The 288,358-nt window shown below is 45.1% G+C and overlaps 4 protein-coding genes and 1 pseudogene across 14 annotated transcripts in view; 3 read left to right on the top strand and 2 right to left on the bottom strand.

Moving 5' to 3' along the window:
- Positions 1–77,353, top strand: part of CUX2 (cut like homeobox 2) — a 101,825-nt gene extending 24,472 nt beyond the window's left edge. The window contains 21 exon segments of the mRNA XM_070386172.1: positions 18,899–18,977; positions 39,121–39,255; positions 42,316–42,439; positions 44,866–44,942; positions 45,820–45,886; positions 47,642–47,690; positions 51,449–51,553; positions 56,904–57,095; positions 57,196–57,254; positions 57,958–58,006; positions 58,079–58,199; positions 59,265–59,939; positions 60,882–60,983; positions 65,512–65,564; positions 65,567–66,295; positions 67,070–67,229; positions 69,391–69,663; positions 70,913–71,101; positions 72,507–72,644; positions 72,647–72,779; positions 76,348–77,353. Coding sequence (XP_070242273.1) covers positions 18,899–18,977; positions 39,121–39,255; positions 42,316–42,439; positions 44,866–44,942; positions 45,820–45,886; positions 47,642–47,690; positions 51,449–51,553; positions 56,904–57,095; positions 57,196–57,254; positions 57,958–58,006; positions 58,079–58,199; positions 59,265–59,939; positions 60,882–60,983; positions 65,512–65,564; positions 65,567–66,295; positions 67,070–67,229; positions 69,391–69,663; positions 70,913–71,101; positions 72,507–72,644; positions 72,647–72,779; positions 76,348–77,140 — 4,302 coding nt within the window. The 3' untranslated portion in view covers positions 77,141–77,353.
- A 184-nt stretch (positions 77,354–77,537) lies between these two features.
- PHETA1 (PH domain containing endocytic trafficking adaptor 1) lies at positions 77,538–94,537 on the bottom strand. Of its 3 annotated transcripts, XR_011467450.1 has the most exons (8): positions 94,262–94,537; positions 92,876–92,957; positions 91,651–91,795; positions 86,910–87,026; positions 84,777–85,966; positions 82,142–82,240; positions 81,398–81,619; positions 77,538–78,976 (listed from the first exon to the last, which is right to left on the bottom strand). XR_011467450.1 is itself a non-coding variant. In XM_070386173.1 (4 exons), the coding sequence occupies exon 4, from the start codon at positions 89,730–89,732 to the stop codon at positions 88,998–89,000; it is 735 nt and encodes a 244-aa protein (XP_070242274.1). In that variant the 5' UTR covers positions 89,733–89,748; positions 91,651–91,795; positions 92,876–92,957; positions 94,262–94,530; the 3' UTR covers positions 87,074–88,997. The 3 variants fall into 3 exon arrangements, 1 of the variants encoding a protein (XP_070242274.1); XR_011467451.1 differs by lacking the exons at positions 77,538–78,976; positions 81,398–81,619; positions 82,142–82,240 and having other exon boundaries at positions 83,756–85,966; positions 94,262–94,530; XM_070386173.1 differs by lacking the exons at positions 77,538–78,976; positions 81,398–81,619; positions 82,142–82,240; positions 84,777–85,966; positions 86,910–87,026 and adding an exon at positions 87,074–89,748 and having other exon boundaries at positions 94,262–94,530.
- A 29,675-nt stretch (positions 94,538–124,212) lies between these two features.
- SH2B3 (SH2B adaptor protein 3) lies at positions 124,213–161,722 on the top strand. The gene is given in 9 exon segments (XM_070386171.1): positions 124,213–124,593; positions 134,528–134,902; positions 134,904–135,332; positions 157,238–157,339; positions 157,421–157,512; positions 157,597–157,691; positions 157,788–158,002; positions 158,094–158,265; positions 158,392–161,722. Coding segments are annotated over 8 exon segments (1,749 nt in total). The 5' UTR covers positions 124,213–124,593; positions 134,528–134,554; the 3' UTR covers positions 158,688–161,722.
- On the bottom strand, positions 161,152–264,756 carry ATXN2 (ataxin 2). Of its 9 annotated transcripts, none has more exons than XM_070386170.1 (26): positions 264,738–264,756; positions 234,604–234,640; positions 232,407–232,466; positions 231,866–231,937; positions 231,154–231,304; positions 209,895–210,019; positions 207,603–207,694; positions 206,653–206,850; positions 205,026–205,204; positions 202,948–203,157; positions 200,339–200,521; positions 198,253–198,450; positions 197,522–197,629; positions 197,162–197,232; positions 191,002–191,303; positions 190,001–190,064; positions 189,243–189,395; positions 188,422–188,488; positions 175,860–176,044; positions 175,393–175,525; positions 171,423–171,476; positions 166,821–166,966; positions 166,104–166,331; positions 163,734–163,902; positions 161,989–162,878; positions 161,152–161,280 (listed from the first exon to the last, which is right to left on the bottom strand). In XM_070386170.1, the coding sequence occupies exons 3-25, from the start codon at positions 232,437–232,439 to the stop codon at positions 162,850–162,852; spliced, it is 3,150 nt and encodes a 1,049-aa protein (XP_070242271.1). In that variant the 5' UTR covers positions 232,440–232,466; positions 234,604–234,640; positions 264,738–264,756; the 3' UTR covers positions 161,152–161,280; positions 161,989–162,849. The 9 variants fall into 9 exon arrangements, with proteins under 9 accessions (XP_070242271.1, XP_070242262.1, XP_070242263.1 ...); XM_070386161.1 differs by lacking the exon at positions 264,738–264,756 and adding an exon at positions 263,993–264,704; XM_070386162.1 differs by lacking the exon at positions 264,738–264,756 and adding an exon at positions 263,993–264,704 and having other exon boundaries at positions 188,428–188,488.
- Positions 219,459–224,786, top strand: LOC138991506 (E3 SUMO-protein ligase NSE2 pseudogene; annotated as a pseudogene).
- Positions 264,757–288,358: the final 23,602 nt, after the last annotated feature.

Here is a 288,358-nt window from a genome sequence, read left to right as displayed (position 1 = left end):
GTGTGGTTTGACCTGGTCCTCTGTCCCCTGTATTTGCCATACATGGGCAATTGGATCTAGAGGCTTGATCATATTCAGGTTCGATGTTTGGGGCAAGTCTATTCATAGGTGGTGCTGAGTGTTTCCATCACAAGGTGTATAATGTGCCTCCCAGTCAATTTCAAGCTGGGGGTGGGGGTCAGTGGAGGCAGGGACCAACCTCATCAGTGACAAGCAGGTATGGCTACCTAGGGACTCCTAAACCTCCGTCCCTCGTATGTCAGGAAACCATAGATGATGTCCTCTGATAGTTAACCTTCATCATTAATAATAGAAGCGGAAACTGAGAGATTTCATAGCTGTGCGAGGTAATTAAATTACTTACATGAATCCACTCACCCTTGATTATTTCCATGTTTCCCACCAAACATATGCCTCTCCTTCGTTTGCTGCCATCCTGAGCTCTCAGCTGGGAGGATTAGGGCTGTGGGGCTTTGCAAGGGGCTGCCTATCTTTGAGAAACAGCCAAGAAAACAGGGTTCCCCGTCACTGCATTCACCCTGTAGGGCTCTCATGAGGATTTGGAGACTTGGTGTGTGTAAAGCACTTAAAGCAGCGCCTGGCACACTTTAAGCACTCAGTAAATATTTACTATTATTACTATTTTCTTTTTTTTATGCTGTTGTTACATAGGAACGGAGGCCTCTGTGGCCCCATTTTCTAATTTTTCTGGCGAGCTGGAAATCTCAATTTTTATGTAAAATCTCCTGATCTCTAAATGTTGACTAAAGATAAACATTTTTTAAAACATGAACAAAGTACATAACGAGATTTGGACCATGGGCCCCATGTTCACAGCCTTGGGCTTAGAGGGGGTGCAGTAAGCGTTGTCTGGTTATACCAGATTGCTTCCTCTTTTATATGTATTCAGTTTATTTCTTCATTTATTCATTTTTGTCGATGCCGGGTCTTCGTTGCTGTGTGAGCTTTCCTCTAGTTGCAGTGTGAGGGCTTCTCATTGTGGTGGTTTCTGTTGCAGAGCACAGGCTGTAGGGTGCACAGGCTTCTGTAGTTGCGGCTCCCAGGCTCTGGAGCACGGGCTCAGTAGTCATGGCACACGGGCTTCATTGGTCCCCAGCATGTGGGATGTTCCCAGGTCAGGGATCGAACCCACAACTCCCACTTTGGCAGGTGGATTCTTTACCACTGAGTCACCAGGGAAGCCCCATGATTACACCAAATTGTCTCTGACCCCAGCACATGCCACCCTGTCTCCCTCCTCTGCAGCTCAACAATCTGCTCATTCTTTGCAAGCCAGAGCTGCCACCCTGTTGAAGCCCTCCTCTAGCCAGTGCCCCTGCAGAATAAACCCCTCCCTCCTTGACTCCCCCTCCTCAAAATGCTGCTCGCCTTCTGTCCTTTCCTGTGGTCTCTGTCTCTCTTCTCGGGGACTTATGAGCTGGGGCTGTGGTTTATTCTTCTTCACGTAGTACTTAGCACGTTGAGGATCATAATAATAGTAAAACTAGCATCAATTAAATGTTTGTTGGCCAGGCTGTGTGCTAAGCAGTTTTTATGTATATCACCTTTAATCCTTATCGTCATCCTCAGATATGGTAACAAAGGCTCAGAGAAGGCCAGTGGCTGCCCAGGGTCACAAAGAAGTGGGGGAACTGGGAATGGAGTTCAACTGGAATTGAATCAGCCCACTGGAGGAAGCTGAGCCTCTGGCCCCTGGCTGTGCACACTGGTCAGCAGACAGAGGAGCACCCGAGTGTCCGGGCGCAGTTCTCACAGAGCTGTCTTGAGCCACACTCCACAGAGACACCCAGAGATGACGACGCTATATTTAAAAGCCTGGGCAGGTGGTGCTTCTGTGGCATTTGGGTGGCCGCCTCTCCATAAAGGGCATGCATGCTCTTTTAACTCAGCTCTTCTGGGCTGGCATTTCAGAGAACTTCCCAGGGTGGCCTCAAGAGGAGAGACTGCAGCCACCTGGGACCCCTGCAGGGCTCCCTGCTGGGGCAAGGATGCTGCGGCCTGTGTCCAACAGAGCCAGGGCAGTGAGAACTCAGAGGCCAGGTCAGGGTCTTGAGCCAGCTCATGGGAGGGCCTGGCTCACAGACTCCTGGACTGACCTGTGTTTCAGAGACCAGTTGTTGCCAGGCTGGCTGGGGTGGTTCTTGGCATTGCTGACCCTCAACCCACACTCTGGTGATTTGGCTCCAATCCTCATGTTCCAGCAAGGGCTTTCCTAATGGCTCAGAGGGTAAAGAATCTGCCCACAATGTAGGAGACCCAGGTTTGATCCCTGGGTTGGGAAGATCCCTGGAGAAGGGAATGGCAATCCATTCCAGTGTTCTTGCCTAGAGAATCCCATGGACAGAGGAGCCTGGCGGGCTACAGTCCATGGGGTCACAAAGAGTTGGACAAGATTCAGTGACTAACACTCATGTTCCAGCAGTTTGCACCTTTCACATTCCCTTCAGTAATGCCAACTTCTAACACCCTCAGATCCCTTTGCCCAGAAATCCAAGAACTGTCTGTGGATGGCTTGGCCAACCTCACTCCATGTTTAACACTGAACAAAGCATATCTTAATTGCTGGAGTCTCCACACATAAGCTGGATTTGGTGTCCCTAATGTCTAGGTGGGGAAACTGAGGCACAGAGAGGCCACGGAAGGATATTCACTCATCATTAAGTGCTGGTGGGTGCTTCACCTCCGTGATTTGATCCTCCTGGCAGCTTGTCACATCATTGTACCCATTTTATAGTTGAGAAAGCTGAGGCACTGAAGGCTCAGTGACTTGTCCAATGTCACACAGCCAGAGATGCAAGTTTTAGACATAGGTTACTCAGAAGCTGATTCCAAAGCTTGTGTGCTTACCAGCCCTTCCTCGAATCTGTGAGCCTTTATTAAGCTCCAGCTGTGTGCATCTCCTTGCTGTCCTCCCACCCTCACTCTCCCCTTTCCTCTGTGACCCAGATGGTGCTGCCATTCCCATCAGAACATGACAGCCAAGCCCTGCAGGTCTTTCTCCACTGTGCCTGTGAGTTTCTCATCACTCTGCAAGGCACAGAATCCTCCAGATGCTCTGAATGGCCCCTTTCTGTGTTCCCAGGTAGACTTGAGTTGGGAGGGCCTGACCATTTTTATTCGGGGTGGAGGGCTCACAAAGGGTCTTGTTGCTAATTGGAAAGGCACTTTGGCGGCCACGTGGGGCTGCCTGGAAGCGAGAAGTAGGACCAGTGCAGGACACCCTGCTTATCACTCCTGTTTCTCATAAGCCTGTGAAATCCCTATTTGAAGGATGAAGTTGAGGGAGGGGCTGGTGGAACTCAAGAAGAATGTGGAGAAACCAAAGCAAAGTGAAAAGCGGTTCCGGTCTAGGCCAGAGTGAGGCCGCCAGTGCCCAAGGGATCCCACACTTGTACTGCAGGTGCACGGGAGGCCGGGGTGAACTGCCGACCCCAGGCCTATCTTAATGGGAGACTGCTGCTTGGCCCCAGGCGGCAGTTGTTGGTGAAAATGTGGGCCCAGACCAGCCAGATCCTCTGATTTTCCAAGAAAATCCAGCAATTTGGATCTCTTCTGGTTTTGAAATGCTGGCTCCATATATATGCACACATTTTCATGCTCACAGTACTTTATGGAGGTGTAATTTGCATACGGTAAAATGTGCAAATCTTAAGTGTATAACTTGATGAATTTTTATGGCTCAAATATTTTTAAAACACTGGAGGGTCCAAGAAAACATGCCCATGGTATGTATCTGGACCTGGACCCCTGTTGCGCCGTCCGACACCTGTGATCGAGGCAGGATGCTCACGTAGTGTCCCAGGGATGAGGGGCAGGCTTCTGGAGAGAACCCAGCAGTGATCCCATTGCCACTGTTGCTGAGGGCGCATGCTCTGGAGTCCAGGGCATGAATCCTAGCTCTGCCCCTTGCTGTGTGACTTTGGGCAAGGTGGATTTCTCTGATGTCTTGTTTACCCCACCAGTAAAATCAGGCAGATAATGATACTGACCTCACAGGGCTGGTGTGTAGATTGAATGTGTTAATGTAATCAACACTGAGAGCTTGCCTGGTACCTAGTACCTGCCCTATGCTGCTGCTGCTGCTAAGTCACTTCAGTCGTGTCCGACTCTGTGCGACCCCATAGACGGCAGCCCACCAGGCTCCCCTGTCCCTGGGATTCTCCAGGCAAGAACACTGGAGTGGGTTGCCATTTCCTTCTCCAATGCATGAAAGTGAAAAGTGAAAGTGAAGTCGCTCAGTCGTGTCCGACTCTTAGCGACCCCATGGACTACAGTCCACCAGGCCCTCCGTCCATGGGATTTTCCAGGCAAGAGTACTGGAGTGGGTTGCCATTACCTGCCCTATACAATAGACTATTTTTTTGAGCGGTTTTAGATTTAGAGAGAATTTGAGCAAGAGGTAAAGAGCTCTCTACCCCAATTTCCCCTATTAACATCTTGCATTAGTTCACTGCATTTGTTACAGTTGATGAACCAATGCTGATATACTATTATTAACTAAAGTCCATGATTGACATCAGGAGGTCACTTTTTCTGTTGTACAGTCTTCCTTGACAAACTCGTAACGTGTATCCACCATCCCAGTATGATGCAGAATAATTTCACTGTTGTTTGAAATCAGGAATTGTTAGTTGTCACTGCTATTGCAAAGAAAAGACTGGCTGTGGTTTATGAATAACTTCTGGTGGGCATGCAGGAGCCCCATGCCTTGGTCTGCCTCCTAGGAAAACAGCACATTCAGGCCTGAGAGGGGGACGTTTTAGGGATGAATCTGAGTCTGTTCTAATTTACCAAAAACAGAAGCTACTCTCCCATTTCAAGTGGAAAGTTGCATGAATCCAGGCCCAAATTCTCTGCTGCACAGCTGGCTCTGAATCCAAAGACGCGGTTCACACCCTGCCTCGACCCCTTCCTGTGTGACTTGGAACCACCGTATCAGCGTCTCTGGGCTCCTCAAACAAGAACAGTCCTCCCTGCCAGAGCCCCCTCTGGGAGTGTGTGGAAGCTCAGATTCACTAATTCCTGTGGAAGGTCTTTGTAAATTATAAAAAGCTCTAGATTAAAATTGGAAGGTATTATGATTATAATCAGTTATATAGAAAAACTGTGCTGTTGTCGAAATAGGCCTGGCTGTCAAAGGCTGAGGGACGGAATTCAGTTGCATACAGGGGCTTCGTGGCAGTCGTCCGTGGCTTGGCCCTCTAGGATGAGGTAGCCAGAACGTCAGGCACGCAGCTAGAGCCTGCCTGGACCAGCAAGGTCCAAGCTGGGGCACCCACCCCTGGGTTGTTTCTGTTCTCGAAGTCTGCCAGCTGAATGCCAATCAGCACGGAGCCATGTTTGTGATGCCGGGAGCTCCCCAAAACAGTAAATTGGACACAGATGCTCCCAGTGCCCATGAGAATGAATCTCAATCATCTGACTTCATATGCTGGCCACACCCTGGGCAGGATGGGAAACCTAACTTCTGCCCTGCCCTCATGTGTAAACGACTTTAATAGCTTTTCAACTCATTATATGAGCACATAGTTGATTTTTTTTTTAATACCCCAAAGCAAAATGTATTTGTAAGGCACTAAAGAAAGCCTCCTGTCCCTTTCATGCTGGGAGCCCTCGGAAGAGAAGTGAAATTGTGTATTCGCTGCTAAAAAAAGCTCTGGCTTATACAATTTTAACAATAGAAAAATGATCTTTGTGCTTCAGTGCATGGATGCTTAAAGGAAAACAGGCAGTCTGTTCAGGTGGCTGGTGAATTACAAATGAGTGGTTCGCCTTTGTTTTGAGTGACAAGCAATTTAAATGCAGTCTTATGTGGAGGCCTGGAAATTCTTTTCCCCAGAAGAGAGAGAAAGAGCATGAGAGGAACAGGGAAAGAAAAAAAAAAGCTTCCCTTTTTTGAACTGAGAGATTATATTAGTTGCCGCTGAGCAGAGGTGAGAAGTTAGAACTTCATTTGATAATTATAAAATCAGTAGTTTGTGATTGGATGTAATTGATGATTATACTGTTGCTAATAGCAGGCCTGCCAGCATGCACTTGTGGGACATTTCATTTTTGCACCGCTTCCAAGCCGTGAAAGCCAGCCTGGCGAGGGGCACTGCTCGTGAGATCTCGGAGCCTGACATAAATGCATTCGGGGGCCCGTATTATGTTGGATAAAAAGTGTTCATTAATGCCGACATTTGAAAACACTTTGCTCTGTGCCTTATTTTTAGCCTGGGAATAATTACAAATATTAAAATAAAATTGCACGGTGTTTTCTCTTTCCTGCCTCATGCTCTCCCAGCAGACCCACCCCTCGGTCCAAGCCTGGGTGGGTTTCCAAGGCCTTCCACTGCTTTTGATTAAAATCCCAGCGAGGTGGAGACCAATGTATGGAAAGGAGAGTGTCTGCCTGTCTTTCTGCTTAGGTGAGTTTGAGTAAGGGACTGTAAACCCAGCACCTTCACTTTACAGATGGGGAAGCTGAGGCTCAGAAAGGGGGCATGACTTGCCCAAAGGTGAACAAGGCCCCAAGGCCCCAGCTGAACCCAGAACCCAGGCCTGCCCACTGCCAAGTGCAGCACTGCCTGTTTCCCACCCTGCTGTCTGCTTCCCTGAGATGCTGGGACCTCTCAGGCAGATCCTGGGCCTGTGTGCCCTCACTCTGAGTGACTCCGTCAGAGAGCTGGCACGAGATCTCCACAGAGCCCTCCAGGTTGCAGCATAATCTGGGCTACTTGCAGGGCGTCATTCTTCATCATCTTTCTAGGCACGGGTTTTTATTTAAGTTTGTAGCTCAGAAGGATTCGCTCTGAGAGCCTCTTTAACTCCTTCTTTATCTCATTCATTCATTTTTTCACTCAGTCTGTGGATTTAGTGCCCACTCCTGATTTGCCTCTGAGGGAGGAGAAAATCACAGCATCAGTTGTTGAAGATCATCCAGTTGTTCACACTCCAGACCATGAAATGTCCTCATTTCCTCTCTTCCTCTCACTGTCCCCCCGTATCTACACTGTATTTTGAGAAACAGATCCTGTGGCTGGACCTTCAGGATGGATCCTGAACCCCAGGACTCCCCCCAACCTCCACTGACTCCACCCTCTTGGAAATGCCATCCTTCTCGCCTGGACTGTTAAAGTAGCCACCTCCCTGGTCACCCTGCTCCCACCCCAGCCCCCTCAGTCCATTGTGCACACAGTAGCCTGGGGAGTCCTACTGAAACATTTGTAGACCATGTCCCTCACCTGCTGTAAACCCTCCTGTGGCTCCTCATTCCTTTCCAGGGAAAAAGTCCTAGTTCTCACAGTGACCTCCAAAGCTCTGCCCTCTACCCTTTGATCCCTGACTTCTTCTCTTCCCCTACCTTCTCCCACTGCACTGGCCTCTTTGCTGTTACTCAAACAAGCCAAACATACTCCTGCCCCAGGGCCTTTGCACCTGCTATCCTGTCTCCTAGAATACTCTTCCCTTGAGATGGCCGAATGACACTCTCCCTCCTCTTCTACAAGTCTGCTCAACTGCCCTCTTCTCCCAAGGCCTTCCCTGGCCCTACTAGGCAGGACACACATCCCTACCCCAGACTCCTATCCCCTCCCAGCTTTGTTTTCTTCCCTTGCACTTGATCAGATTCTCACTTACTCAATTTCTGTATCATGATTTCTTCTGTTGCTTGCCTCAGCCTTCAGAGTATCAGCTCTGCAAGGGTATAAGTTTGGGTCAGTCTGACTTAGGTGGTGAATGCCCAGTGCCTAGAACAGCCCCCATCCCTCAAAGATGCTCAATAAATAGCTGAGAAAATGAATTTATTGGACATCAGTTATGTGTCAGACACTGGGTTAACACTTTACATGCATTATTTTATTTCACTTTTTTAAATGCCAAAAAAGTTGGGCCCAATTTGGTGATATATGTGCTGTTACTTTTCTCTATTGTTTTTATTTCTCTACTTTTAATAGCTGCATATGAAATTAAGTCAAGTAATCCTTGATTAAATATTGAAATTGTTAAAAAGAAAAATGACAAACCCCCCCCCCAGTCCTAGCCATCTAGATGCTCACGATCTGGTTAGGAAAATAGAACAACATCCAGATGAGAAGTTAGCCTGAGCATGGGCGTGTCATCAGATGCTGACGATGGGTGAATGCGTGGCGCTCAGGGGAGGTCAGGACGAAGCATCAACTCTCCCTTAACTAGAACAGGAGCCCCGATCAGGATGCCTGGTACTTCTCCAGACATCTCTAAAGAGCGTCCCCCACTGCTATCAGTTCCTCTCCAGCCTGAGGATCACCCGAAGGATGACACACAGACAGTGACAGTCGTTCTTCAGCAGACATTTATTGAACACCTCCTGTGTGCAAGGCTGTGTGAACAGACAGATCCACTCTCCCCTGATGGGACTATGACCTAAAGAACTGACAAGCCCAGCCATGAGATGGCAGCTTCTGGAGCTAGATGGGCAGCTCTGGCTACCATAGCAGAGGGCCACAGACCAGGCAGTTTAAACAATAGAATTTTATTTTCTCACAGTTCTAGAAGCAGGGAAGTCCAAGATCAAGGTGCTGGCAGGGTTGGCGTCTGGTGAGAGGTCTCTCCTTGGTTTGCAGATGGCTGCCTTCTTACCGCGATCCTCTGCTTCTGCATCCCTGGTGTCTCTTCCTATAAGGACACCAATCCTGTCGCATTCGGGCCCCACCAGTATGACTTCATTTAACCTCAGTTACCCCTTTAAAGGCCTTATCTCCAAATACAGTCACATTCGGGGTACACAATTCAGTCCTCCCACCTCTTGGCAGTTTTGCGTGGATTGAGTGAGTTAATTGCGTAAAGCACTCTATGTGTTTAAGGGTCTTAGGGAGAGTGGGTAAGATACGCCTCTGGGGCATGTGCATAGTGGGTGCTCAGTAAGTGCCACCTGCTGTTGTAGTTCCCGAACTCCTGCCTGTGTCCATTACTGTCGCAGGCTGAGGCTTTGGGGAAGGATCTAGAAGCTGGACCTACAGCCCTGGAAGAGGGGATTTCAGAGCTCAAGCTTGAATTTGAATTAGTGTCTTACATCTGACGATTCAAAATGCATTTGTGATTTATACCTGAGTATTTGAAACAGTGACAGGTGGCCAAATGTGCTAATTTTATTCCATCCCATCAGGCTCTAGAAGTGGCTTCTGCCGGCTCCTGAGCCTCAGCTAGGATGGGGCCTCTCTGGGACCCTCCCTGACCCTGCTCTGGGAATGCCCCTGAGATCTCAGAAGGCCAGAGAGGATCCCTGCCTTCTGCCCTGTCCAGGCAGGAGCTGAGAGAGCCCACCTCAACAACAGCTACCAAAAACAAGAACCAAACTCTTAGTTCTTATTTAAGCCCCAACATTAAATTATAATTTTCATTTGCTCAGCCACATCAATGATGTATGGGAGAGTGAGAGTTAGTGCCCGCCTGGGAACAAGGCCCCCAGCAAACTCACTCTGTGAGGCAGAGGAGTCAGGTCCTGCTGAAAGCCCCCAGGCACTAACCTCTCTGTCCACTGCCCATCTGCAAACCTAGCTAGCTCCTCTAGCTCTCTGATATTCCAGGCCCTCATCTGGGAGATTCAGTCCCCAGTGAGGGTTGGAAGCATGGGCTTTGGTGTCTCCCTGAGCTGGGTCTGCATCCCAGCTCCCACACGGTGTGGTCTTCACCCTTCTGTACCTTGATATCTTCATCTGTTAAATGGGCCATAACACCCCCATCGACCTGGGTTGTGAGGATTAAATGAGTTACTATGTTCGTCTAGTCAAGGCTATGGTTTTTCCTGTGGTCATGTATGGATGTGAGGGTTGGACTGTGAAGAAGGCTGAGCGCCGAAGAATTGATGCTTTTGAACTGTGGTGTTGGAGAAGACTCTTGAGAGTCCCTTGGACTGCAAGGAGATCCAACCAGTCCATCCTGAAGGAGATCAGCCCTGGGATTTCTTTGGAAGGAATGATACTAAAGCTGAAACTCCAGTACTTTGGCCACCTCATGCGAAGAGTTGACTCATTGGAAAAGACTCTGATGCTGGGAGGGATTGGGGGCAGGAGGAGAAGGGGACGACAGAGGATGAGATGGCTGGATGGCATCACTGACTCGATGGACGTGAGTCTGAGTGAACTCCGGGAGTTGGTGATGGACAGGGAGGCCTGGCGTGCTGCAATTCATGGAGTCGCAAAGAGTCGGACACAACTGAGCGACTGATCTACTACTACTCTATGTGTCAGATACTCAGTAGTCATTGTTACTGTTGATGATAATAATTCTCCTATCAGCCGAACAAGGTAATTGATAATCGCCTTTTACAAGTTGTAGGACATCAGAATTTTATTGTGAGTAAAAGGGATTTATCGCATAGGGTAAGATATCTTTACAGTCCAAAATACATGTATTTCTCTCAACACCCAAGAAGCTCTTCACCTGGCTGTAGACTGCTCTCGTGGTGTGCCTCCCTGAGTCTGCTCCTTGCTCTTGGCTAAATACATCCCCACGCGCCTCCCTACCTTCAGCCCCAACTGTGTCCTGGATCAGGATTTTATCTCCTAATCGTCTCTCCGGTCAGTTCTTTTCTCCCCGTCTCCACCTCACCCTGGGCCTGGACCATCACCTGCCCCAGACCCTGCAGAGTGCAGCCTCTGAGCACTCACCACAAGCCCCTTCCCCTCTTGCACATCTGAGCCAGTCCCGCCGCAGCCTCATGGTGGCCAGGGTTTCCTCCTGCTCCTCTGCACGGCCCACAGTCCCTCCTCCATCTTTCCCTGTGCTCCCTGCACTGTGCTCCACACCCCTCCTCCTTTCACTCTGAGCCCTCCTTCCATCTGCTTCCATGTCCTCGCCTCCGTTACCCTCCGTGAACCCTCCTCCTGTCTGCTCCCCTCAGTGTCTGTGAGCCCCCAGCTCTCTGCTCCCCTTGCTCTCTGTGCCCCTCACTCTTTGCATGTCCTCACTCTCTATGGCCACTTCCTCCTTGTCTCCTCTCAGTCTTCCTTTTTTATCTATTTTTATTTATTTATGTGGCTGCATTGAGTCTTGGTTGCAACATGCCGGATCTTTGATCTTCGTTGCGGCATGCAGTGTCTTTTATCGTTGTCGTTCACAGACTCTCTCGCGGTTTGGGGTTCAGTAGTTGCAGTGCACAGGCTTAGTTGCTCCACGGCATGTGGGATCTTACTTCCTGACCAGGGATCAAACCCATATCCGCTGCGTTGCAAGGCAGATACTTTACCATTGGACCACCAGTGAAGTCCCTTCCCCTCATTCTTGCTCTTCTTTGCTCGCCATGTGCCCCTAGATCTTCACTCCCCAGAAGGAGAACCAGGCCTCTGAGGGTGTTAAAGGACATGCTCCCGCCCACCTCTCCCCTACCCTGGGCTGACGCCTTTCCTCCTCAAATCTCCTTCCTCTGCTTCCTCCTCAAAGGCACTGATTCTGAGACCCTCTGAATACTCACCTCTCAACTGCCCGTCACTTGTCAGTTTCTTCCAGAATTCCTGCAGCATCAGATTCCCCCTGTCTCTCAGAACCACAACGGCCCACCGTCCCCAGAGCCCAGGACCCAGGGGTAGAGGGCAGCTGTTATCACAGTGTGTTTAACGGAACCCTAGTTTTATTCTCTGATGCAAATGTTCCGAGACCAAATGTATTTGGGAAAATCCTGGGCTACACCAAGCTGAAGAACGCTTTCTCCTGTAGCTCTTGTCAGAGCATCCAGTGTGCTAGTGGATTTGCACAGTCCACAGAGAAGGCAGGTAGATCCAGGCTTGATCACACGTCCCTGTTTTCACACCCAGGGCGCTATGCAACACCCTTTGAGAAGCAACGGTTTCTAGTTGCAGTTCTGAGCCCTGGAATGAGAGGAAGCTGGGCGTGGATACCAGCCCCATCAATACCTAGTTCTTTCCACATTGGCCAAGTGACTTGGCTGCCCCGAACCTCAGTTTCTTCCTCTGTAGAGTGGGAGCAGTAACCGTGCTCACGTCTCAGGGCTGTCTGCAAAGGTGCCAAAGAGAAGGCACTGGACACAGAATAAGGGTTTAGTTTCCGGGAACTCTGACTGTTCATTGTGGCCAGCTTGGCATGGAGCTGTTCTCAGTAGCCAGTAGATGTCACTGCCATCTCAGATGGCTCATGAAAGCACAGCCTCGGGGGTCCCCAAACTTGCCATTTTTTAGCCACCTGACAGACAAGTGCTCGGCAGCTAGAACAGGCTTTTGCTTCTCTGGCTTAATCAGTTCTACACCTGTTACTTCCAGACTCGGGACCAAACACGTTTTCACCCCTTCTATTTCATCGGGTGGTGTGAATGCCGCCTGCTTCATCAGAAGACGCTGAGCTATTTCTGATGGTGACCTTCTTGGTGTCTGTAGCTGGCCGCCACCTCGTCCTCCTCCTCTTCCTCCCCCAGATGGCCTTCAGAGATCTGCCTGTCACAAGCCAGATCTGTCCTTCTGGACCCTTTCCTCCTGCCCTTCTGCACGAGGGGACCCAGCCATGAGGCAGAAACACGTGGCCTTTTATTTCTGCTTAGCTCACCTGTTCTCGGCATGTGGGTGAAATGCATTAGAGTTGCAGCTCTTGGAAAAGATATCTTGTATGGTTGGAAAAATAATTATTTGCTTTATTAGAAAGCTCTTTTTCCATTTTCCATGGTACTCTTTGCCATGTATTAGTTAGCCCATTCCTCCCCCAACAGCCTCTTAGGCAAATGGAGATTATTCTTCCCACTTGGTAGATGAACAAACTGAGGCCAAGAGATTCTTCATGACATTGGGCTCAGCACCTGATCAGACTCTGATACCATCAGACCTGGCCTTCTAGAAACAGTTAGGGTCATAACTCTAAAACCAGACTGAATGAGGCAGAACTTCCAAATGATCACTGTCTTCAAGAGTCATATTTACTATGAGAGGCCCTAAATTTAAACTAACTCAAAGTTAATGCCATTCCAGGATGTTTTTTGATCTCTGCTTTTGAGTGTATTGTCCAGCCATTAGGTGAACCTCTAAAACAGGTATCAGCAAATATTTTCTATTAAGGGCCAGAGAGCAAATATTTTCAGTGTTGCAGCCAGAGTCTCTATCACAACTATGCAACTCCTCCACTGTAGCAGTAAAGCAGCTAAATGGTGACTGTCTCGGTGTCTGTAGGTACAGTCATTCATAATGATTGTAGCTGTGTTCCAATAAAACTTTATTTAAACAGATGAAGGGTCACATTTGGCCCAAGGGTCATAGGTTTTCTAACCTTTAATCTAAAACAACGCTGTCCAGTAAAAAGTATAATGCAAGCCACATAAGTAATTTAAATTTTTCTTGTAGCTACATTTTAAAAAGTGAAAAGAAATAGGTGAGTTCAACTTTAATAGTATATTCTATTTGACCCAACATGTCCACAGTATTGCTTGCTCCTTGGAAGGAAAACTATGACAAACCAGGACAGCATATTAAAAAGCAGAGACATCACTTTGCCAACAAAGGTCCATCTAGTCAAAGCTATGGTTTTTCCAGTAGTCATGTATGGATGTGAAGGTTGGATCATAAAGAAGGCTGAGCACTAAAGAATTGATGCTTTTAAACTGTGGTGTTGAAGAAGACTCTTGAGAGTCCCTTGAACTGCAGGGAGATCAAACCAGTCAATCCTAAAGGAAATCAGTCCTGAATATTCATTGGAAGGACTGATGCTGAAGCTCCCATACTTTGTCCACCTGATCCAGAGAGCCCACTCTTTGGAAAAGATCCTGATGCTGGGAAAGATTGAAGGCAGAAAGAGAAGGGGACAGCAGAAGATGAGATGGATAGATAGCATCATCAACTCAATGGATGTGAATTTAAGCAAACACTGGGAGACAATGAAAGGCAGCGGAGCCTGCCATGCTGCAGTCCATGGGGTCACAAAGAGTCGGACACAACTTAGCGACTAAACAAAAACAAAAAGTCCACAATATTGGGCTTCTTCGGTGACCCAGTGGTGAAGAATCTGCCTGATAATGCAGGAGCCTAGGGTTCAATCCCTGGATCGGAAGGATCCCCTGGAGTAGGAAATGACAACGCACTCCAGTATTCCTCACCGGGATAATCCCATGGACAGAAGAGCCTGACAGGCTACAGTCCATAGGGTTTAATTGGACATGACTGAGCGACTGAGTGCACATGCACATCCACAATATTATCATTTCAACATGAAATCAATATAAAAATTACTGAGATATTTTACATTCTTTTTTTTTTTTTTTCATTCTAAAACCTAGAAATCCTGTGTTTTACACATACAGCCTATCTGAGTTTGAATAGTCACATTTCAAGTGCTCACTGGTCACGTGGGCTAGTGCTTACTGTGTTGAACAGCATAGCTTTTGTGGGGCAGGCTGACATTGTAAGGAGACAGTTGCACAGATCATCGGTACACAACTGATAAGCACCATGAATGGACAGTAGAGGGTGCTGTGGGTTTGCATGCTGCATTGCTTAGGCGTGTCGGATTCTTTGCAACCCTGTGGGCCATAGCCACCAGGCTCCTATCCATGGGATTCTCCAGGCAAGAATACTGAAGTGGGTTGCCATGCCCCTTCCAGGGGATCTTGGTGCTATGGGGCATGGACTGGGAAATAATAACAGAACTTTATGGCACTCGCCTCTACTTCTGCCCTGAATTCCTTTTTAGAAGTCAATTTTGTTGTTCAGTTGCTCAGTCACATCCATCTCTTTGCTACCCCATGGACTGCAGCACACCAGGCTTCCCTGTCCTTCACTATCTCCCAGGGTTTGCTCAAACTTATGTCCATTGAGTTAATGATGCCCTCCAACCATCTCGTCCTCTGTTGTCCCCTTCTCCTCCTGCCCTCAGTCTTTCCCAGCATCAGGGTCTTTTCTAATGAGTCAGCTCTTTGCATCAGGTAGCCAAAGTATTGGCGCTTCTAATGTATCAAAGTATCAGTATTCTAATGTATTATAATCAGTATTCTATTGTATCAAAGTATCAGTCCTTCTAATGAATATTCAGGATTGATTTCCTTTAGGATTGACTGGTTTGACCTCCTTGCAGTCCAAGGAAAGTCAATAGAGCTTATTTTTTTAATATTTATTTAGTTAGTTGCACCAGGTGTTAATTGCAGCACGTGAGAACTTTAGTTGCGGCACGTGGGATCTAGTTCCCTGTCCAGGGATCAAACCCAGGCCTCCTACCTTGGGAGTGTGACGTCTTAGGGCTTGCTTCGGCAGCACATTACTAAAATGTGAGTGTGGAGTCTTAGCCACTGGACCACCAGCAAAGTCCCTCAATAGAGCATTCTTATGCCTTTCCCCAAGCTCCAGCTACTACACATGCTTAGCACAGACAACCATAAAATGAAGCATTCAGATTTTCTCCTGACTGATCTTTGATGATTCTCCATCTAGGGTTCTGGAGATGAGTTGCTTTTGTTTCTCAGGGCTTTTCTTGGACCCCAGGTCAGCAGCACAGCGGTTCCTGACCTGGTACAGCCGTAGGTAGCATCTCAAGGCATCAGCATCCAAATGGGGCCTGAGTGACTGTCCCCACTGGCTGGGGTGGTTTTTCTGTCCAAGAGAAAGGGGCCCACTTCTGGATTCAGAATAGTAATTTCAGCCGCCAGACCTGGTGTGAATCTCACTCTGCCATTTACTTACTGAGTGACCTTGGGAAAGATACTTAACCTCACTGAGCCTTGGTTTCCTCATCTGTGATATGGGGATAATGACAGAAGCTACCTCCAGTGATTGGTGTGTCCATGGAGAGATATGATTATGAATAGTAAGAGCGTGTGGTACATGGTGGGCTTGCCAGGTGGTTCAGTGGTAAAGAATCCTCCTGCCAGTGCAGGGGATGCGGGTTAGATCTCTGGATGGGAAGATTCTGTGGAGAAGGAAATGGCAACCCACTCCAGTATTCTTGCCTGGAGAATCCCCATGGACAGAGGAGCCTGGTGGGCTACAGTCCCTGGGGTTGCAAAGAGTTGGACACGACTGAGTGAGCATGTGCACACGATACATGGTAAACTCTGAATATCATATTATTATGATGATGATTGTTATTTGGGCATCAGGGATGTCCCTCCAAACTCTAAATTAGTTGCCCCCTCTTCGCGTTACTCTGGAGACCCCAGCATTTGCATCACCTCCTCCTGTGTTCTTTTTGTCGTAGCTGTGTCTCCCACTCAGCTGTGAGTCCCCAGAGCAGGAACTGTGCCTTGTACATCTTAGCAAGAATGAAAACCTTCCCTTTGCCTAGATTCTAGGACATTTGTTCCGTCCATCACCAGCTTCCCCTAATGGAGAGAGAATTCCTGATGTTCCTTCCACCCATCAAACTGGGTCAGTCTCACCACACTTACACACTCTCAAGACCCCTGTGCTTTTCCTTTGAAGTGTTTAGCACATGTAATTAATGAATTATCTGGGGAATCTGCTTTAATGTTGGTCTTCGCGCTGAACCGTGAGTCCCATGGGGTGGGGCTGGAGGCTGCACTGTTCGCCACTGAGCTCTCAGTTCACAATGCATGGCACATAGTGGGTGCTCAGGAAATGCTTGTTGAATGAATGAGACTGTCATTCACTCTGGAAGGTAAGCGATCAGAGACTGTTCTCAGAATAACAAGAGAGCTTAAAGAGCTTTTGTAACTGACCTTTTTAAAATCACTTGCTCAACATCCACCATACATTTCTCGCCACCTCTCTTAAATAACAAATTCTCAGTGGACCTTGTAAAACCTTCAAGCTGTGCTGTCCAATAGAAATATAATATGATCCATGGATGTACTTTTACATTTTCTAATACTTACATTTTAAAAAGTAAAAGGAAACAGGTGAGATGAATTTTAATAATATATTTTGTTTAACCCAGCATGCCCCCAAATTTATCACTTCAGCATGCAGTCAACATAAGGATAGCTGATAGCGGTCGTACAGTCTCTTTTTTTGAACTATGTCTGAAATCCAATGCATATTTTGTACTCACAATACATCTGGATTTGAACTCACCACATTTCCAGTGTGTGGTACCCACATGAGGCTCTTGGCTGCCATACTGGAAGCTGTAGAGAAACCACTGTGGTTTTCAAATTCGTCCCAGAGTATATACCACTGTGTGAGGAGGCAAGGCTTTCTCACACCTAAGAAAAGATGAACACAGGTGAAGATGATCATGCAGTACTGGGCAGAACTATCCCCATAAGAGACAAGAAGCAAGGGTTGATCATACCAAGAGGTGACATGCCTGTGGGGCTTAATGCCTGTGGGGCTTAATGCCTGCCAGAAACTTTGCAGCCACCTTTCCATCGTGCTAATTCACTTGATCTTCTAGCAGAACTTTGAGGGAGGCTGTCCTCTTATTATCCCCGTTTTACAGAAAGGAAAGTAGAAGCACAGGAATTGAAGTGACCCACTTGATCAAGGACAGATAATAAGTGGTGGAGCTGGGATGTGAACCCAGGCAGCCTGGCTCCAGGACCTGTGCCTCGGTTGGTCACCTCTGTGAGAGCAGACTGTCTCAGAATTGGCCCCTGACATTTCTCCATGTCACAGACAGGACCTAGAGTCTCTGCTACCCAGTTGGGATTTGTTAACTCAACTAATTATGTGGAGCCCCTTCTGTGCACCAGAACACACGCTCACAGAGCTCACTTGTGAGTGAAAATTGCTCAGTCCTGTCCGACTCTTTACAACCCCATGGACTGTACAGTCCGTGGAATTCTCCAGGCCAGAATACTGGAGTGGGTAGCCTATCCCTTCTCCAGGGGGTCTTCCCGACCCAGGAATCAAACTGGGGTCTCCTGCATTGCAGACGGATTCTTTACCAACTGAGCTATGAGAGAAGCTCACTTGGAGGGGAGGAATTCAGTAACAGACTCTCCCCCAGATGGCATCACTGGGATTCGTAGGAAAAGCCCAGCTCTGAAAGAGGGCGTTGACAAATAGACACTCTGACAGATTCATCATATAGGAAGTTGGCACCAGAGGGAGAGGTATATCAGTGTCAGGGAGAATAAAGCTCTGTTCCAGTCCAAACGGGGATGCCCAGCCTGGTGTGTCCTCGAGGAGATAGGGATGCTGTCCTGTGGGTGCCAGGAGCTCAGCCCAGCAGTATGCCAGGGAGCCCCAGGACTATGCCGAGGGGACTGTCCACCAAGAGCCAGCATCAGGTTAGCTGCGAGGCCAGAGCTCAGAATTCACAGCAGGAATGGAGGGAGGAGATGATGCTAAGCCCCAGAAATATACCTTATGGAGTCTCACTGGCAGGACAAAAAAAATGCCCATAAGCAAGAGAACAAGTACATGAAGGTAGCTCCTCACCACTGGTCATCAGTCATTGGTGTGTTCATCAATCAGGAAGCATTTATTGAGCACCTTTGGTATGCTAGGAACTGTTTGACATAACTGTCACTCAACATCTGTTGAAACTGGTATCTTACTAGAGAGTCAACAATTTCTCTTTAATTAGCAGTGTCAAGAAATATGCTCCAGATGTGTCCCTCTTTCCCATAAAACATGTGTCATATTTGAATCTCCAACATTGCCTGTTAATATCAGTAATAATAGTAAGAGCTGTTAATAACCTACTGTGTGCCAGGCCCTGTGCTAAGTACTTATATACAGCTTCATTTAACCCTCATAGCTGGCCTGGCAAGTAGTTTCTGTTATTTACCCCATTTTACAGATGGGGAAACTGAGGATCAGAGCGGGGCAGTGACTTGCCCAGCGTCACACAGCCAGATGCAGTGGAGCTGGGACTTGAACCCAGACTTGCTACGCCATACTTGGAACCTTCATTCCCCTTCTTCCTCCCCTCAATCCCATGTTTGCGCATGTGGAGAATGATCACATTTGCTTATAGACTCCGATGCCATGGTCACACGTGATTCTTTCTCTTGTTGTTTCCAAAGGTGGTGGCTCTTAGTAAGAGAAGTCAGGAGGCCGAAGCCGCTTTCCTGAGTGTTTACAAGCAATTAATTGAAGCACCAGGTAAGACTTGCTTGGGCTCCATAATTGAATAAAAAACAAAAAGAAACGGCCATGAGGACTGTTACACAGGCGCCTTCTCTCAGTGGGTTCTGGGGACAGGCCAAGACTCCTGGGCAAGGCCAGGCCCTGCCATGGGTAGGAGTTGTGGAGACTGAGGGGGTCTACACCCAGTCTGGTGTGATGTGTCCCCACCCGACTTGTCTGTCTTACCACACTGCCTTCCAACAACAGCCGGGGAGCTTTGGGGAGCTCCTAGTGAGATCTCCCACCCGGATCTTCTTGAGGAGCCGACGGTCTTGACCACCAGAGCCCCCATCCACTTCCCACCAAGAGCAGAAGGCACCCAGTGCTCCCTGGCAGCAGAGGGCGCTGGAGGAAAGACTGCAGATGTTTCCACCAACATGGCATGGCCAACCTCAAAAACTTGATGTTCAGCCAAAACCAAACCCACACAGCACATACTGTATGACTCTATTTACATCAAAGATGAAGACAGGCAAAAATTAATGGCAGCACTGTTCACAGTGGCTGAAGGGGGAGACAACCCAGATGTCCATCAGTGAATGAATGAATAAAATGTGGACTATTCTTTAGCCATCAAAAGGGATGAGTCGCAGACACATGCCACAGTGTGGATGAACCTTAAAAATATAATGCTGAGTGAATGGAGCCAGATACCAAAGGTCACACAGTTTATGATTCCATTTATATGAAGGATCCAAAAGAGGCAAATCTGTAGAGACAGAAATTAGATTAGTGGTCAGCAGTCTGAAGGGAGGAGAGAATGGGACTGAGTGCTTAAAGGGTGTAAGGTTTACCTTTTAGGGGGATAAAAATGTTCTCAGACTAGATAGAGGAGGTAGTTGACCAACATCATGAATGTATTAACTGGCACTGCATGGCTTACTTAAACATGGTAAATTTTGCATCACAGAATTTCACCTAAAAAAAAGGCACTCATGCTGTGAGAAGTCAAGAGAGTGGTTTTTCTTGGATGGGGTGATAGTTCCTGGAAGGAGCCTTTGGGCACTAGATACGTTTTTTGATCTGGGTGTGGATTACAGAGATTTGATCAACTGGAGAACCTTCAGCTGTGTCCTTGTGCATATGAGATATACTTCTGCAGACAGTTTCCCGTTTTTAAAATGGCCCATCCTCTGCAACTTCTTCATTTATTGACCTAGAAATGGGAACCCAGAATGTAGTGATTTGCTTAATAATGGTGGAGCTGGGAGAAGGCCCCACTCTGCTAACCCTCTCCACCCAGACAGCCACTCTATCCATTCCCAGTACTCCACACAGCTGCAGGAATTAGTAAGGTCAGGAGTGACTGGGGCTGGGGGTTTATGAAGAAGAATGTGAGGTCCCACTCTAGGCTGAGCCACGGAGAAGGCAAAGTCGTTTCTAGTTGATGCCAAGGTCGTTTGTGAGATCTCTGTGATGGGGATGGGAAAGTCTCTCATTCCATCTGTCTTGGGCAACTGGGGTGGTGTAAATAGTGTCCTCCCCAAATGTTTGTCCACTCTGAACCTCGCAGTGTGACCTTATTTGGAAGCAGGGTCTCTGCAGATGTCATTAGTTAAGGATCTTGAGATGAGACATCCTGGACTTAGGGAGGACCCTAAATCTGCTGAAGGGTCTCCTTTTAAGAAGAAGAAAGGGAGTTTTAGGAACACTGAGAAGAGGGCCATGTGAAGACAGCACAGAGGTTGGAGTGATGCAGTTGCCAGCCAAGGCATGCCTAAGACCACCAGGAGCTGGAAGAGGCCAGGAAGGAGCCTCCACTGGAGCCTTCAGAAGGAGCACAGCCCTGACAACACCTTGATTTTGGACTTCTGGCTTCCAGAGCTGAGAGAGTAAACTTCTGTGGCCTTAAGCCACCTTAGTCAGTGGTGCTTTGTTATGGTGGCCCCAGGAAACGAATACAGCAACAGTGATGTGACGCTTCCCTCTGAAAGCACGTGGACTGGGTGAGGAGGGAAGTCTTCTAGCCTTTTCTACTCAAAGTGCGACCCAGGGGCCAGCAGCATTGGGTTCGCCTGGAGCTGATTACAAATACAGAACCTCGGGCCACTGAAGCCTCTGCATTTTGACAAACTCCCCAGGAGATCTGGGAACACATCACAGAGAGGCACTGGCCAGGTATAGAAGTTGCACCGGCTCCACCTTCTGCACGATACGGGCCCCGAGGGAACAGGCCCGGCCAGTCTCAGTCACCCTGGCACCGATGCCTCACAGTCAGGGAGAGATGGGACGACTCAGCTCTGGGCACATTCAAAAACTATTTCCAGAACATCTGTTCCATGTCACAACTTGGATACTCGTGAGAGGCTATGTTAGTTTCCTATGGTTCCTGGAACAAACTGCCGCAAACCAGGGGGTTTAAAACAACAGATTCTTATTCTCTCTCAGTTCTGGAGGTCAGAAATCTGAAAACAAGGCGTGTGGGCATGGCTGTGCTCCCTCTGAAGGCTCTAGGGGAGGATCCTTCCTGGCCTTTCCCAGCTTCCTGTGGCTCCAGGTGTCCCTTGGCTTGTGGACGCATCACTCGTCTCAGCCTTTATGTTCACACAGCCTTCTTCCCTGTGTGTCTCTATCCCAAATCCCCCTCTCCATTCTCTTGTAAGACTGGTCATTGGATTTAGGGGAAAAGGCAAGCCACTCCAGTACTCTTGCCTGGAAAATTCCATGGACAGAGGAGCGTGGTGGGCTACAGTCCATAGGGTTGCAAAGAGCTGGACATGACTAAGTGACTGAACACACACACAGAGAATCCAGGATGGTCGCACCTTGAAATCCTTATTTACATTTGCAAAAGACCTTTCTTCCAAAAACAGGTCACATTTGCAGGTTCCAGGCATTAAGATACAGATGTTTGTTTTGGAGTCACCATTCAGCCCACGGCAGTGGCACCTGGAGACTCGACTCACTCTTCTCCAGTGCCGCGCCCCGCCCTGCTTCTGCACCCTTAGGAAGGCAGCCTGGCCACATTGGTTTTCTCAGTCAAAATGCTTGGGTGGCAAGAGTGGCCGAAACCAGACAGCACAGCCCTCCAGGCTCTGTGCCTACCCCCGTAGGGACCTGACCCCCCGTGGCTTGAGGCCAGGGCAGCTTTGTCTGCAGCCCCGGTCATTGTCACCCTTACTCAGAGCCACAGCAGGCACATGGCGGAGAGTCCAAGAGGCTGTCCCATTCCTTGCAGCCTTTTTGCTTATGATGTCTCTACCCTTATCAGAACTGTCTAGGAAAAAATTTTGGAAAATGACACCCTCTTATTTCCCACTCCTTCCTTTGGGTTGCACAGTCTCAGTGGTGAATGATGTTGGAGGATGACCTGTATGGACTCCAAAGATACCTCCCACAAATCCACACTCAAATCCACACGCCCAACTACTCCACTGTGCCTCGTAGTACCTCTCATGTAGCACCAGGGGGCAGCACTGAGACGGCTTGTGTTTCCAGGTTCAGATCCCAGTTCAAGGCCTGCCTGTACCACTTACTCACTGGTTTACTGTAGACGAATTAACTCACCTCGGAGCTTCACACTTCTATAAATTGGGAGAAATTTATCAGCGCCTGCCTCATACAGTCACTGGGAGGCTTCCTCGTGCGTGGCACATGGTGGCACTTGCTAAGTGTTAACTGTTGTCATCACCTGTGTGTCCCTCAGACAAGTGCAATTCTCCAAGCCTGGGACTGATTTATACTGAATGTGTGTACTCGGAATCCAGTACACAGTAACCGCCTAGTAATTGTTTGTTGATTGAATTAGAAAAAAGATTCAGATGCAGAAAAAGGGAAAAGAGCTATTTAAATGAAAAGGTACTTTTTTCAACTAGTGCCTTCTGTTTGTCACGTGTCACCTACTCAGATGGCATTTATCGAGTGCCTGCTGTGTGAACAGGGACCATGACACTGGAAACGTGGCCGTGAGTCTACCGAGGCAGACGCAGGCCCTGCCCTCAGGGAACTTGCATTCTGGTGGCAGAGGAGAACAGACCATCAGGCCAGTAACCTGTTGTCTCAAATCCAGGGGAGCGTTTGGGGTAAGGAGGGGCTTACATCCCCCCCTTGGAAAAAGAGCATCATTTCTGGGGTTCACGATGGGGCCCTCATCTTTCTGGAAGTATGTCTATTAACACATGAGTCCAGAACCGCAGTGCCAGTCAGGGACCGTGGGAGCTCCCCAGAATGGCCTGGAACTTCCTGGAAGGTTCTTGTGCCCTCTTGCCCCTCTCCCCAAAGGGTCATTCCAAGCCTGGTGCTGACTCCATGTGTCTGACTTTGCAGCTCTACTCCCCAGAAATGGAGGGGCCAGGGGGGTACGTACATCCCCAGCTGTCACCGAGTTAGAGAGAAGGAGCCTTAACTGATGGAGACATACCGCAGGAACAGCCCCTTCAGGGCTCTAATTCATTTTCAAGACATTTAAGAATAACAAAATGTTTTAATGATTTCTTAGGGGAATTAGGAAGACATATTTTTGTTCTCATTAAATTTTATCCTCAGACACAAGAACCAAATGTCAGATGTGTTGTTGATGCTCAGAGCTTCCCTGCTCACTGTCCCCGCCATACACACCCCACCCCAACCCCCTCCATAAAAATAACACTCCTGGAAAATTTGCCAGGATGCACACTCTCCTGTTTTTATATTTCTTGACAGGCAAATTATTTGTCGAAATACTTCCTCCTCCCCCTCCCTGCCCCCCCGCCGCCACCAAGCCACACAAGTCCTGATTCAACATTTTTGTTTTGAGTGACTGCTGCCAACACAAATCTTTGGCAGAGAATGCGATATAGCGTGATTGCTCAGCAAGTATTTTGATAAGTGTGCAGCCTGTATGTCTGTAATTACGAAAGAAAACCGTAAATCTTTTGGATATTGTTCACACAGATGTGGTGTGAAGTGAGAAAAAAAAGCAGTAAAACGTGTTAAAAGCATAATTAATGTCATTGTTGTGGAGGATGATTTGATTTAAACCTTTCTGACTTCTGTACCGGTGATGGCTGCTTTCTTTATTGCGCTCACAGTCACTAGGTACCGACCCGAGTTCAGAGAGAGCTAACTTACTGAGTGATTAGTTAACAGTGAAAAAAAAGGGGAAAATTTAAATGAAAACAAGGAAAGAGGGAGTTAGAGGGCAGGCAGAGGAACACTGCTGAGGAGATAAGAGAGGTGAGTGCTCCTCCCATTTTTTTTTTCCTCTGGCTTTACTTTGGTGTTTTTTAGACTGATGCAGGAAATGGCAACCCACTCCAGTGTTCTTGCCTGGAGAATCCCAGGGACCGGGGAGCCTGGCAGGCTGCCATCTATGGGGTCGCACAGAGTTGGACACGACTAAAGCAACTTAGCAGTAGCAGCAGCAGGAAATGGCAACTCCTGGCACGCATTTGTCTCTCTGCTCCTTCTTTCAAGAGGCAAGGCTGGACAGCTTAGGTGATGGAGGTGGTAGCATCCGACTCAGTGGGGTAGGACTCTCAGCTTGGTGTTTCTGAGCTGTGTGACCTTGGGCAGGGACCTGAACTCCTCTGTGCTCTGGTTTCTGTGTGTTTAGCCGAGGGATAATAGAACCTGCTAATCCATTGCCGTGAGGATCCTATACCTGTGCATGAAAGCATTTGGCAGGGTTTGATAATCAGCAGCCCATTGCAAAGCTGACATCAGGGTATAAGTTACACACGTCACACACGTTGGCTGTGGATTTCATTCAGCTCTGTCAGTTGTCAAGGATGTGGGGTGAGAGATTTAGGGAAGAGTTGATGAATGTGCAGTAGGAAAATACTTTCCAATGTTTAAGATCTTCAAATTTTTTCTCTGCAGTTATAAAAGTTACATATGCCTACTGTCAAATTTCAAAAGTACACAAAATAGAAGGGAGGCAGGGGAAACCATACTAGAAAAGCAGTGGTAATATTTTGTTGTTTTTCTATCTGATCTTCTTTTTCATGTACTTTTCAAAACAGTCATTCATTCTGCATGTACCATTTGCAGTTCTGATTCCTTTCACTCACTACAAGCATCTGTATTTCCCTGTGTGATTACAAATTCTGAGTAACTTTGGTTCATCTTGTGTAATAGTCTCTTGCGTGGCTGTATTATAATTTACTGAACCTCATTCCCAACACTGGGCATTTGGGGTTCTTGGGAATGCATGGCATATTGGTACTATGCTGTAGTTCTGAGGGTGAGGAAGAAAACTTGGGAAGGAACATGTATCCACATATTGACCACAAACCCAGGAATAGTCAGAAAGACTAAGAATTCTTTTTTCTTCTTGTTGATTTATTTTGTACTCTTTCATTTCTTAGTTACACTAAATATCTTTTCATATGTGGGTGAACCACTCATATTTATTATTTTATCAATCACTGGTTTGCATATACTTAGCCCATTTTTCTAATAGAGAAATCACTTTCTTATTGATTTGTGGACACTCTTTGTGTATTAGGGATATTAACCTTTGTCCTGGGAAACGTGTTTCATAGCTTCTCCCCTAGTTTGCCTTTTGTTTCTTAACTTTGTTCACTATGTCTCTTGTATATGGTACATGGTAGGCATTCAAAAAATATTTGCAGAAAGCAGGAAATCTTACCAGACCTTTGCTTTATGGCTTCTTGATTTATTGTCATATTAAAAAAAAAAAACCTTCTTGCCTGAAGGTTATATAGTTTTTTAAAGTACTTTTGTGATCTGAATTTTTAGAAATTTGAATCTTTGAAGCATCTGAAATATATGTTGATGAAAGTAGTCTTGAGGGAGGTTAAGAATTTAGCGTTGTGTCTATCCCAAATGGCTAGCTCTGCTGCCATCTAGTGGATAAGCCACCTTCGCGGATAAAGGCAAAATAGATTTTAATGTAACAAGAGATCCGTCATTGTCTCTGGCACCCCTCACCTCCTTCCCTTCCTCCCAGTACAAACATCTGCCCAGTTGGTCCTCTAGGGGTCAAGGGAGCACAGACAGGTAACATAAAAGAGTATTTAACCCATAAAAAATGCAGAGTTTAATGATGACAGATTTTCCCAAAGATGATACTTAACTTCAGAAGGCATTGTCCCCCACCCTTGTTTTCTGCCATTTCTTCTGCCAGGAGTGCCCCCTGCCCTGGCCTCCCGTCTTACTCTCACTACCCCTGACAGCTAAGGGTTGAAAGATGATTAGAGGAGAGCATCCAGCGTGATGCTGGTACCCAGTGGGCGCTCAGTGAATGGCTGTGCCCTTTCAGAAGAGATGACAGGAGTTTCAGCTGTGGCTTTTCATCAGCTCATTCTCTGAGCATCTACTGTGTGCTGAGCCCTGTGGAAACTCAAACCCGAGTCCTACCCTGCCCTCAGAGTCCAGCAGGGACCATGTGACCCCAAGACAGACAGCCAAATCCAGCAGGAAAAGGGCTCCAAGGTGGGAAGGCCAGGAGGGATGCTGCAGGGAGAGCAGCCTTTGGATTTGGTTTTAAATGATGAGCTACCCTCGTTGCAGGTTGGTTTCTTGGGTGCTTCTTCTGTGTCAGGCAGTGCACTCAGCCCCTTACAGAAAGGAGTTCATTTATCCCGACTGCCCCCATGGAGGTACATATTGCCATCCTGCCCTACTGTACAGCTGAAGCAGTGCAGACTCAAGAAGGTCAAGCCACTTGCCCAGGGTCACACAGCAGACAGGTAGTGAACACTGAATCTTCATCCCTGACTCCAAACGCTGATGCAGGATTAATTTTAAAATTGAAAGGGCTGTAAGGGATTTCCTGGCGGTCCAGTACTTAAGACTCCATGCTCCCAATACAGGGAGGCAGGAGTTCGATCCCTGGTTGGGGAACTGAGATCCCACATGCCGCATTGTGCGGCCCCCCCAAAAATTGAAGGAATTGGGACAAAACCATTAGAGATTTGACATCCAAAGAGAGTGAAAAACAGCTAATGGTCTCTGCTGCCTGTAGGTTGAGAAGTTCTAGGCTGAGAGGGTGGGCCCCTTGCAGAAGTGCAAATGCATCAGCTGGAGGAAGATCGTTAACCCTCATAGACAAGAATGCCTGGTCTTCCCAGCCCAGGGCTCCAAAGGCTGGTATTATACTTTCATTGAGGGGAAACTGAGTCACAGAACTCTTAATTTCAGGGGGCAGAGCCATGCCAGGAGGGGCACTCACAGGACTCCAGGCTGCAGCACCCTCTCACTGAGTTGGGGCCACTCCCCATTCTGCCATCTTGTATCCTATATCACACCCGACTCCTCCGATCCTCAGTTTCCCCACTTGTGAAATACAGATGCTCTCACCTCATTGTAGGCCCACTGGGTGGATTCAGTGGGGATAGAGGACACTTAACACGGTGCCTGGCGCAGAGGAGTGGCCCTGTGCAATTCATTCTGCAAACACTGAACTCCCGCTGTTTGCCAGGTACTCTACCCAGCACCAGGGCCAAAATGCTAAATAAAACACTGTGCCTGCCTGCCTGGAACTTTCTGTGCAGCCCAGTCTATGGAAACTTTATTTTTCTTACAATGGACATGAGTCTGAGTCCCAGCTCTGCTGGTTCCTAGCTGGGTAGCCTTTGAGTGAGTAGCTCTACCTCTCTGCGCCTGTTTTCTCCTCTGGAAATGCACACTTACCTCCTGGTGCCTCTGGGAGGATTAAGCGAGGTAAAGTGTGTGAATTCCTAAGCTGGCTGTCTAGCACACAGTAAATGCTCAGGAGACCAGTGGCTGCTGTTGCTGTTGCCCATGGTGTTACTATCACACCATCTACCAGCGCCAAGAAGGAAGACCCACTCCAGCCCCCTCTGTCCATGCTCAAGCCAGGAGACCTCGAAGCAGCCAGCCCTGGCGGTAGAGGGAAAAGAGGGTGGCGGGACCCCTGGCCTCCATTTGCATACAAGGGCTGGGCAACTCATCTGCTGTCAAAAAGTTAGGATTAAAGGATCAAAGGGAGGCTCACTGCCTCCGTTGGTAGCCTGAGCCTCCCGCCCACACAGGCGCCCGGAGCCGGGGCCCAGATGGGAGAAGGCTTCTGTCTCAGAGAGACTTTGGAGGGGCACACGCATACTTCTGCATATATGTGTTTCTAAACAGCCTCTCGGACAGCTTTTGCGGCTCTCGTTGCCTAAAAAAGCTCTTGATGCCACTTTCCTTCAGATGGACACAGTGGGAGGAATGAGACCGCTCTTCCTAGATTCACCATTCTCCCCCCACAACCTCGTAGACACTTAAAAAAAAAAAAAAAAAAAAACCAACAGCATCAGCTAGTGGTAGAAGATGGAATAGAGGGTATTCTGTTCGTCTCCTCCTACAGTGGCTTTGGAAAGCCTGGTGTGGGATTAAAATATTATAAATCTACTGGCAGTATTCTCTAGGGGTTTAGATCCAACGTAACCAAAATGAATTAGTCATTTTATTAAGCAGTTTATGCATAAAGAGCAAGCTGATGGCTGTAAGACAAAGGCATGCCGCTTCTCGACGACGCTCCCCCTCCCCGCCTGCCCGTCAGGACCTGCCACCTCGGATGGTTCATATTTGATCTTCTGTGTCTGCCAGCGTGCTCAATTAATCCAAAGGATTTGTAGTCAGACCCTTCTGATTTGGGGTCCCCTGTTTGGGGCTTTTTAAATTCAGGTTGAATCTAAAGCCGTTTGATTCTTGCTGCCACTGCCCTTGTCTATGTATCGACAAGGTATGTTGCAGGAGTGAAGTGGGGGAAATAAAGTCCCGCTCACGGCTCCGGGCAGCCTCGTGTCTCTGCTGAAAGGTTTTCAGCGGAAGTGTTGAGCCCGGAAGCAACCTGGGCTCCTAGGCTCCAGACGAGGTGCTGTGGGGATGTTGTGTCACATCTGACACTAAGATACGAGACTTGCCAGACCCCGGACGAGGAGTGGCACAGGTCGCTTTGGAGACTAGGGGTCAGCGGGACCCAGCGCTTCCCCAGGCAGAGCCACCCGACAGAGGGCGCAGTCACGGTGTACGCGGCACAACATAAACTGTGAACGCATTGCGCGCCAGGTATCGCCTTTCTACTTCCTTCTAGATAAAGTCACAGTCGGGTGCAAAACATCTTAAATGCCTACAGAACCTGTGAATCTTCCCTTTAACCATGGAAGAGCCAGCTTCAAGCTGGCAGTGGGGGTGTAACTAGAATTAACAACACCCTTGGTTTTTCCTTTGTATTTATTTTTATGGGTGAATGCGCCTTGTTTATAACACAGAATTCAATGATCTGTTTACAATAGTGAGATACATATTCCTTTAAAATACATTTAAGTTAAAACATTGAATCACATAAGGACAAGTGTCATATTGGTAATCTTCAGGGGGGCAGGTGGATGCAGCTGAAATAGTGACGTGAGGACCCCAGCATCTGGCTCTTGAGCCACATGGGGTTCAAATCCAGCTCCACCGTTTTCAACAAGAGGCTTCCCTCTGCTGGGCTGCGGTTTTCTTATCTTGGAAGTGGGGATGATAGCGATGTCTCCTGTGGTTGTTTTGATGATTAAATGAGATATAAATACATGCAAAGTACCTGGCATTTGTCAGGGTGCAGTGTGGGGGCGGGGATGAAGAAATGTCAGTTCCCTGGAGCTTTTGGCTCAAGATGCTGGGTGGTCATCTCATCTACTCTTTACCCCAGCTTCCTGGATTTGGGTGCCCTGTCTGCTCCAGAATGAATGGTTGCTAAAGTTAGGGGGCCGAAGACCAGAAACTAGCCAGCTCTGAACCCAGTCACCACCCACCAGCACCCAGAACGGCCTACAGGGTGGAGAAGCAAAGCTGGCACCAAGAATTGCCCAGGCGTCGCCAGCCTCTCCAAGCCCCACATCTTCATCTGTAAAATGGGTCCGTTGCTGTGAGGATGAGGCTAAGTTGTGTTTGTGGGACAGTAACTTGGGGGGGATGGGTTAGGACCATCTGCCACCCTTTCTTTGTCTGATGGGGGCTGTTTCTCCTGGTATTTCTCTCTCAGCCCGCTGCTGGCTTCCTCATTTCCCTCAGGGCTCTGCTCAGATGTCTCCACCTTCATAAAGCCTTCCCGGACCTGCTGCCTCAATTAACATCCTCCCCCCCCCCCCCCCCGGGCACATCTCTGGCCAAGCTCTCTCCTGACCCTGCTTTGTGTTCCTTCTCAGCCCCCTTAGAGCCTTTGATTTACCTGTCCTTTGTCTATCTCTCCTCTCTAGAATGTCAGCCCCAGGAAGGCAGGAATTTCCTCTTACTGCAGTTCAGTCGTGTCCGACTCTCTGCGACCCCATGAACCACAGCACACCAGGCCTCCCTGTCCATCACCAACTCCCAGAGTTTACCCAAACTCAGGTCCATTGAGTTGGTGATGTCATCTAACCATCTCATCCTCTGTTGTCCCCTTCTCCTCTCACCTTCAATCTTTCCCAACATTAGAATCTTTTCAAATAAGTCAGCTCTTCGCATCAGTGGCCAAAATATTGGAGTTTCAGCTTCAACATCAGTCCTTCCAGTGAACATCCAGGACTGACTTCCTTTGGACTGGTTGGATCTCCTTGCAGTCCAAGGGACTCTCAAGAGTCTTTTCCAACACCACAGTTCAAAAGCATCAATTCTTCTGTGCTCATCTTTCTTTATAGTCCAACTCTCACATCTATACATGACCACTAGAAAAACCATAGCCTTGACTAGACAGACCTTTGTTGGCAAAGTAATGTCTCTGCTTTTTAATATGCTGTCTAGGTTGGTCATAACTTTCCTTCCAAGGAGTAAGAGTCTTTTAATTTCATGGCTGCAATCACCACCTGCAGTGACTTTTGAGCCCAGAAAAATAAAGTCAGCCACTGTTCCCCCATCTATTTGCCATGAAGTGATGGGACCAGATGCCATAATCGTAGTTTTCTGAATGTTGAGCGTTAAGCCAACTTTTTCACTCTCCTCTTTCACTTTCATCAAGAGGCTCTTTAGTTCTTCACTTTCTGCCATAAGGGTGGTGTCATCTGCATATCTGAGGTTATTGATATTTCTCCCAGCAATCTTGATTCCAGCTTGTGCTTTATCCAGCCCAGCATTTCTCATGATGTACTCTACATATAAGTTAAATAAGCAGGGTGACAATATACAGCCTTGACGTACTCCTTTTCCTATTTGGAACCAGTGTGTTGTTCCATGTCCAGTTCTAACTGTTGCTTCCTGACCTGCATACAAGTTTCCAGGCAGGTCAGGGTGGTCTGTATTCCCATCTCTTTCAGAATTTTCCAGTTTATTGTGATCCACACAGTTACTGCTGTATCTCCAGGGTTCAGAAACCCTGGCACTAAGTAGAGGCTCAGGAAATATCTGGCAACTGAAGAAATGGTATCTGATACGTAGTAGGTGCTCAGTATAAGCAAACTGATGAATAAATGGCTGAATTAGGGACTGTATTAGTTTCCTCCCGCTGTTGTAACAAATGACCTCTGATTTAGATGCTCAAAACAAGTCACATTTATTGAGCACCTACTGTGTGAAAGGCCCAAGCAGAAAGGAGGTGGTGAGGAGTGAAAACTGAATGCCCCCTGGCCCCTGTGACTATCAGGCTCTCTGAGAAACCTCTTCCCAACATTTTTAAGATTTGCTGTCATTTCTCTCTCTTTCACTTTGTAAGTGCAGCCAGTGACGTACAGCTGATGCATCAGCTTATACCGCTCGGACAAAGTAAGCAGGAAGCCCTTGGATGTGCTGGCTCCCCCGGCTGAGGATTTCACCTGTGCATAACTTGGCAGAATCTTCCAGTCATCTGAATGCTAGGAATTTTTTTTTTCTTCCCTAACTCAATCCCCAGCAACGTAGCTCAGGCATCCGTGGATATCTTCCCAGATAGGGACGTTGGGAAGAAATGAGTTTACTCACACACCGTAAAGTCTAGGAATTCTGTAGAGAAGAAATCAAGAGTGGAGTATGCCTGAGGAGAGACGTGATCACCGTTGCTGTGTGGTTTCCAGAGCAGGGACCACACTCAACCCATAGCCCAGTTTCTCAGCAATGGGAGAGGACGCACATGCAGGAGAATCAGAGGTCCGTGCTCTTACATCCTCTTATGAAGCAGCTTGTCTTCCTGGAAGGCTGGTGAAATGGGTGCACCAGGAGGGGAGTAGGTTAGGCTTGAGTAAGGACTTCCTTCCAAGGAAACTTGGAGTCTAGCAACTCCTTAGTCCTGCTCTCTCGCAGTTGGTATCCAGCAGCCAGTTACCATGTGTTATGGATTGAATTGTGTGCCCCCAAAAGGTACACTGAAGTCCTAACCCCTGGTGCCTGTGAATGTGACCTTATTTGGGACTAGAGACTTTGCAGATGTGATCATGATAAGGGAAGGTCCTTAGGGTGAGACCCTAATCCAGTGGGCATGCGTGTGTGCTCAGTCACTTCAGTCGCGTCTGACTCTGCAACCCTATGCACTGTAGCCTGCCAGGCTCCCCTCTCTCTTCTTACAAGGACAATGTGACTGCTGTCCTTATAGAAGGAGGAGAGAGACACAGAGAAGAGGGCCAGGTGATGACAGGCAGACATCGAAGTGATGCTACTACAAACCGAGAAATGCCTCAGATCGCCAGCAACACCAGAAGCTAGGAGAAAGTGTGGAGCAGATCAGAAAAGCGTGGCTCTGCCGACCCCTTGATTTTGGACTTCGGGCCTCCAGGGCACACACAATGCCTTCATTTTCTAGGACTACCCATAGACTGGATGGTCTAAAGCAGTGGAAACTTATTCTCTCAGTTTTGGAGCCCAGTGGCCAGAAATCAAGATGCTGGCAGGGTTGGTTCCTTTAGAAGGCACACAGGGAGAATAGGTTCCAGTCCTCGCTCCTAGCTTCTGTGGTGGCCAGCCAGCCTGGGCACTCCTTGACTCGCAGACACGTCATGTCAGTCTCCGCCTCTGTCTTCAGGGCCTTCCCTGCGTGTCACCTCTCTGTGTCCTCTCTTTTTGTAACGACACTGGTCATTGGATTAGTCGGCCCTAATCCAGTTGACCTCATCTTAACTTGATTTCATCTGCAAAGACCCTGTTTCTTTCTTTTTTTTAATTTGGCTGCACCAGATCTCAGTTGCAGCATGGGGGATCTTCAGTCTTCCTTGCGGCATGCAAACTTTTAGTTGCAGCATGTGGGATCTAGTTCCCTGATCAGGGATCAAACCTGCGTACCCACCACACATTCACTCCAGGAACACAAAATCTCAGCCGCTGGACCCACCAGAGAAGTCCCAGACCCGGTTTGTAGATAAAGTCACATTCGCAAGTGCTGAATGGACATGAATTTGGGGGAACACTATTCCGCCTAGAACACCACACCCCATCAGTTCTTCCTGTCTGCCTCTTGAGTCTGAGCACTCCACCCTGCCTCTCCTGCTGCCATCCTGGTCCCAGCATCTCGCGGCCTGGACTATTGCAGCAGTCTCCTGTCTGGCTCCCACTACAGCCCATTTTCACACGGCAACTTGGATGAGCCTTTCAAAAAGGCAAATTAGAACTTGTTGCTTCCTAATGCTCTGAAGATCTATTCCATCCCCATCCGTATTATCTGACTGGAACTTAAGCTACACAGAGACAAGGCCACTACTGTGCCCCCCTCAGAGAGATGCTCAACTTGCTGAGTGAAGCAGGTGCATGGACTCATAGGTCCCCCTGAAGTGAGCTGTGCCCACTTCAGACTCACCAGTGTGGCATAAAGCAATACCTCAGCATGGGCTCCACACCCACAGACTCTGGACTCTAGCTGCAACCTCACAGGGGAGGCACTGTGACTATCCCCATTTTACAGACCAGAAAACTGAGGGCTCTGAGAGGTGAAAGAGTAATCACATGTTGGTTTGGTCCTCTGGAAGCATACAGATGCCAAGATGGCATTAGATGTGCAAGAGGTTTTTGGGGGAAGATGCCTGGGAAGGATGGAGAGGGAAAGGAAAAGGCCAGGAGAGCCTTCACATGGTGATGCTGGTTTGACGCCTGGGAAGGGAGGGGAGAGGAAGGAGGGTTGGTGGGAGGAATCTCACACCGCAGAGCAGATCTCGAAACAGTCCATAGCCAAGCTAATGGGAGCCCCAAAGCAGGATACACTAGTCTGCTCAGGCTGCTGTAAGAAAACACCACAAACCAGGTGACTTAAACAACAAGGTTTTATTACTTACAGTTCTGGAGGCTGGAAGTCTTAAGATCGAGGTGCCAGCCGGGCTGGTTTCTGGTGAGAGCTCTTTTCCTGCCTTGCAGATGCCTTCTGCATCAGAGCAGGCTGAGGCTTTGCTCTGATCCCACACTGCCACAAGGCATAGAATTAGGGCAACACTCACTTAGAGTCTGTTAGGGGTCAGGCACTGTCCCAGAAGCTCGGTGCGCTCATGCATCCCTGAACAGCCCTCTGCGGTAGGTCCTGTTGTTATTCCCGTTTTACTGCCGGTGAAACTGAGGCTCAGCAGACCTATGTGGCTTTCCCTGAGGCTGTCACAGCCAGGATTTGACCGTCAGCCTCCCAGCCTGTCCCCCTCCCTCTTTTATCTGTGAGAGGCTGTGGGAATTTGGAGGATTCACAACATCCACACCTCGAGTGTCAAGTTCATCTGGAAAGCTGTTTATTAATCACCCTGAGCATCCCAGCTCCAAGGAATAGGCCCAGGGCCAAGAGCACTCACTTGGCAGGACCTTGCCCCCTATCTGCTGACATCCGGTGCTGATTGAGCGTGTGCCTGGGGTCGACTCATCAGAGAAACTTGAAGGTGGAGCTCAGAGAAGTCAGATGCTTTGTCCCAGGTCCCCCAGCCAGCCAGCGGCAAGGCCAAGAACAGAGCTCTCAGTGTCGCGCACCTCGGGGCAGCTTGGTCCACTGCTGAGAGTCACCAGGCTCTCTGGTCAGACTCCACCCCTGCCACTTCTGAGCTAACGTTCTTAGGCACATAGAATCTCCTCTCCGGGTCTTCATTTCCTTGTCTAAAAAAGTGGAAATAGCAGCAGCTACCTTTATCAGGCCTCACCTTGGGGAAGTGATTTCCACGCGCCACCCGCCGGCCCCCCGCCATGCCTGTTTCCCCATCTGTAGACTAGGAACACAACAGCCCTACCAACAGTGTTGTGGTGAAGATGGAATGAACTCTAATCCATGTAAAGTGGTCTGGCTGTTAGGACTCAGCCACTGCCTGACTTTGGTTGTCATCTGAACCTCCCCTTCACTTTCTCTCTCCAACCGAGGATCCAGGGGAAGCACAGTGTGGGGAGAAGAGGCCCAAAGGCCCATCTTGGCCCTACCACCCCCTCACTTTCAGACTTCAGGGAAGTCACGGGACTCTGCTTTTCCCCGCTGTGCTCTGGGGTTGTGGGGTGGGGGAGGTTGGACAATGGACAGATTGTCCCTCCTTGGATGACTCTTTCTAAGCTGGAGCCTTTCAGTCCCTGCTGCTGCTGCTAAGTCGCTTCAGTCGTGTCAGACTCTGTGCGACCCCATAGACGGCAGCCCACGAGGCTCCCCCGTCCCTGGGATTCTCCAGGCAAGAACACTGGAGTGGGTTGCCATTTCCTTCTCCAATGCAGGAAAGTGAAAAGTGAAAGTGAAGTCACTCAGTCGTGTCCGACCCTCAGCGACCCCATGGACTGCAGCCTTCCAGGCTCCTCCGTCCATGGGATTTTCCAGGCAAGAGTACTGGAGTGGGGTGCCATTGCTTTCTCCGTTCAGTCCCTGAGTGGAGTTCAAAGCAGGACTGTTGGACTCTGAGTGTCCCAGACACTGACGAGAGTATATGAGGCTTCGCCATGTCCTCAGTCTCCTGGAGTTTGGCCACAGACCGCTGCTGCTGGAACACCGTGGGGCCAGGTGTGCTGCCCCTCTCAGGATAATAACAGCAGCCCGCTCTGTGCCCAGCCCTAGTCTCCACCCGGCACTGTGCAGATCTCATTCTCTCATCCAGTCCTTGCAGCCCCATCGTACAGATCAGAAAATAGAGGCTTAGAGAGGTTACCTAACTGTCCAAAGGTCACATGGCCAGTTTGGAGCTGGAGCTGACACCAGCAATCCTTAAATCATGCTGCCTCTCTCAATAATCGTTTTCAGTCTTCCCAGTAGTAACTTCTGAGAGGCAGAAACTGTTTCATTTTCGCACTTTTTAGTGGGAAAACTGAGGCTCAAGACCAGTGCTGGACTTCGGGTTCTGAGAGTGTCGTCACCCAGTATTCTTGCCCGGAGAATCCCATGGACAGAGGAACCTGGTTGGCTACAGTCCATGGGGTCGCAAAGAGTCAGACACAACTGAGCGATTAACTTTCACTTACACTTTTTTTCTACCCTGTTACGGGCAAATGAAGGCAAAGAGACAGAGCCCGGGAACCCGCTGGCCCCGTAGAGTGTCACTGCCCCCCCCCACACTCCTCGAGCCTCTCCGGGGTCACCTGAGGTCAGCTTCCCCTGGACAGCGAGTATCGGGCAACAAAGAATGACCACAGGGCCTCCGAGCAAAACAAACCTCCATTTCTGATCCCTGGAAACGAGGTAAATGACATCCCTTCTCACCCGAGCGGCGTCTTTTGGCTTGGACAGGCTCCTGGCCAGCCAGCCCCTGAGCCATGAGCTGGATCTGTTCCACCTCCTGGAGCTGGGAGCTGCAGCCTCTGTGTTTATCTAACCTCCCTGACCCTGGCAAGCGCTTGTCGCCTGTTTCTTCTTTTCTCAAAAACCAGGACACAATAGGAAGCGTTTCCTTGAACTTATTAAAAAATCCAGACTTGTAAATTAATTTGTCCGTGTTGTACAAAGGCAGTGCAGATGGACTCATTAGCATGCACACAACAAATAATTATAGATGAATTTTTAGCTGGCCTGCCTAATGCGCTTGCTGGGTTAATTATGTCAATGTATAATTACATCAGCCCGGGGAGACATAATGGCATACCCCGCTGAGCAGGCCCTGCCTAATGACGGGGCGTGCGGGGAGTGCTGACAGAGGAAAGACGGCAGCGGCGTTCCCGTGCACCTGCTTACCTCGACACAAACGCCCATTGTCCGAGCCTCCCACCACCTCGACAGACAGGCGGGAGGAGAGGGAGAAAATGCTGAGGTGGCCTTGTTCCAGCCGGACCTGAAGGCCCCCGAGTACAAGCTCTACCCTGTTTCTCCCACCAGCAGATATTTATTGGGTTGGACTGTGGATCAGGCATCATTCACCCACAAGGGGTCCAGCGGAGCAAAAGGAGATGCGGGCCCGGCCCTGCCTCGTGTGGAGTTTGCAGTCCAGCGGGTATTCACTAGATGCACTTGTAAATCATTGAAATTGGAAGTGCAGCGACTGCTGTGAAAGAGAGGTGCAGACAGCTGGGAGAGCACATACCGGAAAACCAGCTAACTGGTCAGGGAAGGCTTCCTGGAAGAACTGGCATTCGAATTGCTAAGACAAGTAAGCATCAACTAGCTGAAAGGGACAGAGGAGGGCAGAAGGCTCCTGGTTGTACAAAGCCTCTGGGATGGGAAGGTGCATATGAGGGACTGAGAGAAGAAGGTCAGTATTGTTGGCACTCAGAAGGGCAGGGGGACTAGCAAGGGCTTCCATGTGTTCTGAGCTGACCAAGGGCCAGGTACCATGTTGAGGACTTTGCATGAATCTTCATCACAGGCTCATGAGGTCGGTACTTTTGTGGTGAGGCACAGAGAGGCAGCACCACTTGCCAAGGTCACACAGCAATCCTGAGAGGCAAGTATGGATTAGATTTGGACCAGGGATGTCTGACTCCAGGGTCCACACCAGCAGAGAGTAGTGGCCAAGCAGATGCTAGTGGGAGATCCCAGAGGAGGAACCAGAAAGAGAGAGGGCTCTTGGGCATTAGAAAACACTGTGGAACAGACCAGGCCCCTTGGCCTGAAGCGAAGAGGCCCTGGCTTTCTTGGGGCCCCATGAATACCTACCTATATGTGGCTGCTGTTGTTGTTTAGTCAGTAAGTGCGTCCGACCCTTTTGTGACCTCATGGTCTGTAGTGTGCCAGGCTCCACTGTCCATGGGATTTTCCAGGCAAGAATACTGGAGTGGGTTGCCACTTCCTTCTCCAGGGGATTTTCTCAGCCCAGGGATTGAACCCATGTCTCCTGGCTTAGCAGTCATGTTCTTTACCCCTGAGCCACCAGGGAAGCCCCTTCCTACACGTGGCTACTGGGGTTGAAATATCCAGAGCACCGGGACAGGAAGTTTTTGTGGCATTAGAGAAAGAGATCCAGACTTGAGTCTCTCCTCCACGCTTCAGCAAATCACCGCTTCTCTGAGCCTTGGTTTCCTCATCTGTGAAAACAAGTTAGATCTAAGCCAGCCTCCAGGGGATGCTGGTGCATCGTGGGATTGGTTCCCAGGGACTGGCTTTGTAACCTGGAAGATGCTCCACCAACCACCTGCCCCAAGTGGAAGAAGAGATGGTTGGACTCTACATCTGAAGGAAGAGGAAGTGCTTGCTAGCTGACAGCAATAGGGACAGAATTCCTGGTGGAAAGACCTGCAGTCCTCAATTTTTTTTTGCTGTTGGGACATTTGGAGACACCTTATATCCAGGTTTATATTTGGTCCCCAGAAAAAAAAATCATTTAATCAACCATAAGTGTTCACAAAAGATGGTGTGTTGTCCCAGATCCGTTGAAAAGCACTGCAAGGATTATATGTGCAAGGATGCTATTAGGGAACCTTGGGTGAAGGAGAATAGGGAGAGAGTGAGAAGTGGGGAACTGGGTGAAAGCCTAAGGAAGGAAGTCCTGAGTGAGGTCGTGGGCCAGTCCTCAGAGCAGTTTCATATCCCCCAAGCAGGTCTGCCCCGATCCCCGCTGCCTTGTCTGGGAAGTTCCCTGAGAAGGAAGCACTTGGACTTGTGAATTTCAGAGCGTGCCTGCTGGGATCCTTGCTAAGTGACACTCCCTCTGATTGGAGAAAGACGCCATCTCATGGCTACCACCGATGGCATCTAGAATCAGCAGAATGCAGTTATTGTAACAATTATGGTTATTATTCCCAGCTGGGCAGGACATCCACATCCATGGGAACAGCACAGGCTCTTCAGAGCAGGTGCCTGGAGAAGCTCTGCTCCCTCATAAGCAGAAAGTGCACAATGCTCCCATAAGCCAGCAGAGAGATTCCAGACGGCTCCGATGGATGGTTCCTCCCACATAAGCTCCCTGGCCCGCAGAGCTCCCCCTACCACTGTCCTCCTTTCTCTGTGCAGACCCCGTGCCTGTGTTTGAGGTGGCACGCAGCCCAGACGACAGACTGCAGCCCCCCAGCTTCGACCCCAGTGGGCCCCTGCGGCGAGATTTCCACGCTTCGTGGAAGAGACACCCTGAGCTCGTCGGCACCAAAGGTACTGATAAGGCTCTCACAGAATGTCCATAATGAGCAAATGGGCTGTGAATCTTTGGCAGCCAAACTCTGCCACCCCTGTGGGGGGAAGAGGGGCAGGGAACTCAACTGTATCATTTTAGAAGTGGGATGGATTAAGGTACACTTCTGCTGAAACAGGCTGACCCCAAATTTCAGAGGGTTAATGTATTTGAAGAGAGGAGAACTTTCAGGGGATGGTCCACACGGTCATTCAGGGACCCAGGTTGTGGTCGTCAGCACTCAACATCCACAGTCACAAGTGCATGTTTGACATCTGATCAAGAGGCAGAGAAAGAATGTGGAGGATCACACTGAGATTTGTGGGGTCCAGACCTCGGATCGGCAAGCATCACCTTGGCCACATCCCATTGGCCAAAGCTCAGTCACGTGGCTGTATGCTGCTGCAAAGGAGGCTGGGAAATGTAGTCCGTGCCCAGGAGGAGAGGGGGAAAAAGGGTGTAGGAGCACAACACTGTCTCAGCTCCAAATGAGACAAGTAATAGAGTCTTTAGGTGTACATATGTTGTGATAAAATGTTTAAAAGCAAGAGAATGATGAACAAAATTCAGCATGGTGATTACCTCTGGAAGGTAAGATGTAAGGTAAGAAGTCTCCATAGGGAGAGCAAATAGTAGCAGGTGAAAGCCATTGGTAACCAGCCCAGTCTTGGGTGTTCATTGACCTGCATGCCAGGCGCTGTGGTAGGCACTAGGGACCCAGCCAGGAATAAAACAGAAAAAAATCTCTGCCCTCATCATGTTGACCTTCTAGAGGGAGGAACTGATTGTCAACAAATAAATTAGTAAAATATATAGTATGTCAGTTGGTGAAAAGTCTTTGGGAAAAAAAATAAGCAGAGAACTGGGAAAGAGTCGGGTTAAAGGCTTCTTGTCTAAGGAATGAATGAGTAGGGTTTACCTCAGGTCTGTAAGCTTTTTCTGAAAAGGGCTAGAAAGTAATTACCTTGGATTGCAGGTCATGCAGTTTCTGTCACAACTACATGACGCTGGGTGAAAGCAGCCATAGATAGCATGTGAATTATTACATATTAATTTGGGGGCATGGCTTTATTCTAGTAAAACTTTATTGACAAAACAGGTAACGAGCCAGATTTGGCATGTAGTGAAGACAAAATGGGCTGAGGCCTGTCAAATGGAAGCATGACACAAAGTCACTTTTCAGGAAACAACCACTTTCACACTCCCCCATTTCTCAACATCCTCCCTTCACCCCTCTCCCCCACATTGCGTAGTGAGCACCTGCTGCAAGCCTGGCCCTAGGCAGGGTCTTCTGGGGAAGACTTACAGTGACTAAAATAACAGCATTTTGCCAGCTCTGGTCCTGCGCCTGGAATACCCTTCCAGCTACCCTGACAAGCCAGGACTTGGCAGTTCTTCAGCCCCTGCTCATAGGTATGCCTCTATGAAGCCTCTGAGGTTCCCCAGCAAAGCTGTCACCGCTTCCTCTGAGGTCTGAACTTCCTTCTCTAAGAATAATATTAATAGTAGTTGTGGAAACTGCCTCTTGAGAGCATTTGCTCTGTGCAGTGTGCTTTTCACATAGCAGCTCACTGGCCCCATTTTACAGATGGGGAAACTTGAGTCACAGAAGCAACAGGTAGCCAAGTAGGGAATCAGAACACAAAATTTTGACCTTGGCCCTGGGCTGTGTTTCTTCTTGAGGACCCTTATTATTCTGCATCATGATGGTCAAACCTTGCTTTTCTGTTCACTGCTGTGACCTTCACATCTGGAACATTCCCAGACCGTGTGTGCACACGTGTTATGTGTGTCTTATGAGCTGACCGCTCTGCCAGCCTCTCAGGGGACTCACTCTACAAACTGCCCAGCTCTACACTCACCCTCCTGTGCCAGGCTCACAGTAGAAACTTTATAACCAGGACAGAATTTAACTGAGTCACGTGGACCCATGGTTGGGAGACCAAATTTTGGAGCTCTTGAGCCACTCATCCTCGATAGCTGGCCCCTGGGCATCTCTCTCTCCGTGAATTTAGTGCCAAAGGCACACACTGATCTCCGAATGAGCCCCCATGGCGTTCACAAAGATGGACCTGATGTGGGCCCTGCCCCAGGGCACCTGCAGGTGAGGGGTAATGACTGAACATCTGAGTGTGTGCCATCGATCATGGAGAAGGGAAAACAGCGTGTCAGGTCCTCAGTAGGTTAAATCTGGAGTTCCCCTGTGACCCCACCATTCCACTCCAAGGGATATACCCTAAAAAACTGAAAACAAGTGCTCAGACAAAACTTGTACACAAATGTTTATAGCAGCACTGTTCACAGTAGCCAAATGATAGAAATAATCTAAATGCCCATCAGTGGATGAATGGGAAAAAAACAAAGTATGATATATCCATAAAGTGGAATATTATCTGGCCATAAAAAAGGAATGAAGCACTGACCCATGGTCCAACTTGAATGAAGCTCGAAGACATGTCGAGTGAAAGAATCAAGTCACAAAAGGACATACGTTATGATTCCAGTGATGGGAGATATCCAAATACACAAATCCATAGCAACAGAAAGCAGAACAATTGTCAGCCAGGGAAGGGAGTGGGGAGTGTCTGCTTAATGGGAACAAGTTTCATTTTGGGGTGATGACAGCGTCCTGGAATTACTGATAATGATTGCACAGTATTTTTGACTATACTACGTGTCACTAAATTGGGTATTTTTAAATGGTTAAAATGGTCAATTTTACGTGTATTCTACCATGATTTTTTAAAATCATACAGAAGGCCAAGGAGGCAGGGACAGGTCTGAGAGGGCAAAGGAACCTCTGGGTGGGCCGCCCAGGGCCCACACGATGGGAGTCTGACTCTCTTATGCAGGTGTTTGCCAAGGCTGCAACCCAGCCAACCATGGCGACGGCAGGTCTGACAGCTGTGCTGTCTCCAGTGCTGAGTTTGGGAAATTGATTCTCCTCCCAGAACCATTGATCGATCTGGTTTGCAGAAAGCGACTCTGGTCGTCACGCCGCTCTCAGCAATGGGCAGTTTTCCCTCTTCTTCTTCCTTCAGAGCAGAGAGAGGGGACGTCACCAGCCGGGCCCACGCTGACCGAGGCGAGCCGCCTCCCAGGCATTCCCAGCAAAGCCCTCCTGACAGAAACTTTGCTGCAGAGAAATGAGGCAGAGAAACAAAAGTGAGTTGGGAAGGACGGGCGGGCCCCTGCTGCTCCACCTGTCTGGGAGAGGGGGCCTGGAAAGTCACCCCTGCCAGGGCCCATGGGGAATCCAGATTCAGTCTGAAGATGGAGATGCCGGCCTGGGTTCACACCTCGTCTCAGCAGCTCAGTGACCCGCCCTGGGCCGGTCACATCGCCTCACTGAGCCGCAGTTTCCCCATCTGAAAACTGGGGCTAATGGTGGTATGTTAGTCATGGTTCCCCAGAGAAACAGAACCAGTAGGATTTTTTTTTAAATTAAGAGTTGTATTTCCAGGACCTAACTCACATGATTGAAGCTAGCAAGTCTGAATTGGGAGAGCTGGCCAGCAGGCTGAAAACTCTCAAGTAGAAGTCAGCGCTGGCTGCCATCTTGAGACAAAATTCCTTCTTCAGTTTTGTTCTTAAAACTGTCAACAACAACAAAAATTAAAAAAAATTTTAAAGGGGGATTTCCCGGGCAGTCCAGTGGTTAAAATTCTGAGCTTTCACTGCATGGGGCACAGGTTTGATCCTTGGTTGGGGAACTAAAACTAAGATCCCACATGCTGTACAGAATGCCAAAATTTTTTTTAATTAAAAAAAAAAAAAAATTTAAGACCTTCAACTGATTAGATGAGGCCCACCCCTGTTATTGCATATAGTTTCCTTTACTTAACATCAACTGATTGTAGATGTTAACCCCATCTACAGAATCCCTTCACAACAATACTTGTATTAGTGTGTGATTGCATAACTGGGTACTATAGCCCAGCCAAATGGACATATAACACTGACTGTATCAACTCCTAGTTTGCCCTGAGAGTGAATGAAATGAAATGGCGACTCTGAATGCTTAGCTCAATGCTCACACAGCTGCTGCTGCTGCTGCCGTCACTTCAGTCGTGTCCGACTCTGTGTGACCCCACAGACGGCAGCCCACCAGGCTGCCCCATTCCTGGGATTCTCCAGGCAAGAACACTGGAGTGGGTTGCCTTTACAGTTAGTGCAGTGTTGGTAAAATATGCATTCTTAGGGCCTTTCTAGGACAGTTTCATGATCATTCCATGTATCTTTTCTGTTATTCACTTATTTTTTTCATCCCACATATTTATGGAACCACCAGCTGTGTGCCAGGCACTGTTCTAGGGAACAGCTGTGAACAAAATGGACAAAACTCTCTGCCCTCCTGGAGTTTACTTTCGCATGAGGAAGACACAAAAAAGATAAATAAGTAGTGTACTAGGTGATAAAGGTTGTGACAACAGATAAAACAGAAGAGGGAGCAGAAGAGACAGGCTGAAGTTTTCAATAGAGTGTTAGAGGAAGTCTCACTGAGAAGGTGTTCTTGTTCAGTTGCTCAGTTGTGTCCAACTTTTTGCGACCCCATGGACCGCAGCACACCAGGCTTCTCTGTCTTTCACTATCTTGCAGAATTTGCTCAGATTCACATACATTGATTTGGCAGTGCCATCCAACCATCTCACCCTCTGCTGCCCCCTTCTCCTGCCCACCGTCTTTCCCAGCATCAGGATCTTTTCCAATGAACTGGCTATCGCATCAGGTGGCAAAACTATTGGAGCTTCAGCTTCAACATCAGTCCTTCTGATGAATATTCAGGGTTGATTTCCTATAGAATAGAATGAACAAAGCCCTAAGGAGTTGAGGGAGTCTTGCAGGCATATGGGGCAAGGAACAGTCAGTGCAAACGTCCTAAGGCAGGAACATGCCTGATGTGTTTGAATGGCAAGGAGGGGAGAGGGCGGGATAAGATCAGGGTAAACAAGGCTCCTTCGCTGGACTTACTGAGCCGGAATAAGGTAAGGCTCAGGCTTCGCATAATCCTTCCCCCAACGCAGTGAGAAGTCCTCTTTCTCTGCTGAGATGCTTGCCTCACACATGAGTTAGGCCACAGTGGGCTGGCAGGGCTTCCCAAACTCCTGCCACAGACAGGGAAAAAATTGCCTCTCCAGGGGACAATAATAGTAAACAGTGGTATTGGGGGAACTCTGGGGGCTGGGCACCACGCTGAACGTGCCTCATAGTACCCACTGAGGCAGACTCCATCACAAACCCCATTTTTATTATTTATTTATTTTGGCCATGTTGGATGTTGTTGCTTTGCACTGGCTTTCTCTGCTTGCAGCGAGTGGGGGCTGCTCTTCACGGTGGTACTTGGGCTTCTCACTGCAACAAACCCCATTTTATAGATGAGGAAATTGAGGGCCAGAGAGGCAGGGTCACTGGAAGCTTAACTGGGCATCAGCTCTAATGGAGGCCACACTGTCAACAAAAGAGCAGGGCAGCCAGGTGCCTGCATGTCGTGTCTAAGGACTCATTAAAAAGACCCAGGTGCAGATTACAGGGAGTGGGTGAGGGTATAGGAAGCCAGGAGGGGCTGGTCCACACGCCAGGTGTTTTCACAGGGGCCTTCAAGAAGTACAGATCACTTTGGCAGCCAGACTGGGGGAAGCCGAGGAGAAGATCAAGGTCCTACATTCAGGTATGTATCTGGCACGTGTCCCCTGCCCTCACATCACCCCAGCCAGTCAGTCCAGGAGGTCCAGTGGGAAGAGGAGGGGGCAATGAGGCTAAGAAGACTCAGAGGGCAAGAAAGGCGTTTGGGAAGGGAGAGGAAAGACCTGCATGACCCCATGGGGACTGGAGCTCCAATTCCAGGGGTCATGCTACTATGGAGAGAGGGTTTAAGATAGAATTAAATCAGGGGTGGCAAATGCAGTGCCCACTGGGGCTGGACAAGCACCCAAGCCAGCTGGATCAGAGAGTGCAGTAGGGAGGAGGGGAGAGGTCTGGGTCAAACTGGAAAACCCAGGCCTCATCTAAAGAGGCGGCCCCTGCTGAGTCTCAGCCAGGCACTGCCCAGTACAGCCAGTCCCTTCCGCTCTCCTCAAGAAATCAGAAATCTGGAATTCTGTGAGAAATCCTTATTTATCATGCATGTACCTATTGACTTTGTTGTTCATCCTTGTCCCCCTCACTTCCAGGCAGGACCTCAGGGTGGGTGAGCTCATGGAAGGATGGCCCCACCTAGGTCCTGGAGTGACCTCAACGTGTTAGGGGCTCATACCCCGGGTTCTGGGACCAGCCACCCCCTCCACTTACCTGGGTCCCCTGAGCTTCATGGACTCCCAGAGAATGATGTCATCTGCCCTCCCTTCCCTGGCCACTCCACAGCCCTCCCACCAGCTTGAAGCCCTTCTAGGAGCAGGAAACTCACTAACTGCTGTCGCCAGTTCCCAGAGGAAAATCTTTGCTCACTACCCCAAGCCTCATTCTGCCTTCTGGGCTCTACAGAAGGGGAGAGAGTTCCACCTCCCTGGGGACGGAGAACCTCACCCTGGCGCTCTAATTTTTCTCAGCGTTAAAGGCCACGCAGACAGAGCTGCTGGAGCTGCGGCGGAAATACGACGAGGAGGCAGCATCCAAGTAAGTGAGCGCCTCACTGAGGTGTGCCTCCTCCCTCTGACCCTCCCAGACCTGCCTCCTCTTTCTGACTCTCCTCCCTCTGATTCTGCCTGAGGCACTCATTTCACACCCTGTGTTCCACACTCGCACACAGCTGTTCCCCAGCCGTTCGTGGTGCCATCCACGCACCACACACTATAAAGGACACTCTGGGTTGCCAGCTCAGCCCACTCGACTGCTCAGAGGCTTCTTGTCCCATCCTCCCGGCGCTGTCCCCACTCCCCAACTTCACAATCCAACCCCCAGGGCCAAGCGTCATCTTCAGTTATTCTGGACTAGATATCACTTAATCCTCAAACACAAATATTTAGCACCTACTGTTTACCCACGGCTATGCTGGGTGCCTGGAGGAAACATCAGAACATGGCCCTGTCCTCAGTCAAGGAAAAGAGACAGATACTGGCTGATGTACAGGAATAAATTCTTTCATGTGCAGACACTGCTGAGCACTTACTGTTTGCCTGACACTGTTGGGGGCACATAGTAAATGCGATGAAGGGAAAAACTGGGAGAGCAGCAAGAGAGAATGACAGGGAGAGGTGCGTCCTGCTATCCAGGGTAGTCAGGGAGGACTTCTCTAAGGAGATGACCTTCAGAGCGAGACCTCAAAAACAAGAAGGCGATGGCCACATGAAGAAAGCTGGGCAAGGTGCTCTGGGCAGTGGGAAAGCTTGTGCAAAAAAAGGCCTTGAAGCAGAACATGCATGAATCACAAGTGTGACTTTTAGTCACCACATGTTCCCCGCAGACCACCCCCTAGCCCACACTAGACAGAGGGGCAGCCGAGGTGGATAAGGCCTGTCCTGATCCTCTGCTGCTGCTGCTAACTCGCTTCAGTCGTGTCCGACTCTGTGCAACCCCATAGATGGCAGCCCATCAGGCTCCCCTGTCTCTGGGATTCCCCAGGCAAGAAGACTGGAGTGGGTTGCCATTTCCTTCTCCAATGCATGAAAGTGAAAAGTGAAAGTGAAGTCGCTCAGTCATGTTCGACTCCTAGCGACCCCATGGACTGCAGCCCACCAGGCCCCTCCATCCATGGGATTTTCCAGGCAAGAGTACTGGAGTGGGGTGCCATTGCCTTCTCCCCTGATCCTCTAGGCCCTGCCAACGCAGAGGTGTGGGGAGGCAGCAAAATAAATGAGGGGAGTTGAGGGAGGCCTCCTAGGAGAACAGTGCAGCTGGGTTTTCAGCTCAGGACCTGGGGACTTCCCTGGTGGTCCAGCGGTTAAGACTTCACCTCTCAGTGCAGGGTTATGGGTTCAATCCCTGGTCAGGGAGCTTATATTCCACATGGCCCTCCATCAAAAAACAACATAAAACAGAAGCAGTGTTGTAACAAATTCAACAAAGACTTTAAAAATGGTCCACATCAAAAAAAAAAAAAGTCTTAAATAAACAGAAATAAAGCTCAAGCCCTGTCCTCTTGAGGAAGGCCTCAACAGAACCAAAGGCTGGAGGTGTAGTTCGGTGAGAGCATCAGAGGGTGGACCCCCGGTGGGGGATGAGGTGTCAGGCTGCCTGGAAGGGGCCCAGTGCTAAGGCCCCATTTTCATTTCCCCGCAGCCTGACCTCTTCAGTAGGAAGGATGGAAGGCAGCCTCTTCACAGCCTCCATCGCAAGACCCTTGGGTTGGCAGGGGCTGGGGAGTTTCAGGAAGGGCAGGGGCCCTGGCACCTGCCAGAATCCCTTCCTCAGGGCCTCATCTTTCTGTCTCAGGGCAGATGAAGTCGGCCTGATCATGACCAACCTGGAGAAAGCTAATCAGGTGAGGAGATGTTTGCCGTTTGCCGGGGCTCACTGACCCAGGGTGGGGGGAATCCCGGGCTGGGCGGAGCGGAGGGAGCTGAGCTCAGTCAGTATTCACTGAACTACATCCCGTGCTGAGCGCTGGGGCTAGGAGATGTCAGAGGCACCCGGCCCCTGAGTTCCCAGACAGACAGAACACTCAGAAATAGGGTGATGCAGGCAGCAGTGGTTGAGGAAGGGGCACCTGACCCAGACAGGTGAAGACATCCCAGAGAAAGGGTCGTTGAGCTGAGACCTGATGAGTAACTGGAGCCTGCAGAGGGATGGATTCCAGGCACAGGATGGCCCTGGCAAAGGCCAAGAAGCAGCCTGCAGAGCACAACGAGCGCCCTTCCCCGTGGAAGAAAGGGAGAGCAGGGACCAGGGGTCCGAGCCCGTCCCCAGGCTAAGCTGGGACACGGGTCTCTCCCAGCCGGACTAAGTGAGGAGCCGTGTTCCGCAGAGCCAGGGACAGTGACAAGGGACAAGCCTGGGGCTGCTTCTCTCCCTCTGTCCCGACCTGGGGGTCTCCGCCAGCCTCCTCACTCGATCACCAGCTGAGTGCTGGGTGGACCCCAACCTTCCCTGGGGCTCCCACATCCTCATCCCAGCCCGGATCCCTGGAAGTCCTTCAGCCTCTCTGAGTCTCAGTTTTCGCATTTATAAATGGGGTTCCCACATCCGGCCTCCCTCTGGCTTCAGATGCGTTGCCATCTGGGGGGCTGGGTTGGGCGGGACTCTGAAAGGAGGTAGGACCTGGCCATGAGGGTTCAGTCTGGAGTCCCGCAGGCCCACCACACCTCTTCCTCAGTGCCCTGCGACTCAAGCAGCCAGGGCCGTGGCCAGGAGGGGTCAGCAGTGTGACACCGCAGGCGGTCATCTCCCTGGGGGTGGTGGAGGGAGGCCTCCTAGGAGGGGCACTTTGAGCTGGGTTCTAAAGCCCAGGCGCTGCCCTCCTGAGGAATGGAAGAGGGCACAGCAGAGGCAAAGGGCCAGATGCAGGGCTGTGGGGGCCCAAGGACGGGGTGCTCCCTCCTAGAGGAAAGTTGGGGAAGAATAACACTTTTTAGATTGATTTTTTAAGTAGGTAATCCATTTACTTAGTTCAAAACTGAAAAAGCTCCATGAGGGCATAGCCCGGAAACTCCATCTCCCCTCCCTGAACTTGCCCCCAGACCCCCTCCCTTCAGCAGCCTCCGTTACCATGTCTGGGGTCTCCTCCCAGAGAGGCATTCACAAGCCCATGAATATCTACTTTTACCCCTTTTTAAACAGAAACAACAGTTACCAAGTGCACCCTTCTGAACCTTGCCTTTTCTGTGTGCGTATCTTAGAGCTTGTTTCGGATCCGAGTATAAGGCAGGTCCTCCAGTTTGACAGCTGCGTCATGTTATACTACAGGGACGCGTCATCAACTAACCCAGGGGAAGGCAAACTTTCTGTAAAGGACCTGAGAGTATATTTCAGCCTTGCAAGTCACTGTCAAAACCATTCAAAACTTTGCTCTGGTAGAGTGACAGCATAGACAATGTGGAAGGGAATGGGCGTGGCTGTGTTCCAATAAAACTTTATTTACATAAACAGGCAGCAGGCTGCATTTTGCTGACCTCTGATCTAACTCATACCCTTTTGGTGGTATTTCCAGTATTTTAACCATCATCCTTAATACTGCAGGGAATAACCTTGTACAGATATCATTTCATACATACCCAAGCCGCTACACAGGGCAGGTTCCTAGAAGTGGAACTGTTGGGTGAAAGAGCCGGGTGCTTATAATTTGGCAGATGTGGCCAGACTGCCTTCCATGGGTTAACCAGTTTACACCCCCTTCAGCAAGATAAGAGAGTCTGTGTTCTCATAGCCTCACCAGCACCATGTGGCATCCAACTTTTGGATTTCTGCCAAACAGGCTTAAGAAGAGAGATCTTAGAGTAGTCTGAATAGGAAGCATTTTTGATAATGTTTCTTTTTTCTGAGTATAAAACAAAACCTGCGCATTATAGAGTATTGAGAAAAAAGGACATGTTACCGTGTTAGTCTTTAATATCTGTATTTATTAATACTATCTTAAATGTGAGCAAGAGGATTCTGGAGCAGGTCATTATTACTTGCATGGTAAAAACCATGCTAGTTTTCCCCAGCTGTTCCCCTGGGGTGATGAGTCGAGAACCAGATATCCTGCATGTACTGGGGTTTGTGCTATAGGCAAGGAACCTCCCCCACCCCCGCTAAATATGAATCTGGGTGGTTGTATAGGAGAGGGACCTTCTGAGAAAGGGAGAGAAATCTGCTCTCAAGTATCCTGATGAACAGAAGGGCGAGTATCCTGGGTTTCTAGCCTTTAGAATGTAAATACTTCTCTCCAGGGGAAGATAAGACTAGTAACTTTAAATTCATCTTTACAACCCAGAGGATGTCTTCATGGTCTGCGTCTCGTGCCCCCTTGAAATGTCAACAGGCATCTCCCAGGAAGTGAATCTTTGGAGTTCTCACTAGCTGATCAGTCGTGTATTGATATTTACAAGGCTTGTCTTTTAGCCCAGATCTCAGGTCTCAGTCCCATTTACTCAGAAAGCCCTAACTGTGTGGAAACATAAAAATGTTTTCTCTACAATCCCACACACACCCAAATCCTTTCCCCAAACAAAGCTGACTCTTAACTAGAACTATTTTTGAAACAAGGCAGGATACCATAAATAAACAAATCATTTTAAAGATAAATCAACAAAACATGTGCATAATGTGTGTGAGTCTCTGTGCACATATAGTGGGCACTGCATACTGATTCCTGCGATCAGTGTATAAGTTAAACTTAATCATTTGACCTGCATCACCAGCTGGGGGTCAAAACACAGCTGTAGCTCTTTTCATTTTAATAGCACTTCAAGATCCCATCCACCCTGTTGTTGTTAGTAAAGGAATCCAGTTACTGACATATTTGTATGTGTCAGGCATCAGGGTGGGATACCTAATGAATCGTATTTACCACATCACTTACTTGCAGAACAGACTTATGAGGCAGTTGCTCTTATCATCCCCATTTTGCAGACAGGGAAACTGAGGCCAAGGATATGAAATTTCTTACCCAAGGTCACGCAACCAGAAAGAGACAAAGTACAGATGTCTTTCCAGGCCACAAGTCCACATTGTTAACATTTGAAAGCTTCCTTCCAAGCTTTTTTCTTATAAATTTTTGAAGAGTTAAGATTCAGTTTAGTCAGCTGTGGCATACTGATTTTTAGATGAATTTCAGTGCTCCTCCGCAGTAGTTGTATTCCATGGCCTCCATTTCACAGAAGGAAAACTGAGACCCAGAGAGAGGGGAAGTAACTTGCCCAGGGACCTGCAACAGCTTGTGGGCTTTGGAGCCAACCTCTGCAGACAACGTATGGCACAGGAGCTGGGGACAAGCTCTGGCCTTTTGACTAGCCTAGCCTGAAGTTTACTTGGCAGACAGAAGTGGCCTGGGAACATGCAAAAACTTGCCAGACTCATCAAGACAGCACCTCCCTTCCTGCCCTAGTGGAGTGGGAACGTTCTAGCTCCACCTGGAGTCCCAAACACACCAGGGGAACCCAGAGCCAACTCAGGGGCCCAGGACTCAGAAAGAGGACCCCAGGTCCTCAGACCTGCCTTCCCAGCTGTCTGAGACGGTGCAGGGGAGCAGTGGAGGGCCAGGGTGGGATCCAGTGTGGCCCCCTCACCTCTTAACCACACCTGCCCCAATTTCCTCCCCAGCGAGCCGAGGCTGCCCAGCGGGAGGTGGAAAGTCTTCGGGAACAACTCGCCTCCGTCAACAGCTCCATCCGCCTGGCCTGCTGCTCTCCTCAGGGACCCAGTGGGGTAAGGATGGTGGCAGAGCCAGAGGGAGAAGTTGGGAAAGGCCGTGTTTGTGGGTTGGAATATGTGGGTGACATTTTGTGGGTGGACTGTGTGCATCTTCATGCAATTGTGCACACGAATGGGTCTGGGCCTCTGCATACAGTGGGCATAACATCTTTATTACCAAAGTCAGTGTGTAGTTAAGTATAATTATCAATGCTATGATTTGCTTCGCCTGCTGAGGGTCAAACACAGCCACAGCTCTTTTTTTCAAGCTCAAGCTTCGTATAGCTTGAATCCACATACTTTGGAGTTTAGTCAGGTCAGAGAGGATCATTCGGCTGGAGCAGGGTAGGAGGTTGATCAGTAGAGCAGCAGTGCAGTTTTGATGGCTGCCACCAGGTGTCGCTGTTGACCCCCCTGGTCTCCACCGGCTTGGATGTGTGGGTCCACATACCAAGATCTGAGGTGGACACTCATATCAGGGTGATTCTGACAAGGTCTCCCAACCAGCCACATGTTACAAAGAATCAGTCTATTGTCGTCAACCCTGAGATTCCTGTGTTAAGCCAGTTAGGGCATCTTTCTCATTCCTCTTAAGTTGGTGCCCCTTTAAGGTCCTGGGGACATTTCCTGCCAAGGGATTTTAATCAACACCACCCCCACCTACCCTTCTGTCATATAATAAGAGTCTTCATTGTTCCTCTCCCAGAAAGCCTGACTTCCTTATGTAAATTGGTCCTCCTTCTTTCCAGATTCCTGCTTATCAAGGAATAAGATTCATGTTGTTGATGTTGTTGAATCACCAAATTGTGTCCGATTCTTTGTGACCCATGGACTGCAGCACACCTGACTTCCCTGTCCCTCACCATCTCCCAGAGTTTGCCCAGGTTCATGTCCACAGAATCGGTGATGCCATCCAACCATCTCATCCTCTGTGGCCCCCTTCTCCTCCTCCCTCAATCCTTCCCAGCATCAGGGACTTTTCCAATGAGTTGGCTCTTCACATCAAGTGGCCAAACTATTGGAGCTTCAGCATCAATCCTTCCAATGAGTATTCAGGGTTGATTTCCTTTAGGATTGACTGGTTTGATCTCCTTGCAGTCCAAGGAACTTTCAAGAGTCTTCTCCAGCACCACATTTAAAAGCATCAATTCTTCAGCGTTCAGCCTTCTTTATGGTCCAGCTCATGCAATTCATGATTGCTTCCATAATAACAGGTCTGCTCCGGGGTGATTTGCCGTCTCCATCCATGAACCTGAAGAGGCCACAGAATTTTCATTTCACCTGACACCCTGATACACAGACCTGTGTGTCTGTATCTTTCTATTTAAGTATTTGAACGCGTCTCTCTGAACGTGTGTTACTGTGTATGTGTGTGTGTGACCTCTGGGCAAATAACTGTATCCTTAATCTAACGGTGCCTAGTTTCCTCATCTGTACAAATAAGATCTGCTTTATGGGGTTATTGAGAGAATTACATGGCGTTTGGTTTATAATCTATGCTCAGTAAACATTCAATGCGATGTTATTATTAGTAGTGTGTTTGGGGCATGTCCAGGGTGTTTTTGCCCATGAGAGCATGTGGCGTCTGAGCACATACATGTTTCTATGTGTGATGATGATGTGTCTCCTGTATATTTCTCTGTGTGTGTGCTTGTCCACACGAGTACCCCCGCCGGTACACGTGTCAGTGTGTGCTGTGTCCATAGGGGTGTCCGTCTGTCCCCGTGTCCCAGGAGGCAGAGTGTATGTTATCAGCATGCTTGATGTCTGCACGACCCAGAGAGTGAACTCCAGAGAGACTGAGAGTGCAAGAGAGCTCATGAGGACGCCTCAGAGAGAATTTGCCAGTGGTTCTTAATTAACCCCCGTGGAACCCAGCAAATGCCTGTGCTAATCAACCACGGGAAACTTTGCTGGTTTGGGGGGGTGAGCTTTTCTGAGCACAACAGTGGCGCTCGATGCTAATTAATTTAATGTGTTAATGGCATCCGCTTCCTGTTTTAATTGGCATTTATCTCCATGGAAGAATAGCTGGGGTTGGTAGTGGTCGGTTGTTTTTTTTTCCCCCTTTGTAATGCTGCTTAGATTCGTTTGTAACTGAGCTCAAGGACAGCCTGACTTCAGGTGCTCTCAAACAGAAACCTCTTTACCTTCATCCAGGGCCATTTCCTAAAACCTAAAGAGGCCATGGGGCCTGGTGGCAAATTAGGGTGAGGAAGGAACCACCCTAATGTGACTCGTGGGTTCAAGGTCTCAGGTCTAATCCTGTGGTTCCCCTGGAATGGGAACGTCCCCCCCTGGGGTGGGACCTGGGCCTAATTTAGAAACCCAAACCTTTGTCTGTGCTGTTCTACGGCCAGGAACACCCTATCACTACCAATTCCTCATCCAAGTGACTACTTCGGTTTTTTATTCCTTTTTAGCAAATGTTTTATTGAAGTATAACATCCACAAGGGAAACTGTGCATAAGTGTACAGCATTTGGAATTTTTCAAAGTGAACACACCCCTTAACCAGCATCCAGATCAACAAGTAAAACATTTGGCACCTGGAAGCCTCCCTTATGCCCCCATCCAGGTGCCACTCCCCCGGGGGAGCCCCTCGCCAGACTTCTAACAGCGCACATGGGTTTTGCCTGTTTTGAAACCTGATATTTTTTTTTTCTTAGGAAATCTTCTTTCTTTTTAATTTTTAAATTATGAAAGTATGATAACATTGACAGGAGACTTGGAAAATACAGAACAAAGTTACAGATAGCTCCACTATATATTACAGTTTTTTTTAAGTAGATAAATTAAGATTTTTAGTTAGAGTTTCAATATCAAACTCTCAAATATTGATAGAATGAAAGCAGAAAGTGGAAGCATACAGTAGATCTGAAAAGCACTGTGAACCAATACAACATACTTAAGATTTATACAGTTTTCACACAACAGCAGGATACAAATTCTATTCAAGTTCCAGTAGACTATAAACCAAGAGACACAGGAAAATATCCAGGGACATAAAGTGCAAAAATTCCATCATCTAAAGGTATTGAAATCATACAGAGTCTGTTCTCTTATCACTGTGGCATTATGTTAGAAATCAATATCAAAAGGTATTTGAAAATAACCTCATATTTTCAAGTGCAATGTGACATTTACCAAGAGAGATCTTTGACTTAGCCATTGAAAGCCTCAGTAAAGTTAAAAGACTGAAAAAATACAGAGGGTGATGGCAGAGAAGAAAGCATTTAAATGAGAAATGGGTATCAAAATGAGAAATTAATATCAAAGATTTTTTTAAAAGCTCCGTGTATTTAGAAATTAAAATGTCCACTTTTAAATGATGGGTGTTGATACCTGATCTTAATAGAATCACACACACACTTCGGTGTCTGGCTTCTTTGGGTCTATGTTATAGCTGGGAGAGTTATCCGTGCTGTGTTACAGGTAGTATAGATTATTCATTTCTGTTGCTGTCGAGGGTTCCACTGTCTGAGTGTTCCACAACCCGTCCATCCATGTTCTGGGGTTCCTGGTTTGGTGCTGTTTCAGAGAAGGCTGCTGTGAACATGCATGTCCTCTGCCTTGGTGCGCAAGTCCCTGTGTTTCTCCTGCATATGTTCCAAAGACTGAGAGCACCGAGGTTTAGGGCACCATGTGTTCATCTTTAGTAGATTTGTTGTTCAGGTGCCCAGTCATGTCTGACTCTTTGCAACCCCTTGTGCTGCACCACGCCAGGCCTCCCTGTCCCTCACCATCTCCCAAAGTTTGCCCAAGTTCACGTCCATTGCTTCAGTGATGCTATCCAGCTATCTCATCCTCTGATGCCCTCTTCTCCTTCTGTCCTCAATCTTTCCCAGCATCAAGGATTTTTTCAATGAGTCAGCTGTTTGCTTCAGATGACCAAACTACTGGAGTTTCAGCTTCAGCATCAGTCCTTCCAACGAGTATTCAGGGTTGATTTCCCTTGAGATTGACTGGCTTGATCTCCTTGCAGTCCAGGGAACTCTCAGGAGTCTTCTCCAGCACCACAGTTCGAAGGCATCAGTTCTTCAGTGCTCTGCCTTCTTTACGGTCCAGCTGTCACAACTGTATGTGCCCACTGGGAGGACCATAGCCTTCACTATACGGACCTTTGTTGGCGGAGTGATGTCTCTGTTTTTCAACACACTATCTAGGTTTGTCATAGCTTTCCTGCCAAGAAGCAAATGTCTTCTGATTGCATGGCTGCAGTCACTATCCGCAGTGATTTTAGAGCCCAAGAAAAGGAAATCTGTCACTATTTGCACCCTTTCCCCTTCTATTTGCCATGAAGTAATGGGGCCAGATGCCATGATCTTAGTTTTTTTAATATTCAGTTTTAAGCCAGCTCTTTCTCTCTCCTCCTTCACCCTCAACAAGAGGCTTAGTTCCTCTTTGCTTTCTGTCATTAGAGTGGTATCATCTGCATATATGAGGTTGTTGATGTTTCTCCCATCTATCTGGATTCCAGCTTCTAACTCATCCAGCCCGACATTTCTCTTGATGTGCTCAGCATATAGATTAAACAAACAGGGTGACAGCAGACAGCCCTGTCGTACTCCTTTCTTGATCTTGAACCAATCAGTTGTTCCATACAGGGTTCTAACTGTTGCTTCTTGACCTGCATACAGGTTTCTCAGGAGATAGATAAGGTAATCTGGTATTCCCATCTCTTTAAGAGCTTTCCACATTTTATTATGAGCCACACAGTCAACGGCTTTGGCATAGTTGATGAAACAGAGTTGGATGTTTCTCTGGAACTCCCTAGCTTTCTCTGTGATCCAGAGCATGTTGGCAATTTGATCTGTGGTTCCTCTTCCTTTTCGAAACCCAGCTTGGACATCTGGAAGTTCTTGGTTCGCATAATGCTGAATCCTAGCATGCAAGATTTTAAGCATGACCTTACTAGCATAGGAGATGAGTGCAGTTGTCCAGTGGTTAGCACATTCTTTAGTGCTACCCTTCTTGGGAATTGGGATGAGGACTGACCTTCTCCAGTCCTGTGGCCATGGCAGGGTCTTCCAGATTTGCTGACATACTGAATGCAGCACCTTGATGGGTGTTCAGTAGATGCTGCCAAGCAGTCTTCCAGATCACTAACTTGTTCTTGAACTTCATTGCTGCTTAGACATACCTTCCTCCAAAGCACTTCTTCTGAGCAGTCCTTCTTCCTCCTAATTTCATTTCAAGAAGAGAGGACAGACATACAGGCACGTGGGACCAGCTAAGCAAAGGCTCAGAAGTGGGAAGGGCCTGATTTGGGGTGGGGGGGACTGAATCACTCTAGGGGAGCACAGCAGTCCTGCAGCCCCCTGCCCCACCCCTCCTGGCCCCTCCAAGCCCCTCTTTGTGCCCAGGATAAGGTGAACTTCGCGCTGTGCTCGGGCCCTCGGCTGGAGGCTGCCCTGGCCTCCAAGGACCGGGAGATCCTGCGGCTACTGAAGGATGTGCAGCATCTCCAGAGCTCCCTGCAGGAGCTGGAGGAGACCTCCGCCCACCAGATTGCGGACCTGGAGCGGCAGCTCACCGCCAAGTCCGAGGCCATCGAGGTAGGTCTCGCAGGAGGAGGCGGGCAGACGGGAGATGGGGAGGGCATCCCCCAGAGGAAGAATGTGGATCAGCCTTCCCCATCTGTGTTTGTTCTTCTAGAAGCTAGAAGAGAAGCTCCAGGCACAGTCTGACTATGAAGAAATTAAAACAGAGCTGAGGTATTGTGTCGGGTGGAGCCCCTCACACCACCAGGCCCTCTTCCCTGGCAGGAGGCTGCCTGGGAAGATTGCCAGGGTCCCTCAGGAAAGCTTATCACCTTCCTCCCTCCCACCAGATCCCGCTTTGTGGTACCCTGTCTCCTGTCCACTGGCACCCTGGCTATCATGCCCAGTCCTTTGTCATCAAGAGCTGCCCGTGGGGAAACAGCCTTGTTGGTGCTGTTGCAGGGCAGGGTGGGGGTGGAGCAGGGGGAGGAGTGAAAGTGGAAGTTAGTCACACAGTAGTGTCCAACTCTTCGAAACCCCATGGACTATATAGCCCACCAGGCTCCTCTGTCCATGGGATTCTCCAAGCAAGAATACTGGAGTGGGTTGCCATCTCCTTCTCCAGGGGATCTTCCCGACCCAGGGATAGAACCCTGTTCTCCTGCATTGCAGGCGGATTCTTTACCAGCTGAGCCACTGTGGGGCAGGGGGTGATGCCTTAATCAGACCAGCTCAAGCTGCACCTCTCCAAGGGGAGCAGACCACTTCACAAGCCGCTGCTTCGGGCCTGTTGTCCACTGAGTCCCACGTTGTGTGAGACCCAGGGGTGGGGTGGGTGCTCTCAGGGAAGAGGAGCAGGTGGTGTGCCTCTCACGAGGCCTCCCCCTGGCCTGAGGACCCGGCTGGCCTCACACTCTGTCTGCACTTTCTCTGGCAGCATCCTGAAAGCCATGAAGCTGGCTTCCAACACCTGCAGCCTCCCCCAGGTGAGGGTCCCCACCAGCGTCCCTACCGGGCAGGCTGCCCTCAAGAGCTCTGCACCAGCCATGCCCTCTCAGCCCTGCTTCTTGTCCCCTCAGGGCATGGCCAAGCCCGAAGACTCACTGCTCCTGGCAAAGGAGGCCTTCTTCCCTGCGCAGAAATTCCTTCTGGAAAAGCCTGGTCTTTTGGCCAGCCCTGGTAGGGGAGGCGGGATGCTCTCGGGGCTGAGGGGCTGGGGTGGGAGCTGTCCGTGGGTCTCCAGCCTCCTCCACACCCTCAGACCACTGCCTTTAACACAAAGGGCAGGAAGACAATGGGTAAAAGGCGGGCATGTTGATTGAGCGCCTGCTGCCTACCTGGGGCTGAGCTGGTGGCCGTCCACGGCTAAGCCAGTGGGCGACTGTCCCCTAAGGTGGGACACATGGAGACACCCAGCTCACTCAGGCCCTCCCAGGGTCCCTGGAGGGATCCCTCATGCCCAGCCTTCGTGAGCAGCAGGGAGAGGTCACAGGGCGTTCACACTAACCCTTACTGCAGACTGCTGGGAAAAGCTTGTCTCCCCCAGATCGCCCCTTCTCCCCACACAGTGGCCTCATGACCTTTCAGCCACATGGCCTCAGCACATGTGTGTGCTGTCTCCATTTCCTCATCTGTGAAGTGGGCAGTTACCGGCCCTAGTAGGTGCTGTGCGGGTAGATGCGAACGCGTAGACAAGGAGCACGGGGCGAGCACTTAGGAAGTGGGCTGTCCTGCTCCGGGATGGGGATTAACCCTCCCCGGGCAAAGTGCTGGGCCTGTAACAGGTGCGCGGTTAATGCGCTTGGCGGTGGGAGGGTCACCCCGGAACTGGAATCTGGCCCAGGCCTTGCAGAACGGGGACTAGAGAAGGGGGAGGGGAGCGTGTGGCAGAAACACCAGTGTTGGTGCCTCACGCCGTCGGACGCCTATAGCGCTTCCCCGCACCCCTCCTGCCCTCTCTCCGCTTCCTCTCCTTCCAAATCTCTCCCTTTTTGTATGTCTCTCTGCCTCTCACTGTCTCTCTGCCTCCTTCTCTATCTCTCTGAACCTCTGTCGCTTCCTCTTTCACTCTGTCTCTGCCTATCTTTGTCTTCTCCCATGCTATTTCTCTCCATCTGTCTGTCTCCCTATCTCTGTTTCTCTCTGTGTCTCTCTGCCTGTCTCTTCCCATCACTGTCTATTTCTCTGTCTTTCTGTCTGTCTCTCCTCTCTTCCTCCATCTGTCTGTCTGTCTTGGTGTTCTAGAGGAGGACCCTTCGGAGGATGATTCCATCAAGGACTCTCTGGGCACGGAGCAGTCCTACCCGTCCCCTCCACAGCTCCCACCGCCACCAGGGCCCGAAGACCCCCTGTCCCCCAGCCCAGGGCAGCCCTTGCTGGGCCCCAGCCTGGGCCCTGATGGGCCTCGGACTTTCTCGCTGTCCCCCTTCCCCAGCCTGGCTTCAGCAGAGAGACTGACAGGGGACACGCTGCTGTCCAAGCACATGATGCCCCCGACTGCCTTCAAGGGGGAAGCTGGAGGCCTGCTAGTGTTCCCCCCAGCCTTCTATGGCGCCAAGCCCCCCACGGCCCCTGCTACCCCAGCCCCTGGCCCTGAGCCGCCCGGGGGTCCTGAGCCAGCAGAGGGGGGCGGGGGCGGCATGGCCACGGCCGGGGCTGGAACAGAGGAGGAGCAGCTGGACACGGCGGAGATCGCCTTCCAGGTGAAGGAGCAGCTGCTCAAACACAACATCGGGCAGCGGGTGTTCGGCCACTACGTGCTGGGGCTGTCCCAGGGCTCGGTCAGCGAGATCCTGGCCCGGCCCAAGCCCTGGCGCAAGCTCACGGTGAAGGGCAAGGAGCCCTTCATCAAGATGAAGCAGTTCCTGTCAGACGAGCAGAACGTGCTGGCCCTGAGGACCATCCAGGTGCGGCAGCGAGGTGGGTGCTGGCTGAGGGCCCGTCCACAGAGCCGTCTCCCCAGGCCAGCCCCAGGCGTGGGGCTGTTGAGGGCTGAGAACACGGCTCGCAGTTCAGAGCCTGAGTCTGCCACCTCCCAGCTGTGTGACCTGGGGCAAATGACTTTGCCTCTCTGTGCCTCAGTTTCCCACCTTGTAAAATAAGGGAAACCATTCTCAATTCCTCCTGGGGCTCCCTGTTCCCTGTCCCATAGACCTGGGTGCTGCTGTGGTGCAGTTCAGGCGGATAATGGTGGGGAAAGGCCGGGTCCCTGGGGCTGCCTTGGCAGGTACCCTGTAAGCACTTCCAAGCCTCAGTTTACCCATCCATAAGATGACCGGGGTGACGCCCCCAACCTTGACAGACTCAGTTTTCAGATAATCCATGTGATGGCCCCAAGTTTTGACCCCACAGACACCTGAGTTTGTGTCCCAGCTTTGCCATTCATCCGCTTAGTGACCTCAGGCAGCTCTCTTTAGCTGCTCTATGTCTCAGTTCCCCCATCTGTCAGGCTCCTAAAGAGAGTTAAATGAGCATAAAGCATATAATAACTCCTTGAGAATTGTTAGCTATTTTCTTTTCTTTCCTTTTTTTTTGGCCACACCTTGGGGCATGTGGGATGTTAGTTCCCCCACCAGTGATCGAACCTGCATCCTCTGCAGTGGAAGCACAGAGTCTTAACCATTGGACCACCAAGGAAGTCCCAAGATGATTGTTCACTTTGATGGTGGCTGCCCTCATTGAGTTTTGTTGTTATTTCAAGCTGAATCTCTTGTGGGTCCACAGTTTGTCACACGGACTCACAGTCTGGCTCTCACTCTCCTGGCCCTGGGAAGAAGACACCAGCGTGTCACCCTGCCCAGCACCAGGGACTGACCCCCAACATGCAGGTCCCCACAACAGACACCTCCTTTCCTCCCCCAGGCAGTATCACCCCAAGAATCCGCACGCCAGAGACCGGCTCGGATGACGCCATCAAGAGCATCCTAGAGCAAGCCAAGAAGGAGATCGAGTCACAGAAGGGGGGTGAGTGTGGCCACAGCAGGTGAGGCCTGAGGCCTCCAGGGCCTGTCCTGAGCAGGAGGTGAGGCTGTGTCCACCCCAGAGGGGATTCCAAGCAGGTCTGAACCGCTTTTCCTTTTTCACAATCTGCAGCCAATGAGATCTAGGCCTGGAAAGTACCAGCTCCATTATCCAGTATGGGAGCTATAAGCCATTTAACTACAGTTAAGTGAAATTATGGAGAAGGCAATGGTACCCCACTCCAGTACTCTTGCCTGGAAAATCCCATGGGCAGAGGAGTCTGGTGGGCTGCAGTCCATGGGGTCGTGAAGAGTCGGACACGACTGAGCGACTTCACTTTCACTTTTCACTTTCATGCATTGGAGAAGGAAATGGCAACCCACTCCAGTGTTCTTGCCTGGAGAATCCCAGGGATGGGGGAGCCTGGTGGGCTGCCGTCTATGGGGTCGCACAGAGTCGGACACGACTGAAGCGACTTAGCAGCAGCAGCAAGTGGAATTAAAACCTCAGTTCTTCAGCCACAGCAGCCACATCACACAGGTGACACCACTGCCGAGTTCTGTTGGGGGTGCTGCTCTGGGTTGTTTCCGGAGGCCCCGTGATCAGTATTCACCAGGCGCTTGTCAGGCACCTCGACCTGAGCCTCACCATCTGACCATCCACCTCACCCTCCCTGCACTGTACTTTCTGGTTCCCAATGAGATGCTGCTCCCCCAGCTTCCTCCCACCTCTCTGACCGTACCTCCTCCACTTTCCCAGTGGGTGCCCAATCAGAACGCAGTGATTGACAACAACACAGATTGATCTTCTTACAGTTCTGGAAATCGGAAGTCCAAAATCAGCCTCACTGCGCTACAGTCACGGTGTCGGCAGGGCTGCGTTCTTTCGGGAGGCTCCTAGGGAAAATCCGTTCCCTTGTCTTTTTCAGCTTCTAGAGGGCGTCCAGATTTTCTGCATCCTGGCACCTTCCTTCATCTTAGCGTCGTAGCATCTTTAGTTTCTTTCTGTCTCTGTCTCTCATCTTTCTGCCTCCCTCTCATAAACGCCATTGTGATTTTGTGGGGCCCACCCAGATAACCCAGGATAATACCCTCATCTCAAAATTCTTAACTCTGATCATATCTAAAAATTCCCTTTTGCCATGTGAGGTAACATATTCACAGGTCCCAGAGGTTGGGATATGGATATCTTTGGGGGACCGTTATTTAGCCTATCACAGTGTGCTTTCTCCATCAGCCCCTCATGGGGTTCCCCCAGAACTCCACCCCAGGCCCTCTGACTTTCTTATTCTTCTTAGATGAGTTAATCTGCTCCTGGAAGTTTCAACAACCCTAACCCTAACCCCGTCCAGGGGTTACTTAAGTTTTCTCAAGCTTGTACATCCCGCATCCCACCTGCCACCAGCCTAGTGAGCCAGCATCATCACTTGCTGGGACTATTACAGTAGCCTCTTTACTGGTCTTGCCAATGACCAGTCTTGCTGGTCTTGCTTTACTGGCCTAGACCCCACTCCAGCTCATTCTCCACCCAGAGGCCACAGGGATCCTTCAAGAGGACCACATATTCATGTCACTATTTGAAATCCTTCCATGGCTCCCTATTACCCTCAGGATAAAATCCTAATTCCCCAACAAGGGTTACAGACCCTAGAATAGTCTTCAGACTCCTCCTGACCCCTCCATGCCTCTCACATGAACTATTTTTGCTCATGACCATCCTCAGTCCTGTTTCTGTGCCCCTAAGGCCATCTTCACCCCAGCCACCTTTCTGTCCGGCTCCTGCTCCTACTTTACAACTCAACTCAGGAGTCATCTCCTCCAGGAACCCCTATCCCCATCCTGGTAGATTGGAATCCACCCCTCCTCGGATCCCCTGTAATGACCTGTGTTGTTCGGTGCAATGGAGCCTGAGTGCCTTGGCTGCCAATTTTGCCTCTGCTATTTATTAAACAGTGTGACCTCTGGTAAATTACTTAGCCTCTCTGTGCCTTCATTTTCTCATCTTTAAAATAGGTGCAGTATTTGTATTCCCTTCTCAAGGTTGTGTGAGGATCAAATGACATCAGGCATGGCACGCACTCAGCTGGGGTCCAGTATGTAGAAGATGTCCCTGGAAAGTTAGCCGTCCACATTACATTATCACTATGTCTCCATTGTTGCATTTATTCATGTTACAAATGACTCTGCTGATGTGGCTGTCCCTCCAAGTGGGGGATTCTTGCAGCCAGGGAGCTATCACATCCCTGCACCCAGCATAATGTAGTACAGCCAGTGCAGACCACAGCTGACTCAACTGGACACTGGCTTCAGCACTCCCACTCCATTTTACAGTATCTGCTCCCCCCTGGTGGTGACTTGGGGCAAGTGTCCCTATTCCCAAGTCTGCTGCTGGAAGCTATGAATTTCCCACAGACCCCTCTTTTCCTGGTCCCTGGAAAGGACAGAGAGAGGTTAACCCTGCTGGGATGCTGCACTGCCCCACCCAGATAATCTGCTGAGCCCCGACTGTGTACACACTTAGCTATGTCTCCTTGGTCAATTCTGGTAGCAAAAGAGAGGCAGTCATTCAGTAAACATTAAATGCCTACTGTGTGCTGGACAGAGGTTACACACGTAGATAAGACACAGTATTGGGGTGAAAAGAACCATGAGAAACAGTCTCATGTAACTTTCCCACTAAAAAGGACAGCTGAGGCCAAAGAGGGGGACATACTCACAGAGACCAGAGGAGAACAGGGCCTCCTGACTCCCTGCACAGTGCTCTCCCACTGGGAGGTCTGCATCAAGGTAGCAAAGAAATTAAAAAGACATCACAGAGGGAAACCTTTGCTCCAGTGGCCCAGGCAGGAGGTTTCCATTTAGGGTCTGTGAAAAGTTCAGCAAGAGGAAGAGTGCCGGGTTACCCCCCGATGTCCCTCACGGAAGTGAAGACTAAGCAGAGACCAGTTAGCATCCCTCTGGGAAGGAAGTGAACGTGGCTGACACTGACCTGGGAGCTCTGCTTTTGGGGATCAAAGGAAATATTCAGAATGGGAACAAAAATATATATAGAAGCTATCTCTTTATTGTTGTTTCCAACAGTGACAAAGTAGAAACCTAAGTGTCCAGCAGTGGGGGGCTGGGTAACTAAAGCCAAGAGTATTTCTTCAGTGGCATATGCAGCCATTAAAGATGGAAGAACTTCAGCTCGTAGGAAGAAACACTCATGTTGATACTAAGTGGGAGCAAGCCAGGCCACACTGAACAGATTGGAAGGGAAAGCTTGGGAAAATTTCACGTGATTACCACTGGGGAAAGCTCAGAGGGGATTCTCATTTTCATCTTAAGTTTTTGTGCATTGTTAGCTTTTTTTTTAGCAGAGGGGGATTTTTTTGGCCATGCTCGCTCTCTGTTGCTTTGTGTGGGCTTTCTCTAGTTGTGGTGAGCAGGGGCTGCTCTTCGTTGTGGCGGCTTCTCTTGTTGCGGATCACAGGCTTGAGGGTGCTGGGCTCAGCAGTTGTAGCACCCAGGCTTTGATGCCCCATGGCACGTGGAGTCTTCCCAGACCAGGGTTCAAACCCGTGCCCCCCGCATTGGCAGGCGGATTCTTACCCACTTCCACCAGGGATGTCTGCTTTTTTTTGAGGTAAAATTCACATAACATGAATTTAACCATTTTAGAGTGAAGAATTCAGTGGCCTTTAGTTCCTTCACAATGTTTTGCAGCCACTGTCTCTTTATAGTTCCCAGACATCTTCATCACCCCCAAAAGGAAACACTGTACCCGTTAGCAGTCACTCCCCATGCCTCACCTCCCGTGAGCCCCAGGGAGGCCCCAGTCTGTTTTCTGTGTCTGTGGCTCTCCTTGTTCTGGATATTTCATATGAGCGGAAACTGTCCAAAAGGTGGCCTCTTGTGCCTGGCTTCTTTCACTTCGCGTAATATTTTCAAGTTTCCTCCATATGGTATCAGTGCTTCATTCCTTTTATGACTGAATAGTATTCCATTGCTCTATTGCTTTTTAATTGGCAAAGCAATAGAAATTATTTTTAACGGCGCTATGAGGATCCACCGGGGTGCAGACTGCACAGTGAGATAGTAAAGGAAGGGCTGTGTTGATCTAGGTTCGTTCAGGGGTGGGGAGAGACCCCAGTGTAGGAAAGGCCACTAAGAGAGCAGAGGGAAGCCCGGTCCTGCTGTTCTTTTGTGTTGACCACTTGTAGAATTTTCACCAAGTAATGTATTGCTTATTTGGGTTGCTCTGCCGCTCAATAGAAAGCAGGTTATACTGTGTGTCCCCTTCTGGGACTTGCTTTTATTTGCATAGGTGGATCACAGCATGTGTAAAAACAACTGTCTTCTTCTAACCTTACAGTATCCCCATGAGCGCTTTTTCCACATAAGCTAAAATCTGTGTCCACCTGGTTTTTATCCCCAGACACAGAGGTTGCCCCCAACATATCGCTGGTAAAAATTCTGTGCTGTGAACACCTTTGTCCTTCAAGCCATGCCCTGTCCACGGGCCTCCAGCCTCCCTGTCCCCTTTCCCACAGGCGAGCCCAAGAACTCAGCAGCCCCACTGAGCCTCACCAACGGCACAGCCCCACCAGCACCACCTCGGAAGACGCCATCAAGAACATTCTGGAGCAAGCACGCCGCGAGATGCAAGCGCAGCAGCAGGCCCTGCTGGAGATGGAGGCCGGCGCCCGGGGCCGCTCGGTGCCTCCCTCGCCCCCAGAGCGGCCCTCACTGGCCGCCATGAGCCAGAACGGGGCCCCGACGCTCGTCAAGCAGGAGGACAGCGGTGTCGGCAGCGGGGGGACGAGCAGCAGCGGCACGCAGACCTCCCTCACGGTCCTGTCCCCGGCCGCCTTCGTGCAGAGCATCATCCGGAAGGTCAAGTCGGAGATCGGCGACGCCGGCTATTTCGACCACCACTGGGCCTCGGACCGCGGCCTGCTCAGCCGCCCCTACGCCTCTGTCTCGCCCTCACTCTCCTCCTCCTCCAGCTACTCCGGCCAGCCCAATGGGCGGGCCTGGCCCCGTGGGGACGAGGCCCCCGCAGTCCCCGAGGACGAAGCGGCCGGGAGCGAGGACGAGCCCCCCAGGGTGGGTGAGCTCAAGGCCGAGGGGGGCGGCCCTGAAGGGGGCGGCGGCGGGCGGCTGGCCTACTACCCAGCCTATGTGCCCCGCACGCTGAAGCCCACCGTGCCGCCCCTGACCCCCGAGCAATACGAGCTCTACATGTATCGCGAGGTGGACACCCTGGAGCTGACGCGCCAGGTCAAGGAGAAGCTGGCCAAGAATGGAATCTGCCAGAGGATCTTCGGGGAGAAGGTGAAAGTGGTGGGGTTCGCCCCAGAGGTTCAGGGAGCCTGGGGAGCAAGGACATCTTTGCCGTGTCCATGGCCTGGAAAGAAGGGTGTGTGTGAGTGTGTGTAAGTGAGCAAGAACTGAGCAGAAGCAGGATTCAGACCCAGATCTGAGTGACCCCAAAAGCCCTTTTTCCTGTCCCTGGGCAGTGGGGAAAGGGGAGCCACGGACAAGGCTGGTGTTCAGTTCTGTGGTTTTTAAAGCTGTGAAAAGCTTCCATCTGGTTAGTTAATAGCCGCCTACCCCCCTTCTCCAGTAACCTCCATCCCTCCCATGGTCCATTCCACTTAAGTGTTAGGCTCAGCTCAGCTCGGAGGAATGGGAAACACAACATAGGAAGGCTTCCTGGAGGAGGAGGCACTTAAGGGGTCTTAAGAGTCCAAGGACGATTTTTAGATGGGCTTCCCTTGTGGCTCAGCTGGTAAAAAATCTGCCTGCAATGCGGAAGACCTGGGTTCAATCCCTGGGTTGGGAAGACCCCCTGGAGAAGGGAAAGGCTACGCACTCCAGTATTATGGCCTGGAGAATTCCGTGGACTGTAAGGAAATCTGGAAGGGCACTGCAGGTGGAGGGCACAGCACAGGCACACAGCAGGCATATGGAGAGTGAAGATCACTTGAAGGCAGCCCTCTCCTCTTGGAACAGGAGTGAGCAATGGGCCCTAAGGGTCTGGGGAAGAGAAGTGGAGGGGATGGCCAGGACCTGCTGACCCAGCCTTCCCGCCCTGCCCATCCCCAGGTGCTGGGCCTGTCACAGGGCAGCGTGAGTGACATGCTGTCCCGGCCGAAGCCGTGGAGCAAGCTGACGCAGAAGGGACGGGAGCCCTTTATCCGCATGCAGCTGTGGCTCTCGGACCAGCTTGGCCAGGCCGTGGGCCAGCAGCCCAGCGCCTCCCAGGGTGAGTACAGATGGGGCCCCGAACCACCGAGAGCCCTCACTCTTCCAGTCTGTGCATTGGCTTCACTGCCCAGGTCTCCCTTCCCCTGCCCCTCCCCGCTGCTGCCCTGAAAAGGGCCCCTGCTCCCCTTTCATCCTTCCCTCAGCCAGACTGACCTCTAGGTGGCGCCAGAGTGCCTCGACTGAGCGGGAGTAGGGGTGGGGGCGGTGCCCACCTAACCATCCCATGTCAGAAGTCTGCTGATTGATCTCTTTCCCAGCAATCCAGCTTGCAGCCTCAGAATCCTTCTTCGCACAGAGCCTTTGGGTTTATATTAACAAATTTCCATCAGGCACCAGTTAAATACATTGAGGAAGAAGTACCTTTTTCCACTTCACTGGAAGGTGCCCTGTGGACCAGCACAGGAATTTCTGAACACGCCCCTCCCCATTAGGGACACCTCCCCAGGCATGTCCCCTGCCCTCCCCGGACTGTCCCGTGGCTCAGCTCACGCTGGAAAGTCCAGTGAGTGGGTGACTCTTGATTCCTCAGGAGGTGACCCCCATTATCTCATGGAGTCCTCTTTATGGCCCTGAGCAGGGAAGTTGCAAGTATAGCACTGCTTGTATTATGGCCCCATTTAACAGATTCAGGAACTGAGGTTCAATAAAGTCACCCTATCCAAGATATCTTCTAAAAAGTGGTTTTCTAACATGCTGCTGCTGCTGCTAAGGCGCTTGTTATGTCTGACTCTGTGCGATCCCATAGATGGCAGCCCACCAGGCTCCCCCGTCCCTGGAATTCTCCAGGCAAGAACGCTGGAGTGGGTTGCCATTTCCTTCTCCAATGCATGAAAGTGAAGTTGCTCAGTCGTGTCTGACTCTTAGCAACCCCATGGACTGCAGCCTACCAGGCTCCTCCATCCATGGGATTTTCCAGGCAAGAGTACTGGAGTGGAGTACCATTGCCTTCTCCGTTTTCTAACATATATGTACACAAAATGTCTTATGAAAACTGTGGTTTTATTTTTTAAGGTAATTACCATTTTGTTATAGTGAGACTATTAAAGCTGTACTCTCACAGCAACTGTCAAGTATATATATAAAATAGGATTGTTAACCTCAGTCACCGTGCTGTGTATCAAATCCCAGAACTTACTCATCTTATATGCATCTTTTTATTACATTATATTATTGATTGCTGTGGGGACTCACTGTATTTTACTTAGCTGACTCTGGCAGTTGGACTTGTCAGTCATTGCCAAGTCCTTTTTTTTTTTTTTTTCTTAACTTTTAATTTTGATGTAATTTCTAACTTACCAAAGCGTTGAAGCAATAGAACCAACTTCCTATATCCTACATACTGATTCACCAGTTGTTAATTTTGCCATATTTGTGCTCTTTCTCTCAACCATTTAAGAGATTAATTGAAGATATCATGCCCCTTTACCCCTAAATATTTCAAAGTATTTAGCAAGAATGAGAAATTTTACAATAATACAATACTACTATGTAACCCACCATCTATATTCCAAGTTTCTTCAGTTGTCCCAATAATCACCTTTATATAATTTTATCTTTCCCTGTCCAGGTCAAATTCAGGATCACTTGTACTTAGTCATCATGTCTCTTTAGTCTCTTTCAATTTGGACAGTTCTTCTGCCTCTCTCTAAAGTTTTTTAGTTTTGACGTTTGTGAAAACTGGAAGCCAGTTATGTTATAGACTGATGCTCAGTTCAACTTTGTCTGATGTTCCCTTGTGGTTAGAGTCAAGCTGTGCACTTCGGGCAGAAATGTCCCAGAAATGTTGCTCTGTCCTTCTCAGTCCATCATATCAGGAGTCACCAGCTGTTGATTTGTCCTGTGATTGGAGGTGCTAACTTCAATCACTAGATTGAGGTGGTGTTGGCAGACAACTGTACTTGTAAAGTTACTGTTTTTCCCTTTGTACTTAGTAAGTATCCTGTGGGGAGATACTTTGGGACTAGGTGGATATCTTTTTCCTCCTCCAACTTTCATCTACTGGTTTTCACAGCCAGGATGGTCCCTACCTGAGATTTTACTGTGGTAGTTGCAAAATGGATTGTTGCTAACTCTTGGCTGTAACAAACAAGCCTGCCCAAACCATGCATGTCTATGCCAGATTGCAGTAACTGCCTTCTCTGTCTCTCTGCGGCCCACAGTCAGTCCCACTGAACCAAGGTCCTCGCCATCCCCACCCCCTAGTCCCACGGAGCCACTGGAGAAGAGCTCCCAGGAGCCCCTGAGTCTGACACTGGAGAGCAGCAAGGAGAACCAGCAGCCAGAGGGACGCTCCAGCTCATCACTGAGTGGGAAGATTTACTCGGGCAGCCAGACCACAGGGGGCATCCAGGAGATTGTGGCCATGTCCCCCGAGCTGGACACGTACTCCATCACCAAGAGGGTCAAAGAGGTCCTCACAGACAACAACCTAGGTACAGGGTACCGGGAGTCAGGGGTGCTGCCTCTTGCCCTGCTTGGCTCCCCCTTGCCTTAAGGAAAGAGCCATGGTGAGATCCCAGGCACTGGGGTCCCTTCTGCAGGTGCTGCTCAGCCCTGGGCCACCCAGGGCTCCCTGGGAGGCATCTGACTCTGAACTGGGTCTCTAGAGTGGACAGCAGGGAGGTCAGTATGCTGTCCTCCTAAAGTGCTTAGCCCACAACTTTCAAAACTTTCTTCCAGGAGGACTTAGAGAATCCCAGGAAGATTCGCAGTTATTCCGAGTTATTCTCAGATAACTCAGTCCTCATCCAATGCTGGGGGCCCAAGGGAGAAATCTGGATTCTTTAATTTTTTGAATTACAAACTCCTCCACGTCTCAGATGGGAGTCAAGTCATGCACACAAACCTCAACTTTTCACTACAATTTTTATAATAAAAATAAGGTATCACTATTTGAAAATGCCAAACAATACAGAAAAAAAAAAAGTTAAAGTGTAAACAAGTAAAATCTCCCCTAACCTCCCAGTCATACGCCACAGTTTTTCTGTATCTTTGATATTTTCTGAACACATACAAAATTGTATGTTCACCTAGTTTCTTCTCTTCTTGTTTCTAGATAGATGAAATTACACACAGGCTGTCCTTCCACTTGCTTTTGAAAAACTTACACTCTTCTGCGGACCCTCTTCTGCCTTAGAATGAATAGCCCACCTGCAGTCTTTGTCACTGTTGCAAAAGTTTTCAGGCCATGGATGCCCCACATTTTTTATGCAGCTGATGAGCATTTTGCTTGTTCCCAATTTCCTGCTGCCTCTGAAACCACATCCACATGTGTCTTTGTGCCCTTGGGCAAGTACAACTGGAGGAGAAATCCCAGGCAGTGGAATTGCTGGATCAGAGGGCTTGCATATTGAAATTTTGATAGAATCTGTCAAATTACTGTCTGACAAGGTGATACTTATTTGTGCACATGAAGTTTGCAGACAATGTCAGGGATCCCCTAGGAGTGAATAACATCTGAATCATGACAGCATTTTTGTTTGGCAGCTATCTGCCTGCCCCCATCTCCTGTTCTGCAGAAAGTTCCCCAGATGCACACAGGCATGGGTCCCCCAATGTGTCTGGTCCTCCCTGCTGAGTTAGTGGAGACATTCCCTGGTTTCTGCCTGTCCCTTGTCTCTCCCGGGAGCACCTGTGCCCAGCCTGGGGTAACAGGTCGTCCCCCTCCTCCCCTGTCCCCAGGGCAGCGGCTCTTCGGGGAGAGCATCCTAGGGCTGACCCAGGGCTCCGTGTCTGACCTTCTCTCCCGACCCAAGCCCTGGCACAAGCTGAGCCTGAAGGGCCGGGAGCCCTTTGTGCGCATGCAGCTGTGGCTCAACGACCCCCACAACGTGGAGAAGCTGAGAGACATGAAGAAGCTGGAGAAGAAAGGTAAGCCCTGGGAACTCTGGGTCTGGCCTCAGGTTTTCCCATTGGAACCGTATCTGGTTCTAACCCAAATAAACCCAGGGTCCTAGTGGTCCAGTCTTAGCCTAGTGTAGGCTGCAAGAAATAGCCATTCCACGGAACGTGAGCCATTAAAATGTTTAATACTTTTCCCCTGAAAATTCCAATACACCGTCTCTCTCAGCATCCTTCCACAAACCCATAGCCACTCCAGAGTCTCCTGCATATTCCTCAAGCCCCCTCTCTCTCTGATCTCTCCATCCTCTGCATCAGAGTCCTATTATATTACCCCCTTTGCCCATCATCTGGATTCTATGCAACAAAGCACAGAATTGACCCAGCAAATGATAACTGCCCCCTTAACAAGACCGGACAAGAAATCGCAGGTTCTTACATTGTCTGATAGGATTTTATCTCCCTGAAAAATTGAACTGGCACTGAGCACCTGCTTTGTGGCCCAGCCAGTCTCATGCTTTGTGTGTAAGGGATTCCTGGGTCTAAGAAAGCTCAAAATCCAGTTGGGAGAGGAGACTTGAGGAGTTGGAAAGTTGTCAGCTGGGGCACTAAGTCATGACGAGGGCCCAGGGTCAAGCCAGGCTATAAGCGGCACGTGGGGCAGGGCCGAGTCTGGCTGTTGGCATCAGACAGCTGTACGTTGGAACTTGTCCTGCCGCTTGCTGGCTGTGTGATCTTGGGCAAGTTACTTCCCTTCTCTGTGCCTCATTCCACTTCATCTGAAAGTAAGAGTCATAGCGTCTACCTCAGGGCATTGGTGTGAGGATTAAATGGGACCCAATACCTTACTTCCTCCATTCTGAGGTGGGCTTCCCCCCGCCCAATGCACACACATTTTGATGATTTGAGGCTGAGATGCATCATGCAGTTACTACGTTCATTTAAAATTAACGTCCTGGAGCCTGGCAGGGGCCAAGGGCGAAAGACTCTGCACCACTTTATGCATCTGTACCACCGCACTGAACCCACAGACTCCACAGACGGCTCCAGAGAAAGCTGTGAAAACAGGAAAGAAAAAACTAAAATTACTTCCCCCTGCCCTCCAAAACACTGGTGAAATTCAGGGACACTTCTGACAATCGAGAATGCTGCAGAACCCCCTTTTTGGAGTACTTTCTGTCTGTGAGGGCAGCCCTCCACACATGTTAACAGTTAGCGTGTTAATGACCAGGTGTGGGCAGGCGAGCGGCTCCCGTCTCACGAGGAGGGCATGGAAGGAGAAAAGGCTGAGGCCGGGCCGGGGTCCCCATGTTTGGGACACAGGGGCTCTGAGGACAGCTGGCTGGTGCTCAGTTCAGCTTGAGACCCCTCCTCGGTTCAGGGGAGCCTCTAGTTGGCCCCTCTCAGCCCTTCCTCCCTCCCTCCCCCGCCCCAGCCTACCTGAAACGCAGGTACGGCCTCATCAGCACTGGCTCAGACAGTGAGTCTCCAGCTACCCGCTCCGAGTGCCCCAGCCCCTGCCTGCAGCCCCAAGACCTGAGCCTCCTGCAGATCAAGAAGCCCCGAGTGGTGCTGGCCCCGAAGAGAAGGAGGCGCTGAGGAAGGCCTACCAGCTGGAGCCCTACCCCTCCCAGCAGACCATTGAGCTCCTGTCCTTCCAGCTCAACCTCAAGACCAACACCGTCATCAACTGGTTCCACAACTACAGGTAGGGATGGGGGGTAGGGTGCCTGGTGGCCCCTGGGAGGGTGGGCAGGGGTCTCAGCCGGCACCCTCTGCTTCCTCATCCCAGGGCCTGGAGGGAGCCCATCATGGCCTCTGGGAAACGAGGTGGCCATATTTCTAGGTGTTTAGCTTTATAACGTAGGCAAACCCGGATGTAAATTCCAGCTCGACAGTTTTTCATCTTGTGCGGCCTGGGCAAGTGACTTCACCTCCCAGAGCCTCGGTCTTCTAACCTGTAAAATGAGAATTATAATGGGATCTACTTCATAGAGTTGCCTTGAGGATTTGATGCGGCTAACATACTTACGGAAAATAACCCGGCACATAGGAGGTGGTGGGTGCTGACGACACTGTTGTCGCTGCCTTTGTTGTGACTTCACCAGCTTGTTCCGCGTCTGCCTCTACAAAGGGACAGGGGATTGTGTTTGGGGCACAGGCCTGAGGCACCCTAACTACCCACTGAGTTTTGTGTCAGTGCCCTGGTCTGGGGCTCCTGGCCTTTCCCACTCCTGAGGGTGAAGGAAACCCTTGTGGCAGCCCCTCAGGCTCTACCCACCTCGGGGAGTGGGTGATCCCTAAGGAAAGTGGTACCTCCTCCCACTCACCAGTCCCTCATCCTCGGAGCAGCTGACCTGCAGGGGGCTGGCTGCCTCGGGGCACTGACTGGGTGTATGGTTCCCAAGGAGACCGCAGAAGGGCTTCCTGAGAACACTGAAGAGAAGGCTTGACGCGATTTCAAGGGCCATCCCTCTGAGGCACTCCCCACCAAGCCTCCTGAGCAAGAAATGTCTCTGATGCCCCTGTGGTGCCAGAAAAGAGAGTCTCTTGATCCCTGAGAGAAGAGGAGGGAGGAACCTAGAAGGATGGAACACCTGAAATCTCTCTCCAGAGCCCAGGCATGGGCATCACACAGACCTGAGTTCAAATCCCACCTTGGCTGTGTGTTGTTGGGCAAATCACTGTACCTTTCTGAGTCTCATCCCTATTTTACAGATAAGGAACTTAAAATTTACTCCACAATGCTGAATTGAGGATCAAATGAAAAACTACAGGCATGAACACATTGTAAAATACTGCTTATAGCTTGCTCAGACCCAGAACCTGCCAAACGGCAGATGATATAGGTCCTTAAAGCCTCACACCTTCCTTCGCTTCCAGACATTCTCTCCCCTCTTGTTTCCCACAGGAATGTATCCCTCCATTATAATCCAGCATATTTATTTCAGTTAATATTTGCCATGTATGCACAGGGAGCCAGGGTTGGGAGATACGGGGGTTCAGAGCCATCATCCCTGCTCTTAGAGAGTTTAAGATCACAAACCAGATAATTTCATGACAACCTAATAAATGCTGTGAAAACAAGAAGGAATAAGGAACTAAGGGAAAAGGGAATTCTACCTAGGGGAAATTTAGATAGAGAGGTGGCATTTCAGCTGGGCTTTGAGGGAGTAGAGAGAATTCCACTCCCCAAAAAAAAACACTCTCAAAGAGCTATAATTATAGAAGAATACATTGCTTCATTTAGTAAATGTTTATTGAACATCTTCTCTGTCCCAGGTACCAAAGAGAATGAGGTAAAGTCCTTAGCATCTCTCACAGACCAGCAGGAATGGTCACTATTAAATGAGTTCTTATAGTAATGTATCATTACACACTGCAGTGAGCTCTGGGAAAAGTGAACAATAGGATGTTTTGAGAAAAACTTACTTGGAAGGACTTGCTATAGATTAGGGAGTCAAGAATTGATGAAAAAGACTAATTTTTACTATGGTATAAATGACTATTAGCCAGATATTTATATTTTACCCACAGTTTGGAAGTTCTAATGATAAAGCTTCAGGCAAGTGAGCCATCCCAAAAAACACCCAGCACTCCCCTGGTCCCACCAACTCTTCCCTCTAGAGGGAACTAAAGGAGAAGACAGGGTCTCCTGAGAGGTGGGCAAGGCCACCTTTGTGGAAGGATTAGGAACTGAGAGACGAAAGTGAACCCGATCACCGCTGATAGTCCCTCCGGGCTCAGGATCCTGGGATGGAGCCCCATCCCCGACCTGGGCAGGGAGGCAGGAGAGTGTAGGCAGACAGCTGGGTTCCGAGCTCAACTGCACTGCTTGCCAGCTCTGTGACCACGGCAGTCCCTGTGCCTCTCTGAGCCTTGTCATCTTTGTTGGTGGGCATGAGACTAGTCTCCCCCTCATAAGGTCATTATGAAAAATAATCTGCACAAAGTGCTTGGTCCAGCATCTGGTATGTGATAAGCACTAATCATTATGATCTTTATCAATGAAATTTGTAAGTTTATTTTATATCAGTAACATGTACTTTATTATTATAAATAATAATATAATATATGATGTCATCAATTAAAGAAGGATACAGCATTGAAGATACTTAAAACATCCTATCACTCTATGATCTTGGACAACTGACTTGACCTCTCTGGACCTCGTGCTATTAGGGAAATAATTAATGAAGTTAAACCCATCCTAGCCTTTCCTGCCCTAAAACGTAATAAATGAGACCACGTTTCCCTCTGACAAAAGGTAGGCCACTGAAGTGAAGAGAGGATGGGTTCTGGACTGGAATTCGGTGTACCCAGGGTCTGGGCCCAGCTCTGCCTCTGTGTGCCTTGGTGACCTAGACAAGTTGTTCTCTGCTTTTGACTTTGAGAAATGCTCTAGAGCACCACTGTCCAATAGAAATACAACGAAAGCCACATATATAATATACAATTTTCTAGTAGCCACGTTGAAGAAAAATTTAAAAATAAAACTAAACAAAAAGAGACAGATGAAATTAATGTAATAGTACCCACTCCAGTATTCTTGCCTAGAGAATCCCACAGACAGAGGAGCCTAGTGGGCTATAGTCCCTAGGGTTGCAAAGAGTCAGACATGACTAAGCACACACGCATATTTTATTTAGCCCAGTATATACAAATGCAGGGCTTCCCTTGTAGCTCAGTCGGTAAAGAATATGCCTGCAGTACAGGAGACCCAGGTTCAATCGCTGGGTTGGGAAGATCCCCTGGAGAAGGAAATGGCAACCCACTCCAGCATCCTTGCCTGGAAAATCTCATGGACACAGGAGGCTGGTGGGCTGCAGTCCATGGAGTCGCAAAGAGTCGGGCACAACTGAGCCACTAACACTTTTACAAATGCAACCATTTCCACATGCAGTCAGTATAACAACTGTTAACAATGAGAGAGCCACGTGTGACCAGTGGCTGCTGCACTAGACCACACAGGGCTGGATTGTGAGCTCTGGAATCCAACAGTCCTGAGTTCAAGTCCTGGTTCTGCCACTTACCAGCTGTGAAACTGGGGCCTATCACCCAGCATCTCTGAGCCTGTTTCCTCCTCTGGAGTGGGGATGATGATAGCCCACCATCTGGAGTTGTTGAGAGGGCTTACTAGGATGCTACATGTGAAGAAGCTTATGCATAGTGACCCCCCCCCGGGAAGTGGGTGAGGTTACAGGGCCACTCACTGGGTTTGACTCCTGGGTTAGCTGTCCACTCCAGCACCTTGCTCACCACCGTCTCTGCCCCAGGTCCCGGATGCGCCGGGAGATGTTGGTGGAGGGGACCCAAGAGGAACCAGACCTCGACCCCAGTGGGGGTCCTGGCATCCTACCGCCAGGCCATTCCCACCCAGACCCCACCCCACAGAGCCCCGACTCGGAGGCCGAGGACCAGAAGCCTACGGTGAAGGAACTAAAGCTTCAGGAGGCTCCCGAGGAGAGCGTCACCCACCTGACCTCCCAGGACAAGACTCCAGTGAGGATTAAGCAGGAACAGACTGAGGAGGCTGAGGAACAAGCCGGCAGCCAGGACTCAAAGGAGCCGGACAAAGGCCAAGGCTCCCCCCAAGAGGTGCATCCTGACCCTCTGGGTGACGACGGACTCCCCAAAGCAGCCCCAGGGCTCCTCCTCCCAGGTGGGACCACCCCGGCCTGCCCCTCGCTGCACCCTCTCCCGGAGAGTGAGGGCGGGGAGCGGCTACACCCGGACCCCCTAAGCTTTAAGTCAGCCTCAGAGTCCTCCCGCTGCAGCCTGGAGGTGTCGCTGAACTCACCCTCAGCCGCCTCCTCGCCGGGCCTCATGATGTCCGTGTCGCCTGTCCCTTCCTCCTCAGCCCCCATCTCCCCATCCCCACCCAGCACCCTCCCTGCCAAGGTGCCGAGTGCCAGCCCTACCGCCGACACAACTGGGGCCTTGCACCCCAGCACCAAGGTGAACCCCAACTTGCAGCGGCGGCACGAGAAGATGGCCAACCTGAACAGCATCATCTACCGGCTGGAGCGGGCTGCCAATCGGGAGGAGGCCCTGGAGTGGGAGTTCTGAAGGTGGAGGCGAGGGGCACACCCGGTGGCCACCAACTCTCCCAGACAGGACAGGGCCCCGGAAGGACAGCAGCGTTACGGTCCCGCCGTTTTCTGCTTTTGTTGTAATCCGAGCTCTATGAAGTCATGAGTGAGCAGGTAGGGCCGGAGCCCCTGCTGCCTCTTTACAGCTCCCCCTTCCCCAGGGAGCACCATCTTCTCCCTGCTGGCCTCTCTACCAGACGCAGAAGCAAAGTGGAGCCACATTTTCACTTGGAAGCTCCAAACTCTTTTAGAAAAATAAATATTTATAGACCACTTTTAGATATTTTAATAAAGGATCCTTTGGAATTTATTCCCAGCTAATGCTGTTTTGATATTAACAGAGAGTTATAAAATCAGGATGCTGTCAGAACTGTTGCGAAGTATACACTGAAGTTGTGTCTTTTTTTTGCCACTAGATGAGATTAAAAGGAGACAATTGTTCAAAGCCATCACAAAACACTATAAGACTGACCAAAATTTAGATAACCTTTGAACTGCGGTTTTTTTTTTTTCCACGTCTGTCTGTGAGACACATTGCATTGCTACTGCCCTTCCAGAAACCATGTTGAAAAGAGAAAGTCCAAAAGACTCTAAAGGAAAACTTCAATGCCGTGAGGGTGTGTTTCATTCTGGTGGTCTGTTTTGCAACCTGGATAACACAGATGTCCTGCGCTGTTGTAAGTGTTGTAGAGACGTGGGCTGTGGCCAACCATCCTCTCTGAGCTGTAACATGGTACAAAACAAACTGCTTACACTCCCTCTCGTCAGGAACCTGTGGACCACAGCGGGTGGATCTCCATCTCATCCACCTGTAAGGCAAGACGTGCTTCCAGATCCTTTGGAAAGCCTGGTACCGGGGCGAGAGTTTAGAGGGTGGCACTTGAACCAGAGTGACGCCATTCCTCAACCTGAATTGTGGCCACAGCATGGGAAGTTTCCCTACTGGCTTTCCAGAGCAAGACTGTGGCTGCCATCTTCCTCTCCTTGTGTTTTAAGAAAATAACAGTGTTGGTCATCCCACAAGCACCCAGCTCAGCACCCCACACCAAAAAATAGGTTCATCAGACTAGAGACCCCCAACTCCCCTCTCATCATCTTCCTTCTCAAGTTGACCCTGGTGCTTTCTGGAAAGCGTCTGCACCTCCAGGTTTGTGCAGAATGAAGCTCAAAGGTTTGAGTTCACTGCAGCATGACCACCACATCCGTCTCCAAGTCCAGCCTCCTGTCTTCTAACACGTGACCTTTTTGAGAACAAAGACTCAGCACCCCAACTCAGAGAAGCCCTCCCTCCGGTGTCTTTATCACCTTGGTTTTTAGAGGGAGAGCTCCCAATCTGGATGGACCAGTCACCATATTGTGTCAACAACACAGCAGTGCCCCTGTCCTAGCTGTATAACTAGGGCCTCAGTCTCTCCGTCTGTAAAATGGGGCTATCACAGCAGCCATATCAGCTCCATCCAGAATGACAATGAAAAGGTGGTCGTCATGGTGCCAACCCAGTACCAGAGGGAGAGATGGTTGACAGGGATTTCAAGGATGGAGCAAATATCTTGAAACCCAGGCCGGCAAATTCCAGTGAGCAGAAGGGATCAGTTGAGGGCCGTTCAGAAATCTCAACTCTCATGCACCCAGCCCAGGCTGTAGTCTCCACACCAGTCATAAAGAACAACGCAGACCCTGCTGGAAAACCTCCTTTTCCATAAACCCAGGCTATGCATTGAAGAGTTTTCCACTGTATACATTTTTATCCAGATGAAGGTATTTTTATATTTTGACAATAGGAAACAGTGACCAATTTTCAGAGTAATCAAATCTGGAACAAATGAAAACATCTCCTTTTAGCCACCACCGCCCTGTCCCAACTAAGGCAATCGTGGGAGACACACCACTTTTCACTGTTGAAAGCCACACAACACTGAAATCCAGGCTTACATGCAGACTGCAGTTCTTAAAGGACTAAATCTGGCTTTTATGTGACGGGATTTGATTAAGCACTTAGCATATAGTCTTTCGAACATGGAAAATCCTGTTGTACTTAAAGCTAGCAGACCTGTGAACAACTTTGTCGGGTTCACGTCCTGTAACGGTAAACAGAACAAAACCCCACAAAACCGTTTCTATGAGAGAGTGATGAACCTTGTTTAAATTAAAAAAAAACAAAAACAAAAGGAACACGTTCTGTAATAAACGCATCACTCAATACAGAATTGTATAATAATGTCTGGGTGTCCTGTTTGCTTTGTTCTGGAGTTGGGGCTGCAGATTGGGGGTCAGATCTGCCCTTGAGTATTTTACAAAATGGTATTTTTAAAAACTGGTTTTTAAAATTCATTCGCCACCATTAAAATATGAGGGCTTGTCAGGTAAAAACCATGATTTTTTTTTTTTGTATGTATATGTTCTTTTTAAATTTTCATGTAATACTGGGGTATAGCTGATTAACAGTGTTGTTATTTTTAGGTGCACAGCAAAGTCAGTTATACATGTGTCTATTCTTTTTCAAATTGTTTTCCCACTTAGGTTATTATGGAGTATTGAGCAGAGTTCCCCATGCTATTCAGTAGGTTCTTGTTGGTTATCTCTCTTAAATATAGCAGTGTGTACATTCAGTCCCAAACTCCCAGTCTATCTCTCCCCGCTCCCTTCCCCTCTGGTAATCATAAGCTCATTCTCTAAGTCTGTATGTCTCTGTTTTGTAAATAAGTTCAATTATATCATTTTTTTAGATTCTGCATATAAGTGATACATGTCTTTCTCTGTCTGGCTTGCTTCATTTAGCATAATAATCTCCAGGTCTACGCATGTTGCTGCGAACGGCATCATTTCATTCCTTTTTATGGATGAGTAATATTTCATTGTATATACGCGCCACAGTTTATCTAGTCATCTGTTGGACATTTAGGTTGTTCCCATGTCTTGGCTATTGTAAACAGCATTGCAACAAACATTGGAGTGCTTATATCCATTTGAACCATGTTTTTCTCTGGATATATGCCCAGGAGTGGGATTGCTGGATAATGTGGTAGCTCTGTTTTTTAGTTTCTTAAGAAATCTCCATACTGTTCTCCATAGTGGCTGCACCGATTTACATTCCCACCAACAGTGTAGGAAGGTGCCCTTTTCTCCACACCCTCTCCAGCATTTATTGTTTGTAGACTTTTTGATGATGGCCATTCTGACTGGTGTGAGGTGATATCTCCTTGTAGTTTTGATTTGCATTTTCCCAATAATTAGTGACATTGAGCATCTTTTCATGTGCCTGTTGGCCATCTGTATGTCTTCTTTGGAGAAATATCTACTTAGGTCTTCTGCCCGTTTTTTGATTGGGTTGTTTGTTTTTCTGATACTGAACTGTATGAGCTGTTTGTAAATTTTGGAAATTAATCCCTTGTTGGTAGTACTTCACAGATATTTCCTCCTGTGGGTTATCTTTTCGTTTTGTTTATGGTTTCCTTTGCTATGCAAAAGCTTTTGAGTTTAATTAGGTCCCATTTGTTTATTTTTGTTTTTATTTCCATTACTCTAGGAGAGGATTCAAAAGCGATATTGCTGTAATTTATGTCAGAGTGTTCTGCCTATGTCTTCTCCTAAGAGTTTTATAGTGTCTGGTCTTACACTTAGGTCTTTGATCCATTTTGAGTTTATTTTTGTGTATAGTGTTAAAGAATGTTTTAATTCCATTAAAACTCGAGGTTACTGGGCCCAGGTCCCAACATGACAACAGCTAGTTGAGGAGTGGCTGCCCCTGTTAGGACACATGAGCACGGTTTGCCTCTGTCTGTACCTGTGCCAGCTGCCTGGGTCCGGTGGACATCTCGGCTGTGACTGTGCTGTGGGCTCCAACAGAGGAAGATGGAAGGACTGGAAGCCACTTTCCACTCATTGCAACAGGTGGAAGCTGGTTAGATGCTGGGTCTAGATCTGAGGAGCCAAGACTGTGCCCTGCCCCAGTTGGAGGCCACAGGCCATGGCCCTGAGACCAGTCAGTATACCAGCTGTGCCCACCTCAGTGGGGTGTGTGAGTGGCAGGTGCCTCCGGCTTCCTGATGAAAAAATGCCATGAGGGGCTCCCTGGTCACCAACACAGCAGTGCCTGTATAACTAGGGCCTCAGTCTCCTCATCTGTAAAATGGGGGTATCACAGCAGCCAACTCAAAAGGTCATTATCAGAAATAACAATGCATGTAAAGCACATAAGACAGTGTGTGGCATGTAAGGGCTCAGTACTACTTACTGTTTTCATGAGCGGGGGCTGGGTTCCTTCACCCCGTGATGGTGAGTCTCTATGCGTCACGCTGCAGGAGGTTTGTTTTCTTCCTCAACCAGTAATGTCAGGCGAGTTTCCGAAGTAGCACTGAATATTACTCACCCGGGAGGCAAGGGCATGTGGCATCCCAAGACAGACCTTTCCTCTTTGTCTGGAAACCTTCTGATCACCCCAGTTTTTCCACACATCCTTGCAGGGAGAATTAAATGATTAGTGACCTCCCCCTTGGTTAGGATAATTAATTGCTCCAAAGTAAAGTGAAGGACAGGCCCTGTGGACACTTTTTTGCAGCTCTGGGGGTCAGAAGTCAGAAATCCCCACAGTGTGGCAGCAGGGGTGGAGGAGGGGCAGGCTGGAGGAGGAAGCCTCATCTGATGGCACACACACACACGTGACCTGAGAGCCTGTGGGAATAGGTGCCCTTGGGGTGTGGGAACCAGAGCTCCCTCCGGACAATTAGCTTTGGTGTGGACACTGTGTCTGCAGTTGCTACCCATCTGGAGTGGAAAATTCAGCAAAAACACAGAAATGTGGAATTCTGAGCTAAGGACCATGGCAAAGCGGGAGTGGAGAGACCAGGGAGAAATGAGAGAGCAGGGAAGGCCTTGCAGGCAGAGGCAGGTTTAGATCAGGGGACAGAGGAGAGGAGACAGCTGAGCTGGGGGGCGGTTTGGTGACAGTTCATTCAGGTAATAAGTTTGGATTGAGTACCTGCTGTGTGCTTAGTGCTTAAACGGTGGAAACCCCATGAGAGCATGAGTAGTGGGGTCCAGGAAGGCTCCCTGGAGGAGGAGGCATTTCAGCTGACCCCTGAAAGACAATTAGAGTTGGAAGAGAAGCATAAGAGGCGGGCAGAAGGAATAGCTGGCAAGACGTGGGACAGGGACATGGGGGAACAAAAGCAAAGGAGGCTGGAATTTGAGGGGAGGATGGAGAGAGGAAGAGGGACAAGGTAAGATATTGAAGCCCCCTGCGGCATGCTGGGAAATAGGCCTTTCTCCTGAGGGCACTGAGGAGCCATGGGCAGTATGAAGCAGGGGGATGTTATGGTCAGACTTGCACTTCCAGGTTAGGAGGTTCCATCTGCCAGAGGAGATGGCAGGGCCCACTCCCAGTGCCGGCCTGACCTCAGGTTTCTGCTGCCCTTGCTTCCCACTTCTTCCTCTTCCCACCTTCTCTTCCTCCTAGTTGAGCTGCTGTGTTGGGCCAGCAGCCCCACTTCCCATCACCTCCTGGTGAATGAGAAAGCCAGACTGTACCTGGTTGTTTGGCCCATGACAGTTGGCATGACCTTTCTAGAAATCACTCTCAAGGCCAAGAGCTCCACGGCTCAGGTATTGAGTGTGTGCCTCTTCGCAGGTACCCAGAGGGTAGAGCCACCCCTCTAAACCCTAGAACTGTAGGGATCACCCTTGGCCAACAGTGGGAGGGGTAAAACAGTTAATCTCTTTAATGGTCTGTGACATTCTCCAGCCCCCTAGGGTATAGTTATTGATAAAAAAGCAATGGCTTTGAAATCATCCTCGCCTGGATTAAACTCTATTATTAGGTGACCTGAGGACCCTTTAATGACTCAGGTTCCTTATCTGCAAAATGGACAGGATCATAATAGTATCTACCTGTATTTGTTGTCTCTTACTAACAACCAAAACTTAGTGGCTTAAAATAATAAACATTTATCTCACAGTCTCTGTGGGTCAGGAATGTGGGAGTGGCTTCACTGGGTGGTTGTGGCTCCTTGGTCTCTTCTGAGGTTGCAGTTAAAGCTGTGGGCCATGGCTGCAGTCATCCGAAGGCTGTCCTGGGGCTAGAGAATCCACTGGCAAGAAGGTGTGCTCAGACGGTGAGTGAACAGGTGCTAGCTCTCGCTTGGGCATTGCAGTTCCTCTGCAAGTGGCCCTCTCCAGGGGCTGCTTGAGTGCCCTCATGACATGCCAGCTGAGAGTGAGCCAGGCAGAGGTTGGAGTGTCTCCTATTACAACCTAGACTTGGAAGCCCCGCTGTCGCTTCCATAGAATCCTCTCAGCTACACAGCTTTGCCATTATTCGTTGTGGAAAGGGACTTCACAAGGGTATGGACCCCAGGAGGCAAGGATCAGCAGGGGCCATCAGGGAGGCTGCCTGCCATCCTGCCTTATAAGTTTCTTTGAAGATCAAATGAACATTTTTTAAGCTGTGGTTCTAAAATCCCTTGTTTCCTACTCAAAGTGCAGATTCCTAGGTCCTGCTGCAACCTCCTGACCCCAAATTCCAGGGCCCAGGAATCTGCATTTTAAGGAACCACACCCACATCCTCCCCTCCCCCCACCCCCCAGGTGACTTAGACATCATAGATCTTAGTAAACGGGAGGCAGTTCTAATTCATTTTGCTTTGTTTGTGTGTCAGATGCTGGGTGTCTGGGCATAGTCAGTAACTGTTGAGTTGAAAGAAATCATGATCCACTTAAAGGGTGCAGTTTATTGGGAAGATCCAGAGTAAACCTTGGAAAACCCAGAGGCAAGAAATTCAGCCAGGTTTCAGGACACTAGAAGGAAATGGCACTCCACTCCAGCACTCTTGCCTAGAAAATCCCATGGATGGAGGAGTCTGGTAGGCTACAGTCCATGGGGTCGCAAAGAGTCAGACACGACTGAGCCAACTTCACTTTCTTTCACTTTATCTTGAGCCATTCTGTTCTCTGCCTAAGGCCACCTCATATCCAATTTGGTCTGTCATACCCACCTATTCAAAATTCCTAGGACCCTGATTGGTTCAGCTGGTATCTCAGGACCAACTCCTGCCCAAGCAGCTGTAGTCAGGATCACATGAGCTGAATGGGCACGGGAGGCAATTTTTTTAACTGTGCTGGGTCTTCGTTGCCACACGCGTGCTTTCTCTAGTTGCAGCGCCCGGACTTGCTTGCGGTTGCCCTGAAGCATGTGGGATCTTAGTTCCCTGACCAGGGATTGAACCTGCATCCTCTGCATTGCAGGACTGATCCTTAACCACTGGACCACCAGCGAAGTCCCGGGAGGCAATTTTGGACGTATCTGTGCCGGGCACTGTGCCAGGCCTCAGGGGTACGTGGGAGGCAGACCTGTCCCTGCTCTCTAAGGAGCTGCAGTTTTGGGGGGTCTGAGTGCACTGCCCCGCCATTCCTTGGCCCCATAACTAGAGAAACAATGACAACAGAGCCCCTGGACAATGAGTTGCAGCAGCCCAGGTGCTCTCAGAGCTGCACCTGGCAAGAACAGATGCAGCCGTGGCCCCGAGCACAGGCAGACCAAGCCAAGGCAGCTCTGAGCCCTCTGTCAGGAGTGGGCATCCGTTTTGAAACCCTAAGTAAAAAATAGTTCGTGGGCTCACCTTTAAAGTCTTGATCAGAAAATGCAAAACCTGCAGCTGGACTTCAGCAGTCTCTCGTTGTACCGCCGTTTGGATGCTGCAATCGTAGAAACTGGGATGAGTAGCAGGGCCTTTTCTTTAACAAACTTTGCCTAAGGTGATCTGGGGAGGGGTGTTGGTGAAGGGTGGGTGCTGGACAGTTGGCTCCAGATCTAGCCAAAGTAGAGACAAAACAGCCCTGTTAAGGAAGTTAAAAGATACTGGGCCAGAAGTGGGGGGAGAGAAGGGCTATTCACTCCATATTTGTTCACTTGGAAGAGGAGAGATAAAAGGCATCCAGGGAAAGGATGAGGGGGTAAAGTGGCCCTTTTCCTCTCCCAGAGAATCCCACTCGAGCCCTAACCTTCACCCCAGTAAGCTGACAACATCCTTTCTGGGGCTGGCTACCCAGAGCCATGCACCTTAAAAGGAGAAGCTGCTATCACTCAAGCTGTCCATTAGGAAGCCTCTGACTACTAATAATGAAAAAGCCCCTCTCCCAAAGTTTTAAACATTTATTACCTCAAACAACAAGACTTCTAGAAAAAGGGCAGGTTCTTGGGTCCATGATTCAGTGCTTCAGGGATATTTTCAATGTGCGCTAAACTCAGCAGGGCATCTTTTCCTTAACGTGACCTACTTCATGATCACAAGATGGCTGCCACGGCTCCAGGTTTCAGACATAGCTTACTCCCAGAGCTCTTTGTGTCCTTTTAGAAGCAAGAACACCCTTGCACTCACATGTCATTGGCCAAAATGGGGTCACACAGCCATTCTTTAACATCTATACACATGAAAAGGGATCACCACCACAAATCTTGTCATCCAGCACCATACATTTGGCCCTCTTGACTCATTTCACCTACCGCCCCAACACACAGCCATTCTTTAGCAGGTCAAGTTTAGCCGGTGCCTGCAAATCAAATGGGAGTAGCACCACTGAATTTGACTAATCATTTAGGGTGGATGGATGTTGGGCAGGGAGCCATAACTTCTGACCTGATTGCTCTCCTTAAGGTTCCCATCCCCTGCCCCCAGGCGGCTTCTCAGAATATTCCTTTTGAACACATACAATATCCCCCAAAGACTGTTGCAGTGAAGACAGCTTCCTTGACTTTGCCATGGTCCTGGGATGTTGTGGTCTTCTTAGGCACGTGCCCTGCACACCTCCCCTGAGTCAAAAGGAAACACGGTTAGCAGGTGGACACTGAGTGACGTGTCACCCCTTCCACTTTCATTGGCTTCGTGGAAATGTTCCTAAGAAGCCTGCAGGTGAGGGCTTCCCTCCCTGGGACCTTCCCTCTTGGAGCCATCTCTCCTGCTGTTTCCTCCATTCTTGCCCCAGGCCCTGCAGTGGCCGTGGTCACAAATGCCACAGGCAGCATCCCGACTCAGCCCCCATCTGTCAGCTGTGGTACCAGGAAGGAATTACTCAGCATATCCTGGATGCTCATGAGTAGCATGATTCCCTGACCTTAGTATTTTTCTTGTTCTTTGAACTTGCTCTGCAGACTGAGAACTGCAGGTTACTCATCCTAAGCCACATTTTCCTCGATGCACGTGATTTTTCCAGACTATCAAGACGCATGTGACCCAGCTCTGAATCCATGTTAAAAGGACCTAAGGGCTAGTCTATCATGCTGGATGACCTTGGGCCAGCCCCTTCAGTCTGTGAATCCCCCATCAGCCCAGCAACCATACAGATAACAGATACAGAAACACAGCATAAACAGGGCCGCCATCCGCCCTTTGTTCACAGCAGACACCACTAGTCAGTCACAGGCTATTTCCCTCTGAATTAGCACTGGTGCCAGAATCCTCCTCCCTCTGGGCCCTGATCAGTGAGGAGAGACAGGGGTGGCTCTCCCCTTTGGGGTCCCTCCCAGGTGTCAGGCCTTCAGCCCACAGTTGACCTTCTTTCTAAACCTCACCTTCCTCCCTGCGTTCTTCTGCCTTCCCCTCTGAAAAGGAACTTGGGGACTCCATTGCCTCATGTTCCTCTCAAAGACTCTTGTCTTCTTCCACAGGCTTCCGGAGGTTTACATCCCTTCTCTGATACTTTTGAGCTGTGTGAACCTGGCTGATTTCTTAACCTCTCTGAGCCAGTTTCCTCACCTGTAAAAGGGGGCCAGTATCTGCCATAAGAGGTGGTAAGAATGTTCCTGACAGAGCATCAGCCAGGGAGCACTCAGCACACACTCGTCACTTCTCTTGTAGGGCTTGCTCCTGGCTCTGCCAGGCCAGTCAATCCAGGGTTTAGATGGGGCAAAAAAAAAAAAAAAAAATGATATCACCAGCCATTACTTGATAAGTTTTTTATTTATTTCATTTTAGCCTCTATTTCCCTCTCCCAGGATGCTTGATCTCTCTCCCCTGCCCAACTCTGGAGACAGCCTGACCCTGTGTTGGGCTTTGGCGGGGAGGGGGGAGACTGTACCTTTAGAGCTTGTAAACCTACACCAGGACTGGGGCCAACGCCTCACCACACCAGCTGGGTCTGGCCAGGACATGGGCACCTAACAGTTCCTAACACCCCCTGAGATCCCAGAGCCTATAGACTAGAGCTGCCAACCCTGCCCACCACTCAGGACTTGGGGAAGGGGGGATGGAAAGCGTACCAAGACCCCCAGAGGCACCTACAGGTGAGCAGGGCTCACCAGGGAGAAGGCAAAGAGCCAGGTGAGATTCTTGAGGTTCCTCTGTCCTCAGCCAAGGCTCCTTGCCCACCCCCCGCCCCAGGGCAGTGCCACCTACTCCCCACCGCCACTGGCCAAGCCCAGAACCAGGGCACCCTATCCCTTCACCAGCCAACAAGAAACAAAAACAGTGAAAATACCAAACTCTGTTGCTAGGAGAAAAAAAGACACCCTGAAGTATTAAAAAGTAAATTAAAACTGAAACCCCAGTCAGCTGAGCCAGCAGTGAGCTGGTGATTGCAGACAGACAGCACCCATTCTTTCCCAAGCCCCAAGGCCTCCAAAGGCAGCAGAAAGGGGCAAAGGGCCCAGTCAGTGTCACCAAGAGGGAGCCTCTGGGGAAATAAAGATTAGGGCAGAGGTGTCCTCAGGGGGGGTCCCGATTTTGAGGCACTGAGGACTGTAAATATGACCCAGCTTGAGGGCCAGGGGTGTCCCAGCCCCCAGAGACTCCCTGGATGAAGAATGGCCACTGTGGTGAGTGAGTAACAGTAAAACCAGAAGTTGGGCGCGGGGCAAAGCAAGACCTGGTCTCCCTCAGAATGCTGCTGGGCGAGAGTGGGGCTGAGTTGGTGAGCACGGAAATAGGCTGTGATGGTGGGAGAGGGTTCTGGAAGCCAGACATGGTTTGGCAGCTGTGGCTTTGCCCCTATCAGATTGGCATCTGCACCCTTTCTGGGCTGTGAGTCAGCTCATGGCCCCTCCTCGCCAGAGGCACCTGCTGGGAAGTCAGCTCAGGCCATGGCTGCCTGGTCCAGGACTGGACAAGGTCAGGCGGGCTCCTGCGAGGCGCCGCCCCAGGCCAGGGGTGGGAGAGCTGGCTCCGGGAGAAGACAGAGGATGTGGTTAAGGAGTGTTGGGAAAGGGTGAGAGCTGCCACAGGCACACAGACATGGCCCAAGGCCAGAGGGTCTACTGCCCCAGGGCATCACCCCAAGGCCTGGCTGAGGCCCCAGGAATAGTCCTGCCTGGGCCTCACTCCAGGCCAGAAGCCTGGTGCGGGTCATACATGAAAACCCACACTGGTGCTGCCTTTCTGCACCTGCTGCTTATGGAGGCAGGAAGGTGGCTGGCAGCCAGGCAGCTCCTCCAGCGGGCCTTGGAGGAAAAGGAGGTCAGGCCCAGGTGTGGTGTAGCACAGCCTGGCCTCCTGACCACGTGGGGCCCAGTCTGGACCAGTGCTGACTGCTCATGTGCCTTCCAGCCCATAGCGCCTCGCAGGTCCCAGTCGCCCCTGCCAAGGCCTGTTGCCAGCAACAAACCTCTGCTCGGTGATTCAGGACAGGCCACCAAGGCACCTGCTGGGCTGGGTTTGGGGCTACAGCTCCCACAAAACCAGCTCTCTGGCTGCTTGAGGATCATCTAGGGCCTGGATCCTCCTGAGAATCGGGCACGGTGGCCTCCTCAAGGCTAGGCTCTCTCTGAATTACAGAGGTCCCAAAACATCCCTCAGAACCCAGCATCTTCTTAGCGCCTTGAGTTCCCGAACGCAGACCCGGCAGGGACCTCAGGGCTGACCCTGATGGCGATTTCCCTCACGACCGGGTCCCCCAGCTTCTGAGGGCTGGGCCTGGCTGCTGAGCCACTGGCTCCTCAGCGCCCTGACCTCCTGGCCGTACCACTCGTGCAGCTGGGCGAAGGAGGCGGAATCTAGAGGCCCGTTGGGTGCTGAGGCCCGCCGGCGAGGCGGCAGCGGCGGGGGCTCGGGGCCGGGCCGGGAGCTGGGGTTGGCCCTGACAGAGGCGGAGGCGGCGGGGGTCTCGGCGTTCCAGACGGCACAGCCATTCTCCTTGGACGGGAGCGATGGGAGCGCGCGGGGCCGGTGGGCCGGGGGTGGGCCGCCGCCCGCGCGCACGGCCGCCAGCTGCTGCTCCAGCTCACGCACCACCACCCGCAGGTAGTCGAAGCTGGCCCGCGACAGTGCCTTCACCCAGCCCTCCATGGCGGCCTGGCTCTCGGCCACCAGCACGTAGGTGCGGGCCCGCGACCCGGCGAAGCGCACGGCAAAGGCGAACTCCTCGGCGGCCTCCACCAGCTCCACGGCGCAGCCCTCCAGGATGATGACGCCCACGGGCTCGCGGCTGGCCGCGTCCTCGAAGTAGAAGAGCATGTTGCCGCGCAGCACGAACCAGCGGCGGTGGTAGGCCGCGTGCCGGCCGCCCTTCTTGTACAGGAAGCCCGCGTTGTCGGCTGGGGTGTTGCAGGTGGCGTAGAAGGCCAGGCTGCGCTCGTTCAGCTTCATGGCGTGCGCTCGGGACCTGTTGTCCCCAACCGGGGCAGCGGTTATTCATGCGGCCGCCGCCTCGGATGACCTCACACAACGCTGGCTGCCACAGCACTCATCACCACCCTCACCCCCCGCCACCCCCATTTCACAGATGAGGAAACTGAGGCTCAAAGAGCAGACGCAGCCTGCCCGGGCTCACACAGCTCTTCAGGAGCAGAAAGTGGACTCGAACCCGGGTCTGGCTGGCCCCAGAAGTCAGGCTGGTTAACTCTCCCGCCATCCTACCTCCCCCAAATGATGGTGAGGATTCTTAGGACATTGCCAAGCATTTTATATATATGAACTCATTTAATCTCGAAACAAACTTTAGGTGTCCGGACTAGCCTTACCCGTTTGCCAGGTGGGGAAACAAAGTACAGAGAAGTTAGTCCACTGGTCCAAGGCCACAAAGCAAGTTGGGCCGAGAGCTGAAACCCACACCCAGGCCTCAGTTTCAGGCACTGCTAATTCTATCACCCCTGGGTACCAGGCCAGCTGACCTTTTGTGGTCGGATTCCATCTCTGCTGATGTCAGCTTTGATTTGCTCTTCAATGAAATAGGGATGTGAACAGAATCTATTTCAGAGGACAGTAGGGACTTCATTCATCAAACATTTATTAAGCACCTAATGTGTGCCAGGCACTGTTCTAGGCATTAGGTATAGAGCAGTAAACAAGACAGAGAGGGTCGCTGCCCTCCTGGTGCTGATATGCTGGTGGCAGGTGAAGGGAGTACACAATTAACAAACAGGTAAGGTACATCTGTCAGATGGGCTTAAGTGGTGTGGAAAATACAAGACAGGGAGGGGAGATCAGAAGTATTAAGGACAAGAGGTGTGTTTGATTCTAAAAGAAAAGCTGTACTGAGAAGGTGACATTTGAGCAGAGACCTGAAGGAGGTGAGGGACTGAGCCCCTGGGACATGCCAGGCAGAGGGAATAGCAAGTGCAAAGGCCCTGAGGTAGGAAGCTGCTAGTGCGCTTAAGGTTGTTGGTGAGGCTGGAGCAGAGTGAGGAAGGGGAGAGGCAGGGGATGCAGTCAGAGTGGCATAAAAGATTGTTACAAAATCCAGACAAAGGGCCCAGGACTTGGTTCACTCTTAAAAGTCAGAGAGGCCGGAGGGAGAGCACTGTGCATCCATTTGCAGCAGAGGAATCTAACTCTCTGCACTTGGCCACAGTGATTTTACTACTCCCCTCCAAGGAGTATATGATGGCCAGGAAGGACTTAGGTGGCATATGAGTCTCCAGTGTGGCTACGCCCTCCCCTGGGGTTTTCCATGGCCACGCTACAAATGCATCTTGAGCTCCTGCTTTAAAACCTCACTCTACGTAGGACAGTGGCCACATTGTTCAAGAAGCAAAGTATATAAAGTCGCTGGAGTGCAGTAGGTGCTCAGTTAATGTTCGTTCCCCAGTGGGCAGTGCCTTACTCAGGACCTGGAGAAATGAGGCTTTCCTAGAAAGGAGGCTCTCTCTCCTCCGGTTCAGCTGGAGCAGCCGGTTACAGTGGGGCCCAGACAGGCGACCTGACCCAGGGCAGAAGAGGCAGTTGCTCCATCCCCAATCCACCTCATCTCACCAGCCTACACAGTCAAGAAGGGCTTCCTGGAAGAGGCAACATGAGCCATGATCTTGTGCTGATTATCAGCCTGTCCTGACCTAGTAAGTTGATCTGACCAAGGCCACAGCCCCTGAATACTCAAGGTATTTAATCTCTGCTCTGCCTCCCTGAGCTATGTGACTTCAGACTTAGGCCTCCCCTCTCTTGAGCTTCAGTTTCTTTCTCTGCAAAGTGGGAGGGATTCCTACCAACTCCCCAGCAAGGCCCATGTGGACCCCAGCCCCATTTCACACAGGAACCACCCACCGTACTCACCCCATTTCCCTCCTACCTCTCAGGCCACAGCTCACTTCCCTGCTCTCTGCCCAGTTCTGGTTTTGACTTGCTCTTCTTTGGGTTCAAATGTCAGCTCTGGAGTGTCCAAGCTATGTGATCCTGGGCAAGCTTTAAGCCTCTCTGGGCCTCTGTTTCTGCATCTGTAAAATGGAATAATAGCACCTAAGTCAGGGCTGTTGAGACGATGACACAATGACTATGTAGAAGCGCTGAGCACAGTGCCAGGCACAGTCCGTGCTAAGCTCTGGTAGCTGATGATCTTCTTCTCAGCCTCCCCAAATGCTCCCCTCGGGGCTGTCTTGGTGAAAGGCTATTGGATTCCCCCCACCTCCACATCTTGTCACTCTCATCAGGTCACCTTGATCCCCCCTCCAATCTCTTCCAAATCAGGGGCCTAATCTCTGCTCACTGCCATCTCCCATTCTAGCTCCCCGGCACCCCCACCATCGTGGCTTGCCTGGACAGCTACAGTAGCCTCTTCACTGGCCTCCCTGCCTCCACCGATGCCTGTTCCTTATTGGTGTTCTTTAGGGTAAGATCTGGAGAAGGCAATGGCACCCCACTCCAGTACTCTTGCCTGGAAAATCCCATGGACGGAGGAGCCTGGTGGGCTGCAGTCCATGGGATTGTGAAGAGTCGGACATGACTGAGTGACTTCACTTTCACTTTTCACTTTCCTGCATTGGAGAAGCAAATGGCAACCCACTCCAGTGTTCTTGCCTGGAGAATCCCAGGGATGGGGGAGTGTGGTGGGCTGCCGTCTATGGGGTCGCACAGAGTCGGACACACTGAAGTGACTTAGCAGTAGCAGCAGCAGGATAAGATCTTAACTTCTTCCTAGGCCCCGCCCCTGGCCCTATGGAGGGATCCTATAAACTAAGCCCAATCACACCCCTCCCCTACTCTAAACCCACCCATGGCTCCCTCCCTGTCTCATAAAATCCATTCTTCCCCAGTCTTCCAGGTTCCCTTTTCCTCTCTCTTTCCCCCTCGCTCCAGCCACCTTGGCCTCCTTGCTGTTCCACAAACACACCAGGCATATTCCCATCTCACGGCTTTTGCCCTGGCTGTTCCCTCTACCTGGAACGCCTTTCCCTTATCTTCAGATGGCCAAGTTTCAGCTAGAGCATCACCTCCTCAAGGAGGAGAAGGTATCTGTACACAAGAGAACCACCAGCCCCCTCCCCACATCACTCTCCCACACCCCAGCCTGAAATTACCTGGGTCATTTTTGCCTGCTCGAGGAGGGCAAAGATTCTTTGTTGGAATTCCAGTGCCTGGCACGTAGTGGTGCTCAAAGACCTATAGAATGAGTCAAGCGATTATCTATTTAAACCTCTCAACGGTCCCAGGAGGAGTCTTTTCCTCATCCCACATTCATAGATGTGGAAGCTGAGGCACAGAGGGCTTAAATAACTTGCCCAAAGGTACAATTCTGTGCCTAGAATGGCATGCTCTGGGCAGTCAGCCCAAGGAGGTAGAGTCTCACCACCCATTAAGGCCAAATGAAGAGCAGTTTCCCTCAAACTTAGCAGCTGCCCCCTTCCCCTCCAACCCTGAGCCCAAAGTCATCAGCCAACACAGGACCCCTCTCTGCCCATGGCCCTGCCTCCTCCAGCCTAGCCAGGAAGGAGGTGAAGGAAAACAGCAGGGGCACAGGCTCCAGCCTCTGGGAGGGCCTGGTCCCCAGTTTATCTCCTCACACTCCAAGAAGTTTAGAGTCCGCTGCGGGCACTGCTGCTAATTCAACAGTCCCGGACAATGCAAGAAGCTAGAGGGGACCATCCCAGACCCTCTCTGGTCCCCACGCCTCCTCCAGTCCAGGCTTCGTGGGCTTTGAGAACACAGCCTTGTGTATAAAATGAGTACATTAATAGCCATCCCTCTCAGAATTGAAAATATTAATTTTGAAGAGACAGCTTGCAAAATGCTGAGCAGGTAGTGAGCACACAGTCAGAAACTATCCCAAGGGCAAATAATTAGCTCCTGGTCTCCAGGGACACAGATGGCCCAGAACCCATCTGGGGAAACTGAGGCATGGCATTTTTATTTTTTATTTTTTGCCACTCATTTCAAGGAAAGAAGTCAGGTCCTGGGGTTGGATCCAACTGCCCCAAGTGTCACCTAGCAGTGGACATGCTGGAGAGGGTGTGGCAGGCACGGGCAGAAAAACATGTGTTGAAGAACTCCTGTCCAGCGCTGCCCTGGGCAGGGGCCTCAAGGATGCCAGGACTACCATCCCAGGCCATTGCTCCTACTTGCCCTCTCTCCTTTTATGTGTGGTGTGTTCCTTAAAAGACAGCCTGAGCCCTGGATGAGGTGGTCCGTGGCAGAATGTGGGAGCCAAGTGGAGCTCTCTAGTCCGCAGAGTTGCCTCAGCGGCAGAGATCTTTTATGGGGCTGGAGAGTCACCGGCCAAGTACGCCCAAGCAGCTGGAGTCCCCGACGGGAAAATTACCGCTGGCTTGGAATCACAAAAGGACAGATCCCCAGCAGAGGTCTCTCCAGACTGCCTGGGGGACCCCGAGGCCCACGGCGGTCCGAGCCCTGTCCCGCGTTCCATGCAGATCCGCCCCAAGTTTCCCCCCGCGCCAGGCCGGCCTTACCTCTCGGCACGGCCTAGGGCGATGGCAGCAGCGGCGGGACCGGAGGCGCGGAGCCAGGGGGTGGCCGGGCCATGGCCCGGGACCCGCTCGGTTGTGGCGGCGGCCGCGGCAGTGCTTTGTCCCCCGGGCTGCCGAGCCGGCGCAGCCGCGGGAGAGCGCGGACCCGACAGAAGGAGGCGGAGGCAACCGGACCGTCCGAGACCCAAAGACGCTCCTCTTAACCCTTCCCAACCTTCCCGTGCCGGATCCGCCCCAGCTTTCGTCCCTCGCTCCAGGATTGGACACTCTGGATCCGGTACACACCCCCGGATTCGCCACGCCCTGTGGGCCCGCCCCCGGAACCACTCTTAAAGGAACAGCAACTGGTTTGGGAATTCCCAGTGTCCTATTCCGGGTAGAAGGTTAGAACCCGGAGACTCAACGCGCTTCCAGGGCTTAGGTACAGGGGGCGGCGGATTGCTCTGGAAAAAGCCTCTATTTGCTAAATAAAGCTCTAGGCTTGAGTGTTCAAACTCCTCCTTGGCTAGCAAATTTAACGCTCAGCTACATTTGGAAAATAACCCTGCAGAAAACGTGTGATTTAATTTATTGAAAAAAAAAGTTGAATAGGACATTTCAGGCGTCAGGACAGTCAATATAGGACTATTCAGCAATACATGAACCGTGAACTTCCTGATATTCAAGCTGGTTTTAGAAAAGGCAGAGGAACCAGAGATCAAATTGCCAACATCCGCTGGATCATGGAAAAAGCAAGAGAGTTCCAGAAAAACATCTATTTCTGCCTTATTGACTACGCCAAAGCCTTTGACTGTGTGGATCACAATAAACTGTGGAAAATTCTGAAAGAGATGGGAATCCCAGACCACCTGACCTGCCTCTTGAGAAATCTGTATGCAGGTCAGGAAGCAACAGTTAGAACTGGACATGGAACAACACACTGGTTCCAAATAGGAAAAGGAGTACGTCAAGGCTATATATTGTCACCCTGCTTATTTAACTTCTATGCAGAGTACATCATGAGAAATGCTGGACTGGAAGAAACACAAGCTGGAATCAAGATTGCCGGGAGAAATATCAATAACCTGAGATATGCAGATGACACCACCCTTATGGCAGAAAGTGAAGAGGAACTCAAAAGCCTCTTGATGAAAGTGAAAGAGGAGAGTGAAAAAGTTGGCTTAAAGCTCAACATTCAGAAAACGAAGATCATGGCATCTGGTCCCATCACTTCATGGGAAATAGATGGGGAAACAGTGTCAGACTTTATTTTTGGGGGCTCCAAAATCACTGCAGATGGTAACTGCAGCCATGAAATTAAAAGACGCTTACTCCTTGGAAGGAAAGTTATGACCAACCTAGATAGCATATTGAAAAGCAGAGAAAAAAAAAAAAGAAAGAAAAGCAGAGACATTACTTTGCCAACAAAGGTCCATCTAGTCAAGGCTATGGTTTTTCCTGTGGTCATGTATGGGTGTAAGAGTTGGACTGTGAAGAAGGCTGAGCGCCGAAGAACTGATGCTTTTGAACTGTGGTGTTGGAGAAGACCCTTGAGAGTCCCTTGGACCTCAGGGAGATCCAACCAGTCCATTCTGAAGGAGATCAGCCCTGGGATTTCTTTGGAGGGAATGATGCTGAAGCTGAAACTCCAGTACTTTGGCCACCTCATGCGAAGAGTTGACTCATTGGAAAAGACTCTGATGCTGGGAGGGATTGGGGGCAGGAGGAGAAGGGGATGACAGAGGATGAGATGGCTGGATGGCATCACTGACTCGATGGACATGAGTCTGAGTGAACTCCGGGAGTTGGTGATGGACAGGGAGGCCTGGCGTGCTGCGATTCATGGGGTCGAAAGGAGTCGGACACAACTGAGCGACTGAACTGAACTGAACTATATAGACAGGATGAGTGACACCCCTATCCCTGGCCCCAGGTGAAGAAGAAAAGTTCTGGAGTTAGGCAGCCTTGGGTTCAAGTCCTCATAAGTCACGTTTAATCACTGTGAGGCCTTAGAGAAATCCATACATTTCTCTAGCCTTCTGCTTCCTCATCCGTCCAGTAAAGAGAGTCATATAAAGTGCAAAACGAATAGGAATTGCTGTTCTTTTTGTTCCATCCAAAGTAACACAGTTCCACTTCCCTAGAGCTCTCTGTACTTCCTGCCCTTGCTACCTCCTCCCCACTATATGGGCTTCAATCACTGTCCAGTCCTAGCCTGAGAGCGGAAGAGAAACAGGATAGACCAGGATGAACTATTCACTCTGCAGCCTCTCACTAAGCACCTGTGTGTGCCCAGGCACTGTGCCAGGTGCTGTTCCAAGTCAATCAACAAACAAGATCTAGAAGTAATTCTCTCTAGGAAGACTATAAGCCATGGTAGTGGTCTGGAAAGACTGTGAGTGCAACTTAAACAAGGTTGTCAGGGAAAGCTTCTCTGAAGGTGTCCCAGGCAGAGGGAAGAGCAGGTGCAAAGGCCCTGGAGGTAGGACCATCTGAGAATATTTGTAGAACATCACTCCCACTCTCACTTCCTTCAGGTCTCTTTGGATCGTGAAAATGATTTTGCTTTTACTCTAAGAGGAATGGAGGAGAGCCATGGGAGGGTTTTGAGCAGAGGAAGGACATGATCTTTCTCTTAGGTTCAACACAATTCCTAGCTGCTTTGGGGAGAATGGGTTTCCCAGGTGGCACAGTGGTAAAGAATCCACCTGCCAATGCAAGAGACTCAAGAGACATGGGTTCGATTCCTGGGTCGGGAAGATCCCCTGGAGTAGGAAATGGCAACCCACCCCAGTATTCTTGCCTGGGAAATCCCATGGACAGAGGAGCCCAGTGGGCTACAGTCCATGGGGTTGCAAAGAGTCGGACGTGACTGAGCATGCATGCACACCATGGGGAGAATGAACTGTTGGGAGCAAGGATAGAGGCCAGCTGACCAGGCAGGAGACTGTTGCAGCAGGCCAGGTGAGTGATGATAGTAGCGAAGAGTAGAGAAGGGGCAGTGGAGGTGGAGATAAGTGGCTGAATTCTAGAGCCTGCCTGATAGTGAAGCCACGGCAGAGAAAAGTAGGGCCTGAGACCCACAGTACAAGGGAAAACAGATACATTTTGATGTCTGATATTATCTGAACCCCTGGATCCAGCTGTACCTGATGGTGCCATAATTTTTTAGTCAGGAAAGGCAAACTGGAATTTCCCCAAATCTGGATATTCACCAGATAAGGAAAATGTCAGGCACATGGGCATTTGGGCCTTAGTGTGGGGAAAATTTCCCAGAAGTCTGTGATTCTTGGCTCTCAGATCCCCTTATGCTGATGTCAAGGGTTGACATGGGAAAAAAGGCAGAAATCTGAGAGCAAAAGCCTGGCTTTTTTTTTTTTTTTAAGAATCTTTATCATTTTACTTTTTTAATTGAGGTGAAATTCTCATTTAAAAAATTAGGCATTTTAAAGTGAACATAATGTATAACATGGTTGATGACACTGTATTACATGACTGAAATTTACTGAGTAGAATTTAAATGCTCTCACACACAGTACATGTATACAAATATGGGAGGTGATGGACGTGTTAGTTAATGAGATGGGAGGAATCCTTCCATGATGTCTATGTATTTTATATCATCACAGTGTGTACTTTAATTATCTTATAATTTTATTTGCCAATTATACTTCAACAAAGCTGAAGATGAAAAAAAGATACAGCTTGCAAATTTAAAGTCACCAGGAAAAAAGTAAAGTGAACAATTCAGTGCCATTAGATACGTTCACAATTTTGTGCAACCACCACATGTGCCTAGTTTCAAAACACTTCTGTCCCTCCAGAGTACAACTCCACACCCGTTAGCAGTCACCGCCCGTTCCCCGCTGCTCCCAGCCCCTGGCGTCCACCAACCTACTTTCTGTCGTTATGGGTTTACGTGTTCTGGATATTTCATATAATTGGAGTCATACAGTGTGTGCCTCCTGTGCCTGGCTTCTTTCAGTTAGCATCAGGTTTTCATCTTCTGCTCACTACGTTGCTGTGTTTATCGGTACTTCCTTCCTTTAGGATTGAACAGCATTCCATTGTATGGATGTCCCGCTTTTGGTTTACGCTTTCATCCACAACACACATTAGGTTGTCTCCACCTTTCGCTTACTATGAATAGGGACAGTGATTCAGAAGAACGGGAAAGGGGAATTTAAGGACCAGAGCTGGGCTGTGGCTACCGTAAGCAATCCTGGTGATTTTACCTGAAAACCACGTCTCAAGTCCATCACTTCTCCTTCTCGGCCACCACTTCCCCTTCCCAAGCCACCATCATCTCTCTCTCACCAGGGTGTGGGCAGTGGCCTGTCTCGGGCCTCCGGTCTGTCACTCCAACCTCCATGCCCCCTGAATCCATTCCCCATTGAGGGATTACAGTATTGAATAAAACTCAAGTCAAATCAAGTCATGGCACTTCATTGCTCAGAGGCTTTCCATGGCTCCCCCCTGCCTCAAGAGGGAGTCCAGACTCCTGCCCGTGAATGACAAGGCCCTGGAGTTCTGGTCTCTACCTCCCCCTCCAGCTTCCTCATGCAGTTTCCTGTTCCCACTCCCTCAACATCCGTCATCTGCTTCCCCTGTTCCCAGAATGCATCCCGCTCTAGGCCTTTGCGTGTGCTGGTCCCCTTCCATGGCTAATGCTTCAGTTCTTCACCCAGCCCTTGCCCCTTCCGGGAGGGCATATGACCACCCCAACACCACCCTGCTTAGTCCAATGCCTTTGCTTCCTCCAGTCACTCTTTCAACCAATATTTATTGAGCACTACTTTTTCTGAGGCGCCAGGGATACAACTTAAAAAGACACAAGTACATGTTCATAGCAGCACTGTTCACAGTAGCCAAAAGTGGGAAACAACTCAAATGTCCATCAACAGATGAGTAAATAAATGAGACATGGTACAGCCATACAATGGAATGTTACACAGCCATAAAAAAGGAATGGAGTACTGATGCATTTGCTTCAATGTGGACGAATCTTAAAAACATGATGCTGAGTGAATATACTGTGTGATTTCACTTGTATGAATTATCCAGAATAGATACGTCCATAAAAAAAGAATGCAGAGGGGTGGTTGCCAGGGGCTGGGGGCAGGGGAGAATGGGAATTGACTGCTTAGTGGGTGCAGAGTTTTACTGGGGGCCAATGAAAATGTTTTGGGGTCAGATTGAGATGATGGTTGCACAACATGATGAACGTATGAAATGCCACTGAATTGTTCGCTTTAAAAGGGTTCATTTCATGTCATGTGAATTTCATCTCAATAAATTGTCTTTTGAAAATGCCAGACAAGGGCTCCTGCCCTCCCTTACCAGAGAGGAGAAGAGATAAAGCAACATTTGTATAGTACATTAGGTAAGGTTAGGACCCAAGGGGAAAATTAAGTGAGGGAAGAGCATATGAATTGTGAATGAGGATGGTGGAACTGCCATTTCAACCAGGCAGGGGAGACCTCCTGGAAAAGGTGTTTTGAGTAAAGACCTGAGGGAAGTAAGGGCATAAGCCATGCAGATATCCAGAGGGAACACCATTCCTGGCAGAGGGAACAGCAAATGCAAAGGCTCAGAAGCAAAACAAAAAACATATCAAGAAGGCCAGTGTGGCTAGAGCAAAGAGAGAGCGAGAGGAGAGGTGAGACCAGGGAAGCCTGTGGGCTTTTCTCAGGAGGCTGCGGAAAGGAGGTGAGGTGCGAAAGCACAGGAGGTGGAAGAATAGAAGAACCGGGAGAGCCAACTGCAGGTAGGGCACCTGGGTTTGATGGCTCTGTGTAAACTGTGATCTCTCTCCCCACCCACCCCCTACATGAGAAGATTCTGTCTCAGAATGTTGTCTGCTTTGTTCACGGCTGCACCTCGACCTCCTGACACAACGTTTGGCACAGAGAAGGTGCTGGGTGACTAGAACGTGGCTCAGCCTGAACCAGTCCTCCCAGGCAGGTGCCCATAGCACCCACCATCTTGCATCCATATCTGGTGTCCCAACCCTTTCTGCTGATCCCCCACTTCACCACCAGTAGGGGAAGACAGTGGTCCAAGTTGGGGTCTGAGGCAGAGTTTCCTTCCACACTGACTGCCCCACCCCAGAAACGGGCAGGACCAGCCAGCCCCAAGAAGGAACTGAAATTGTTCTCCACCACAAACATGCCAGCCCAGGCCACATGCTGGGATGATCACAGGGGAGGGGGAATGATGGAAAGGGCTGTGATCCTCTGACTTCAGGAACTGCCGCACTCCTCTGTTGGGACAAAACCTGTGTCCCGCCAGCCCGGAGCCTGGGTCCTGAGTACCGTCCAGTTTTTCCAAAGGCATGGAGACCTGGGAGTTCTTTTTCTTTTTATTTTAACGTTTATATATTTATTTATTTGGCTGCCTCAGGTCTTAGTTGTCTCATGTGGGATCTTTCCTCGTGGCGCAAGGACTCTAGTTGTGGCACAGGGGTCAGTAGTTGCAGTGTGCAGACTCAGTTGCTCCCCGGCATGTGGGATCTTAGCTTTCCGATCAGGAATTGAACCTGTGTTCCTGGCATCGCAAGGTAGATCCTTAACTACTGGACCACGAGGGAAGTCCCGACCCAGGAGTTCTTGCCAGTTCACTCCCTGGAGTCAAAGGGAGGATTTGAGAGCCCTGCCTTAAAAGGTGGCATCGCCAACACTTCTTCCCCTCTGTCATTGATGGGGCCTCTCACCCCCCCATCCCCAAACAGATCCCCCAGTTCCTGAATGCTTTCTTCCAAGGAGCATTTTAAACCTTCTCTGAGTTTCCCCTGTTCCTTATGAATAACTAAGATGTATTGCATTCTGTAAAGAGCAATATTGCATAGGAACCTGGAGTGTCAGGTCCATGAATCAAGGCAAATTGCTGCTAAGGCTGCTGCTAAGTCACTTCAGTCGTGTCCGACTCTGTGAGACCCCATAGACAGCAGCCCACCAGGCTCCCCAGTCCCTGGGATTCTCCAGGCAAGAACACTGGAGTGGGTTGCCATTTCCTTCTCCAATGCGTGAAAGTGAAGTCGCTCAGTCATATCCGAGGCAAATTGGAAGTGGTAAACAAGAGATGGCAAGAGTGAATGTCGACATTCTAGGAATCAGCGAACTGAAATAGACTGGAATGGGTGAATTTAACTCAGATGACCATTATATCTACTACTGCAGACAGGAATCCCTCAGAAGAAATGGAGTGGCCATCATGGTCAACAAGAGTCCAAAATGCAGTACTTGGATGCAATCTCAAAAACAACAAAATGATCTCTGTTCATTTCCAAGGCAAACCATTCAATATCACGGTAATCCAAGTCTATGCCCCAACCAGTAACGCTGAAGAAGCTGAAGTTGAACGGTTCTATGAAGACCTACAAGACCTTTTAGAACTAACACCCAAAAAAGATGTCCTTTTCATTATAGGGGACTGGAATGCAAAAGTAGGAAGTCAAGAAACACCTGGAGTAACAGGCAAATTTGGCCTTGGAATACGGAATGAAGCAGGGCAAAGACTAATAGCGTTTTGCCAAGAAAATGCACTGGTCATAGCAAACACCCTCTTCCAACAACACAAGAGAAGACTCTATACATGGACATCACCAGATGGTCAACACCGAAATCAGATTGATTATATTCTTTGCAGCCAAAGATGGAGAAGCTCTATACAGTCAGCAAAAACAAGACCAGGAGCTGACTGTGGCTCAGATCATGAACTCCTTATTGCCAAATTCAGACTGAAATTGAAGAAAGTAGGAAAAACCACTAGACCATTCAGGTATGACCTAAATCAAATCCCTTATGATTATACAGTGGAAATGAGAAATAGATTTAAGGGCCTAGATCTGATAGATAGAGTGCCTGATGAACTATGGACTGAGGTTCGTGACATTGTACAGGAGACAGGGATCAAGACCATCCCCATGGAAAAGAAATGCAAAAAAGTAAAATGGCTGTCTGGGGAGGCCTTACAAATAGCTGTGAAAAAAAGAGAAGCGAAAAGCAAAGGAGAAAAGGAAAGATATAAGCATCTGAATGCAGAGTTCCAAAGAATAGCAAGAAGAGATAAGAAAGCGTTCTTCAGCGATCAATGCAAAGAAATAGAGGAAAACAACAGAATGGGAAAGACTAGAGATCTCTTCAAGAAAATTAGATACACCAAGGGAACATTTCATGCAAAGATGGGCTCGATAAAGGACAGAAATGGTATGGACCTAACAGAAGCAGAAGATATCAAGAAGAGGTGGCAAGAATACACAGAAGAACTGTACAAAAAAGATCTTCATGACCCAGATAATCACGATGGTGTGATCACTGACCTAGAGCCAGACATCCTGGAATGTGAAGTCCAGTGGGCCTTAGAATGCATCACTATGAACAAAGCTAGTGGAGGTGATGGAATTCCAGTTGAGCTATTCCAAATCCTGAAAGATGATGCTGTGAAAGTGCTGCACTCTATATGCCAGCAAATTTGGAAAACTCAGCAGTGGCCACAATACTGGAAAAGGTCAGTTTTCATTCCGATCCCAAAGAAAGGCAATGCCAAAGAATGCTCAAACTACTGCACAATTGCACTTTATCTCACATGCTAGTAAAGTAATGCTCAAAATTCTCCAAGCCAGGCTTCAGCAGTATGTGAACCGTGAACTTCCTGATGTTCAAGCTGGTTTTAGAAAAGTCAGAGGAACCAGAGATCAAATTGCCAACATCCACTGGATCATGGAAAAAGCAAGAGAGTTCCAGAAAAACATCTATTTCTGCTTTATTGACTATGCCAAAGCCTTTGACTGTGTGGATCACAATAAACTGTGGAAAATTCTGAAAGAGATGGGAATCCCAGACCACCTGACCTGCCTCTTGAGAAATCTGTATGCAGGTCAGGAAGCAACAGTTAGAACTGGACATGGAACAACAGACTGGTTCCAAATAGGAAAAGGAGTACGTCAAGGCTGTATATTGTCACCCTGCTTATTTAACTTCTATGCAGAGTACATCATGAGAAATGCTGGACTGGAAGAAACACAAGCTGGAATCAAGATTGCCGGGAGAAATATCAATAACCTGAGATATGCAGATGACACCACCCTTATGGCAGAAAGTGAAGAGGAACTCAAAAGCCTCTTGATGAAAGTGAAAGAGGAGAGTGAAAAAGTTGGCTTAAAGCTCAACATTCAGAAAACAAAGATCATGGCATCCGGTCCCATCACTTCATGGGAAATAGATGGGGAAACAGTGGAAACAGTGTCAGACTTTATTTTTGGGGGGGCTCCAAAATCACTGCAGATGGTGATTTCAGCCATGAAATTAAGATGCTTACTCCTTGGAAGGTAAGTTATGTCCAACCTACATAGCATATTCAAAAGCAGAGACTACTTTGCCAACGAAGGTCCATCTAGTCAAGGCTATGGTTTTTCCTGTGGTCATGTATGGATGTGAGAGTTGGACTGTGAAGAAGGCTGAGCACAGAAGAATTGATGCTTTTGAACTGTGGTGTTGGAGAAGACTCTTGAGAGTCCCTTGGACTACAGGGAGATCCAACCAGTCCATTCTGAAGGAGATCAGCCCCAGGATTTCTTTGGAAGGAATGATGCTAAAGCTGAAACTCCAGTACTTTGGCCACCTCATGCGAAGAGTTGACTCATTGGAAAAGACTCTGATGCTGGGAGGGATTGAGGGCAGGAGGAGAAGGGTATGACAGAGGATGAGATGGCTGGATGGCATCACTGACTCAATGGACGTGAGTCTGAGTGAACTCCGGGAGTTGGTGATAGACAGGGAGGCCTGGCGTGCTGCGATTCATGGGGTCTCAAAGAGTCGGACACGACTGAGCGACTGAACTGAACTGAACTGATTGCATTCTGGCCCAGGGCCACGTTCCTTTTGCACAATCTTCAAACCAAGGCTCAGAGAGGGGAGTGACATGCTTATGGTCAACAGGAAGGGGCAGAGCTGATACTACAACCCAAGCCTATTGGATTCCAAAACCCACATTCCTAACCACCTCATCACCTCTAGTTCAAGTTCAAAGAAACCTGTCCCAGTACTGCCTTAGCAAAACGCAGACTGATAGCCCCTTCTAAGATATAAATCACACCCCCTCCTAGAATGCCCAAATGACTGCCTTTGACATGTGCGTGTTAATCGCTCAGTCGTGTCTTACTCTGCGACCCCATGGACTGTAGCCCTGCCAGGCTCCTCATGGGATTTTCCAGGCAAGAATACTGGAGTGGGTTGCCATCTCTTTCTCCAGTTAGATTATATATTTATATATATTTTCTGGTCAGGTGTGGCTGAAAGGAGGAGAGCTGACGGCTATGTCCCCGAGCCACATCCAGGACTACAGAAGTATAGGGGGAGACCTTGCACTGGCCTGACTCATAAAGCAATTTGTGACCACGCTTTGAGCCAGAAGTTAATGGAGTTAATGTTCACAAGTGGATTCCAATCTCCACTCTGCCATTTCTAAGCTGTGTGACCTTTAGCAAATCACTTCACCTCTCTGTGCCTTGGTTTCCTCATCTGTAAACCAGAAGAAATAACAGTGACCTATCTTATAAGGTGTTATGAGGGATTTCAAGAATACTAGCTAATGTTTACTAAGCACTTGCTGTGTGTTTTGCGTCTGATGAAAATGCTAAGAAGTAGGAACAGTTTTACCATCCCCATTTTACAAATTTTAAAAGCATGATGAAATAGCTTGCCTGAATTCACACAGTGAACAAGTGGGTTTTAATTCAGGCAGTCTGGAATTGGAGTCTATGCCTCGTTGCCCCTCTGGGTAATAATATAAAGCTCTTAGAACAGTACCATTCTATAGTAAGTGCTTAATAACTATTAGGTATTATCTTCTTCTGCTCACAAGTTTTGGTTGGCAGTTCAGACATCTTTGAGTAATCGAAAATCTTAAAACAACTAAGTCCTTATCTAGGAAATGTGTCATTTGGGGTAAGGAAATCAAAATATAGGGCCTTTGGGGAAATAGGTGTATAGAAAATGTTCTGGTGCTCCAAACAACCCGGGACCATATCCTAGTAACTATTTCAGGCATGGGTGGCCCATGAGGGACCTACGGATGATACACTTCTCTGGAGGACAAACAGGTGTTTGGCAGGACTCTCTTAATTGCCAAGTGGCTAAAAATGGCACACAAACAGGTTTCAGCCAAAGAGAAAATTAATTGACACATGGCTGAGGAGCCTGAGTAATTGCTTTCAGGTATGGCTGGCTCTAGGTGCAGAGCCATTATCATCAGGACTCAGTTTCTCCCAGTCTCTGGGTTTTGCTCTATTCTGAGTAGATTCATTCTCGGGCAATGTAGTGCCTGAAAGCTCTGAACTTCTGTCCTCACAGCTCCAGACAAATAGAAAAAGTCCTTCTCTTATCAGACCGTTCTACACAAAGCTGAAACTGAGTTTCTCTGGGCTTGTGGGTTGACCTGTCTGTCCTTGCGCCAGTCCTTAGAGACAGGAGAGAAAGCTCAGCCCCAGGGAACATCCTGAGCCAAGATTGCAAGGACCAGATTTTACTGTGACAGGGGGAGGTCGGGCAGCCATGCTGAGGGCAATCATAGGAAACCATCTCAGCAATGAAGGGAGACCAGCTTGGGGAAAATGGAAATATGAGGCTCAGCTGCTCTCTACACCCCTCTGCCCTCAGCTTCTTACTTCTATCTCTCAAAGTGTTGCCAAGTACTTTGCTCTCTCCTCTTCTGATCTCAGTGTCTCCTCTCCTCAGCCCTTTGGCTCCTGCTGCCTCAGAGCGGTGAAGTAACTTGCCTGAGGTCATACGGCCCCGGAGTCCAGCTCTTGGCCAGGGGAATAGCCTGAGGCACTCCCCTCAGGCACCCTCAGCCCAGTGCCAGATGCTGAAGGGAAGTGACGCAGCCTCCTGAGGCTCCAGAGACAACCCTTTCAATCTGGACGGTAAATAGTCCTGAGAGCCCTCATAGCAGAGGACACTGCAGCCTCCTTAGCCAGCAGTCTAGGCCTTCAAGGTTACTCCTACTTCTTGACGCCATTTTCTTCCTGCCCGCTAGCCATTTTCTGCTCCTGTCTGTGTATCTCAAGGTCTTAGGCCCCAGAGAGGATCTGCTTGCCCTGTGGCCACTTTTGAGCCTAGCATCCCTGCTGGACAACCTTCCTGGGGCACCTTTAGGCTCACCCTGAGGCCAGGCTCACTCACCAGATGCTGGCTACATGTCACATGGCCACCGCACATTGACCGTGATCACAGAGCCAGCCTGGCTGATCTGCCGGTGTGCAGTGGCCCACACTCTCGTAGACCCTCTGTGCGACCGTCCCCAGCTTCTGCCAGGTCAGGGGTAGGAATGCAACTTGGGTGGGAAGCCTCGAGCAGCCCATTTTGGGGTCAAAACCAGCCTGGGGGCAGGACAGGAGAAGTAAAGAGCCCATTTCCAAACTCCCTCCAAATCCTCACTCCTTTAGCTAACCGTTTTTGTTTTTTTTTTTTAACTTTTTTTCTTCAGGTTCAGGTCAGTCGCTCAGTCGTGTCCGACTCTTTGCGACCCCATGAATCGCAGCACGCCAGGCCTCCCTGTCCATCACCAACTCCTGGAGTTCACTCAGACTCACATCCATCGAGTCAGTGATGCCATCCAGCCATCTCATCCTCTGTCGTCCCCTTCTCCTCCTGCCCCCAATCCCTCCCAGCATCAGTCTTTTCCAATGAGTCAACTCTTCGCATGAGGTGGCCAAAGTACTGGAGTTTCAGCTTCAGCATCATTCCCTCCAAAGAAATCCCGGGGCTGATCTCCTTCAGAATGGACTGGTTAGATCTCCTTGCAGTCCAAGGGACTCAAGAGTCTTCTCAACACCACAGTTCAAAAGCATCAATTCTTCTGTGCTCAGCCTTCTTCACAGTCCAACTCTCACATCCATACATGACCACAGGAAAAACCATAGCCTTGACTAGACGGACCTTTGTTGGCAAAATAATGTCTCTGTTTTTGAATATGCTATCTAGGTGGCCAGGAGTTGGTGATGGACAGGGAGGCCTGGCATGCTGAGATTCATGGGGTCACAGTCGGACACGACTGAGCAACTGATCTAATCTGATCTGATCTAGGTTGGTCATAACTTTCCTTCCAAGGAGTAAGCATCTTTTAATTTCATGGCTGCAATCACCATCTGCAGTGATTTTGGAGCCCCCAAAAATAAAGTCTGACACTGTTTACACTGTTTCCCCATCTATTTCCCATGAAGTGATGGGACCAGATGCCATGATCTTTGTTTTCTGAATGTTGAGCTTTAAGCCAACTTTTTCACTCTCCTCTTTCACTTTCATCAAGAGGCTTTTGAGTTCCTCTTCACTTTCTGCCATAAGGGTGGTGTCATCTGCATATCTCAGGTTATTGATATTTCTCCCGGCAATCTTGATTCCAGCTTGTGCTTCCTCCAGCCCAGCGTTTCTCATGATGTACTCTGCATAGAAGTTAAATAAGCAGGGTGACAATATACAACCTTGACGTACTCCTTTTCCTATTTGGAACCAGTCTGTTGTTCCATGTCCAGTTCTAACTGTTGCTTCCTGACCTGCATACAGATTTCTCAAGAGGCAGGTCAGGTGGTCTGGGATTCCCATCTCTTTCAGAATTTTCCACAGTTTATTGTGATCCACACAGTCAAAGGCTCTGGCATAGTCAATAAAGCAGAAATAGATGTTTTTCTGGAACTCTCTTGCTTTTTCCATGATCCAGTGGATGTTGGCAATTTGATCTCTGGTTCCTCTGACTTTTCTAAAACCAGCTTGAACATCAGGAAGTTCACGGTTCACGTATTGCTGAAGCCTGGCTTGGAGAATTTTGAGCATTACTTTACTAGCGTGTGAGATGAGTGCAATTGTCCAGTAGTTTGAGCATTCTTTGGCATTGCCTTTCTTTGGGATTGGAATGAAAACTGACCTTTTCCAGTCCTGTGGCCGCTGCTGAGTTTTCCAAATTTTCTGGCATATTGAGTGCAGCACTTTCACAGCATCATCTTTTTTAAATTGAGATGAAATTCACATAGCATAAAATTAACCACCTTAAAGTACAACTCAGCGGCCACTTTGGCTTCCCTGGTGGCTCAGACAGTGAAGAATCCACCTGCAGTGCAGGAGACCTGAGTTTGATCCCTGGGTTGGGAAGATGCCCTGGAGGAGGGCATGGCAACCCACTGCAGTATTCTTGCCTGGAGAATCCCCATGGACAGAGGAGCCTGGTGGGCTACAGTCCATGGGGTCGCAGAGAGTCAGACACGACTGAGCAACTCTAAGCACAGCACGTGGCACGGCGGCACTTAGTCCATTTGGTGTCATGCAACCACCACCTCTATATCTAGTTCCAGAACATTCTCATCACCCCAGAAGGAGACCCAGACCTATTAGTACCCATTAGCAGTTGCTCTCCAAGTTCTCTCTTCTTCTAGGCCCTGGCAACCACGGAGTCTGTGTTCCGTCTCTATGGATTTACCTACTCTGGATAGTTCATGTAAATGGAATCATAGCCAAATGGAATCACAGTATGATCCTTTGTGTCTGGCTTCTTTCACTCAGCATATTACTTCAAGGGTCGTCCACACTGTAGCATGCGTCAGTCAGATCAGATCAGATCAGATCAGTCGCTCAGTTGCGTCCGACTCTTTGCGACCCCATGAATCGCAGCACGCCAGGCCTCCCTGTCTATCACCAACTCCCGGAGTTCACTCAGACTCACGTCCATCGAGTCAGTGATGCCATCCAGCCATCTCATCCTCTGTCATCCCCTTCTCCTCCTGCCCCCAATCCCTCCCAGCATCAGAGTCTTTTCCAATGAGTCAACTCTTCGCATGAGGTGGCCAAAGTACTGGAGTTTCAGCTTTAGCATCATTCCTTCCAAAGAGATCCCAGGGCTGATCTCCTTCAGTATGGACTGGTTGGATCTCCTTGCAGTCCAAGGGACTCTCAAGAGTCTTCTCCAACACCACAGTTCAAAAGCATCAATTCTTCTGTGCTCAGCCTTCTTCACAGTCCAACTCTCACATCCATACATGACCACAGGAAAAACCATAGCCTTGACTAGATGGACCTTTGTTGGCAAAGTAATGTCTCTGCTTTTGAATATGCTATCTAGGTTGCTCATAACTTACCTTCCAAGGAGTAAGCATCTTTTAATTTCATGGCTGAAATCACCATCTGCAGTGATTTTGGAGCCCAGAAAAATAAAGTCTAACACTGTTTCCACTGTTTCCCCATCTATTTCCCATGAAGTGATGGGACCGGATGCCATGATCTTTGTTTTCTGAATGTTGAGCTTTAAGCCAACTTTTTCACTCTCCTCTTTCACTTTCATCAAGAGGCTTTTTAGTTCCTCTTCACTTTCTGCCATAAGGATAGTGTCATCTGCATATCTGAGATTATTGATATTTCTCCTGGCAATCTTGATTCCAGCTTGTGTTTCTTCCAGTCCAGCATTTCTCATGATGTACTCTGCATAGAAGTTAAATAAGCAGGGTGACAATATACAGCCTTGACGTACTCCTTTTCCTATTTGGAACCAGTCTGTTGTTCCAAGTCCAGTTCTAACTGTTGCTTCCTGACCTGCATACAAATTTCTCAAGAGGCAGATCAGGTGGTCTGCTATTCCCATTTCTTAGAGAATTTTCCACAGTTTATTGTGATCCACACAAAGGCTTTGGCATAGTCAATAAAGCAGAAATAGATGTTTTTCTGGAACTCTCTTGCTTTTTCCATAATCCAGCGGATGTTGGCAATTTGATCTCTGGTTCCTATGCCTGTTCTAAAACCAGCTTGAACATCTGGAAGTTCATGGTTCACATATTGCTGAAGCCTGGCTTGGAGAATTTTTTAAGCATTACTTTACTAGCGTGTGAGATGAGTGCAATTGTGCGGTAGTTTGAACATTCTTTGGCATTGCCTTTCTTTGGGATTGGAATGAAAACTGACCTTTTCCAGTCCTGTGGCCACTGCTGAGTTTTCCAAATTTTCTGGCATATTGAGTGCAGCACTTTCACAGCATCATCTTTCAGGATCTGAAATAGCTTAACTGGAATTCTATCACCTCCACTAGCTTTGTTCATAGTGATGCATTCTAAGGCCCACTGGACTTCACATTCCAGGATGTCTGGCTCTAGGTCAGTAATCACACCATCGTGATTATCTGGATCGTGAAGGTCTTTTTTGTACAGTTCTTCTGTGTATTCTTGCCATCTCTTCTTAATATCTTCTGCTTCTGTTAGGTCCATACCATTTCTGTCCTTTATCGAGCCCATCTTTGCATGAAATGTTCCTTTGGTATCTCTGATTTTCTTGAAGAGATCTCTAGTCTTTCCCATTCTGTTGTTTTCCTCTATTTCTTTGCATTGATTGCTGAAGAACGCTTTCTTATCTCTTCTTGCTATTCTTTGGAACTCTGCATTCAGATGCTTATATCTTTCCTTTTCTCCTTTGCTTTTCGCTTCTCTTTTTTTCACAGCTATTTGTAAGGCCTCCCCAGACAGCCATTTTACTTTTTTGCATTTCTTTTCCATGGGGATGGTCTTGATCCCTGTCTCCTGTACAATGTCACGAACCTCAGTCCATAGTTCATCAGGCACTCTATCTATCAGATCTAGGCCCTTAAATCTATTTCTCATTTCCACTGTATAATCATAAGGGATTTGATTTAGGTCATACCTGAATGGTCTAGTGGTTTTCCCTACTTTCTTCAATTTCAGTCTGAATTTGGCAATAAGGAGTTCATGATCTGAGCCACAGTCAGCTCCTGGTCTTGTTTTTGCTGACTGTATAGAGCTTCTCCATCTTTGGCTGCAAAGAATATAATCAATCTGATTTCGGTGTTGACCATCTGGTGATGTCCATGTATAGAGTCTTCTCTTGTGTTGTTGGAAGAGGGTGTTTGCTATGACCAGTGCATTTTCTTGGCAAAACGCTATTAGTCTTTGCCCTGCTTCATTCCGTATTCCAAGGCCAAATTTGCCTGTTACTCCAGGTGTTTCTTGACTTCCTACTTTTGCATTCCAGTCCCCTATAATGAAAAGGACATCTTTTTTGGGTGTTAGTTCTAAAAGGTCTTGTAGGTCTTCATAGAACCGTTCAACTTCAGCTTCTTCAGTGTTACTGGTTGGGGCATAGGCTTGGATTACCATGATATTGAATGGTTTGCCTTGGAAATGAACAGAGATCATTTTGTCGTTTTTGAGATTGCATCCAAGTACTGCATTTCAGACTCTCTTGTTGACCATGATGGCTACTCCATTTCTTCTGAGGGATTCCTGCCCGCGGTAGTAGAATTAATGGTCATCTGAGTTAAATTCACCCATTCCAATCTATTTCAGTTTGCTGATTCCTAGAATGTCGACATTCACTCTTGCCATCTCCTGTTTGACCACTTCCAATTTGCCTTGATTCATGGACCTGACATTCCAGGTTCCTATGCAATATTGCTCTTTACAGCATCGCACCTTGCTTCTATCGCCAGTCACATCCACAGCTGGGTATTCTTTTTGCTTTGGCTCCATCCCTTCATTCTTCCTGGAGTTATTTCTCCACTGATCTCCAGTAGCATATTGGGCACCTACTGACCTGGGGAGTTTCTCTTTCAGTATCCTATCGTTTTGCCTTTTCATACTGTTCATGGGGTTCTCAAGGCAAGAATACTGAAGTGGTTTGCCATTCCCTTCTCCAGTGGACCACATTCTGTCAGATCTCTCCACCATGACCCGCCCATCTTGGGTTGCCCCACTGGCATGGCTTAGTTTCATTGAGTTAGACAAGGCTGTGGTCCTAGTGTGATTAGATTGACCAGTTTTCTGTGAGTATGGTTTCAGTGTGTCTGCTCTCTGATGCCCTCTTGTAACACCTACCGTCTTACTTGGGTTTCTCTTACCTTGGGCGTGGGGTATCTCTTCATGGCTGCTCCAGCAAAGTGCAGCCATTGCTCCACTCCTTACCTTGGACGAGGGGTATCTCCTCACCACCGCCCTTCCTAACCTTCAACGTGGGGTAGCTCCTCAGTACTTCATTCCTTTTCTAAATTTATTTTTAATTGATTTATTTTATATTGGAGTATAATTGCTTCCCAGGTAGCTCAGCTGGTAAAGAATTTGCCTGCAATGCAGGAGACCCCAGTTCGATTCCTAGGTTGGGAAGATCCTCTGGAGAAGGGATAGGCTACCCATTCCAGTATTCTTGGGCTTCCCTGGTGGCTCAGCTGATAAAGAATCCACCTGCAATGCAGGAGACCTGGGTTGGGAAGATCCCCTGAAGGTGGGAAAGGCCATCCACTCCAGTATTCTGGCCTGGAGAATGCCATGGACTGTCCATGGGGTTGCAAAGAGTCAGACACAACTGAATGACTTTCACTTTCACTTCATACTTTAGTTAATATGTTGATGCTACTTTTACTGTATTAAGCTGTTCTCAGTCATCTACTCCTCAGGGTAAAGTAAGGACTGAGACAGGTTTAGCTAATAATAAGCAGCATCATTGAGTGTCCTGTGTTAAGCTCTTTACACACAGAATTTCACTGAATCTTCACAAGTACATTTTGCAGATGAGGAAACTGAGGCTTAGAGAGATCAAGCCGGCATGAAGGTAACAGAACCAAGGCTCCCATCAAAAGTCTGTGCTTTGGAATCAACCACCATCCGCTGATGATCACGACGTACCTATTGTTTATCTCAGACAGTGCTTCGAGTGCCTAATGCCTGCTAGGTCAGAGCTGCGAGCCAGAGATTCAGAAATAAGCAAAACACCAGCCTCACGCCCCAGGAGCTCAAAGCCTGGAAGGTACACAGACGAATGAGAATGCGCCCTAACAGACGAGACTTCTGTCTCAGAGGCTTGATACAGAGGAAGCCAAAGGGAGGCCAGAAGTCGCAATGCCCCAGGGAACCAGAGTTAACTTCAGACAGAGGTCACATTTCAGGTGGTTTCCTTTGGTTTGTTTTCGTTTTGGCCACATCATGCAGCATGCAGGGTCTTAATTCCCCAACTAGGAATGGAACCCATGCCCCCTGCAATGGAAGGCACCAGGGAATTCTCTTTTGGGGGTTTGTTTATTTGTTTTTTTTCAGGTGATTTTGAAGGACATATATATATGAGTTTGCCAAGCAGAGGAAAGGGAAAGGGAGTGGTAGGCAATGAGAATAGTCTGGGCAAAGGTCTGAAAACATGAAGCAGGAGACAGAAAAAAGTCTGGTATGGCCAGAGAGTCTGAAGTTTGATAGATATTGTGGCGAGAGGAGGTCGTCAGGAATAAGAAAGGGCTTGGGATGTCAGGCTGAGGTGCTTGAATTTTACTCAGAAGCTAATAGGAGCCATGGAGGGTTTCAAGCAGAACACAAACATGACACATAATCAGGTTTGCGCCTTGGAAATGAATAATAATAATAATTGCATATTTTGAGCACCTATTGTGTGGCAGGAACGTCTACATTAATCATTTTACTTAGTTTTCAGTACAATCCTGTGAGGTAGGTTCATGCTTTATCTGTATTTTACAGATTTGAGGAAACCAAGGCTCAGTGAGCACAAGTCACTTGCCCAGAGTGACCCAGCACTAAAGGAAGAAGCCACAAATTAAACTATGCCCCACACCCGTGCTCTAGACCTTCGTGGCCATTTGACAGTGGATTGGAGGCATCAAACCTGAGGCCTGGGAGGCTTCCGGGAAGGCTTGGGGGGAATCCAAGGGTGACTCTTGGGAGGAGGGGTGCAGGAGGTGGACTGCGGCGCGCCCGCCACCATCCAGGCCACCAGGGGGCGCCAGAGCCTCGCGCAAACGCGCGGCTGCCCGCCGGGCCGCAGCCTGGGATTCCCGCCAAGCTCGCGCCTGGGAAGTTCCGGCGCCCCACGCTGATCCCAGGGCAGGGGTGGGGATCGCTGGAGTAACTAGGTTGTAAGTCCTCTGCGGAGCCATTAGGTCCTTTAATTACCGGGATTGGAAGTGAACAATTATCTGCGGGGCCTCAGGCCACTGAGTCACTTCCCCTCAGAAACCAGATTCCCCGGGCGGAAGAGGGGGCGGCTTACAACTCCCTGGGCTGGGCTGGAGACCCTTGGGGTGGACGTGGGTCGCGCAGCCGGCGCTGACGATTTGGGTCACGGTCTGAATTCTGCAGCCTGAGTGTCAATCAGTGCAGGGCCACTTACGGGCTAGGGTCCTGCGCCTCTCTGTCCCTCAGTTTCCTCCTCTGTCAGAGGGACGGATTGTTCAATTCATAGAAAGCCTTCAAAATGTGCCTGGCACATAATGCTGTCATACTAGTTCATTCTGTTTTTACTGTCACTGTTATTACGTGGGTAGCATAGGCAGTTAAGAGCTGAGGTTCTGCAATCAGATAGTCCTGAGTCTAGTCCAGATGCTTCAATCACTTGCCAGTTGTGTGGCTTTTTTTTCACTGCCTTATGCCTCAGATTCATCATCTGAAAAATAGGGAAATTCATAGCACACCATTCACAGTGGGGAGGGGGTGGAGGGATAAAATATTGCCTGTGATGGTCTCAGCTGGACACGCACTTCCGGAAATGGAGTCCAGATTATAAAAACTGCTCATCCTTTTTTTAGGCAAGGGCTTGGAGCAGTCTTAGTCTGGAAGGCACTGGGAGGACTGAAAAGGGAACTAAATCTTTGGGAAGGAAGCAGAGGGTGTAGATGGCATCAGGCACCTGGGCTCAGCAGATTAGACCCTAGCCCAGGAATCTAGCCCTGAGTTCTGACAGCCCAGGAGGAAAGAGGAAGAAGCCAGTTGCATAATTCTTTTCTGGCCAGGGATACCCTTTCCTGAACCTCCCAGTGTCAGCTGGACACTGATGGGTGGGGATCATGGTGGTTGGACAACGCTAGAGCTGTCTTGAGCTCTGTATTAGTTTACTATTGCTATATATTAAACTACTCCCCAACTTAGTGGCTTGAAACGGTAAACATTTATTATTTCATATGATTACAAGAATTTTGGAGCTGTTTAGCCGAGTGTGTCTGGCTCAGGATCTTTCATGAGATTATAGTCAAAACAGGGGCTTGAGCTCCCTTCATGTGAAGGCTTGACTTGGGGTTGGAGGATCTATTTCCAAAATGGTGTACTCACATGGCTGTTGCCTGGGGGTCTCTGTGTTTTCCTGGCTCTTGGCAGGAGGCCTCAGTTCCTCACCATGTGGGCCAGCCAGTAAAGCTGTTTGAGTGGCCTCATGAGGTGCTGGAAGGGAAAGAAGCAGGGCAGAGACAGAGCATGACAGCAGTGGGGAGGAGCCTGTCCTAGGTTTGGTGGGCAGGGACCTCCAGGGAGTGAATGAATTGAGGGATGGAAACATCTGGTAGAAGGACATTCTGGGCAGAGGAAATAGCCAGTGCAGAGGCTCTGAAGTGGCAACCTGATGGAATATTTGAGGAACAATGAGGAGCTCAGTGTGGTCCAGTTATCCTTTGATAACAATCAGATACAGAGCATTCACTGGGTGCCCACTAGGGACTCCCTACATAATTTAACTTTCCTTTCAGTCAGTTCAGTTCAGTTCAGTCGCTCAGTCGTGTCTGACTCTTTGCGACCCCATGAATCGCAGCACGCCAGGCCTCCCTGTCCGTCACCAACTCCCGAAGTTCACTCAAACTCATGCCCATCGAGTCGGTGATGCCATCCAGCCATCTCATCCTCTGTCGTCCCCTTCTCCTCCTGCCCCCAATCCCTCCCAGCATCAGAGTCTTTTCCAATGAGTCAACTCTTCACATGAGGTGGCCAAAGTATTGGAGTTTCAGCTTCAGCCTCAGTCCTTCCAATGAACACCCAGGACTGATCTCCTTTAGGATGGACTGGTTGGATCTCCTTGCAGTCCAAGGAACTCCCAAGAGTCTTCTCCAACACCACAGTTCAAAAGCACCAATTCTTCGGCGCTCAGCCTTCTTCACAGTCCAACTCTCACATCCATACATGACCACAGGAAAAAACCATAGCCTTGACTAGACATACCTTTGTTGGCAAGATAATATCTCTGCTTTTCAATATAGTATCTAGGTTGGTCATAACTTTCCTTCCAAAGAGTAAGCATCTTTTAATTTCATGGCTGCAATCGCCATCTGCAGTGATTTTGGAGCCCCCCCAAAAATAAAGTCTGACACTGTTTCCACTGTTTCCCCATCTATTTCCCATGAAGTGATGGGACCAGATGCCATGATCTTCGTTTTCTGAATGTTGAGCTTTAAGCCAACTTTTTCACTCTCCACTTTCACTTTCATAAAGAGGCTTTTGAGTTCCTCTTCACTTTCTGCCATAAGGGTGGTGTCATCTGCATATCTCAGGTTATTGATATTTCTCCTGCCAATCTTGATTTCAGCTTGTGCTTCCTCCAGCCCAGCGTTTCTCATGATGTACTCTGCATAGAAGTTAAATAAGCAGGGTGACAATATGCAGCCTTGACGTACTCCTTTTCCTATTTGGAACCAGTCTATTGTTCCAAGTCCAGTTCTAACTGTTGCTTCCTGACCTGCATACAGGTTTCTCAAGAGGCAGGTCAGGGGGTCTGGGATTCCCATCTCTCAGAATTTTCCACAGTTTATTGTGATCCACACAGTCAAAGGCTTTGGCATAGTCAATAAAGATGAAAGTCAGAAATAGATGTTTTTCTGGAACTCTCTTGCTTTTTCCATGATCCAGTGGATGTTGGCAATTTGATCTCTGGTTCCTCTGACTTTTCTAAAACCAGCTTGAACATCTGGAAGTTCATGGTTCACGTACTGCTGAATTTTAAGCATTACTTTACTAGCATGTGAGATGAGTGAAATTGTGCGGTAGTTTGAGCATTCTTTGGCATTGCCTTTCTTTGGGATTGGAATGAAAACTGACCTTTTCCAGTCCTGTGGCCACTGCTGAGTTTTCCAAATTTGCTGGCATATTGAGTGCACCACTTTCACAGATCATCTTTCAGGATTTGAAATAGCTCAACTGGAATTCCATCATCTCCACTAGCTTTGTTCGTAGTGATGCTTTCTAAGGCCCACCTGACTTCACATTCCAGGATGTCTGGCTCTAGGTGTGTGACCACACCATCGTGATTATCTGGGTCATGAAGCTCTTTTTTGTACAGTTCTTCCTTTACCCATTACTATTATACCCATTTTACAGAATGGGGACACTGAGGCTCAGAAAATGGGAGTCTCTTGCTCGAGGTAACACAGTAGTGCTGATGAAAACCCAGACCTGGAGAACTCCAGCACCAGCTTTCTTAGTCAATTTTGGAGGGACATGAACATTCAGTCCATTGCATTCTACTCCTGGTTTCCCAAAATGCATGTCCTTTACACATGCAAAATGTGTTCAAGAGCTCCCAAAGTCTTAACTCCTTCCAACATCAACCCAAAAGTCTATAGCCCTAAGTCTCACCTAAACATTATGAGTGAAATTCGAAGTACAATTCATTTTGAGGCAAGTTCCTTTCCAGCTGTGAAATCAAACCTGTTACGTGTTTTCAAGATACAGTGCTGAGGACTTCCCTGGTGGTCCAGTGGTTAAGACGTTGTTCTCCCAATGCAGGGTGCATGGGTTCAATCCCTGGTCAGGGAACTATTAATAGATCCCACATGCCACAAATAAGACTTGGTATAGCCAAATAAATTAACAAATAAATATTTAAAAAGATACAGTGGTAAGACAGGCACAGGACAGACACTCACATTACAAAAGGGCGAATAGGAAAGAAAGGTCCCCAGCAAGTCCAAAACCTTAAGGCTCCAAAATAATCCTCTTTGGCTAGATACTCTACCTTCTAGGCATCCTGGGTCTGTGTGTGGGGAGGGATGCCTTCTGGACACACAGGGTGGCTTTCTTGCCCCTGAAAGCCTTGCTGGGCAGGAGCTGGACCCCAAGACTCTGTGTTGCTCCCATCGCTTTGCCAGGGGCTCCTGGACTGGAACTTCACGCAGGTGGCTCTACCTGCCTGGTGGCCCTCTGGCTGGATGGTGCTCCTGCAGCTCCTCCAATGTCCTGGTAGAGGCAGTCACGCCCCCCACTGCCTCCAACTCCCACCCACCACACACACAGCTTGGCGGGTTGCAGTGTGGCTGCTGGAGCCCTGTGGAGCAGCACAGATCCACCCACCTTGTGTGGAGAGCAGAGTCCTGCAGTGGAGGCCCCTCCTCTGAAATCCTCCTCCCGCCCAATCCCTCGCCCTCTGGGCCTGTGATGAGAGGACAGCCCTGATGAGCTCCAAAATGCCTGTGGGGTCATTCTTCCAGTGACTTGGATGGGTCTCTGCAGCAAACTTCTTTTCTTTCTGGGTCCTCATCAGAATCGCCCTTAATGGTGGGTTCACAGGCAGTGTAGGCTTTTCCTAGCATGCACCTGCAAGCTCTTTCAGTGTCTACCAATCACCCAGTTCCAAAGCTGCTTGCACATTTTTAGGTATTGGTTACAGCAGAGCCCCCACTTCTTGGAACCAGTGTTCTCTGTTCAGGCTGCTATAACAAATACCATAAATTGAGTGCCTTATAAACTACAGTCATTTATTTCTAGTGACTGGTGAGAGACAGGTTTCTGCTTCAAAAGTGGTGTTTTCTAGCTGTAAGCTCACAAGGCAGAAGCAGAGATGGCTCTCTGCTGGGTCTCTTTACAGGGGCACTGATCCATTCATATGGTCTCTGCTCTCCAGATGTAATCACCTCTAAAGGCCCCACCTCCTAACACAATTTCCTTGGGGGAGGTTAGGATTTCAGCCTGAAAGTGGGGGCATACATACATTCAGGCAATTGCACCAGTCACTACCCAACTAGGGAGCAGCCAGCCACTCAGGTCTCTTCCCCATCTGCAGCTCAGACTTTGTGCTCAGTAGGAAGGGGACAGTTCTGCAGAAGCATGTTTTACAGATGTTTACACCAAGGTGGGGCAACAGTCTTGACTCTCAAACTTCAGTGATCTCATGTGTAAATTGGGTGTGAGGGTCTGTCACCTGCAGGGCTTGTCTCTGTGGCCACCAGAGGGTGAGGGACATTTGACTTACATCCCATTGTAGATTATAATCAACACTATTGGGCTTCCCTGGTAGCTCAGCTGGTAAAGAATCCGCCTGCAATGCAGGAGACCCTGGTTCGATTCCTGGGGTGGGAAAATACCCTGGAGAAGGTATAGGCTACCCACTCCAGTATTCCTGGGCTTCCCTGGTGGCTCAGCTGGTAAAGAATCTGCCTGCAATGCGGGAGACCTGGGTTTGGTCCCTGGGTCGGGAAGATCCCCTGGAGGAGGACACGGCAACCCATCCAAGTATTCTTGCCTAGAGAATCCCCATGGACAGAGGAGCTTGGCAGGCTACAGTCCATGGGGTCGCCAAAGTCAGATACGACTGAGCGACTAAACACAGCACAGCACATTGAGCACATGCCATGTGGAAGTGCCAGCCAATCTCTCAAGCTCTTAATGTGTCAAATTCTCCCCCACAACCTAGTGAGATCAGCCCTGTAATTGTTCCCATTTTACAGATGAAGAAACTGAGGCTTAGAGGCTAAGTGATCCCACAGCTAAACAGATGATGAACTCTAAATTCTAAACCTCTCTGAGTGACCCCCTAGAGCCTGCCCTAGAAGTGGGGAGAAACTCTGATGAGGGTCAATGATTTAACTTTTCAGTGCTTCAGTTCCTTCATCATAAAATAGAGATAATAATAATAATAGTACTTACGTGAGGGCTGATGTGAGAGTTAAGATATGTGAAACATTCAGAGCTGGTACAGTAGCCACTCACCACGTGTGGCTATTTAAATTTCAGTTCATTCAGTTCAGTTCAGTTACTCAGTCATGTCCACCTGTGCAACCCCATGGACTGCAGCACGCCAGACTTCCCTGTCCATCACCAACTCCCAAAGCTTGCTCAAACTTATTTCCATAGAGTCGGTGATGCCACCCAACCATTTCATCCTCTGTCATCCGCTTCTCCTCCTGCCTTCAATCTTTCCCAGTATCAGGGTCTTTTCTAATGAGTCAGTACTTCGCATCAGGAGGCTAAAGTATTGGAGCTTCAGCTTCAGCATCAGTCCTTCCAATGAATATTCAGGATTGATTTCCTTTAGGATGGACTGGTCGGATGTCCTTGCAGTTAATTCATGAACATTAAATAAAGTTACAGATTCATTTCTTCAGTGACACTAGTCACATTTCAGGTACTCAGTAGTAGCCTCATGTGGCGACCATACTGGACAGCACAGATAAAACATTTCCATCACCACAGAAAGTTCCATTTGTTGGCACTGGTAGAGAATAATACGTGTCATGAAATAAGTCTCAAAAGCTGTTAATCATGGGAGAAGGAAATGGCAACCCACTCCAGTATTCTTGCCTGGAAAAGTCCATGGACCGAGGAGCCTGGCAGGCTGCAGTCCATGGAGTTACATGACAGAGCACACGTGCATGAGGAGGGTGGAGGGAGATGGGTTGGTAGCAATAAACTGTTATAACTAAAAAACAAACAAAAAAACTTGTTAATCATGTTATAGTTAATCCTAGATCATTAGTTATTATAATTATAGTATGTTATATATATTTATACCTATTCTAGCCTATTATTTTTATACTTATTATTAACATGTAATCTACTTATTAAGTGGTTATTGTTAGTCCTAGAACTGTTAACATGACAATATTATATTATATTTATTATTAATCTTATTACTATCCTATTGTTTGATGTTTATTATTATTAATCCTACCACCATTATTTTCTTTATAATTTCATTTATTTGTTTTTGGCTGTTCTGGGTGGGTCTTTGTTGATGCACGAGTTTTCTTCTGGTCCTGGCAAGCGAGGCTCCTGTCTAGTTGCAGTGCAGGGTCTTTTCATTGCGGTAGTTTCTCACGCTGTGGAGCACAGACCGGCTCTAGAGCCCGGCCGGCTCAGTAGCTGCAGTTCCGGCCTCTAGAGCACAGGCTCAGGAGTTGTGGCTCAGGGGATTAGTTGCTCCATGGACTGCGGGGTCTTCCCGGATCAGGGATCTAATGGGTGTCTCCTGCATTGGCAAGCAAATTCTTTAACACTGAGCCACCAGGGAAGCTCCCCCATTATTATTATTACTATAAGCTACCATTAATACTATTAATCCTAGACCTGTTATTACTATATTTATTATTACTACTAATATCTTATTGCTATTTTATATTTGCAATTAATCTTGTAATAATTAACCGTGTATTATTATTATCAGTTAGACTTCATGACTGTTATTACATTGTTATATTTATTGTTATTGATCCTTTTATTATTAACCCCGTACTGGTTAAATTTTGTTATTAATATCAGTTGTTAATATCACTATCAGTGATCCGATTAAGTATTTACTAATAGTTACCGACTACTCTTTTGTTACTCTTATTAATCCTGAGAGTATCCGAGCCCCGAAGCTTGGCAGGCAGTCGGTGCGCTCCGGCTCAGCATTCTTCACTGTCAGAAAGAAGGGCTGGCGGCTCCCCCAAGACCGCTTTGCTTGTTTCCGGGGAATTCGAATAAACCTCTTACTCCCTTTGGGCCCCAGTGACCTGTGAAGTGGGAGGAGCCGAGGCCGGCCAGCCTGCCTGAGAAGAAGATGAAATCGCTGCTCTAAGCCGTGATGCTCTGAAATCTAGGGCAAGGCGGTGGAGGGGTATTCGCTGAAAACCCTTTGCCTTTCTAAGGAAAAACAAAAACGAAGTGAGAAGTCTCAACCGCGGAGAGCACTGAAACAAGAAACTGGACTCTGGAGGGGACGCGTGGCGAGAAGAAATTAAACGAGAAAGGAAACCACTTGGGGCCTCAGAGAAATCTGGCGCGAGGGAAGGCTTGCACTGTGATTAAAAAGGGGAAGAACCACAAGTCTCCATTTAAGTCAGCAAAGCTGCCGTGAGAGGGAAAGTGCTTGTGGCTGGCAGATTTCAGCAACCATTTGACAACTGCTGTGTACCTGGCTGCTCTGTTGGCACCACCTGGCAGCTGTGTGACTGCAGGCAAGTAATTGCTCTCTGTGGACCTCAGTCTCCCCATACATAAGAAAGAGATAATAATATGGGGTGATCGGGTTAGGCTTCCCTGATGACTTACTCCCTTTGTCCCACATCATCAGCTGCTGTGTGAACATCACTGGGGCACCTCCTTATGGGTTGCCAGCTGCAAACTTCGCAGCTCAAATGCAACAGGTCCTTCTGTGCAAAACCCTCCATGGCTCTGTTGCTCCCAGGATAATTCCCAGATCTGCCACCAGGACCTTTAAGTCTCCATGTGAGGGGCTGCCTTCATCTCGTCCTGTCAGTCCAGGCATCACCACTGCTTTCTTGACTTCCCTTGAATACATCAAGTTTATTCCCACATCAGGATCTTTCCACTTACTGTTCTTTATCATGCCTGGATCCTTCTTGTTGTGAGGTGGAGGAGAAGGGTGGTCTCATTCCAAATATTAGTTCCTTGGAAGGTCCTCCAAGTGTCCAGTCTCAGACAGCCTGGGAAGCACTCTCCATCCTGTTACTGTTCTGTCATCTTCATAATACATTATCCCACTTTCTATTTATTCGTGTTCTACAACCCCTCACCAGAATGTCAGCTGAGGACAAGGGATGCCCATGAAGGCAGGGATATTTGTCTGTCTCATTCAGTGCTGTGTCCCCAGCACTCTGAACAATGCCTGACATACATATTTATGGAAAGCACATGTCTGTGGCCAGTTCCTTCAAGGTTATTGAACTCTAAGGATCCTACAGCAGACAGGCCCCCTTCCGCCATCTGGTGAAATCTGGAAATCCCCATCTTCTGGGGGAACCCCTTCCTGTAGCACCTCAACGGCAAGACTCAGGCCTGATTGTTGAACAAACACTAGCAGTGTTTCCCCTTGGGCAAAGTCCCTTGCTAAGTGCTTTAATGCATTAACTCATTTAATCTTCACAACAACCCTGGGTTATGGGTACTCTTATTATTTCCATTTCATAGGTGAGGAAATTGAGGTGTGGAGAAGTGAAGTCATTTGCCCAAGGTTAGTAAGAGGGGGAGGCAGGGGAATGGAAGAGTGTGTTGTCTGGAAAGAGTCCATGTGGCCCCTGCAAGCTGGGGGTGTGAGCGACTTGTTTCCTGTTGTGGGAGGGAGAGAAGAGCAGACATTCCTCTCTCCCCTCCTTCCCGTGTGTCAGAGGAAGGGCTGGCTGGGTGTATGCTCCCCCTCAGGCTAGTGCGGACCCCACTGTGAACCTCATCCCACCTATGGCTCAGATAGCTCCAGGGAGAGCAGAGAAGGAGGCCCAGAGGCCATGGGAGCCAGCGATTCAGGAGGGCTTCCTGGAGAAGGATGCCCTCCTGGAGTTGGGAAATGGATGGGCCCATAGAGGCCCGTCTACAGGGCCACGGGTTACGACAGGGGTAGAGCTGAGGGTGGCGCTATGGGGGGTCGGCTCAGTAGAGTTGCGGATAGTCGGGGCTGGGCGGGGTTGGGATCCTTCCCCGGGTGATGATGAAAGCTGCGGTCGCTATTGCACTGACCGGCCCGGCGCGCGTAGATAAGGCCCGGCAGGAGGGAGTCGGCAGGGTCGCGCCCCCTCGAGGCCAGGAGCCGTGGCCTGGCCCCGCCTTCAGACCCCGCCTTTCCTTCATCCGACCCCGCCCCCACAGCGTGGAGGCTCCCGTGGTGGTCGCTGGCGCTCCCTGGGTGGGGCCAGGGTTGCCCCGCCCCGCCTGCCGTTCCTTCCCTGCTTTAGACTGTGCGATACGCCATAGGGTGGGCGAGCTGTGGGCGTGGTTTCACAAGGGCCCGCCTCTCCGGGCTTGCGTTTGAGACCCCAGGACTCGGTCAGCTGCGGAGAAATCGGGCTGGTGGGCGGGGCATGGACCAGCCCCGCCCCTCGAGCCCTGTTTTTCCCGCCCCCCCCCACCGCCTCCGGCCAAGTCCGGCTCGCGGGCGGGCGGGGGCGGGGCTTTGCGTGGCCCGGCCCCGCCCAGGCCCCGCCCCTCTTGTAGCCGCCCTCCCCCGCCGGGCTCTGCTAGCACAGCCGGTTCCTCTTTACATAACGGCGCGGGGCGGCATGGGCTCGGGCCACCGCCTCCGCCCGGCCGCCCGCCCGGACTGTCGCGGCCCGCGGTGGCGACGTCGGAGACAGCAAAGTTTCCCCGGTGGCGGCCCGGAGGCGCATCCTCCCGCAACTGTCAAGCGCTGGCGGCGGAAATGATGAGGCGCTGGCCATTTTCCGAGCCCGGGTTTCCTGCCTGAGCCCCGCTCGAGCGATCCGCGAGCCAGGAGCCGGCGCGCGGGAGAGAACGCGCCCGGGGCGGGGGCCCGCCCGCCCCCTCGGGATTTTGGGGGGCCGGGGGCGCGCGACGCCATGGGCTGGCCGGGCCCGGACCCCCTCTCTCTCAGGTAAGCACGCCTTTCCCAGGGCTCCACTCCTCCGGGGCTGGGAGGGCTTCAATGGGGAACGGGGAGGCCCCGTGTCCCGTTCTGCCTAGTGTCTGCGCACTCCCGCAACTGCCTAAAATATTGTCCTGCTGCTCACTCAGATGGGGTTGTTCAGGGGTGACCGTTCCCCAGCTCCTGCAACACCCTCTCAGCCGACACCCACACACGTGTTGGGGATGTAGTGGGGGTAGCTGAGGCAGTGGGGGAGGCGCTGGGAGAGGGTTTGGCTAATACTCCTAGCTGCCTCTTATTGTAGCCTAGCCAGTCAAATTGTGCCTAGAGAGGAGGGGTTGGGGGGTCACTGCTTTAGTACCTTGAAAGTGAAAGTAGTCAAACAGCCCGTGAGAATGGAAGCGTCCTCTTGGAGTGGGGCACAGGACTCTCCCTGCTCTCCCAGGCCAGGCCATGTGGCTAAGAGGGTAGCACTCACCGCCCCCACCCCCAGCATTCCAGAAACCCCTCTCCCCATTCTCTGCCTCAGGAGGTGGGGTGGCCCAGGCGCCCTCATGCTGCAGAATCTGGGGGTTCAAAAGGGTTAGGGCTTTCAGAGCTCGGTTCTCTTTGGACTGGTACCTTCCCACCTGGACATGGGGCTCCAGGGGAATCCTTCCACCCAAAATAAACAGGGAAACAAGTCATTGGCCTAATAGGTCAGCAGGGCTGGAAGGTATTTCAGAGGCCCTTAATGCCTGGTGCAGAAATCCCCTCCCTTCCCTCATTCTGTTTCTGGGGGTTTTGGGAACAGTGGGGACTGCATTTGAGGAACTGGGGAGGGGGGCCTGCCTGCCATTCCACTTTTTTTCCTTGAGTTTCCTCATTCTCCTGTTTCTCTTCCCCATTCCCGGGCCACAATGATGTAGGTAAGGAGTTCACTGCCTGCAGCTGGAGGCCTCCAGGGAGGGGAATGGCCAGGCCGGACTGAGTGGGAGGAAGTGAAATTGGGCTCCAGGAGGGGGGTTTCTGAACAGAGGGCCTGGCAAAACGAAGTCTGGAGGGCCAAGGACCAGCTTTGGGAGCAGGAGGGGCGGAGATCTGCCCTGGGAGATGAGCTTCCTCCGACACCCAGTAGCTGCCCTGCTCAGCTGGGGCAGCCAGTCCGTTCCCATTTACAGTCCAATCCCTAGGGCCCCTGCCAGGGCGGCGGGCATAGGCATCTCCAGAGTTGTGGGTGCGAGTTGTGTCTGAATTTCCCATCACTGACCTGGCTGCCTGACCGGAAACAGCCCTGGAGGCCCCCTGGGGCCAAGGGACCCAGGCGTAGTGGGGGGAGAGCGGACTGAGACCCCTTGTCAGGCTGGGGTCAGCAGATGAGAGGCCAGGGCCCTTTGGGGAAGTTGGATGGGTTTTTAATACACTTTTTCTGAGCTTTTTCCCACAACCCCCCTCTGGGAGGGAAAATCCTTTGGAGCCAAAGGGTGAACATTCCTAGAACTCGTGTGAGTCTCTGTGGGCTGTGGAGGAGCCAGCTGGGAAGGGGCTGGACTAAAGCATCAGCTTCTGGCATCTGAGTTCCTTCAGGGCTCAGCAGTGACAGAGGAGGGTCGTGGAAGCTTAGGTTCCATACCCCCACTGCTTTTTCCCAGCCGAGGGCATGGGCAAGTGACACTTGTGAGCCTTGGTTTCCCCCTGTGTGAAATGAGGTAATAATAGGTTTGTGGTAGGCATATAATGAGCCTGGCATGGAAAGGTTCAATTACAGGTGGTGGTGATTTTCCTCATTACCATCATTAGTGTTATTGTTACTGGCTGTGGAATGTTTGTTCATCAGCTTCCCTTGAGCACCACCTGCGCTAGCAGCTCTGGGGTTTCCTGAGTTCTGGGAGAAGAATTCTGGAGTCCTTGGACAGGGTGAGATGTTGGTGAATCCCGGCTCTTATGGCCTTGCTTAACAACCCCCCCGCCTCAGTTTCTTCATCTGTCAAGTGGGTGTGATATTAGTACCTACTTCTTTAGGGTCATTGGAACCATAAATGAGTGAATTCGGGAGGAAGAATAGTAATAAGGAAGAGATGATGGTTATCTTGTTGCGTGTGCCTTGCTTGTTTTCCTTCTCCTTCCCCTCCCCCATTCTTCTGAATCCTGGGCTTGATCCTTCTCCATTAAACAGAACTTTCTAACACAAATTCGTTCCTGTAGAACTACTGCAGTATAGCAGTAGCCTGGGCCCAGCGGGTGCTGGGGAGCCCTGCAGCAGTTCAGCCTGTAGGCGCTGGTGGGTGTCTGGGTCTGGCTGTGCCACCTCCTGGATGGAGCTTCCTCGAGGGCAGAGGGGGCAGTGTTGGAGGCACTTGGAGGGACGTTCCAGCTGCCCGTCCCCCACACTGCCCACCCTGAGTGGGAGAGACAGAGCACATAAAGCACTCAGTGCTGGCCTTGGCACTCAATTAATAACAGACACTGTTGTTGTTGTTGTTGTTGTTATTCAAATGAGAGGACTTCTCTGTTCAGTTCTTGCTTCTCGCAGTAGCAGCATGGATTTTGGAACCAAATCTGAGCTTTGCCAGCTTCTAGCTGTGAAGCCTTGGACAAGTTACCTGACCTCTCTGGACCTCAACTGCCCAGTGGGGGTTCCAGCTTCTCTCGGGTATATGATCCTATATGTGAGTTCATATGTGAAGGGTATGAGCCTGGCACAGAGCAGGGACTCACACTGTGTTGAGTATACTTGCTATGGCTGTGTGACCTTGGGCTTGTCCCTTAACCTCTCTGAGCTGTGGATTTCCTTGTCTATGAATGAGAGCACTAACAGGTTTGTTTTGAGAAGAGGCAGGCACCGTGCCTGGCATGCAGTCGGTGCTTAATAAGAGCTATTGCTGTTAATGCCTGAGAGGGAGACTGGCACTTAATTGCCAGGTTTCCTGGGAAAATGGTCCCTGGGGGCCGTGGGGTGGTCAGCATCTTTGGCGGGGCAGAACAGGAAGCTGCTTCCATCTGGCAGACGAAAGAAGCCTGCCTCAGAGAGTCCAGAGGTGTAATACAAGTTGCTTGTTCCCAGCCAGACCCTGTTCCCAGCTGCCCTCCCTCCCTGAGGAAACTGAGGCCAGCAGGCTGCCCAGGGGAAGTGACTCAGCTAGGGTCACTGGCTGAGTCAGGCCTAATTGGACCCAGGAGCCCTGTGCCCCAGCTCCCTGGCTTCCGGGGCCTGAGGTCCCTTAGGGACTGGGCAGGTCCAAACCGCAGCTGGACACCACTGACTTGGGCCCAGAAACCTGGATGACCAGCATTCTTCAGTGGGGACTCTGGGGTCCCAATGGTCATCCCTGGGCCGCTCAGTCCTTCTGACCGCAGGGGCAAGGGGCACTTCCCCAGGAGAGCAAGTCCTCCTGGTGTCTCCCGGCTCCGCCCTGTCCGGAAACCCAGCAGCTGAGCAGATGGCTGGAAGATTTTTCCTCCCACGCCACCCTGTCAGGGGTCGGCTAGGGGGGCCGGGCTGCAGGCTTCCTCGTGAACCAGGCAGCGGAGCCCCTGGGGGCCTGCCCGGATGTGGGCCCCCACCCCGCTGGCTGGGGTGTAGCGGGGGAGAGCCTGCCACTGCCCTGCATGTCCCCAGGGAGGCCTGGGGGGAGGAAGTCTGTGCCCGGCTCATCGGGAGCAGACTCACAGGGCGCCTGAGGGGGAGGCCTTGGCCCTGAGGGGCTGGCGGCCTGGAAATGCGATTAGGGGAGGTGGACACAAAAGAGGACCATTGGCACAAAATGGGTCCTTTTGAGAGCTGGCACTCCTGTCATGTCACTGGAAGAGAGTCCCAGAGAGGATGATGAGTGTGGAGAGAGGCGCACAGGAGCGGGAGGGCTTGAGGGCTCCCGTCCTGATATACTGAAGAGGCAACACCGTCTGGGGGCCTTGGGACACGTGGAGCTGACAGGCTGCCCTGCCATCTCTCCTCCACCCAGGGGCACTTAAAGGGAGAAGTCCTGTCCTGGGATGGGGGTGGCTTAGAGAGTTCTGCCTATTCTTGGGGCGGGGGGGCGGGATGGGCCTGGCTCTCCCCACCTCCCGAAGCCTAGCCGGGCTGTTGGCCGGGGTGTCAGGCGGGGGTGGGGGCAGAGGAAGCCAGAGGACATTTCCTGTTCTGGCAGACTGTGCTGGTGTGATAAATGTCCTCGGGCACTCGGTGACCCCAGAGAGAGTGCCTCAGGGCTCCCTGGCTGCCCAGTGGTCTAGGAGAGACCCCACTTCTCAGCCTCCCTAGGGCCCCAGAACCTCTGCTCTGAACCTCCCATAGGTTCGTCTACAGTCTGACCCAGCATGAGTGGTGTGAAAGGGCAGTGGGCCTCCTGCCAGGCTGTGTGTTGGAATCCCCTCAACTCTCTGGGCCTTCTTGGACGGGGGGATCTGGGCTCCCAGAGAAAGTCGGTGCTGCAGGCAGGAGAGGCAGAAATGCTTCCAGCAGCCTGGAATGAACCTGGAGGGCTCCTTGGAGGAGACGTCTTCCTCAGATGGTGTAAGACTTCCTGCCTAAACATCTGTGAGCTGTAGACCTGGGTGCGGATGGAGGCTCTGAACTGGCTCATTTTAAGTTCACTTGACACAATTTAAAATATTCTCCCTGAGCCTTGGCAGGTGAAATTCCCACAGGTGGGTAAGGGCCTTCTCTGCACCTGGGCCTGATAATGCAGCAGGAAATATTAGCTTGCCCGGATTCCATTATTACCCGGGGTGATGGGACAGAGGAGAGGCTTTGAGCCTCAGTCTCTGGGGTCCTGAGGCTTGGTGTAGGATGCATTGCTATCTGCCTGAACAAGGGGTCCCCGCCAAGCACTGGCTGAGGCTTCAGAGCCCGCCGCAGGTTGCCCTTAGCAGGGATGCTGTGGACACTCTTGTTTTAAACTTGGGGGCCTGAAAGGCAGACCCACCTCCCCTCCCTTGCGACATGAGCCCCAGGATGGGCACAGAAGTAGCTGCCCCCACCTCTGTGGGTGTGCGGTGGGGAATTGGGGGGTGGGGCGCCAGAATGCAATCCGATCTCACTGTTCTTGTTGCCTCATCCTTGTCCCTTACCCTGCTGGGGGATTTGGGGAGATCTTGGACCCCTACTTCCTTATCCAGCAGAACTCCCTGTTCTCAAAGCCCTGGATGAAGAGTCGGGAGGGACCCCCAGGACTTGCAGGCCCTCTGTGACGGCTATTCATCCCTTTGGTTGCCCAGATTCCTAGATGCTCCCATGGGTGGGGAGGGTATTGGAGGGGAAAAAATGCGCCAAAGACCCCTCTCCTCATACCTGCTAGCTGAAGCCTGGGGGGCTCCTGGGAACCCACAGGTCATTAGTAGTTGCTTTTCCTGCCAAGAGCTTCTAGGCCCTGTTCCCAGGGTTGGCGTGATCTGATCAGTTGTTCTTCCTCTGTGTCTGGCACATAGTAAACACTCAGTAAATGCTACCTCCTGGGCCAGGGCCCAAAGAGGGGACCACCTTCCTGTGGCCTGGCTGCCTGCCCTGGCCAGGAAAGCTCCCAGGCGTGGCCCCCTCCCCAACACAGGCCACAGCTGAGTGCTCTGGCTGGTGGCTTCCTGCCCAGAGCTCCTGCCGGAGCTGCCTAAGCAATGCTTCTCCCCTGAGAAGGCCTTGTGTTCAGGCTTCTGTGACCCACCCCCCCTGCCCTGCCCCCTTCCTGGCCCAGCCAGTGAAGCCTGTGAGACTCTGCCTGTGGCTTCTTACAGCAGGCGGGTTTGATATTCTCTGGAGCTGGTACCCCTCTTTTCGAACAATAGTAACAGCAGCAGCCACTTGTTTCTTGAGCCCTGTGCTGAGGACCCCACAGATAGCAGTTCTTAGAATGCTCCTAGTGAATGTCCAGAGAAAAATATGAACCTATTTTACAGATGGGGAGGGGAGCCCTCTCTCCTGCAGCACGCAGCGAGGAAGTGGCAGAATGAGGATGTGAACCCAGATTTGGTTGGTATCTCCACCGTGGTGAGCTCATTTGTGGTGGTGGGTTTCTCAAAGCCCCTCAGCCTTTTGTCAGTCCATGAAGGTCAGGGGCATGATTGCAAGAGTATGACTGTCAAACAGCAGCCCGCCTCAACCCTGAGAATTCACCACTTCATGCAACTTCAGCATTTCTGGAGTTGCTGTTCTGACATGCCCCATGGAGTGGGCCGGAGTGCCGTGGCCCTTGCCTGCTGGGGCAGATGCTGAGGGAGATGGACGGTGAGCAGTACTGCTCACTATAGCTGGTGCTCCCTGCGACTGAACAGGCTTTTAATCCCAGCTGTGCCCCTTGTGGGCCTTGTGACCTTGGACAGACCATTCCTCCCCCACCTTGGCTTTCTCATCCATCAAATGGGCATAATGCTGGGACTGCCCCTGCTGATGGGGAATAAACATGTGAAAAAATGCAAAGTATTTAGCACAGAGCAGGGCACATAGTGTGAAATAGCGTCATTTATTGTTGTTTTTAAAATTTTCACCCTGTGGCTATTTTCCAACCACTTGTTCAGAGTCGCTGGGGCCTCCTGACTCCAGCAGGACCTGAGTGAGTGAAGTCACTCAGTCGTGTCCGACTCTGTGACCCCATGGACTGTAGCCTACCAAGCTCCTCCATCCATGGGATTTTCCAGGCAAGAGTACTGGAGTGGGTTTCCATTTCCTTTTCCAGGGGATCTTCCCGACCCAGGAATTGAACCTGGGTCTCCCGCATTGTAGGCAGATGCTGTACTGTCTGAGCACCAGAAGGACCTGAGTGAGGCCTTTCTGTCTTCTCCTCTGGACACTCGTTCACTGGGCACTAAGTCTTCCTTGTGGTGTGCGTTTGGGCACTGATCAGGTGTTTTGTGGGGGGCTTCTGTGTGGGGTTCGCATTGATCGCTAGCCATGGGAGATCTGTGCTTCAGTTTAAGCACCTGTAAAATGGGAGCAATTATTGACCCTACCTGCTAGTGCTGTTGTTAAGCCTGGGAAAGTTAATGTTTTGCAAAAGCAGTTAGAAAAATGCCTGATGTTTAGCAAGTATTGAGTACACACCACTCTTCCTGTGGGGAACTGGAGTAGGGGGCCCAGTGAGGAGGGCTGCTGGCCCCTGCCTGAGTGGTGAGGGAGCTTGGAGTGGGCACAGCTGTTCCGAGAAGGCTCTTCCCAGGGTTGGTCCTGCAGCTGGGCTTCAGGTCTCTGATGTACAGGGTCGGACAGGGTCAGGTGTTCCAGACAAAGGGACAGGCCTGGGTGCCCAGGCAGTGGGTTGGCCCAGCAAGAAGTGCTCATCAGTGAATGCTGGCCAGCACACACCTGCTGGAGGAGCCAGAGGTTGCAAATCCAGCCAGCTTCTTGTATTCCTACCTTCATTCATTCCGCAGGTGTTTATTGGGCTCCTGCTGCATGCTAGGACTTGGGGTTGGAGCTGGAAGTGGCTCCTGGCATTGTGGAGTTCACAGTCTGGTAGGGGAGAGAGTCACTCATTAAATAATCACAGTGACTGAATGAGAGCACGTGTGCTGAAAGACAAGTTCAGGACTCAGTCACCAGTGAGCTCAAGGAAGGCTTCTGAGTGAGACTGGGAGCAGGCAGGGCACAGGGACACCTGATGCAGTGGCCCAGCAGCAGCCAGTGTGAGGGCCGATCACACAAGGTCTTGTGGATGGGACAGGCACTTGGGCCTGGAATCTGGTTCCCCAACCTGTGAGCACAGTGCTGTATCAAGGTGTGGGGTTGCCAAGGGGTTAGCCAAGGACAGGTTACCCATACTTTCAGGTAAAACCCTCTCCTTCAGTGACAGGGTGGTTTTCTTGGAGTGTGGTGGCCAAGGACACATGTGGCCCCTCTTCCTTCCCTTCTGCCCACTGTGTACAAAGTGCCTCCTGTGTGTAGCTGCCAAGGGCCCTGTAGTGTGCAAAGTTGTCAAGTGTGTGCACAGCACCCTCCCAGCTAAAGCAGTGGCACCCACTGCATGCCTTCTGGGCTATGCTGCTGTGATCGGCTGCAGGGTCACCACTAGGACATGGAGATGTAGAATGGGGTGGGGCAGAAAGAACCCCAGTTTCTAGGTTCAGAGTCTCACCTTGAGTCCCCTTACAAGGACTTCTTTCAAGGTCTTAGAAGGTGGATACTGTGCTGCTCCCCATTTGACAGATGAAGAAACTAGGGTTCAGAGAGGTCCGATGAGAGGCACACAGCCAGTACTTTTGTGTGTTTGTGTATAATGTAGCTCCAGGAGAGCAGGAATTTCTCTGTCTGGTTCGCTCCTGTATCCTCAGGGCCTAGCACAGTGCCTGGCACACAGTAGGTCCTCAGTAATATCAGGGTAGGGTGAATAGGCGTCCATGAGTGTGTGGTCCTCAGCAGGGGCCCAGGCCCAACCTGGCTAGGTTGGAAGGAAGTACAGTACTGATGGTAAGGAGAGAGGGCCAGGGTTCAGCACCGTGGACAGCAGAGGGTAGGGGGCTTCTGCACTTTGATTGTGTAGGAGCCCCAGTTGCGATGAACAGGCAAGGGTCACCTGTCCCAACATTCCCCCATCAGAGCAGGAAGTACCTTTGTACCCCTTTTGAGTCTTGTTAGTTTATTCCTTTTTATCTTTTATGTTTATTTTTATTACACCAATAATACACTCTTATTGTAACATTGATTACAAGACTTATTAGGCTTTCCTTAGGTTCCAAAGCCTTTCCATTTAATTCAGTGAATCCTCATAACACTTCTATGAGGTAGGTGCAACATGTTCCCCATTTTACAGATGGGGCAAGCAAGGCAGAAAGACATCAACGAACCCAGGGTAACAACTAGTAAGCAGTGGGATTTGAATCTAGGCTCCAGGCGCCATGTTCTTAACCAGATTTTCTAGAGACAAGTAATAAATCTTCCTTGGTTACTTCCCCTCTTGCACCCCAACTTCTGACTCTTCCCCACAGGTCACTACTATTGCTGCATGGGTTTGCTCCTGCCACATCTTTCTTGCCCATCACTTAAATACATTTATGTACACATAAGAATTGGTAGTTTTGCTTTGTATGTTCATGTAAATGGGATCATGAATGGTTTGTATTGCTCAGTGGTTTGCTTTTTCCCTTGATGCTGTGCCCTGGAGACGTCCCAAGATGGTAGCATCAATCTTCTTCCTTTTGGAATATGCTGTAGCACATTCTGGCCTGCAGACGTATCCCAGTTTGTTTCACCAGTCTCTGACTGATAGGCGTTTAGGTTGTATTCGATGTTATTAGTCGCCCAGTCGTGTGAGACTCTTTGCTACCCCATAGACTGTAGTGCACCAGGCTCCTCTGTCCATGGGATTTCCCAGACAAGAATATTGGAGAGGGTTGCCATTTCTTCTCCAGGGGATCTTCCCAACTGCTGCATTCGAAAGAGGATTCTTTACTGCTGAGCCACCTAGGAAGCCCTTAGGTTGAATTTACCTTTTCCCTGGCTCAAACGGTGAAGAATCAGCCTGTGATGTGGGAGACCTGGGTTCGATCCCTGGGTTAGGAAGATCCCCTGGAGAAGGGAATGGCAACCCATTCCAGTATTCTTGCCTGGGAAATCCCATGGACAGAGGAGACAGGCAGGCTGCAATCCATGGGGTCACAAAGTCTCACATGACTGAGCAACTAAGCACAGCACTTTTTCCCTATTATAAATGTTGGGGCAGGAAACACCTGGAAGGGGACTGTCCTGTACACGTGTCTCTGCTCAGGTGGGAAACTGTTTCTCTTGACTACTTACAAGGGGAATTACTAGGTCTGAAAATGATCCTCCCAAGCTGCCGGCCCAAAAGGCTGTACTCCCCCAGTACCCGCAACATTGTAGGGGAGTGCTCATTTTGCTGCATTTCACCAGCATTGGGTATTAAGGTAATTTTTGCTTTTTGAGGTAGTGCCTGGTGACCAGCATCTCTGGCAGTGGTATTGTGGTGGTCTGCCCAGCCGTCCACTCCCTCCTCTGTTGCGCACTCCCCACCGTGTCTTTCAGCCTGGCCACTCCACCTCGGTCTCCGCCATGAATGGGCCCACCCTGCAGTCCTCCTCGGCCTCGTCTGCGTCTTCGGCCTCCACCTCGGCGGCGGCCGCCCCGTCCCCGCGGGGCTGGAGCGAGTTCTGCGAGCTGCACGCGGTGGCCGCGGCCCGGGAGCTGGCCCGGCAGTACTGGCTCTTCGCCCGCGAACACCCGCACCACGCGCCGCTGCGCGCCGAGCTCGTGTCGCTGCAGTTCACCGACCTCTTCCAGCGCTACTTCTGCCGCGAAGTGCGTGAGGGCCGGGCGCCCGGGCCGCCGGCACCCCGGGCCGCCCCCGCCGCCCCCGCGCGCGACTACCGTGAGACGGGCCGTGGGTCCCCGGCCAAGGCCGGCGGCCCCCGCCGAGCCGGGCGCCGGCCCCGCCGCCCCCGCGCCCGCCCCCGGCCTGCCCAAGGCCCGCAGCTCAGAGGAGCTGGCCCCGCCGCGACCGGCCGCCACCTGCTCGCTCCGGCACCTGCGCCACAGCCTCCGCCACATCTTCCGCCACCGCTCAGCCGGCGAGCTGCCCGCGGGCCCCGTCGCCACCAACGGGGAGGCCGGCGAGGCCCCGGCCAGGCCCGGCCTGGCCAGGAAGCTCCTGCCCTGGAGCCTGGCCCGGGAGCCGCCGCCCGAGGCCCTCAAGGAGGCGACCCTGCGGTACAGCCTGGCCGACGAGGCCTCCATGGACAGCGGGGCGCGCTGGCAGCGGGGGCGGCTGGCGCTGCGGCGCACGGGCCCCGACGGCGCAGACCGCCTGCTAGAGCTCTTCGACCCGCCCAAGGTAAGACCCCGCGCGCACGTGGCTCCGGGTGGTGACACTTTCCCAGCAGGTAGCTGCAGAGTGCCCAGGGGACTTTTAAAAAGTAAACTGTTCCCTCAGAGAATCATTTCCCATTTTTAGGTAGTACAGAGCTCCCTTAGACGCCACACTCAGCTTTGCTTCGTGTTTCTCTGTTACAATGCCATGCACGTTCGTCGTATAATTAAGGAATAAACGTTAGAACGTGACTGTTAACTGGACTCTGAGGGTCCTTTGGATTCCCCTGGTTTTCCCCTAAGGTCCCTTTTCTGCCTCAGGACACCAAGTTTGATGTAGTCGTTATGTGTTCTTAGGCACCTCTTGGCTGTGATGAATGGTTCTTCAGCCTTGTTTCCAGCGGCCTTGGCAGTTTTCAGCAGCACTGGTCAGGGATTTTGTAGAATATCCAGGGACACCATACATGGGCATCATGTGGGCTGGTGGCAGCCTGGTTCAGGGTCCTTGAAAAGCCTGACCCAGGTTGACCCTGACAAATAGGAGGATTTCTCCTAAGGAGTTAAAAACTGTGGTGGAATTCCTTAGAGGCCTTCCATGCTTTGTGAATGTCTTACTTTCTTTGAAGTTTAGATTTTTTTTGGGGGGGGTCTTTTGGGACACAGTTCCAGTGGTGCAGTTGAGGCTGAAGGCTCGTTGTCTTCTGGACACCTGTAGGACTCCGTCTTTGACCAGATGTGTCAAGCTGATGGGATCCTGTGGCCTGTAATTCCCTTCTCTTTGTGGTTCTGTTATGTCCTAGGCCCTTAGTCTAGAGAGTGAGCAAAGCAGATCCCAGCTCTGGGGGGTGGGGGGGGGGTCACCGTCTGGGTGGAGGAGACCAACAATTACTCATTCATTCAAAAAATACTTGTTTAGCAACTGCTCAGCACTAGCTGCTGGGGAAGCTGGTGTCCTGGTGGGGCTATTGAAGGAGTAAAATGACCAATGAACTTGGAATTATAAATTGTATCTTGTGTTCTGAAAGAAAGAAATGGAACCTCTGGGAGGAGGTCCTAATTTGGGGGTGGGATGGGATGTTGTCAAGGAAGCCCCTTGTGTGAAGTACCTTTCCTTTTTAAACTTCTCTGTGGAGTCATACTCACATGCTGAGCCGTGTGAAGTGCGTCTGAAACTTCACAAGGATCTCTGTGTTTGTACACCCAGTGGCCCAGTGCCCTGGGGGGCTCCCTCACACCTCTTCCACATCAGCACCCACCCCCCCACACACATTGACTCATGCCCCTATGGATTGCATTTCTCTGTTTTGAACTTCATATAAATGGAATTGCACAGTCTGTGTGTGCGTGCTAAGTCGCTTCAGTTGTGTCTGACTCTGTGGGACCCCATGGACTGCAGCCTGCCAGGCTCTGTCCATGGGATTCTCTAGGCAGGAATACTGGAGTGGGTTGCCATGCCCTCCTCCAGGGGATCTTTCTGACCAGGGATGGAACCCCCATCTGTTACATCTAACCCGCCTTGGCAGGCGGGTTCTTTCCCACTGGGGCAACCTAGGAAGACTGGAATCGCACAGTACATTGGTTTTTATGTCTGGCCTCTTTCACCCAGTATGTTCTAGACATTTGCTCGTGCTCTTGGATGTACTAGAGTTTGTTTCTTTTTATGGCTGAGTAAATCCAGTCTGTTGTATGGATGTCCTTCAATTTGTTTATCCGTTTACCGATTGGTGGATATTTGGATTGTTTCTGCTTTGGGACTTTTACAAATCATGCTGTAATGAAATTTGTTCTGAGGTCTTTGTATGGACATATGCTTCCATTTCCCTTTGGTAGATTCCTAGAAGTGCTAGGTCATATGGTAAGTGCACGTTTAACTTTGTAAGAAACCTCTAAATTTTTCTACAAATTGACAGCACAGTTTTGCATCCTCATCAGCAGTGTATGAGTCTTTTTTTTCTTCTCTTCAATGGATGTATACTGGTATCTCAAATTGCAGCTGTAATTTGTATTTCCCTGACTTATGAAGTTGAGCACTTTATCATGTGTTTATTGGCCATTGGGACTGGCTCTTTTTTCAAGTGTTTGTCATTTTTATTGAGTTGTCTGTCTGTTTCTTATTGATTTATAGTCTTTATATACCCTGAAGGCACTTTCTTTGTCCGTATCATCTTCTGCACTATGCTTATCTTTTTACTCTTTTAATGGAATCCTTTTGTGAACCTAAGTTCTTGATTTTAATGTAGTCTAAAGTTTATCGACTGCTTTCATTTATGGTTAGTGCTTTTTCTGTCCCATTAAAGGAATCTTTGCCTACCAAGGGTCATGAAGATCTTTCTTGTCTTGTCTTCTAAAAGCTTTATTGTTTGGGCTGAATCATATTGACAGGCCTTCACAAGATCCACCCTGAACTGCGGTGTGAGGCAGGGGTCACAGCTCTTCCAGTCCTGGTGATGCATGCTGATGTGACCCTCTTTTTCCCATTGGGTCTCATGTGATGCTACTGTCAGCCTGAATCTAGTGTCCATCTGTGTGCTTCTGGACCTGCTGTTCCATTGGCCTGTGTGTCTATCCTATGCCAACACCACACTGTCTTAATCACCAAAGTTTAACTGTGAATCTTGAGGTAACTTTTTTTCCCCCAACTGTGCTGTGAGGCTTGTGGGAATCTTAGTTCCACAACCAGAGATTGAAACCCTGCACCCTCGTTAGTGAAAGCATGGAGTCCTAAGCACTGAGCTGCCACTGAGGAGGTGACTTTTGAACTGAGATCTTTTGTTTTTTGGCTGCACTGGGTCTTTGTTACAGTGAGTGGGCTTCTAGTTGAGGTTCTCAGACTTCAGAGCGCACGGTCTCAGCAGTTGTGGCGTCAGGGTTAGTTGCTCTGTGGCATGTGGGATCTTGGTTCACAGACCAGGAATCGAACCTACATCTCTTGCATTAGCAGGCAGATTCTTAACCATTGGACCACCAGGGAAGTCCCTGAACTAAGATCTTACTGAGGTAAGAATCGCTGGGTTTCAGGAACAGCATAGGGAAAAGGCACGGAGATGGGAAAGCATTTTGCATGTTTTTAAGAAAGCAGCACAGAAACGTGGTGGGGTCACAGAAGGGGAAGACGGCTCGCAGGGGAGGAGGTCCTGTGAAGAGTTAGTATTTTATTCCAGATGTAACATGAAGCTTTTGGAAAGTGCAGATAAAAACTTTATTCATTGTTTTAAAAAGTCTCAAGGCTCTGACACCATGAAAAGCAAATAACATCCCAGATACATGGTCTTACCTGCATGATAATGTGCGATTCCCTGTAAAACTTTTAAGAACTGCTGCTGCTTAAAACAAACCGTCTTAGAAAACACAGTGCCAGGAGTCAGGCGGACCCAAGTTCAAACAATGAATTCGCTTCTTTCTCAGCTGCAGATCCTTAGGCAGGTGGTGTCACCTCTCTGGGCCTCAGCTTCCTCCTCTATTGAGCTGAGCTTCTCAGAGCTCGCACTTTGCGTGGCTGTTGTGTTACCTGGGAGGGCGCCTCTGCTGAGCGCCCAGCACAGGGAAGGCTTGGCGTTTCTGGTATTTCTTGTTGTTGTGGTTGTCGTAGTGAAATGATTTGGGGACTTATTATTTGGTAATAAGTCAGTGCAGATTTTTTTACTGCTTTGGGCCCTTGGTACCTGGCTGGGATGCACGATCAAGGCTCCTGTTCTTCAGGAGCCCAGGGTCAGAGCAGCTGTCAGAGTTCTTAGGGCTCAGAAGTGGTGTCTGGCCTCGGAGAAGTGGGACCTGGGGTGGCAGCTGGGTCCCTGGGCTCGCCCCTCCCCCCAGGCCACCTGGGCCTCTTTCACAGGCTTGAGAGTTGCTGTGTGACCTGGGTGTCCCCCACAAAGTAAGCAGCCCTGGTAGGGCATCTCCCACCCCCTCCACAGGGTATGTGAGCAGGTCCTAGCTTCGGGATTAGAACAGCCTGAGGCTCTTCTGAATGTTTCCTGGAGTGACTTGGATCATCCAGTCTAGGCTGAAGATACCTAGACTAGAAGTCTTGAGTGTGCCTGCCTACTGGGCAGCCTTGACCTCTGACCTCTGACCCTGGAGTTGTCTATGGGAGCAACTTCTTAATTTATTTTTTAATTGGAAGAAAGTTGTTTTACAATGTTGTCTTGCTCTCTGCCATACAACAACACAAATCAGCCATAATTATACATATATCAGCTCCCTCTTGAGTCTCTCTCTCCTCTCCCCCACCCTACCCCTATGCGAGCAACTTTAAACAAAGGCAGTGACTTCCCTGATGGTCCAGTGGTTAAGACTCTGTGGTTCCAGTGCAGAGGGTGCAGCTTCCATCTCTGGCAAGTGAACTAAGATCTCACATGCCAGGGCAGCTCAAAGAGTCAAGAAAGGCAAAGGAGGGTGTGACAGCAAAGGCTTGAGCTCTGGATTCACACCTGAGCTCTGTCACTTGGATGGTGCTCAGGCAGAAGAGGCTTGGAGGACGAGAACTGAGAGAGGGCACTGCCCAGGGACCTCACTTGGGGCGTGTGCCCCCCCTTCCCCCCGGAAATCTGAGGCCAGGTGGTCGGCAGCTCATGGGTCTGCCTCCCCTGGAGTTGGGTCAGAGCTCCGCCTCTGACCAGTGCCCCTGACCCGGTCAATTCTCCACTCACAGCCTCAGTCTAGTTGTCTGTAAAGTAGGCGTGATGGCAGCAGCCAGGGCTCAAGGCACCGTGAGGGCTGCGGTGGGAGGGAGCCGGCCATTACAGGCAGTGTATAAGCGGAGGCCACAGGCTGCTGCAGTGGACCTTCAGGGGGGTGGGAGGAGACAAGCATAGTTCGTTCCCAGAGTTCAAAGTCTAGTTTCAGTGGCATCGCTGCAGGTGGACAGGGGGCAGAACAGCCCTTCCTTCTGTGCGCTCGGGGGAGGCTGGGGATTGTCCCTGGGGGGTGGTCATCAGAGCCCCTTGGCAGGAAGTGACATCTGGGATGAGCGAAGGTGCTGCTCCTGGAAGACTGGGTAAAGGAGTCCCATGCTGAGGAACGGCAAGTGGGAAGGCCCTCGGGTGGGCATGAGCCAGGAGACTTGGAGGAACAGCCATGCAGCCAGGGGCTGGAGTAGAGGGCAGAAGGAGGGGTGAGGCTGGAAAGGTGACCGGGCTGGGTTGGGCGGCACCTGAGGGAGCACAGTGAGGATGTTAGGTTTCACACTGAGAGCAGTGGGAGCATGTGAAGGATTCAGGGCCAAAGGCGGGTGCGACACTTGCTCAGCAGTGGGAATGGGCTGGAGAAACCCTCTGGGGCTGCCTGTGGTCTTCCGGTGTCTGGGAGGATGTGGCATGATTCTTCTCCTAGAAGACCCTCTTGTCCTATGGCACCTCCCTCGGGCATCTCTGAGCTCAGGCTGGGGGCTGCTGAGGAAGCAGTATGTTTCCTTAAGTAAACAGTATTACTCACCAGGCATTGCCCTAAACACTTGACCCTCAAGTCCTTCCCATGAGGTCAAGCTTATCGGCCCGTTTGACATGGGAAAACCAAGGCCAGGAGAGGCAAAGAAACTCAGGAGCATGCTGCTAAGGAGATCTGAGCCCTGATCCCAACTGGTCCCTACTCCTGAGCCCCCAGCCACACTGCTGAACGGCCCCCCCTCCAGCCATGGGGTGCAGAGCACCAGCTCCTGGCCAGGCCAGGCCTAAGATGTGCCATCCTCGGCAGTTACAAACAAGAAAGATGGATTGATTGCCAATATTTATAAACCATAAAATGGAGAGGTTTCCTATAAGAGCCCAACTTCTGGTTTCTCATACGAATTGGTGGATTTGGCAGTGCTGGGCCAGGCTCACTCGGAGTGCACCCCAGCCTGGCCCCTGCGGAAGGAGAGCCTGACTGGGGTGAGGGGTGGGTCCCAAGGTCAGGGAGCAATTACAGGGGTTGGGATTGGCTACCCTGGAGGGCAGGGCTCTCCTAGGAGCTGGGATCCATTTTCAGTGGAGCGCATCTGGGCAGGCCATGGCCTCAGGGCCAGCCCTTTGCTGTTTCCAGTCTCAGTTTCCCCACATGTCCAGGCCTGGTTTGGCTGAGGGGGTCTCAGAGTCTGGCCAGCTTTGCTCGGTCTGAGGGCTGAGCCTTAGTTTCTCTCATCTGCACTGTGGGAGTATTGATGGAATTCTGTTAATAGTAGGTGCTGTTGAAAAATGCCCTTTTAGGCAGCATCTGTTTGGCACTTGTTATATACTAAGCATTTAACTGTCTGGGCTTCATTTACCCCTCACAGCAGCCCTGTGAGGGGGCTGCAGCAATTGGCCCTATATCACAGATGGGGAAATTGAGTTTAGGAGAGGGGAGGTGACTTGTCCACAGTCACACAGCTCAGAGCATCGGAGACGGGATGGGGAATTGGGCATTTGGGCTGCACCTGGTGCCCAGTGTGTCTCCAGAGTATCTACTGTTATCATGGGTGGCGGAGCTGGTGGTGGTTAGCCAGGGGCCCTACCCGGGTGGGTGGGGGTTGGTAGGGGGAGTGTCTGTTTTGAGTTCTCAGACCTGAAAAGGCTCCCCATGGCCATCATGTCCAGTGCCACCAATTTACAGCTGGGCACATTGAGGCCCGGACTCCCCTGGGTCCCTCTTGCACAGCGTGCCCTGCTGTTGGCCTCTGCTGCTCAGCCCAGAGAAGCCGTTGAGCAAGGAGGTGGGGGATCCTAGGGGACTCGGCCCACAGCCCTGAGCTCCCTCCTGCACTGCCAGCCCTCGTAGCCCCAAGAGGAAGTGGGTCAGTTGGCAGTGGCTGGACCGACTGGTCCTTAGGGTGGCTGGGGGCCGTCGGGCAGTGTGGTTCAGAGTCGTTCCCTCCTCTGCTTATGAGCTGTCCTTGGGCAAGTGACAGGGCCTCAGTTTCCTCGTCTGTAAAATGGGGGTGGTCCTGGCGCCCATACGTGTCATGAGCTGTGGATCCTGCAGGTGCTGACTGGGTGGGCAGGGGACCTGGCTGGGAGCAGTCAGTGCTCCTGGCAAGCAGCCTGGATGATGAAGGGGCTGAGAGTCTTGAGCGCAGCCTGGGGGTGAGGGCATTGCCCAACTAGCCCTTCAACCTCCCCTGACTCCGCTGTGCCTGCCTCCCGGGTGGGGAAACTGAGGCCCCAAGATGCAGAAGGAGCCACCGCTGGACCCTGGGGGCCGAGCCCAGAGCCCGTGCCCGAGTGTGGGAAAGAGGAAGCAGAGAGAGAGGGACGTCCGCCGGGGGCCGGCGGTTTCCTCTCGGAGGCAGGAGTGCGAGGAGGAAGAGGAGGGCTGGGCAGGAAGCGGCCATGCAGGCGGGAGGGGCAGCCTCCTGGGGGCTCGGACAGACCTGGGCCCGAGTCCCGTCCCTGCCCTTCTGCACTGTGCGGCCTCGGGAAGGGCACTTGGCCCTCCCTGTGCCTCATTTTCCTCAAGTACAAAGAGCTGAGTGGCGGCACCCACAGCAGGGCGATGGTGAACCAACCGCTGTCCCCGTGGCGGTGAGAGCCGGCCCCATGCAGGGGCTCTCAGCCAGGCTGAGCTGCTGCAGCTGCTACTTGTTACTAGTCATTTTCAGCACGGTGGGCACTGCATTCGACACATCCCATGCAGTCACCACAAACACTGGAAGGCGGAGACAGAGAGGACACTGTCTCTTAAGAGGAAAGAGGCATGGAGAGATATAGAGACTTGCCCAAGGCCACACAGCTGGCAGGTGGAAGAGCAGGAATGCAGTCTGCTGTGGGCCTGCCAAGGTCAGGGGCTTGTGTCAACCCCCAAACAGGCACAGAGACCACCCACTATAGCCCAGCAGACCCTTGTGGGCCCAGAGCCCCAATGATCCCCGGGGAGACAGGCGTGTAGAAGGCCAGTGCATCCCCAATCCCACCTTCCCAGGAGGACCAGGCGTCAAAGGCTTCTGGGGTGAGATGGGGTTTCTGTCCTCGCTCTGCTGGGGCTGCTGTGACCCAGGTGATTCCCCGTGCCTCTCTGAGCTGTGAAACGGGCAACCAAGGGGCTTGATCCGGGCCTTCCAGGGCTGGTGGGGGAAGGAAGGAAGGGGTGGTGGTAGGCAGGGCTCCCGTGGGGCCCCCAACCGCACACACAGCCGCCCTGTCTGCCCCTTATTGGGGTTTTGTGTAACATCGTTTTTTGAAAAGTACTTTGCCGCTTAGAAGAAACCCCCAACCACGCTGAAACCACGGGCAGATGGTATCGGTGTGCTTCCTTTCGGCTCAAATTCTGTGAATCCCAAGACTGGAAAGTGCCCCTGAATCCATCAGGGGGAGGGTGGCAAATGACAGTCATTTATCATCCCTCCATCCCCTTGCTCCTCGGGCCTGTGGCTGTTGTCAGCTTCTTGGAAGTTGATCTTTGGTTTTCCTTTGTTGGGGGACCGCATGTGGAGACACAGAACTGTGGAGTCTGCGCTGTGGACTTGGTGGCCAGGGGGCAGGGCACATGGACAGGTTTGGGTTCAGATCGTGGCTCTTGCGTCCTTGTTATGTGGCTTTGGGCTGAAAACCTGGCCTGTTTTGGCTTTGGTTTCCCATTTTGAAGAATGGGATGTCAGTCCTGCCCTCGCCGGGTGACCGAGTCAAAACCTGGCTCCTGGAGGGCCTGGCACGAGGTGTGAGGTGTTTCCTTCCTGAGGGGCAGCGGAAGGGACTTCCTGCGTGGGAAGTCACAGACCCTCGAGCTGGGTCCCCAGAGGCCCTCCCTGGGATAGGCCACCACCTGGCTGCCACTCCCAGTGGCCCTAACTGGGCAAAGCGGACAGCACGGACAGCCAGTTGGGCCTGCTGGAAATCCCCCACCCACTTCTTTGTGAATGGAAAAGGAAACCAAAATGCACACCAGAGATCTCTGCATTCTGAGCGCTGGCCCTCACTGGGGGTGGGGGCGGGGTGGCTTCCTTCCCCAAGGCAGGAGGGGCCGCCTCAGCTTCCTTTCTGGGGCACACACCCCTTTTTCTCTCTCCCCTCCGAGCTGGGGTGGAGGCCACCGTTGCCCTTGGGCCGTGGACCCCACTGACTGCTCAGTCTCTGGAACCGATGGATGACGGCGGATAGGGGTGGGGGCCAGCACAGCAAGATCTAGCCTCCGGGTCCTCCCTCCCTGTGTCTGAACCCCCTCCTTCCTGGGCCGGACGCAAATCCTGACTGCGGCCCAGTCTGAAGTCCACAGCACGGCAGAGAGAACCTCTCTCCAGGGAACCATCTGGAACGGGAGGACAGACCGTGGTGTCTCTTTTCAGATCTGCATGTAATCTAGGAAACTGTCTACCTTACCGAGGGCCCCCACGTTTGAGTTCCTGGTGTTTCTGGTTTTGTTTTAAAGCTCAGGGCAGAAATGATAGAACAGTCACCGAAAGACCACCCATGATCCAACTACCCAGAGAAAACGAGCATTTCAGTCCCAGTCAATGTCTCTGTCCTCTCTTGTATTTCTTTCTCCAACTTTTCCCCCAAATTGCAGCTCCATCAGCATTCGCTAATTCTTCATTCAGTAGTTAATAGAGGGAGCTCCTTCTGTGTGCCCAGCACGCTGGAAATGGGCAGAAACTTTTGGACAAAACCCCAAGCCCTTGTGGGACTAACACATTCATTCTACATTTTTTTTTTCACTTAACATGTGTTGAATATTTTTATGTTTTCTTAAGAAATTTTTAAGAATGTCTTAATGGCTGCACAATATTTCATTTACATAGGCCATGATGTATTTATCTGTGATTATCCAGACTCCTGTTTCAACCATTTCTAATTTTTTTGCTCAAGTAGATACCCTTGTGACAAACGTCTTGTACATCAATCTTGCTGCCCATCTCTGATTACTTCCTTAGGCTACATTCCTAGAGGGGAAGTGCTGGCTGGAAGGCGTCATGAGCGCTTCTCATGTGTTTTCTCTTAAAGCTTTATTGAGATATAGTTTACAGATTATAAAATTAACCTGTTTAAAAGGGTACAGTGGTTTTTAGTATATATACAGGGTTGTACATGTCTCCATGGTTTACAGGCCACTTTCTCATCTCACCACCACTCATCTCAAAAAGAGACCTTGTAGCCATCAGCAATCACTCCTCATCCCTCCCCTCCCCCGGCCCCAGGTAGCCACTCATCTCCTCTGTCTCCCTAGATTGGCTTAGTCTCTTCTTTTCATGTACACAGAACCAGTGTGTGGTCTTTCATGACTGTCTTCTTTCACTCAGCATCATGTGTTCAAGGCTTGTCCATGTTGGAGCTCGTGTCAGTATTTTGTTCCTTTTTATTGCCCACTGATTTCCCATTGTATGGCTAGATGGCATTTTGTATGTCCATTTCTCAGTGGATGGACATGAGGTTGTCTTCACTTTCGGGTGATTATGAAAAGTGCTGCTGCAGACATTTGTGAGTTAAGTTTTCGTGTGGACGCATTTCTTTTTTTTTCCCTGGGTATGTACCTAGGAGTAGAATTGTTGGATCAAATGTAACTCCCTTTAAACATTTTGAGGAGCTGCTAAACTGTTTTCCAGACTACTGCACCATTTTATATTCCCACCAGTAATGTATGAAGGTTCTAACTTCTTCACATCCTCACCAACACTTTTTATTATAGCTGTTTTTGATTGTAGCCATCCTACAATGGTTTTGAATAGTTGAATGGTTTTGATTTACATTTCCCTGATGGCTAATGAGGTTGAGCATCTTTTCATGTGCTCAGGAGCTATTTCTAATGTTTCTGATACATCCTTTCCAAAGAGCCTTCTGGAAAAGCCATACTCATTTAAATATCTTCAAATAGTGGTGCTTACATTGGGTATTACTTTAAAAATGTTTGCCAACTACCAGGTGAAGTGGTTATCTTGTCCTGATTATGAATAGAATGGGCCATTTCTCTTTTTAAAGAACTTTGAGATATACTTCACATGACATAAAATTCACCATGTTAAAGTACAATTCGTTGTTTTTAGCATATCACTGTGTATGCAGCCATCATCACTGTCTCATTCCAGAACATTGCACCACCTTGTTTCATCACCTCACTCAGAAACCCAGTACCTGTTAGCATTGGTCCCCAGCCCTTAGCAGCCATTAATCCTGCTTTCTGTCCCTGCGAATTTTGACTGTCTCTTATGTTTCTTGGCCGTAGACATTTTCTGTGACTTACAGACCATTAACTCTCTGTGTGCCTCTCTTGCACTGCCTGCCTCTTCCCTGCTAACCTGCAGGAGCTCTGTACATGGATCCTGGTGCTCTGTCACACACTGCAAATATTTCCTTTGCTATTTGACTTTTCAACTGGTTCTGAGTTTCTCAGCCTATGAAGGTTTTTAAGTCTGGGCACTGACATATGGTTGATTTTTTTCCTTCATGATTTTGTCCTTTGCTTTTTCTGCTTAGGGCTGGGATCAGATAATTACTCAGGTTCTTTTATTCCAGTTTTGTCTCGGTTTTATGTTTCACATTTAATTATTTAATCCAACTGGCTTTTATTCTTTGTGGCTGGTGCAATTTCCTGTTGTTCTTTGGTGTCAGTGAGGTGCTGTGTGTAAAGGCATATCACTGAACAGGGGCTAAGGATAATGACAAGAACTCTTGGCAGACTGAGCTGGGAAGGGTGGAGACTGCGGCCTCAGTGGGCCCCGCCGACTCTGGGGCTCCTGGCTGGCGCCCTGGTTCCCCGTCAGCCTGGCCTGAGGCTCTGCTCAGCTGACTCTGAGCCTCCACGGCAGCCCTACAGCCCCCTTGAGCTCCAGAGGTCCTCGCTTTCACCTCTTTTTCTGAATCATCATTCTTCGAAGGCAGGCGGTAGCCACCGTCCGGGGCTTTTGGGGATCTTGGTGGTGACGAGCCCCCCTCCCTCCACTGCACGCCCCTATCGGAGGCCAGTGACAGAGGTTATTTGTTGTTGCTTAACCACATCTTTTTCCACCCTCGCTGGGTGTAGAGCTGACAGGGGCCCCAGGGTGCAGCTGAGGGCTGTGCTGCTGGGGTAAGGGGCTTCCCCCACCTGGCTGGCTCCACCATAGGGCTGGGAGGCAGGCACAGCGCAAAAGGCCCTGGGGGGTGGCCAGCCAGCTCTGGGTCCCCTCTGCTTTCCCCCCAAGAACACAGAGCACACCCTCCCATGCAGTGGGAAGACCTGGGGCAGTGGCTGGTTGCACGCCAGGCGGGACCCTCCTGCTCGGGGCCTGGGTGGGTGGTGGGGCCTCTGGGAGTCACGGCTTCCCTTTTTGTCTGGGGGCTGACACAGCCTAGTGTTCCAGGCCCGGGTGTCCTGGCCTTGTGGTGGCCAGAGGGGCACCGCATGAGGAAGGCAATGTCGGTGTGAAGGTGGGTGGGGACAGGGTGCGGGGCTCTTGCGGCTCTGCAGCCACATAGGGCAGGGAGGAAAACTGGCGGGATGCTCGGAGCAGGAAGTGGTCGCTCAACGCGTGAGCTGGTGGCAGCTGGTTTGCAGCCGGCAAGGGGCAGGGTGCAGGGGGCTTCTGACGGGGCCCCCAGTGGGCCCAGGCCTAGGTGCCGGCTCAGTATTCCCAGAGACCCTGCTCTGTCCTCCAGCAGGAAACTGACAGAGGGGAGCTGACGCAGGCTAGCCACTGAGCAGCTCCACATTCTGGAAAGTGGTTGGTTCTACTCTGCTGGAAGTTTTGGCCAGGAGTGGTGCCCTGTGCAGAGGAAAGGTACAGCCCGCAGCCTGGCTTGTGACGGTGTGAAGCTGGCCTCTCTGTTCCCACCTCTGCAAGGCCCCATCCCAGGATTGGCCTCCCCAGGCCAGGTCATGGGTGGACCGCTGTCACCCTGAGGGGGAGGCAAGGCGAGGTCAGCTGATGAGATGCCCATAGGTCCATAAGCACCTTGGTTCCCTAGTGCATCCACGCCCATGAGGGGGTGTGGGGAGGGTGACTTCCAGGAGTGGTCTCTCTTCAGCCACAGGCCACTCCCTCCCAATCCTGGGTGGTTCCCCAAGGCTAGCCTAAGAGTAGAAGTGCATGCTCATCTCCACACTTGGCCACTCAGTATGAAGCTGGACAGCCGCATCTCAGGGTTTGGATGGCTGTCAGGGGGATCCAAGACTGGTTCTGTGAATATTGGGGGTTGGGGAGCTCTCTCTGTCCACGGGCATGTCTGTCTCTGGGAGGCAGGTTGCTCCAGCATCTGAGAGGGGCTTTGTGTCCCTGTCACTGTGATTCTATGTGTGGGGTGGTCTCCATCTCTCTGAAAGGGGGCTTTATGTCTGTGTCACTGTGAGTCTGCATTTCTGACATGTGGAGGGGACCTTGCAGGCTTGCAGGGGAGCTCATTGCAGGTGGGGCTTTAGGGAAGCCCCCAGCCCATGCTTCCTGCTTAGACGGTAAAGCATCTGCCTACAATGCGGGAGACCCGGGTTCAATCCCTGGGTCGGGAAGATCTCCTGGAGAAGGAAATGGTAACCCACTCCAGTATTCTTGCCTGGAAAATCCCATGGACCAAGAAGCCTGGTAGGCTACCGGCCATGGGGTCACAAAGAGTCGGACACGACTGAGCGACTTTCACTTTCCAGCCCATGTCTCTCTCAACACCTCTAGCTAGTTACCCCTTCTACAGGGCCTTCTTGGGGCCTCTCCGGGTCCAGAAGTAGAGGGGGCACAGGCCCCCACAATCATGCTTGGTCACTAAGGGTGTGATCTGGGGGTGCCACCTGCCCAGGGGAGGGAGGCGAAATGATGGGGACTCTGGGCAGGGGGGACATCTCCCTCTGTCAGTGCCGGCTCGGGAAGAGCTCCGTCTCTGGCACTGGTGGGCTCTCACTTGGCAGAAAGGGGAAGCTGACTTGATCTTTGTGGCTTTTATAGAAGCATCTCCCGTCCCTTTCCTGCTCTCTTATGGGGAGACGGAAGCCTGAGACAACAGGGCCAGACCAAGGAGGAGACCTGGGAGACTCCTGTGTACTCCAGGCAACTGACAGGTTGCACATACAGAAGCCCTGGGCATGTGCCTCATCACCATCTCCATTTTACAGACGAGGAAACAAAAGCACAGAGAAGTGATTTGCTCAGGGTCACATGGAGAAAAAGTAGCTGGAAGCAAGCATTCAAAGGGTGTGTGTGTGTCCGTGTGTCCCCCAGGTTGGGGGCAGAGGAAGGAAATGACCTGTGCCCTATAGTTCAGCTAAACATTTGTTGAGCTCATTGCTTTCAGTTTGCCCCCAAGGGAGCAGGGGAACAAGGGGGTGAGATAACTCGCCACACCTCCACATCTGCCTCTGCTTCCCAGACATCTGAGGGCTGGGGCCCCAGGCATCTACCCTCACCCATTGATCTGACAGACTCTCTCTCGACCTCCTCCAGGCTGGACCTGGTGCTGGGCCCCAGCTGGAAACAAGGCTTGGTGCCCTGTCCCCACCCCCAGAGGAACTCCCAGTCAGATGGTGGGGGCAGCGGCACCATCAGGAAATTATGGCCTGGTCTGATAAGCCCCGTGCCGCGGGAGAGGCACAGGAGTTGCACTGACCACAATGTAGCGATCAGAGAAGGCTCCCTGAAGGAGAGGTGGTTTTCTCTCCTGAGACCAGCAGTTTAGATCAGGTCTGGTGGTGTGTGAGCTGGATGGCAGCGGTGCTGTGGGCTCGGGGACTACATAGACAAGGGTCTGAGCCCCAGCTCCACTTGGCTGCTCTCCATGGCTGGGGATAACTGAATTTTGCTGGTCAGGGCTCCCATTCCTCCATCTGTATCGTCAGCTTGACCCGTGTTCCATGAGGCGTCCAGGGCCTTCCTCTCAGCCAGGGCTCTCCCTGAGCTGGCTCAAGGCCCTGGAGGCCCAACCTGTGTCCTCCATCCTTGCCTCCCTGAGTCCCTGCCATTCCCCTAGAGTCCTCGAGAGGGTGGGGGTCTGCGTTGGGGGCCGTATCCTGTGCCTACAGATCCCAACACACATGATACTTGGCAGACAAGGGGCCTGTGATGAATATTTGTTGAGGACTAAAGTTGAACATCTACAACCTCCCAGCCCTGTGCTCAATCCTGGGGATGTGACAAGACCAGGTTCCCCATATCCACATTTCACAGGTGGATAAGGCAGTGGAGGAAGTGAAGTGAAGGGGGTTCTGGGATGGTGACTCTGTGTGTCTGGATTCAGTGGTCAGAGAAGGCCTTCCCGAGGCAGCAATCCTTGAGCTGAGACCTGAGTCCAAGAAGAGCCAGATCTGTAAAGATGCAGGGAACCTGCCTTTCAGCCAGAGAGAACAGCAGGTGCAAAGGCCCCGAGGTGGGAGTGTGCTTGGTACATTGAAGGCAGAGTGGAGGCCAGTGTGGCGGAACAGGGTGAAAAACAGGGTAGGTGAGGTTAAGGAGGTAACAGGAACGAGGTCCAGCAGTATCTCACGGGCCACGGTGAGGACCAGCAAGGTGGGGCCTACAGGTTTTTTTAAAAAAATATTTAACTGTATGAGCTCTTAGTTGCAGTGTATGGGATCTAGTTCCCTAACCAGAATCAAACCCAGGCCCTCTGATTGGAAGCATGGAATCCTAGTCCTGGAGCAACAGGGAAGTCCCTTTTTAAAAATTTTCTCTATTTATGCAGGCCGTCAGTGCCCAGTCTTAGTAACAGCACATGGGGTATTCGATGGTCTTCAGAGCCAGCATGTGAGTTACTTGGTTGCAGCCATGTGGGATCTAGTTGCCAGACCAGGGATCTCTCCACCTGGGCCCTCTGCATTGGGAGTGCAGAATGTTAGCCACTGACCACCAGGGAAGTCTCCACAAGAGTTTTAGAGCAGAGGAGGGGGATGAGAAGTTGTTGGATTCGGGATGTGTCTGGGAGGAGCGCTAACAGGACTGTTGGACAACAAACTCAGTTTTCATGCCACCCGTCCCATCTCTCAGGGTTCAAGATGTCACCTTTTTGTGATGCCTCACCTTAGTGGGGCTCCCTGTGACCGCCCCTGCTTTGCTCGCAGGAGCTGCTTATGACTAGAATCCAGAGCCCTCTCCCCCATCCCCCTACGAACTGCTGAGAACTGGAATCCAGGCCAGCTCGTTCTCAAGCCCTTGCCCCCAGGGCCCAGCACTGTGTGTTCTGTGGGGTGGGCTGTATCCCCTGCCCTCCCCATCTCTTGTGCCTGGGGAGGGGGTGTGGCTCCTTGCCCAGCATCTGAAAATGCTGTTTCAGATGCACCCAGGATAAACATGGATCCCAGGCTGACCTCCAAAGGATCCAGGCCCACTGGCTGTAATGTAGGAGGCTCTCTTAGCCTTGGCTGCTCATTTGTGAAGTCGGGAATAAAACACCAGCCATGCGTGGGCTCCTGGGGGGGGCGTCAGGGGAGGCGCCCACCATGTTCCTCCAACAAGACAAGTGGCTCAGAGCAGGATGCTCTCAGAGATGATGTCAGGGTTGCCTTCACCCTGGAGCGGTGACCTTCCAATTTCCTTGGTCCTGGTACCTCCATTCCTCAAGATGATGCTCTTTTCTGCAATATTTCCAATTTCTGGAAATGATGCAGACCTGTGAATTCAACAGTTCAAATGTCCTGGATGGACAGACCAGGCCCCAGTGCCTGGCACACAGGAGGTGCTCATTAAAGAGTGGAGTGAGGGGGCCTGTTAGTGCTGTTTCTTGCCACAGACAATTCCCCTGCCGTCTTGTGGATGTGGCTGCACTTACTGGTCCCTGGCTGTTGGCTCCTGGCATACTCTTGGCTTCCGGTGTCTTTTTCTTCCCCCTTCTCCACTCTGCAGAGCACTCAGCAAACATTTAAAGCCGGTGACTGTGCCCTGTGGAAGGCACGAGATGGGAAGGGAGCAGGGAGGCTGCCTCGGGCTCACGGACTCAGTGTGTATGGACAGCCATGAAAGCTGAAAGTTTCCTCAGGAGAGCGGTTTGCTTCTGAGCAGACCAGGTATTCCTAAGACTGACTTCCCAAGACCCTGTGCTCATCCCCGCCCTGTGACATCCCCTGAGACCTTTCCATATTCTCCCCCCCTTGCCCCCACAGTGCCCATACACATGGTACTGCCACATTTTCTTGGAGGGTAGAGGGGCACCATTAGCCCACTTTACAGTAGTGGAGACTGAGGCCAGGAGAGGCAAGTCAGTTGTCCATGGAGGGTGAGGCAGAGTTGGGACTGAAGGCCAGGAACGTTTAATTCCAAAAACTCAGGATGGGGAGGCTGCTTGCAGTGGTTGTGCAGACCCAACAGGGGTTTCTGAGCTGGACACTTGGTGGCCACTGGGTGGGGAACACATGGGTTCAGGTTTCTCTGCTCCAACTCTTCTCGGACATGACTGAAGTCTGAGCAGACACAGCAGCAGCAGCAGCTCTTCTCAGAGCCTTTAATGGCTGCTGCGCACGGGATCCATGCGTAAGTGGCTGCCTTTTCTTGGAGAATGCCTCTTTGCACTGGCTGCTGGGAAGCTCAGATACAAATCTGTGGCAAGTTAAACTCAGGTCTGTGTTCTAGTGGTTGTCTGCATTCCCATTCTGGGTATCCCTGGAATCTGAAAGAGGACATTTTCTCTTTTTTTAAGACTGTTTGTATACAATTCAGTTCAGTTGCCAGGCCTTGATTCCAGCTTGTGCTTCTTCCAGCCCAGTGTTTCTCATGATGTACTCTGCATATAAGTTAAATAAGCAGGATACAATATTATAGGATACAATAAGAGGTGATTAAGCCTTTCTCAGAATGATGTTTCATCCATTTGTTCATCCATTGGTCCAAGCAGCATCCGTTCTGGGCTCTTGCCTGAGGAGAGGGAACTCAGTTATCCATGACTTAGGTTCAGTCGCTCAGTTTTGTCCAACTCTTTGCAACCCCATGAATCGCAGCATGTCAGGCCTCCCTGTCCATCACCAACTCCCAGAGTTTACTCAAACTCATGTCCATTGAGTTGGTGATGCCACCCAACCATCTCATCCTCTGTCATCCCCTTCTCCTGCCTTCAATCTTTCCCAGCATCAGGGTCTTTTCAAATGAGTCAGTTCTTTGCATCAGGTGTCCAAAGTATTGGAGTTTCAGCTTCAGCATCAGTCCTTCCAATGAATATTCAGGACTGATTTCCTTTAGGATGGACTGGTTGGATCTCCTTGCAGTCCAAGGGACTCTCAAGAGTCTTCTCCAACACCACAGTTCAAAAGCATCAATTCTTTAGCGCTCAGCTTTCTTTATAGTCCAACTTTCACATCCATACATGACTATTGGAAAAACCATAGCCTTAATTAGATGGACCTTTGTTGGCAAAGTAATGTCTCTGCTTTTTAATACGCTTTCTAGGTTGGTTGTAACTTTCCTTCCAAGGAGCAAGCATCTTTTAATTTCATGGCTGCAGTCACCATCTGAGTGATTTTGGAGCCCAAGAAAATAAAGTCTGTCACTGTTTCTCCATCTATTTCCCATGAAGTGATGGGACCAGATGCCATGATCTTAGTTTTCTGAATGGATCTAGAATTTCCTCCAAGCCTTTGTTTTCAGGCCCCCAGCAAAGACCCACTGTTCTCTGCCTGGAGGTCAGCAGGATCTTGCTTACAGTCTGCCTATCACCAAAGAGGACACTGAGGTTGCAGTCACTGCCATGCCCAAGATTCCACATGTAGGTGGTGGAGCTGGGGCTTGTCCCATCTTGGCTCCAGGCCATGGGGCTGCTAACTCGAGGGCGTTGAGTGCTGTGGCAGAGGAATGGGACTTGAACCTTGACCTTCAGCTGTATATTGCGTCCTACCTCCTGTCCCACGGTTGCTCTTTACAGGAGAGGAGTGAGGGTCCTAAAGCCCTGGGAGAGAGAAGACTGCTCAGAGGCTGGTGTGGGTCTCTCCTGGTTTTCCCTGGAAGAATAAAGACCCCTAGAGTGGGTGGAGTAAGGCCACTGTGAGGATACTGCATGCCCACACCCTGGGGTGCCCTGTGCCAGGGTCTTTGCTGTTTGGATGTTGTCTCCACCCATGCCCGCCCCCCCCATTTCCCATGTAAGAGACGAGTTAAGAGCTGGGTCTGGCCCAACTGGCTGGCTGGCTTCTGCCCAAGTATTTAATGTGAGTGCCAGACTCACACAGGCAGCTGCCCACCTCCACAGCCCCACCTCAGAATAAACTGATTACTTCAGCCCCACGGGGACCCCTGCACAGCATGCGTGCCTGTGCCTCCCTACCTCAGGGCTTTGGCCCAGGACCTCTCAGCACCTGCGAGACTCACTCACTGCCTGCACACCCATGTGTCCTGGCCCCTACCGTGTCCTGCCCATTGGGTATCTGTCCCCTTCTAGGGCAGAAGCTGGGTGATATACTGTATGTACTTTGTCCCTGCTGGGATCCTGTGAGTGTGAACGAGGATGGGGCATAGCAGAGTGCAAGCGGGCGCCTTGGAGCACTCTGGATGGCCGTGCACGCCCAAGCGCAGGGAGTGGCAGCAGGCTGAGGGGAAAGCAAGGCCTCCAGAGAGGCCAGATGTTTCCAGTCACAGCTCTCATTCCCTCCAGCCAGATTCGAGGCCCAAACGCCGCCCCCCCACCCCCTGCCATGGGAGAAATTGCTCCTCCAATCTGGGCAGAGTCTCTGCCCCCCCGCCAACCCCACCAGGGAGCACGGTAGGTAGGTGGACACTGGGGGAGCTGGGTACAGCCCCTAGCTCAGCCTCTAGAGTTTATGACTCGGCCAAAGAATGCATGTTGGGCTCAGCCAGCAGGCGGAGGGGAACTGGGCCAAATTTTACCTTCGCCTGTGCAGCCAGGGTTGGCCGCCGTGGCTGAAGAGGGGGAATCCTTTCTTCACCACTGCCTGTCAGGTCAGCAGTTGCTCAGCTGCTGGGGGTGGAGCTGGCACTGAGAGCTCCACATTCAGAGTGAAACCCATGGCGCCGCCAGTTAATCTTGGCACTAGCGCTGGGGGCAGGGCCCAGGGAGGAACTGAAAAGGAGACAAGGCCCATTCCCTTCTTGGCCTGGTCTACTTCCTCCCGGTGATTCTGTGGATCCAGAGCCAGGCAGGGCCAACCACACATACAGGCGCAGGAACAAACCCTCTGTACTATTCTGTAGCCAGGAAATAGACATGGAGAGGCTGGCTGGCTGAGAGTGCTGCTGGGGGTATGGGGGCCCTGCTTCCCTGTGCTCTGTCTGGCATGTCCAGTGTCCATGAGGGAGCTGGGTGGGGCTCCCTGGCTGAGGAACTGGGTAGTAGGGGACATACAAGAGGACCTGGAAGGGTGATAATGCCCTGGCTGGTGGTCACTTAGGGTGGGATTTACTAGTTGTGTAGCTTCTCAGAGTGCATTCCCACCGTTCTCCATCCCAGACTGCTGTGTCCAACCACCAGGGCAGGACTGGCAGCTCCAAGACCTGCTGGGTGTGGGCCTGGACCAGGAAGAGCCTCTCTCCTAACAGGCTGCCCAGTCTTACACTCACCATCCTTCTGCCAGAATCCTGGCACCTGTTTATCTGAAGCTCAGTTGAATGTATGGCTTTGGGATGGACTCTGGCACCACTCTGGCATACCCGTCTGGGCACAGGCTGGATGCTGTGCCTAGAACTCACCTTTGTTTCTGCCTCGTCTCCTCCTCCTCACCCGGTGCTGGCTTGACGGTGTGTGCATGCGCGCATAACTAGTTGTGTCCAACTCTTGCAACCTCATGGCCTGTATGTAGCCCAATAGGCTCTAAAAAATTTCCCGGCAAGAATATTGGAGCGGGTTGCCATTTTCTTCTCCAGGGGATCTTCCTGACCCAGAGTTGAAACCCAAGGTCTCTTGCATCTCCTGCATTGGCAAGTAGGTTCTCTACCAACCGAGCCACCAGGGAAGCCCTGGTTTGGTGGGGATTGTGGTTATTTTCAGGCACACCTCACTGTCGCTTAAAACAACTGCTGAACGGAAGAGGGCACAGTTGGGTCTTGGCTGCCCCTTCCCCACATCTTATCTCCCTCAGGCCTCTGCTGAAAGCCACCACTGATCATGTCATGACTCTAGGGAAACAATCTTAGCCATTTTATCACAGGAGGAAGTGGAGGGGTGCTCTCCCTTCTAAGAAAGTGATGAGAGCTCCTGGGCCCTGGGAACAGACATCTGTAGGGTCAGCCAGGTTCAGTCAGGACCCTTTTGATGACTAAGGAGTAGGGGGTCATCTCCCACCCATTCTGAACCCCATGTGTGTTGAATGTCATGCAAGACTTCTGGGGCCTGCAGTTCTCTGGTTGGCTGTAACTAGGGCCAGCCTTGCCAGGCTGTGTTCCTTTGGGCACACTGGCAAAACAGCCCCAAGAGCCCATAGCTAAGCTACTCTGCCAACTCCCACCATGCCACCTCACCTGCGCCTCCTCCTGAGACTTGGAGGCAGAACAGAGTAGTCAGGTGAATGCTTTGAATGGGGGTTCACAACCAGATCTCTGCTTCCTCAGGCAAATTACTATCTCCAAAATTTGAGTTTCTTCTTTTTAAGATGTGGTGATAATATCTGCTTCCTGGGCTGCTGTTGGGCTGGGAGAGGTCCGTCCTGGTGGGGAGCCAGTGGAGGGGAGGAGAGGAGGTAAAGCCAATGTGAAAGGCCTGGGCCCTCGGCATGGTCAGCCAGCACCACAGAGGAAACTTGGGTTGGGATACCCTCACCTTCCCTTTCTGGGTTTGCTGTGATGAGGTGATCAGCAGCGATTGTGACTGGCCAGAAGAATGGGTTGGGGGGTTTGCTCCACCAGTGGGAAGAGAAACAGGTGTCAGCCAGCAAATGGGTCAGAGCTAGAATGTCCACAGGTCAAGGTGAAGCAAAGACTGGCCCTCAGGCCCCGTTGGGTGCTGGGGAACTCAGTGTCTATGTCTGGGTGGGGGAGATAGTGCTGTAGTTACAGGCAGAGGATGCCCTGGAGGTTTCTGCTGGGAAGAATGCTAGAACCTACTCCAGGATCAGGGTGCCCACTGAGCAAGCTAGGCCCCTGGGGAGACTGCAGAGAAGAGCAGAGGCCTGGGTGGGTGAAGGGCCATCAGGGACAGGCCCTGAATGTCTGCATTGGTCTCCTAGAGCTCAAAGTCCAAGCTACAAGCAGCCTGCTCCAGTATCCAGGAGATCCGGCGATGCACACGTCTTGAGATGCCTGACAACCTGTACACCTTTGTGCTAAAGGTGAGTGGCAGCTTTCCACACATGTGGGGAACAGACACAGACCTCAGGAATTGCACACAGCTGTCCCTTCCTTCCTGCCAGGTGAAGGACCGGACAGACATCATCTTTGAGGTGGGAGATGAACAGCAGCTGAATTCATGGATGGCTGAGCTCCGGGCATGCACAGGCCAAGGGTGAGACCCAAGGGCTCCATCTTGACACAGCTTTTCCTGCTATTCCTGAGCTACCCAGTCCTTAACCCCCATCTTCTCTTGCAGACTCGAGACCACAGACCCAGAGCCGCACTTTCCCTCAGCCACAGAACCTGGCACGGCTGACTCTCCAAGGGGAAGCACAGATTCCTTGAACCAAGGTGAGGGGTCAGGGCCTCTGTCCTCCAGCACATCGGGACCCAACCCAGGGCATAAAGCGCCCACAGAGGGTCATCATCACCCATCTCCTCTACCAGGTGGTTCTCCTGGGGTGCTGCTGGATCCAGCCTGCCAGAAAACAGATCACTTCCTGTCCTGCTACCCCTGGTTCCACGGTCCCATCTCCCGGGTGAAGGCGGCTCAGCTGGTCCAGCTGCAAGGTCCTGATGCTCACGGAGTGTTCCTGGTGCGGCAGAGCGAGACGCGGCGCGGGGAGTATGTGCTCACGTTCAACTTCCAGGGCATCGCCAAGGTACGGGGCAAGGCGGCTGGAGCTGCACCCTGGCCAAATTAAAGGCCCCGAGGGGCCAGGGCCTGAGCCTACCTTTCTTCCTTTCCTGTAGCACCTGCGCCTGTCGCTGACCGAGCGGGGCCAGTGCCGAGTGCAGCACCTCCACTTCCCCTCGGTCGTGGACATGCTCCACCACTTCCAGCGCTCGCCCATCCCCCTCGAGTGCGGGGCTGCCTGTGACGTCCGGCTGTCCAGCTACGTGGTCGTCGTCTCCCAGCCACCAGGTGTGACCCTGATGCCCCTTGATAAAGGGGGTGGGGACCAAGACCTCCTGTTGTGTCCTTCCAGCACCTGCCTCCGCCCTGATAAGACTGACAGTGTGGTCTCTCTCTCGGTCACTTGTCCCCCAGGTTCCTCCAACACTGTTCTGTTCCCTTTCTCCCTCTCTCGCTGGGATTCAGAGCTGGGCCTTCCCCACCTTAGCACTTCTGGCTGTCCACGGGGGCTTGGCCCAGAGGGTCTTCCAGGCCGATCCTCTCCCCCAGAGCAGATCTTCCACCTGGTGCCTTCGCCCGAGGAACTGGCCAACAGCCTGCGGCACCTGGAGCCCGAGCCCGCCAGTCGAGCCCGGGACTCAGACTATGAAATGGACTCCTCCTCCCGGAGCCGCCTACGGGCCATAGACAATCAGTACACGCCTCTCTGATGGGCCTCACGCTGCCCGGGGGAGCACAAGCAAGCAGAGATGTGAACTTGTGAATGTAACTTTCTTTCCTTCCTTCCAGAGAGAGATTCAAGGGACACTTTAACTGCTCATTCCAGTTTGGATGTGACCCTTCTATTAGGCCTGTTAAAGGGCCTCCTATAAGTTCCATTCTTACCTGGCTTTCTCCTTATTGTTTACAGTTGTAGTTCTTGTTCGCGGATGTCACTAGGACCAGGCCCCATCACTCCTGAGAGGTGGCGGGCGGAGGGGGAGGGCCGAGTCGGCAGTGGAAACTTGTTCTCTTTTTCACTGACACTGTCTGTCCCAACTGACAGACTTTCTACTTGGGGAGGGGGCCCATCAGGAAGCCCAAAACACTAACAAGCCCTGGATTCTCCTGTGGTTTTTCCCACTCTAGCTTCAGTCCATGCGGTAGGTCTGCTGTACCCAAGCCACAGGTGACCATACCTATCCTGCTTCAACTTTCAGCTTTAGGACAAAAGTTCTGGCAGATGGACAAGCTAAAGGTCAAAAATGATTTTAAACATTTTTACCTCAGATTAATTTTTCAAAGAAATCAGGTTTCAAAATTAAACCATTGCTTATTTCATTGCACTGTTTAATACCCATGCAATTTTTATAGTCAGAGACAGCTATGCAAACCTACTGACCAGGTTCCTGGTTCAAGCCAGTATGCCTGGCTTCCTTGTCTGTTACATTGTCAGGACAGTCACCTGTTGCTGAGGAGACACTGTCCTTCCTAAATGTAGAGAACTGAAGTGTGTCACTCTTTCAAGGAAATTCCAAGCAATTATTGAAAGAGGAGGGTGGCCAGGAACAGTTCCACCCTGGTGCCTTATGAAAAAAACTGAATTCTGGTTTACAGTAGCTTTATGGTGAGAGTTAAACTGAGGCGAGGGAGGGGCAAGGAAGAAAAGGGCTGCTGGGCCCTTTCTAGTAAATCTTTCACCAACAGGGCTGGCTTAGAGCCTCCAAGCCTCTAAAGGCTTATTAAATTATTCTACAAGGTTTTAGGCTCATTCTTAAGCCAAAATGGAAGCTAGGAAGCTGGTGCCACAGCTAATGAGAAACTCCTTTAATAGCCCACAATCGGTGTTCTGTTCCAGCAGTGACCACTGCTTCATCTAAGACTATGTGTGCATGGATACACAGGCACCCATAACCTCTACCATCCCCAGAGGTCCTGCAGTCGAATCTCCATCTGTACTTGCCTTTCACAAGTGACACAATTCATAGGGGGCTAGCTCCTCCCACAACTTTCATGCAGAGGCTCAGAAACAAGGGAGGCAGTGACCCAGCGAGTCAGCTGCTTCTGGTGCCAGCAGAGCCATTCAGTATAGCTGCCAGGCTCACCCAAGTGGCTTCTAGGAAACTGGGAGTTTTATTAGCACAGCTTAACATTTACAGATATATCAATCAAAGGCTAAAATTAAACCTTGGCCTAGACTGACTACTGCCTGCCTTATCTGGGGTGAGGGGTGTGTCTGTTCCAGCCATTCTCTGTACTCCAGGAGGTCAGACTTTAGGAGGGGCAGGGAGGTAAGCAGCCACCTCGCTTCACTACTTTTAAAACCAACACTCCTGGCAGTCCAGTGGTTAGGACTCTGGACTTCCACTGCTGGGTGCACGGGTTCAATCTCTTGTTAGGGAACTAAGATCCCTCAAAAAATGTATATAAAACTAACACTCCTGGGTGGTTTCACAGATGGTAATGCATATCCAACCCTGATCTATGGTTGTGGTCCATTTCTAAGGGCCACATTTTCTACACATCAAGCATTACTGAGTAATGAATGCTAAGCAAAGCGCAGACCAGGAGGGTAAACGTAGAGATATGACACCTATAAGCCTGGGGCACTCATTTCCTAACAGCCACTCAACATACAAGTCTCAGGTAGTGCCAAGAGGCTAGCCAGGCCCAGCAAGCTCACAGCTCTGACTGACTGGCTGCAAAGTACGAGCTCAGAATCCGTGACATAGTCACCCACTTCCAGACAGCTTCAGTGTAAAGTGTTCAAGAAAAACATTTCTTAACTAAATGTGTCTGAGTTACCCGGACAGTTCAAATACATTCCAACAAAAAGGCCCCTTGTGGCCTAGGAAGAAGTGACACTAAGCCAATGCCTTTCCTTTCTGCTAGAGCAGGTTGAGCTGGAGAAAGGGGGAGCAGTGGGGCCCAGGGCGTGCTGCCCTCACAGGCAGTAAGGCAGCAACCTTGATAGCTGCAGCCAGCCCACCGCAGTCAGAGCATGTTCCACCACCCTCTTTCCAGCCCCAATGTGACCACTGCTGCCGGCAAGAGACCACGCCGGCAGCCTCTGCTGAGAGCCAGGCTCTGAGTGCCAAACGGACACTGAGTTATCACCAGCCTTTTGGTTATCTCTAATGACAGATGATGACAAGGATGGCCTGACTGCTCCCAGCACCATCACTTCCTTTACCTGACGTTAATGAACTTTTACAAACTAACAGTCACCAGCACCAAAGAATTAAGTCAACTAACCTGCCTTGAATTTTAGACCAGCAATCCATATGGCTTTATCTGGCATAAATCTTCTGCCTTTGATCATTTCTGGACCGTGTAGGAAAAAGGAATAGCAAATCATTAAAATCTTAAGCCAGAGAACACTATTTTTACATAACAGTTTCTTAACCTAAAATCAAGGCCTTGAACTCTTCCCTAAGGGTTGCCTGAGATTCCTTCATGCTGTTATTCAGGGCTAAGTTTGTGGGCTGAGTGCTAACATCTCCTACAAGCTAGAGGAACTTGATAGTTGATTATCCACTGCCTCTTAACAAGGACACATCTGACACCCAGTGTTTAGCTGGAATAAACAGCACATTGTGATGACAACACAGAATGGATTCATCTTGTATCATTATAGGCAGAAGGTCTATTTGGCAAATTTTTATGTATTGTTTATGTACTGTATAAGTAACTTATTCTTGAATACAAATTTTGCTATAATGTACAAATTGCTACATGTGAATTAAAACAAAGGTTTTGGAATCTTGATTAGTTAACTGCAGTATTTAAAGGTTCTATTATGACTACACTCTCTGAAAAATAGGTATTTTTCCAGTTTATCCTCCTCCCACAAAACCAAGACACCTAACAAATGCTTAGGGTTTATCTTGTGCATTGCTGCATCCTTTCAGCCTTTGGATCCTTTCAACTGTGAGTGTGTGTCTCCTGCCCCCTACTGGTAAAACACAGATGCCTGAATCAGGACAACCTCTGACTTATCTGGGTTCCGGAGATATTAAAAAGGAAGCTTACAGAATCAACGTCAGGCTGAGGACGGGGACCTTCGGTGCTGCCCAACTCTGGCCAGCCTTCCTCCTTCTGAAGCAGACCTCTAGCCACCACAGAGAACATCTCTCAGTCTTGTCTTTTTTCTAGAGATACCTTGAACCAGAACTAAAGGTGAAGAAGAAAAATCATTTGACAGCTAACCTTCAAGGGTATTAAGAAAGCAGTCAGCCCTCCTGCCCTGATACTCAGTATCCTATAATGGAAATAGCTCATACAAACACACATTAACTTGGTATCAGTTTTTAAAACTTTTTTATTTTTAATTTTTTTTTAAGTTTTTATTTTATATTATCTACAAAGTAAAAGTTTTTCCCTTAACTTAAAAGTTGAACCACTGCAGACAGTGATTACTTCATCAAACTTGATTTATAAATAATAATCCGTCAGTTTGACGGTAAGAATTTACTGAACCTTTGTCAAGTTTAGTAAAAGGGTGTTCCAAGTCTTGATTTTTTTTTTTTTAGCGGTAATAGCAGCAAGAATCACTCTTGTTACTTCTTTTGCTAGCTGATGTGTTGTTCATGACTTTCAAGGGTCATTAAAAAATAAATAACTTCCAGTTTCAGCAAGCAGAGCTGGGGTACTTGCGGGACTTGGAAACAGCATATGGAATTATGGAACAGCCCACAAGTTCCTAAATGCCTCTACTCGGTCCAAATATCTTCCACTGCAAGTGAACTGTTAGCATTCCTATTGGATGTTACAAGAAATCAACATATATTTTTTCAAAACAAAATAATGAAATTCTAGTTTTCTGTGCTTCCAGTTGGTAGAAGCAGTAGAAGGGAGGAGGGAATTTGGCCTTTCGGTTCCTCCAGGGCAGCCTTACAACTGCTGTTGGTGGTGGGCTTGTACTGTAAAAAAGAAAAGTGAATATTTAAACAGAAAACTGGCAACACTTGCACATTAGCCTAGTGTTTCTGCAGCACATGACTGTAAGCTATCCTTGTGCTAGCTGAACAAGACTCAAAATTTAATTCACTCTGTACCCTCCCAACCCCCCAGCATCTGTACCAAAATGGGGAGAGGTAGGTGGGTGGGTAGAAACAGACCAGTCAGACATAAAACCATTTCAGATAAAACTCCCAGAAGAGTTGTTGTTCATGGGGTACAAAAAAGGCCTTAACATATCCCCTCCCCAAATAATAGCCAAGCACCAGTGCTGCTTTCAGAGTAACAGGTTAGACTGTGAAATCTCGCCATGGCCGCTGCCATCAAGTACTAGCGCACAATCACAGGCATTCTCTTCCTGTCAGGGCATAGACTGGAGCTAATTCTATACTCAAAACCAATCCATACACAGCACTTTCTCATCAGTAGTAGTCTCCAGAGCTACAGTCAAACTCTGCCATGGTGGTAACCCCCCACATGCCAGACTGTTGGGACTCAGGAAGGAAAACACTGCCCTGTCCAGCCTAGCATAACAAGGAAGGCCAACTGAGTCCTAAGCATGCATCAGCTACACAGAATGCTGCTGCTGCTTCTCATCAAGCCAGATCCTATATACCATCAGAACACACACAGCCTAGGCTTCCGGAAGCCTCAGGTCCTGACACTGAACTGATCATCACAGTCCCTACTGTGCACACTCTGACGGGTCTTGCTAGTTCTCGGATGCGGGGCTTGAAGCGCTGGCCCTGCCTGCCATTCGACCTGTGCGAGCAGAATGCTTTGGGGTGCCCGGCGGCCCCTGCACACACACGCCTCACCTGAAGGGTGCGTCATATAAGGGAAATGCGCTGTTGTCGAGACTGGAATGGGCTGTAGTGCACTTTGAGCGAGGGCGGCCTGGGGACCGCCGGGTGGCTGTGTCGTCATTAGCATCATTGGCGCATGGGCAGTTGGATGAGAAGGAACCATTCCTGACTGTACATGAGCCTGAAACAGAGAGCTCTTTTACGCATACAGGCAACATCTCCAGCTTAAACAACATGTCAACTGTGTTCCTTTCACTGGGTTGGGGCTCTCAGGAAAGGGCAACAGTGGGCCCTCAGGGCCCTTTCTTTTCTCTGGGGACATTTCCTACTGGATCCATTAGTTGACCTATAGACATGCTTCACCTTTTGGCAGATTCTGCAAGGCTGAGGGGGCAGGCACCCAACGAGCCTTGGTAACAGTCAGGGCTGCCATGTCCTAGGCTTCAGCATTTCTGATGACTGGATTCTATGTATGGGGCAAGGTCTTCACAAAGGTAAGAAGATCCCTGATCCAAGCGCAGCTTTTTCAAACTAATAGGAGGCTACATGCAATGATGCTTCTAGACTCTGGCTTCCATGTGGGGCCTGAATTATCCCTTTCAGGTAAGAAAGCAGATTATTACATTGTAAGTGGGAACTGTTAACTCCTGTTCTATATTCTCTTTGCTCCTCCCCTGCTTCTCGCCTGCTCACCAGCACACCTCAGTGAAGAATGAGTCAAGGCAGTGAGAAACTCTCAGGCTCCTTTGCTCTGCTGAAAGATCCGCCGATAAAGCAGCAGCAGGAGGAGTTGCAGTGAATGGCTCCAGTTAGGTGGGGAGGGGTAATCTGAAATCATCAGGGCCAACCCAGTGTCCCTGTACCAAGTGACAGTGAGTTCAACCACGTCTCCCTGTCAAATTGGAAAGGTTTTAGCCCAAACAGCTGGACCCCAGCTCTGCAAAGATTTGCAGAGCGAGGAGGACGAGTCCTCAATTCCTCCTCCAATACTGTGCACCATGATATAAGCCTTGAAGGAAACCCTGTTTTGACTCTAACACGTTCAAGTAGACCCAGGGCACATCTGGACTTCCCTGCAGATGTTAACCTTTTTGTTCTTTCAGCACAAAAACACAAAAGTGAGGTTTTAGGAACCCCAACTTAGATATAAATTCACGTAACTACTTAGCCACCAGCCTCTGCTAGACATCTACCGGCCCCCAGGTCTCACAAAGCTCCTGATTCAGCCAAACAATGCTGCCCCACACTTGACCAAACCACCTCCCCTCCCCACCATCAAAAGCAACTCATCCACTGCAGTGCACCACACTACAGAACCTGCCCGTTTGCTGGGGAGGATGCCCAGACTTCCCAGAGCCGTGGAACTCTAGTTACAAGGTCGCCTTCTGAGAGTTAGCTCCAACTGAGCAGCATCTCCAGCCCCACCATGCCAGAGCCTCAGGGGTGCACTGCTTGACATGAAACGGAGTTCAGTGAGGCAGTTTAAGCTGAGACCTGCCTAAGAGAGTTCTGTTATGAAAGCAGCAAAAAGAGACATCAAATACAGCCGATCCACCCTTAACAGCTCCAGGGAGGGCCTCAAAGGACAGTGTTAAAAGTCCAACTTCAGTGCAGCTCCTTCTCCTCATTAAGACAATTCAAATTGGCCCTGGATCGCATTGGACTTTAGTCAGCAGCAACCACACCTTTCAACCTTTAGAAACTTATGCTAGAGGTGAGCCCCAAGTGCTTCCGGATCTGCTCTTTAAGAAAAATGGGAACACCTGGGCGCTTCCAGCTTCAAATCACACAGCACCAATGTACAAGGCCAAGTCCTTTCAAGAAGTACAACGTATGGTCAAAGCAGATTTAGGAATAGCCAGGGAAACAAATGGAGAGATTTCTTAGGAACTCAGGTGACTAACATTCAAGTGGACAGTCCCAGGGCAGTCATCTCAGAGTTGAGAATTTGTAAAATCCCATCTTGTTTGCCAGACCTGTGTGTGTGTGTGTGAGAGAGAGAGAGAGAGAGAGGTGTGGGGGGAGTATGTGTACATATACGTGTATATATAGCAACGAGAAAGCTATATAAACAGAAACAGAGCAATGCAGACACAGTAAGGAAAGAACTAGGTTGCATTCCAGAGTCAAAGGTATTTTTAAGGCCTCAGTTGGGAAATGTCAAAAGACTGACCAATCAGCAACTTCACTGATCCCATTACAAAACCACACAAACATTCATTTAAGGCCAGATCACATGTATTTGAGTGGGAAAGAAGAGACAAGCAGATGGCATCACACACAGGGGTTCCTAGCTTGAAGAACATCTGGCTCTTTGCTGCTTATCTGATAACTTTCATATCCTACTTGGTCTTCACAAAAAGTTGGCTAAAGCAGGTTTACCTGAGGTACATGGGCCATGTGGGGTGGATTGGTGTAAGCCGGCTGAACATGAGAAGGATGAATGGTAAAGACGGTCTGCTGTGCTGCTGGGAAACTATTCTGTGGAGACTGTGTATTGGAGGCAGGTGTCATGGAAGGTGGGGTTGGCGCAAGCCCCGCATGGTAAATGGCAGACTGCTGCTGTGGACTGGCCAGATGGAGAGCCTGAGCGGCCTGGTGCTGATGGTGCTGCAAAGTGACAGCAAAGAGTACAGATTAAGAGACATTCTTTTCTGGGATACAAGCCTGATTGTCAGACTGCAAGCCCTCAACCAAGCAGTGGGAACCAAGAGTACTGCTCCAGGGAACTGGAGCAAAGAGCTCCTTAAGTGCCTTCTTAAAAAGCACAACTAAAGAAACTAATAGGAAAACAAACAAAATCGTATAACATAAACATTAGAAATGAGAGTTTTAAAAAAGTTCCAAGCAAATTCCTTGTTAGAATTTTCTATATTGGTAAAATTTTCAGAACTTACCTAACCACCTTATTCTCAATATGTACCTTAAGGTGATTAAAACTGGGGGCACAGCCTGCAGAGCTGTACGCTGGCTCCTAGGTGAGGCAGGGCTGCTAAGTGTTTTGATCACGTGGTACCTAGCATCTTGCCTGGCACTGGAAAAAACACTCAGTAAACAGAACGATGCGGCGATTCTGGTGAAGGCCTCTGAGTGTCTTACCTGAACAGGACTGGGCGCAGGATGGCTCCCACCATGCTGGCTTTGCTGCTGTCCGGTGGGCGTAGCTGAAGGCTGAGGATGTGGAGTATGTGGGTGCAGGGTGGCATTAGGGTGCGCATACTGCTGAGCAAGGGAGCCAGTGGAAACTAAAGTGAAATAAAAAGGAGTGTGTATAATTGATGTGTGTGGTAGTCTTCATTGCACTTCTATGCCTCATCAACTTTGAGCTCAACAGCTTTCTTGATGCTCAATGCCTAACCCATCTCTATATTTGACTCCATTTAATCCATCCACTTCTTGAAAAAAAAAAAGTCAAGTTACTGCTTACCAATCACACTAGCATTTTATTCAAATAACATACATACTATATCTAAATCTGATCAGTTTAAATTTACTTTTATAACAGTCACTAGGTTTTCCTGAAAAAGCAACTTAAAAGCACAGACAGAAATAATTCAATCTTTCTCTATCACTCACTCACACACACACACACACACACACACACACACACACAGTAGCTCAAGGCCATCATCTGGCTAACCTCACCATGCTACTGCCCTGGAGCTGGCGCAGTGTCCTATGGGCACAGATGGTATCAAGATGGTATCAAAGCTGCAGTAAGGGGCTGGATAAGGTGTGTGGCAAGGTCAGGGCTCTATCTTCAGGGCCAAATGACCACAATCTCTCTCAGCTGATTACAGAAGCCACTTTGCTGCTCAGTTTGTTCCCTGGGCCTCCCCGCTCAAGATCTCTCACCTTTGTTTTATAATTTAGGATTACCTAAACTATGTATTTAGGAAAACTGAACTCCCTTCAAAGCATCACAGCCTTTAGAAAAAATTTTACTAGTTAGGGTAACTTCAAAGGAAATATGATGATTTAGTTTAAGTAAAAATGTGTTCATTGAAGGTAAGAATGCAAAGCCAATTCTTTGTAACTGTCAGCACTGACCATACGTTGGCACAAAACAGGGAGATCAGATATTTGTTCATGTCATCCCAATACAGCAATCTGAGAATCAAAAGCACAAGACAGGTTCACTGCTTCCGGTGACTACTAATATAGCACACTGATACAAATCTAACCATGATGTGGCTATGAGTTGAGGACAGTCTTCTCAAGACATACCTCTTAGAAGTCAATGTGTGACTTCCAGCCTTCTCTCAAATCAATCCTGAAATCCCTGAGAAGCTATGCCCATACACAGAAACAATTTCAAAATACTTCCTCATGTTCTTCATATGATGTTACGCACAGGGAACTCATAGGGAGAAGCAAGCACCTTTGGGATCAGGCACCCTGACTCCAGTAGTCTAGTAGGCCGGCTGCTGAGAGTCACCAGCAGAGATGGCTCTGGGTGAATCCCATGTAAATGTTATGCAGAAGGTTAGGCACATGAAACAATTCTATAATACTTGACATTGTAGGGCCAGGGGCTACCAACATTCCAGCCCAACTGGTTATCTCCTCAACTGCATAGGTACCCTTTAAAGAGAGAAGGAGAGGCAAAGAGCCAGCGCTAGGATCACCTGTGCATCCACGGCTAACACCTAGTGGGAGTGTATACTAAGTTAACATCTAGATTAGATTCAACAAAGCACTTCTGTTTATACACTGGGAAAATCCCCTAACTATAACAGTTAACATACATTGAACATATTAACAAGAAAAACTGGCAACATATTCTCTGGGTGTTTTTTTTTTAACAAGTCAGTGACTGATACCTGGGAGGTGGAAAAAAAATAATGTACTAACAGCTTTCTTGAATTTCACAATCCCATGAATTTATGAAAATAGTGTCTTTTCCCCTACTTCATTGGCTTATTAAAAGGCCATTCATCATCATTTAAATTAACTTGCAGATCTCCACAAACTGTCTAGGCACTTGGTCTAAAAGACTTGACATAAATTTTGAACCTCTGCTCTTGTAAATCTTAAACTGGAAAGCAATTCCTGAATCCAAATTCTTATTTATAAAGTTTCATAGAGGTAGACTATAGAATCTCATAGGGTTTCTACTTATTTAACCATATTTATTCAAGAAATTTTTGTACTGAAAATTTAACTTTCCTTTCTAATTACTCTGTAAGCAAAGTAATAAGAAAATAAAAAGTAACATCAACCAACTCTAGCTGGGTGCTATTTGATTTTCACACGTTAAAAAAAAAAAAAAGAATGGCCATTACAAAGAATAATTATGCCCATGAAGTCTCATAATTAACTAATTATCCACCAATTAGAAAAATGTTAAAACCTTGATATTACTTTGAGAAAAATAAAGACAGAAGTATTTTTTATCATGCATTTTTAAAAGGCACCTCTGGATTTATTTGCCAATACTAAAAGGCTATCTATATCTCATTTACATTCATAGCACAAATACTTCAAGTAGTCCGAGCTGAATGTGTAAAAAAACCCATCTTCTCCCTATCTGAACATCAATAAACTACAATGCATTATAAGAAAAATTAAGCAGATTTAAACAGACATCATAGGCTGGAAAATAAAATGTAAGCATGTCTGATTAGAAATATCTTCCTCTGTTTATCATCTTTCTGAAAAGACGCTTGCTAAGCAAGTACCTTATCCAGGAATTCTTTTCCCCTTCAAATACGAAAACTGAGTAGCTAATTGGGGAAAATGTAGAAACTAGACTTTAATAGTAATAACAAAAATATACTTTGGTTCCTTGAAAGCTCACTTCAGAAAGTAACAAACACAGCTAGGGTAGAAGGGAAATTTTTAAAAGAGGAGGAGGGGTTGGGGTGGGGGGGGCAGAGAGAGAGAGAGAAAGGAACCAAGTTAGAGTAAATGAGGAAAGTAAGAGAATTAGGAAAGGGAAAAGTGGAGAGTGAAAGGCAGAAAATTCTGGGCTTTCTTAAACTAAATCTATCATTTAACTGCTATTATTATACATACTCATTAGCTAAAGATTCCAGAGAGGTTAAAAATAAAGTGATTTTTCTTAAAAATTCTGATTTAGCTCTCCACCAGATAACCACAGTCCAAAAAGTTTTCTAGGCCATAACTGATCCTACTGAAGCCAACTGAGTCCGCAGAGCTGTGCATTTAATTTCTAACTAGGTTTTCTCATTTTTGGCCTTGGATGCACAAGTCATGAGAGATCACCAGCACGGCAAAACCTCAAAAATGAAACAAAATCTTCCAACTTTTAGTTTCGATGGTAAAATCAGAAGCAAAGAAGTGAAGGAAAGTGGAAAACTTTAAAAGGGGAATAAAAGGCAACTAGACCAAAAAAAACAGGGCAAAAAGCTTATTTAGAAGGAGGTGGGGTATAAAGCAGCAAATTAAATCACAAACTGCAGCCCCGCTATTAGTTTCTTTTAAAAAATACTGATATTCTCTTTTAGGGAAACTTGTGCTAAGGCAGTTAATGCTTAGGTGTGGTGATTAAGCTTTTAGCTACTTACCAGGAAACTGACTCCAAATCTACTAACAGAGACAGTAAGATGGTGAGGATAACTACATTTGAGACCTCAAACTGAGTACATTAGAATTACTGACACTGTCTTTTATATACTATACCACATACAGAATTCCCCTTCAATAGTTATATACACAGCAAGACTCCTTTTTAAAGAGCATCTATTAAAGGATTAAATTTGTTAACATTTCCTAGCACCAAATAAATAATATGTACGCACTTATTTTTGGATACCAAGGCACAATTAATGTCAAAATGTTTTCTCAATGCTTTTTAAAATTTGCCACCTAGTATATTCAGACATTCAGTTATTCCAAAATAATTTAAAATTTAGTCTCTATGATAACATTTTAATCCTTAATAGTCTTGAGAAAACAGTATTTCACATAAAGTGACCACATACTACACTATCATCCGTTTCTGCAAGTTAGTGACTTCCCCTTCCAAATACCAAAAGTCCATGAATAAGCCTTAAGATTTCCCTACAAATAGAGAAAACAAACCTTACAAGTTCATTTCTAAAAGAAATCCCTGCTCAGACTTTCTCCATTTAAGAGCAATCATCTACCTTTCCACTGCTGAGAGGGGCTGGTGTTACTCAAGGTAATCTCTGGTGGCTGCTAGATCATGTTTTCCTGCTTAAGTTCAAGACATCCATGAGGTGTCTGCTACCTGAATATTTTAAACCTGTAGTCATGCAAGGATTGAAAATACAGGAACGCTTCTCCCGTAGTATTTCAACCCTACTCAAATAAAAATCCTTGTAAGAATAAATTTTTTCTTACCAGGATATATATTTTTAAAAAAATTGTATATTTTACACTTGTGGCTTGTTTTGCTTTGCTATGAAAAAAGGCTGTTCAGGAAGATTTTCTCTGAACAAGGAATGTATTAGGCATTCCGAAACAGTCACATATTTGCTTGGTATGCAAAAATTTATTTCTGAAACAAGTCAATTTTTAAATTAACTCCAGCTTTCTTAAGCTGGGTTATACTTCCTTTTTAAAAACTCTGAATTATTTTCAGATATATGTATTTTTTAATGATTTTGTCTGGCACAAGGAAAAGATTGCTCAACAAGTCTACTCCCTTAACATGTATTCTTTAAAAAGTGTTTTACTGTTCAAATTAAAATTAGTATAAAAAACCCAACTCACTGGCAAAGTAGAAAGAAGGGCTTGTCTCCTTGTTGTATGGTAATTTGGGACATGCTGAATTTAGGAAATAGAAAGGTTAATTAGCCTTTTAAGGTGTGCATTTTCCTAATTTTCTGGAAAGGTTGACATATTTAGTAATTTCTTTTTGTATTCATGCATAATTCATTTTTCTTATTTTATAAGAGATGACAAGCACTTTAAACATTACTACAAAATTAAGTAAGATGGAGCTGAAGTGAAAGACACTTTTTTCTTCTGTATTGGGCGGTCGAGTTCCACTTGCTCATTTGCTTAAACGAAAGGAATAAAGTCATTATCTAATAAAAAGACCAACATTGCATTCCACTGAACAACTCTAATATAAAAAATATACCAATATAAAATAATATTTACCAAATTTCATTCAAAAGACTAGTCCAATTTTGCCAATCATTACTAACAGAAATGTCACCTTACAGCTTGTTCTGTAAGATGTTTACTACGCATCTGGGAATGGATCCAAAAACTGAGAAACATAGTAATATTAATATTAAACAAGAGTGTGATATCATTTATTATTAAACTGTCTACATAAAGGGGTGTGCGGGTGTGCGTGGGTGCGTAAGTACACTTGGAAGGATATGCACCAAAACATTAACAGGAGGTTGTAAGGGAGAGGATTAATAGGTGCACTTTACATCTTTCTGCCTACTGTACTTTCGAATTTATCTGCATTAAACTACCAAAAATAAGCCCAAAGAAAAAGATTCTGGATTTAACTCTTCCTGATGGCTTTAGTTAGCAGAGAAAGTTTCATTATTACTATTTCTAAAAGGGAAAACAAAACAAGATGAATGAAACAAAATCAGAAGAATTTTAAGACTAGATGTTAAGGAAACAAAAAGTAACTTATTTGGAGAAAGAGGGCAGACGCAGTGATGAAAGTGAAATTAAGGTCAAAGAGATGAAGTTTGTGATCAGAGTCTCTCCTAAGATAGCTAGAAAGAATACAAGGTCAACAAACTTAGAATATATTTCTCCTAGTACCTTAAATAAACGTTCAAGGATTTGTTAGCATACTTACAGTTAATATGCCAAAAAATTTTAAAACAATAACCAGCCTTTCATTTTGTAGTCATTTCTATTCTCAAAGGCTCTTGCTATGACCGTAATGATTAATAAATGACAAAAAGGTAACATAACAACTGTCATCAACATCTGGGTGCATATTTTTTGTTTGTATTAAAAAAAAAATCTAGATAGGATATAGCTTAAAAAATAATCCATACTAAAAATATCTAGTTCCTTTTGGAATATAATATAAACTGTTTAAGAGAAATGAGTATAAAATTAGCATTTCTATGCAAATTTTATCTTACAGTTTAAAATAATGTACTTAAAAATTTGTATTCTTTACAGACAAAACAAAATGTACAAAAATTTGTAAAAGTTTAAAGTCTGACTTAAAAATCTGTAAGACCTAAAATAAATCACTGATGAATTAATAAACTTGCTACAGCAGATTAAATTATGGTTTATTGCAGTAAATAACAAAATAATTCATTTCCTGGTGTCTTCTTCAGGGTATGTAGTGTCCAAAAGAGAACCAAAAATAATCATACCAAATCTAGGTACGGCGCTGCCCCTAGCCTACCCTCATCAACAGACATCAATAAAACTCAATCTGTGTAAATCGTAGGAGAGTTAATTCAGATATGGTTGAGCCAACTTTCTCCTGGCATCAAATAAGTAGCTTTGATGACTAGTTCATTCTAAGTTTCACTGGACATTAGGTCTAGTATTTTGTTTTTTTGCAGTATTTTTCTGTTTACCCACATCTGAATGGACTTCAGAGTCTGAGACCAACTGCTTTTCAAATGGAAATATTTTGCAAAGTAGTTATAAAACCATTAGTGCCTCAAATATAGTATTTACTGTACTGTACTGGATGTTTCAAACCAATGAATATCCATTCAAAAGACAAAGCCAGGCTGGCAGTGAGTGAATACACTGAGGAGAAAGATTCTGCTCAACAGTATTACTACAGTATCTCAAAAGGCATGGGCATACAAATAGCTATTCTCTAAAAGCAACGGAAATTTTAGCTCAAAAGTTTCAGATCTTATTCCAAAGGGAGTATGCCAGAAAATGGGAAGAAAGAAATGTTTTTCCACTTGTTATATCATGATATATTCAGGAATGTATGTATAAACAATCATTATGAACTTTTCACCTAAGACTTTAGCAAACTGGAAAACTGTTGAAATATATACAAATTGTGTAAAACTTAGTGTGATAAATCAGTGATGCCTTTTCACAACATAATTAGTTCGGGTTAAGACAACCCAATCGGAGAAGGCAATGGCACCCCACTCCAGCAGTCTTGCCTGAAAAATTCCATGGACGGAGGAGCCTGGTGGGCTGCAGTCCATGGGGTCGCAAAAAGTTGGACACGACTGAGCGACTTCCCTTTCACTTTTCAATTTCCTGCATTGGAGAAGGAAATGGCAACCCACTCCAGTGTTCTTGCCTGGAAAATCCCAGGGACGGGGGAGCCTAGTGGGCTGCCATCTATGGGGTCGCACAGAGTCGGACACGACTGAAGCGACTTAGCAGCAGCAAGACAACCCAATGACAGGAGATCATAACTAAAATCATAAACCAAATTAGTCTGTCAACCTTTCAATTAAATTATGGATGGGTTTCTTGAAAGGTTTTCAAAATGTTACAAGCACATTATTTAAATTTAAAGAGTATAATCAACAATAAAAGATTTTAAGTGTGGAAAAGTAAGATCTGAAAAGTATTTTATATTAAAAAAATGTCACATAAAATTTCTATGATTAGTGAACCAGTGGGAAAGGAGCATGGCTCCAAAAAGTAAACATTAGAAGTGAGTTCTGGGTGACAAGAACAATGGTTGTTGCTGCCTGAGTCCTATTCCTGTTAACCTACAAAACGTTATAAACTGTAATCTAAAGTTAAAAAAACTGAAAGTCTTTACATTCTTAGTCATTCAAAAAGTTTAACGAGGTTTTAAAAAGAAAAGGTCCACGCAGCTGCATGTAATATTAATTTCATTCTCACAGGGGTTGTTCTCTTTTCAACTGTACAAATAAATTTAAATTTCTCTTTTCCCACTCCAAAACAAACTGAAATGCCAATGGGAAAACTTAAATGACAGTAAAGGAGTTCTCAAAAAAGTTCAAAACAAAATTCAGATCTCAATAAAACTGGTACTATTAATAATTAAAGGTGCATTTTGAAAAATATGAGATAACTAATTAATCCTATTCTATAAAATATAAGGTGGGAATTTTATTTTAAATTCTCAACATTGAAAATGGTATTATTTTAGTACTTTATAGAAAGCTGCAAAGTTTACTTGTACAAAGTTCTCTGGCCACAAAACTAAGATGGCAATTTTAGCTTAGTAGTCTTATATATATTAATTTTATATAGAATACTTTTATCATTGCATACTGATTACACTTACAGTATGACTCTGTCTAAAGCAGATCTAGTATGACACAATTTCGACCACTTAAAATACAGCATAATGAAGAAACACAGTAGTATTATAACAAATAGCAATCAAAAATATGCAATGTCAGTGGCCCCCAGAATAAAGAGTGAGGGAGAATGTTTTCTTGCTAGAGAGTGCTTTCATTAAGGAAAAACCTTCCTGCATGCCTTAGGAAGAGTATACCAAATGATGTTACTGATGAGGAAGAGAAGGAAGATACATTTCTCTACAAAAGATGCCTTCTGTTACAAACATTATTACATTTTTAGTTAAAGAGAGAAATTTCAAGAACAAAAGCAGAAATGATTTGCCAAGACTTACAGACTAGGTCAGAGAGAACCAGATTCCTTTTTTTTTTTTTTAAGATTCTTGACCCTCAATGTCATAAAAGGCAGAGTTATTCTTAAACAGAAGTTTAAAACACATTAAGACACACACTGAGAAAAAACAAAAAGTGTTTCCTACCATACATCGCATGTGTCTGCTCATGAGCCCCGTACTGAGTCGCTGAAGAGGACACTAAACCAGGCTGGGCATGTGTTGGTGGTGCCATCATTCTAGCATTACCCTGTATTACAGGACTATAGACATGAGGATGCTGTGTTTAAATAAAAAATTAAGAAAAAACATTAAAGTTATCAGATATAATCAAGTAGATTTTAGTTATGTCTTAACTTCATGGTTTGCAGGTTTCCAAAACTTATAAATTATAAATACAGAATTTAGAAAATTCTAAATCAGTTTGTTTTTGGCTATTTTCTTTGAAACACCTACACTGATCAGCACCTTTCTGTTAAAAGGGGCCCCCAAATCCTTAGCTGTCTACCCCCACCATAGCACATAACACAAGATATACAGAAAACCCCTTTATCACACTGAAACTTACTTAAATGGAACAACAGTTAAGAGTTATTAGGTCATATCAGGCTTACCTGAGACTGATAATGTGGCACATGCTGAACAAGAGGCTGATTTGGAAACTGCTGAGGACTGTAGGCGACATACTGTGTGGAATAAGCTGGTGGGGTGGCCACAATTGGTGGGCCTGCTGCTGAGGCTGGGTGCATCATGGTACTCTGATGGTGTTGGTCTTGCCGTTGTTGGGGCATATTTGGTACTGCAGGAAAAAATGATGTAATATTAGAAAATAGCATCTCCTTAGCATAAAATACATGAACTGGTCCATAAGGCTCTGTATGGTCTGACATTTCTGCCTGTCTCTCAAATGCCACGCTATTCCGCACCCACCCCTCTTCCATCACTATGGGCTGTTTTCCTATCATCTATGCCATTCCTCAGCCTCAATCCCCAATTCCCTACTGTCAGGTTGGAAAATTTTTACTTGTCCTTGAGGGGGTCAGCTTGATAGCCACATTCTCAGAGACACTCTGCGATGACCCACAGAGTTGATCAAGTCCCTGTAATTATGAGACTCTTACAGCACTATGAAACATTTCCCATATTATTTCTCAGATCATCCCTGTTTGATACACTAAATTATGCCATGGCTAGAGAAGGGCATTGGATTTTACTCAAAGAAAAACAAAAATACAACAAAAAAAGTGCAAAGAGACCCAACACTAATCTTAACTCCATTTTTAAAAATCTTCCACCACTAAATTCTTGCTCATTCTCAAACATAGTTATCACATGCTATCATGTTGCAGGTTTCTAAATAAGAGTTCTTGCCTATAATCGGCCCCATTAAAGCTCTCATTAACAGTTTAGGTCAACTGCCATCTCTGTAATATGTCTTTCCCAGTCCCCCACAAAACAGCAAGCTGCATGCTCTGTGTACCCTTTTCTCACATGTTTATTACAGCACTGACTGTTGCCTGTGATGGGTTTATGGTGCTATGTTAACTAAATCACTCAAGGGAAAAAGCTGTGAACCACCAATTCCACAGGACACAAAGAATGTGTAACTTATGTTCACAAAATCATCAGAACGAACTGCCAAGGTAGAGATAAATTTTCTTAAAAACATCTGAAATTTTTGCTAAACACTTGACTGTTGCTGATATGTAGGAAAGCTGGTTATATATACTTATTATCTGGTTAGAAAAGCAAGCCTGAAAACAGAGGAAACTAGTAAGAATATTTATCTGAATTCAATCTTGAGATTCCCTCATATTGAAAAAGCATATCCTTCAAGAAAGAAAAACCATCCCAAACTCAAATATCATATGAAAGTTTGTCTATTTCTTTTTATATTTATAATCCTCACTTTTTTTTTCTCTCCAAAAGCTAGTCAACTTTATGGATTTCTAAAAGAAAAATTTTAACTATAAAAACAATGAATACAATCTTAAATCTGTACAGAGGCAGACCTGGTTTTATGGTCGTGTCCCAATCCCTATAGTTTGAATCTACCTTAATCTTAAACCACAGTTTATGTTGGCCATACTTTAGCCATTTCCTTTTGTCAATGGTTTTCAACTGGGAACAATTTTGCCTTTCAAAGGGCATTTCAAAGGCATTTGCCTTTCAAAGCTCAACTCCAGAAAAATAAATGACCCAATCAAAAAATGGGCCAAAGATCTAAACAGACATTTCTCCAAAGAAGACATAAAAAAAAAAAGGGCATTTGGCAATGTCTGGAGACATTTTTGGTTGTCACAGTTAAGGAAGGAGAGGAAGCTACTAGTATCTAAATGGGTAGAGGCCAGGGATGCTAATCAACATCCTATAATACTCAGATCCCACTCTATTTAACCACCCTCCCCGCTCAAGAATATCTGTCCCCAAATGTTCCTGACTTCAGCATATTTTCAAACAAAATCCTTTCTCACAGGATGCAAAAATGAGAACTGCATCATGCACCAAGAAGACAGAGAGGTAGTTTGGTGCAAAAAGGTACTACTATCATGAAGGAAAGATATGCCCTACATGATCTATGGCTGTATTTCAGAAGCAAGTCCTTAATTTTTTGTTATTTGATGGAGTAAAGTAGCAGGATATAAAGTTAACATAAAGACAGCCAATAGCCTTCATATACCACACTTCATAAATTTACTTCATGAGTAACTACTTAGAAGATACAATGGAAAGATGAACCCAGTTTACATTAACAATAAAAAAAGAAACTACCTGAGGTGAAAACTGAAAAAACACTACTGAAGACAGAGAAACAGATTTAAACAAGCAGAAAGGCATAATTTGTTTGTGCATAAGAAGACAAGATAAAGATAACAATCCTCCCTTAAGTTAATGTCTAAAGAATATATTTATAAATTTAATGTGGTTCAAATATTAACATCCAGGAATTCATACTAACAGAACAACAACAGACTCTCATCAGTCACGGAGATAATAGGAAACGAACTCATTATTTTGAAAATTGCTTTGAAATGATGGGCAGTTTAGTAACCTTTCTTTTACAAGCTGTACTTCACGGTAACCAAATAGCTTAACAAGGTAAAAGTTTTTCTTTATAGAAACAGTCCAGTTAACAACTGAAGGAGAGATGATAGAATGAGAATGTCATCATTTTGCAATCCTTAGTGAAATAATGAACCTAGCGCTAGATAGTCACTGCCAGTGCTGCTAAAACAAACAGAGAAGAGCTGGTATGAAATGTTATCCTGGATATATAAGGCAGCCAAGTTACTCCTACTATCAAAGAAAGAAAAAAAAGGAGATCAGACACTGACTTCTAATAAAACTACACACACCATCTATGAAACATTCCATGTAAAGGTTTTAAAAAAAATACAACCTAAACTTAACAAGTCTTTCTTATTTATATACTATCAGAGACCTACAGCGGACAGAGGATCACTTTAACTAATACCACAGGGATCCAATCCATGAAGTTCAGATGGTGGGAAAGAATACAGGCCAAACAAACTGGATTTAAATAAGATGTAAAAGGGAAAACCTGAGGGGGAAACTATAAATAAAAAGAGTTAATATTAAGACAGAGATAGCAATCAAATGAAAAGTGTGGATTTTGGATTGTGGCTCAACAAGCCAACTATTAAGAAAAAATTTTAAGGCAGTAAGAAAAACGTGCTTAGATATTTGATAGCAAGAAATAATTTATAATTTATTTTAGGTAATGGTACCTTAACTATGGTTTTAAAAAAGAAATAGTCCACAACTCTTAAAGATACATACAAAAGTATTGATTAGTGAAATGACAATGGTACCTAGGGTAACAGTGTAATGGTATAAATGAACAAAACTTGTCTAAATTTTCATAATAAAAATTTACAACATAAAATAACTTTAAAAATGGCTTAAACATGAAAAACAAATGCAACTTGTAAACCTCACTTGAATCCTAACTGGAACAAATTAACTGTAAAAAATACGTATTTTAACAAAAGCCACAGAAATTTGAGGATATTAGGGAACTCCTGGTTAACTCTTTCTGGTGTAATAATAGCATTGTAGTTTTTTTTTTTTTTTTTTTTTTTGCATTAGAAAAGGACTTTAATATGGAAGTGAGACAACAGCAGGCAGATGGGCAGAGGATGACAAGTTTCTGGGCTCTAAAAACTGGGAAACTTTTGGAGAACTGTAGTGTTTTATGTTTGTTTTTATAAGACTCTTTAAAAATTATAAAATACTTACAAATAAAATAGTGTATCTAGGATATGCTTCAAAACAATCTGAGGAGGGGAGAGGTGTTGTAGATGAAACAAAAGTGACCGTGAGTTTCTAACTGTTAAACCTGAGTGATGAGTACTTTTACATTGATGTACTATTCAAACTGCTTATATGTATATGTTTGAAATTCTCAATAAAAAGGTTTTTAAAAAGTCAACTGATTTTTTAGTAGTCAACCTGAATATCAAGTTCATATGGAAAAATAACCAAAAGAAAAGTCAAAAACACTTGAGGGAAAAAAAAATCAATATTGGGAGTGGATAGGTGGGAAAGTAGTCTATCTAAAGACAGACAATTTAACAGAATGGAAGAGAAATCCAGATAAAGATTTAACTACACATGGATACTTAATATAGGATGAAAATGGCATTTCGTAGCACTCTGTTTTCTGATCTTAATGGAATGAAAAAATAAACAGAAATATCAATACACCCTAAATAACCAAGTATTTGGCGATTACAAACACATTACTAAGATTTAAAGCCCTTTGGTTAAAGAAATCGTAAGACAGAAAATATTCTGAATGAAAATACAACACATCAAGTTTTAGGGATGCAGCTAAAGCAATGATTACAAATGTATAGCTAATGCAATACAGGGGACGCAGGTTTGATCTCCAGTCAGGGAACAAAGATCCCATATGTAGTGAAGCAACTAAGCCCGTACACAACAACCATTGAGCTGGTACACTCCAACTAGAGAGTCTAAAATGAAAGATCCTGCATGAGTAAATGAAGATCCCATGTGCTGCAACTAAGACCCAAGGCAGTCAAATAAATTAATAAAATTTCTTAAAAAAAAAAAAAAAATCAGTAATTATCAAAGAAATGCACATTAAAATCACAATGAGGTAACAGACCAGATAGGCTAAAACTAAAAAAACAGACAATACCAAAGTTGGCAAGGATGTAGAGTAACCATAATGCTCATTCATGGCTGATCAGCTGAAATGTAAAATGACACAACCACTTTGGAAAACAATTTATCAGTTTCTTATTAATTTAAAATTGCACTTACCATACAACTAAACAACTCTAATTCTAGATATTTAACCCAGAGAAATGAACACAAACGTTCACACAAACATTAGTTCACAAACGCTCTTCAAAGCTTTATGAAAACAACCAAAGACTGAAAATAATCCAAATACCCATGAACTGGTTGGTAATGGGTAAACCAACCATGGTATAATCATAAAAATGGAATCTTGTTCAGCAATAAAAAGGAACAAAATGATGCAGATGATAATATGAAATATTCTCAAATCAGCTAGACACACAGAAATACAACACACAATTCTACTTACTAAAAAATATCTAGAAAAGTCAAAAAGTAAGAGAAAGTAGATCAGTGGCTGCCTGCAATGGGTGGTACTGGAGTAGTTCTCATCAAAAAGTACACTTAAAAGTACACTTATTTTATTGTATGTAAACTATAGAATAACAAAACTGGTTAAAAATTTTGGAGAGCTATTTGGAACAAGATAAACTGGATTCATACCTTATACTGTATATATGGCAATTTCCAAATGAATCAGAATATCCCTGTTTGGGAATTAAGATCTCATATGCCTCAGGCAAAAAAAAAATGTGTTAAGGAGGGACTTCCCTGGTGGTCCAGTAGTTAAGAATATGCCTTGCAATGCAGGAGACATGGGTTCAACCCCTGGCCTGCAAACTAAGATCCCACAAGCTACAGGGCAACAAACAGGCTGCCCGCTGCAACTAAGACCCAATACAGCCAAATAAATATACAAATATACAAATATTTTTTTTAAAAAAGTCTAAGGAAAATCTTGATACAGTAATATAGGTAATTTCTAGGAAATACGATGTCTTCAAACAAAAAACCCCATGGGTGCAGCGCAGTACATATAGTATGCTTCACTTTGCATACGAGGGAAGAAAAGTAAATGTCAACAAGGATGCCAAGACAATTTAATGAGGAAAAAACACTTTTCAAACAATGGTGCCAGGATAACTGGATGTACACAGGCAAGAATCAATGTGGACTCTATCCTTACGCATGCGTGCTTGCTCAGTCGCTTTAGTTGTGCCCAACTCTGTGTAACCCTATGGACTGTAGCCCTCCAGTCTCCTCTGTCCAAGGGATTTTCCAGGCAAGAAAACTGGAGCAGACTGCCATTTCCTTGTCCAGGGGATCTTTGTGACCCAGGGATTGAACCCACATCTCTTATGTCTACCTGCAATGGCAGGTGGATTCTTTACCACTAGTGCCATCTGGAAAATTACCTCAGAATGTATCACTAACCTAAATGTTAGAGCTGAACTCTTAGAAGGAATCTTGGTAAATCTCTACAATCTTGAGTCAGGAAATGGTTTCTTAGTATGATACCAAAAGCAAAAGTGACAATCCAAAATACAAATAAATTGAGGTTCCTTCACAATGAAAAACTTCTGTGCTGCAAAGCCCACCATCAAGTTAAAAAAAACCAAAAACCATAAAATGGAGAAGATATCTGTAAATCTTATATCTGATAGAAGATCTGTATATAGAATATATAGAAAACTCTTACAAGTCAGTGATTAAAAGGCAAATAATTTAATTAAAACTAGGTCAAATATCTGAATAAACAATTCTCCAGAGATAGTATGCAAATGGTCAATGAAAAGATGCTCAACATCATCAGTCACTAGGAAATACTAATCAAAATCATAAAGAAGTACTATTTTATAACCACGAGGATTATAACAGACAATAACAAGTGCTGGGGAAGATGTAGAGAAATTGGGACTCTCGTATACTACTGGTAGGAATAAAAAGTGCTATAGTCACTTTGGAAAACAGTGTGGCACACTGTAAACACAGTAATTCCACTCAGAGAGAAATGAAAACCTAAGTCCACATACAAACTGTACAATGTTCAGCATCACTCATAATAATCAAAAAGTGGAACAATCCAAAGAATCATCAACTGATGAATGGATAAGTGAAATGTTACTGGTATCTACACACCCATAAAAAGAAATGAAGTGTATATTGATAGATGTTCCAACATGGATGAACCTTGAAAACATGCTAAATGAAAGAAGCCAGTCACAAAAGACTCCATACAATATGATTTCATTCACACGAAATATCCAGAACAGGCATTCTACAGAGAAAAGTGTATTAGCACGTCTAGGATATAAGTGTGTACATGCATGGCGTGGGAGGAAAATAGTTACTAAAGGATATGGGGTTTCTTTCTGGAGTGATAAAAATGTTTTAAAATTGACTGGTGATGATTGGACAGCTCTGAGAATATCTTAAAAACCACTAAACTTATATACTTCAAGGGGATGAATTTTATGGCTTTCGAATTACAGTTGACCCTTGAAAAATACAAGTCTGAACTGTGTGGGTCCACTTACACAGATTTTTTTCCCATAGTAAATACTACAGCACTAAGCCATCCACTGTTGGATGATCTGTAACTATGAACATGCAGGACTGACTATAAATTTTTTTTTTTCCCCTGACTATAAATTATACTCAGTTTCTGACTGCACAGAGGGTCAGTACCCTTAACCCCCGAGTTGTTCAAAGGTCAACTATATAAATGAGAGGTCAACAATCCAAATAGAGCCATTTTTAAAAACAGAACATCTGCAAAGAAACAACTGTAAAAATAGACACTGTAAGGATAAACAGAAATTAATTTTAAATCATCAGCTGCTAATGGTGAAAGGGACAATCCACTTAATGGGATGGAAAGTACAAATTAAGAGACTGGGATGAAAACAAGACTTTTCTAAACAACCTTTTTATGTAATTTGCACTTTGAAAATAAATATTTGACATAAAAAATAAAATTAAAATAATAAAAAAATTTATCATTACAAATGTTAACAAGTTCAATCAGGTTAACCTACCTAGGTGTCTAATTGTTGACATAACTCAGTGACTACACAAAATGGTATTTTTGAAGTATCATGGGTAGCAATTCCTGACTCTGAAAACTGACACTTAAAAGAATTCTTAGTGAGATACTAAAGAAATCTTAAATTTTATCTTGTAGAGCAACAGACAACAAATATTCTGAAAACATCTTATACACATTATAGGAAAATGTAAGTAAGCCAGGCTCTAAGATGGCCCCCAATGATTCTGCCTCCTGGTTTTCACACCCTTATATATTAGTCCCTTCCACATGTACCAGATTTGCTCCACATAATCAACAGCAAATGACAGAAATGAAGCTAGGGTACTTCAAAGGTTAGATTGTAAAACAAACTGTGGCTTCCATTTAGGTTGTTTCTCATTATGGGAAAAGCCAGATGACATTTTATGACCAGAACTATCCTGCCAACAGCTCTGCATCTGGAAGCAGATCCACCAGCTTAAGGTTACATAACTCCTGCTCTGCTGCTGCTGCTGCTAAGTCGATTCAGTCGTGTCCAACTCTGTGCGATCCCACAGACGGCAGCCCACCAGGCTCCCCTGTCCCTGGGATTCTCCAGGCAAGAACACTGGAGTGGGTTGCCATTTCCTTCTCCTATACATGAAAGTGAAAAGTGAAAGTGAAGTCGCTCAGTCGTGTCCGACTCTTCGTGACCCCATGGACTGTAGCCTACCAGGCTCCTCCATCCATGAGATTTTCCAGCAAGAGTACTGAAGTGGGGTGCCATTGCCTTCTCCAAACTCCTGCTCTAGCCAACATCTTTTTGCAACTGCTTAAGAGACTCTGGTAGGCTGCAGTCCACGGGGTCGCTAAGAGTCAGACACGACTGAGCGACTTCACTTTCACTTTTCACTTTCATGTACTGGCAAAGGAAATGGCAACCCACTCCAGTGTTCTTGCCTGGAGAATCCCAGGGACGGGGGAGCCTGTTGGGCTGCCATCCATAGGGTCGCACAGAGTCAGACACGACTGAAATGACTTAGCAGCAGCAAGAGACTCTAAGGAAGAACCACCTAGTTAAAAGGCTCCTGGATTGCTGACATTCAGAAACCATGTGAAATAAAATATGTTTGCTGTTTTAGGCAGCTAAGCTTTGTGATAATTTGTTAAAAGACAGATATTATTAATTCAATAGCAATGAGCATACCCAATGACCAGAAAATGGTTTCTAAACACTATTTCCCAGCAAAGAAAATGAGGGTTGCTTGCAGGATTACTGATCCAGGTCTACTGTTAGAAGATTAGCCTGAGACATCTTATTCATAGCAGAAAGGAAGTTATCAGAGACAAATAAGTAGTACCAAAAGGAGACAGGAGCCAATGTAAAGCGATTATCATTGATCAAAGATGGGACAATGAGAGAAGCGAAAAAAAAAAAAATTAATTGAAATACAATGGATATGTAAAAAATTATACAAGAATATATATAATACATATATATTAACAATATATAAAATTTTACATGTATTCATAACTTTTCTGTACAAACTATTTCAAGATACCCAAACAGCCCTGGTTAAAAAGAAGTCCCTTACTGAATGATTCTAGCTAGTAAGTGGAGAAGCAATGCTAGAAATTCAGAAATCACTGTTTTCAAACTCCTAATTAAAGTGATTTCCAAAGTATGGTCCTGTACCAACAATATCACTGGGGAATTGTGTTTTTGTTTTTTTAATGAATTGCACTAGAAAAGTAAATTCTCAGGCTATGCCCCAAATCTACTGAACTGGAAATTCTGGGGATAGGCCCAAGCAATTGGTGTTTTTTTTTTTTTAAACAAACTCTCCAAGTGATTCTAATGTACACTAGAATTTGAGAACCACAGCTCTAAAGAAGAGGCTTCTCAGATGGCGCTAGTGATAAAAAGCCCATCTGCCAATAAAGGAGACCTAAGAACTGCAGGTTTAATCCCTGGGTCAGGAAGATTCCCTGGAGGAGGGCATGGCAACCCCCTCCAGTATCCTTGTCTGGAAAATACCATGGACAGAGGAGCCTCGAGGGCTATAGTCCATAGAGTCACAAAGACTTGGACAAGACAGCACACAGCCCTAATGAAAAGATGCTGTTAAGTATCAATCATCAATAAATAAGATGACAGACTTGACAGAAAACTTTACAATTGGAGAGGGGAGGATCAGGCTATCACCACTTGAGCCTTTAATAAATCTTACCATAATTCAAAGTAGGACCAGATACTATACCTCTTAAATGATCCAACATAGAGCACTCACAAATATCTATCAAGTATTCTTTTTTAAAATATAAATTTATTTATTTTAATTGGAGGCTAATTACAATATTGTATTGGTTTTGCAATACATCAACATGAATCTGCCACGGGTGTACACGTGTTCCCCATCCTGAACCCCCTTCCCACCTCCCTCCCTGTACCAACTCTCTGGGTCATCCCAGTGCACCAGCCCCAAGCATTCTGTATCCTGCATCAAATCTGGACTGGCGATTTGTTTCATATATGATATTATACATGTTTCAATGCCATTCTCCCAAATCATCCCACCCTCTCCCTCTCCCACAAAGTCCAAAAGACTGTTCTATATATCTGTGTCTCTTTTGCTGTCTCGCATACAGGGTTATCGTTACCATCTTTCTAAATTCCATATATATGTGTTAGTATACTATATTGGTGTCTTTCTTCCTGGCTTACTTCACTCTGTATAATAGGCTCCAGTTTCATCCACCTCACTAGAACTGATTCAAATGTATTCTTTTTAATGGCTGAGTAATACTCCATTGTGTATATGTAACACAGCTTTCTTATCCATTCATCTGCTGATGACATCTAGGTTGCTTCCACGTCCTGGCTATTATAAACAGTGCTGCGATGAACACTGGGATACACATGTCTCTTTCAATTCTGGTTTCCTCAGTGTGTATGCCCAGTCTATCAAGTATTCTTATCTCTTCCCATAAAAGTTACACCTGAATGTAATCAATGACATCACAAGAAGAGAGAAATCTAGAATATATGATATACTACGTAACAATCAGTTTCTGCCACAAAGCAACAGCAGGGGTAAAAATAGGGGAAAACAAAGACGTGTAACCAATGTAATAATGTGAAGATCTTATTTTGATCCACACTCAAAACAAACCAACTATAAAAATATATTCCTGTCTCAATCAGGGTAATCTTATTATGATGGTTATTAGATGATAAAAAGGAATTAGTTTATTTTTATAAAGTGTGATAATGGCACTCTGGCTACCTAATAAAAATATCCATATTTTTAATATGATACACCCAAAGTGTGTAGAAATGAAACAGCAGGCCCTCAGAATAAGATTAACCCACAAGATAACTTTAAATGATCTAAGGTAGAATTCTTCCAATAGGTTCCAGTGTTCTAAAGGAAAGACAAAGGCTATCATATATTCTGTTTTTTTTGGCTGCTTTGTGAGGCTTGCCAGATCTCAGTTCCCAAGCCAGGGATTGAACCCAGGCCCTGCCACTGAAAGCGCCAAGTCCTAACTAAGCAATGGACCACCAGGCAATTTCCCCTCATACATGTTTTTTTAAAAACAGAATTTTAATTACTAACAGGCACAAAACATGCTTTCAACACTGAGGAAAGCTTATTAATTTAAGAAGTGAAAATTTTTAAAGTTACCAAATGATCCAACAGTCCCAATCTTGGGCATATATCTGAAGAAAACTCTAATTCAAAAAGATACATGTACCTTAATGTTCACTGTAGCATTTTATTAAGGACGGAAAACAAGAGCTACTACCTATCTATCTGGTCACGCCATGTGCATGGCATGTGGAATCTTAGTTCCCCAACCAGGGACTGAACCCAGAGTCATGGTAGTGAAAGCACAAGTTTTAAACCAATGTACAGCCAGGAAAGTCTCAGAAGTAACTTAAATGTCCAAGAACAGGTGGATAAAGAGTGTTTTGATAAAGAGTGAATGAATAAAGAAAATATTATGCATATGCAATAGAATACTACTCAGCTATAAAAAAGAATGAAATAATGCTATTTGTGGTAACATGGATGAATCTAGAGATTATCATACCAACAGTGAAGTCAGAGAAGGACATTTATGATATCACATACGAGAGTCTAATGTAACGACACAAATGAACTTATCTACAAAACAAACAGACTCAGACAGAAAACAAACTTATTGACTACTGAAGAGGAAAGTGGTGGGAGAGTGGTGGAGATGGCAGAATAAATTAGGGGCTTGGGACTGGCAGATACAAACTATTATATATTAAACAAACAAACAACAATGCCCTACTATATAGCATAGGGAACCAAAGCCAGTCTCTTGCAATAAACTATAATGGGGGAAAAAAGTGAAATTTTTGTGATGGAGGTAATTACTGGGCACTGAGAAGTGACTTTATTATACAAACCATTCTACTTTCTATTCTCAATAAAATGAAGAAACGACTGCTCTTAATTACCTAAATGGCAAAAGGGGGAACCCTTTAATGTTTTTCAACATTAAAGTATTTCTTTTTAAGATAAGTATGTGTTTTTTTTCAATGAAGTCTCTTCTGCACAAACACAGAGTACTAGATCATGCAACACTCTCATTTTAAAGATGAGGAAACATTTCTCTAATAGCATTTTGACAATTTCTGAAGTGAGCCATCTCTGCTCACAAAGAAATTTTAAATTTTTTGGAGAAATTACATATTATATAAGAATGTGAACAAACAGTTAATTCAGCAAACCATCTTTACATATTTAACATTGAATATTTCAAAATTCAATTATTTTTTGTGAAGAGGATCTTGAAATTCACAACTTGTGAGTATTTCTCCTCCCGTTTTTGTTCATAAAAATCCATTTAAATACCTGATGTAATGTTGAACATCCAAAAGTCAATGAAGTTTTATGAAAAGTCAAAACTGAACCACAGATATTCACTCATTATAAAATGAGTTATTTCATTCATGCAGCATGCAGACTACAAGCAAACACAGGCAGGATTATTCTCACCTTTACCTGCTCTATATGTCTTGGCTTGATTGACTGGCATGGGTGTCATAGGTATAGGATACAGAGGCTTAAGGAAATAAAAAGAAAATGAAGATTAAGCTCTCAAGATATTAGGAATGTATCTTACCACTTTCTCTTAGTTGTATATTACTAGAGAGCTAGCTCTAAAGTTTTCTGATTCTTAATAGTCATTAAAAAGATAAAGTCACACCCACAGCTAAAAGGACAAATCCCAAACTACAGTAAATCTAAATCATCTTTCTGACCAGAAAACATTTTCATAGTTAGGTCCTTATACCAACAATATTCCACACTGCATGCCTCCACTTTTTAGAGAAAAATTGTGGGGGTGGGGGGAAGAGGGTGACTCACCACACAGCATGTGGGACTTTAGTTCCCTGTGTGTGTGCTTAGTTGCTCAGTCATGTCTGACTCTGCGACCCCACGGACTGCAGTCTACTAGGCTCCTCTGTACATGGGGATTCTCCAGGCAAGAATACTGGAGTGGGCTGCCATACTTTCCTCCAGGGGATCTTCCCAACCCAGGGATTGAACCCTAGTCTCCCTTATTGCAGGAGAATTTTTTACTGTCTGAGCCATCAGGGAAGCACCTTAGTTCCCTGACCAGGGATCAAACCCAGGTCCCTTGCAGTGGAAGCACAGAGGTCTAACCAATGGACCCCCAGGGAAGTCTCATGGCTCCACTTTTAAATATCTCTGTTACACCATCACTGCAAGTCACTGCGCACCTACAGAACACTTGGTGTCAAACATAAATAACTTACAGAGGATAAATGAACAAGTCAAATTCTATGACTTACTTGCACGCCCGGGCTCACAGGGACCGGATACATCATATTTGGTGCAAAACAAACAGGCTGAGTATAAACTGGAGTTGGCTGCTGATGACCCACCATAGATGGGCTAGGTTGTGCTTGAGGACGAGGCGAAGTTGGGGTGGTAGAAGGCTTTGGCTACAAAAACAAAAATCAACTATCTTAAGGTGAAAAGGTAAATATTACTGCAATCTGAGGACTGGTTTCCCCATCTTTCTCAGTTTTACTCAGTGTTAATTAGTATCTCTTAATGAAAGTTATCTCAGAGAAAATAAACCTGCAAGTGTTTCAAATAAAAAAAAGAAATACTTGGTAGAAAGTTAATGTAAATGTTATATCAATTAATCAACAACGCTATTAAAAATAGTGATATCTTTAAGTGTTTTGGAAAAAAGTGTTTTTAAAAATTAATCTTTTAAAAAACGTATCTTTCAAAGTCAGTAAAATAACAACAGTATATCAATGAACCTGAGAGCCTAGCAGGCCAACCATCTTCAAATTCTGAGTCAGAAAGATTAAAAAATTTGCCTCAGACTACATTATTAATTGATAAAACTAGATTTTTTTCTTATGGTTCAAAAATATATATTAATTACCACATAAGAAAAAGGAACTTTAACTAGAAGTTGTTTCAGCATACTGTAACTGAATTTAGATGGCAGGTATGGAAAAAGATGTATTACTACTACTTTTTTTTTTTTTTTAAGAGACTAGATTTACTACAAAGAGAGAGAGAAACTTACCTGAGAAAAGGAACGAGGGTTGAACTCCTTTGCATTGGGATTCAACGTTGATTTCCTCACTTGCCTACACCAGAAAAAAATAAAGGCCAGTGAAATCTGCATGGAACTTATGCCACTATAGTCTTTTATACCTGACAGCTTTTTAAAAACTGCTAAATTTAAGTAATTCTCACTAGGAGATCATTCTCTTCCTTAAAACACACACATACATACTTCCCATTGCTTAATCTGGTAATTGCTAGTCAAAAAAAGACAATTTTTTAAAAAGTGAAATATGCAAAGCTTTTGAGCAACCAACAAAAACAACCTGAAGACAGTAGCCCCTTCTAAAATATATTTAAAAGCAATCCTTAATATATCAAGTCTCTAATATGTAGTAATTTTTTTCTGTGACAGTGTTTCCTATACAAAGTATCTTGGGAAAAATCATAACTATAATAAAAACTTTTGCCTCAAATCAAGAATAAGTGCTCCCTGACGTATCAACAAGCTGCATTCCAAAAGTTCAGCTGTTTAACAGCGTTGTAGGGAATGCAGAACAAATCAGCCAATGGTGGTGTGATTAGATTCTAAGACTGGCCCACAAAAGCCCCACTTAATTGATAAGGGGCACCAGAATTTTCTCTCTTCTTGGCAGTGGCAGTTCTTAGCTCTAGCAGCACAGCAAGGAGGTGGGTACTGACTAGCATACAGGGGATATCAGTCCCAAACCCAGTAATTTTCCAACTCCCTGTATATTTACAAATTAGCCATGCTTAATTTATGCATAGAGTTGTTTTTTTTTTTGCCAAGGGATGGAAAAACATGGGAGGAGGGAAGAAGAGTATAGGGTGCAATGACTTAACTGACTTAAAATGTTATTTGTTAAGACCAGTTGTATTTAAGTTGAGGGTTACATATAAAGCAGTCTAAAAGTCTAGATAAATTCTGGAGTTGGAAGGTCCTGGACACGTTAAGGGAAAGTGAAGCAAAAGGGTGTGCTAAATTCCAGGTTTACTCACTCAGCTGCGTCTTTCTTCTCCTCTTTATCTTCTTTCTCTTGTTTACATCCTGGACTGGAAGTCTGAACCCCTTGGGATGTGACCTCAGGTCCCCTCTTGTGCTCCGTGTTACTGAGGACTGAAGGGGAAATGCTGGGGCTGCTCGGCTTGCTGCTGCCACTGGTGCAGTTGCTGCTATTTTCAATGAAAGAATCCTTAGCATTTGGTTCAATTTTGTCTTTGATCAAATCTCTTGATTTTTCTCCCTCTCTATTTTTGTTTAGCAGCTGATCCATAGATTCAGAAGTAGAACTTGGCTGTAACTAAATAAAGGAAATAATTATACTTAAATATTTTAAATAACTCTAGTAATCATTTTTTTTCCCGTGATCACAAACTAGTATTTGTAAGCATGAAATATTCTGAGTAACGTTCTGTTCATACTTTACAAGTAATGTTTTCATTATAAGGCAACAATAATGAAATGTCTATACAACCTAACTATAGTCATGTGAGCACTCAAATGTCCTAGCCTGAAAACTCTGTACTGAGTGCATACCATGTGTCAGAAATTGTGTGTGCTGGAATAGTTCCTATCCTCCCAAAGCTTTCCATCTGGATGAGATCAGACACTAACCAACTAGCGTAAATGGGGATTCCAGAGGAAAAAGCAACTCATGGAAAGAGAAGGCTTCTCAATGAAAATGTCATCTAAAGTGGCAAAGATATTAGGGGTTTGGGGAGAGTTTCAAAAAGGGAGTAATACACTAAGTAAAAGAAAAGAAACTGCACGTTTAAAGACCCAAAGGAAAGGAAGAAGATGGCCCTATGTGAAATAGAAAAGTACTGGTAACTGCAGCAAGAATGGACACAAAGTGAGTCAAGAAACGATAAGCTCACCCAAGAGGAACAAGATGATAAAAGGACTTGAAAGCTATGCTCAGGATTCTAGCTTTTAATTCTCAGGATAATCAGAAGTCACTGAAGAATTTTAAGCAAGATTTACAGTTTACAAAGATGAGTGTAGCAGCCCTGTAGAAAATGAACTGGAGGAAGCTGAGTAAGGGTGTAGAGAGACTTGTTATGCATGTTGGACTAAGACCTGGGCTTGACTTTGAGAAGTGGTGGGTTGGAAATTCTGAAGTAAGTGGATTCAGAGGGAGACCTGACTAGACATGCAGGTCAGTTAAGACTTTATAACCTATAAGGTATAGGAAACCACAAAACAGAAGCACCAACAACAAGAGCCGAAGACAAACACGTTGGTAACATATGTGATGGGGTTTTTAAGTTTGCAGACTAGAAGCAAGCATTGCTACTATTGTCTGATAATGACTTAAGATGCCCTACTCCACAGAAGAAAGAAAACAGGGATAGCTGAAGGGAAAGAAAAGGAAAAGGGAATCATTAGGTCCCAATGGTGGAAATGAGAATAAATCCAAGCAACAGCCCAAGGCAGTAAGAATAAGCTAAAGAGCAACTGCACAGAAAAAGAGGCTGCAAGACTAGAGAGGGACAAACTATCTCCTGAGCCTCAAGAAAGGCAGACCAACGTCAAAATCTCACTACTGGGAGCCTTGGTGTCCTGGCAAGCAGTACCACACATCTCAGGGACTTCTCAAGTTTCACTGCATCACTAATATAGTTACAGAGCCTCATGTAGTTGAAGGCAGAAAGTGATAACAACATTTGGACACAGTCAGAATTTAAGTCACAATACAGGTACTTAATGTTTTGCCAAGGCTATACGTTTGCAATAGTTTGAAATCAGAGAGCGTGATACTTCTAGCTTGTTTTTTCTAGAGATTTCTTTGGTTATTCAGGGTCTTTTGTGATTCCATACAATTTCTACTTTTGTGTTTTTTCTGTGAAAAAAATCCATTGGAATTTTGATAGGATTGCACTGAATCTGTAGATTGCTTTGGACAATGGAAAAGTAAAATTCTTATGTGACTCAGTAAAAAACCCATGGTTGCCAGTGTAATTTTGCTTTATCTATATTTTGGTAATAATTAATATTTACTGAGTATATACTATGAGTCAAGAATGGTATTAAAACCGTTTATAGGCAGTATCTCATTAATTCTCACAAGAACACAATGAAGTAGGTTCTACAATTATCCCATTTGGGCTCAGGGGAATCTAGATAACATGCCTCAATGTTGTACTGAGGACAAGATATAAACATAGATCATATACTTATCTCCAAAATCCACACCATTAAGCTGTAACAGATTGAATTATTAGCAATTCTTTTACACAAATAAAGCTATCAGCACCCTGCACTGAGCTATATTAGAGCTTCTTGATGGCACTCTGAGCAGAGGGGCCCCAGAACTGTAGGATACTCCTATTTCTGTCTGAGTGAAGGACCACAGATTTTGTGAACCATCATAGTTTACGGCCATGTGCACACCATGAGAGTGGCTATGATGATTCATTCATTGAACACTGCAGCACACAGAATGCATTAGCTACTGTCCAAACCACTGCTGGAGGATGAAACACACAGATGGTTAGCCCTATCTTACTAGCCATGTGACATGCGGGTAAGTTAATTTATCTTTGCCTCAGTTTCCTGATATACACATTTCAGAAACACACAGAACCTGCTTCAAAATGATGACAATAAAGGATTTATTACATAAGCTCTTAGAACAGTCTCTGATACATAGGAAATTATAGTTAAACTAATAACATTCCTTTATCTAAAGATAATTATAAAGCCCATCCTCAAACATTATTTTACAATCATTTCTTTGCTTTCTAGTATTCACTTACAGACCAGACAGTTATTTATAAGAGACTTAATAATGCTTTTGAATTTTCAGGTCCCCCAAAATATTGAGAAGTCCCAAAGAAATAAGTTCTAAAGCTGCAACTACACAGAACTTTAAAGAGTCAAGTATTAAAGGTTTATAGAAAGTTGTGAACTGATAATATGAAGAGCCAAAATGTTTTCTATTAAATGAAGAAACAATAAACTTAAAAAAATACACTAACACTAGTATAGACGGTATGGTACTGGCAAAAAGGACAGACATATAAAGATCTATGCAGGAAAAGTGAGTATAACTATATACTCCCAACTTTGTGGTTAAATGATTTTCAGCAAAGGTGCAAAGTCACTTCAATTCAATCTAATTCAATGTCTTTTCAAAAGATGGTGCTGGGACAAGTGATATCCATTGGTAAAAGACTGAATTTGAAACCCTATCAAAACTATGTTTTAAAAATCACTCAAAATATAAATTGGTGCAGCCACTATGGAGAACAGTATGGAGGTTCCTTAAAAAAACCAAAATTGAGTTACGATATGAACCAGCAATCCTACTCCTGGGTATGTTATCCAGAAAAGATAAAAACTCTAATTCAAAAAGATATGTACACCCCAATGTTCATCAGCAGCACTATTTACAATAACCGCGACACATAAGCGACCTAGATATACACATCAACACATGAATGGATAAAGATGTGTGCTGTGTATACACACACAATCAACCATAAAAGAATAATATGTCATTTGGATAAACATGTGTGCTGTGTATACACACACAATCAGCCATAAAAGATGAATATGTCATTTGTATTATTTGCAACATGGCTGGACCTAGAGATTATCATACTAAGTGAAGTAAGTCAGGCAGAAAAAGGTAAATATATGACATGGAATCTAAAAAAACGACACAAACAAACATACTTATATTACAGAAATTAATGCACAGAAAATAACTCATTGTTATAAAAGGGGAAGGGAGGGGATATATAAGGAGTTTGAGATTAACAGATATAATGCTACAAAAATGAAATATAAAAAATACATGGAACTACTGTATGGCACAGGGAACTACATTCAGTATCAAGTAATAACCTACAATGGAAAAGAATCTGAGAAAGAATACACACACATGGAACTGAACCACTTTGCTATACACCTGAAACTTAACACAACACTGTAAATCAGCTACACTTCAACTTAAAAAATTAACTCAAAATGGAATCCAGCTCTAAGTGACACTTTTAGAAGAAAACAGTAAATCTTTATGACTATAGATTAGGCAATGGTTTATTAGATATGACAACAAAAGCACAAGGAACAGAAGAAAAAAAACAAGATGAATTGGACTGCATCAAAATTATAAATTTTGTGCTTCAAGGGTCAATATCAAGAAAGTGAACAGACAACCCACAGAAAGGAAGAAATTGCAAACCCTACATCTGATGCAAGACTTGTACACAGAATAAACAGAGAACTTTCACAATTCAATAAAAAGATAACTCAATTTTTAAAATGGGCAAAGATCTGAATAAACATTTCTCCAAAGAAGACATACAAATGAGCAATCAACACATATATAAAAAGATGCTCAATAGCATCAGCTGTCAGAAAAATGCAAGTCAAAACCACAATCAAAACAACAAATAGTAACAAGTGTTGGTAAAGATGTGGAGAAACAGGAACCCTCATATACTGCCGGTGGGAATGTAACATAGTGCAGCTGCTTTGGCGAAGAATCAAGTTTTCCTCAAAAGGTGAAGGACAGAGGTACCAGACACAGAAATTCCACTCTTAGGTATATACTCAGGAGAAATGAAAACATATGGTCACACAAAAACTGTATACTAATATTCACAGCAGCATTATTCACTATAGTCAAAAAGAACCCAAAGACACATCAACTGATGATAAATGAATAAATAAAATATGATCTATCCACACAATGGAATATTATTCATAAAAGTATTGAAGTACTAACATAGGTTACATGGACAAATCTTGAAAACATGATGGTAAGTGAAAAAGCCACTCACAAAAAGGCCATTTATTGCATGGTTCCATGCACATGAAGTGTCCAGAAGAGGCAATCCATGAAGAAAAAGATCAGTGGTTACTGGGGGGTACGGGCGTGGGAGGGGGTGGAAGTGTTTGAAAGCAAATGAGCACTGACTGCTAAGGGCTTATGTGATGGTTGTATAAACTGTGTGAATATACCAAAACCCACTAAACTGTATACTTTAAATGGATAAATTGTATGATATATAAATTATACTTTAATAAAACTGTTAAAAAAAAGTACTATCTCATATACTTCAAAGTAAAAATTTTCTTTCCTTCATAACATAATAAATTCATGCAAGTGTACTATAAGAAGAGAATGAAGGACTGACTGTAAAAAAAAAAAATACTGACAAAATACAAGTAAATGGGCAAGGACATAACATTTATATCAAACTGAAGATTAAACAAAATAATACCATCTGTGGTTTAGGGATGTATTCACATGCAGTGTAAAGAACCACAAGGAAAGAAACCTTTCACTAGGCAGGAGATGCAGCTGAGGAGGGCAACTACACAGGAGACTGTTTGTTGGAATGCTTGACACATCAAGCTGGTAGTGGGCATCTGGGCAGTCATTTTTCTTTGTATTGTGTCTATGCATTAACTATAGCTTAAAAAACTAAATTCACAACTGTTAAGAGCATTAAAGTAGAATAAATGTGTTAAAAGTATGAAGTAATATTTAAATTTAATATTTTGAATGGTGCCAATAAGTTAGGAATGATGCTACTGGCAAAAACTTAAATTTTTAGGAAGCCAGAACACAGGCTAGGAAAAGGCTGGTTTTGCCTTTGATCCATTCAACTTTTATCAGCCTCTGAAAAAAAAAGGGGGCTGAATTAATCAGATTTTTCCCCATTAACATGATGTTTCAGGATGATTTCTTGATTTGGTCTCAAAATACACCTTGATATGTACAGTATGTTATAGTAAATGCTAGGCAAAAGAATGAACAGTCATCTAGGAGAGATCAGATCCAGCAAGTCTTTAGAGAAATGATACTGCAGAAAGATGTCTATCACAATCCATTTGTGCACGAGTATAAATCTGCAACCAGGGTTCAATTGTCATCAAATAATATAATCAAATGAGTATCAAATAACAACTTATGTTGACTTCCAACATCAGAAGTACATTCTCTTTCATTTAGTATCTGTTGTTCTTATCAAATCTCATGATTTTAATTACCTCACATAAAGCATAGGCAAAGACAACTATGAGAATGTTTAGCTTTCTATAAACATGGTTTGATTATTCTGGGTATATATATAATGCATTTTTTAGTACATTTAAAAATTTTTTCTTAAATTCTAATTCATTAGTCAATACTATACTTACCCTAAAATCATTCTTAAATTTCTTTAAATCATCAATCTGTTTTCTATGTTCAGAAACAATTGGTGATATACCTGCAAAATTAAGGAAGTGTTAGATCTAAAATAATTTTAAGCTGAAGATTAGAAATAAATCTGGATCTAACTTAAAATTCTTTTAGGATAGGATGCTAGAAATGAAAATAAATTCTACTATTAAAATAATTAAAAAACTCAACATATTAATTATAGATTTTGACATGTTAAATTACACATTTAAATATGTACAATCCTAAGAAAAAGTATTGACCAAAAAATACTCAATACTGGACATGAGATTAAGACATATTCTCTCTTATTTCTAAAGACTTTTTAAAGCTCTAACCTTTATTTTCAGCTTTTGAGAAGCTGGATGATGTCTCACTGGGCTTCATATTTTCTTTATTCCCTGCAGGAGAGTTTTGCCTCTGATCTTGAAGCCTGGAATCTTTAGCTAGAAAATGATATTTTACAAAAACTCAAAGTTAGATAAAAGCTATAAAAGTAAAATGAGAAAATATTCAACAATTTTGATCCTTTTTGTTTTTACAAAAGAACATTTCCATTTAAATAGAGGCTTTCCAACTTTGTAGACATAGAAACATGAACTTAATTATATTGATATTTACTACCCAGGAATGTAAACTATCTTAACAACACACATTGAAGAATAACAGATGAGATTAGCAGTATTACTTAAACAACTAACTGCATTTATATAAAATTTTAAATGTGCCCTCAAATACACTGTTGTTCTTGTTTAGTCGCTAAGTCATGTCTGACTCTTTTGAGACCCCATGGATCCCCGCCTGCCAGGCTCCTCCATCCAAGGGATTCTTCAGGCAAGAATACTGAAGTGGGTTGCCATTTCCTTCTCCAGGGGATCTTCCTGATCCAGGGATCGAATCCGTATCTCCTACACTGACAGGCGGGTTCTTTCCTACTGAGCTACCAGGAAGTCACTCTCAAATACATACCTAAGAATAAAACAACACAGACACTTTTCGTAAACTGTTAAACCTCTAACACACAACTTCATAAAAGACACTGTGGATCTGGAAGCCCTTTCTTACATACCCTCAAGAGATGGGGTAACAGCTCTGTTGGATGCAGGACTGGCAGGTGTAGGAGATGCAGCTGGTACAGGCATAGCAACAGCTTCAGCTGGGATAATACCAGCTTGGGGAGAAGCAAGAACTGGCCCACTAGGAGTATTTCCAATACTATTCTGTCTGGGAGACCTGGGTCTGTGAGTTTTAGGGGATAATCTTGGAACTACAAGAAAGAAAAAAGTTACCCATTATATTCTCAAGCTAAATGTCACTTCTTCAAAACAGTGTCTCTGAAGATCTAGGTAAAAGAGTTCTATCTGACCTCCTCCCCCAATTACTCTTTATCCCATCATTCTGTTTTCTTTTTCAAAGTCTCAGGAATAGAGGTGATGATGGAGACAACAAATATCTCAAAAATGAAAGCAATTATTACTAATACCTATGTCCAACAGTAGTTTTCTAACTAAATATATTAATTTTAAAACAAAGTATTTGAAATGAATTTAGAAACTGGATTTCTAAGGCAGGAAAAATGCTACTTTTTAGGATAAAAATAACAACACTCTCTACTAAAAAGTAAGACTGTCTCTTTAAAGTAGGAAGGTGTTGGGGGGATCCCTAAGAAGTAGACTTCTTTGTTCCTCCTTCAAATAATAAACTTGAACATCTTTCAGCAGTTTGCAGCCAATCCTATATACTCCTTAACACATCAAAATTCATGTTGCAGTAATTAAGGAGATCAGGAACTCACTTTAGCTGAGACAGATAATCCAAGGTGGGGTTCATATTTCAGTGACTTTGAAATAAGTATCTAACAGGTTTCATGTTTCATTACAAACCTATTCAGATTCCAAAGATCTAGAGAAAACGGTTCAATTTATTTCACTTTAGTGGTTCTTTACTTTTTTATGTCAAAAGGATCATGGAAGAAAGTATTACTTAACAACTACCTTTTTTCTAATTAATATAGAGTAAACTCTAACACCATTTTGTGCATATCTCTTAACAACTGTGATTTTACTCTTTCACTTCTATAATGCTGTTACTTTCAAAATTCATTTCCGGGTCATCTGAGTAATATCAAATAATGATACACTGAAGAAATAAATATTTTAGAAATTCTATTTTTTTGTTAATTATTTCCTTGTAATTGAAGACCAAATAAGAAAACAGAAAATTAAAAGGAATTTACAGTAAACTTAAACCTAAAATTATATATGAAGGTGAGCAATGTGTATTAACTAAAGATATTTAATGGAGTTGGGTATATTTTTGTTTGTTTAAAGATTTTTTTTCTTTTAAAAGTCCCATGCATTGATTAACAGAGTTTATGACCAAAAAACACACAATCATTACATGCTCAAACTCTAGTTATCATGGAAGCAATACATTAAGTAGCAAAAGCAGTTTTAACCTAATTCTAAGATCCTGTCAAAGTATATTTTTTACACTTTCATAGCTTCCATCAGCACATTCTTCGGGCTAATCACAGAAAATTTGGGCTCCTGTGTTTGTTATTCCTTACAAGTGAAATATGGTCAGGAATTAGTGCCATATATAGATACTAAAGAAACCCACAGGACCTAGGCCCAGAATATTGCCTGGTATAAACTAGGATATCAACAAAAATGTATGGGAAGAATGGGGGGTGGGGGAAAGAAATACATAGCACTGTAAGCCCAAAATATTAATAAATGTTTGTGAAAGAATCAATGAACAAGGCTGCTAAGAAGACATGAAATATGATCCCTCCAAATGTTGTTTATGTACTATATTTGCTTTCCATTTGAGTGGAACTTTATAAAACTATAAAGTATATTCATATTTATGAACCCCATATGAATCTCACCTAAAATCAGAGAATAGACTAGGGAAAAATTACTTTACTCACTGAGAAAACTGAAATTCAGGATGATCACATGATTTGCCCTTAACATATGGTGAATAACTGGTAGAGCCCAAAATAAAAATAGTTTTCTCAATTCCTGGTTACTCCACTATTTTTTATACACATAGACTTCCTCACATAGAGCTCAAGCTCAGCCCTTTTCACATCCAGTAGAATAACAAAATGAACACTGTTATTACGCTCCAAGCCAAGTGTCACCTACCTCCGCTGACCACGGATGACCATGTGCCCCCTGCAGGACTGGTCCTTGCTGTTGGAGGAGCAGCTGCTTCACTTGGTGGGGTATGGGATACAAATTCTAGGCCACTGGAAATGGAACCCCTCCCAGCAGAAACTCTGTGATTTCGAGGGTGTCGCTGGGCCTTTGGGGACATCCTTGGAGGCCCTAAGAAAGGAACAGTGAACATCACATAAATGCCACAATGTCCATCAGTACTACTTTTCTGCTAAATACACACAGCCCATTCTTTCTCTTTCCCTTCCTCCCTTTCCCTCACACACACACATATTCTCCCACTTTCTCTTTCATTCCATCTTGGTTTAAAAAAAGAAAATAAGCACCATACATATTTTTGGCCATACTTTTTCAGAATTATTTTGTGGAATGCCATAAAATTTTATAAATAAATTTTGTTCCCTTTTATTTTTTTAAAAAAAGGGAAGGATGCAGTTGGTGGTAAGAAATCAAATAAGATGTCACAGCTCTTCAAAGATCTTAGCAATTTGTTTAATCTATATCCATTATTTGTAGGTATATAAAAATAAGTATGACAAAATGTTAATAAAGTTATAGCTATATGATGAAATAAATTTTTAACATACACTTTTAGCTTTCTCCCTCAAATTTGCTGTATTACTTCTAAGACTAGGAAAAAAAATTACTGAACAAAAAACTACTTTGATACACCTTTGTAGTAGCTAAAACAAAAACAAAAACAAAAAAACAGTCCTCACCTGTAGAGTGTCTCAGACTAAACAGGCTGTGAACTGAAACTTCTATGGCTAAGGCACTGGTTTGTATACTAGAGTAATTTACATCTGGGGAAGAAATTTGCACTATATGAATCATCAAAATCCCACATCAATCAATTGTCACATTAGTGATTTCTGTTTATAAAGAAGTCTCCTATGCATTGAAGCAAAAGTGTCAGGTGAAAACAGTGAATACAATGACTCTTACAACAGAAACCTGACAGTGGTAACACTTGGCAAACTCATTCTTAATGCCAAAGCCAATGCTTCTCACCTTCTTTTTTTTTTTTTTTTTTTGCCCATGCTACGTTGGAGTGTGAGATCTTAGTTTCCTGACCAGGGATCGAACCTGTACCTCCTGCAGTGGAAACCAGAGTCTTAACCACTGGGCCATCAGGTAAGTCCCTTGCCAAACTCTTTAGGATGTTAAATTAATTTGTGTCCTCAATAGGAATACAATCATGAGCACAGTCTTACAAAGAGTGTTACTATAATTTTTAACTGGAGATATAATTTATATTGAAGATGAGTTAAGAACTGGGTATTTAAATATTCATACATATTTTTTACATCCTTTTATAGGAAAAGACCAAGAAAGATGGCTGACACAGCTCAGTGAAATCAAACTAACTTTAAAAAGTTCAGTTTTTGGCAAGATGTGAAATACTTATAGAAAGAAAATTTATTCTAAACACAGAAAACCATTGTATTTCATAGTTTTATTTTGAGGTTCACATTTTAAAAATGCTTCAGTGTCACCTAACTATATGACTAGAAAACACTAATTCTAATTAGTTAAAAAGAAAAACTGAATAATGTAGCCTCCCTGAACATGCAAAAGGTAAACTTTTATGTGAATCTGTACATCTAACAGTGGTGAACAAGCTCACATTCAGTAATGTGAATTTTATCTAACACATTCTCATGATATGAACATCACTTACACAAACAACAGACCACAACAAAATATGTCAACAGAATTTAACTTCTCATTTACAGGCCACCATCATAGGCACTTGAGTAAGGAAGTCACCTTGAAAATCAGCCTAACATGTTGTTCAAGGTTAGCTGCTTCAGTCAAGATCACATGACCTCGCTGCCTGGACAGCAACAATTTATTAAAAAGCAGCCAATACAGTTTTCTCCAGGGAAGCATTTTCTGCCAGAAAGCTGTATTAGTCTCAATATAAGCGATATCAACTGTAATTACAATGAATGAGAATTACAGGATTTTATTCTGTTTTTTCTTTTCATAGGGTAAACAAAAACAAAACAAAAAACCCCTAAAGATTCATACATTGTTTTCTACAGTAACAATTTTATCTTAGATTAAGAATTTCCTCTAAAGACTTTCACTACAAAATATTACAAAATTAAAAAAAAAATCCCAAACACAAAATCAAACTCTATATTGTAATTTAAGGGTAAACATATCAAGGCAGCCATATGCAATGTCCCTCTCAAAAAGGACCATTAAACCACCACTCCTACCTAATGTCAACAAGCAGATTCACTAGTATGAAGAAGGTTCACTGTTTACCATTAACCACTGTGTACACTGTAAAGTGGGAGGGAGAAGACCCTGGGCTGTAAAAGAGCATCATTACCAGGCAGAGACAAACCCCCATTCTCACAATTCAGGATAGTTCATAGCTTTATACAGCATTTATCAAATTTCTAATAAACAAAAGGTTAATAGAAATAGTTTTAATAAACTAAAGTTAAAACACAGAAATTATAGGTTATTAAATAATGAAGAGGAAACTATTTTGTAATTATAAACTCACATAGGAGTTAAACAAAGACAAACAAAAACATGAACAAATTGTGGTATTGTACCTTCTGAAGACATGCGTTTAGGCATAGTAGAGACAGGAGCTGGAGAACCATGAGCAGAGGGGTGAGACGGGGGTCTGGATGGCCGCGAGGGGGGCCTGGAGGGCGGCCGTGTAGGGGTGGCTGCCCGAGGTGGAAGAGAGTTGGGACCTGACTGGTAGCGAGAAGGTGGGCGAGAGGAAGGAGATGGGCAAGGCGATGGCCAGGGAACACCTGACAGAACAAATGATATGAAGGAAAGTATAAAAACTAAAGAAAAAAATGAGGGAAAAAAGTAAACAGAAAAAAAGTAAAATGACAAAAATGATTTCTTGTACATTTTAACCCTTTGAGGACAGTCATTTGATTTGTGATAAGTTTTAGCATAACTTAACTGACATAAATTCACATTTTACTTTAACCTCCTTAAAATTAAGTCTGTTTAAATGAATACACGTTCCCAAAGGGTTAATTAGGATCTACACATACTATTGAAGAAGACAGTTAAGACTTTGCCTATTCACCTGCTTCTATAACTGTTTTTTGGAAAATCAATTGTTAAAAGGAGAATAACATACACTAGGTAATTTCACACAATCAATCACAAAACTCAGGGATAAAATTATTTATTTAAAGTTTTATCTTTTGAAACAACAGCTATTATAATCCCATTAAAAATATTAGTTTCTTAAAACTGTGGTTTTCTTCTAGTCTATACCTGAATATAAGGTTGAGTTTGAAATCACATTAAGCAGGTACATTTAAGTAGAACATTACTTCTACTATTTTCCAGAGTCACAGGAGTGACAGATTAATATTCACTGCCTTTTCAAAAAACATATTTTAACCTTATCAAGTTAGAAAAAGAAGGCGTATCTTCTAAATAACTTATGCAGTGAAACATTTAAGAGACTGCGTAATAAACAATCCAACTACAAAGCAGTCATCACCAAATAAACTGACACTGAGGGATATGCACAGGTCAAAATACAGCTAACATGTAACATGACATCACTTACCTTAATCTTAGGAAACAGTCCAGGTCTCCTCTCCATAGGGTTCCACACACTTGAGTATCATACATTTCCCAGCCCCTTTCAGGTTTTTTACTTTTAAAATTCTGTTCATAAACAACTAAAATTCTTTACTCAGTGAGCAAAGAAATCTCACCCCAATACAAAGTATAGAAAATACTCAAGAGTGTTCATTTGGAGAGGAATTCTGGAGAAAGACTCAATGAAAACAAATGAAATTGGAAACTTAGTGTTCTCTATTTGTCTAACTTTCCAAACTTAAATACCTAAAATTGAATGCCCACTGTTCCCCCCAGGTTAGTATCTAATACACCATCAATATTTTAATTACCATAGTTCCATACAGTCTATGGTACTGCTGTTTCCAGTGTCCCTGACTTGTATGAGAGAGCCATGACCCATGAGCCATATTTAACCTAGATCTGGAGGGAGAATAGGAAAAAAAAAAAAAAAAAAAAATTCCTACTAAAGATGCAAATTTGCATATTTTAGTTAAGCTAAACTATAATATCTACCTTTATATTGAATTTTTATTTTTTTAAGCACTTTTTCCCCACCATCTTCACATGACTGTTGGCCATGTCTTGTACTGCAAGGTACCTCAAATCCTCTTGAAGTAAGCAGAATATAAATATATAAACAAACAGTTGATAAAAATGAATTTATATTAACCACTGAGCATTTCACACAGATTTGGATTTTCCATGTAAACTATGTCTAAATAATTTTATAGTCCAGTGTTTTTAAAATTGAGAACCTACCCAGTTTCCAATTTCTTTATATGTGGAGTGTTTTTTTGCCAAGTGAATGTCTTTGGTTAAATTTAGCATTTTACCTTAATACGTGAGTATTTCATCATGTTAAATTCTGTATATGCCAACAACATACTAATTTTTACAATTTTACTAATTTGATATCCACAAAGGCAAATTTTAAATATTTACTGAAAACTACTCCACAGAAATCATTAAAAGGTATGCATCCTCTTATCAACTATGTAAAACTGTAAATATTCAGAAAATTATATATTTGATCAATGAGATTGACAAATTTGGTCAAAATACTTGCCTCCATTAACTACTCTTTGGTCTGAACCAGAATTCGGGTTGAAATCTGAAGTGTGAGAGGTGGATCTTGATGGCATGGAGCCCGATCCAGGCTGGCCCATACGTGGTGAATTCTGACGCCCACTTCCCCAGGATATGACTTCTCTATTTCTTTGTCCAGGAGGAATATATTTATTTTCCCTGGAAATGAGAGATCCTCTAAATCATTTTATCCTAATAGATACCAGACCAATGAAACTTATCTAAAAGCAATTTAGGCAGAAGGGAACACTTGTTATTAAAAGGTTAAAAACAAACCAAATGGCCTCACTTCCAGACACCCTTATTCTTCCATTTTACTCTAAGCTCTAGGTCTGGCCTTTCTTTTCCCTCAGATTTTCCCCGTAAGGACAAAATAAAACAAACATGTATTCATTCATTCTTGTCCTACTTGATCTCCTTATGGCTGTTTCTATCAATCATCATCTGTCTTCTTGAAACTCTTCTTCCTTGGTTTTCTCTGCGATCTCTTCTCTTTGTAGCTGTTCATTAGTTTTTCATGGTTTTCACATCAATCCCCCAAATCCACACTGTCAGTCTCACAGTCTCAGTATCTCTCACTGAACACTTAAATTCAAATCACGATTCCTAAACTGCAAGTGCCTTTAGGACAGAATGTGTATCTTATTCTACCAGGTATGTAGCAGGTGGTTCTCACAACACATATTTATGAATAAATTCATGAAAGATCTGTGAGCCCTTCGAATGCAATAAATTGCACAAATGGACTCACTATATCTCCCCTCAAGCTTGCTTGGTGTTTTCTGTCTCTGATACCGGTACAACCACCAATCTGCTTAGTTATCAAATAAACTCAGGATCACCCCTGGTTTTTCTAACCTTTCTATCACTGGTCCTGGTCTCATTCTCACACTTGAACTATTTCAATACAATAACTGGCCTCTATGTCTCAGCCAGTTCTCAATGTCACCAGAGTTGGTTCACCCCATACCCTGCCTACAAGGTGCTCTTTAACATGACACACACAGAGTCTCACTCCTTTGGTTCCTATCACCAGCTACTACCACTGCAATGTCAATATACACCCTGTATTCCAGACATACGAAACAAGGTTTTTCCTCAATTGGACAAGTTCTTTCACCTGTCTTCACCATGCAAGGAATTCCTGTTTTATGCTTCTGTGAGTGACAGACAGATCTACTATCCTATCATAAAATATCACCTCATCTGTTAGGTATACTCTGATCCTACAAGGTTACGCTTGTTCCTTTTCACTTGCATATTCCTAGTACTCTGATCACACCTCTAAACTAGGAAATCACACTGAACTGTAATTATGTTATATGCACCCCTCCCCCAACCTGTTCATTTGTCTTTAACAAGCTCTTCCAGACCTTGGCTTGCTCGTCACTGTATATCCACCACTTGGCTCCACAGAGGTGATGTTCAGAAACTATTTTCCAAGAGTACTATAATCTTTTCACTAACAGAACCTGAAACCAACTCCATTTGCATTCTCTACCTAAGCTAAGTTAAAGGAAGATGAAATATAATAATAATAATACACCTTCTCACACAGACCTTGAGTTGTGTATCCAAAATACTGCATCATGATTTCCTTTAAATACCTAGTGTTTATGTTGTGGCCCTCACGTTCACTGGAATTTCTCTGAACTGCTGTGTATTTTTCTTCTTCACTCCTATCATCATTTTCCAGGGCCACCCGGGCTTTATACTGGGCACTTGATTCAATTTCTTCTGCTAACTGGTTTGCCCTTGCTTCTCGTTTTAAAAATTCTTCTGAGTTATCCCTTTCTAAGGGCACCCTGAAACAAATGAAAAGAAAAAGCAAAGTGTGTATTTTAAAGTAACAGTTTACATATCTGTCACAATCAACTATTAAGGCATTTGTTTAAAATGCTGGTAAAAACTGTAAAAGAGCTATAGTCATCTACTTATAAATCAGAATTTGAATTTTCTTATTACTTTTTCCTTAGAGTAATATAACATTTCCAAAACTGGTTAAATTACCTATTTCCCCATAACCTCTGCATTTGTCAATTTAGTTTTTACAGTGCAAAAATAAAAGAAAATTTATTTAGAACAAAAAAATCAGAGTATAAATAAGCTACATTTAATACCTATTTTAATGGGAATTTATCAGTGTAAGAAGTAACAATAATGTATAGTCACATAATTGTTTAACTTAAAATCTAACAGAGGACTTCACTGGTGGTCCAGTGGCTAAGACTCCATGCTCCCAAAGCAGGCGGCCTGGGTTCGATCCCTAGTGAGGGAACTAGATCCCAAGTGCTGCAACTAAGACCCTGAGCAGCCAAATAAATAAATATTAAAAAATAAAACAAGTTAAAAAAAAAAGTCTAACAGGAACATTTATTCAACATAATTTAAGCTGCTGCTGCTGCTAAGTTGCTTCAGTCGTGTCTGACTCTGTGCAACCCCATAGATGGCAGCCCATCAGGCTCCCCTGTCCCTGGGATTCTCCAGGCAAGAATTCTGGAGTGGTTGAAAATCAAAGGCAAATGCACTAAAACAAAAGCAAGCTTTAAAAACTTACGTATATGAAGACAGACTGCTATCGTATGTAGACACTACACCATAATTTTCTTCATTATATCGAAACATATCGTTGGGATCCCATCCATTAGACTAGAAGAGAACAAAATTCATTTTTCAAAATAACAAAGTATTGTCTTCTTTAATGCAGTTATAATCAAGATCTACATTAACAATTATCTACATTAACAAGATCTACATTATCATACTATTCAAGCAAAACCTAGCAAAAGTAAAAAATAGGCAAAAATTTGCTTTAAAAACGTCTTAAGGAAAAACTTCTCTTCTACACATCAGCCCCTACAAGTTGGTAAATAACTACAGCTGAACTTTGAACAATTCGGGGGGTGGGGTGTCAGGTGTACCAACTCCCTGCACAAGTATAAACCCTGTAGATTCAACCAACCTTGAATCGTACAGTACTATAGTATTTACTATTGCAAAACCTAAGTGTATAAATGTACTAGCATGGTTCAAACCTGTGTTGTTCAAGGTTCAACTGTGTTTGAAACAGTTATTTGAGATGTTTTAAGTTCAGAACATTTTAGTTACTTCATAAACTATGAGTCTCAGATCAGGGTTCTCTCCTTTTCCTACTCCTTACAGTGATCTTTCTACAAGGTATTTTACCTGAAACCTCTTTGAGTGAACTGATCATCAGGTCCAATTGATAAAAAGCGGTAAAATACAGCACATAATCAGTATCCATGTTAGCAGAGGGCACAGCATCATCTGAGCAATGTTGATGGCAATTTCAGGACAAAACCTTGCCTCTAAGATCACCCATCAACTGTGGCTCCTTCTGTGCTGCTTCAGATAGAATTGTAATACAAATCTACCACTCAATCAACTACTTCAGCCTAATATATGGGAGCAGGAAATTAGTTACCTATAGAAACTTTAAAATATGCTCTTTTAGTATATGCTCCATGTGAAAAATTTAAAGTGTGCAGAAACATATCCAGTGAAAAGTAATACTGCCAATCCCAGTGTGTATAGATAACCACCATTAACAACTTCTTGGGCATAATTCCAGACATTCTTTGTGCATATGTAAGAATGTGATTATTATCATCAGCTCTCTTTTACAGACATTCAAATAGGATCTTCTTGTTCTACAGCTTGCTTTTTCTTTTAATAAGTTCTAGGTATTTTCCCAGAACACCTTTCTTTCAAGAGGACATATACTACTTCAACTGAATGGAGGTATAATAAATTACCCATGTCCTACTGACGGACAGCTAGGATATTTCCTATTTTTCACTACTAGAAAAAAATGCTGTGAAAAACATCCTAATATAATTATTTGAATGTCTTATGAATACATTCACAGAGATAGAATTGCTGAACCAAACTGTTTTAAATTTTGAAAACATTGCCAGAATGTGCTCTAGAACGTGTCTATCAATTCAACTGCTTCACTATCAATTTAAAAAAAAGAGACAGAGAATGCTTGCTTCTTTTTATCCTCCAGAGGTGATGTGCTACACAAACCTGAGAAACTTCACATTAAGTAATATGTGGTTCTTTAAAAAGTTTGGAAACTACTGGATGGTGTCTATGAATTTCCAGTTTTACAACTGGACAATGACTTTAACATCAAACACAGGTTTGTTAAATAAGATTTCTCTGTAAGATTCAATGAAAGATTCATCTCATCCAAATTTTATTGCCTAAACACTCATTTCTGGCAAGAAACTTTGCTTGTATCTCCAGAGTTTAGAAACAGAATTTAAAGAATCCTAATGACAGAGTCATTATTAAGCATTGATTTACAAATGATGTGTTCTGGGAAAAGTAAAAATAATATGTCAAAAGGCTTTTGGAAATAGCCTTTTCCTCCTAATTTTAAGATAAAGAAACTTACTTTTTGCTGTAATTCTAATGTAACCTAATGATATAGCTTAATAATGAGTACCTCTTTGACAGACAAGAATCCTAAAAGTCACACTTTTACATCACTTCTTGCTAAAGACAACAAACAAGTCACCATTTTCCTCAGACTGCCCTATTCTGCAGGGCATTCAAAACTAAATATGCAGGCATTTCTAGTTTCCCATGGTTTCTAATCTAAACTTTTAAGTTGTTTATTAGGATTCACTTTAAAGACCTACAAATACTTCATATGCATCCCCAAGAAACATTTTTCTGTATATACTGCCTAGGGTGAAGTCTCTACACAATAAAACAGCTTATTTAAATACAGTCACAACAGCATACTTAAAACCAAGTGATAGGATGTCATACCGTATCACAGGACCATACTGTTACTAATTGAAAAGATTTTGCTTACAACATCATTTTCCAAAGCTTCCAGTTCGTCATTGGTAGTGAGTTCACCTGCATCCCAAGGCTCCAGGTCCTTTTCTTTGTGTTCACCATTCACTTTAGCACTGATAGCAGAGTCAGTAAAAGCATCTGCAAAGGATGGTTTTGGATGAAAGATCATACAACCAGACACTGGGCTACAAGAATACACACATGAATTATCAACAAAAATGCTAAAAAATTATTATGAAAAGTGACTTTCTAATACAGAAAAAATAGCATTCATTAACAGTATGCTTTCAGCTGTGTAATGCTTCTAATGCTTTTATCTTCAAAACACTTAACCTGATTCACTAAGTGGCACCGTAGATGACTACTGGAGGAAGGTATGTTTTACACATATAATTTTAAGCCACATGAAATGTTATAATGTATTAACACAAGTCATAAAAATATATTTAAGTATATTAAAAAATTATTAGTTTGTGTTTCAGAATTGATCCAGAAATTTTCTACAAATTCATCTAAAACAAGATCTCTCATGTTTAATTGACACATTAGGTATGCACTCAGAGCTGCTGCAGCCAAACATACGCAGATCTTTTAACTTTCCAAATCCATGTCCACATGCAGGGGTCAATATTCTAACATACCCTTGCCATTAATAACAAACGTCATTTTAAGTGACCCATCTCCACACAGAACCCTATTTCCCCATAGCCACTCTGTTACAAAATTCAGACCCCACTGTGTTACCTGTCCTCAGAAAGGCCTACCTAGACTTTCTGTCAACACTTTCTCACCTGTCTATCCTCGCCCCTCTTCTGCTAATGTTACTGAGGAGCACTAGCTTGTGAAAGCAGCATGGCATGGCATCAGTATGCTCACTGGCAGGATCTATCTATCCCATGGCTGCTGTCCAGCAAAGAAACTGTTTCTCCAGTTCAAAGTCAGGACTCAGCTAAATAGAAGTCTACTTGGGCAATGACAATGTTAGAAAATGCTTGGGAGATACAAGCTTACATTTAGATTCTGGGCCTAAAGTGTATCCCCCACCACACAAGGCTGTGGAGTAATACTTCTGCTGACCTGGCTGTGCCAGAGTACTGGCTCCCAGTCAAAAAAAATCAACACTTGTGTCTTCTTCAAAAGAGACAATTCCAGGGGGATTTTTGATTTGGTACTGTTTCTATAAATGTCACTGGCTACCCAATGGGCATGGCGATAGTGAAATAAGAAACTTGAGCCGGCATGGCACTCTAAGTCTAGCTAGCTCTTACCTCCTCTCATCTCAAACTAGGGGTGGTTAAGTGCATGTGGGTGTGTGTTCACGCACACTAGAGAATAAAAGCATAACTGCACATATGGGCTTAGCTACCAGCCCTATCAGGCAGCATGGCTCCTGCTGCCAGCAATTGTACAAGCCAAGAGCATGCCAAGGGGGATTCCTAAAGCAGCAGGTCTCAGCTGAGAGTGGGATCAGCACTCATTGGAAGATGACTGCATTTTGGGAAAGTTCTCTTAGGGGTTCTAACAGACTGATATTATCTTCACAATGCCATCCTCAGCTGTAAGTCACTGAAAGACCCTACAAATTTGAAGTTCTAGTCCATGTCACCTTAAACTTATGCAAATTCTTGGTAAAATTAATTTTGCCTTAGAGTATTTTCAAGAATGTGAAATGCTCCAAGAAAAACATCAAACAATAACTCACAATAGGTGGCTGAAATTCCCTATTTTAATTCTCACACAATTAGAACAGAAAACTAAGACTACGTAAAAATCACAAATCAGTCATACAAGCAGCAAGGGGATTAATTCTCATTTAAGAGCCTGTTAATGTTTTAATTACACTAGTTGTTGAAAAGCATATATTTAAATAAATAAGGCATTTACTCAGATGGAAACCCAGAATTAAAGACAATACTTTTTTATTCTAGAAATTAAAACCCAGAACAAAAGTTTAAAAAAAAAAAAGAAACAGAAACAGATCCACATAAATGGACTTATTGTTATTGCAGGGTGTTTGTGTGTGTCAAAGTATTTAGAAAAGACTAAGGACTGAGTCAGCAGTCCTCAAATTTAAAAAATGAAATATACAATAGAAACAGCTTAAATATACTTCTACTGGTATTATTTTAAACAAAAATCACAAAGGATCCTTGAAGAGGGAACCAAGGTGAAAAAGCAAGAGTCTAAAACTTCACTGAACCAAGTTTTACTCTGCTAATTACAATTTAGGTTGTATTAAGAGGCCATTATTAAACTACCTATCTTTAAAAAAATGCTACATTTTTATCTTAAATCAACCTTATAAATGAATTAACTGTTCACACAGTAGTTCTTAGCATCCCATTTTTCTTTCAGGACAGATAAGGTGTGGGAGGGAAAACACAAAAGTATGTTGGTATTGGTGAGGAATGATATTCCTTGATTCAAAAATTTCTCCCAAAGAAAAAGTCTCCGTATAAACATGAGTAAATATTTTAGGGAAAGATGTGCGTAAGATGCACAAAGTGGAGAATCAGCAAAATGAGGCTATCGTGTCAAGACGGCAGTAGAAAGCCTGGTCATATTAATAACACCGTATTTCAGGTCAACATTCTATCATTAGTTAGAAGGAAGCCAGACCTGGGTATTCATTCTATACTCTTACCAATATCTACTACTGTTAAGTCCTGAATAGTTATTTTATTAATAGCTGCATTTGGATTTTTGAAAAGAACCACTGTTGGTATGAAACAGTATAATGTTAGTGCTAGGATTTCTGCAAATATAATTTAATTAAAATTGTGCAAATTTTGCAATGCCATAAAGTCATAGTGCATTAATTTCCCATTATCCTCTATGGTAAGAAGCAAAAGCATTAAAAAAGCTGGATGCAAGAAAATGTGACTGTGAGAAAAATGTTAAACCTGTTTCTGAAAGAACTACAGGCATAAAAAGAAAAGAATAAAAGTGATCAGATGAGATAATAAAAGATGACAAAGATGTGCTTCATTCCCTGCCTGATGGAATCCAATTTAGGCAAAGGGGAAATAGAAAGGGCGTAATACTGTCCCTGCCTCCAAACGTTCCCTTCCTCTTCTGAGCCAGTGGTGCCACCTGGTGGTGACCAGAAAGAAATGTCTCAACCAATGTGCAGCCTCTGTTCCTCAGCCCCATGCCCAGGAAATGAGCTCTTTTTCCCTCCATCTCAGTCAATTATGACTCTGAAAAAAATCAAAGTTGCCTAAGAATTTTTTAAATGGCCAGAAAAGTGGTGAAAAAGTAACACTTATTTTAAGCTAAAAAAAAATAAATTTAAATTGACTAAAACTACAAAATGACATAAAACTAGATGAGATTAAAAAACCATTATCAGACTTGACATCAGAAGCCCTCAAATGTGCTTTCAGTGAAGCCTTCACCCAAATCCTCAGCTACTCATGTCATCTTTAAATTAAATCTGCTTTTCTTCAAACACTAAAATTTCAGATAAAAAACTTATTTCAATGATATTGTTCCAATACATCAATTATTAATACTGTGACCTTTTTCAACGACTTTAAAAACATATTTTCTCATCATGTCCCATGAGTTTTATATGGACCAATCTATACACAACAGAGTATCAGTTACAGTGGGTGCTATCCTAGCAACTAAGAGACCAGAGAGTTGGACACAACTGAGCAACCGACACTTTCACTTCAAAAGGCATTCTAATACAGATTAGCATGCATGTGTCCTAAGTCGTGTCCAACTCTTTGCGACCCCATAGACTGGAGCCCACCAGGCTTCTCTGTCCACACATCTTCCAGACAAGAATACTGGAGTGGGTTGCCATTTCCTTCTCCAGGGGATCTTCTTGACCCAGGGATCGAACCTGCATCTCCTACATCTGCTGCACTGGCAGGTGGATTCTTTACCACTGAGCCACCTTGGAGGCCCAATACAGACTAGAGTAACATAAAAAATAATATTTTTCTGAACTGTACACAAATCCAAGGGTTTCCCCAAGGGAAATGGAATTTGAGGCCAGAATAAGATTACATTTTTGTTTTATATTCTTCTGTTCTGTATGAGTATTTATACTATGAATATATACTAAATCGTGTATTTTATTATACAGCTATTAAAAAACACAGTATTAAAGAAAAGGATAAACAAAAAAGATGGGCATAGTGAACACACTAAGGGCTCAGGGTGTGTGGAACAGAACAACAAAAGCAAGGCGACAAGTGGAGGCACTGTCCTAGGCAAGAGAGAGAAAAAAGAAAAGACTGCAGAGAAATGGGACACAGGGAGTCTCTAGATTAGTGAATTCTTAACCTTTATTCTTTGATCTATGGATCCCTTCAGCATATGGGGAGCTTACAAATTTAAATGCAAAAAATACATAGAAAACCACAGGAGACCAATTATAATGATGTTTCCGATGGCTCAGATGGTAAAGAATCCGCCTACAATGTGGGAGACCTGGGTTTGATCCCTGATTTGGGAAGATCCTCTGGAGGAGGGCATGGCAACCCACTCCAGTACTCTTGCTTGGAGAATCCCCATGGACAGAGGAGGCTGGCAGGCTACAGTCCATGGGGTCGTAATGCAATATAATGAAATGCAGTTATCAAAATCTGAAAAACCCAATCTGTGCCACAGTTAATATATATGGTTCTTTACTGATGCATTAAACAGTAAGATCTAATAGCAAATCTAATACCTACTATAATTTTAGAGGTAATAAGCATAAAAATATTCAAATTTATACAAGTGGTATAAAATTAACTGAATTCTATAGGTGCAGAAGTTACAGATAATGCAGTGGTTTGTTGTCTACATTAATAATGGAAGGAAACACTAAATTTCAATAAAAATTTAATGAAAATAAAGATGTAATATTTTTTTCTATCCAAGTTCATGAATGCTCTGAATCTTCATGAACCATGGGGAATCCATGGAACCAGGTTAAGAACACTGGCTATGTGTTCTTAAAAGCAGGAAAAAAAAAAAAAGTATTCTGCTGTGGATAAAGGAAATGAGGTACACAGAGTAACGACTGCAGGGGATAACCATCAGGTTGCAGAAACAGGTTAGAAAAGGGTCTGGTAGAGCCTAAGCTCTGGCAAGAGCTAGAAACTCTACATTCCTAACTAACCGGCACCACAAAGGTATTTTCCCAGTCACATTCCTTTTCCTAATTAAAGCAGTAGAGAGTTTAAAAATAGAAGGCCAGGGAAGGGTCAGAGAACCCTGTGAGGGGCAAGAAAAGAAGTAGGTGTAAATGTGAAGGTGGCCATAGTCAAGAGTAGTAGATTTTGGAAGAGAAGCAGTTACGAGTGATGACAAAGTCATGAAAGCAGGTTGCTAAAATAAGATGGAAATTAACAGTATTGAAGTAACAGAGCTAAATTTTCACAGGAATAGTGTTCGTTCCAAATGATGAACCTGAAAATAAATTTTTCAAAATCTACCATTTGCAAACTAATATCTGAAGATATAAGGGTCTAAGTCATAAAACTATGTGAAACGTAAACGCATTCCAAGTGTATATAACCTCTCTGTTCTAAATATCAAGTTATATTGCAGAATAAATCACACAACAGCACTTGCCTATAAATCAGACAAAAATGCAGAAGTGGATAATGTCATTCTGAATATCCACAACTATTTTCTAATCATAATTTTGGGCCTATTAAGCAGAACTATTTAACAATTAAAATGTTGGAAGTGGTTTATTTGATACACCATGTGACAGGAGTTAAAGAACCACAAAATTCAAGTTTTTGAAGTTAAATCCACTGAGGTCAGTTAAATCTCAACTTTAAAAAGAAACGTAAGGAGAGAATGAATCAGGAAGAACTAATACTGTAAAACATTCGAAACAAGACACAAGTCCATCCTGACTTCACACGGGATAGGGTCAGGACAGGAAATTAGGATCTGTCTCAGCAGCACACTTCCCACCCCCTCAACCTCAAACAGACAACAGAGCCTTCCATGCTTATAATCTGTTCCTGTCCCAGAAGCTAAAATCCTCAATCAAACACCTGTCTTTAAAAGCTTTAATCTTTGGAGGGACTTCCCTGACAGGTCAGTGATTAGTACACTGTGTTTCCACTGCAGGGGGTACATGTCCCATCTCTGGTTGGGACATGCACCCCCTAAGATCCCACATGCCGCAGGACACAAGTCTTTTGGGCTTGTGTCCATTATTAATGTAGACAACAAACCTTCCTTCCATTATTAATGTAGACAACAAACCACTGCATTATCTGTAACTTCTGCACCTATAGAATTCAGTTAATTTTATACCACTTGTATAAATTTGAATATTTTTATGCTTATTACCTCTAAAATTATAGTAGGTATTAGATTTGCTATTAGATCTTACTGTTTAATGCATCAGTAAAGAACCATATATATTAAAATAAAAGCCAACAGTGATAAAACCATGACTTTCTATAAGATGGAGACGTGACAATAAAGGTGAACACACTGGCAAGCAAACACCTAACAACATCCTGCAGAACAGGACGGACCAACACAACAAAATTAACTAAGAACAATAGGCCAAACACCTGCACCCTGCATTTTATTCAAAATTCTGAATAATTCTTGAAATAATTTCTTACCTTGGTAGAAAAGAATGTCATTTTTCCAAACTGAACTACCTAATCATATCTTTGCCTCTAGGGCACTTGAACAAGGAAAATGAGTTTTGTGACCCAAAAGTAGAAAGGGCGTCATTTTTACCCTGGTCAACACAAAAATCTGTGAATCTCTAAGGTGTGATATCTTTTAATCATGTGATTTCAAATTGAACCAAAGTTGATTTCATACTATTCTTCACAGATACAAATTTAAATCCAAAAATTTGTGGATTTCATACTATTTTTCACAGATACAAATTTAAATCCAAAAATTTGTGGCAGGAATACACAGAAGAACTGTACAAAAAAGATCTTCACGACCCAGATAATCATGATGGTGTTATCACTCACCTAGAGCCAGACATGTGGAATATGAAGTCAAGTGGGCCTTAGAAAGCATCACTACGAACAAAGCTAGTGGAGGTGATGGAATTCCAGTTGAGCTATTCCAAATCCTGAAAGATGATCTATGAAAGTGCTGCACTAAATATGCCAGAAAATTTGGAAAACTCAGCAGTGGCCACAGGACTGGAAAAGGTCAGTTTTCATTCCAATCCCAAAGAAAGGCAATGCCAAAGAATGCTCAAACTACCGCACAATTGCACTCACCTCACACGCTAGTAAAGTCATGCTCAAAATTCTCCAAGCCAGGCTTCAGCAATACGTGAACCGTGAACTTCCTGATGTTCAAGCTGGTTTTAGAAAAGGCAGAGGAACCAGAGGTCAAATTGCCAACATCCGCTGGATCATGGAAAAAGCAAGAGAGTTCCAGAAAAACATCTACTTCTGCTTCACTGACTATGCCAAAGCCTTTGACTGTGTGGATCACAATAAACAGTGGGAAATTCTGAAAGAGATGGGAATCCCAGACCACCTGACCTGTCTCTTGAGAAATCTGTATGCAGGTCAGGAAGCAACAGTTAGAACTGGACATGGAACAAGAGACTGGTTCCAAATAGGACTGGTTCCAAATAGGAAAAGGAGTACATCAAGGCTGTATATTGTCACCCTGCTTATTTAACGTATATGCAGAGTACATCATGAGAAACGTTGGGCTGGAAGAAGCACAAGCTGGAATCAAGATTGCCGGGAGAAATATCAATAACCTGAGATATGCAGATGACACCACCCTTATGGCAGAAAGTGAAGAAGAACTGAAAAGCCTCTTTATGAAAGTGAAAGTGGAGAGTGAAAAAGTTGGCTTAAAGCTCAACATTCAGGAAACAAAGATCATGGCATCCGGTCCCATCACTTCATGGGAAATAGATGGGGAAACAGTGGAAACAGTGTCAGACTTTATTTTTGGGGGCTCCAAAATCACTGCAGATGGTGACTGCAGCCATGAAATTAAAAGACACTTACTCCTTGGAAGAAAAGTTATGACCAACCTAGATAGCATATTGAAAAGCAGAGACATTACTTTGCCAACAAAGGTCCGTCTAGTCAAGGCTATGGTTTTCCAGTGGTCATGTATGGACGTGAGAGTTGGACTGTGAAGAAGGCTGAGCGCTGAAGAATTGATGCTTTTGAACTGTGGTGTTGGAGAAGACTCTTGAGAGTCCCTTGGACTGCAAGGAGATCCAACCAGTCCATTCTGAAGGAGATCAGCCCTGGAATTTCTTTGGAAGGAATGATGCTAAAGCTGAAACTCCAGTACTTTGGCCACTCATGCGAAGAGTTGACTCATTGGAAAAGACTCTGATGCTGGGAGGGATTGGGGGCAGGAGGAGAAGGGGACGACAGAGGATGAGATGGCTGGATGGCATCACTGACTCGATGGATGTGAGTCTGAGTGAACTCCGGGAGTTGGTGATGGACAGGGAGGCCTGGTGTGCTGCGATTCATTGGGTCTCAAAGAGTCGGACACGACTGAGCGACTGAACTGAACTGATGTATACATTTCTAACATACAGAGCAACTAATCCAACTTAATTTGTTTAAAAGACTTTCAAAATAGCCCACACGCATATTTTAATACTTTACTCCTTCACCTGTGCTTCCAACTTTTCTCACTTGTACCAGAATCATCTGGGCCTTGTTTTCAAAGTAAAACTTGGGATTTTGTTTTCTGTATTTCAAAAGGGTATTAAATTGCCTACTAAAAGTAACGTTTTGTCAGAAAAATATACTCTGAATATGTTATGTTATAGGAAAGTTACTTTTAGTTTGGCTAGGAATAACTGTTTTCTTGAGTTTCCTGGAAATGAATGATAGTTACCAGTTAATGTCTATGTAAGAAAAACAAAACCTACTAGTTTTTCCCTGGTTTGGGTGTAGTGTGTATAAAAATATATAAAACTTTAAAAATATCAGTTCAAAGAATAAGCATATGTTGAGTACCTACTATGGATCCGTAAGGCATTATGCTAAGATACAACAGGGCATACACATCCCTAGGTTCTATAAACATGATTTCTAAACTCCAGAAAGTTATAATGCTTTGAGAGAGACAAAATACACTACTTTGTAAAGCTGAGTATTCAATACATGATGTAAGACAACTGATTCTCCAACTGTGCTCCATGAAATCCAATTTCTTATAGGTATCTCAGCAGACAGCAAAAGCTGAATAAATATGATTCTAGCATAAACTCCCAATCCCCTCCCCGACCACTACTTTGTAAGTGGGACTCAGCATGAGATTTCCTCGGGAATGGGGGGGGGAGGGGGGCAAACTACTCTGTGCTGAAAATAAAATTCAAAGTATAGAAGTCATTGACATAGACAATAAAAAAGACAACCACAGTGAGCAGGAAAGGTCACCGAAGACTCCAAAGAGGAAAGGAGATTTGAGCTTGGTCTTGAAGAAGTATCTAAAATTCTAGTTAGGAAGAAAGGTATTTATTCAGAGCGGAGAATAAATTCAGCAGTGAGATAACTGAGCTCAAAGATGAAGATATGAATGGCTAGCATGCAGAAAATGCCACTTAGGTCAAGAAGCAAATTAATATTGGGGAATAATGAGAGGTGAGGTTGAAAAAGAAAAGTTTCATTGAGGAGGGCCCTGAATGCCAAGGTATAGCATCTCAACTTTCTTCTATAAGCAACAGTGGTCACTGTAGATTTTTTAACACAGGATGAAATGTCTGACAACAAAATTATATAGCCTAGAGCAATAGTTATTTTGACTGTGATCTTCAGTTTCTGAGTCCTATAACTCAAAGAAAATTTACCACTCAAGGAAGAAGAAACGACAAAACTTTAGCAAGAGAACCAATGTGGAGACTATCAGAATAGCTTAAGTAGGCAAGAGAGCTCAAAGATATCAGCCTCAAAAGTACAAATACAGGAGAGGAAAAGCAGCAGTAATGAGCTCTAAGAAACACAGTAACCCCCTGAAAAAGTTCTTTCCTGAGCAACAAGCAACTCTAAGGAAAAGCAGATATACTGTATCTATTTTCAGTCTAAACATCACTCTTTGTGCAAAAATTAATTAAAAATATTAAAAGAGATTCTATGGTTTTCTAGTTAGAATCAAACCAAACCACCCAAAGCATTTTCTTTTGTTCTTTTCTGAGATCTGACCCAGATACCCCTTTGACCAAAGTCTGGAAAGAATAAACTGATGCAGAAAAGCAAATACCAAAGTTCTGTTCTTGTTAAAAATATAATTTGCAAATTAATTTATGTTTCTGTTCCTCTGAAGGAGACCAACAGAAAAGCCTAGAATATGACTAAAAAACAGGACAGACATCTCAATCAGTACACCATTCAGAACATGCACAGGACAACCGGGCTTCCACAATAAACAACCATACAAATCCTTTTGATATTACAATATACTTGATCACAAGTCTGAATAAAGCACTTGGACCCAGTAGCTCATTTAGGCAGCACCAGCTTGTACCAGACTGCATCAATAATGAAGAAACCTCATATTCTTCCTATATAAAATGAATTATTAAATTTTATCATACTATGATAAAATGAGATAAATATCCCTGAGAGAAAATATATCCTACTAAATATTAAGTTCTGGTGACTTCCCTGGTGGTCCAGTGGTTAAGACTCTGGCTTCCACTGTAAGGGGCATGGGATTAATCCCTGGTTGGGGCATTAAAATCCCACATGCTGTTCAGTGTAGCCATAAATGAATAAGTAGTAGTTCTTATTTTCCCTACTAATAAACTGCTTGTGACATGAAAAAATTGGGATTCCCTAGTTAAAACTCTGGCAAAATATTTTTAAGATAAAATATTTCACCTTAGTTTTACTAAGGCCCATTATATAACATAAAAGGCACTATAATTAGGAATTTAACATTTGAAAAGTAATTTTCTTAAAACATTAAATTAGCTAAATTAAATTGAGCTGAAATGGATATCTGACTTCAAAATATCAACCAAGTTATTAGGGAAAAAAAAATTAAACCTGCAAACCAGATTCCTTTGAAAGATCTGAATGAAGATCAGTAGTCAAGACTCCATTGGACCAAATGCACACCAAATTGTACAGCAAATCCAGGTTAATGTAACTTACAGAAGAACAAGGGAAAAATGGAAGGCAACTTTGTGAGGCTTGTTGTATTTAAAGAAACAAGGTGTTAGATGCCACAGAATGTTACATTTCTAATTGATAGAAATCAATTAGAGATAACACTATCTCCAAAAGAGAGAAGATAAATTCTAACAAAAACCTCAACAGAAAGATACACTTGGTGCAGTGACATCCAGAGGTGAACACTTTGTTTTCAGCTTCCCCATTAGGCTCCGGGTTCAGAACTCCCTTTTGAGGGGTGAATAGAACCTTTAGTTTGTGCTGTCCAAAAGAATGAAATTATCTAATTTTGTGTGAGCAGTTTTTAAAAATAAAAGGTACTGTTTTCATCTCAAAAGTTAAAGAGAAAGGAAAAGGGAAAGAAAGGGCTTTTGCAGAAAATGTAGCAGAAAAAAATCCCACGTAAATTCAGAAATATTTAAGAATTAAAAAACAAAATGTGGGAACTGTATTTCCAATACTATTAGGCAATACAGTAGTCTTTTTACAACAACTAACTCTTAAGCCTATAACAAAAGTGTTTGGAAATAGGTTAAGAAAAAGCTAATTCCAATTCTTAAACATCTATACAAACACCATTCTGTGTCCTTGGCAGATAAACATTTTACAGATTCAGACTGTTCTTTTCTAATAAATTAGAAGAACTGTTCAAGTGCACATGCTCACTTAAAACTCTTTGTGAGGTCTGATCCAGGTAAAAAAAAGCCAACAATTTCTATTTATAGTCAGATGGAACAGAAATTAAAGGTGGAGACAATTCATCCACATTCTTTCATTGCCTGGCTTTATTACTAGTTTTAATATATTCGCTATTCATAAGATTCCATTGAGACTGTGCAGGCCAAGAGAAAAAACAAAACTAAAACCAGACAGTAACTGAGTATTCTAGTCTTACACACAATACTATCAAGTAAATGGTCTTCCTGAAAATGTCCTGGACTTGTCTGAATTACCTACTAGGAGATTGCTGGCACAAATAAAGAGACATATAAATTCATGGAACATGATAGAGAACTCAGAAATAAATCCACACATCTATAGTTAATTAATCTTCAACAAAGGAGGCAAGACTATACAACAAAGAAAAGCTGGTCTCCTCAGCAAGTGGTATTGGGAAAGCTGGACAGCTGCATGTAAATCAATGAAGTTAGAACACTCCCTCACACCATACACAAAATTAAACTCAAAATGGCTCAAAAACTAAATGTAAGACATAACATCATAAAACTCCTAGAAAAGAACACGGGCAAAACATTCTAACATAAATCGTAGCAACGTTTTTCTTAGGTCAGTCTCCCAAGGCAATATAAATAAAAGCAAAAATAAACAAATGGAACCTAATCAAACCTTTAAGTTTTTGCACAGCAAAGGAAACCATAAGCAGAATGAAAAGACAACCCCCAGGAAGGGAGAAATTTGCAATGAGATTGACAAGGGCTGCATTTCCAAAATATACAAGTAGCTCAACACAACTTAGTATCAAAAAAACAAATAACCAAACAAAAAATGGGCAGAAGACCTTAATAGGCATTTTCCCAAAGACGACATACAGATGGCCAATAGGCATGCAAAGATGCTGAACATCACTAATTACTAGAGAAATGCAAATCAAAACTATAATGAGCAACCACCTCACACTGGTCAGAACGGCCATCATCAAAAAGTCTACCAATAAAAAATGCTGGAGAGGGTGTGCAGAAAAGGGAGCCCTCCTACACAATTGCTGGGAATGTAACTGGTGCAGCCACTACGGAGAACAGATGTAGGTTCCTTTCAAGGAATATAGAAGAGTTATAAATATAGAAGAGTTATAAACATGAACAATACAGCAGATACTTTGTGTATGCTCCAAAAACATACAAAGAAATAACACGCAATACTTCCCTATTATGTACCTCAAACTACCCTATGTATTAAGTTTTCCATCACCTGTTCCACTATACCTGTTTAATTTTTTTAATCTCAATCTCTGTACCACCTCCATACTGGCCTCAGTAAATGCTGATTCATCTCCATTTACTACTTGGACCCAGCAGACATACATCCTTCTCTAACTTGCCTACAGCAAGGCTGAGGCAGTAAACCTTATAATGGTACAGTTTTAACAGAAGACTATTAGAACACGGATTGACTTAGAAAACCTACTTCCTTAAAAACAAAAAACAAACCTACTTCCAATGGCCATAGGCCCAAGACAATCAGCTTCCTAGACAGCCATAAGAACACTTGCCTCTATCACCCCACCTGCCTACCTACCACAGGGCCTATCCTCCCTCCTGCCAAAAAGGCAGGCTGTCAATCCCCATCACTTGCCCAGTGTTAGAGCTGCCTGCCTGCCTGTCCAATGTTAGCACTTGCTGCTCAGCTACAGAACCTCCTGTACTCCTTGCTCCAAGATGCCTACTCAGCTGCAAGGCTGTGTGGCCAGCCCACCACAATGGAGTGCCAGACATGAATGAATCTGAAACACATTGGATTCCTCAGAATCTAAGGCTTTGCAGGCCATATGCTGCTCTGGGACCTGCCTCTTCCTGGACTGATGTGGCATTCCTAATGTCATGCACTTCAGAAAAGATTCCACTGTTATTCAGAGGACCTCACCCTATCAGACACATAGGATGATCACATGAAAACAGAACAGTTCAACACCAGAATAAAATAATCCAGACAATTTTATTTCTCACTGTTCTCTCATTACCCATTCACAACCCGAATTACTCCAACTACTACAACAGACACAAGTCTTTATGTCTCTGAACTTTATTTGGGATTTAATGCCACCAATTTCAACTTTCTGACATGGGAAGGGAATTAAGGATGGAGCCGGGGTCTGGGTGTGGGAAGTCCGGGCACAACCAGATGCAGCTACATTGGGCAGCCACATATAATTTCAAGATGCAGGGGTAATTCCACTTCAAGTTCAGGTTCAACTAGTTTTATATCCTTCAGGAGTGGAGAATCTGCACTCTCCTCCTTGAAAAACTTTCAATCCTGCATCAGCTTTGGAAAGGATAGCTTCTAGCATTCCTTTGGATCTCATGAAAACTTATACTTAAGTGAATAGTGAGTACAGTATGGATAAAGCAATGGTTGAATTTGCAATGATGGATCTGCAACTAAACCATTATTTAAAGGCTGTACAATAAACCATGTAAAAGAAGATGTCCAGAAAAAATATCCAATCTAAAATTATTAATGAAGTTGTTTTTGGCTTTACAGAATAAGAATTCTGATGTAGACTTTCAAAATAATGAAAAATATGTACAATTTAAACAACAGCTGAAAGAACTAAAGAAGCAATATGGTCTTCAAGCAGACAGGATGATGGCACAGAAGGAGCTGATGAAGATGATTGTGACTCAAAGTCAGACCGACTTCATCTGCCCCATTTACACACTTGGAAATGAAGAAACCAGTGAAAAATAAAACACGTGGCCACACCTACAAAGAAGAAGCCATTGCTGGCATGATAGAGTCTAAGCACAAAAGGAAGAAAAAGGCCTGTTGCCTGAAAATTGGCTGTAGCCACACAGATGTGAGAATGTCTGATCTCAGCCAGGAAGAGGTGCTCAGAAGGGCAACTGAAAGCCACAACAAGAAAAACATTGCCAATCTAACTAGGAAACCCCTGCAGGCAACTCCACAGCCTACCTCCTACCCCAGTCATCTGTAGAGAGTGATGCTTGTCCAAGTACTTTGACTGGCTTTGTAGCACATTTTAGGGTAAAAAATCAAAGGTTTTAGTATATTTGAAAGCATTTTTCTATGTCCCAATACACATTCAAACCTACTATATTGTTTAAGTGTTCTATAATTTTAAATAAAACTTTGATTATCAACTTTCCATTTTTCCTGAATTCTTTCACATGCTTTGGTATCTCCAACTCTAAAAATGTCTAGAGCAGAGCTAGGATTCACATGAAGTATGTGAATTTCCTAGGAAATACCACAGAATTAAATGTAGAAGTCTGTGTAAAGGTATACAGCATCCCTAAGTTCTCAAAAGGGACCAAGAATATGAATTTCTTTGTACTGTCTATAGCAATTAGCACAGCAATGAATACATTCCAGGGCACAAAAAGTATTCGTTGCCTGGCTGTAGACATTAAGACTATTTATACGTTTCCTGTTCTTTGCATGAAACAGTGCTCCTTTAAAAATATGTGAAGGCTCTAATTTCATTCATTCAAAAGACATTTATATTGAGACCATACTATGTGACAGAACACTATACTAGACGTCAAGGATGAAAAACATACAGTACACGAGGAACTCAAAGCATAATGGAGGAGACAGAAACATCTAAATATAATACAACACACTGTAAGGGAAATGATGTAGAGACATTCGAGAGGAGGCTTGTATGTGGTTGGCAGCTGATATTATGAGAGTATATAAATGACTACATGTGTTAAGAACAGTTAGCAAAGAACACAGGAATTCCCTAGTGGTCCAGTGGTCAGGATTCAGCACTTTCACTGCCGTGGCCCAGGTTTAACTCCCGGTCAGGGAACTAAGATTTCATATGCTTCAGGCAACTAAGCCCAAAACACTGCAACTACTGAGCCCACACGCCCCAACTAGAGAGAAGCCTATGTACCACAACGAAAGGAGCCATGTCCTGCAACTAAAATCTGACACAACCAAATAAATGGTTAAAAAAAAAAAAAAAGACAACAATGGGATGCAGAGTCAGCAGAAAATGAGAGTCAACAAGTTTGGGTAAGAAAGGAATACAGAATAGTAATTAGAAGAATTCAAGATAACCAATTTTCTCATTTATTATTTTTTACTTATTGTAACAAAGGAGCTGACAAGCAAAAGTCATTCTTAAGACTAAATCTAACCTGACATAAGGAATCATGTGAAATTACACAGTACTAGATGAGAGTCAAAGGATGAGTGTTACAACAAAATACATTGTTTTATTTCACTGCAGCCAGTACAATATGTATTTTTGAATAACTGTAACAGCTGATATGCAGTAGGGAAAATGATCTAGGTTTTAGACTTGGCAAACTTTTCCTGTAAGGGGCAGACGGTAAATTTTTTTTTTAGTTTTCAAAGTCATATAGTCTCTAATACAATTATTCAACTTTATCACTACAACATTAATGCAGCCAGAGACAATGCATGAACGAAATAGGCCTAACTGTGTTTCAATAAAACGTTATTTACTGATGAGTTGATTTGGTCCATAAGCCTTAAGTCTGCTGATCCCTGTTCTACAGGCTGAGAACAGTACTGAAAGGAAGTAAAGAGAAGCCATAGAACTAAAACACAGTTGAGTTAGGGTATTAAATTTTTAAAAAAATGAATAAAGGAACTGTAAGAAGAGAAGAGGAAAAAAAGAGATGAGAAAGGGATGTTGGAAAAAGACAGGAAAACCATGTAAAAATCAAGTAGCAATAATATGCCAATTCCAAGGTAAACAGATAAAAAGGCAGCTGAATGCTCTAAAAACAGATGCAAAACGAGAAGAGGAAAATGAGAGCATCCCAGGATCCGTCTGCACTGGAATTCATGTAAAACACACACTAATTCTCCAGTGATAATTTGACAGTCTCTCCTAGTTATGCTTGTACAAAAGGAACAGCCTGCAAGATCAAAGTTGTTCTTCCTTTTGCCCGTAAGTCAAACTGGAATATATACAACATTCAAGAGATCAGATGAAACTTATTCACTATTCCCTAAGATATCAATTACTGCTAGGCCTATTATTCACTTGAATATGTATATGAAAGACAACTTTTAAACCTTATTAAAATCAATGTAGTTAGTATTAAAAACTTAAAAGCCACACGCATCTTACTAATTTTAAAGTTTCCCCCAAAATAAAGAGATTTAAAAAGGAAAAGAATTTTCAAACAATATAATAATCTGCATATTTCTACTGCCTGAGGTTTTTTTTTTCCCCTCCATTTTTGGTATTGTTTGTGGAGAAATTCTTTAAGGTAAATTCAGATTAATTCTGATTCAGCTCAGCTAAATAATAAATTAGACACAATTTATGTCACTATAGGACAATGTTTAAGAATATGACTTGGGGTTAGATAGCACTTGGGTCTGTGTCCTCATTTCATCAAGCTAATTAATCCATGTCTCAGTTCCCTCACCTAAAACATGTGGATAATAATCATACCCACTTTAGAAAGAAGCTATGATGATTAAATGAAAAAATGCACATAAAATACTTAGCATAGAGTCCAATACATAGAATTGACACTTGAATTTTAGTTACATATTGCCAATTTAAGATTTTAACAGTACTATTTATTACAAGACAAAAACCCACAAAGGAAATAAATTTCCCTCTTCTTTTAGGAACCTACAATGTAATACTAGTTTTGTTCTTATCACTCATTCATTTCTATTATTTCTAAAAGAAAAAAACACCCTCAACCATCTACCCATTTAAAATGCAGGAAAGTAGTATCAAACTGATACCAACTGGGACTTTTCAAGATACTGTACAATTCTGAGACACTGTGAGGTAAGGAAAGAGTACAAATCCTCAAGATCTCCAGAACACAGCCATTCCTAGGATCTTATCACATGAAATTCATGGCTCACATGCCAGACTACACCCCAGAATCAAACATTCAGAGCCTCACCCAGGCTAAATATCATGAAATCAGAATCTCTAAAAGTGAACACTAGGTATTTTTTTAAACCCATGGGTGACTAGAATGTGAAACCAGCACGAAGAATCACTGCTTACATCCTACCTTCCTTTACTCAAGGAGATTAGAAATCTGAGTATGTGTTTAACACAAATAATGTTAATCTAAAAGCAGTACTAAATGACTTAATTTTCATAATTAATAAATCATCATGTAACTTATATGCAGAGTATATCATGTGAAATGCCAGGCTAGATGAATCACAAGCTGGAAAAAGATTGCCAGGAGAAATATCAACAACCTCAGATGATACCACTTTAATGGAAGAAAAGTGACGACGAACTAAAGAACCTCTTGGTGACAGTGAAAGAAGAGAGCAAAAAAGCTGGCCTAAAACCCAGCATTCAAAAAAGTAAGATCATGGCGTCCAGTCCTATCACTTCATGGCAAACAGATGGGGAAAATGTGGAAACAGTGTCAGATTTCATTTTCTTGGGCTCCAAGATCAATGTGGATGGTGACTGCAGCCACAAAATTAAAAGACACTTGCTCCTTGGAAGAATAGCTATGACAAAACTGGACAGTGTATTAAAAAGCAGAGACATCACTTTGCCAACAAAGGTCTATATAGTGAATGCTACGGTTTTTCCAGTAGTCATGTACGGATGTGAGAGTTGGACCACGAAGAAAGCTGAGTGCCGAAGAATTGATGCTTCTGAACTGTGGTGTTGGAGAAGGCTCTTGAGAGTCCCTTGGACTGCAAGGAGACCCAACCAGTCCATCCTGAAGGATATAAACCCTGAATATTCATTGGAAGGACTGATGCTGAAGCTCCAATACTTTGGCCACCTGATCAAAGAACTGACTCACTGGAAAAGACCCTGATATTGGCAAATATTGAGGGCAAGGGGAGAAGGGGGCGACAGAGGATGACATGGATAGCATCAATGACTCAATGGACATGAGCCTGAGCAAACTCAGGGAGACAGTGAAAGACAGGGAAGCCTGGCATGCTGCAGTCCATGGGGTTGCAAAGAGTTGGACACAACTTAGCAACTGAACAACAACAATAAATCATGCCAATTAATTATTCTTAAAGTTTTCTCTACAGTAATAGAATCTCCAAAACAATACTTTTATAGATGCAACTTCTGCCAGGATAGTGCTAAGAATCAGGACTAAGAGAACTGAAATCCTAAACATATGACTTGATACTATTTTCAGAACACTATACACTGGACACAATTATGTAATTCACTAAACTCCTACAGTCCTTAAATAAAATACCTGAAATTACTCCACTACTCAATGTTCTCATCAAGTAAACTATTATGTATATAGTAAAATACATGCATCCCCTAATGAATGTACTGAACACTATCAAAGCTATTGCTCTGATTTGGATTTTCTTGGCTTTCTACAATGAACACAATTTACCTAAGAAATAAAGGCATAATAAAATAATAAACAAAATAATAAAAATTTAACGACTAACTTTGTAGTTAGTCTTGATTGATCCTTTATAAGGATCCTTTACAAGGATCAATCTTTTACACTGATCTTTTACAAGGATCAATGAATGGGACATAAATGTCTTCAAGTAGTATTTATCCTTTCAAACTTAGGAAATGTCAATTCTCTTTAAGAATACTAAAAAAGCATGTTATGAATGGTTTCGAGCTAAATGGCCTGGTACCCAACAGATCAGGGAACATCTGTTGCAGCCAATACTTTTTTCCCAGAGTGCTAAGTGCTAAACTCAACTAAAATTTTATTTTTCCTTTTGATTTATGATCCAAGTCAATTTTAAAATTTAAAACAGTGAAATATTTCAACAGTTTAAGTATAAATAATTTTGTGCTCCTAGGCATAAGTAACGGAGAAGGCAATGGCACCCCACTCCAGTACTCTTGCCTGGAAAATCCCATGGATGGAGGAGCCTGGTAGGCTGTAGTCCATGGGGTCGCTAAGAGCTGGACACGACTGAGCAACTTCCCTTTCACTTTTCACTTTCACGCATTGGAGAAGGAAATGGCAACCCACTCCAGTATTCCTGCCTGGAGAATCCCAAGGACGGGGGAGCCTGGTGGGCTTCCGTCTATGGGGTCGCACAGAGTTGGACACGACTGAAGCAACTTAGCAGGCATAAGTAAGATGAACCCCAAAGGCAATTACTAAAAAAGACTTGTTGGTACTTCCCTGGTGGTTCAGCGGTTAGGACTCCGCGCTTCCAGTGTTGGGCAACTAAGATCCCACGTGGCCCTAGAGGCCAAAAGACTTGTTTGCTTGTATGGGCCACTGAAGGACTCTTAGAGTTGTGAATCAAAGACACAATATAACTAATACAATTATGTAAAGTTTAAAAATAAAATAAAATTAGAAAAAAAAATAAAGTACCTTCTAAACAACAAAAAAAAATTAAAAAAAAACAAACAAAGACACAATATAAGAAGATACAAGATCAGAGCACAGTGCTTTCATCAACAATGCAAAAGCAGTTTCATAGTACCTAGAGCAGCTTGTTTCTGAAAAAGCAATCTATAAATAACTAAAGCTGAGAACCTTATTAAGAGGTCCAATAGAAAGGCTTTAACTTTCTGGTGGCTTGTAATTTGAAATAACAGTGTAGAAGTAGTATCAGTGTAACAATGAAAACAGTTGGTATAGACTGAATGATGAAAACAAAAAATTGTTATAAGCTGCAACAGAAATGACTACAAAATTTCAATGCCACTGCTGCCCTCCCCAACAAAAAATCTTTTAAGAGTTTTAGAGCCAGTTTCAAAATCACCCGAGAGGCTTTCAATGTGTTACTGAACACTCAGCATTGCAAAAATAGCCCAACAGAGTCTTTCAGTGTGTTATTGAACACTCATCATTGCAGAGTATGCTCTCCAAATGAGTGACAGCAATTCCCACATCTTCTTCCTCAACAGACACCTGAAATAGACTGAATTTTAACATAACTACATCACTATTTCATATTCTTAAAATAGTCCCATACTCTGAATATTTCTTCCAATATACATGTTCTAGTCACATTTTTCAACTTCATTTAGACAATCATTTTCCATCCATAGCTCTCTGCCTTTCTCCTTTATTTCCGTGCTTTTGACTTCTTTCCAGATTAAAAAACTATTTATAGAACAAGCATAGAAAAACATACATAGTAATATTTAAGTATTATTTATAAACATTATAAACTAAAAATATGTAAGCTAAACATTTAAGTTGAACAGGACAAGAAATTTTTAGTTGAGTACTATTAGTAGCATTGACAGTAAAACTTCAGAAAATTCTTCACAAACTTGTTTTTAATAGAATACAAGTCTTCATTATTTATCCTGCCCAAAGTACCAAGGAATATTCCTCTGAAGTTTTAAATATTTTCCAACAAAAATGCATTTAAATTCCCATTTGCCTTATTTCTTTTTAAAAATAAAAAGAGAAAAAGGAAAATTCTGCCATCAGTATAGAATCTTTTCTTGAATAAATCTAATAAACCATGAAGCATATTTAGGAAATCAAAACTCACCTCTTCTTGCATAACTGGAGTCCATATCTTTAAACTGCACCACAACAAAGTCTGAACACTTAAACAAAATACTCTCCATTATTTCTTCACGTTTTGGCCCCGAACTGGATTCTGTACTTTTCTCATGTGCAGCATCAAGTACCAGATCACACTAAGGAGGAAAAAAAAAAATTAAAAACATTTATAAAATAAAATCCAACAGGAATTCCCTTACACATCAAGGTACTATTTCTTATATGCCTTTGGTAAAAAATTATCTCAAGAGATCCTTATAATCATACTGTTTTCTCAGTAATATGATCTAGTATTCCAATATTCTAAAATTCTCTCATCTAAAAGTTGGTCTTTGCTTCCATGGTTTGCCTTAAGCACAACAGCAGTAAAGAGGAAAACAATAAACCACTAGGACCCCTCTTCTAGTCCATAATGCTTGCAAAGGCCAAAATATTTTAATAAGCACAAAGAGCAAGAAGCTGTTCTGATTATACAAATATGTCTATAAAGTAATCAGTACTTAAAACCAAAGAGTAAAGTCATTCAAAGTGGTTTTAAGAAGTGCATTAAAGGTAATGTACTAAGCATGAAAATGTGACAAAAGTAACTGTCTCATAACTATAAATTGCTAAATCAGAAACTAATGGACACATGGAAACATACACACTAGTTGGTGATTCTCGGGGTTTTACATTATTTTTGAAAAAGTAAAAATTACCTTAGGACTGTATGTTTTAAAAACTCCTTCATATATACCTCCATTTTTCACTTGTACTTCACATTTGGATCCCTAAAAACACATAATTAATTTATCAAAGAAACAGTGTGCTATGCAGTCATGGAAATAACTCCTTTCATTCTACTTTTTTCATTCAATGTATTAGGTAATCACTGACAGAATAAAAAAATTTTAAAATATTAACAATACACTTAATTCTCAAAATTCTTCAGGAGGTCCTGCTCAGTCTGCAGTATAAGTTTAAACTGGGAAATTTAGTATTTTTGACTCTAGCTTATTAAATAACAAAATAATGCACTAAAGACAATCAACTAGTAATATTTTGTACACAGCAGACTTAACAAGATTGCTTTTACAGTGAGTTACAATGACTTGAATAGAGTTCTAATTTGTTTTCTACATCATCCTGATTAAACATGATCTAAGAAATGTTACTTTTATCATTCATTCACATTTAACTTCAAGAAATTATTTTATTCCACTCACAAGGCAGTTTCTCCCCAATACTCTGAAAACTTACAACAACTGATGTAAGAATATGAACCATCCTCATATTTGCATAGATTCCATCAAAAGAAATCTGTAATATTAAGAAAAAACATTATTGGCACTCATTATTTATCTCTCTATATATTACAGTTAACACTTCTTCTGTTACAAAATGTTTAGTTAGCTTTATACCTCATACTCATTAAAGGAAGATTTGGTTTACTACAATCTTTTCCTCCTTACAATGTATAAGTTTGCAAAGGTGAAATCAATCATACAAATTAAATGTTCTAACTATCTATGATATTAAAAAAAAAAAAGGCAAAATTGGACTTCCATATATGAAGAAAGACAAAGTCATAGAACAGAAGACAGATCAGTGACTTAAGAGTAGGGCTCACTACAAAGTGGCATGTGGGATTTCTGGAAGTAACAGAACTGTTCTATTATTTCGACCGTGGTGGTGGTTACACAATGTATACAACAAAACTCAAAGAACTGTACACTAAATAGGGTTAAATATACCTTACTAAATAAATAGGGGCAGAGGGGGAACCTCTGTACAAGACCCTTGCCTATCTTTTCTCTTAGTAAATCTCAATCAATGATATTGCTCTAAGGTCTAATAAACCACATCACTTCTTATTACACACTACATAAGCACGTGTCCTGATTCTAAAGAAAATCTATATACAAAAAAGGCAAAGTCTCAAAAATTAGTGACAGCTTTGCATTTATTTCTTGCATTTTGTGGAACCTATATCTTCTGGCCTTTGGGCATAGTTCAATTTCACTGATAAAGTTTCGGCATCTAAAACCATTTTCCAAAGGAGAAAAATGAAAGAAATAAAAGACAGCACATTATTTCTGAAAGAGATGGGAATACCAGACCACCTGACCTGCCTCTTGAGAAACCTATATGCAGGTCAGGAAGCAACAGTTAGAACTGGACATGGAACAACAGACTGGCTCCAAATAGGAAAAGGAGTACATCAAGGCTGTATATTGTCACCCTGCTTATTTAACTTATATGCAGAGTACATCATGAGAAACACTGGACTGGAAGAAACACAAGCTGAAATCAAGATTGCCGGGAGAAATCTCAATAACCTCAGATATGCAGATGATACCACCCTTATGGCAGAAAGTGAAGAGGAACTCAAAAGCCTCTTGATGAAAGTGAAAGAGGAGAGTGAAAAAGTTGGCTTAAAGCTCAACATTCAGAAAACGAAGATCATGGCATCGGGTCCCACCACTTCATGGGAAATAGATGGGGAAACAGTGGAAACAGTGTCAGACTTTATTTTTGGGGGCTCCAAAATCACTGCAGATGGTGACTGCAGCCATGAAATTAAAAGACGCTTACTCTTTGGAAGGAAAGTTATTACCAACCTAGATAGCATATTGAAAAGCAGAGACATTACTTTGCCAACAAAGGTCCGTCTAAGTCAAGGCTATGGTTTTTCCAGTGGTCACGTATGGATGTGAGAGTTGGACTGTGAAGAAAGCTGAGCACCAAAGAATTGATGCTTTTGAACTGTGGTGTTGGAGAAGACTCTTGAGAGTCCCTTGGACTGCAAGGAAATCCAACCAGTCCATCCTAAAGGAAATCAGTCCTGAATATTCACTGGAAAGACTGATGCTAAAGCTAAAACTCCAGTACTTTGGCCACCTCATGTGAAGAGTTGACTCAATGGAAAAGACTCTGATGCTGGGAGGGATTGGGGACAGGAGGAGAAGGGGACAACAGAGGATGAGATGGCTGGATGGCATCACTGACTCGAAGGACGTGAGTCTGAGTAAACTCCGGGAGTTGGTGTTGGACAGGGAGGCCTGGCGTGCTGCGATTCATGGGGTCGCAGAGTCGGACACGACTGAGCAACTGAACTGAACTAAACTTATTTCAAAATCAAGACGCCAAAGTTTTGCCAACTATGGTCCTAGCGTTCCATTCATCTCATTAATCATTTTTATTTGCCTTTAGTCATTTGTAAAACAAATGAGTTATTATTAAGTATGAAAAATCAAAATACTATTTACAATAGTTCTGCATTTCACACATTATAAAACAGTTATAGCTAATAATCTTATGCTAAGCAGTACTAATCTATAAAGGTTATCTGAGATACAAGGCAATTTGGGGGGGGCCTTGGCTTTTGGTCTGTGGGATTTAGAAATCACATTTCCGTTACCAATTTTTCCAAACAAGTAACACTGAAATTACTCACCGTGGATTGAGGCAGTCCTTTGCTACTGTTTCGGCCTCTGAAAAGATTAAATATTTATGAAATTCAACAAGCTAAGCAAGCTAAAATATTTTTTCAAATTTAAAATACCTTATAATCCCATCCAAAAAAAATACACTATCTGTGGGGAAGGATCATCCAATGTGAAGTATAAGGGCTACCTAAGCATGACGCTTGCTGTGCTTTCCAGGCTCAGAGGCCTGCAACAGATATGGGTCAGAGAAGGGAGGAAGGAGGAAAGAATGTGACCATAATCAAAATTAAGTGAATAAAGTAAAAATTAAAACAACCTTACAGAAATAACCAATACCAAAAACAATAATCCCCTCTCCAAAAGTTAACCACTCTGTCATAAAAAACTACTCAGGAGCAAAATACAGATTATATTACCAATTTAACTGACACACTTGACTAATAACATCAAGATACCTCCATTTTCCCCTCACCTCTTAAAATAGGTACTGTGTCTACAACTGCAGAAAAACATTTGAAAATAAGTTAAATCATTCAAAGCATTTTCATTTTAAATACTAAGTGCTCCTGTTAAGATCTATCTAAGTAGCAGTAATCAAGTCGCTCAGTTGTGTCCGACTCTGCGACCCCATGGATTATAGCCCACCAGGCTCCTCCATCCATGGGATTCTCCAGGCAAGAGTACTGGAGTGGGTTGCCATTTCCTTCTCCAGGGGATCTTCCCGACCCAGGGATCGAACCCAGATCACCCACATTGTAGGTAGACACTTTACCGTCTGAGCCACCAGGGAAGTCCAACAGCAAACCAAACCACTCTCCCTGCCAAACCACTCCCTCTGAAACAATGCAGTACACCTATGTCAGTTGTCAAGTAATTTCCAGTAATGTGGAGTCTATTATCAAGTAAATTTAGAGAACAAAATATACTGTAAGGCTTGCTCCAATGGAAAAATTAGCCCCTCTATTATGGAAAAAAAAAAAAAACACAATAAAGTAAAATGTTATCAGCTCATAAGTATTACTCTTGAGGAAGAGTATTGCAATCTCATTCTAATAAAATAATCACAACACTCAAAACCACAAACTTAAAAACATTCAAAGAGAAGCACAATTCAGGTGAAAAAGCCTAGCAGTATGAATGGTGCCAATTTCCAGAAAAGCAAGATTGATATTAGTACTCTGAGGTCAACTGGTTTTGTTTCTAACTCTCATCTACCTTTTCCCATCTAGAAAATAACGTCTTTGACCAAATAACCCGAGATTACTTCCATTTTTATCATTTCTGCCTCTCACACAACACACATAAAGTCCTAAAGTTTAAGCAATTTATAAAACGTACTACAAACCAGACAGTATATAGTAAGCACCACGTCAAATCTCTCACCCCTACTTTACAGGTGAGGAAATGGAAACAGTAGCAATATGTCTTGACCAAAGTCATCTAGTTTATGAGCAAGAGCAGATATTTAAACCAGGTGATCCAAAGTATAGACTTTGCATTTCTAGGTTATGCTCCTTCTCTGAAATTGTATCACAAAAAATTAACTTGACAATAAAGCCTAGCCCAATCTCTGCATCTTTCAAAAGCCATCTAAATGTATTATGTTTTTCTGTTTATTTGTAGTCGGTAGCCAAAGGCTATAAAATGTCTAAGTATTACCATTTTATCTTATCCTAGTGGTCGCTGAGATGCTACAGTTAAAAGATTTAAACAAATGACACTAATTAAGTGCCCTTAAATTTATGCAGTGTACCCACAAGGCTACTTAAAAGAGTTTAAAACATAAAATTCTACCCACAAGGCTACTTAAAAGAGTTTAAAACATAAAATTCCGTGATAGAAACCACATTTTTTAAAAAATTGAGTGCACACAGTTATATTTTTGATTAATAAAGAGCAACTGTTTTAACAATCCAGTTTACTCAGTAGAACAACCTGGTCAACAGGAAAATCATCAAAGACTCACAGTGGTATAAAGTGGTATAAAAGTATAGAAACTACTGATTTCCACTGCTCTACCAGGTGGCTGGACACCTAAAGGGGATGTTAGCATACAACAGTAGCATTCTCTGAAACCGATAAAAAGCCCACATTCATTCTTGTTTTTTTTCTTTTTGAATCCACTCAGATTATGGTTGACTTTTAGTTTTTTTTCCTTTGGTATTTCAGACAAGCATTCTAATATTTCATATAGTAAAAAAAAAAAAAAAAAAAAAAGAATCTAAAACAAAAAACCCAACCAAGATATTTTAGTTCTAAATATAAGTATAATGCAACAGATCAGATTTAGCAAATCAATAATATCCAGGATTTTAAATTTTCAACCGTCACTGAACATGAGATTAAAATGTGAATCAAAATACCAAATAAATATAAATATACAAAATAATAATAAAGAGCTTATATTGTTTCAAAATAATATAGTAGGGAGGAAACAGGGTTAAAAATGAAACAAGACTGGCATGAGTTGCTAACTGCTGAAGCCAGGTGCAGTGGTATGCAGGGGTTCATTATATCATTCTTTTTACTTTTCAAAATTTCCGTAAGTTAAAAAAGTCTTCTGACATGACACAAAGGGAGTCTGGATTCAATCAAGTGTATAGATCTTCCAATTTACAGAGACCACTGGGTAGTAGAGTAAATTAACTTACACCACGAGGTTACAAGTCAGTTAAATCCAGAATGTGGTAAATTTGACTCAACAGATGACACTTTGGCATGTCAAGAAAAAACAATGTAGAGGAAAAATTATTACACATTTGAAGATACACAATATGAAAAGCAAAATGTGTCTTCCCAATTTCAAAACCTATCACAGAGATTTTCCTGGTGGTCCAGTGGTTAAGAATTCGCCTGCATGTAAAACAGATAGCTAGTGAGAAGCTAACACAGGGAGCTCAGCTCAGTGCTCTGTGACAACCTAGAGGGGTGGGGTTAGGGGTGTGGGAGGGAGGTTCAAGAGGGACGGGATATATGTACACTTACAGTTGATAGATGGGGAAACAGTGGAAACAGTGTCAGACTTCATTTTTGGGGGCTCCAAAATCACTGCAGATGGTGACTGCAGCCATGAAATTAAAAGATGCTTACTGCCTGGAAGAAAAGTTATGTCCAACCTAGATAGCATATTGAAAAGCAGAGACATTACTTTGCCAGCAAAGGTCCATCTAGTCAAGGCTATGGTTTTCCAGTGGTCATGTATGGATGTGAGAGTTGGACTGTGAAGAAGGCTGAGCACCAAAGAATTGATGCTTTTGAACTGTGGTGTTGGAGAAGACTCTTGAGAGTCCCTTGGACTGCAAGGAGATCCAACCGGTCCATTCTGAAGGAGATCAGCCCTGGAATTTCTTTGGAAGGAATGGTGCTAAAGCTGAAACTCTAGTACTTTGGCCACCTCACGTGAAGAGTTGACTCACTGGAAAAGACTCTGATGCTGGGAGGGATTGGGGGCAGGAGGAGAAGGGGACGCCAGAGGATAAGATGGCTGGATGGCATCACTGATTCGATGGACGTGAGTCTGAGTGAACTCCGGGAGTTGGTGATGGACAGGGAGGCCTGGTGTGCTGCAATTCATGGGGTCGCAAAGAGTCGGACACGACTGAGCAACTGAACTGAACTGAACAGTTGATTCACAATGTTGTATAGCAGAAACAAACAATATTGTAAAGAATTATTTTTGAAAACAAATAAATATAAGCTTAAAAAAAGAGAGACTCTGCCTTGCAACACAGGGGATTGCAGGTTTGGTCCTTGGTCGGGAAAGTAAGATTCTGCATACTGTGGGACAAAGCTAGCCTGCACACCACAACTAGAGTCTGTGGGGCACAAGGGAAGATCCTACATGACACAATGAAGATCCTGAGTGCCACAACTTAGCCCTGACCCAGCCATATAAATAATTTTCAAAACTTATCACATAACTAAAGAAATCAAAATAGTATGGTACTGGCATTAAGGACAGCTATAAAAATCAATGGCATAGAATAGAGAGCTGAGAAATAAACCCTCATGTTTATGGGCAACTGATCTTTAACAAGGGGAACAAGATCATTCATGGAAAATCTCTTTAACAAGTGATGCTAGAAAAACTAGATACTCACATGCAAAAAAAGATGAAGCTTTACCTTACACCATATATAAAAATGAACTAAAAAATGGGCCAAAGACCTAAATTTAAAAGCTAAAACCATGAAACTCTCAGAAAAAAACAAAGGGAAAATATTTATGGCTTTGAATTTGGCAATAATTTATTAACTGTGACTTCAAAGGCATACAATATTAAAATATATATATAGGATTTCATCAAAATTAAAAACTTTTGGGCAAAAAACAGTATCAGCATAAAAAGACAATCCACAGAATAATAGAAAATACTTGCATATATCTCATAAGGGGTTAATATCTGAACTACAGAGAGAACTCCTATAATTCAACATCAAAAAACAAATCTCCAAAGAAATTTATAAGTTGGCCAATAAGCACATGAAAAGATGTTAAACCTCACCATTAATTACGAAAATTCAAATCAAAACCACAATGAGCTACCTCTTCACTCCCACTACAATGACTATTATAAATAACCAACCAAAAAAAAAAAAACAACACCCACAAAACCAAGAAAATAACAAGTGTTGACAAAAATGAGGAGAAATTGAAACCCCTGTACACTGCTTGTGGGAATGCAAAATTGTGCAGCTACTGTGGAAAATCGGAGAAGGCAATGGCACCCCACTCCAGTACTCTTGCCTGGAAAATCCCATGGACAGAGGAGCCTGGTGGGCTGAAGTCCAGGGGGTCGCTAAGAGTCGGACACGACTGAACGACTTCACTTTCATTTTTCACTTTCATGCATTGGAGAAGGAAATGGCAACCCACTCCAGTGTTCTTGCCTGGAGAATCCCAGGGACGGGGGAGCCTGGTGGGCTGCCGTCTATGGGGTCGCACAGAGTTGGACATGACTGAAGTGACTTAGCAGCAGCAGCAACTGTGGAAAATAGTATGGCAGTTCAAGGTGGGAAAAAAATCAAATGTGCACTGATAAATGGATAAACATAGTATGCTATCACCCATACAATGGAATATTATTCAAATGAAGTTCTGATACATTCTATAACATGAATGACTCTTGACAACACGAAAAATAAGATATACACAAAATGACAACTATTCCATGCTTCTAATTATGTGAGGTACACAGAATACTCAAATTCATAGACACAGAATACTCAAATTCATAGATACAGAAGGGGCTGTGGGAAAGTTGGAATTGGAAGCAAATGCTTAATATGCATAGGTATAAATACATTGAAAATAAAAAGAAAAGACAAGCATGCAAACAAGAAAGCAAGAGTGGCTATTCTAATATTAGACAACATAGATGTTAAAATAAAAAAGATACTAAAAAGGGACATTTTATAATCATAAAAAAGTCAATCCAACAGGAAGAAGAGTCATTCCTCCAGGACTCTGTATACCCTTTTCACATGAAGTATTGGGCCACTGGAGATGAACTCTTTAACAGAAATTATCCGTACAAACCTGATCTCTTTCAGAGCCTTGCTCCTTCACCTAGAGAGTGTGTCTCACGTTCCATTCTCCTTGTCATACTATCAACCTGACAACCGAATTCCAACTAATAAATGTGGAAGGAATGATGGAATTAGAGGGATACTATTTAGTAACCACCATAGTAGCAACTGTTTCAGGCTGAAATCACCAATGGATGCTAGTTTAATAAAGTATCAATAGAAACAGGATACTTATAAAGTCACAAAGTAACTCATCACAAGATACTGATTATGATAAAGTGAAAAATAACTTTATAGAAAAGGAACCCAGCATCATCAAGTGATTAAAATTAACAGCATGAGCAATGAGACAAACATACATCATGCACCTCCTCTCAGGCAATGAGAATACATGTTATCACTTCTGCAATATCTTTGCCAAAAATGTATATAATCTGAATCTAATCATGAGGAAACCTAAGACAAACCCTAATGGAGGGACATTCCACAAAATAACCTGTAATACTCAAAAATTGTCAAATCATCAAAGACTAAGGAACTATACCAGATTAAAGGAGACCAACAAGGCATGACAATTGAACATAACATATAATCCTGGATTAGTTCTTAGATCAGCTTTCTTTTGGAGTGCAGGGGTGGGGGGAGCTGTAAACAATAATACAAAACCAACTAGTAAAATCTGAATAAGATTGACAGATAATAATTTGGCACAATATTAATTTCCTTATTTTGACAACTGTACTGTAGTTTTGTAAGAATATCCTTGTTATTAGGATATACACTCAAGTATTCAGAACTAAGGGGCACCATGTCTCTCATGTTTAAAAAAATTATTTAAATTTTACATTAAATACATATTTATACATTAATTTTAACAATAGAAAATGAAAAAATGGAGTGAGATGCTACTTGAGGAATACAGATGAAGGATACAGAAGAATTCTTTGTATAACTGTAACTTTTATTTATAAACAATTTTTTTAAATTATTAACTATGAGCTATTTATTAACTTCTACTTTAGTGTCCAAAGTGTCTGTACAATTCTGTAATAAACTTGCCCAGCCTTAAATGTTACCTTTTCAAGAAACCTTTCTTAGATTTATGTCATCCAATCAAACAGTGCTCTCTTTGCTAGACTGAAATTTATCATAATCTGCCCTGTAGTTAACAGGGAACCTATCATGCCCACTAACTCAGGGCCATCACCTGACAATATGATGGTGGTGGTTTTTCAGTCATTAAGTCATTTCTGACCCTTTGTGACCCCATGGACTGCAGCACTCCAGGCTTCCCTGTCCTTCACTATTTCCCAAAGTTTGCTCAAACTCATGTCCACTGAGTTGGTGATGCCACCCAACAATCTCGTTCTCTGTCACCCTCTTCTCCTCCTGCCCTCAATCTTTCCCAGGACCACCGTCTTTTCCAATGAGTCAGCTGTTCATATCAGGTGGCCAGAGTGCTGGAGCTTCAGCATCAGTCCTTTCATTGAACATTCAGGGATGATTCTCTTAAGGACTGACTGGTTTGATCTCCCTGCTGTCCAAGGGACTCTCAAGAATCTTCTCCTGCACCACACTTCCGAAGTGTCAATTCTTCGGCACGCAGCCTTCTTTATGGTCCAACTCTCACATTCATACATTCGGAAAAACCATAGCTCTGACTATAAGGACCTTTGCTGGCAAAGTGATGTCGTTTCTTTTATGCTATCTAGGTTTGTCATAGCTTTTCTTCTAAGGAGCAAGCATCTGTTGATTTCATGGCTGCAGTCACTGTCCACAGTGATTTTGAAGCCAAGAAAATAAAATCTGTTACCATTTCTACATTTCCCCCATCTAACTGCCATCTATTTGACAACATAATGTTTTTGTGTAGACCAGAAAATGATGCCTCCTCCAGGAAGTCACAGTCCCACACTAGAAAAAACCGTGCAGTCAGTAGTCAACGCCTTTGTAAAAATTAAGAGGTATCAGAAACAAATGTAGTCCCAAAAGGCATATCATATAGCAAAGAAACTCCTAGATTTCAACACCCACTTATGCCCTTGGCCAGGATATCTTCAATAAAATTAAATTGGAATAACCAATACTGGCAGACAGGATCTTGTCCATCCTTGTACCATTTACCAAAATCAGCACAGAGGAACTGTGCCTCATATATGATATATACAATACATATTTTGTGAATAAGCCCAGTCAAAAAAGAAAGAAAAAAAATGAACATGAACACTTTCAAAGTAAAGATCTTCCCCCAATTTATGATGAGATTATGTCCTGAATAAACCCACTGTATAAGGTGAAGTAAAAAATAAATGTATATACCTAGCCCACCTTAAAGGTACTCAAAGCATTTACATTAGTCTACAGTGGGACTCAATCATCTATCACAAAGCCTATTATATAATAAAGTGTTGAACATCTCACGTAACTTACTGAACACTGCCCTGAAAGTGAAAACCAGAGTGATTCTATGGGTACAGAATGATTTTAAGTTCTTACCACTTGTAAATTGTGTGGCTGACTAGGAGCTCAGCTCGATGCCACTGACCAACACCATGAGAGAGTATTTTACCACATAAAGCTAACCTGGGAAAAGATCAAAGTTCAAAGCAGGGTTTCTATTGACTGCTTACTGCTTTCACACCATCCTCAGTCAGGGATCATCTGTAATAATTCTTTAAATCAAATATCAGCGAACTACAGCCCACAATTTGTTCTTGTTTGGGCTTTTTGAGTAAATATGGTTTTAAGTTTTTAAAGGGTTTAAGGGAAAAAACAAAAAAAAGCCAAGAACAATATGCAATAGAGAAATTATATGCCTCATAAAAGGGGTCAGTACAAGCAAAATCTGCTGACCTCTGAACTGAAAAATATGGCTGCTATATCAATAACTGCAATTTAAAAATGAAGTCTACTGCTGTTTCACACAAATTACTTCTTCTACAAGAAACTTCTTAATAGTACTACTTTTCACTAAAGTTTAATGTACACAATTGAGAAATGTCATGAAAGTATTGTTGCTCTCATTTAATTATTTTTAGGCTTTACAATGTAATTCAATTGTGGGAGATTTATCTATTAAAAAAATCAAGGTATTTTACTAATGTACATTTGACAATACTGTGAGCAAGTTTCAGAAAGATAAGAACTTTGTAGTGAAACTGTAGACTAAGACAGACTTGAGTCATAGTAAACAACTTGTGAACTCTCATTTGAACAAACTGTAAAAGAAAAATAAGGTGATGAGACACTCGAATTGGAGGTTCTAGCTTATGCAATAAAGCAAGAAAAAGAAATAAAAGGCACAATTAAAAAAAAAAAAGGGCATAATGTTTGGATAGAAAGGAAAACTGTCTTTAATAAATGACAACATGGCTATTTATGCAGAGAATCTACCCAAAAACACCCTACTACAAGTAAGAGAGCTTGGCAAGGCTAACTCAAAATGGATTAATGACCTAATCACAAAAGGTTTAAATAAAATAAAAAATACATATATATTTCTCCCATCACTTGCCTATGACTATCATCAATCTGCTCTCTGTATCTATGAGATTATTCTTTTTTTCCCCTCTCTTTTTTTTTTTTTTTAGCAAACTGAGGAGGCTGGCAACTCTAAATTCAAATAGAACAACTGCCAGATTAACTCAGCCATGGGATCATCTAGATCAATGCTTCAAGAACTATCCCCACAAGAACTTATTTCAGCTTGCTACAAACTGCTTGGGTTCAAATTCTGGCCCTACCACTTTCCAGCTCTGTGACCTTAACCTTTTCACTTCAGCTCTTTGTATCTTAACTTCAGAATCTACAAAATGGTGCTAAAAATAGTATGGTCTTAAAAAATAAAAGAGTATCATCTCACAAGGTTGTGAAAATGATATTCCATATAAACAGTTTGGCTTAAGAACAATGCCTGGCACATTACTAAATTCTTAATTATTATTACTTAGTACAATTATAGAATGGGAAAGACTAGAGATCTCTTCAAGAAAATTAGAGATACCAAGGGAACATTTCATGCAAAGATGGGCTTGATAAAGGACAGAAATGGTATGGACCTAAAAGAAGCAGAAGATATTAAGAAGAGGTGGCAAGAATACACAGAAGAATTGTACAAAAAAGATCTTCACAACCAGACAATCACGAAGGTGTGATCACTCACACCCACCTAGAACCAGACATCCTGGAATGTGAAGTCAGGTGGGCCTTAGGAAGCATCACTACGAACAAAGCTAGTGATGGAATTCCAGTTGAGCTATTTCAAATCCTGAAAGATGATGCTGTGAAAGTGCTGCACTCAATATGCCAGCAAATTTGGAAAACTCAGCAGTGGGCACAGGACTGGAAAAGGCCAGTTTTCATTCCAATCCCAAAGAAAGGCAGTGCCAAAGAATGCTCAAACTACCACACAATTGCACTCATCTCACAAGCCAGTAAAGTAATGCTCAAAATTCTCCAAGCCAGGCTTCAGCAATACATGAACCGTGAACTTCCACATGTTTACGCTGGTTTTAGAAAAGGCAGAGGAACCAGAGATCAAATTGCCAACATCCGCTGGATCATGGAAAAAAACTGGACATGGAACAAAGACTGGTTCCAAATAGGAAAAGGAGTATATCAAGGCTGTATATTGTCACCCTGCTTATTTAACTTCTATGCAGAGCACATCATGAGAAACACTGGGCCGGAGGACGCACAAGCTGGAATCAAGATTGCCCGGGGAAATATCAATAACCTCAGATAAGCAGATGACACCACCCTTATGGCAGAAAGCAAAGAACTAAAGAGCCTCTTTATGAAAGTGAAAGAAGAGAGTGAAAAAGTTGGCTTAAAGCTCAACATTCAGAAAACAAAGATCATGGCATCTGGTCCCATCACTTCACGGCAAATAGATGGGCAACAGTGGAAACAGTGGCTGACTTTATTTTTCTGGGCTCCAAAATCACTGCAGATGGCGACTGCAGCCATGAAATTAAAAAGATGCTTGCTCCTTGGAAGGAAAGTTATGATCAACCTAGACAGCATATTAAAAAGCAGAGACGGGGGGACTGGGATAAAATAAATAAATAAAAAGCAGAGACGTTACTTTGCCAACAAAGGTCCGTCTAGTCAAGGCTATGGTTTTTCCAGTAGTCATGTATGGGTGTGAGAGTTGGACTATAAAGAAAGCTGAGCACCAAAGAATTGGTGCTTTTGAACTGTGCTGTTGGAGAAGACTCTTGAGAGTCGCTTGGACTGCAAGGAGATCCAACTAGTCCATCCTAAAGGAGATCAGTCCTGAATATTCATTGGAAGGACTGATGATAAGGCTGAAACTCCAATACTTCTGCCACCTAATGCAGAGAGCTGACTCATCTGAAAAGACCCTGATGCTGGCAAAGATTGAGGGCAGGAGAAGGGGACGACGGAGGATGAGATGGTTGGATGGCATCACCAACACAATGGACGTGGGTTTGGGTGGACTCCGGGAGTTGGTGATGGACAGGGAGACCTGGCATGCTGCGGTTCATGGGGTCACAAAGAGTCGGACACAACTGAGGAACTGAAGTGAACACAATTATCTCCCTCATATTAGTTTTACTCAGAGGAAGGCTTGGCCACAAAGCCATGCACAATTAGATACACCTATGGCCTAGATACACCAAAATTTACACGTACTTTGGATAAAATGGAATCCTGGGGGTTCAAGTTTAGTGTTGTCCAATAGAACTTTCTATAATGAATTTTTTAAAAACTTCTATATCTATGCTGCCCAATACAGTAGCCACTAGGCACATGTGGCAGCTGAGCACTTGAAATATGGCTAGCGTGACTGAGAAGCTGATTTTTCTTACATTTTAATTAACTTAATTCTAAATATAAATAGCAGGACATAACACTGGCAGTCCAGTGGTTGAGACTCTGCACAGCACTTCCACTGCAGGGAGCATGAGTTTGATCCCTGGTTGGGGAACTAAGATCCTGCATGCTGTCTGGTATGGCCGAAAATTAATTAAATTTAAAATGCAGGCCACACTAAAGAACTTTAATGTTAATAGCCATATGTAGATAGTGGCTGCCATACTGGACAATGCAGTCCTTTCTTTGAGCTTCTCCAGGAGTAGGTGTTACCTACTTTCCAAAGCATCCATTCCCTCTGACGTATACCAGGAGTGCTTCCTTATACTGAACTCAAGTCTCTCCCCAATGGTTTTACCCATTAGTCATTTATATTTCCTGGGGCCTCAGAACAACTTTAATCCCCTTCAAAAGACAAGTGCTAACGGGGAGGGGAGTAATGGGAAACAAGATGAGCCATTCACTGATAACTGTAGGGTCTTAAATTGTTCCTTTTATATATGTTGAAATTTTCTTTTAAAAAATTCTCATTAAAAAAATTCTAATTAGCACTTATTTCAAGCTCACTTCATTTCTTCTCTGACTACAAAGAGTTTCAAGTCTGTCTCCATGCTTTAATACTTAATCTCCTCCAATTCTTCCACACTGTGAACCAAAATTTTCAGCCAACAATCATGTTTATAAGCATCTGTGTACTTTGGCACAAACTTTTCCCTGCCTAGAACGTCCTCTTCTCTTCCACGGCCTCACTGGAAACTGCTTATCATTCCTCAAGATCCATCTCAACCCTCACTGCTTTTTAAAGTTTTTTTCTTCACTACTCACCCAGTAGTCATGTACGGATGTAAGAGTTGGACTATAAAGAAAGATGAGCGCCAAAGAAATGATGCTTTTGAACTGTGGTGTTGGAGAAGACTCTTGAGAGTCCCTTGGACAGCAAGGAGATACAACCAGTCCATCCTAAAGGAAATCAGTCCTGAATGTTCACTGGAAGGACTGATGCTGAAGCTGAAACTCCCAATACTTTGGCCACCTGATGCGAAGAACTGACTCACTGGAAAAGACTCTGATGCTGGGAGGGATTGAAGGCGGAAGGAGAAGGGGACGACAGGATGAGATGGTTGGATGGCATCACCGACTCGATGGACATGAGTTTGAGTAAGCTCCAGGAGGTGGTGATGGACAGGGAGGCCTGGCATGCTGCAGTCCACAGAGTCACAAAGAGTGGGACATGACTGAGTGACTGAACTGAACTGAACACCCAAAGCAGTCATTCACTTGCTTCTCAGTACTACCAGTTTACACTCCCTACATGCCTGCCATTCCCAACTACACTCACTGCGTAACCTGGAAGCAGAGCTGCTCATTCATTGTTTAACTATTCCAGTCTTGATAGCTTCAAACTTTCAGTGACGTAATCAATAGTATGCATACCAACTCAATGAAATGTTAAACTGTGTCTACTATTATATTAATAGTATTACCCTAAACCCATTAACAAGCAGCTTACTTGCTCAAGTCGTTTTTACTTATTTCCAAACACACTAATAGTAACAGCTGAAAGTTACTAAGCACTTACCACATGCCAGGCACTGATTTAAGTATTTTTCACATGTAATTCATTTAATCCTCATCACTTCCATTTCATTTTTTTTTTTTTTTTTTTTCAAAAATTTTATTTAAAAAAATCACATGCTCCCCATCCTGAACCCTCCTCCCTCCCAACCTCCCCATACCATCCCCCTGGGCCTTCCCAGCGCACCAGCCCCAAGCATCCAGCATCGTGCACCGAACCTGGACTGGCATCTCGTTTCATACATGACATTTCACATGTTTCAATGACATTCTCCCAAATCTTCCCACCCTCTCCCACAGAGTCCATAAGACTGTTCTATACATCAGTGTCTCTTTTGCTGTCTCGTACACAGGGTTATCGTTACCATCTTTCTAAATTCCATATACATGCGTTAGTATACCCTTCCTCCATTTCATAGAGGAAGAAACTCAAGCACAAGTGAAATAACCTGCAGGGTGCTAAATAAATAGTGTGCAACTCTGGACAAGCCATTTAAAGTTCTTGCTCCTGTGTAAAATAAAGAGGATGAGTCATGATCTCAAATGCAAGCTTCCAATTCTAAAATTCAGATTTGGAGGAGGAGTAGGAACACTGACTTGTGAAAAGAAACAGTGTTACTTTAGGCATTTACCAGAAAACAGTCTGAGGAGAAATGTGATTCTTTTCATTCTTATAGTTTATATATAGCAAGCTACTATGGTAAAACATGGAACATGTTTTCAAATAAGAAAGCTAATATATTTAGGACAAGCTAAGTTCTGCAGGAGTTGATAAAATAAATGAGAATTAGTTTCATGGAACATGTGAACCAGATCTTAGAGGCTAAGTATAAGAATGTGGAAAAGGAGAATACTGATAGAAGAGCAGGCAGGGAGTAGAGGCTGAGCTTGATACCTGCAGAGGCGATGAGAAAAGGAGACCATGCTGATTTAAATGGAGGTCATGTTCTGAAGAGTTAATGAAAAACATGACAGAAAGATAAAATGGGATTGGCAAATGTCCATGGTTCTGTGGCCTGTTTTTACATGGCCCAGAGCTAAGAATGATTTTTACATTTAAAAAGGTAAAAAAAAAAAAAAAAAAAAGAAGAAGAAGAAGCAAAAAAGATAGTATGAGGCCTGTATCTTTCTTTATCTTTGTGCCCAGTGATTCTATGCTGCTGCTGCTGCTAAGTCGCTTCAGTCGTGTCCGACTCTGTGTGACCCCATAGACGGCAGCCCACCAGGCTCCCTATCCCTGGGATTCTCCAGCCAAGAACACTGGAGTGGGCTGCCATTTCCTTCCCCAATGCATGAAAGTGAAAAGTGAAAGTGAAGTCGCCCAGTAGTGTCCAACTCTTAGTGACCCCCTGGACTGCAGCCCACCAGGCTCCTTCGTCCATGGGATTTTCCAGGCAAGAGTACTGGAGTGGGGTGCCACTGCCTTCTCCATGAGGCCTGTAGGCCCAAAATATTTATTATTTGCCTTTTTACAGAAGATCTGCCAACCCCTGGTTTAGATTATGGCAAGGATTGAGAGTGAAGAGGACCTCAGGCTTGGGAATAAGATGATTTTTGAACAGATAGTTGGCCCAACAAAAATAGAGTTTAAATCTAATAGCAAAAGGAAGGCTAGGTTAAACAGGTGTGAAAAATTAATGTGCTATAATACGAATAAAATATATGATAGCTAAAATGATTATCTGGCCCACAGATAACTGCACCATAGCCAGAAACTTCTCTAAAAGCCACGGAACAGAGGAATCATTTCTTCAACTATTCAATCCCTTCTTTTTGAAGGACTAATATGTGCTGCTGAAGCTTCACTCAGTGTATCCTTCTAGCCCCAGGGCTATGCAGTCTCCAGTTTGACTAAGACAGAGTGGAGAAGTTGGTTCTAGCACTAATTCTCCTACAGAAACGTAAGTGGTGTTGGAATTCTTAGATCAAGTCAAAAATGCCTTCTTAACCCACAACATAGTACGGTACTACTGAGTTCAAATTAATTATGGATAACAACTATCAATTACAAAATAGGCAGATGCAGAAAGCACCACCATTTATAACACTGCTTTCAAATTTTAAAATAAAAATCTTGAGCTTATCAGATCCATTTATCAAGAGAACTGCCAGGACTAAGGCATGGTTAATTGAAGCCATTTTATGGCTAATAATGACTAAATTGCTTTCTTCGTTGATTTTTATCTGCTTTTGTTTTGTCATAGAGCTAAACTAGAAGCAGTGGGGCACAGTTATTAAAAGCAAAACTCTGAAGTCTTACAGGGTTAGAATCTCAGCTTTATCACTTCCTAGCCCTTGACCCTGGACAAGTTCCTTAATTTGTCTGAACCACCATTTCCTCGTCTGTAAAGTGGATATGGCACTACCAACATGACAGGCTGGGCTGTTCTAAGGATTAAAGGATATATAAGTAATGCACTTGGCATGATTCCTGAAACCTAATAGGCATGAAATAAATGGTAACTATCATTATATAAATAGAAAGCGCTCCACAAACTGTTTTCACATCATATATACATATCTATAGACTTTTTCCTTCAGAAAAATGGCTTCCATTTGGCTCACAAATGCTAGTTTTTTCTAACACGTTTTACAGAGGGAAAAAAGTGTTATAATAAATAGGAATTCTCATTTATTCTCTAACCTTTTAGATTGAGTTAAAAATATATAGACTTCCTATGTAACATTTACAGATTATGAATAACTAAATTCCTTATCTGTCACAAATGTAAATTCGTCATTTTCTTTTCCACTTTTCATCCCAAGGAGGTGGTTTACGTACATTCCTTCACTCAGTGAAGCTAGTGACTCAATTCCTGGTCAGTTAAAATAAGAAACTAATTGTAACATTCCTTAAATTCATCACCAGTTTTCTCCTATTCTCACTTGCATATACTTTTTCAGAGATCCTAAAAAAAAAAAAATAGTAAGTCACTGCATCTCTGCCACTTTCTAGCAAAGTTAAAACAGGTCACTTAGCTTCTCTGGGCCTTAGCTTCCTCACAGGTAAAATGGGAAGGCCCAACAGATTATCTAACAGGATTGTGTGATAATCAAATGAGAAAAAAAAGTGCATATATTATATATATATATATATGTAAAAGGTAGGTATATGCCCCAGCAAAACAGGAAGCTCATTTTCCTCTCCCTTTCAATTATGACCCTAGTCGGCTTTCACAAGCTTAGACCAGGAGACTTCTCAAACATAGTGATTTCTGTTACTCATCAGTGGCTATCCCAAAAGCATTAAAAGGAATAAGACCCTTAGCAACATACCAGAATGCTAGTAAGAGGGTCGATCTTCTGAAAAAGAAATAAGCCTTTTTTCTCTTCATCTAAAAGACTTCCTTCCAATACTTTATAAGACAGAAGCACATTAAGTAAGCATTAGCAACTCAAACATATTGTGGGGAATCAAAGGTTTGAACTTTCTGCCCTGTTTCCCTTAATAATAGTATATAAGCTCCAGGAAGGGAGAGACCGCCTCTGGCTTATTCACCACTGTATTCCCCCAAACCAAGCAAACACGAGGTACTCAAAAAGTTTAACTATGGTTTGCCTATAAAATAAATGCCATGTTCCATTGGAGGTGACAACTTTTCCTTGGTAGGGTAAATTCATCTGCTTAATAATGAAACCAATGTTCATAGAGTAAATAAATAATCTACCACTTACTAGGTATACAAAGTAGTGCAAAGCACTTGTCCCTGTCCTCAAGATGCTCTAAATCTACAAGGCAGACAATGCAAATACAGAAGTTCCTTTACTCTCAAAGAAGTTAGATCCCAAATAGTTTCTTGTCACCAAAGATCAACAAATGGCACATGAAAAGATGTTCAATATCATTAGGCGTAAGGAAATGGAGTCAAACCACAATGAAATATCACTACATAGCCACCAGAATAACTGAAATTAAAAACTACCGTAACAAGTGTTGGGCTTCCCTGATGACTTAGTAGTAAAGAATCTGCCTGCCAATGCAGGAGACTTGGGTTCGATCCCTTGATCGGGAAGATCCTCTGGAGAAGGAAATGGCAACCCCCTTCCGTATTCTTGCCTGGGAAATTCCATGGACTCAGGAGCCTGGCGCACTACAGTCCATGGAGTCACAAACAGCCAGACACGACTTAGCAACTGAACAACAATACCAAGCGTTGCCAAGAAATTAGAGAAGTTAGAAATCAGTTACTGGGACTATCCTGTTGGTCCAGTGGTTAAGAATTCACCTGCCAATAAAAGGGACACTGGTTCAATCCCTGGTCCAGAAAAATGCCACATGCCATGGGCAACTAAGCCCGTGCGCCACAACTACTGAGCCCATGCTCTAGAGCGCGTGCTCTGCAACAAGAAGTCACTGCAGTGAGAAGCCCATGCACTGTAACTAGAGAATAGCCCCACTTGCTGCAACTAAAGAAAACATACGTGCAGCAACAAAGACCCAGCACAGCCAAAAATGAACTTTACAAACGAAAAAAAAAAAAAAAATCAGTTACTTTAGAAGTTTTGCAATTACTTTTAAAAATAAATAAACATTTGCCATACAACTTAGCAATTCCTTTTCTATGTATTTAATCAAGAGAAATAAAATTGTTATGACCACACAAAACCTGTACATAAATATTCACAGCAGCTTTATTCATAATAGCCAAAAACTGCTAACAATTTAAAAGTCTATCATTTGATAAACAACCATTGTACTTGCACACAACAGAACACTACTCAACAAGAAAAAGGAAGAAACTGTTACATGCAGTTAACATGAATCTCAAAGTATTTTGTTAAGTGAGAGAAGGCAATCACAAAAGGTTGTATAAAGACAAAACTTTGTGGTTCAGCTGGTAAAGAATCCACCTGCAATGTGGGAGACCTGGGCTCGATCCCTGGGTTGGAAAGATCCCCTGGAGAAGAGAAAGACACTCCAGTCTTCTGGCCTGGAGAATTCCATGGACTGTATAGTCCATGGGGTCGTAAAGAGTTGGACACAACTGAATGACTTTCACTTTCAAAATGTTAGGAAATAGATCAGTGATTGCCAGGTTTGGAGGAAGGGGACTGACTGAAAAGAAGGAAAACTTTATGGGATGATACTATGATTGTGGTGGTAGTTTTATGACTATATTTTTCAAAACTCTAGAACTGTACACTAAAAAGTGTTAGTCAGTCAGTCATGTCCGACTCTTTGTGGCCCCATGAAAGGTAGCCCACCAGGCTCCTCCATCCATGGGATTCTCCAGGCAAGAATACTGGAGTGGGTTGCCATTTTCCTCTCCACACTAAAAAGGGTGAACTTTATTTTTTGTGAATTATATTTCAGTATGTCTAATTAAAATACAATTTACTACAATAACTGTCAAGCAATTTAAGCTAAACCACAGCACACTGAGCAAAGAAATTTTAAAAAGTTCTTCTGTTTATCCCTGTGATCCTAAGTCCAAAATGGACAGGAGAAAGTTTAAACACTTAAAGACCCAATATATGAACATTCTATTTGGCATCTTTTCCCAAAAGACAATCACTTAATAATCTTTTCTGTTATCACTGGAGATGCTTTAGACTCTTTATTCAATGAACTGTGAACCTGTAGCACTGTTTGTAGGTCTACAAAAATTTCAGCAATAGCATTTTAACTACTTTAGCCTTCTCCCAAATTAACACTACTACCTGCAAATTTCCAAGTTTTTCCATTTCATCCACTAATTCTCTTTAACTTTAGCTGATTATTACTGACTCAATAAGCATGGTACTTTCTGCTCTCTGTCCTTCAGAATAATTTGTCTCATCCCAAGCTATCATTTCCTACTACTTATTTTTTAAAATCTCTCATTTCTACCATAATTAAGTGCTTTCTTCTGACTGGAGCTATCAATCCTCACTGCTGCTGCTCTCTCTGAAAATGACAACTTTAACAACAACAAACTAAGCTCAAACACAATAAACACAGAGAAGTTTAAAATGACAAGGGTCACTGACTACAAAATGACCATAAACCCACTCCCCTCCCCAAAATGGAAAAAACAAAAAAGGCCCTCTATTGGTGGGATGAACCCACTTTTGTTCTGTGGTGTAGCTGTGCTTCTATTTCAGAGATCATCCTAAGGAGAAAGCCTGCCAAGCGGAGGAGCTGCTGCACTTAAATACAAGGCACTGTATATGGTATGTCCCTGGTGGTCCAGTGGTTAAGAATCTGCCTTGAAATTCAAGGGTCATGGGTTTCATGCCTGGTAGGGGAACATATCGCCATGGAACATTATGAAGACTTCGAGCCACAAATACTGAGCCCACACACTCTGGAGCACAAGTGTCACAACCAAGACTTGATGCAGCCAAATAAATAAATAAATAAATAAATATTAAAACAAAAGAAAACACCCACCATACACTGAATACCACAGGAACAAAACTTGTCAAAAGCTACAGGGGCACAGGAAGAATCCCATTTTCCTAGGGCAAATATGGTGAAACACCATGCAAGAGAGAATCTGGGCTAAGACTTCAAAAACCTATGCTTAGGAGGACAAGATAACTAGACTGACACAACTTGATTTATTCTAGAGAATACAGTATCCACAATCTGTGGAGGGACTTGACTAACAGACTATTCATTAATAGTCTGGATTTGATTCAGCTAGAAATGAGAGCCACTAAAAGTTTCTGAACAGAAACAGTACACAATTGAAGATGTTTAGGAGAGTTTTTTTTTGTTTTTTTTTTTTGAGGTGGTGACAAAGATTCTCATGGCTATGGAGTATGCGCGAAGTATCTGGCCATGAAGTAACCAATCAGGAAGTTTACTAAGCTACAGTCAGCAAATACCCTCTGGTGACCATGATAAAAAGACTCAATCCACCCCCTTTCTCTATCTACATCTCTTCTCTAAAGCCAAATGAAATCTCAGAATCCTCCAAACAATACACCTATCAATCACAATTAACAGACAAAGTGAAACCTATTTGCCAGCCAGATTAAAGATCAAGAAAGGAAAAGCATGCCCGGTAGAAACAGAGGAACTTCACTTTGGATTCCAGTTCCTAAGTTAAAAGGACTAAAGAGACACTTTGCCACTTATATGTGTCAGAAAACAAAAAATAGCAAAGTCTAATTGGAACACATAGAGAAACTTTTTCTAGATAGGTAGATTTCTCCTTAGAATACTAAATTAGTATCAAATTTTGAAAACAATTCTGAAGAAACATATTATTAATACAAAGAAGAGGGAACAAGATTCTAAAGTCAGTTATGCAGCCAATGATGAGAGAATATTCGCAAATAATGTCTGTGGCCTTAATTTCTTCAACAGTAAAGAAAATGAAAACTAAAAACTCACCAGAGTCACTTCCAACTCCAAATCTGTGTAATTTTAAAATACTGAGGGAATTACCTGGTTTATTAATGGTTAGGGCTTTATGCTTTCACTGCCAAGGACCCAGGTTTGACTCCTGGTCGCAGAAGTAAGATCCCACAAATGCATGGGAGTGACCCAAAAAGCATAAAATATTGACAGCTTAATATATGTCAATATATTAATGTAATAAAAATGCAGAATCTCACTTTCTAAGGAAGGTATTCTTTCCCGCTTTAATAAGTACAGAAACTGAGCCTGAGAGTAACTTGCCCATTTGTTCACTCAACCATCTGACCACTTAAGTGTCAAGCATGGTTCAGAAGACTACTACACAATCGTGAACAAAATGAAGTTGTGGTCCTCAGAACTTAAATTTTAGTCACGAGGGGATGAACTCCAATTCTAGTCCAGATTAGGATTATCAGATAAAAGATACGCAGTTAAATTTGGATTTCAGATAATAAATAATTTTGTTCCATGCAATTTGGGACCTATTTATACCAAAAAATTAGTGGTTGTTTATCAGAAATTCCAGTTCGGGGGGTATAAATTAGAAGTTTGGGACTGACACACACACACAGCTATATATAAACTGGATAACCAACAAGGGCCTACTGTACAGCACAGAGGACTATTCTCAATATTCTGTAATAATCTATGAGGGAAACAAATCTGAAAAAGAATACACATGCCTGAATCACTTTGCTGTACACCTCAAACTAACACAACATTGTAAATCAACTGTTTTTTTAAAAATAAAAATGCAAGTTTAACTGGGTATTTTTATTTGCTACATCTGGCAACTTTAGTGTAGATATTAACTGCAAAACACTTTCTCAATCCTTTTACTGTATCTCGGTGCCTCTAAATCAGTGACTTTGACTACACCAGTGAAAAATTAGTTTAAATTGTAAGAGTATATATACAGCAATTGAAACAAATTCCTTAAAACAATCCTCACCCTTAGAATAAGATACTACAGGGCATTGCACTTTTTCAAAATGTTTCTAAAAGGCCTGTCATAATCCACTAAAGTGATCTTACAACTTACTAAGTGTTCATCACCCACAGTTTGAAATACTCCTTTGAAAGATGAAAAAACAATTTAACCTTGTCTTATGAGTCACCATTAGGAGCACATCAATTAACTACATTATGCCATAAAATAGTAATGCCTCTGGGGTGTACAAAAGCATGGAGTTACCAATTTATAGTCAAAACACCCATGATGATAAACTTTTGAGGTCTTGTGTCTGTTTTTTATTATTTTCCCATCTCTTAACTTCCTATCATACTATTATTACTTCTCACTGCTACCAATGTTTGCCCTAAAACATTCTACTTGCTGGCAATCTGTAAATCAAAAAAGCAAGCTAAAGGACTTGGCTAATGGGCCAGTGGTTAAGAATCCACCTGCCAATGCAGGGGAAACAGGTTCAACTCCTAGTCTGGAAGTTTCCACACACTGCAGGACATATAAACCCACGTGCCACAACTCCTGAGCCTGAGAGCTCTACAGCCAGTGCTCTGCAGAAGCCACTGCAATGATAAGCCCTTGCACAGTAACTAGTGAGCAGCCCCCGCTGGCCACAACTAGAGAAAGCCCATGTGTAGCAATGAAGACCCAGCACAGCCAAAAATAAACAAAATCATTTACACACATGTAAATATACATATAAAAAGAACAAGCAAAGCAGAAGCATGTATGAAGTGAGAAGATGCCCTGAAGCACTCCCCTTTCTGTAATCGGCACAAGGTTCAACATAAAGACCTTAAGTCTTTTCTCTACCTTATTTTCAAGTGTGTTTCGGAATGAAAATAGTTAACTACCCAAGGTCCACAAAAAATGTTTATGAGCTCCAAAAGAAGAATGTACAATTTGATTCAAAAAAAGACTTATTTTTTAAAAACTAAGACTATAATCAGGATTACTCTAGATTACTTACAAAGATTACCTGTAAGAATATTTTTTAACATACGACTTATAAAAGGCATTACGAACAAAGTGGCAATCAAAAATATTTGACATTGACAACACTGGTAGATAGTCTCTCAAGGTAACACTTTCAAGAGGACAACATTCTGAAGTTCTGAAACTCAGTAAAAATAAGCCATGCACCACAAAACTGATGAGAATTACAAAGAGTCCATTATAGCATGCCATTTTATCCAGTTCCCTAAATGCTGCTAGCTACTAATCATGGCATGAAACTGATATTTTATAGCCACTTGACTCAACTTCAAGGCTTAAAGTATAAGCAAGCTACGTAAGAATTATTTTAAATTAAAAGGAATTTCAAATTTTCACATGAATACAACTGCAAATAATTTTAAGCAAATAAAGCCTAAGATTAATAGTTGTGGTAAATTTTCATCAACAACCCAGATTTGTAACAATACTATACTACTAAAAATAACAAAACAAAGGATTTAATATTTAAGCAGATTTTACACCACGTATATACAGAATCACGTATTTTCTTAAAAAGATGAGCAAACAGACCTTCTATTTCATTGAGCCAAGATCAAGGTTACAAAAGATATCCTGAGAGGCAAAAACTGACTGTGGCTATGTTTTCTTTTAACTATACAGCATGATCTTGTTTATGTCTCTGTCTGCACTTATTGAAAGTGAGGGAGATATAAAAAAATTCTACAAATAGGTTGCGCTGGGCAAGTGCCCTAACCTCTCAAAAGTTAAAATTTCTTCCCTTCTAAGACAAGAGTTTCTGTTATTTTGTTATGCTCTAAAATCTTGTTTTAGGGAAAAAAATATTTTGAAAGACAATATATACTCTTGAATCCAAAACAGTTTTCACAAAGTCTGAAAAGACATACACCAAATTTCTAACAGTAGTTATCTCAAAGAAAAGATTGTGAGAGATTTTAATTTAAAGAATTCAGGGGAATTCCCGGGGGTCCAGTGGCTAAGACTCCATGCTTGCAATGCAGGGGGCCTGGGTTCAATCTCTGGTCAAAGAACTAGATCCCGTATATTGCAACTAAGACCTGGCACAGCCAACTAAATAAATAAATAGTGTTTAAAAATTTTTTAAATGCTAAATAAATGAGTTTGGACTTAAAAAAAAAAATTCTCTGCACTCTTCTACAATTAAGTGTTTAAATGCACTTTTTTTAAAACACAGTCTTTCAAGTTATAAACAATAGAACTTTCAAATACAAACGAGGAAATACACAAGGACTTTCTCAATTTCAAGAAAGAATCTGATTTGGACACTGTTAAGTACATCTCTCATCTCTATTCTAAGCAGTGCGGACCACATTCTATACGTCTGTATGCCCCAAAGCAGAGTGAGTGAGTGAGTGAGTGAGTGAGTGTGTGTGTATGTGCACGCGCCCAATATATATATAAGAAAATTTTTTAGTAGAAAATTATTCTTTAAAGATACATAAAAAAAAAAATAAGACACAGCTCAATCTATTTCTAATCATCAATAATGTCAGCAAAGGTTATGGTATCAAAAATGTCTACATTACAAATTCTAGACTTAGGTGCTACAACCTTTCAAAAGCTTCATGTTCACTGATGAGTAAATTTTCTGATGAATATATCCTTATTTTTGAAGTCTAACATCTTAGGAGGCAAAAAGACTTCAAGAGGAAAGCGCAATCTGCTCTTTATGACAGTCTTCCTTAAAAAGATCACTGTATGGACCTCTTAAAATGGTATGGTTAACAGTCATAGATGACCCAGATATATTTTAAAAAACAACAAAAAAGGCAAGTACTTTCAATTAAAAAGATACAGTAGCAGGTAAACCTGTTAATAAACTGTATCTCCATCAAAGTCACAATCATTTAAAATAGCTACAAAGATAGGGTTTTCTTTAGGCTTAAACCTTTAATATGGTATCAAAATACCATTACTATCTCATCAAAATAGAAAATTACAATTCTAGGGGAAAAAATTTTATAAAAGCTTAAAAATCCTTTTCAAGGTATAAAAGCACACTCTGCAATGATGAAAATAAGTGCTAACACAGCTGTAACGACTTAAGGAAAAAAACTGCCTTAAGTTGAAACATATGTCTATTAAATAGCTATGATATGAGTTAACATCCCCTGTGTAAAAGTATAATTGTCTCTCTAATTAGAGAAACAGAGAAAATACAAATTTACATTTAACCAAAAGAGAAGCACGGTGACTGATAGCATGCACTGTGTTGCCTTTTCAGAATGCAAAATGTATAAGCAACTACAGTCTTACTTTTACCTTTGTCAAAGATAACCCATTTGTTGTAGGTTTTTGCCAAACCTTAAAAAGTGTATTTGTACACCTGAAACTAACACAACACTGTAAATCAACTTGCTATTGTTCAGTCGCTCAATCATGTCCCACTCTTAGCTACCCCATGGACTGCAGCCTGCCAGGCTCCTCTGTCCTCTACTATCTCCTGGAGTTTGCTCAAATTCATATAGAGTCAGGGATACTATCTAACCAATAAAAAAAATTTTAAGTGTATTTTTCTCTAGATATTTAAAATGAAAATTAAACTGATAAGGTAAAATTAAAAAGCCAACTAAAAAACAAAAATGTAACTCATTTAACAGCCATCTATATTACCTCTAGATTAATTTCAAATTTGACTACCATCAATATCCACATAAAAGAATGAATTAGCAAAGGATGATGCAGTTTAAACCTTATAAACTACAATTGAGGCCATATGATTAGTTAATCTTGATTAAAAGCAAATGGCTAACTACCACACCTTCAAAACTTTGTTCAAACATTATCTCTTCAACAAGGCCTCCCCGATCCATTTAAAATTGCAACCCATTCTTTTCCCCCACACTCCATATCACACTCCCTTAATATGCCACATCAGAATGTAAAAGGGTTTCCTAGGTGGCTCAGTGGTAAAGAAGCTGCCTACCAATGCAGGAGATCAAGAGACAAGGGTACGATCCCTAGGTGGGGAACACTCTCTGGAGAAGGAAATGGCAACGCATTCCAGTTTTCCAGCCTTGGAAATCCCACGGACAGGAGTCTGGCTACAGGCTATGGGGGTCGCAAGAGTTGGACAGGACTTAGTGACTCAACAAGTAAGCAACAGGAGAGAGCTATCTTTTCTTTTATAAATATCTCAAGTACCTACATCTCTATTGTACACAGATTTTCAATGAATGTATTGAACGAATGCAGTTTTCTTTAGGCTCTTCTATAAGAAATTTAAAGACATGAAAATCTCACCAATATTTAAAAGGAAACATGATAAATAATTACTATGAACTGCAGCATAATTTCTAAATCACAATGCCTTAAGAGAAAGAAGCAGTAAGCAAGTCCTAAACTGAAAATTACTAAAAATTTTCACTCACACTTAATCCTGTACCCAAAGAAATTCTAATAACGTGCAAGTGTTCTGCCATGTTCGACTCTTTGTGACCCCATGGATTGTAGCCCGCCAGACTCTACTGTCCATGAGATTTCCCAGGCAAGAATACTGAAGAGGGTTGCCATTTCCTCCTTCAGGGGATCTTTCCAACTCAGGGATCAAACCCACTGTCTCCTGTGTCTCCTAACATTGCAGGCAGATTCTTTACCTACTGAGCCAACGAGGAAGCCCGTTATTTAGAGTCTGGAATACAGTAATAGGACTGCAAACTCCTATCTATGTCTATGTAAATACACACACACATATTTCTTTTTTAAAACTGGGGAAGAGAATGTGGAACAGAAAGAGATAAGGTTTAACTAGTGATATTCCCAAAAGTATTATAAAATTAAAAAAAGTTACCCAAAAATACTTCGATCATAAACTAGCAGCTGATTAAAAAATATTTTGAAATGAACAAGGAAGGTTAACCAAAACACGAAAAAGTTTTAGAATAAGGTCCTCAAGACTGTCATTCCTCTAATGAGAATCATCAGCACAATAGTGTCCTCATGAGTATTAACAATTTTCAAGACATTTTCACATACATTATTAAGCCTCAGAGACACTGAATTCCAAGATAAACAGATAACAAAAGCACTAAATTGTGTATGCACTTGACAGTAAATCCAACTTTTCCCTTGAAAATCCCCCAAAGTTTAACAACCTACAAAGAAACCATTCTATAAAAGAGCCACCTCTTTAACACACAAGTCTTCTGAAGAGAATTATGGCACTAGCAAGCATAAAAACTTGAAGCCCTTTGACCCAGTAAAACCACTCCTGGGAACCTTCTCTAAGAAAATAATTAGACCAAGGCAAAAAGCTGTTAATAAAAAGATGCTTACTGCACCACTATCTACAATAGCAAAAAATGTGGAAGACCAAATCCCCACAACAGAATGGTTAAGCAAAAATTTAAGAAAATTCATAATGTGGTGTTAAAGAAGAAAAGAGCTCAATACAAAATAACATACACAATTACTAAAACTATATAAAAATCAAAGTGGCAAAAATAAGAATTGGATTAAGGTAAGATTATAATCAAACTTTCTAAGAGAAAACAGCCACCTTTAAAACACATGACAAAGAGAATTTTTGAAAGCCATGAAAATCCACTATTTACAACAGAAAAAAAGGTCAAATATGATGAAATGTAGTACTATTTAAAGCAGACGTGAATTTCTAGACATTCAAGAATATTTTATTGTCTCTAAACACAAAAACCCAAGGCTGCATTTTTTTTTAATTCACCTTTGGTCCCAGAAACACATTTTAACTGCTGATACACACAAGTATAACTTGTAACTTAGTTTACAAAGACATTAGTAACAGTGATTCAAATTTGAAAGGAATTCTACAAGTACATCAAACATGCAAAAGAACAAAACTTCACACTATATGAATTCAACTCATTAAATGAAATGTCACACATTTATCAACAAAAATAAGGGCTATAATTCATGCCTCAAATAAAAGAACTTAAAACAAGAAACTAAATCTTAAATGTTTATAAAGTCTCAAGAACAAAAAAAGATCTGTGGTAGGAAAACATTCCAAATAGTTTTGATCACTCAAGCCACTCTTGAACAAATTGTTATAATTTTTAAGCCTAAGAAAGCATATGCAACCTGTTTTAATTTTTAATTATTTGAACAAATTGAATACATCTGCCAGATTCCTTTTTTTTTTTTTTTTTTAGATTCTTGATGTGGATCATTTTTAAAGTCTTTATTCAATTGGTTACAACATTGCTTCTGTTTTATGTTTTGTTTTTTTTGGCCCCAAGTCATGTGGGATCTTAGCTCCCCAACCAGGGATGGAGCCTGCACCCCCTGCATTGGAAGGTTAAGTCTTAACCACTGGACCACCAGGGAAATCCCCAGACTCCTATCTGAACCCAAGAAGGAAAAAACAGTGCACCCTTTTTTATAAAAATTATGTTTAAATTTTTTCCTTTTTTTTTTTTCCCTATGGATGACACGGAAAATGGGGAACTGAAGTTACAGAACCCTACATGGACAGAACTGGGAAAATAAGCATTTTCCCCCACTTTTTTGAACTAGTTTTGATAGGAAGCATCTGTAGATGCTTCAAAGGAGAACCTGGGAGGAAGGGTGGTGGGTAGGGTAGAAAGCAAGTAAATCAATGTTCCCGATTGCCCCGCATGGAGGCAGAATTCCTTAAAAAATCAGCTCCGAATCATCTTGATGGATAACTTCTGCCACAAATGAAAATTGTTTGGAAATCGACTGCTAAAAACCTTTTTTCAAAAAGAAAACTCTGCATGAAAAAATCCCCTTATCCCACCTTCTAAAGGCAGGAGATCTAAGGAGGACCCTTATCTGAGCCTGCCAACCCCGCCTAGGCCTAAGGGAAGCATGGCAGTGCCGGCAACATGGATGGGGCACAGGGGAAATGGACTTGCGTGCCCTTGGTGAGCTCTGGCGGCACTCCCCAAGTTAAGGACACTGGCCACAATGGAATGGAGTCTATTGACATTTGCTACTCCGTTTGAACACTAAGCATTTTCTTAGTTCGTGAAATACGGACAACCCCCCCACATACACACATACATCCACTCCAGAGCCAGACCCACGTCACTGAGACAACGCTGAGCCCCCAGTCTGTACCACAAACCTGGGTCATGGTGGGGAGTGGGTAAGACCAAGCAAGTAAACACCCGCATTTCTGCCTTCCGGAACCCCACCGTATCTCCTGCTGCGATTCCTCTCCTCTTGAAATGTATAAATTGGGGCAAGGGTTGAGGAAAAATACACAGCGTGCCCGCGCCCTGCCGCCGCCGCCACCACCACCCCCTCAGTCCCCAGTCCAGCCCTCGCCCACCACTATTCAAAGGGGCCTTCTCCGCGGCCTCGAACAGCAATGCGGCTCAGCCACCACCCGCGCCGGAGAGGCCTTGCGGGGGAAGGAGGGAGGCATGGAGGGGGCCGGACATTCCCCACCCCTTCCTTAGGTGGGGGCGGGCGGGACGCTGCGGGAGACTGCACTGAGCCCCACAATTTCAGAGCAGCTCTGGAGCCCCCGGCCGCCGCCTTAGACTTAAATGGGGGGGGGGGGGGGTCCCTGTCCACTCACCTCAACCCGGTCCTTCGATCTCTCCCTGGGCAGGGAAGCGGGTGGGTGAGAAGACTGGACAGACCCTAATGATTTCAGATAAGCCCGCGGCTGCCCCTTTAACAGGCGGGGGGCCGGGGTGGGGGGACGATGCTGCCCTAACTTTCCCCCCCTCTCTCGTTATTCCCAAACGGGGGAGTTGGCAAGTTTAGGCAGATAATCTAAAGACCCTTCCATGTTAACATTTAAAGGGGATGGGAGCTGTGCCCAAGCATCCCCGCGTTTGGGGGCGGAGGAACCTTAAAGAAGGTGATCAAGGGCTGACAATCGCCGAGACCTGTGAACCCCTCCCAAACACTTGAGAGGGGGAGGCTGCCCAGTCCTTCCATCTTGACCGTTTGGCGGAAGGGGGTGGGGATGTTGCAAAAGCCTAGACACCGCCATTCCCAGAGGGATCCCACGACGCCCCCTCACCCGACCCCCCGCCCCCGGCTCTAGACGGGAGCCCCACCCCCACTGCAGGCCCCCAGTCCCGCCGGTCACGGGGCGGGGACCGCGGTGCGGGCCGCGGGGGAGGGGACTTCAGGCTCGAGCTGGTCCAGGCCCCGAGCCGAGGCGGCTGAGGCGCGACACCCACCTGCCCAGGCCCGGCCGCCCGCCGCCTGTGCTAGCCGCCGCCACTGAGGAGGAGGAGGAAGAAGCCGCGGCCGAGGACGACGAGACTGAGGACGGCGCGGCGGCTGGCGACGTGAGAAGGCCGCCGCCGCCGCCGCCAGGCTTGCGGGCATTGGCGGCCGCGGGCTGCGGCTGCGGCTGCTGCTGCTGCTGCTGCTGAGGCTTCAGCGACATGGTGAGGGGCCCATACACCGGCCCGCACGCCGGGCGGGGACAGCCGGGAGCCGGGCGCGCCGAGGAGACGCCGGAGCGCGGCGGGGACGCGCGGGCGCCGAGCGGGGAGGCGCGGGTTGGCGCGGCCGGGGGGGCGCCCGGGCCGGCGAGGGGGAGAAGGAGGACGACGAACGGGCGGGGAGGCCCGCCGAAACCGAGAAGTCGCCGGGAGCCGGGCCGGGCCGCGCCGCCGTTGCTACCAAAACAGTCTGAGGAGGAGGGAGGAGAGCGCTGCCCGGAGGGAGGGGGGCCGGGGCCGGGCGGGGGAGGGGCGGCGGATGGATACGGTCCCGGAGCCCCGCCGCCGCCGCCCCGCCGCGCCGGCCGCGGGAGCGAGCGCCGCCCGGGCCACCTGGCCGCAGCGAAGCGACGAGGCTCGATAGCCGCCGCGGGGCCCCGAGGAGCTGCGGCCGTCGGGCGCATCGGGGTCGGGCACAGAGGTGCCGCGTGGCGAGGCCGGGTGGGCGCGGAGGTATGGAGTGGGGACTCTTTACCGGAAGTCGGAAGGGTCGGACGGAAGCAGAACGTGAGGCGGCCCCGGGGCCGGGAGGGACACGTGAGGAGCGGGCGCCGCGCTGGGTCGCGTTCGCGGGGGTCGGGTGAGGCCCCGACCGCCGGCCCTACCCGGATCCGCCCTCCTCGAGGCGGGTCTGCCCTTCGGAGAGGGCGTGTCTGTCTTCGCCTGAAGGGCGGGCCTAGGGTAGGGGACCGGAGCGAAGCCTTTCTGCCCCGCCCCCCTCAAGCGTTCAACGTTCTTAGACTGCTAGGAAAATCCGTGTTTGGCCCCACCTGATGCAAGTTCGAAAATGGACTGCGAGTGTCTTCAGGACGAGACTGTCTTGCTACATATAAATCAGCTTGAACACAAGCATGCCATAGTTTTCTTTGTATCCCCGGCACCTCACACACCGTAGGCTCTCACTGTGTCAGCCAGGTGTCAAAGACAGGCCGTCCTGTCTTTCCTTGCCAAGACCTACACGGTTGGAATCGAACAACCTCCCGGGGCCACCCACATCTGGTTACCTTTTCCCCACTTTTTCAACCCCAGCAACACTAACCAGAAAACTCTTGGGTATCTGACCTTCATTTGAACCCAGTTTCCCTCACTTGAACTTCTTTTTCCTCATTCATGAGACTCAAAAGGAAATTGTACATGATTGGTAGAGCTATGGATAATGGGGTCTCCTTCGGTGTAGACAGAACAGACCTCACAAGAATGTGCGAACTTTAGATCTTGGCCCCTTTAGAAGTTTTACTTTAACTTAGCCTGGTAGCCAGCACAGTAGTCCCTGTTCCTTTTCTTTCTTTCTTTTTGTTTTTTAATGTGTTTCAATTAAACTGGAAGCAGATAACTTTTAGGGGAGAGTGACTAAAAGTTTTTTAGTTTTTTAAGAACTGAAATTACTTCAGGAAATGGTAGGGAAGAAACACGAAAAGTTTACCTCAGTCTTCCAGAATTGTCAGATAAAGGTAAAGATATTTTAAAAAATTTAGAAAATGATTAAGCTGTGAACTTCCAGTAGCCAAATTGAAATTAATCTCGTAGGTGGGGCAAAAGTGGTTATCATATTCTACAAACATGTGAAAAGTGGGATATCAATTTTATCTTCCATCTGAGGTAAAAAGGAGGTTGAGAGAGGAAAGAGCATTCTTTTAAACCAACAGTTGCAAAATCCTTTAAAAATTAAACCAAAGGAAACAGACTAAAAAAGCCGGATTTGGGGGAAGGGGAAATTGAAATACAGTCAACTTTCTCTGGTTTAATGATTTGACAGTTAGCCATATCTGAGACCAAGGTCCTAAAATTCAATGTTAGGACCAAATTCCAGACATGTGGGAGCAAAAAAGAAAGCGGAATAAGAAGACCTGAAGCTGAGGTAGCTGAACTTGATTTCATTTATGCTGAGAAAGCTCAGGTTTTCTTCTATTATTATTGAAACTATATTTTAATGGTTTTATTGAAGTGTGATTTACATACTATGAAATTCACCAATTCAGTGATTCTCAGTAATTTACACAGTTATACCACCGTCACAGTTAATTATGGAGCATTTCTGTCTCCCAAGGGTCCATTGTGCAGGGTACTCCTGGTTCCTATTCTCAGCACAAGCAGCCACTAATCTACTTTCTGTCTTTATCTACTGTGTACATTTCATATAAAGGGAATTTTACAGAAAGTGTTTTTTGCCTTCTTTCACTTGACAATGTTTTTGAGGCTTATCCAGTTCATAGCATGTCAGGGTTTTTATTCTTTATTATCACTGAGTTGTATTCCATTATATGAATATACAGTTGGCCCTCCATATTCACGGGATTCATGCATTCTTGGATTCAACCAACCATGGATTGAAAGAAATTTTTTTTTTACAGGTTTTGTTTTGTTTCTTTGGCTGTGCCATGTGGCTTGTGGGATCTTAGTTCCCTGACCAGGCCCTGGCAGTGAAAGAGCCAAGCCCTTACCATTGGATTGCTAGAGAATCCCCCCTCCAAACAGAAAAAAAAAAATTTTAACTCCTGAAAGTTCCAAAAAGCAAAACTCGAATTGGCCAACTCTGGCAACTATTGCCTTAACATTCACATTGTATTAGGTATTATAAGTAATCAAGAGGTGATTTAAAATACTTTAAATCAGAAGTCTGTATTATAGGTTATATGCAAATACCACACCATTTTATATAGGGGACTTGAGCATGCTTGGGTTTTGATACCTATATGGTTCCTGGAACCAATCCCTTGAGGATACTGAAGGATGACTGTACCACATTTTGTGTATCTACTCACCAGTTGGTGGACATTTTGATTGTTTCAAGTTTGGGGCTATTATAAATAATGCTGCTATGAACATTTGTAAACATATGTCTTCATGTGGACATATGTTTTTACTTCTCTTGAGCAGATGCCTAGTAATGGAATGTTGGATGATTTATTATATTTTTAAGGTAACTGTCAAACTCTTCCCCAAAGTGACTATGCCATTTTACATCCACATCTGCAGTGTTTGAGAGTTCATCATTAAAATTTGATTTCTTGGGAGTTCCCTGGCAGCTTAATGGTTAGAATTCCCGGCTTTCTCTGCCATGGCCTGGGTTCAATTCCTAGTCGGGGAACTGAGTTCCTAAGGAACTGAGATCCTAAAAGCCATGAGACTAGACCAAAAAAAATTTTTTTTAATTTCTGCTTTTATATTAAAATAGAAACCAAGGGAACCTCTATTGTTGATTCTGTTCTACACAATTTCCTTTTTTTTCTTTGTGGAAGGAGGCTCACCATCCAAAATGAAGGACTAGCGCTTATCGCAAACCCTTTGTCTGAATTCTGGATCTCTGAAGACATGGTTATTTAACAACAACTGTGATGTCAGAGGGCTTTAGCTTTAGAAGAAAATGCCAGGATAATGCACCTTAAGACAAATGGTATGTGGGACTTCTCTGGTGGTCCAGTGGTAAGGACTCCATGCTTCCACTGCAGGGGACTTGTGTTTGATCCCTGGTCCGAGAACTAATCTTGGGGAACAAAAAAAAAAGATAAAATAGTGTGGCAGGCAGCTGTTAAGGTGACCCCCTATGATCATGTATTCCTGGTGTTCAGACCCTGCAAAATCCCCTTCACTTGAATATGAAGGAGATTTAGTGGCTTCCTTCTAACAAAAAGTTGGAGAAAAATTATGGCTTTTCAGTTCCAAGATTAGGTTACAAAAACTGTGGCTTTTGTATTGGATTGCCTGCTTTCACTTACTTTGAAGAAGGCTAGCTGCCATGTTGTGAGCTGCCCTATGGAGAGGCCTACATGGCAGGGAACTGATGGCTCCAGCCAGAGGGAGAACCTCATGACCACCAACAAGCCTTGTGAGTGAGCTTGAAAGAGGATCATCCTCCAGTCAAGCCTTGATATGACTGTAGCCCTGGTCAGTCTACCTTATTAGACATTGTTAGAAACCCTGTGCTTGAGACACTCAGTTAAACTGTACCAGACTCCTTTAACTCTTTTGTTGTTTAAGTCACTAAGTTTTTCGAAATTTGTTATGCAGCAATAGCTAACTAATACACATGACCCCCCCAGAAAAAAAGTACATTTCTCATTTCCTGTGATTTCCATGTGGATTCAGAATTCTTTAAAGACAAATGCTGAAGTCAGGAACTAGTAGTATATCCAGTAGAAGTTGAATTTTTAAATGTTTCCCCTCCCCAGATGATTTTCAGGCAGCCATTTCAACAAAACCAACAAGTGTCATTGAGGAGCTGTCATCAAAGACAATGAAGAGTGTTGTCCTGAAAAAGTTCAGGTATAGAGAAATATTGCTCAAATATTTCAAAAATAGCTGTGGCCATTTCAACCACTATTTCAGAAATGAAAGAAGGGGACTTCCCTGGTGGTCCAATGGTTAAGAATCCACCTTGAAGTGTAGAAACACAGGTTCAATCCCTGGTAGGGGAACTAAGATCCCACATGCCTCGGGGCTACTGAGCCCACGTGCCACAGCTAGAGAGCCCACATGACGCAACTAAGACCTGATGCAGCCAAATAAATAAATAATTTTAAAAGAAATGAAAGAAGTATCAAGTGAAAACCATATAAAGACTTTCAAACCTGGGAATCTAGTCCTGTGGATTCTATACTTGCTTTCTGATTTTCAGTGACCCTTCAGTGAGCCACATGGCCCTTTAATTTTCAACATAGCAATGATTAATCAAGTCTGAGGATTTGGAGATGAAAAAGTGATGTAGCCATGCAAAGCAGAAATGAGAAGAGTGATTTGTGATCACTCAGTATAGCAGCACACATCAGATGATCCAGTATTTCCAGCAATTCATTTCCCTGCAATCATTTCTTTTCAGCTCTCTTCATTTGAACATGTTTAATGTATGATGATACATTATTCACTCAATACTCTTGATTTCACTTTCAAAAGCAGGAAGATTAATTCACATCAAAACTAATGTGCACCCCCAAAATCCATCCTCTTTAAGTTTTTGCATAGACCAACCCTCATTTTTAAAAAAAAGAAAAAAAAGAGCAGATGTAATTTCAAAAATAGGACCATGGCTAATTAAACAAGTGTTTTTTCCTAACCATGGTTACTCAGAATTCTTAGAGGCTAATCTATTTGTAGACACTCCAGGAATCCCAAAAGGCTAAAGGCAATTAAAAAAGGAAAAAGTGTGTGGTGTGATGCTTCCAGGAGGGCATTATTTACACACCTTGTGTGCAAAGTAACGACTTTCCCATAGGTTTGAAAAAACTGAGAGGGGTGTGACAAAATAGTAGGGAACACAGCAACATTATTTGAAAAGCTTTTAAATGAGCCATTTCCTCCATACAAGCACACTTTTGCTTGTTAAGTTGCTCGTTTTGTTTTACCTTGTGGGACAGAATAATGATGCAGTGACATTATTCACAAGGCAAGAGCTGGATGCCAGCTGAAATAGACACAGAAGAAAGAATTCTTTATTTTTCACTGGAAATGCTTGTGCTATGCAGAGCCAGAAATTTAAAGAAACTCAACCTTTGGTTTTTTCTGGTTCTCCCTTTTTCTTTTCATTTACCCTCCTTTGGGGAGGTGAATTTCATGGACAGCCTGTTATTTCAGGGGCCACAGATTTATGGAAGGCGAAAGATGTGAGGTATGCACCATTTGGAGAATGCAGGAGGGGATTTAAAACGGATGCAGGCAGCACCGGTGACAGCTGAGCTGGCCCTTAGCATGCAGTCGTCTTAGTTTGCTACCGGATACAGTGAGCCCTACAATGGAACCCTAGAGGGATCAAACTATAATTAATACTGACATTGCTGACCTATGATCTTAGAAGAGAGACTTGGATTCTCATATGGAAGTAGAACAGATACTAACTGTCTTCCTTAAGCCCCCATATTTTCAAAATCATTTCTTTTCCATAAGGTAAGCTAGGGCTTGAGAATGATAATGATGTTAATAAATGCGGTCCCTTCTATAGCAAATACCATGTCCCAGCTCTGTCCTAGGTTCTTTCTATACGGTAACTTACTTAATCCTCACAGCGATCCATTGATTCTCATTAGAAGGGGAGAATTTTGCTTCACGCCCTAGAGGACACTGGTATTTTTGGATATCACAATTGAAGGGGAAATGCTACTGGCATCTTGTGGGTAGTGACCAGGGATGCTGCTAAACACCCTACAATGCACAGGACAGCCCCAACCAGAGAATTATCCAGCCCTAAATGTCAGTAGCGCTGAGGTTGGTTGACAAACCCTGCAGTCACCCTATGAAGCAGACAGGATTATTATATATTCCCATTTGATAGATGAGGAGACTGAAGTATGGAGAATTTAAGTCACCTTGCCTGAAGTCAGACTCATTAAGTAACAGAGCTGGGATTTAAAACCAGCCAGTGTGTCTCCCAACATGTGGATTCTAAACCACTTTGCTATTTGAAATAGTGATGGCCCAAGCTGGCTGTCTTGGAAAAATAAACTAATTTCCTTGGTTTCATCAAATACAAACTTCTAGAGAGCTTGCACCACAGATTACTGTCTGTTTCTTGATTAGAGAAATAACTGGCTATTGTAAAAGTCACCATCTGCAGGAGACAAGCTGGCAGTGCCTATCAAAACTGAAACTGCACCTTCCTCTTGATGCAACAAGGGTGAAAAGATGAATGTACAAGGATAATCACTGCAGTGTTGTTTGGAACAAAGAATAGAAACTCCATCAGTGGCAGACAGTTAAATGCCTTGTAGGGTATCCCAAATACAGTGGAATACAGAACATTCTCAGCTGTTTAATGAAAGACGTAGATCTTTGCATTGATCTGAAAGGATCTTTAAGATCGATTGTTAAAAAAAAAGACAACTATGTGAGGTGATGGATATGTTAATACACTGGACTGTAGTAATCACTTTGTAAAGTCTACATATGTAAAGTCATCTTGTTGTACACTTTAAATACATACAATTTTATTTGTCAGTTATATCTCAAAAAAGCTGAGGGGAAGCCAAAGCCTGTTGTTAAGCCAAAAACCAGAAAATTAAAAAATGAAACAAAATAATAAAACATAAATGTGTAAGATATTTTGTATAATGTAGAAAGGGAAAGATATAAGCATCTGAATGCAGAGTTCCAAAGAATAGCAAGGAGAGATAAGAAAACCTTCCTCTGCAATCAATGCAAAGAAATAGATGAAAACAATAGAATGGAAAAGATGAGATCTCTTCAAGAAAATTAGAGATTCCAAGGGAACATTTCATGCAAAGATGGGCTCAATAAAGGACAGAAATGGTATGGACCTAAAAGAAGCAGAAGATATTAAGAAGAGGTGGCAAGAATACACAGTAGAACTGTACAAAAAAGATCTTCACGACCCAGATAATCATGAAGGTGTGATCACTCACCTGGAGCCAGACATCCTGGAATGTGAAGTCAAGTGGGCCTTAGGAAGTATCACTACGAACAAAGCTAGTGGAGGTGATGGAATTCCAGTTGAGCTCTTTCAAATCCTGAAAGATGATGCCGTGAAAGTGCTGCACTCAATATGCCAGCAAATTTGGAAAACTCAGCAGTGGCCAATGGAAAAGGTGAGTTTTCATTCCAATCCCAAAGAAAGGCAATGCCAAAGAATGCTCAAACTACCGCACAACTGCACTCATCTCACACGCTAGTAAAGTAATGCTCAAAATTCTCCAAGCCAGGCTTCAGCAATACGTGAACCGTGAACTTCCAGATGTTCAAGCTGGTTTTAGAAAAGGCAGAGGAACCAGAGATCAAATTGCCAACATCCGCTGATCATGGAAAAAGCAAGAGAGTTCCAAAAAAACATCTATTTCTGCTTTATTAACTATGCCAAAGCCTTTGACTGTGTGGATCACAATAAACTGTGGAAAATTCTGAAAGAGATGGGAATACCAGACCACCTGACCTGCCTCTTGAGAAACCTGTATGCAGGTCAGGAAGCAACAGTTAGAATTGGACGTGGAACAACAGACTGGTTCCAAATAGGAAAAGGAGTACATTAAGGCTGTATATTGTCACCCTGCTTATTTAACTTCTATGCGGAGTACATCATAAGAAATGCTGGGCTGGAAGAAGCACAAGCTGGAATCAAGATTGCCGGGAGGAATATCAATAACCTCAGATATGCAGATGACACTACGCTTATGGCAGAAAGTGAAGAAGAACTAAAAAGCCTCTTGATGAAAGAAGAGAGTGAAAAAGTTGGCTTAAAGCTCAACATTCAGAAAACTAAGATCATGGCATCCAGCCTCATCACTTCATGGCAAATAGATGGGGAAACAGTGGAAACAGTGTCAGACTTTATTTTTGGGGGCTCCAAAATCACTACAGATGGTGACTGCAGCCATGAAATTAAAAGACGCTTACTCCTTGGAAGGAAAGTTATGAGCAGCCTAGATAGCATATTCAAAAGCAGAAATACTACCTTGCGAACAAAGGTCTGTCTAGTCAAGGCTATGGTTTTTCCAGTAGTCATGTATGAATGTGAAAGTTGAACCATAAAGAAAGCTGAGCGCAGAAGAATTGATGCTTTTGAACTGTGGTGTTGGAGAAGACTCTTGAGAGTCCATTGGACTGCAAGGACATTCAGCCAGTCCATCCTAAAATCAGTCCTGAATATTTGTTGGAAGGACTGATGTTGAAGCTGAAACTCCAATACTTTGCCCCCCGATGGGAAGAGCTGACTCATTTTAAAAGACCCTGATGCTGGGAAAGATTGAAGGCGGGAGAAGAAGGGGATGACAGAGGATGAGATGGTTGTGTGGCATCACCGACTCAATCGACATGAGTTTGAGTAAACTCCAGGAGTTGGTGATGGACAGGGAGGCCTGGTGTGCCGCAGTACATGGGGTCGCAAAGAGTCGGACGCGACTGAACAACTGAACTGAGCTGATCCCATTCTGCCATGTTGTACTGTTTTCTGCTTAAGTGCAATATTGGTCAAATACAGGAGCTGCAGAAGCAGGTAGAACCCTTTACTCCTGCCACCTGTACAGAGTCCATCTGTACAGGCAGGAACTTAATAAACCTAAGTTGGTTTATTTTGATAGAGACTTATTCTCAGTTTATTCGCGTTTGCTTCTTTGAACCTGAAATGGCATATGCTTCCTATTCATACCGGCTGATGGCTACCAGCCATGGGCCATATTGATGGCCCTTAATGACCAAGGTCACTCCCTAATGACCCAAGCATTTTTAGGCAGTGAGGGGGGACATTGATTGAACAGCCAGCCTTCCTTACCCACATATCTCCATCATATGTGGTTTGCACAGTTTGCATTCACTCACTGAATAAAGCTAACTTCTCTTCTAGTTAGTAGTTGGATGTGGTCTTATAAGCACTGGAGCCAAGAAACCATGAGGGAGGGGCCTTTTGGGGGACTATTCTAAGTCCCCAGCCTTCTGCAGGCTTGAAGGAGGTCAGAGCTGAGGCCCTATGAGAGTTGGTTTCACTCTCCTTTGATCGAGGTTCTCTTCCATTGCATGTGTGGCTCATTTCTGTCATCAGAGGGTCAATACAGGACAAATCTTCATGCAGCAATAAGCAATTGATAGGCTTCTGGTATCCTGGAAATGACTCAGAAATCCTGTTACTGCAATTTCTTATGATGTAGACACATTATATATTTTTTTTAAGTCACGTAATCCTTTTAAAGACATCTGGAGTATTTGTGTATCAGTCAGTATTCCCTGTGTAACAAACCACTCCCAACATAGTGTCTTGAAACAATAAACTTTTAGAAATTTTTTAAGACTGTATGGGTAGATGGACTTGCCTAGAGGTGTTGGTATAGTGGATAGGAATCCGCCTGCCAGTGCAGGGGATATGGGTTCAATCTCTGGTCCAGGAAGATCCCACATGCCATGGGCAACTAGGGCCCATGAGCCACAACTGCTGAGCCAGCACACCGCCACTGCACCTACTGAAGATAAGCGCCTGGAGCCCATGTTCCGCAGCAAGAGAAGCCACCACAATAAGAAGCCCAAGCAACAAAACTAGAGAGAAGCCCCCACTTGCCCAGCAACAAAGAGCCAATGCAATCAAAAAATAAAATTAAAAAGACTGTACGGTTGACTGAATAACTCTTCCATTCTGGGCTGGTCTGACTGGGGTTGGATGGTCTAGGATGGCCTCACTGACATGTCTGGCAGTTGGCTTTATGTCAGCTGCAGATGATAAGGACAACTGGCCACATGTCTGTCAACTGTACTTTAATTAAAAGAAGAAAAGTGAAATCATACAGATAAATAAAAATAAACACATAAAGTGTGTACAGTTCATTGGTTTTTAGTATATACGGAGTTGTATAACCATCACTAGAGTATCATTTTCGAACATTTCATTGTCCCCCAAAGAAATCTAATACACATTAGCCATCATTCCATCCCCCCACTTCCCTCAGTCCCTAGCAACCACTAGTTTATTTTCTGATATTGGGGCTATTTCTTTTTCATTGTGGTAAAATATATATAACAAAATTTGCCCTTTTAACCATTAAAAAGATGTCTTTGGCTGCACCAAGTCTCAGTTGCTGCACACGCAGTCGTTGTTGAAGCATGTGGGTTCTTAGTTTTCTGACCAGGGACCAAACCCAGGCCCTGTGTATTGGGAGCACAGAGTCTTAACCACTGGAGCCAAGTCCCCATTTTAACCATTTTTAAATGTGCAGTTCAATGGCATCACATTATTGTCCAGCCATCACCACCATTTACCTCCAGCACTTTTTCATCATCTCAAACTGAACTCTGCCCATTTGACACTAATTCCCCATTTCCTCCTCCCCTGGCCCCTGGTGACCACCAGTCTACTTTCCGTCTCTGATTCTGACTACTTTAAGACTTCATATAAGTGGAATAATACAGTATTTGTCCTTTCATGTCTGGCTTTTTTAATGTCTTCAAGGTTCATACGTGTTATAGAGGTGTCAAAATTTCCTTCTCTCTGTCACTCTTTATCTCTCTCTCTCTTTTTTTTTTTGGTCACACTGCAACATAGGGATTGAACCCACATCCCCTGCATTGGAAACAGAGTCTTAACCACCAGACTGCCAGGGAAGTCCCTTTCCTTCTCTTTTGAGGCTGAATAGTCCCCTAATGTGTAGGTAGATTATATTTTAACCAAGGCTATCTTATGCCAAGGTTTGAGAGTGGTTTTTCTAGACTGACCTCTAGTAATTAAGTACTAGACTCATTCACACATCTCCATCTCCTTCCAAACAAAAAATCAGACTTAGTCTGAGCTTACGCCTTTGTATCCTGTGTGACTCTGGGGGAGAGTAAGGCGGGAGGGGTTCCAGGGAAGGGAGAGGTGGTGGGGTGTCAGGTGGCCTGTTCCTGCACGTCCCCTTCAGGGCCAGGCCCTTTGACCTTTGCCATTTGGGCCAGAGAGGCTGTGCGTGTCCTGGCTTTCAAAATGTTTTGTTCCATGTTCTACATGCAGACAGGAGTGACTCAGGTGAGAGGCCTGCTCCCAATGGCCAAACACAGGCATGGCTGGTGCCAACTGGGCCTCTTGAGAAAACCCTCCATAGCCAGGAACTGAGGAGGCAGGTTCAAAACTCTCAACCCCCAACCAAAGCCTGGCGTTCATGAGCTGCTTCAGTTCCAGGAGCAACCTCCGTGAACTGCTTTTGAATAGGCTGCCCTGGGGATTGTGCAAGGAGGTTCACATATTGGCGGTTGTTCTTTGTAATAGTGACACCCTCATTTGCTTCCACTGGGTGCTCCTCACACTCACCTCTACCCCCTTTATTCTACACTAGTGTTGGAGCAGAATGACCAAAAATATGCAAACCATAACCTGCCTTTTTCATTGCAAAGGATAAGGGAACATGAAATAACAGAACCATCCTCTACTAGGAATTCATCCAACAAATAACAAGGGTTGATCTTTTGATCTGTATTGATATGCTCTGCCAAGCTCTCTTCTAAGTGCTTCAGATAAATGATGTCATTTAATCTTTGCAATCCACTCTATTTTTTATTGTATAAAGTTTACCCAAAAAATTGACCTTCCTTTTTTTGGCCATACTGTGTGGCATACAGGATCCTAGTTCCTTGACCAGTGGAAGCATGGAGTCTTAACCATGGAGTCTTGGACCACCAAGGAAGTCCTCCCAAATTGACCATTTTAACCATATTTAAGGGTCCAGTTCATTGGCATTGAGTCCATTCACATTGTTTTATAAGCATCAGTACTATCTGTTTCAAGGGCTTTTTCATCATCCCAAACTGATACCGTTACCCATTTCCCCCTCCCCCAGCCCCTAACACCTACCACTCTTTCTGTCTCTATGAATTTGACTGCTCTAGGGACCTCACCATGCAGTATGTGACTTTCTTCATGCTTCTTTCACTTTGATGATGTCTGTAAGGTTCATTCATATTGTAGCATGTGTCAGAACTTCATTCCTTTTGAAGCCAAATAACATTCCATTGTGTATATATCATAGCCCACTCTTCCCCCATATTTCAGAGGAGAAAACTCAGTCACGAAGGTTAAGTAACTCACTCAAGGGGACAGCCAGCAAATAGTATAGTCTTGGTGTGAACACGGGTTGCTTCTGAGTTCCTCTGTACCCATGGTACAAAGAGACATTTGCACCAAGATATTCCTTGCAGCATTGCAATAACCAAAACCGGGCACCACGTCAGTGCTCATCAGCAGAGGACCAGTTAGGCACAGTATAAGATGCCCCAACAACCAAATAGGATGCACACGTGGCAAATGATGCAACACCTCTATTTGGATAAATAAGGAAGGGTCTCCAAGACGTTATCAAGAGGAAAAAATAAAATACAAGACAATGAGTGTGGGCTGCTGACATTAAGGTTTTTGAAAATGTGGGGCAGGAAATAACATAAACATGCAGAGTACATCATGCGAAATGCTAGGCTGGATGACTCACAAGCTGGAATCAAGATTGCAGGGAGAAATATCAACAACCTCAGATATGCAGATGATACCACTCTAGGGAAGAGGAACTAAAGAGCCTCTTGATGAAGATGAAAGAGAAGAGTGAAAAGGCTGGCTTAAAATTCAACATTCAAAAAACTAAGATCACGACATCCAATTCTATCACTTCATGACAAATAGATGGGAAAAAAGTGAAAAGAGTGACAGATTTTATTTTTCTGGGCTCCAGAAGTCACTGCGGACAGTGACTGCAGCCAAGAAATTAAAAGACATTTCTTCCTTGGAAGAAAAGCTATGACCAACCTAGACGGTATATTAAACAGCAGAGATATCTCTTTGCAGCAAAGGTCCGTATAGTCAAAGCTATGGTTTTTCCAGTGGTCATGTATGGATGTGAGAGTTGGACCATAAAGAAAGCTGAGCACTGAAGAATTGATGCTTTTGAATTGTAATGCTGGAGAAGACTGTTGAGAGTCCCTTGGACTGCAGGGAGATCAAACCAGTCAATCCTAAAGGAGATTAACCCTGAATATTCACCAGAAGGACTGATGCTGAAACTGAAACCCCAATACTTCGGCCACCTGATTCAAAGAACTGACTCATTGGAAAAGACCCTGATGCTGGGAAAGATTGAAGGCAGGAGGAGAAAGGGATGACAGAGGATGAGATGGTTGAATGGCATCATCAACTCAAGGGGCATGAATTTGAGCAAACTCTGGTAGATAGTGAAGGACAAGGAAGCCTGGTGTGCTGCAGTCCATAGGGCTGCAAAGAGTTGGACCCAATTTAGCGACTGAACAACAACAACAAACTCATATGTGCCTAGACTACCTCTGGAAGGCAACACGCTGATCACAGCGGTTGCTCCCTGGGGAAGAAGATTGGAACTTAGAAAAGGGGAGACTATAATTTACAGGGCACCCCTTGGAACTATTTGAATTACTTAAGTATTGCCTTTCCTTACAGCTTTATTGAGGCATAACTGACATAACAGACTGTGTATATTTAAGGTGTTTCATTTGATGACTTCTGGTACATCAGTTCAATTCAGTCGCTCAGTCATGTCCGACTCTTTGCGACCCCATGAATCGCAGCACGCCAGGCATCCCTGTCCATCACCAACTCCTGGAGTTCACTCAAACTCATGTCCATCGAGGCAGTGATGCCATCCAGCCATCTCATCCTCTGTCGTCCCCTTCTCCTCCTGCCCCCAATCCCTCCCAACATCAGAGTCTTTTCCAATGAGTCAACTCTTCACATGAGGTGGCCAAAGTATTGGAGTTTCAGCTTTAGCATCAGTCCTTCCAATGAACACCCAGGACCAATTTCCTTCAGAATGGACCGGTTGGATCTCCTTGCAGTCCAAGGGACTCTCAAGAGTCTTCTCCAACACCACAGTTCAAAAGCATCAATTCTTCGGCACTCAGCCCTCTTCACAGTCCAACTTTCACATCCATACATGACTACTGGAAAAACCATAGCCTTGACTAGACAGACCTTTGTTGGCAAAGTAATGTCTCTGCTTTTGAATATGCTATCTAGGTTGGTCATAACTTTCCTTCCAAGGAGTAAGCATCTTAATTTCATGGCTGCAGTCACCATCTGCAGTGATTTTGGAGCCCCCCAAAATAAAGTCTGACACTGTTTCCACTGTTTCCCCATCTATTTGCCATGAAATGATGGGGCCGGATGCCATGATCTTAGTTTTCTGAATGGAAGCGAACTTTTTCACTCTCCTCTTTCACTTTCATCAAGAGGCTTTTTAGTTCTTCTTCACTTTCTGCCATAAGGGTGGTGTCATCTGCATATCTGAGGTTATTGATATTTCTCCCCGCAATCTTGATTCCAGCTGGTGCTTCCTCCAGCCCAGCGTTTCTCATGATGTACTCTGCGTATAAGTTAAATAAGCAGGGTGACAATATACAGCCTTGATGTACTCCTTTTCCTATTTGGAACCAGTCTGTTGTTCCACGTCCAATTCTAACTGTTGCTTCCTGACCTGCATACAGGCTTCTCAAGAGGCAGGTCAGGTGGTCTGGTATTCCCATCTCTTTCAGAATTTTCCACAGTTTATTGTGTTCCACACAGTCAAAGGCTTTGGCATAGTCAATAAAGCAGAAATAGATGTGTTTCTGGAACTCTCTTGCTTTTTCCATGATTCAGCAGACGCTGGCTATTTGATCTCTGGTTCCTCTGCCTTTTCTAAAACCAGCTTGAACATCTGGAAGTTCACGGTTCACATATTGCTGAAGCCTGGCTTGGAGAATTTTGAGCATGACTTTACTAGCGTGTGAGATGAGTGCAGTTGTGCGGTAGTTTGAGCATTCTTTGGCATTGCCTTTCTTTGGGATTGAAATGAAAACTGACCTTTTTCCATTGGCCACTGCTGAGTTTTCCAAATTTGCTGGCATATTGAGTGCAGCACTTTCACAGCATCATCTTTCAGGATTTGAAAGAGCTCAACTGGAATTCCATCACCTCCACTAGCTTTGTTCGAAGTGATGCTTTCTGAGGCCCACTTGACTTCACATTCCAGGATGTCTGGCTCCAGGTGAGTGATCACACCTTCATGATTATCTGGGTTGTGAAGATCTTTTTTGTACAGTTCTTCTGTGTATTCTTGCCACCTCTTCTTTATATCTTCTGCTTCTTTTAGGTCCATACCATTTCTGTCCTTTATCGAGCCCATCTTTGCATAAAATATTCCCTTCGTATCTCTAATTTTCTTGAAGAGATCTCTAGTCTTTCCCATTCTGTTGTTTTCCTCTGTTTCTTTGCATTGATCGCTGAGGAAGGCTTTCTTATCTCTCCTTGCTATTCTTTGGAACTCTGCATTCAGATGCTTATATCTTTCCTTTTCTCCTTTGCTTTTCGCTTCTCTTCTTTTCACAGCTATTTGTAAGGCCTCCTCAGACAGCCATTTTGCTTTTTTGCATTTCTTTTCCATGGGGATGGTCTTGATCTCTGTCTCCTGTACAATGTCACGAACCTCCATCCATAGTTCATCAGGCACTCTGTCTGTCAGATCTAGTCCCTTAAATCTATTTCTCACTTCCACTGTATAATCATAAGGGATTTGATTGAAGTCATACCTGAATGGTCTAGTGGTTCTCCCTACTTTCTTCAATTTAAGTCTGAATTTGGCAATAAGGAGTTCATGATCTGAGCCATAGTCAGCTCCCAGTCTTTTTTTTTTTGCTGACTGTGTAGAGCTTCTCCATCTTTGGCTGCAAAGAATATAATCAGTCTGATTTCGGTGTTGACCATCTAGGGTGTCCGTGTGTAGAGTCTTCTCTTGTGTTGTTGGAAGAGGGTGTTTGCTATGACCAGTGCGTTCTCTTGGCAAAACACTATTAGCCTTTTCCCTGCTTCATTCCGTACTCTAAGGCCAAATTTGCCTGTTATTCCAGGTGTTTCTTGACTTCCTACTTTTGCATTCCAGTCCCCTATAATGAAAAGAACATCTTTTTTGGGTGTTAGTTCTAAAAGGTCTTGTAGGTCTTCATAGAACCGTTCAACTTCAGCTTCTTCAGCGTTACTGGCTGGGGCATAGGCTTGGATTACCATGCATCCGTAAAACATCACCTCAATCCAGATGTGAACATATTCACCAACCTTTAAAGTTTTCTTGTGCCCTTTGTAATCCATCCCACAGCCCATATATTACTTTTTTTTTTAAGTGAAAAAATTAGAAATAACAGCCCAAATGTCCATCAATGGATGAGTGGATAGACACAATGCGGTCTATCCATATAATAGAATAATATTCAGTCTTTAAAAGGGAGAAGTTCTGACACATGGATGAATTTTTTTTAATTTATTAAGGTATAATTGGTTTATTATATGTTTGAAGTGTACAGCATAGTGCTTCACAATTTTAAAGGTCATACTCCGTTTATAGTTACTATGAAATACCAGCTGTATTCCTTGTGCTGTACAATATATCTTTGTAGCTTATTTATTTTATATGTTAGTCAACAGGGATGAATCTTGAGGGCATCATGCTAACTGCAAGAAGACAGACCCCAAGGGACAAACACTGTGTGATTCCACTTATGTGAAATGAATAAAGCAGTCAGATTCACAGAGGCAGAAAGCAGAATGGTGGGACTTCCCTGATGGTCCAGTGGTTAAGAATCTGCCTTGCAGTGCAGGGGATTCGGGTTCAGTCCTCGGTTGGGGAAGATCCCACGTGCTTCAGAGCAACTAAGACCGTGCACCCCTGCGACTGAGCCCGTGTCCTCTGAAGCCCGTGTGCCACAACCAGAGAGCCTGTGCGCTGTAACAAAAGTCCCTCATGCCGCAACTAAGACCTGACACAGCCAAAGAAAGAAATATTAAAAAAAAAACATAGAATGGTGGTTGCCAGGCGCTGAGAAGATCAGGAAATAGGGAATTAGAGTTCAGTGTGTGCAGAGTTTCTATTTGGGGTGATGAAAAGTTTGGGGAAATAGTCATGATGGTTGTACAAAACTTTGCATGTAATTAATGCCAATGAACTCTACACTTAAGTGGTTAAAAATGGAAGTTTTACTAAACACTTTTTTTTTTTTACTAAACACTTTATCACAATTTTTAAAGTAGCAATAAATAATGAACTACTGTCAGAAGGCCTTGGGGCTGAGAGAATATGGGAAATGCTCTTAGATTATTACACAAACCCCAAGGGGTTCAAAGTCAAAGTTCAGTAGCCAGCTCATTCACAGGAAAATTATTTGTGCTTGTAAGTGTCCACTTTTGTAATAGATGGTCTGCCTGTGTTGCATCTACATCCCGCCATCTCTAATCCACCGAGGGGCATCCCCAGTGCTCTGTAAGTCATCTTCAGGCAATTAACATGTTGCAGTACCTCTCATCTCCACAAAGGCAATCCTCTCTTGACCACTCCCTTCCAGCCACCACCTCCTTTGTGCCTACACTGCTCTTCACTGGGTGAACAGTTGTCTGCCCCTCTCACCCCTTCCTCCATTCCCCTTTTTTCTGAGCCCCACCGCTTCAAAGAAATGCTTTCACCAAGCATTTGGTGAAATGGCTGCTGCACTGCAAAAGCCAACGGCCGATTCTCACGCATCATCTGACTGGACTTACCAGCAGTTTTGTCCCAGTTGATCACTGCCTCCTTCTGGAGACACTTTGGTCACCAGGCTCCTTGGCCTTGACTCTCACGTGATCCTCTCGATCCCTCACTGGTGGCTCCTGCTCCATCCCTTTCAGGAGTCCTTCCTCCCCTCCCTGACCCCTCAGCATGGACACACCCTCGGTTCAGCCCCCACACTCCCTCGATCATATCTCATCCAATCACTCTCAAGGCCTCAGGTACCACAAAGCCCCTGTAGATTCCCATGTTGTTTCCTCCAGCCCTGACTCCTCCTGAGCTCTGGGCTGCCTACCTGACATCTCCCGCTGAGATTCCTAATGGATTTCTCACACTCAGCATGTTGCCAGAGCTCAGCCCCAGTTCCCCCACCTCCTGAAACTCTGCCTCCAATCTTCAGCTGCTCAGACATACCATCACCACCACCAACAGTGGACCGTCCTTGGCTCCTCTTTTCCTCACTCCCCGTCTCCAATGCATCAGTAGATCCTCTGGCTCCTTCTTCAGGGCCTGCTATTTCTTCCACCTCCATCACTCACATCCTAATCCAAGCCACCATTGTCTCTCATCCTTGTGGTTGCTGGGGTCTCCTGACGTGTTTACTTGCTTCCACTTCTGTTAACTCTATTTTCCAAATAATGTCCAGAGCAATACTTTAAAAACCCAAGCCATGGTGTGTGGCTCCCCTGCCAAAAATGTTCAATTGGCTCCCACGTCAGAGTAAATGCCACATGGTTCACCTTCACTTCCAAGGTCTCCAGTATCCAGGCATTCACTACCTCCTCCATCTTCCGCTCCTTCCACTCTTCCTCTTGCTCACCCCAGCCCAGACACTCTGGCCTCCTTGAGTGTCTTCCAAAGTGCCAAGGTCACCCCTGCCTTGGCATGTGCCTCTCCCTCTGGTTGGAATGCCCTTCCCTTGGGTATACACGTGGCTAAGCCCTTCATTCAGATCTTTGACCTCATTTTGGCTTCTTCTTACTGGAGAAGTCTTCCCTGAGCACCTGTTATATACAGTTGCACCTGCCTCATCACTCTGTACCCCCTTAACCTGCTACAGTGTTCTTCATACCACTTATCACTACTAAATATATATTAGGTCGTTTCTTTATCTTTTGCTGCCTCCCGCTAGAAAGTAAGCCCAGCAAGGGCAGGAACTTTCCTGCATCCATTTCCAGACCCTGGAATACTGCCTGACACTTTCCAGATGCTCAACAAATATTTTAGCAAGTTAATGAATGCTTAAATTATGGATTTTAAGTGCAGTTATGTGTGTGGTGTGTATATGTGGGTTGTGCTTTTTGAATGCACTCCCAGAGAACCAGAGAAATGCTTGAGGTTTAAAAAAAAAAGTATATTTCTGTATCTATATCTACATCCATCTATCTGTCTGTATAAATACAGAGAACACAGAGAGATTAATGGAAATGGACCCAGATACAGCTATACCTGTATCTGCATCTATGTCTATAGCTATCCATATTTATATAGATAAGCAGATAAATATATACTTTAGATACATCTGAGTCCATTTTCATTAAACTCTTCTGATCATGGTCAAATTAGTACAAAAACATGTAACAGGTTGGCTTCTGGATTTTTTTTCTGCTTTGTTCAGTTGTAACAAGATCACAGTTCTTTCCACTTTTCTGATAGTATTTAGGAACCTGGTTCAGAATTGTCAGTATAGGTTTCCACTGTTTCTTTTGTTGGTTTTGTTTTTAAGTACACTGCAGTGAATTTAATCTTATAAGGGAATTTATTAAGCTATTTCCAACCTCAAATTATTCAAAACCCAAGTTTTATTGGAATGGATGAAAAATAGAAGTCTTGGTTTTTCTTCCTTGCATTTTTTTTTCTTTTCAGAAAATGAAATGCAAGATTTTGACCCTGTTGAAATAGATAATTAGGAAATTGATCATCATGCATGGATGCTCAGTTGTATCCAACTCTTTGTGACCCCTGGACTGTAGCCCATCAGGCTCCTCTGTCCATGGGATTTCCCAGGCAAGAATACTGGAGTGGGTTGCCATTTTCTGCTCCAGGGGATTTCCCAACCCAGGAATCAAATCCATATTTCCTGAGTCTCTTGCACTGCAAGCAGATTCTTTACCACCTGAGCCATGCTGCTAAGTTGCTTCAGTCGTGTCCGAGTCTGTGCGACCCCATAGACGGCAGCCCCCCAGGCTCTCCTGTCCCTGGGATTCTCCAGGCAAGAACACTGGAGTGGGTTGCCATTTCCTTCTCCAATGCATGATAGTGAAAAGTGAAAGTGAAGTCGCTCAGTCATGTCCGACTCTTCACTACCCCATGGACTGTAGCCTACCAGGCTCCTCCGTCCATGGGATTTTCCAGGCAAGAGTACTGGAGTGGGGTACCATCACTTCTAAAATCCATCTCGTCACTCTGCACTCACTAAGGTGACCACATTCAAAACAATGGAAAATGACAAGCATTGGCAAGGATATGGAGAAATTGGGACCCTTGTTCATTGCTAAGAATTGGTAAGAATCTAAGTGGTGGAGCTGTTTTAGAAAACAGCTTGACAGTTCCTCAAAAAATTAAACATAGAAGTACCATATGATCCAGCAATTTTGTTCCTAGGTATAACCCCCCAAAATTGAAAACAGGTACTCAAAATAATATGTATTCATGCATGTTCATAACAGCACTCTTCACAATAACCAAAAGGTAGAAACATCTCAAAAGTCCATAATTGGGTGAGTGGATAAACAAAATGTAATATCCATTCAATGGAATATTATTCTGTTATTAAAAACAATGAAGTTCTGATACATACCACCATGAATGAACCTCAAAAACATCATTCTAGGGAAAGAACTGAGACACAAAAGGCTGTAGACTGTATGATTCCACATGTATGAAATACCCAGAATAGACAGATCCATAAGGACAGAAAGCGGATTGGTGATTGCCAGGGACTGGGCGGGACGGAAGGTTGGGTGGGGGTGACAGCTAATGGGCACTGGGTTTTCTTTTGAGATAACAAATATGGTTTAGAATGAGACAGAGGTGGAAGTTTTACAGCATTATACATGTACTAAATGCCACTCAACAGACTTCCCTGGTGGTCCAGTGGTTACGACTCTGAGCTACTACTGCATGGGTTCTATCCCTGGCTGGGGAACTATGATCCCTGCACAGAGCATGGTGTGGCCAAAAAAAAGGTTAATTTTATGTTTTGTGAATTTCACTTCAATTAAAAAAAAAAAAAAAAACCTATCTTGGCTTCATGTTAGATCCTTTAATTTGCATAACCTTGACTTTCATTATGAAATAGTTAGCATTTTTGCAAAGACCTAGGATGAAAAGGATTACATGTCTCTGTAGAGAACACAAATTACAACATTTCTAGGGCAGAGGGGACAAAACAGAGTTCCAAGTCAGAAAGGAAACTCCATTCATCTTATTCTCCTTCTCCTTCTGATAAATATATACTACTAAAGAATCTGGGACTTAATTAAGTATTAAATATAGCTCCTCTTTCTTTGAAACATCTTCCCTTCCTATCACAGTTGCTTACCCCCAGGGGACTGCCTACAACACTCACTGTTGGTTCCTCACCAGCATCTATTCTTTCCTTTCTCCCAGATTTCATTCAGGCATCTCCCTTCCCCCACATAGCTCTGAGCCTCCAGGAAGTTGTCCTCAACCCCAGAAGTGATTAATCTTACAATAATCCATTCCCCTTACCAGCGACTGGCTCAAATATAACCATGTGACCCAAATCTCTTGAATGATATATCAGGGGAAAGCTTACCAATGATAGTATAGTGGTTTAAAAAATTTGTCTACATACTCTCTGACATGCCTCCCTTAAGTGGAGCTTAGTTCTAGTCCCCTTGTAACTGGGCTGGACCTAGTGACAGACTTCAAGGATGTGATGAAAATGATGATATGTCACTTTCAAGATTTAGTTATTTAAAAGACTGCAGCTTCTATCTTGAGTTGTCTGTTCTTCAGACAACTTACTTGGTGGAAAGCCAGCTGCCATGGCAAGAGGGCACTCAGAAAACTTGTGGAGATACCCACATGGGAAGGAACCAAAGCCTCCTGCAACAGCCAGTGAGAAACTGAGGCCAACAAGCATGTGAGTGAGCTTGAGAACAGGTGTCACTCCAGTGCAGTACAACTCACACACCTTCCCTATTGAAGGCAGGATTCGCTTTTAAGTGGCACAGAAATCCAGAACAAACTGGCGTTTGTTGTTCAGATGCTAAGTCACATCCAACTCTTTGCAACCCCATGGACTGCAGCACACCAGGCATCCCTGTCCTTCACTGTCTCTCGGAATTTGCTCAAACTCATGTCCATTATCCAATCATCTCATTCTCTCCTTCTCCTGCCCTCAATCTTCCCCAGCATCAGGGTCTTTTCCAGTGAATCAGCTGTTTGCCTCAGGTGGCCAAAGTATTGGAGCTTCAGCTTCAGCATCAGTCCTTCCAATGAATACTCAAGGTTGATTTCCTTTAGGGTTGACTGGTTTGATCTCCTTGTTGTCCAAGGGACTCTCAAGAGTCTTCTCCAGCATCACGATTTGAAAGCATCCATTCTTTGGTGCTCAGCCTCTTTACGGTCCAACTCTCACATCTGTACAAGACTACTGGAAAAACCATAGCTTTGACTATATGGACCTTTAGACTTGGGGTCCCAAACAGTGTCACTGGGACTTAGTCCCTCTCCATTTCTCAGCTCTGTTATCATCTGTGTTGACTCCACTCCCAGGCAGGTCCTCTTTCCATGGTAGCAAAGATGACCCCTTGTAGATCCAGGTTTTCACTCTGACCAGCTTGGCAATCCCTGAAGACAGGATTCTAGCAAAAGTCCTGGGGCTGAGATTCCTTAAAAAACTAGGAATAAAACCATGATATGACCCAGCAATCCTACTCCTAGGCATATACCCTGAGGAAACCAAAATTGAAAAAGACACATGTATCCCAGTATTCATTGCAGCACTATTTACAATAGCTAGAACATAAAAGCAACCTAGATGTCCATCGACAGATTAATGGATAAAGAAGTTGTGGTACATATACACAATGGAATATTATTCACCCATAAAAAGGAATGCATTTGAGTCAGTTCTAATGAGGTGGATGAACCTAAAACCTCTTATACAAAGTGAACTAAGTCAGAGAAAGATAAATATCATATTCTAACTCATATATATGGAATCTTGAAAAAGGTACTGAAGAATTTATATACAGGGCAGCAATGGAGAAACAGACATAGCGAATAGACTTATGGACGTGGGGAGAGGGGAAGTGACGGTGAGATGTATGGAAAGAGTAACATGGAAACTTACATTACCACATGTAAAATAGATAGCCAATGGGAATTTGCTGTATGGCTCAGAAAACTCAAACGGGCTGTATATCAACCTAGAGGTGTGGGATGGGGAGGGAGATGGCAGGGAGGTTCACAAGGGAGGGGATATATGTATGCCTATGGCTGATTCACGTTGAAGTTTGACAGAAAACAACTAGATTCTGTAAAGCTATTATCCTTCAATAAAAAAAATTAATTAAAAAAGTCCTGGGGCCAATGCTTATCAGGCAGAACTGAGTCACGTGTTCTTTCATGAACCTATCACTGTGGCTGGGAGATTAGAACATTCTGACTGGCCAGGCCTGAGTCACATGACTACTTCGAGAGTAGGAGCAGGCTATGGATGAAGAAGTGAGGGAAATACAGTTCCCCAAAGGAAAACTGCACTTAGGAGAAGAAAGTGAAAGCAACATATCTCCACCTAACTTTTTACATCTCTTGCTGCTTCCTGTAAACATGTCCAAGTCTCCTCCAACCTACAAACACGACAAAACATTCTCATCTCCCTTGAGCTTCTGCAGATCACTCTCCTTCCTCTGGTTGCCAGAATTCTAGTCTACATGGCCTGCTCCACTTCCTGACCTTTTGTACCCTCCTCAGTCCTGGATAACCAGGCCTCCAGCCCTGCCAGTCCACTCAAAGGGCTCCAGTGGCCATCAATGCCCAATACCTAGTGTAGTGGCCTTCCTTCTGTCCCTATACTTCTTGGCCTCTTGCCTACGCGCTATACCACTGACCACCATTTCCTGTTCCCCTGATAAGAGTGGTT

The sequence above is a fragment of the Bos mutus genome, chromosome 17 (genome assembly GCF_027580195.1).
Source record: "Bos mutus isolate GX-2022 chromosome 17, NWIPB_WYAK_1.1, whole genome shotgun sequence".
In the NCBI taxonomy this organism is placed as follows: Eukaryota; Metazoa; Chordata; class Mammalia; order Artiodactyla; family Bovidae; genus Bos; species Bos mutus.
The sequence above is the reverse complement of the archived record's forward strand: the minus strand, read 5'-3'. Positions and strand labels throughout refer to the sequence as shown.

Coding starts and splice junctions, on each gene's coding strand:
- PHETA1 (XM_070386173.1), bottom strand. CDS start 89,732: ATGAAGCTGAACGAGCGCAGCCTGGCCTTCTACGCCACCTGCAACACC.
- ATXN2 (XM_070386161.1), bottom strand. CDS start 264,666: ATGCGCCCGACGGCCGCAGCTCCTCGGGGCCCCGCGGCGGCTATCGAG. Junction 171,477..175,392: donor GCAGACACATGCGATGTATG/GTAGGAAACACT, acceptor TCCTAAATTCAG/CATGTCCCAAATTACCATAC. Junction 166,967..171,422: donor CCCTTCTTTCTACTTTGCCA/GTGAGTTGGGTT, acceptor ATTTCACTTTAG/TTTCCACTGGCTCCCTTGCT.